This window comes from Mugil cephalus, chromosome 22 (assembly GCF_022458985.1).
Source record: "Mugil cephalus isolate CIBA_MC_2020 chromosome 22, CIBA_Mcephalus_1.1, whole genome shotgun sequence".
NCBI classification, from domain to species: Eukaryota; Metazoa; Chordata; class Actinopteri; order Mugiliformes; family Mugilidae; genus Mugil; species Mugil cephalus.
Genome location: NC_061791.1, coordinates 17300395 through 17584714, shown reverse-complemented (window position 1 = coordinate 17584714; position 284320 = coordinate 17300395). Strand labels below are relative to the sequence as shown.

The following is a 284320-nucleotide window of genomic DNA, read 5'->3' as shown; positions in this document are numbered from 1 at the left end:
TTTGATCTTTGACCTTTTGTTGTAGTGCCTAAAAGCCAGAGGACAGCGCACCTGCCTGCCACCCTAGGATACACCTTCATTTCAGGGACACACACGCCAAAATATCTCTGTCAACAGTTTCTTAGCTTTTAGACAGATTTCCCTGAAACCGATCCGCTTCAAGGGCCCAGAAGAATTTTAACTGTCTTGTAAAATATTCAAAGAGGGTTTTCCTCCAGAAAGCTGACACTCAGCAATAAACTTGCAGCAATGTTTAATGGCGCCAGCTGGCAAAACTTCTTCCCTCCGTTCGGTTTCTATTTTCGACTCAGACTCTGGCCACAGCTTTGATACATTGATACACTGATACACACCACATAGCGTGAGTATAAACATTTGCACATCAAAGCGACACTTAAAATACTTTAAAACAGAGGATGTTGATTTGGGTATCTTTAGCTGCTATGCTATATCTGGATTTGACTTCGTCTATTTCATGCTATGACATGTTTTATGATCCACAGAGGACAAATCCTTCTCATCTTTGTAGTCTGTTGATATTTCAATTAAAGATTCACCTGGAAAAAAATTACTGTCCCATCATGCTAGGAATTTTTTTTTTTTTTTTTTTTTAGCATGTTAGCATTTCAAAGCACTGCTACACCAAGAACACAGCTTCATATGCAAAATAAGTAATTTTCTGCTGTAATGCAACCATTAGGAGTTAAATCTCCCATTGGCTTCCATTAATCCACTGCAGAAGTAATTGGTTTGGGTCCATTTACCAAGAAAATGGATTATCGATGAATCCTGGCTGCTTCAGAGGAAAGTACAATCAACCAACCAAAAAATACCAGTTTAATTAAACAATGAAAACCATGAAAATTGTCATTATGGCACTCATATTACAGAATGATTAACAAAAACGGCTGAGGTAGATTACCATACATTACGAGTTGTGTATCATTTTTATAGACGACTTCATGACACGACATTTGGGTAAAATATTAAATAAATAGTCACACTGAAATATTAGTATCAACATAAATTCAATGTATATGGTTATCTTTTCAAAATTACCAAAGATTTCCCTGCAAAAAAAAGAAAAAAGATAAAAAAAGGAAAGTCAATGCATGAAAGCGGCCATTTTGTAAATGGCTGCCAAAATCCTGCAATTGATCCACCAGGGGGAAGATGACCAGTATCAAAATGTGGACAACAGGATCTTCGGGGACAGGGAGGTACTGATCATATGGGTGGAACAGAGGTCTCAGAAACTGATGCATCAAATAAGATGTTTAAGTCTACATTCATACTCTGTTTATGCGTTCTTTATGGTCACCTCGTCTAAAGCTATGACTTTGTGGCAAATAGAACAGAAGCTCACACAAAATGCACAGGTTTAATCAGCCAGAAATAATCAGGCTTTCATTAGGCCACTAACTAGATATACTTTTAAAAACACTCAATACACACATGGTACGCAAGCATTTATTGTAGTTGGTTTAAGTCAATTGCCTTTTGCACATTTCACTTAATTTGCTAAGTTGCTAAGTTGATGGAAATAGGCAAGCAGCAACTCTGAGTTTAAGTTACTCTGGATTAAAAAAAGAAGACAAATCAGTTACGTGCACACAGGCACACAGAATGTTAAGTTTGAAGTGATCGTCACACTGTGAGATGAGACTGGTCTTCATCAAAACACCAAATGAGGGAATAATGCTTTCATCCTGCCAGTTCAACTCCACACACTTGGAGCATCTTTGCAAAGCCCTGAACGCTCCCAGTCTCTTATTACATATGTCTGCTTTCCAAGCATTCAGCCCCTCGTTTCAGACATTCAGCATCGGGCCTCTGATGGAAAACTGCAGCCCGTTCACATCGTTAGTTCCCATTCTGGCTGCACCAGTTCCAGTATCTTTTTTCGCAATTGCATTAGCAGACCGCCAGCACCGCCGCAATGCAAGGAATCCAGACATTACCCAATATCCCGAGAGGGTCCGAGGGGATACGCGCTCCTTTACAGACACGCCGAAAGAGCGTGTGACTGCTCGACATGTCTGCGGTTTGAAGTCACAGGGGAGATTTGTCAGAACACACGTGAATGACACATCATGAAAGACAAGTCAATACTTGGCCTTAAGAGAGGACTTTTGACTACTTTTTATAGGAAACTAACTTGTCCTCTAAATGAATTAAACACATTTCTTTCATGTTAGGGGCCATTAATACTTGTAGATTAATGACGGACTAAATGTGTGATGAGAAAGCGGGTGTACACTGGGACTATCACACTGAGGATCATCAACAAATTTTGTAGTTCCACCCAGAACCTTTTAGCATCTTTCATCTCAGTGTTTTGATTCCAGGGCCTGGAACTCTGTTGTTCTGGTTCATTGCCTAGTCATCACTCACTTTGGCTCCATCTCCATCAACACAGGCACAGCTTGCGACTTATTTATACTTTTGACTCAATTTCACACCTTAGCTAAGCCGTCAGCCCAGACCCTATCACCATAGTCTGACGTGCACCTCCCCAGAATGTAACTACGCGTCACGACGACGCAGACCACAAGAGCCATGACTGGCCCTCTTGGTAGTAGCATGTTTCTGCTTTACTATTTTGCTTTACTGCTTCTCCATCTCTACCTCAACATTTGAAGGAGATATAAACAAAACTGGCAAAAAAAAAAAAACACAGCACCAACTAGCGCAGGGGCCTTCAACGTTTTTCAGTGTGTTGTAGATTAAACTAATTTAAATACATTTAAATTTGTGGGGGTGAAAAACAAAAACAAAACATATATATAAAAAATGCCAGATTTTGTGACCTCCTGTTGAAGGCCTATGAACTAGTGTTTTACCACGTGACTTACGTACTTAGGTTAGCTCTGTTTATTTGGATTTGGACAGCACACAACGGAGAAGTTAAATAAAAAGTTGTTGAAAGTCTGATTGGTGGATTTTTAGGGCTTCTGCAATAAAATCTTTTCATCTTTCTGCTAATGCATGCGAACAGTGTGTACAGTGCTGCAGATGGCCCTCGCCGCCACTTGTCTTTTGATGTCTGAGCCAGGTGGCCGACCCTCTCACTCCACCTCGCACTGCTAACCAGGCGGCCTTTCACCCTCTCCCTCCCTCGAACACCTCATGCACACTACAACCGGGTCGTAGTTTCCTGAGGTGGTTTCCAGGAATCACACTCATCCCCTTCCCTGCCCTCTCATCTTTCACCCATTTTCCTTTTTTTTTTCACAGTGAGTCTGGAAAGTGTGAGCAAGCATTTCCTGTGGAAAACTGTGTTTTCAACGCAGTAATTTGGATTGTGCAGACGGAAGAGAAACACTAAGACAGTAGAGATGTTGAGTGAAAGAAAAATGCTGTATCAACATTGAGGCGACTGATCCACATTTAACTTTCCTCTGAGTGCTCATATAAACGGGCAGGGGGAAATGGATGGTGGTGATGGGGTGAGGGAGGTTGGGGGGGTCAATGGCAGGTTAGGATCTCTTTAGCTCAGGGTCAAAGGTCAACATTCTGAGGGCGCAGCACAAGGCCAGCTCTATGAACCAGATATTTATGGAGCCATTAGCCAGGATAAGGCATTAGCTTACAACTCAGTGGCACAATTAGAGGATGTGGGCACGTTTGGTGAGGACATGGGGTAAATCAGCCAGGACGGCCATGCTCCAAGTGAATGCACTTTAAATAGTTATGTTCTTGTAACTCACTGCTAGTCAAGCACAAAGCTGCTTATAATACCGGAGTCTGTCTTTTTACCCTTTTCTTTTTCTTTTTTTTATGTGGTTAGCTAAGTAATGAGTGTTATACCACTTTCACATCGAAAATACCCGGTTGACACAGGATTTTCCGATGTGCGTCGAACCGAGTTTTTCATTCAATGTGAAAGGGCCTTAGAGGTGCTGAAATGGATCATCTTTACCTTTGGACATAGGCTGGGTGGTCTAGCTAAGCTAACTGTCTCCTGGTTGTAGTTTTGTATTTAATGGGCAGATATGACAATGGTATGAATTGCCTCATTGAACTCCCAACAGTGAAGCAAAAAAAATCTATGTTTCAAGGTTTTCTCTGGAGATCTTACACCAATCAGCCACAATAATACAACCACTGGCGGGAGAAGTAGATAACATTGACCATCTAGTGACAATACAATGTTCTGCTGGGAAACCTTTGCAACTGGCATTCATTCATGTGGCTGTTACTTAAACATGTACCACCCAGCTAGACCAGACCAGGCACCCTCACCCCAGAGCAATGACACTTCTTGATGGCAGCAGCTGCAAGAAACACTTTAGGAACAATTAAAAAAAAAACAGCAGAATGTGTTGACCTGACCTCTAAATTCACTGGATCCCAAACTGATCAAGATCCCTCCTCTCAACCCATAGGACCCAAAGACCCCCACTAACAACATTCTGTTGCCAGACACCACAGGACACCCTCAGAAGGCCCATCTCCATTCTCTGATGAACCACAACTAGAGGCACAAGGGAGACTTACAGAATATTAGGTCATAATGTTATGCCTGATTGGCGTTCCAGAAGATTGGCTTCCCTAAGTACAGTAACTTCTCAGTTTATACATCTTTCTAGTAGGTGGGGAAAATATTCCTAACTTTGTTTTGGATTTGTAAACCCAGGCTACCCTCAACTATTAAGAGACAAATCAAGCTGGTGTTTACACTCCTGGTACGGAGCTTAAGATGAGCCATGACAGTTTTGCGCTCCACCTCAGCAGCAGATAAACACGGGAAAGTAAAACAAATAGTCACCAGTCAGCCAAAAATAAAGAGGCTGAGGCACGTGAGGGCTGAAAGTCGAGCAAGACCACCACAGGTGCAAACCGTCCTCCTCAGCACCTCACAGGCGCCAGGCTGATATGTTGAGGCTAATCTCATCTTCCTATAAACTATTATTACGGTTTAAAGAGAAGGAGCAATTTAATGCTGCAGGAAAGCACTTTGTTGAATCCACTGGGAATCTTTGTTTTATTGCTCACGATGTATCCAGACACAGAGACACACCTACAGTAACTACAGAGAGCTTTCAGAGAAACATGCGTGTGCACACACTCGCACTATTTATCGTGAGCAGCAATGTTCTGAATGCGTGTTCTCTCATGCATCTGACCTCGGCTACCCCGCTGTTATGTCAGCTGGGTTTTGGAACAAGTTGCAAAACAACAGACACGATTTTTGCATAATGAATAAAGCCAACGCTGGTTTTATTTTCGGGAAATGTTTTGGCATGCAGAGATGAAAACTGAACGATCCTTGCTAAGTTTGGAAAACAGATGCAAATAGAGTTTTAGTTCAAAATAACTCAGATAAATAGTCATAATCCTACCTCAATTTCCCTGAATAACCCACAGCCTTCATTAGATACTACATGAGAAAGCATGTACATTTGTATGTATGTGTATTTATAATTTTTATATTTGTAAACTGGGTAAATCTTTCCTTTAAATTAGCTATTAAATAATCTCAATCTAAATTTTATGTTGGCGCATGTCACTACAGCCCTCTCTCTTCAGAGATAGCAGGAGGTCAGGGTGGATGGCGGGTAAGCAAAGCACTAATGCCACAACAGACAGACAGAGTCTGACATCTCAAATCTCCTAGGTTGGACGGTGATCTAATGATCAGTCTGCATCCTGCTGTGGATGGCTGCTGCCATCAAGGAGTGTCATTACTCTGGGGTGGGGGTGCCTGGTCTGGTCTAGGTGAGTGCTACATGTCTAAGTTACCACATTAATGCCAGGTCCAAACATTTCCCAGCAAAACTGAATTGTCACAAGATGGAGAATGTTATTTACTTCTCCTGTCGATGGTCTTAATGTTATGCTGTATCGGTGTAGCATAGTGTAACGTTAGTGTAATCACTAGGTTAAAAATGTATTTATCCAACCAATTTAATGAAGTGTTGCAGGCATTACTGTACAGTTTGCAGCCGTTCACTAAATGTGTTGTGTTTATATGGACGTCTGGTTTCCAAGTAACACATTGTTTATATTGTGACTCAATAGAAACATTTTTACCTGTCGCGTATTCTCTGCAGAAAGCTGAATCGGAATGGCAACAATTAGCATCCATTTACTCTCATGGCATTTTTGTCATGCCATAAAGAAGGTGGCTCGCAATTGGAAGCCAAAAGTTGAGTAACTTCACTTGTGTTTGCCAAAATATCTCGATTAACTATCTACATAAAACAATGAGGTCATGAAGCATGATGTTGATTTAGCACTGTTACGTGGCATTCAATAATGGGCCCTGACTGCATTTCCAGCATGGAAATTCGCAATGCTAACCCTAACCAATCAAAAAGGACGACACAGACGACGACAAAGTTAATGTTGTGTTTCTGATGAGGCATTTACAACCTGAACGCTCTCCTCCCTGGCTTTCCCACCGCTAACATACTTCTCAGCTGGTATGGAGAGCTGTGTGACAACATACTAGGCTTGTGCTCCACTCCCAGTGTGTCAGCACCAGTGTGAGAACGGCCTAATTAATAGCTGTCAGCGACACAAGTGCAGCTCTACCTCCAGAACATTCTGTACTTAGGTTTGTTTTTGAGTCTGAGGAATGACCTTCCATCAACCGGCACAGATTGATAGCACAGCACTGCCTCCGAGCACTGGTGGAAACCATGAATTACGCAAACAGATGTGACTCAACAAATGGTGAACAGAGATTAATTTAATTTCGGGGCTGTGTTAATGTGCAGTGATTGTATCTTGGGAGGCTTTCACACCCATGCTGTTTTTCGTACACTGCTTTATGATTGTTTATCTGCAATGTAATTTGCACTGGTATGAACACACGGCAGTTGGATTTGTTTGCAGTGTTAACACATGTTTTCTACAAACGGCCTAGATGCTCTATTAAACTGAATGTGTTGTTCATATCCAGAACACTGGTGCATGAACCACAGAAGAGCAATAAATGCTTTTTGAGACATTCTGATCAAAATGACAGCTAATGAAACTAAAAAGTGCTTAAAACTATAAGCTAAAGGTAATGAAAAGGTTTAATTAGCTAAAATTAACCCACTGAAGAAGCTAAGAGTGATGGTCAAACTGTTAAAATGATCGGCCTAAGGGGCTAACTAACAAAGGCTAATGGGTAATTGCTTGCAATAGTTTGCTAAGCGTAATGAATTCGAAACTAAGGCATATAATGCATGTAATTAGAATATGTGAAATATAGCACATTGCTAAAAGAAGCCTTGTGGGTAAATGGCTAAATAGTTAGTTTCAATTCAGTATACCAAAAGTAGAGTTTATGCTTCTGCAGGATACGGCATAACCTATGCACATGGCCACAGGAATTTTGCCAAAGACAAGTCAAGCAAATGTTTGTATCTTTGAACCTCCTCGGTTAACTGAACTGAACTACTAAGCCGATCAATCAGAGCTCTTGCAGTCTGAGTTGTCACGGCCATGCTTAATATATAAATATGCTGTTTCAGTCGAAATCATCATTCACGTTCCCCTGACTCCACAGTTTTCCCTGGATACTACCCAAAGAATGCATGTGTATTTTTGCACTTTAAATTACAAATACTACGAAATCTAAATTTTATGTCGGCACATTTCGCCACAACCCTCTCCCCTCAGAGACAGTAGGAGGTCGGGGTGGACAGTGGGCGTGCAAAGCACTCGTGCCACAACAGGCACACAGGGGCTGACATCTCAAGTCTCTTATGTGTAACTGGTTTTCTGCAACAAAGTACATGTCTAAGTGACATCCACACAAATGCCAAGGGCCAAAAGTTTCCCAGCAGAACATGGAGTTATGACAAGATGCTCTGTGTTATTTACTTCTCCTGTCAGTGTTTTTAATGTTGTTTAATGTTGATCGGTGTATAATATCAGTGGTTAGGTGTGTTCATCCATATTTTTATACTACTAATAATAATGGTTAATGCAACAAAATGGATGGATAGTAGCTGAAGGTAACTGACATACAAATTAAATTTAAAACTTTCAACACATCACAATCACTTGTAGCATCCAGCTTGTCAGATAAGCTCAAATCAATGAATGAATGTTTGCTCGACTTCATCTGTCAGGACCCTCTTATGAGAGTTATCGCTGGGAACATTCTGTACTGAATGCTGTTTTGTTTTATGGCGAAAAGAGGAAAACGGGAGAATGCAGGCAGGCAGATGAGTTACCCTTAAAGCTAGCAAGAGGTCATAGCGCAAGGTCAGATCTTTATGTAAGCTGTTTTTTTTCCTTTTAGCACAGACACCAAATTAATCTGAGTTGGTTATCGGTGGCGTTATTGGACAGTTGTTTTGCAATAAGTCACAAAACGGCAGGGTAAGAACTATTGACCTGATTTATTGGAAGTCAACATTACTCAGACTTGTTTACCTTTTTAGATCCCATGGTATTTGCCAGAGAACATTTTTGCCAGAGAACATTTTTGTAAGGGTGTTTTCAAGTTTCATACTAACTGAAACTTGTTTTAATCTTTAGAAATATCAATTGCATCATAGTGTCAGATTAACTTTGAACTCAAACACTAAATATAAAACAAGTTTGGAATATTGCATGGCATTACCGTTGTGATCCATCTCTTGCATTCCACAGGGTGTAAGATAGTTTCTCAGGTAAGTTACACAACATATTTGCCTCACCTTGCGATGTCATCTTAACAATTGATGGACTGCAAAGGACAATTGCACAGCAAAGCATTTAAGTGAGAGCAGGCAGATGTTATGCAGTCCGCTCAGATGCTTTGCCGCAAATGTCTCAGAGTGAGTGGGTGTTCTAAATGTTAACAGGGCGTGAATTTCACATTCAGGTATCCGGTCCGCTTGGACAATAAACACTGACGGCTCGCTAATGTTTAAAGAGACTATGTTCCCCGCTGTTGCTTCCTCAGTGTTTGATGCTGCATTTACTCACAGGAGGCTTCCAAGTTGTCATAAACCCAGTTCGTGGCTGGTAAGAGGGAAGCTAACTGCTACCTCTTTGTTTTGTGGAGCCAAACTAAGTTAGGTGAATCTCCCTTGATTCATTTGTAAATTATTGCTACTTTATGACAAATTAAAATGAAAAAATATTAATATTAGTTTATGGATCCCTTTATTTGCATTTAACCCATTTGTCTATTCACACAACATTGTGTACACTTAGAGCAGATTCAGGGTAAGGGGCTTTTCCAAGGTACCTAAGCCATGGACATAGGAAGATGTGAATATACTCACCAGAACTGCTTCTCTAAACAGTACTCCTCTTAATGTTATACTCTGAGTGTTATACAATGAGAATCATACCCTTAGAGGTGAGCTAAGGTGACACAATGGTGACTGATGAAAGGATTACAGTATTTATTAACATAAACACAAACTCTGTGTCTGCAATGACTTGCCTATCTAACACAGAGACAAGCAACCATTCGCACTCACACTCACACCTATGGGCAATTTTAGTCTGTCATACTTACATTAAGTTAAGTTCTATTTGGGCCTCAACCAATGTGTGTGGTTACTAAATTCCCCTTTAAGTCCACTAACTAGTTGCTAACTCTATTTTGTCTGCTGTTTGGTGGTGGGCAGGTAGTGTAAGATGTCAGTTGTCATGGAATACCAGATGCATGTTACCAACACTAAATATTTAGGGATTTATCAAAGGAACAGGTACCACAAAATCTGTCGTCCAGAGCCTCAGAATCTACACCACAATGTTGTTAGTAATACCACACAAGCCACGGAGCAAGGGTATAGTTGAATAAACATAGGGATTAACTGCAAGAGATTATGGCACTATCATACAGCTCGTACTATAGAACTTATGAGGTATTTCAGATCTGTACAGTGGTTGAGAGATCAAACAGCCACCAAAGTGAAGTGAAAATTATCGATTAGCACATCGTTAATAACTGATAGTCTCAAGTCTCAGCTGCTGTGGTGACCATATTGTTGAAATGCTAAGGCTAATGTTTTGCTTTGCAGTGTACTTTGGGGTGATATTATCACAAACCAGACTGAGCTAAAAATATCAGTGGACACATTCAAGGCACATTCACAATGCAGTCATTCAAGCTACAGTTATCATTCTGAGTGGGAGGTTCTGTAGGAAGAACTCCCAAAACCACATGATGACACCATATGGATGTCATCAGAGTCATGCGGTTGTCTCAACTAATCCTAAATATTTACAGCAGACAACCTGCTTCACAAACAGAGAGTGTGAGCACTTGGTGGGAATCCATCAAACTATATTTGGGGAAGTATAGCAAGTTTCACTGTGTTTATGCATATCTCAGTCTATGCTACATCATTTTAGAAAAGCAACCTCAAAATACAATATTATTGGTGTGTTCCTTTTTTGCATTGACTTCCGTTTGATATAGATAAGAAAGCAATTTTAAATGGAAACAAACCAGTACATGTACATATACATGTACATTTACATACAGTATAAGGGAATGGGGAACCTGCAAATTGGGCTTGGACACGTCAGCCACACATATATACCAGCCAGGAGAGGGTAGGTTGAGCATATCCACATCATCATGTGGTTTCAGGGCTATCATCGAACCAGTCTGGCAAAAGGCAGGAATGTTCAGCAAGGGACAATGCTAGAAATTAGATCTATAAACACACCACCAGTCACCAGTACACATGGCATCTGTGGTTTAAACGGGACCCCTGATCAGCAGTGTTTTAGATATGGTGGCTTCCACCAGAGGAAAACTAAATGCGCTACAAGTTAATCAGTTAAAGCAGGAAAAGTGTAGTCATCATTTTTTATCAATTAAGAAGTTTTTTGAAACTTCAGAGAACGGCACAAATACAGACGGTCACTGAGGCTTTCCAAGTTATCTTCAGCTTCCACTGGAACATTAGACAAAGCATTAGACAAAGGCATGCGTCAGCGGCTAAAAAACAGAGCAACGAAAGTGTCTGGGAAAGAAAGCCCTGCTGACTTCATCCGCAACGGTGCAACTGTGTTGGGGATTGGGCAACTCTGTGACAGGGGTACTCCCTTCAGAAAATACAAGCAGATGCCTTGGTCATCTAGTTGCTTTTGAAGTGTCCTGATGCATATGTGTGTGTGTGTGAGTGTGTATAACCTCAGGCGCTGTGATCCAGACACACATGAATATTATTTCCTCAAACCAAAGCAGTCTGAGTGGGAGCAGACGGGAGGGTGGAGGCCAGACTCTGAAGCTGAAAACAATTAACATAGCTTACGGAGTCTTTAATTTACCAGTGTAATCAATGAATTATTATAATTAAAAGTGTTAATCATCTAAATTTGTTTCCACCATCTTTGCTGGGTTTTCGCTCACGTTGTAATTTAGAACATGTGTGCATCCTGAGTTTGCGCCGTGTGTTTTTCTCTGAGTATTGTGGGTGGTGCTTAGGACTTCGCTGGAATTTATGGTGAAACCAAGTTTGGCCAGTTGTCCGTGTCCACCCTCAAACTCAGACTCTGTTGTGAGTTCCTGATTAGGCCACCAGAGTCCATGAAGTATCTCATAGGCTACAGAGATATGATCAGTGAGTCACAGTTTAGTTTAGAGTATCATAATGCTAAAAATAGGCTTTACATGGAAGAACTAAATGTGCCTATTTTTACTCATTTTTATCTACAACAGAAGTAGATAATAGCACAGAAGTAGCAACACATTTTCGGACACGTTTAGCTTGACAGTTCTTAGCCAAACTGTTTGACGGATAAGTCTGTCATAAATCCTTATTCTTAACTTATTCTTGATCCTCTTTCTTGACAGAAACCAAATTTTTAATTCTGCACTCAGGGAAAATAGTTTCTACTAACAAAATAAGTAGTTTAATGAATTATTTGTTTCTTACATACACATTTAAATACATGATTTAAAGAGACCTTAATACTGGAATCTAGATCCTGCTGCACCGTGAATCTGCTAAGCTATTTTATGGTCATTTTTTAACAACGCTAGTTTATGTGGTGTTTTACCCACCTTCTATGATTGTATTCAACTTTCTTTGAGTGTGAAGGAACTAAATTACTAACACTCTGGGGCAGTCAAAGCAGGTATTTCAAAGAAAATAAGAAGCAACTGAAGACACTCATGTAGTTTAAGCTAAAGCTAACTCAGCAGCTAGCTGTAGCAAGCCAGTGAGTGGCCAGTGTATTAAATAGTATATTTACTGAAAAAATTACACATTTAAAGGACATCATACAGTTTATAAGATAAAAATTACCATTTGTTGTCACATTTTTTTTTTTTGGATGCGATTGTTATTTCCATTGGATGTTTTGGTGCTAGGATACTTTGTTTAGAGCGCACTGAAATGCTTAATAATGAGTCACACCTTTATCAAATGGCATTCCTTTTGGTCTGACTTGCGACTACACCTAACAAGATTCATCTTACGATCTGAAACCACCCATATATTTGATTTATAGTGGACGTCCCCTATTCATAATTTTATAATTTTAGAAAAGAAGGGGCAATATCTGCTAGGAGTTGCTGATGAAGTAATATTATTTGTCCAGGTGTGTATTTATGTGTAAATCAGTTGTATTAATATAGTCTTTTGCCAATGTGTCTGACTGTGTCGAAAATGAAAATAAAGTCAGTGATAGCAGACGATAAGGACACTGATAATATCTTTCTTTCGTCCCGTGTGGTTTCAATTCTGGCATGACTATGTGTCAGAGCTACAACAGCTGCTTTGTCAGACACATCCGCTCACAGAGAGTGTCCATCCATTCATGCTGGGCTCTCTGTAGAGAATGGCTGTGGAATAATCTTATCCCACGTGTCACGGTAAAGGCCTGTCTCAGCCAAAAAAATCCATAGCGGAAACCAGAGGCAACACAAAGCCACATGCTGTATGACTGATAAACAGACGCAAGTCAGGCTACAAAAACCTTTATCCTTACTCACTCTATGCTTGTTATAGAAGCTTTGAGATTATTCGTAAAGGTTTTCACTTTGCACTGGTGTTTCTTTAAATCTGAATACTGTCATTCCCATGCCAAAGCAACTTTAGGAATATTGTGTTTTTTTGTCTCTCTGATGGTAAATATCGACGATATTTCGAAGGACTCAATACATTATTCCTGATCATGAGATCAGTCTGTGAGTAAAGTTTTAAAATAATGTCAGGGTGTGGTAACCCTGGTTTAGCATATACACTGGTCAGACATAACATTATGACCGCCTTCCTAATACCTTGGAGGCCAGGTCAACACACTGTGCTGTTCTCCATATTTTTTGAGCTATCCCTAAATTGTTTTTTTTGTGTGTGTGTGTGTGTCTGTATCAGGCTGCATCCCGCTGGGCATGACTGCTGCCATCAAGGACTGTTGTGGCTATGGGGTGGGGGTGTCTGGTCTGGTCTAGGTGTGTGGTAACATCCACATGAATGAATGCCAGGTCCAAAAGTTTCCCAGTTCCCCAGAACATTGAATTGTCACAAGATGACCAATGTTATTTACTTCTCCTGGCTCATTGGTGTAGACTGAGTACACTAAAAAAAAAAAAAAAAAGCTGAAACAAGGGCAGCTGGTTTTGTAGGATTTCTTGAAGACATTTGCTTTACCCGTCCCAGAAGCTTCCGCATTTCTAGGCTGGGGGTCTACACCCTAGTCTTGCAAGTTTCTGACGATGGGATCCAAAAAGCCTCCAAATCCAGAATGATATCCTTCATAGACATGTTAAAACTATTCATCAAAATACATTTCTTTCTGTAAATGAAATAAATGACATGAACATTATCCCAAATGATCCCTATGGGTGTTGGCAGATGTGTGTTTGAACATTGAACATAGCAAGGCTGGCCGTTTACTCATTTCCAGTCTTTATGCGAAGCTAACCATGATATCTACAGGTACTGTTGTAAAGGTTTGCAGACATGAAGAGCTGTAGAGTGAGAGTGGTGTTCGGACTTTACGTGCAGAATCGACTGCTTAAACTTTGCTACACTTCTCTGCAGTCAACACACTGAGTCGAGCTTGCATATTGTCCAAATCAAAAACATGAATCAGCTCCATATATCATGACCTATCAGTCATGTCATGAGCAGAAAATGTTTTTTTTTTGGTGCACTCTACATGTATGAGTTTGGTTCTTGTCTTCACGCATCTCTCTGTAAATCAGTCTTCACTGCAGCGCTTCACATCTGCAGCTCATTTCAGGGTAGTGACTCTCAGGCTGCAGTGTCTGATGGGCGAGCGTAGCATTGGACCATCACAGCATCCCAGCTGTGTGTTTATCTCTGACTCTTAAACAAAAACCTCCCAGTTCCTGTCTGCTTAGCACCTCAAATCCACAATCTGCTCTCCTCTCCCTTTCCTCTTCTGCTCTTCAGCTGCCAAGATCCGATCCCCCTTCTGTTTATGGCTTAACGACAAAGATCTTTTCCTCGGGAGAGTAAATCAACAAGGCCTGCTTAATTAACCACCAGCCGGTGACTAACCAGTTACAGGAGCTTGTTTTCTCTTTGCCCTCTGGCCCCTAACACATGCTGACTGTTAGAACACAGCTTGTAGCTGGCTGACACGTTTGGCTAACCGTTTATTTCTTTATCCACGGCACAGCCTAGTGGTAAATGAGAGGAACTGAGCTTATTGTACTCTGGAATGCCTAGACTTGTTGCTCAGATCATCTCCTGGAGAGCAGCTCTTTTCGGGTGTTCCTGTTCTACAGTGGTCAGTACGTGTGTGGTCCAACCAAGTGTGAGTGCTACTGTAACTCTTACTGCTGAAAAAAAAAAAAGTGGTATAGGAAGAAGGTAAAGGCGGCAAAAGGGCTTTGGACAATGCTTTTCTTGGAGTTCTTGGGTCCTGCCATTCATGTGGATGTTACTTTGGCATGTACCACCTACCTAAACATTGTTACAGATCATGTACAGCCTTACATGGAAACGGTATTCCACTGATGGCAGTGGCCTCTTTCAGCAGGATTACGCTCCGTGCTACAAAGCTTAAACAGTTCAGGAGTGGTTCGTGGAACACACCAACGGGCTCTAGGTGTTGACTTGACCTCCAGAGCCTGTAGATCGCAATCCAGTAGAGGATCTGTGGCATAATCTGGACAAACAAGCCTGATCCATGGAGGCCCAACGCAGTTTGTAGAACTTAAAGGATCTGCTGCCAACGGTTTGGCGCCAGATACCAGAGCACACCTTCAGAGGTCTAGTGGAGTCCATGTCGACGGGTCAGGGTTGTTTTGGTAGGAGCTAGACAATATTGGGCAAAAGGTCATAGTGTTTGGGCTAAGAGTACGTATCTGCTTAGTGATATCAATTTAAAGTTTCTGACATAAAGCGCACAAACGAAAAAACATGAAAACTACATTCTGCAAATAGATCCTTTAAGACAGTGGTTCACAGCCTTTTTTCCTTGGAGCCCCCCCCCCCCCCCCCCCCCCACCCCTCCCCCCCCTCCCCACCCCGTACAGACTGAACTATTATTTTTACTATTTTTAGCTTCATAAATTTACTCTCGGCAGCTGGGAGAGGCTCCAGCAACCCCCGGATAAGAAGCAGTAAAAGATGACATGAGATGAGAAATTTACTCTCCATCTTTCCGACAACAGTGACTTTGATTTAAAAAAAAAACGGCGGCTTAGATGATACCTTCCAGAAAACAAGGAAATTCTACATTCAAACTCGGATATTTCAGACAATATCATAGCGTTCACGTTGCAGGTTAACACGGAGGATAAAAAATAAGTTGTAAATTGTCACTGTTTGTTGAATATTAGCAGCAGCTATTTTTTTTTATTTCAGAAGCAGTAATTTCTGAGTTTGACAACTCAGAGCTCATTTTTTCCCAAGTTGTATTGAATGCAGCATCAGCTGCAGCCGGTTCTCAACCAAAGAACCATACGTACCCCCACCTTACTTCTGATTTGCTAGTGATATTAGTTTGGAGAGGGAAAGCTGCGTTACTCTGATTCCAATGGTAGACGAACTCAAATGGCTGCTCGAACCTGACAATATCAATACCTGACTTTTATTTTTCCAAATGTTGATCTTTTTTTAAATCACAATTGAACGCCACACGCCGGAGATCTGCCACAGAGCCGGAGATACTTTAAGACCTGCATCGTACATGTAGGGGACACACGTAACACGAAACAGGTGAAAACTGATCGTGAGCTCAGATCAGACAAGTTGTGGTGCGCCCCCTGTGATCTCTGGCGCCGTCCTTGGTGGGGCGCGGACCCCAGGTTGGGAACCACTGCTTTAAGTGATGGGACTACTGGTATCCTACGTAGCACAGAGCTAAACAGTTACAGAGACGACCTGTTTTCTGTCATCTACTGTTCTTGGGGCGTGTGTTTACAAGAGTAAGTTGGCAGCAGCCAGACAGGCGCCACCATGAGGACACACGTAGCAGAACACAGCTCTTAGGTGTCAGGACATGCGGTAAACATGTGTTAATGTCTTTCGTTTGAAATCCAGATGCACTCAAAAAAGAAAATGAGGACAGCATATCATTGACACAGTTTACTCAGTAAATCAACATATTAATCACATTCAGATCAAAACACTTTAAGAACATAAACATTTATGGAACAATTTTGTGTGTGCGTGTGTGTGTGTGTTTGTGGGACGGTGGGTCCTCAGACTGTAGCACCTTAAACATATAAATCTGTGTGCTCTGAACATGGCACACGATTAAACCCAGCATTTCAGTAACACTTACGAAACTCAAAGAACTGCCAAGGCTCTTTATTGTGACGAACCAAGAGGAAGAGGGTTTTCAAACGAACCAACCACTCTATTGATCAAAATGAAGTTCAACATTCCTGTGAGGATGCAGGGGCCATGTCTCATCTTAGATAACAAGACATTCCCTTCATGCCTGCCATCCTCTCATTGCTTTTTCCAGTCCCTTCTCTGGACTTAAAGTGCTTTGAACCCAAGCATGTTTTTAGTGGTTATTTTAAGCTGCATGGAGAAGACCGGTCCTCATCACAGTCAGATATTTTGACATGTCTTAAAGGGATCGCTCCATGAGATATGTGCCTCAAGATTATTTACTGGCCACAGTTACAATGACCTGTGTTTTACAGTGTTAATAACAGTACAAATAGATTGTAAAAGATGGTAGGTAAGAATTTGTATGTTGACGTGAAAAACTCCCACAGCTCGGCCGGTTTATGGAGCGCAACAAGCTCCATGTTCAAGCCAGCATCGTGCAGCCCAGGCACGTTTAGGGCACCGGCCAAATGAGGGGAGTGAACCGAGAGATGAGGATAAGGGTCTGAAAGTATGAAATATTAGCGTTTAATGATTGGAAAAGATCTGCCAGACACACAGCAACCCCTCAGGTTCTGATCTCCATGAGAGCTGTCAGATGGACACGTGCTTTCCAAAGTTGCACAAGGTAACTGTGCTCGCTGGCAGCTCTGGGGAAAAGAAAGAGGTCTGAAAGCGGTGAACCTAAACACCCCAAAATCCTGCAGGCTGACGTCAGTAGGCTGCACGTGTACCGTGTTTTATGATTAATAAGAGCAGAGGGGAAAGGGGCAGGCAGAGAAAATAAGCTCACATTTTGCTGTTTGTAATTGGCTCTGAAAAGATTGAAAAAGTCACGCTCACTGAATATTTATTTTTTTGCAAAATTCTGTGTTCACCAAATTTGGTTGTTTGTGATCAGCTTTACGCTATCGTGCTTTGATTAGCCATCTGGCCCGACCGCATTTAGTGATGGTTATAAATATGCACGTGCGTGAGTTTATTTCAAAAGATTAAAATCATGCTATTCGCCCATCAGACACAACATTATGACCACCTTCATGGGCCGTCTGAGGGTGTCCTGTGGAGGCCTCTGTGGATCATCCCACAGATACTTTGGAAATTTGGAGGCCAGGTCAACACCTTGTGCTGTTCTTCATGTTTTTTGAACATGTGTTTCTGTATCAAGGGTGTTTCTGGTCTGGTCTAGGTGGGTGCTACATATCTACGTAACATCTTCATGAATGCCAGGTCCAAAGGTTTCCCAGCAGAACATGGAACCATCACAAGATTCTCACTACTCCAAACTTGGTCATAATGTTGTGGCTGATCACTGTATGCAGTTATTGAAAGTTTTTGATCAGGCTGAGATCATCACGAAACTTTCACACAACTGACAAGAGTGAAGAAGAATTGTTCTCAAACAAGAGTCCAGGTGCTGCGAGCTGCACAACTGAATACTAAAAGAAATTAAGCGTTAAGCGCTCTTTTAGTAAAACGTAAATGTGTAGTTAAAGAGATAAAATGTGTATGTGAAGCTGCTGTGGTTTAGGTAATGTTTCCTCATCACACTCGGATAAGGAAGAACACAATACTGATGCAAGCTGTAAAGGATGTAGCATGTGATACTGGGACAGGCTGAGCCAGGTGGGAAAAACCGCGAGACAGCGTCACAACTGAAACATACACAGTGACACACACTACCGCTCTGTCCAGTCACGAAGAATGTGTGTAGGCCTGATTTAACCTCAACAGAATAAATCAAAGTTATTGGACCTACCTATAAACTAGGTCATGACACTTGAGAAGATTCAAAACAATTTCTGTGGAATTCATAAACAACTTCCTGTAACTCCAGCTAAATATAACTAAACCTGACTGAACACCCTGGGTCGTCTATAAGCACATTTTACAGAGCGAGCTCTAAGCACTAAGCTATAAATAAGCAGACGGGATCGATGTCTGCTTGATCCTGCCATGGCTTGGCATTTTTTACATTTTTTTTTTGTCCTTGGTCAGAGAATATATACGAAGGGAGCCATGTCCCGTTTCATATTTTGACAGCTTCTCAGCATTTACAACGTGCCTCACAGTTTTGTGTGCTTCTTCCCGGTGAATCTGGAAACTGATCCAGGTTGACAAACGCAACGTACCAGCGCTCTCCCTGAGCTTTGTGACCTCCGGTTAAGATAATTCCACATCCACGGTCGTGTCTAATATTAGACGTGATCTTCTCTTGCAGCACCCGTTCTGTTTATTTTTCTACACATTATTAAATGCTGTTTAAGACTTTTGTTGTTGACATTCTCAGCCAACGTCTGAACGGACTAAAAAGAGCAACTGTCAAACAGAGCGGTCGTGATTACCAACCAGAGCCAACTGTTTATAAAGCAAAGCGAGCGTTGCCCAGTGCTGCCTTCTGAATTCAAGTTCTGACACAAGCTGGCACAAGGTTAGTACGAAGATTGTTTAGAAGAACTTTTATCTAAACGTTGCCCTTTTAAAACCATGATTAACGGTCATCAAAACACCCTACAAGAAAACTGAAGTGCTTAAATGCTTCTTCTAAAAAGTGCTAGTTTCGGTATGAGAGGATTTCCTGAATCGATTTACTCATATTGTTGCTGTGCAGGTCTCAGCCCTCCAGTCGCTTCAAGTCTTGAGAAGAAAGTGCAGTTTTGATAAATAATTATAATAATAATAATAAAAAAAAAAGGCTGATGAAAGCATGTGATGAGATTGTGCTTGGCACCTTGGCACTAATCTGCGTGTCAGCTGTTACCATATCTAAAGCAGTGGCACCTATACTGCGTTAGCAGTAGAGTGGCGCAGCAGCACCACGTGTCTCCAGTCACTCGTCGAGCTCTGATCCAGCTCCTGCTCCAGGTGACACTCATTGGTAGCGGAGGTAGCTGATGATGAGCTTCGGCATGTTCAGTTGACCTATGACCTTCAGAGCCCTGGTGCCCAGCTCCTTCCTCACTGCTAACCTGCTGAGCTGCTGAAGACTCATAGGAGTAGCTACAGAAAAAGGAGAGAAAGATCTGGAACTAAGTGTCTTTAACACACTGTGTGTAAATAATATTGGAAAATGATGGAAACATTGGGACTGACTGGAGGTATGAGTTTCATGCTGAGATACATTTCTTTTTTAGATGGAGCTCTTGAAGTAAGAGATGTAAACATGGATGTCTTGTTGTGTTCATTTATAGTGACTAGCCCATAGTTTGTCAGCTGTATATAGGAGCAACATAGCAAACAGGTGTATTTATCTGGGGCTTCTCCGAAGTGAAAAAAAATGATCCTTGGTTGCCATCTGCTGGTGATATATGGTAAGTTTTCTTTTTTCATGCAGACCAGACGTGAGTGAAAACTTACTCTCGTAAAGCTGCAGGCAGGTTGCAGAGGGAGAACCCGGCGTGGTGTAGTCCAGGGGTTTCCTGTCGTGCTGATCTCTCGCGTAGATGTTGGCCCCGAACTCCAGCAGTATCTCAATCATCTCAACTCGCTTGCTTTTAGCAGCGTGGTGCAGTGGGGTCTCGTGCAGCCGGGTCGCGTTCACTTTAGCACCTAGAAGGACAAGTCAACTCATAAAAATACAAATAACAAAAACATCCGTTAGGCCCTTTCTTTCTTTGTCCTTGGCAACAAACCCACTGATTTCTACCAAAGACAAATTTGTAGTTTTATTTTATTTAAAGGCTCTAAATTTGATGGAGAGAAGTGGATCAGTCAGATTTTATATTGTCATATTTTATATTGGCACATTTTGTGTTATACTTCAGCTGATCACTGGGAGTAGTCACCACATGGAAATAATAGTCCAACAGGTACTAGAGGATATTATTCAGGTTCGGCCAAAAAGGTAATATTGAACAGTTCTCATAGGGAAGGAGATGCAATCAAAAATGAGACTGTGGTGCAACCTTTTGCTGTAACTTTGTAATGGTGAAAATGGTTGGGGGCACTGGGGGTTGTATGTGGAGCTGCTGTGGTTTTGGTTGCGGGGCCTTTTCAGTGAAACCTGAAGGTGTGACTTTTAATATCTGTCAACAACAGTGTGCAAGACAAGGTGAGAGTCAGGGGCTAGAATGTTTAACACCGCTTGACAACCACATCACTGGCTGTTTTGTAAGCAGTGATAGATACTGATTAAATATCAAACCTGTTTGATAATAATTGAGGTGACTGTAAAAGATAATGTTCTCAACACAAAATCTGAGAGAACTAAGTGTCAAATTTAAATCCAAAAGCCTCACGTTGCTTCGTACGGACACCCACCTGCATTGAGCAGCACCTTCACACAGTCTGTGTGTTCATTAGCACAAGCCACGTGCAGCGGGGTCCCGTAGTAGAGGTCATATGCTTCGAGACAAGCGCCCATAGCTATCAAAAGCTCCACACAGTCTGAGTTACCTGAGAGAAGATCGGAGAGTACTTCAGCATGTATGTTTGTAGAAAGTTCACATAAAACGCTGTGCATGAAACAAATAAAAGTGAGGCACTCGCCTCCCATGCAGGCCTCGTGGAGGGGTGAGGCGGTGCGGGAGGTGAGGGCAGGGTTGGCCTTGGCGCCGTGCTCCAGCAAGAGCCTCACACACTCCAAACTACCGGACGAGCAGGCGTCACACAGCGGGGTGCTCCCGTCCACGTTCCTCGCGTCCACCTGACACGCATGATAAGACACAGGGGGACACATGCACACAGAGGCGCTTCATCTCCTAGTTCCCATCTACAACAATGTCTTTCCTCAAGCATTAAGCAAAGCACGACGAATATGTGCGTCGGTTCACCTGGGCTCCCGCTTCCAGCAGCAGCTGGACACACTGCGCCTGTCCGCGGATGGAGGCCTCGTGCAGCGGAGTGATGGAGTCCACAGCCACCATGTTGACCGAGGCTCCGCTCTGGATCAGGTGCTCCAGGTGGGACGCCTGGCCGAGGGACGCCGCCTTGTGAACCTCTGTCCTCTCTGCCCAGCAGCCTGCGGGGGAGCACATGCTTCCGTGAACATCACACCGCGTAACGCTGCTGCCTTTTCATTCATCGAAGCTCTTCGAGCAGAATAAACAAGCGTGCGCGTCAGCAGTCTCCTTGTTATTGTACCCATGGTGTTTTCATTCCGTATTGCTGCTATAATTGCATACTGCAGTGGAGATTAAGTTCAAGTGCCAAAGTTAACTACAACAAAAACACAGTTATGCTCAATTTCGTGTACTTCTACTATGTAATAAAACAAGTGTAATCTTCTTTTTAAGGCCGTGTTTCCTGGTGGGTTTGGAGAAAAACATTTCACATGCATTACGACACCGCAGAGAGAAGCCATCCAGGCAGCGGTACTGTGCTCTAAACCTACGAAAAACCAATAATGCAGGTCTTTAACTTGCAGGTACTACACTACTCCCTCTGTATTGGCAGCGGTTAATGTGCTAGCTAGCTGGTGACAGCTCAACGAAGCACGCCGACGTCAAACTGGGTCCATGTTTGAAAGAGCGACAGTCTCCCCCAGCCATGTTGTCTAAATGTCATTCTCACCTATATCTCCAAAGAAGTAAGGCTGAGAGTTTTCCATTTCCATCCGCGGTCTTTATTTATTAGTCTCGGCTTAGCAGCGTTGACACGAAACCAGCGCTTGTTTGTAAACAGCCGCGTCCTCGCAGCTCGCCGGAGTCACGTCACATATCGGAGACTCGAAATGCATGCTGGAGTTTGTAGTTTGTCCCACAAACTGAGCAGATACGCAGTACATGGTGCTTCCTTTCAAAGCTTTAACCTTTTATAGGACACTCACTGAAATACTTGGAAATTCTAAATTTCAACCATTGAGTGTTATTGTAGGGCATAAGAAGACTTTTTTACTTTTGTGAATTTTCTTTCTTTATCAAGATTAATAAAGGTTAACATATATGGTAATTTGCACTAAAGTGATAAACAAATGTAAACATTTATTTAGACTATTAAAACATAAGTGCTGATTCAAACGTTATCACATTACACAACATTAGGTCAGTTCGCCATGGTTATGCTAAGCATCAGTTATGCTAAGCATTCATGCGGAGGTGGACCTAGCAGACCATATCTGACCCTAATTTGACCTGAGAGTGTTTCCTTGATCTTCTCTTATTGGCTGCATAAAAACCACATGCTCCTAAACCTCACTGAGAGACACAGTGTGCCAAAGTGACAATACACGGTTCCTTGCCCCATAAATGGTTGATATGTAAACTCAAACACCAATCGTGTGAAGTGATGTAGGGTGGTCACGGTAGTGGAGGTAACTGTGAATGCGGAGGGATATATCTAGTTGATCTATGACGTCTGATGCTCTGGTACCCAGCATCACCCGCAAAGCTATTCTGCACAGCTCCTGCAGGCTCAGAGGATTACCTGTCAAGGACAAGAGGTTTACATGAGGTTTGTCGTCATGAATCACAAGCACAAAAAGAAAAGTGATGCTAAATACTGTAACTCTCTGTCTGAACAGCTGTCTCACTTTCATAAAACCTGAGGCAGGCGTAAGAGGGAGAGGCTGGTGTCGTGTAGTCTACAGGCTTTCTACCCGTGTTGTCGCTGGCGTACACGTTGGCTCCAAACTCCACCAACAGCTCGATCATTTCCACCATGTGGACTCGAGCTGCATGGTGCAGAGCTGTCTCGTGGAATTTCACTGAATTCACATTGGCACCTGCACAAAGTTGAGTTGAGTTTAGACCTTTTAATTTAGAGTTATCACATCCAAAAGTATTAAAGTAAAGGATGACGGTTACATTAAGCCCATCCAATCAATCAAAGAGCAATGGACTCCTTTGACAAATGTTAATCTTTAACACATATATGTCTTAAACATACTATCTAATCTTTAGTTTTCGTACTGACCTGCACACAGCAGCTCCTTGACACAATCTATGCGCCCTTTAGCACATGCTATGTGAAGGGGAGGACCAAAGTGGACGTCAAACGCCTCCAGCCTGGCACCGTTGGCTATCATCAGCCTCACAACGTCAACATTACCTGCGAGGAACGTTAACATCTGACGGACCGTGTCGATGCATGAAGCACGTTTCATTGCTGTTGCAGTTTTACCTTGTATGCAGGCCTCGTGGAGCGGCGTGGCAGTGAGAGCCGTGAGGGACGGGTTAACCTGGGCGCCGTAGTTCAACAGGAGCTTGGCACACTCCAGGCTACCAGATGCACAGGCATTACAAAGAGGAGTGCTGCCATGGATGGTACGCACATCAACCTGGAACAAAAAAAATCCCACAGCAACAACTCCTATTTACTCTCACTATTTACCAAGCATTTCAGTGGCAGACTGACACACTACACTCGCCTGCTAGTTTATCAGGAACACTAGTGAAAGCCATCCTAAATGGCATTCAGCATTAGTTTCAAATAACAAAGAGACCTGTTGATTCGACTGTGTGGTGTGTGTGATTCAGCCACTTTGCAGGCTGTGGTATTTAGTACTGCTGGGTTGAACTGTGTTGTACCAACACACATTTCCTTGACTTTAACAATACGATTTAGTTGAGCTAAATAAATAAGCAGAAACACTTTGTCGTTTAATTCCATACAGTTTAACAGCATCACATGCTACATCCTCCAAAACGATCACCCAGGTGAATCCTCAACTTTTCTCATGCTGTTTCAACAATAAACTGAAGATTAGATCAGTCATGAAGCGAGGTTTAGTGCAGGGCTGTTATATTAGAATGCATTCATTTATCACCGGAGTACCTGTTGAACTGGCAAGTGAGTGCAGATCCCAGCGTACGATCTAAATAATAATTTGCTGTGTTCCACTTAACTTGATCTTACCTGGGCTCCAGCCTCCAGCAGGAGTCTGGCACAGTTGGGATGGGCCTGTATGCAGGCCTCGTGTAGCGGAGTGATGTTATCCACCGTCACCAGGTTCACAGATGTTCCGCTTTCGATCAGCTGCTTCAGCTGCAGAGCCCTGCCGTGGGACGCAGCTTCGTGCAGGGCTGTCCGATCTGCCCAGAAGCCTTACACACACGCATGTGCACATAACAGAACATGGACATTTTAACGGTGTACATGTTTACCAGACACAACACGGGTGAGACAAGTTTTCAGAATCAGCCAGATTCAGGTTTTGATAGCAAAGTCCAGCAAGCCCTCTGGATATATAAAGTATCTTATTTTAAAATGACAAGAAAAAGGGCACTGTTGTGGATATTGTAGGCTATATGGGAAACAAATGAGTAAAGCAGAACGTTTATATATATATAGAAAAACAGAAAAGTACGTGTCGTATATTACTAGCAATAGCAGTGTATTGTATAAGATATTCCTCCGTTGCGTTTGTTATAGTATAGCTTTACCAAGACAAAAATTGAAACATCAACACAGGCAAAACTGAACAATTTCTTAATTGTTATTAGTCTCAGCCCGTCAGCCTGTATGTGCATGGACAGGATGATTTAAATATCTGTCATGGCGCAGATTTAGTGTATAGTTACTGCGCTGTCAAAGCAGCCTGCATTTCTTGACGCTTTTAGTTACTAACGTTTGCTGGTTTTCAAGTTGTTTCTAAAATGTTTATTAACGTCGCTCACCGATATCGCACAGAAACGAACGGCGGGCTGCTGTCACCTCCATGTTTAGCCCATAAAAACCGGTAAAAGTCAACACCTAGTTGCTGGTAGACCGCACCACTGCTGACGCCGCAGAGCACAGCTCCTAGGTCCAAACATGAGCCGACGACGCAAGTGGTGTCGAGAACGTACAGCAGCGAATTGTGGGAATCGTAGTTTCTTGAAGACATGGTGCACTACTTGTGGTGTATCGGTGCTCCTCATTCTAAGTGTCATGATAATTGTGTTCTGTGACACAACAACACGCAATGTCGTCACACATTTTTTTTCCAGTACCAGTGATTGTGGTATTCTGCCATTTAATCTGGTTTGTGTCTAGAAACACATTTGAAAATTAAATCCAATTACTTCTGATATCCAAGTCTTTTTGATAAAAAAAAAAAAAAAAAAAACCCAATGGAATCATAAGGTTTTATTTAGAATCAGTTTCTGGATCATGCCTGGAAATTTAACCTGTGAATAAAACTGAAACTCTCTCAAATGTTTGGTTAAAAAGTTAAAAGTTCACATCTCTTGCATTTGCTGAAAGATAAAAAGAAAAAAAATCAAACACAGTTTTGATTTTTGACAAAGTTGTTTTTTTTTGTTTTTTTTACTTTGCAGTACAGAAATCATTTGAGCCCAAGATGTCTTTTTTTTATATAGTTGTTGAAAAGAGAAAATATCACAGGGCTCTAATCAATTCAATACTGCTGCAGTACACATTTGGTCCTTCTTAAGCAATTACAGTGAACCACACTTGCCTTCAATCTGCTGTTAATGCTCGGATCTTCAATCATTTTGCATAATACAGGAACTAATATATCTCCTCTGATGCATTATAGTAACTCAAGCTGTTGAAAACAGGTTCAGGTAGTTTGAACTACAGTCTCCTCTGTGGCTTGGCTTACAGTATACTGCCTGGCTGTGTAGGATTTAGACAATGGGGGATAAAATACACACACGCACAAAAAAGCCAACCTACGAACCACTAATCCACGTTGTTTCACAATATCTGACCATATGATGTGACGGCTAAGGTGTTGCCTCGCATGGCTGTCTGCTGCTGGCTGCGCCCTGAATGTATTCAAGTTGTCACATCCTGCAAGGAACACTCAGCTACTTAATTTAATACAGACAAAAAAAAGACCAGCCACTTTTCTCTCAAGCTGACATGAAAAAAAATACCTGCAGAGGCAAAGTATCGGACGTGTAGGTGTTATGTATTTTCTAGAACCTTTTACACCATTACAGAAAAATTCAACCCTCCCCAGACACACTCTGTAAGATATCATTATGAATTAACATTTGATTTGGCATCTTTGGACTATGCATCATCTGAACATGATGGATCAGAATAGTGTAGGGTATTATTGTCTATTAGGCATAACCAGTGTTTAGTGCAACGTCCACCCGATCTGAAAAAGCATATCTCCCTCCCTGAACCCTATCCAACACTACTATATCATATCTCTTCTATATATCATCAACTTCCCCAATGGGCAAACTGTATACTTGGATTATCAGCCAGCCCACTGGCGTGTACAGATTTGTGTAGGTTTTCTATTTTTTGTAGATTTCAGTTGTCGGCAGCGTTGTCTTTGATATTCGTGAGTGTTGCGGACGCGTCGCCTCTATTCAGCAGCGTCACCGAAGATGTCCTGCTTCTTGCGTTCCATCTCAGCAAAGTCAAAGTCTGAGCCCGTCATCCTCCGGTAGATGTCCTTGATGTCGTCACAGGTGGTCTCAAAGTGAGTTGTTGCGTCGTATGAACGGGAGATGAAGATCTAGAATGGGAAAAGAGGTCAAACAGTAAGTACTGTGTCAGCGCACTCAGAGACCATTAAAACTCTTGGCCGCCATGAGGCATGCCTGCGTCACAAAATGTGTAGTCACATTTTTTTGTAATGAGACTGTATTTCCTTAAATAAAAGCAACATGTTATAAATTCTAAATGTTACATCACTATTTTCAAACCTGATTAGACTTGGTCTCATACTTTTAATGTATGGACACCAAGCAGCTTTCCAAAACCCCGCTATGTTTCTAGCAGATGTCAGGGTCATTTTTATGCTTCGATTACAGATTTGATATTCAGAAGGACAAGGACAGTGTTATAGAGTTCATACATTTCGTCTTATTGCACTGATCATACCTGGCTGTCGTTGCCCATGTCAGTGGGAACATACTGGTCACTAATGCTGACAAACTTCTGCTCAATGGGCTCCAGCAGATCCAAGGCCGGCTTGATCTCTTTCTCAGGGTCGCCTGTCTCCACTGTGGTGCTGACGATGGCGATATATTTACCCTGTGCTGCCACGTTGTGAGCGAAGGAGATCATACAGACGTAGATGTCTGGAAAAAGACAGAAAAACTTAAGTTAAAGTCTGGTGGTTTCATTGTGGCAGGCTGCATTGATTATTTTTTTCAATTAATATATTGTCTCTTTTGTGAGTAGTCAATCCTTTGATTAACCTATAAATAAACAGAACTCTCAACATAAAATTCATGCCATGTTATTGGGAATGCTGTTTTTTTCAACTATATTCTGTCAATAATTAACGTAGAAAGTGTTATGTATGAGTTTAAGTGGAAATGCTTCTGTATTATCAAGTAGAGAATCACTATTCACACTCAGATGCTCACCCATGTCAAACTAGTGCCCAGGGTGGCTTACACCCACTCAGAGTGCAACGTTAAGTTTATAGTTTATACAAGCACAAACAATCTACTATAGAAACTACTACTAAAAAGCAGTGCTGCCGTGCTAGCGATTAGCATCCGGACAAAACGCTCTAATTCACTGTGACGGTTCAAATACTCAGCTACAGTGGTTTTAATTTTAGAAGTGTGCAACTTCTTCTTTTTCTTGTAGGGTTTTGCCAGACAAAAATACAACGTGTTGTAAATACATTTACAAACATGCATTTACTGTGCGTCTATGTGTATGAACTCTCAATCTCACTGCTCTGGGGATCAGCTTATATGAGAAACCTGTTAAAACCCAAACAGCTGCAGAGGATTTCATACATGTAACACCAGATCTGCAGTTTCGCACACTGAACAAAACTTAAGGCCAATGAAAGAGGATTAAAGCTTTCAGTGGCTGCATTTCCATAGTTATTTCTAGAAATGCTACAAGTAATGATTATTCAGACTTAAGGTTACTTAGTAATGCCACAAACTGTCAAGTCTAGATCAATTGTAGTTTCCTCTGCGTGCTCACCGTGCTTCCTGTTGACCTGATTCTGGGGGATGATGATCTGGCAGGAGTTGATGTCGCCGGTGTTACCAATGGGATGGCTCATGATGCAGATGACTCTGATCACCTGACCCACTTTGCTGACGCGATCCATAACGTAGCTGGGGTCACAGATCAGCTGCTTGCACCTTGCGATCTGTAGAGGGAAAAGACAACTAAGGATTCGAGGGATATATTCAATTCCTGGTGAGTGGAATATAAACAACAGGGACTGTAGGGACATTATTCCTTCTTAATATTGCACAGTTCATAGGTATATCATAAAGCCACGGTTACTGTCACACATCATTTGTCCACATCAATAACAAACCAGGTGAAATTTGTTAATCCTTGAACATTTTGATTCAATATTACTTCCTACCATGATGTGACGCAAAACCCAGTCAGGGTATTTCCCATAGCCATAACTTGACCCACAGATTAGAAACCAAAACGTGGGTCATAAACACGGCACTGACTGAGTAAGAGCTGACGATAACTCAAACGGTATTGAAATAAAATGATACAAATTTAAACCTGATTTTACTGGTAAACCATAGCTTACAAATATAACACAACTGCTCTGAGACCAGCATGCTCACCTCTCCCTCAGACTTCACTCCCACCACCTTTCCGTTCTCCACCACAATCTCATCTATGGGCTTGTTCAGCATGTACGTCCCACCATAGATAGCACTCAGTCTGGAAAGAAATCACAGTTCAGGACATTCAAAGTCAACTTCATATCTAATATGTTTTCTGATTCTGACAGTGGTGATACACATTAAAGATGATCTGTAACCATTAATTTGGCTTTTTGGAAACACTCGGAAATGTAATGATCAAAAGCAGTCTGTGTCTTCTTAAAAAATGTTCCAAATATCTACATTTGTATCACATCACAGTATGCTTTACTTTGGCATTTTTAAAAGCAGGATTGTTGCGAGAAAATGTGCTAAAGTGCATCTGAGAGGAGGCAGTTTGTCTCAGTAACAGCTCGTTCCTGGGCTCAACTCTTGGTTCTGGAATAGAAAATGTCTAAGAGACTGGATTTTTACTTAATGTAGATCCTCTCTTTTTAATGTCAACCGTCACTGGGTATGTTTCTAATTGTGCTCTGCGTGTATTTGTTGTTTACTTGAAGTTTGCAGGGCCAAATATCACTGATTGATCAAATGCTTACCTACAGGTTAATTGGTTGAATAAAAAATTTAAATTATAGATTAAAATTACTCATACAGTTTTGTGCCTAAATATATGAAACTATTTCCCAAAAGTATATTTCCTGCTCCATTTCTTGGCATTGTGATCAAACGCACATCAACCTTACCCACATGTTAAACAAATGGGGAGTCCCTTACCTGGCAAAGCCTTGTGGCAGTTCTCCCAGGCCGTAGAGTGGGTAGAGGTAAGGGCTCTTTCCGTATCTGGCCAGAGACTCACTGTAGAGCTTTATCCTGTTTATTGTTTGGATGCAGGGTTTGTCCAGGTAACTGAATGCAGAGAAACAAAGACATTTCAAACCTCTGCTGACCGTACAATTTAACAAGGCTGCAGAGAAACATAGCATCACAATCATATGCAATTAGGGGGATTTTTAAAAAGAAATAAAAAAAAAATAAATAAAACAACTACAAAGAGCACTGACTCGTCTGTGCGGTAGAGTGCGAGGGAGTGGCCAGTGAAGTCAATGACTTCCTGGCCCAGGCTAAACTTCTGGAAAATGGCCCTCATTGTCGTCTTGTTGGGGTCAACACCTTCCATAGTCTTGGGGTCGTTCTCGTCGAAATTGGCGATGAAAATCAGGAACTTTCTGAAGCGCCGTTTCTCAAACAACCCCATCAGACCTTAAAAGAGACATTTGTTCAGTGAATGCATTCTGAAACCAGCCCAGTGTTTATGTGCACCAAGGCTTCTACCGAACTGATTAACAATTTAAAAGACTCACTAGATGCCAGAGCCTCAGTCTCAGTAGAGGGGACTTTATGGATTTTGCCCGACTTGTACACGTAACTGCCTTCAATCACTTTGAAGTCCAGGTAGCGAGTCACCTGTGTGATGAGCAGCATGCGGACCAGCTGACCTGAAACAAGGAGATACATACAACAGCGTTACTTTCATAGGAACCAAAATGAGGCCACAACTGGGTGTTTCCGTGGTGACATAGGGTGTTTGTAATGTTAGACAACTGTAAGCTGGATGTGATATTAAAGATAAGTAAATGAGTATACCGTTGGCCATAAGGAATTTAGGGATGAGGTCCACATTCCAATCGCGGCCTTTTCCCATCGACTCAGGAGGGGCCCCTGGAAGGCTGAAACGCTTGTAAAGCTGTAGAGAGAAACAGAAACACAGCCAATGACTCCCACTTCCACCTGAGAAACGTATTCAGAAAGCCACAAGAACGTTTCAGAAAACTGTGCAACAAGCCGCAGGCAAATGGCGAATATTGGCACATTTCAAAAGAAACATTAATTATAGTAAAATATAGTCTGCATCTCTTCCTTGCTTGTGTTTAAATCATCTGATCTTCATGTCAAATCACAGGGGTCAGAGGTCAACTTACATCCTCCAGAGGTGTGATGGAGGCGCTCTCAGCTCCGTAGTAGGAGTTACGGTCCATGTGCAGAACCTTCTTCCCCTTCACCGACATGATGCCTGACAAAATGCATTCCTTTTGGGAAGAAGAAAAAAAATCCATTACAAATCAGACAAGAAAAACACTATATTTTTAGAGCTGACTGGTTTTAAAGATTGGAATGTATAGCTCTATGTAACAGCGTGTTGAAAATACATGTATAATTTAGCTAATCACTTATAGTGATATGTTACAGATCATAAATAGTAATATTTTATTTATATTTATACAACTACTGCAAACAATGCTGTAAATAAATGAGCAGGACTTTCTTACTAAATGAATGCATACAAGGCCATCTGGTGGCTAATTGATGACACTATTCTATTCATGATTTTGTTGGAGCAAGTCTGATGACTAAAAAAAACTTAGTCATCATGCTTTCTCTCATGGTAACTTCTTTGTCATTTTAAGAATTGTAAAGTCTAAAATCTCCACTGGAGTGCACATGTGTTATGAGCTGATGCAGAGCTTGTTAATCAAGTCTTTGCACAGTTTAAGGTGAAATGACGATATTACAGTTAGATATGACACAACCCATTGGAGCTGGGATGAAGATTACAGTTTTAATAGGGCTCCAGGGCTCAGGTAGTTTGATAATGATGAGGGAAGCTGTGCCAGAGTCTGGAATTCCCACACACCAAAGGCTTTAATACGATTACAGCAGCACTGTGTGCATCATGTGACTGTGGACTTTACTCTAAAACTAGTTTTACAACTAAACGAAAGCTTAGCACTCAGGTGGTTATGTGGCATTCATTTCTCACGTGACAAAAAAACAGTGCCTCACAGCTTTCTATTGGTGGCAGCACAGGAAGGGATGAGGATGTTACTCTTTACTTCTTTTCATTTGGAAGAATTAGTGGGTGTGCCTGAGGCAAAAAATGGTACATGAAAGCTCACTACCAACTCTTAATGCAATCTACTAATGTAAGACATTAGATAAAATCCTTAAAGCTCACACACTCACGCACTGAAGTAATAAAGCTTTCAGCTGCAAGAATATAACTGCATGAACCTCATATAATGTTGACACCCTGTGGTGTTCAACTATGCAGACAAATGCAGACAAAAAAAAAAAAAAAAAAAAAAAAAGATAAAATCCTTAAAGCTGTCGATCCCTCAAAACAGAGCAACAATAACTGTGAACAATAACCACTCTGAAGGTGATATATAACAGAAACAGAAAAAAAGTAACAGGTCAAAAGTTGAAAGTTAAATGCTGTGACATTACTTATCGGAAATTCACTTGACCACAGTGGCCTTATGTTGCTGAATTTGTCCTTCACTTCGCTTTTAGAATAACTATGACTCTCTTTTTAATGCTCACTTGTTCATAATACACAGGCAATTTTCAAACTTTATGCTGAATGAGAAAAGTCATATTCATTAGAAAGGGCTGTGTAGGTCGGCTAAATGCAACTAAACTCCACCCGTCTGAAAAAAAAAAAAACTTTAAAAGGGGAACATGTTGAATTGTGCACCATGATTAAACAGACATGTCAAATTGATGTCAATCGTTTCTATATTTAGACAGAATATCTGCTGTACACACCAAATTACACAACTTTAACTACTCTGCCACATTGTTGGCTGTTCGCTTCTCTTACTATGTGTATGAAAAATGTTCAGGTTAATATGTTTTTAGTTTCAGTAGGGGGCAAGAGCTCGGTTAAAAGACGACCACATTGTTCTTAAAATAAATCGAGCAGCAAATGCAGCCTCATCAGCAACAGTGTTGACTAGTGTTACTCTACAGCAGGCATCCGCATGTTCCTGACAACGCGAAATGCAGTGTGCAATACCATTTAGTTCAGCATCAATGTGACAATATGACTCGGGATAAATTTGCAAATATTTGTAATTCTGTACAACAACTGTTATTTTGATTTCAGTGCTTAAATGTCTTTATTATTTAAATGGAAATGACTGGAAATTCTAGATTATGGCAGAATTTTTCCTGTCTAAGACGACCCCTGCATCACATGTTTGCTGTGTCAATGCATGGCATGTGCAAACTAATTGCTCCAATCTCAGCCCAGTTGATTTGTTCTGGAGCTGAGTGCAATTGCTTTGTTCACACCAGCCCAAACGAGCTGACCACGCTGGGAAACAGTCATGATTTAAAAACAAAAGGCTGGGCGTGAAAACATGCTTCTTTAGATTTTACGTGGCAAATTCCTTTTATTGGTAAGTAATATAGCTGATAGAGCTGTAATTTATTTACCAGGAATACAGTCAACTTAAAGTCACCCCCTTTGCAAGCTCAGGAAGACTCTTCTACATCCTGTGACATCGGAGCTCGATTCAGCAAAGATGCTCTCCCAAAATAACACATGCAGCACTGAAATCTGATAAAATGCATCTGTAAATGTCTTAGCGACTGTGTGATCTTGCAATGCCACTGACTCGAAGGGCTTGCAGTGGGCGACAGATAGGACTTTGGGGTAGCTCCAACGTGCCACTGTGGCATGCGACTGAAGCTGACCTGCTGACCACTTGATGGAAGGACAGAGCCAGCATAGTCATCACTAACTCTGCCAGATAGTAGATGGCCATGCTGACAAAGGGAATAACACACTGATGCAGAGTACAGTGGGGCATAAAATCTAGCTGAGAGCAGATGCTACGTCCCAGTTCAATTTTTAACGCATAAGACTCGTAAAAATCAGAGAGGGGCGACATGAAAGGGGGCAAAGTCCAACACAAGAGGCCAGAACTGAATGGCTTTCTGCGAAAACAATCACATGACAGAACATCACAACCACAGAATGACGGTACACACGTCACTTTTATGCTTACAATTTGCAACACACTGTCAATTGCTGCATGTCACATGCTGGACTCAAAGCTGAAAAATACCATGAAATGATGTCGTGACTGAACCTAACCATACATCTGTAGGCATCTAAAATGTGAGAAGCATTTTTCTGTAATTGTTTTTTTACCTTTTACAAACAATACAAAGAATTAAATGCTGAAAATAACTTGATAATGAAAGAAAAATGTAGTTTACTTCACTAGAGTAATCTGCATATTAAACTAAAGACAAAAACATATGATGCAGTCATAAAATAAGAGTGGAAAGTTCTGACTGCAGAAGAAACTTTTATAACAGTAGTTAATAAGAATATTCATAGATAATACTCGTTATAGCTTCTGCTTTAGAGGGCTTTAAATCTCAAAAGAGCTGAGCGTCGATATTCATTATATTGAGAGTGAAGGGAACCATTGTGTCCGCTTCCTTTCAGTTAAGACCATTTCCTCCTTTCGATGGGCAGAAAAACAGCTGCATTCGTATACACAGTATACACAATGGCAACTTGAAGTCGTGATCATGATGGAGCTAATCATTTCTGACAACAAGTGACTTGAGAAATTAGTATAATGATTGGAATTTTTGCAGCACAGAAAAAAGAGAAGCCATCTGAGTAGATGGTGTAGGAAGCAGAAAAAGGGTTCATAATCCAAAGCTTGTCAGGATGATATTGGTGCATCACATTTACCATGTAGATACAACTTAACCCTTTTCTGCTTTGTACTCGCCATCCCAAATGTCTTCTCTTATTTCATGTGCAGAAAGTTGAATCTAATTAACTGTTGTTCAACATGTACTAGCTCCAACATGAGCTGCTGACTAGCTACAAGACAGCAGTTTAGTGATGTAATTACAGAGCAATGCTCTAAGAGAGTAAGAGAGGCATAAGTTATCTACCTGTTCTAAGCTCTTTTGGACACTATTCTCACGTTTACATTAATCTATTTGTTTAGTTGCATTTTTTGTACTGCCCACATACTGCGCTTGCATGTATGGAAAGACATTCCTGTGGTTCTTGTGCTGTAATGACAGCAATGCTACTGACCATATCCCTGTGGACATTAAATAAAATGTGTGGAGGTTTTCTGTAACTGAAGTGTCTTTGTCAGTGATACAGTTAAACTTGCGAAAATAATTAAATAATCACATGACATGTCAATTTAGGGTGTCCCCCCCAAATTTCTGCTTTTGCTCATAGTGGTTTCTCTTCTGTCCACCAGTACATAAAGCCTGCCCAACTTTTGATATGACTGGCTTAGTAGATCTTTGCCAGAGGATAGTCAGTTTTCAACTGAGGGGTTCCAGACCAATTTTCCACCACAAAAAATGTGTGGGTGGAGATGTTGGTCTGGCTTCCTGGCTAGGGCCAGTGCTCATAGTACAGTCTGGAGCCCGTTTAGGTTTATATCAACTAATATTCATACACTGCATACTGTGTGCTCCTCTGAATATTGCGCTATTCAGTTCCGTCATCTGAAGGCTTAAAGCTGCTTGCTTGGATTCATCGACAGAATCATTCTTTGAACCAGACTGCACCTAGGTACAGTTTGATATTTTGTGCCAAACCACTCCCCGTATGTGTCGGTTGTAGACAGATGGGAAACCCCTTCCCCCAGCCACTTAACTCAACAAAAATGCAAGGAGAGATACGAACAAAGCCTCGTATAATCATCTTCATCCAAGACAAACAGCGGCAAGATGAATTAATCTGATGGAGGGTTTAATGATAGGGGTTACCGTCCACCTGGAATTTCAAATATTTCTAGAGGCAAGTAACTTAATTTCAAATAAATGCTATATCTATATATAAAAAAACACATTACTGAAGTAATTGGGAATTTGCATTAAATATGAACCAATGGGAATATTCGAGTGACATAAGATAAGATCATCCAAGACCTTTCAGGATTCAGCATAACTAAGTGTTATTATGTAGCGTTACATGCAGCAGACCAGGAAGTGAACTCACTGATTTGCATAAGGAACTAAAACCATGCGAAAACACAGTGTGTGCTCTGCCTTGTGGTCTTGCCTGACTGTTTTGGCTGGCTGGCCACCAGCTCTCACTAAACTAGGCTTGCAGAGTACTCACAGTGTGCTTTCGGTTCCTCAACCACACCCAAATGTGAGCTAAATCAACACCCTGCCCACCAAATTTCAACCTACCCGTGTCTGTTCTGAGCCCGTTGAGGAACTTTATAAGTCAGTGTTTGCTGTCAAAAGGAAACATTACTTTCCATGGCTGAGTTGAGGATTTAACAATAGTGTTTAACTTGAATACGGAGGTTCTTCGGGTTCAAATCGGGTCCAGAAAATGCAATGAATGTACCCTCTCTCAGAGTCGACAGGCGGCCACCAATGATCTCCAATAACGTCCTACAGTCATCATGGGGTTTCTAAGACATGCTCCAGCCACGTAAAGCTGTCACAGTCTACCTTTCTTAACGGAGCTGTGTATACTGACAAATATAGATAGTGAACGGGCCTCTCAGTATGTCTGCTAAACCGACGCCTGAAGTTCAACTTCAAGCTACAGAATTACAAAGTTAAAAAAAAAAGTTTGTGGCCCATAGCAGGGGTCGCATATGCCCCAAAGCAATTTAACGATTTAGCGCTAGCAGTGGCAATTTAAACATTTTTGCCACATTAACTTTTTTTAATTAGTTTTTTTTTCTCTTGTCGACGTAATCAGTCGAGGGCACCGCGCGAACAGACACTGCTAAACGGAAACTTTAAACGCTTTGACTTAGTTTGCCAACTTACGCTACATCTATTTGCGATTAGCAGTAACGTCTGTCAACGTCACGGCCGAACAAACTAAATAAACTAGTCACCAAGCACCGCGAACAAAAGATTAATCCAGGAAGCAGCGACAAGTCGTTACCCGTCCGCTAGCAGGCTAATTGGTTAGCTTAATGCTAGCAGACCCACCATCCGCGTCATAATCTTATCCTGGACTGAGCCCGTAATGGCGTTCAGCTGTGAATAAACGGTGCTTAACATGTTCACAATAATTACCAGCCACATTAACGACAGTCACGCCGCGACTGTATCAACTTTTGCAGCCACTGCTAACGTCAATCTTATCGAGCACGGATATTAGCTGCAGATAGCGCAGGGCTAACACTTGACGTTAGCTCCTTCGCTCAGTTCCCATTACCTCAGCTAGCGGCTAAGCTACTTAGCGTTAGCCTCGCTTATTAGGCCCAGTTATCTCAAAGCCAAACTATCAAGCGCTAACTGCGTTGGTTAACAGGTTGCAAAGTCACACCCCGCTCTAGGTATCGCAGCGTTTCATTCTCTCTCACCGTCAGTCCGGTGCCCAGCACGATAACGTCGTATTCTTCATTCATTTTTTCCAAATGTTTTACTCTTCTGCCGCAGAATATCGGGAAAGAAGAAAATGGAGCTCTGCAGGACTGTGGAGACGAGAGAAGGGGCTGCGCTCCGGCGTCAGGCGCCTCAGGGGGCGGGGCTTCTGAGCTTGTCAATCACCTGGAGGTGGTTTAGGTGGTTTGGTTTAGTCCAAAGAACAACAAGTAAATTAGGAGAAGGTTTACTTTTTATTATTATGATGATGATTTATTAACCATCCCTCAAATAAATGAAATATCTTAAGAAAAGTAACTTTAAATTGGACTCATTGCTGTCTGCTGTTCAGTCCTGGGCCTCAGTGTTGTGTTCTGGCGCTTACTAAAACAGTTAACAAATTAGGATTAGCAGTTGTTTTTATTGAAAAATTGCAGTCCTTTCCACACTTTGCAAATTCATTCACATTTGACACATTTGGCCGCATGTTCGACACCTGTGGTATAGTGGAAACACTTTTTATATACTGTACATTGAGTCAGTGGGAAATACAAGTAGCACCATCACAGCAGGACAGCCACAATATTAAAAGACGCCGTGACGTGTTAACTGATAACAGTTTTTCTTTTAGTTTTCACTACTTCCTACACAAGCTTGCAGCTTGTGCTGTGCACATTTTTCACATTGAGATGAAGCAATTAGTAAAATCTAACACTTGTCTCAAACTAATTTCTTCAAGACAAGTGGGGTTCTAAAATGCTGAAAAAAAATCTTTCTCCTGCACATTAAATAAACAGTCACTATCGTTCACCGTCCATTCAGAGCTATTATGGCAGGAAGGCATCATAATATATTAGGAATTATATCTATGATGATTCAACATTCAACAGCTGTTTGTGCTGTCAGTGCGATAGGCTCAGAGCTGACACACCTGTTTAGCAAACCAAGCGGCAAATAATAAAGTTAGCCTTCGTGATTAATCATTCATGTCCGCGTCCCTGTGTAGGACTGCTTTCATGTAACAAACTAATCAACTGCAGCAGTGGAGACATTTTTCAAAATGCAAACACCTCGAAAAAGTAAAAAATTACAATATTTATTTATTACTATTTCAACATTTAAAGGCTCAAGTTTTTACATAGTGTAATTTCATATACCAGTCAGTCAACTGTGTGGTTTTGTTATGCATCAATCTGACCAGGAACTCTTCTAGTGAGAGAGTATATATATATACATATATATATAAATAGGGCAACACAGTCAGAAAAGGCAGGTGAGCTTATCATAGGCATGCTCAAGTCTGTCTAACTCTCTGCAAAAATAAGAATGAGACGGCAACCCGGACGCGTCGAGGTAAACCACACAAACTGAGCAAACGCATTTAAATCATATTAAATGCTCCAGCTCCTCAGTCATCAAAGGGACCGGTTGCTAATGTGCGTTTAGATTCAAGAGAGTATTGTTTACAACGTGTCTGGCAGGCCACCTTCAAACACTCGCACTACGGCTGGTTTCCTGGCGAGCTGCCGCGCCGTCGTGCCAGAAGCGTCCTCCGAGTCTCTGAGGCCGAGCAGCAGCAGCGTCCCGGCCGCTTCGGCGTGCTGCCCGATGGAAGCCATGTGAAGCGCTGAGAGGAGAGGAGCACGTAAGACGGGTGTGAGTAGTGGTCGCTAATCAGCAGTGACAGTAACAGAATCAGTTCTTGATATGAATATGAAGCTGATAACGTGCCGGGTAGATTTCATTATGGGGTTTGTTTCAAACGATTAGATTTGATTCAACTTTATTGTCATTACACATGTACAGGTACAGTTTAGCATCTAATCAGAAGTGCAGTAAGCAGTAAGTGCATGTAGCATGAATACTATGATACAATATGATATATAAGCGGTATGTACAGACTGTTCTTGTAGCATATGGACAATATTTACAGATGGAAACCTATGTACAACCAATACACTTGGCACACATTTGGGTAGTCACTAATCAGAGCCATTTAATTGTAAACAAAGGGAACACAGGGAAGTTTTCACTCTCTAAATCATCCTGTGTAAATATGATAAAATGTTTGGCAAGACTGCTGCTACGCCACTGTATCTATTTATTCTGTGCTTGTCTTGTTGGTTTATTATATGATAACGCAGCGCTTGGATAAAAAACACTTCAGCAGTATTTTTTAGAAGTTTAATTTCTCTCAGATTTCAGAAGCTCTTAACATTCCCTTGAATGCATCATCCGTTCAACTTAATCTGGTTTTCGCGTGACCTGCAACATTATTAGTTCTATAAACAACCATAATGGTGACTATATGTTCAGTCTACGCAGACATAAAGAGGACATCAGCTGCAACACATAGCACATCATGTGGTCTTATACTTGGCTTACCAGTTCTCCCCTTTTTGTCCCGTGCATGAAGATCCGCCCCCAACTCCAGCAGTGTTTTTATAGTGGACGGGTGGCCCTCCTGAAAAACACAGGTTCAAGAAGTGTTAACACTTTGTAACAACTTCTGTCACTATGTATAGTTCAAGAGGTGGCTCAGGAAAACCCACAGGGTACAGATAGGACATCAGCAGGAAAGATAAGTCACTGGATATGGACAGGATCAGACACAATACTGAAGTGAAACAATTTTACCTAGAACAGATTTGTTCTATATTATCCTTTATATAGGTTGCACAGTCATGTTGTTATTCAAGAGGCCAAACAAGCTGTAGTAGAAGATTTAAGCAACTAATTACACATTTGAACTGAAAGGAAACAACTTGGTCAACTTGATTCTAATAATTTATGCATTACTTTTAGCAACAATTCTGTCCTTTGTTTAACACTTTAAGCTAACAATTCTAATCATTTCCAGTATAGTTTCTAGCCGTTTCACTCGGTATTGTATTTTTTTGGCTAATAATAGTTACTGTATTTCATTCTGTCTTTTGTTCCTAACAGTTATTTACTATTAATGCACTTAACAATTTCAACCATCCAATTTTAAACTATTTATTCATCTGTTTCAGCTTTAAAATTATCTTGCAGTGATTTTTTTTGTTTTGGTTAATATTTAAACAGTGTAACCAGTAGTTTTAGCTATTTCATGGTTTATTTATTCATCACTTTTAGGTAAGCACTTTTAATTATATATTCCTTGTGTGGATATACATTAAAAATGATTTGTTCCATAATTTTTGCACACAGCTGCTGAAATAACCTCTCAGGTGCAAGAACCGCTGTCTGGAAATCACTGACCTTTGCAGCATAATGCAGGGCAGTGAGCTGGATGGCGGTCGCCCTCTGGTTCACGTCTACACTGAGCTCTCGTACCAGGAAGCGCAGAGCGTCCTCCTGGCCAGTGACAGCAACCTGGTGCACTGGCTGAGTCCCAAGTATGTCAGCTGCCGTCGGAGACGCCTACCACACAGACAGGTCAGGTCAAAAGAGAACGCATAAACGCCTAGGTCAGCGCTGCAGTATTATTACTTGTCTTGTTCTACCTGGTGCTTCTGCAGAAGCAGCCTGGCCACAGAAATGTGTCCATTCCTGACTGCATCCATGAAAGGGGTTACGCCACAGCTGTCCTTCGTGTCCGGGCTGTAGCCACAACTGGAAAAAAAACACCATTTAGCATTTGGCTTGGAAGAATGGAGTGCGGAGCTAATGCTAAAACAAGTCACATAAATTTAAGAGTCTATAACTATTCAGTGGCACAAAAAGAAAAAGGACCAAGTGCTACAATTTCATATCTTTTATTTATTTGGCCGTAAGACAACCACAAACATCTGGGTCACCGTTATTATATATACATATGGGTCCTATGTTGTGTATTTAGTGATTTATGGCATTTTGAACATGCAAATCTGTGGATAAGGGTTGGTGATGCATGCACCAATAGCTGCAAGTTGCACCTTGAATGATTCATTTAATGTCTACCTACCTCTCCAACAAGATCCTAACAACGTCCTCGCAGCCGTGCATTGCTGGATAATGAACAGAGAAAGAATTCATTGGAATATAGAATGGAATGCTACAGTGTTTTTGGTGTATGCTCAGCTGCCAGCGTCACGCATGCTAAAACGGGGCACGTAAGAACGCCTCACCTGCAGTGTGAAGCGGTGTCCTGCGCGTCTTGCTCTCAGTCCTCCAGATGTCCGGTGCCGCAAGAAGCAGATGCTGTACGACCAGTGGGTCGCCCTCCCTGCAGGCGATGTGGAAGGAGTTCCAGCCGTCTTTGTTTCTCAGTGCTGGGTCTGCGCCGTGGCACAGCAGCTCCTGGATTACCTCGAGGTTCCTCCGAGTGCAGGCCATCATCAGAGGAGTCCTGAGAGAGAACGTGGACACCTTCTATGAAAAAAGTGAAAGCCACTAAAGTTTGCAATCTCATTGTTAGGGTGCAAGCATGTATATGTGTGTGGAGGGGTTACCTTAAATATTGTATTTTGGGGGTATCATGACACAAATCATATTCCAGTTCTGCTGTCTGAGGACAAAGACCGAGAGACTGAAGAATTTTTCGACTGGTAGTTTATATACGAGCTACCACCTTTAAGTTTACATTTCAAGTTTACAGTTTATAATTAATTTTATTTTATTCATTTTATTTTATTTCTCTCATTGACACCTATATATTTTTTACCCTGTGTGCTGTGTGGAATTATTACTGTTTCTACTGTAGTACTTTTTTTTACTACTAGCTGGAGGTATCACAATATATTTCACTGTGCATTGTACTATGTATAAGTGTACATGTGACAAATTAAATTTTATCTTATCTATATTTATAATCCCATGTAAATAAATTACATAGTTTAGGGCAGTGATTCCCAAAGTGTGGGCCGCGGCCCCTGGTGGGCGGCGAAGGTACTGCAGGTGGGCCACAAGAGGTCATTTACTATTTTGTAATTACGTTTTAAGTAACCATTAAATATTTATGGTTAAATATTTTAATTTAAAAAGTAATCACAACTAATAAAACAAAACCATGTGATTTAAATTACGTTTTAGTCTTCATTTATCTGACCAACTTTTGAATAATAATGTATTAATTACATTAGTTACTGTACAAATCGTTATTAATGTGCATATTATTGCCATAGTAACGTATTGCTCTGTTCATGAAATAAAAAGAAGAAATAATTCGTCTCGTGTGTTGATCAGAGTTGTTGTGTGGGCCGCGAGAGGTTTTTAGACTTCAGAAATCATGAAAAAATGAGATCTCTCCTTCGAGCCGGATTCGAACCAGCGACCTAAGGATATCAGTTATATCACACTACAGTCCTCCGCTCTACCAACTGAGCTATCGAAGGGAGCCAATTCCATTATGATGACACTTCGATTTTGAATCCAACCTTTATTGACATTTCAGTCGCTAGCATTCGTTCATTTTCTCACCAGTCAGCCTTCTTCAGACTGTCCACCTTGGCTCCTTCCCGGAGCAGGTAGCTAACGCAGTCCTTGTGGCTCATTGAGGCAGCTTCATGCAAAGGCCTCTTGTAGTCGTTGTTGTACACCTCCACATCCACGCCCATCCGTTTTATGAGATACTCCACAACGTCCAGGTGTCCGTGTCTGGCAGCATAGTGCAGTAGGGTGTCTCCTGACCGACCAAAGTGTTTGCTGCTGAGGGTCTGCGCAGCAGCCGAGCCGCCTAGTGCTATGTATTTCTCCAGAGAGCTTAAGTGTCCCTCTTGAGTGAACTTCACCAACTGTTTTAAACTGTTTTCATCCATCCTGGGTGGAGGACAAGGGCTGCAGCTGGAGTACAAAGTGACTTAACGGTCAAATTTTCAGAAAATCACATGAGTCGTTACTGTGAACTATTAAAGACATGCTGGACAGAAACTTCAGCCTGCGTTAGCGTCACATAGTGGCCAAAATTAAATGGCCAACCATGACGTTACCCTGTGCGAAAATCAAACTAGAATTATTTTTTGTACTACAGTTAGATAAAACTGTAATTAAACAGACCGTCGAAAACCCAGATATAATGTTATATCGAAATATAAAGAACAGAAAGAATTATAAATGGAGAAAAAAACGTTAAGTGTGAGGAGCCGTAATTGTATGTGGGATCAACTTTTGTCGTCCTTTCGTTTCAGAGCGACGCACGTAGGGTCCTGGGAAATGTAGTATTTGTGACAATGTGCGATTACGTTCGCTAGAAGTTACAAAAAGCGGTTTTCAATATATTATTTTTGCTGAAATCGCAACGATTGTACGCAGTGTTGGCAAAATAACTACCACTCTAACTATATATACCAGAACTTACGTTTATATTTAAAAGTGAATGTATTTTTACCACCTGTCTTCTCATCTTGTAGTAAAAGTAACAATTCTGGAGCCCTTTTTTTTTTTTTTTGGATTTTTAGAGTCTTGCATTTCATATCGTTTCCATGAAACGAGGTGATGTAATCCTAGAAATAAAAGCACTGGTGAACATGATGAGTCACATCTGGTGGGTTGAAGGAGGGGGGAAAGGTGGGAGAAGGGAAAAGTGGGATTGTTGGCCAGGGTGAGTCTCAGAGTCTCCTTTCTTAGAGGTTTCCCTACATGGACCTTAATCATAAGGAATGAAACTGACCACAAACGTCTTTTTTTTGTTGGTAAGTGCATTTTATACATCTGTCTTCTAAAGTGAACTTAGCTGTCTTGTGTGCAGGTATTCTGTAAAATATATGTTTGTAGTAACTTTTTGTTGTAACTTTGACTTGTGCTCCCTTCTTTCTTGCCCCCATATTTGGGTCTTGTCTCAGTAAATACCCTCAAAATTTTTACCTTTATTGTAAAAAATCCCACAGAAAACTTAGTTGTCGTTCTTAGGAGATTGACACCGATGTATTTATTTATTTCAGTATTTATTTATTTTAAGAGATTATTTATGTCTGGACCACCAAGAACCACCCACCGAAATCAGAAACATATTCACACAAACCTTTTGGGACTAGCTTTTTGCTGTATAAGCATAAATAATCCGTCTTGATCATGTTCCTCGATTACACAAATCTGCAAAAACACTGGCAACTTCACTTTAATACCCTTAATATTAAGACAGTATTAAATGTTAGTGGATTTGCCAGTCGTCGGAATGCAGAGTGAGGACATAGCGTCAGGCTGTTCTCTGAAGGGAGTGTAACTGAAGCAAATCAGTTCCAGATGTTTCAGGCTGGTCTAAACAGCGACAAACACACCAGAATCCAAACTGTGCAAACTGCTGCACGTCCTGTTTCATTTCAGCTGACAGTTCAGTTTCTGAGGAAGTACCACAGTGTCAAACTCGAATTAAAGTGTTTCCTGTTACTATGCACTGAGCATATAATTGATCTCTATAAAACAGAGTGATGATTATTAGTTCTAGGAAGAGGAGACAGAGAAGAATCAGAGAAGCATTTGCAAGCTTTTAGACTACTGGGATTTGTATTTTTGTCATTCACTGTGTAAGAATTTTTATTTATTTATTTCTTTATTGTAGTTACATAAATGTTTAAAAGTCTGGAAGGCAAATAGATTCCTTGATGATACCCTGGCACCCGGCAGGCAGGAAGGAAGAAAGAGATGAATTTGGGCAAAATACAGCCATATTATTTTAGTTTTAGTCAGTGTCCCGTGGCACTGGGCTTCAATGATTTTATTGTAGATCAGGTATTCCATGATTGTAAGAAAATAACTAAAAATTGCCATTAAGATACACCGCATGTAACTTTTGAATGAGTATAAGACATGTGAAAATAGATGTATTTTGGGGGAGGGTAAATAAGAATCCATGGACAGTACGGTCGCAAATACATTTTCCAGCCAGCTAGTTTACGCGTGTCTCCAACAATAAATGTGCGTCCCTGGGTGGGCTCGAACCACCAACCTTTCGGTTAACAGCCGAACGCGCTAACCGATTGCGCCACAGAGACATGCCGATTCGGGACCGCTACATTTAAAGTGACCATGACGATCTTTTACGTCATGGATTATGTTCATTTTTTACTTTAAAAAAAAAAAAAAGAAAAAAAAACTTCAAAACATTAAACACATTTAAATCTGTGACGTCAAACATATGGCTTGCGGACCAACACGGGGCCACCAGAGGGTCAAATGTGGACATGATGGTGCAAGACATTAAGGGCGATTTTTTTTTTGTGAGGCAAACCATTACTTCTTCAAATAGTTATCTACTTATCACCTTGTATACTTAGTTTAGCCATAGTTTAAAAAAAAAACAAAAAAAAACACACATTTCAATACATACATTTTCCGACTCACTACAAACTTCTCAGCCATGTAGACATTGCCAAGTTTTACACAGGGGCCAGTGCCCCTGTAAAATCGCTCCTGGCCCCTGTTGCACGACCTGTGCTGAATAAGCAAAACTATTGAAGTCAGTAAACATGATGCCATGCTTGGGAAATGGGTGAAATAACCAACAGCATGTAGCCTACTTGTTTAATGAAAAACTCGAATGGCCTTCTGAGAGTAGATGCTACAATCCTCTCCATTTTCTTTTTAGTAGGCTATCATCATGAAACAGAGCAAGAAGGACATGTCCTTTTTTTAAATTTTTCTTTCTGTTTTTCCTCCTTACTGTACATAAAGAAAGAGTGAGATGATGAGTGTGATTTAGATAAAGATAGTGTGATTGTACATTTAAGGCTCATGCTGTGAAAAAGAACTCTGTGTGTAATTTATGCAAAAACAGAAATCCTATTTCATAAAAAGACAAACGCGGTTTCAACGTTTATTGAGCACATTTTATTTTATGTTTATTGAGACAAAGAATGTCTTATTGTATTAATACTTGAATACTTGTAATGTATTCTGTTTTGGTTTTAACTAAACATTTTGAATGCTCAAATATTGCCCCCTGAACAAACACTGGCCCCACCTCGGCCCCAACCGCCACTGCATGTAGAAAATTTTGACATTTTGCTGTTATGCACACACTATTACTTAAGCTCAGACTGCCTCTGTGGTTTATATATTTATGATTTCAAATGTGATTAATGTGACCGTCAAATAAAACAAACTACCACACATCTTCCAAGAGCACTTGTCAGCTGCATGTTCCACCACAATAATGTCATGTTTTCAAGTTAAGAAACTTGTGGCTGACACAGTCCTGACAGAGATCCTTCATGTTTAGTTTTACTTGTCCTCCCCTCTCAAAAAGCATAATGAATCTTTATGAATGTCAAAAACCATTTAGCAGTGTTTGAAGGATGGTTAACATTTCACAAAAAGAAAGATCCAAATCCTTCCACCCTCCACGTATCATGATAACAGCACAGGTGTATTTCATCTTTTGTTTTTCTTGAGTGACTTCATTGCCCTGTGTTTCTATTTCTTTGTGTTCGTGTTGCAGCCGTCGCTGGAAGCAAACATGAAATATGGCTCTCCTGAGAAAAAGTAAGTGAAAATGAAATGTAATACAAATGTAGTATGACTGATTCGCCCCTTTGAAGTGATGTTTGGCTGCACGGTGCAGCTTATGCCAGTAGAAGAGTCTTATTCCTCTCCAGGGACGGGAACGGAGAAGCAGCCATGGACATGTGCTGCATGTCTGTTTGATGGGGGAGGGTGTGATGAGGTATCCAGATGACAGGAGGCTGTAAAGAGTTACATTCACGCCATCCACTGGCTGAACAGCCGTTCAGGCCGAATGCATTTACAAAAATTAGAATGACTGCTGTTATTCTCACATGGTTTTCACCATTAGATTTGAAAAATGATGATGACAATAATAATATGTTTCCACCTATCCTCTGGTAAATATAATACCAGTAAAATCTCCAAACATTTTGAATGGGAACCTCATTAGAATTAAAAATCGTATATGAGTAATCCTGTCTCTGGGTAAATAAAACCTGAATATTCAAGTGTTGCTTAGATTGTATATGGTGCAGACAGGCGAGTACTGTGGTACCTAGATTTAGACAGCCAAAAAAATGATAGAGGGGCTCGTAACTGGTTGCAGATGGGTATTTGACTGTCCTTTCTCTCTGGTCTGTCTTGCAGCTGGTTGAAACAGGCACAGCACAGAAACACTCCCATGGTAGAACGGTTGGAATACGTAGTCTATCCGCAGTAAATCAATCTGACCGACAGGAAGAATGTACAATTTTTTTTAAAATAAAAGTAAGAGCTATTCCTAATCATTCCACAACACGCACAACAGGATGCTTGTTAAGACCCAGGACTGAACAGCAGAGGGCAGCAATTTCAAATCAGAGTCAGAAAATCAAACTGGAATGTCATAAAATGTAAACTTTATTCCAGTTTGTTCCTGTGTAGAATAGAAATTGCTTTAAAATATCATCTGCACATTTGTAGAAAATAGGTTCGGAGAATCGGAGGGAAAACTTCTGAATTTGACCATGCCCTTTAGAAAACTTTTTCATTATTTGGCATTTTCTAGCATAGGAAAATCTTAAACCAAATAATTGAATTCAAACACGCTGCCCTCTCTATGTACTAAGTGTGTGCATAACTAAAGCTGAAGCAAAGGCAACAGGACCTTTAGAGTTTCTCCTTTAGAGTATTAGGTCTGAACATAGTCATGTAAGTCCTGGGTGTGCAACACCTACAGATGTTCCCTTTTTAAAACCCCAACTCCCCACCAGTCTTTTAGAACTGAAGAGGCTTCTTATGTGAGTGGTGAAACATTTTCAGAAAACCCGACAAGTCCAGTTGTTTCAGCTTGTTTGTTGGATGTACCATGACCTCGATGACAGAAACATACTAACAAGTTTGTTTTGCTTTTTACTTTTGTTGATCTGGCACGTTACCTTTTATTTATGTACAGCCCCTGGCTGAGTTGTGCCTCTGCCTGTCTTTCAGTTAATCGGGTCCTCCTGGTGCTGCTGGTGCTGATGGTGTGTCTCCTATTACACAACACTGTGCTCAGAGCCTCCACCCAGACCAGACTCTCGGGTACATCAGTGCTGCTTCTTTCTTTTCTTTTCTTTTCTTCTCTGGCTGCAGAGCCTGCATGGTAGTGTTTGGTGGTACAGCTACAGTATCTATTTACAGTTAGGCCCAGAAATATTTGGACAGTGACACAGTCTTCATGGTTTGGGCTCTGCATGCCACCACGCTGAATCTGAAATGAAACAACTGAGATGCAGCGAAAGAGCAGACTTTCAAGTTTAATTACAGAGGTTAAACAAAAATGTCCTATGAAATGTTAGGAATAGCAACCGTTTTTATGCAAAGTCTCCTCATTGCAGGGGCTCAAACGTAATTGAATAGTCATTTGCAGGCAATGACTGCCTGAAGTCTGGAACCCATGGACATCACCAGACTTTTCCGTTGCTTGTCTGTGGGTCTTTCTGCCTTTAGTTTTGTCTTTGAAACGAAATGCATGAGATCTGGTGATTGTCTTGGCCGGTGCAGAATGTTCCATGTCTTTGCCTTAAAAATCCCTGGGTTGCTTCTGCTGTGTCTTTTGGGTCACTGTCCACCTGTACTGTTGTGGTGGAAATTGTCTTTGGCATAGGTGTAACCCTAACCCTAACCATAAATGTACAACCCTAAGTAAACCATATTCCCGTTACAACATGTGACACACAAAAATAGGAAAAGGCCCTGCTCATTGGTACCAGTGAACAGTAACATCATCTTTGTGGTTAAAAATAACCCAGTAAGAAGGACAAACAGCAAATTATTTTGAATTAATGATCAGCTAGTAACTTTGCTTCCACATTGTGAAGCACCATGCAATAAACTTTGCTGCTTTTGGTGGAATCTGAGCTGAAAGTATATGCTTATACTCATCAGAATTCATCTGGCTGCTTCTGTCTTCCGTCACATCATCAATAAACACTAGTGACCCAGTGCTGTTGGAAGCCCCGCATGCCCATGCCATCGCACCTCCACCGCTATGTTTTGACAGAAGATGTGTTGTGCTTTGGATCATGAGCTATTCCAAGTCTTCTCCATACTTAATTCTTCCCATCACTGTGGTACATGTTGATCTTAGTTTCATCTGTCCAAATAATGTTGTCCTAGGACTGGGCTGTCTTCTTCTGATGTTTATTTGACAAAGTCTAATCTGACCTTTCTATTTTTGAGGCTGATTAATGGTTTTCACCTTGTGGAGAACCCTCTGTATTTACTCTCACAAGTTCTGTTTATATTAGTCGTAGATACTGACACACCTACTTCCTGGAGAGCGTTCTTCACTTGATTGGATGTTATGAAGGGTTTTTCTTCACCATGGAAAGGATCCTGCGATCATCCACCACTGTTGTCTTCCGTAGACGTCCAGGTCTTTTTGAGTTCCAAATGCTAATGCCACACCTGGAATCAACTTCAAACCTTTTACCTGCTTAAATGAATGAGGATTAATGAGGGAATAGCCCATAAAGCCCAATAGCTTTTGAGTCAACTGTCCAATTACTTTTGGTCCCTTGAAAAAGAGACAGCTACGTATTAAAGAGTTTTAATTCCTAAAGATTTCCTCCAATTTGGACGTAAATACCCTCATAATGAAACTGAGAGTCTGCATTTTAAGAACATATAAATTATACAACTGTATCTTGAACCTAAAATAACAAAACTTGTGTCACTGTCCAAATGTGTATGCACCTAACTGTATGGACGTATGTATTACTAAGCTCACGCCTCTGTGAACTTTTGACATATTGGATGTTGACAAACTCTGCCGATAGTTGTACTTGACTTTAATGAGGATGCTGTTCATGGAAAAAGAAAAATTAAGGAAATGAATACGAAGGATCCATAAAACCCCTGCATCCAAGATGGCACCCACACTTTAAGCTTCCATCTGTGACTCCATCCATCAGATCACAGGCAGAGGCTTGGCGGTGCGGTTTCCCCGGTGAGAGAGTCAGAGGAGGAGGAGGATGTCATCCCGGTCGTCATATGTGCGTCAGAGGAGCGTATGGGTGCAACCATGGCGACCATCAACAGCATCATCAGCAACACAGATGCTGGTGTTTTCTTCTACATTGTCACCCTTCGCGATGCGGTCAAACTCACAAGGTGCGTCACTTGCCTGTCAGTCGTCACAGGAGCAATGAACATTTTTCGGGCATTTGTGTACATAATCGTTTATACATAAGTTTACTCTTTTTTTCATTTTTCCAGGAGGTATATAGAAAAGACAAAACTCAAAGGCATCAAGTATAAGATATTAGAATTTAACCCAATGGTTCTAAAGGGAAAGGTGAAGCCAGATTCATCCCGACCTGACCTCTTACATCCAGTGAGTGTGTCACCCAGCAACTGAAATGCAGAGTTACTCTGCTCAAAGAACTGAAATAACTGGTCTTGTTTTGCAGCTGAACTTTGTGCGCTTTTTCCTGCCTCTGCTTGACATCAACCACGGGAGGGTGATATACTTGGACGATGATGTCATTGTGCAGGGTGCGTATATAAGGGTCGTGACAGGAGCGAATCCATGTGACAAAAACACTGACAGGAATAGTAAATAACATTGATCATCTTGTGACAATACAATGTTCTGGCATTCATATGGATGTTACTTAAACACGTAGCACCCACCTAGACCAGACCAGACACCCCCAACCCATAGCAATGACACCCCAATGGTGGCAGAAGCCATCCCCAACAGGATACAGCCTGACACAGACACACACAAAAACCCTTTAGGACCAACTCAACAAGCAGAACAGCACAAGGTGTTGACCTGGCCTCCAAATTTACTGGATCCCAAACTAGGGCCACAGATTTATGTATTTATATCTGTGCAGTGAAACCTTCGTTTAGAAAGGATGGGGCAACCCCAAGATGATAAACTATGTTTATAGACTTTTCTTTATTCCCAGGTGACATCAAGGAACTGTTTAATATCAACCTGAAACCAGGACATGCTGCTGCTTTCGCCACAGACTGTGACCTGCCCTCCACGCACGAGATGGTGCGCAGTATCGGCATGCAGGTGGATTTCTCAATTTCCCAAACTGGCTATTAAATTGTATTAAGGTGCACTTTATAGCAACATGCTATCGTGAAAGGACAGGCTTTAATCTCCATCGTTAAACTCTGAAGTCTATTTCATTTGATTGATTTAGATTTTTTATGAAATTCTAATTCCTGTCTTTATTTTGTTAATGAAACTAATGCTAAATGTAATATTCCTGAAGAGTCACTTGAAATCGACTCACTAAGTTTTCTAAACTCACCCCTTAGACAACCTACATGGGCTTTCTGGACTACAGGAAACAGGAAGTTAAAGACCTGGGCATCAACCCCAGCGAGTGCTCTTTCAACCCTGGAGTGTTTGTGGCAGATGTCAAAGAGTGGAAGAAACAGAAGATCACCAAACAGCTGGAGAAATGGATGGAAGAAAATTTCAGGTACACATAATACGAATCTGGAAACACTCATTTTGTGTATGTCACAACTCCATGGTGTCATAGTGAATTACTATTCTGAACATATGGAACGAGAACAAAAGCATTAATAGCAATTTAGAATTATATGATACAAAACAAAGCATCAAACTACGTGCAACTGCTAGAAATTCTGTATTTAAACATTAAGTTTTCCTCCTTCACATGGGTCGGGATGTTCAGTTACGTAAGGCTACAAGATGCCAAATATACAGTACATAAAAAAGAGGACATATGCCCTTTGTTGTAGAGGTCATGTAATGTTTGTAGATCAGCTGACAAAAATATGAACAAGTACTGACTGACCCAACACTGTACCACTGACTGATTGAAAAGGAACATTTAAAATGGTTTTGTTCCCTAAATGAGAAATAATCAATAAGTATCAGTTGGAATAATAGGAATGTCCACACATGATGTTCATTCTCAGTTCGATTCGATTCGATTCAACTCACCAGAGCAAGCATTAGGTGAAAAGGCTCCCTTTTAAGGGAAGAAAAACCCTGAGTAGAACCCAGCTCATATCGGGGGTACCCATCTGCTTGAGGCCAACAAAAAAGAAAAGAGTGGGGTCTTTGTTTAAAATGAAGCTACTGCCAGGTATCCCTCTTCTGGAGATTTGCAGAAATGCGATATAGTTCTGCTTCTCATCCATACTGTATATGGATCATTTGCTTTTACCCTCTGATACAACCCTTAGCAGACTACTAGTGGCAGGAGATATGTCACAGAAAAATAGACGGATGCACTAACTAGTCTGTTTAGGTTTACTTACAAAATGTGTTAGATTTCGGGAAAGATCATTATTTGAGTTAGAATAAGAACTTGGTGAAATACTTAAAAAGCCAACTCATTGTTACAGTAGTGAACAGATAATGTGCTATGGTATTGACTTTTGAACTATCTCTGTTGAATTTTAGTCTGAAAATGGAAAGTTGGAATCCAACAACCCATCCATCCACCCCAACCTCCTGCCTACACTTTTTAGTTCAATAGCAGCCTCACCTGACTACTAGGTAGATTTATTTCTGTTCCAATTTAGGCTAGTGGATGCATCAACCCGGTCAGATACTTTCCTTCTCTCCAACAGGCAGAACATTTACAGCAGCGCCGTTGCAGGAGGTGTGGCAACTCCACCCATGCTAATAGTCTTCCATGAAAAATACACAATACTGGACCCTCTATGGAACGTCAGACACATGGGTAAGATCATCACTGCTTTTGATATCCGTGATCACAAGGTGACAGAAAACATTTACCTTACTCAAAAAACGCTAATCACATACACAAAAGTATGATGTATGTGTAGGTTATAGAACAATACATATTTATTGTAAATTTGTGTGTAACCTACACTAGATGTGCAACTAAAACGAGGTACCTCATGTGGACAAGTTAGTTAATGTAGTAGCAGCCCTTTTAACTCAAAAATTACCCATTTTAAAAGGAGAATGTAGAATTGTAGTGCATATTGTGCATAGTGCCAACCCAAGACACTGTTGAAAAAAAGCTTCTCTGTGCACCCAGGCTGGAGTCCTGATGCCCGTTATTCCGAAAGCTTCCTACAAGAGGCACACCTGTTGCACTGGAACGGTCCATTCAAACCATGGACTTACCCTGCTGTTCACTTGGAGCTGTGGGAGAGGTGGTTTGTCCCAGATCCCTCTGGAAGGTTCACTTTGGCACGACCTGATAGCAACAGCTAAGGCCTTCAGATTACACCATGTTGGGGGACACGGAGGAAGGTCAAGACTTGGGCAATGATGGAAGGAGGTTGTAGTAGAAAGTGTACTGTACATTGGATGTAATGCTGAAGAATGTTCAGCAAGAGAAATCTCAGTCTAGCGTAGTATGACGCTCTGCACGCTAAACACAAAATGTGACTAAATGCAAAACTGTGCTTAATCTAGAGTAAGCTGTATTAATGATGACTGTGAAGATATTAGAATATTATTTGGAGTGTCATCAAAGTACAAGTGAGAAACTAGAAGAACAATGATGTGCATTTATAAACTGTGAATCTAAAATAAATCTTTTGTCTTTACTGGTACATTTGTACCATAATCAAGTCTAAAGCTACATTAAGCAATATTTTTTGGTACGACTCTTTTGAAGGTAAAAATGTTTAATCAGTCAATCTAGTACTTTGGTCCACAGTGAAATGTTTCATTTACTCCTCATCGTGCTGCAAATGTTTGTTACCGAGCTCAGGAACATGGGCCTAAACTCTTTACTCGGCTCCCAGATTCTGAGCCTCCTGCCTGACAGACCACAGGCGATGAAGATTGGGCAAAACCATCATTCTCAACATTGGAGCCCCCCAAGGCTCTGTGCCGAGTCCACTGATCTACTTACTCTACACTCAAAACTACACTGGCCAATCTATTGTGAAATAAGCAGACGACATAGTGGTAGTAGGGCTGATATTAAACAACGATGACACAAGTAAGGACACTCATCATCTCACCCACAATCAAAGTGGCTGCCGTCATGCTTCACGGTGGTGATGGTGTGTTTGTGATGATGTGCAGATATCCACCAGACCTACCATAGAGTTTAATGGCTCATCAGACAAAAGAACCTTCTTGCAGTTGACCTCAGAGTGTCTCACATGCTTTTTCAACTGTGCAACAGTTGTTGTATGCAGGGTCTCTCCTATCTCACCTGCTGGGATCAAACTGTTAACTCCTGTTCTGTACTACTGTAAACCGCACTCCAGTGAGTTTTCTTTGAGATGGGAATTTTGAAGGTACTATCACTGTCACTTTGATGGCAAAAGGTTTTTTCTTTCTTAGACATGACTTCAGCCACCAGCCTCCTATCTGAAAATCAGTTTCTGAGTCCCATTGGTCTGGATGTGTTCACTGATCCAGTTTAGTAAGTCAAGATAAAGCCAGCATCAGTTCAGAGAAACACCAACAGGTTGAAAAAGAAGACAGCCTTGGCTCTCAAGTCCTGTCTGGTGTGTCTGACCTCCTACTGTGAGACTCACCTGGAGCCTCATCACAGCATCACAGGCCTGAAAATAAACAAGTTGATCGATCCGGTGGAGAATCTGGAGGAAGATTTACGATTTATGATGGTAAAGAGTTTGTGTACTATTGTGATGTAGATGTTGTGCTGTGTTGTTTCCTTTACTGCATGCTGGTTGCGCAGTCTATATGTGTCGAGGAGGGGGAGCAATGGTGAGAAGTCACATGCTTTCCTGTAAATGAAAGCAAACATCATTGAGTCTGTCAACAGAACCACAGAGCATCTGAGTACAACTAGTGAGCACAGCAGAGGAAGTTTACTGATCTGATAACAGAGAAAAGTGAGTAATCTCAGAGAAACTGTATTTATATAACAAATTTGCTGTTGCAGTTGGACTGGTAGTGTGCTCTCCCCTCAGTATTGCTATATTTAAAAGCTAAAATTACCATTTGCCTCATTTATTTAATATTTTGCTGATTCTGTAATAATATCCGTTCTTAAGTAGGTTTGATCTCACCCTTTCACTTTCTTTCTTAGACATGGCTACAGCCAGCAGCCTCCTCTGTGAAGATCAGTTTCTGTGTCCCATCTGTCTGGATGTGTTCACTGATCCAGTCACCATACCATGTGGACACAACTTCTGCAAGAACTGCATCACTGAACACTGGGGTAGCAACGTCCACAACCAATGTCCAGTGTGTAAAAAAGATTTTTGCAGTCGGCCTGAGTTGCATATCAACACCTTTATATCGGGGATGACTGATAAGTTCAAACAAACTCTAAAGGAAGCCAGTAGATCAGAACAACAACAACAAGCTGACCAAGGAGAGGTTCTGTGTGACGTCTGCACTGAGACCAAACTGAAGGCTCTCAAGTCCTGTCTGGTGTGTCTGACCTCCTACTGTGAGACTCACCTGGAGCCTCATCACAGAATCACAGGCCTGAAAAGACACAAGCTGATTGATCCTGTGGAGAACCTGGAGGACAGGATGTATAAGAAGCATTGCAGACTTCTGAAGATGTGTGTTTGCCAGTAATGCACTGAGAGAGATCACAAGTCACACGTCTTTCTTCCTCTGATTGAAGAGGATGACACAAGGAAAGCTGATATAGAAAAGACAGGAAGTGAAACTGAGAGAGGACGACTGAAGATTGAGAAGATCAAAGAGTCGGTGAAGCTGAGTAAGGACGATGGTGTTCGCTGCTCTGGTCCAGTCTGTAGAGATTTGGTCTGGCTCAGCTCATTGACACCGTTGAAAAAAGCAGAGACCAGGAGCAACGACCCGCTGGCATGATCCACAGCCATGGATTCTGTGGGTGGTCATCATAGTTTGACGCTGTGTCAATACTGTGACACCTCCGTGTTTACTGCTTGTTGCATATTTAATTTGAAAAATGTAATCTTGCCCAGTGTTTGTATAAAATATACCGGGAATCTGATTACATGTTCATCCCTATACTGTAATGGTTAACATTTTTTTTGTATCCTGATTACATTTCGCTGTTACATGTAATCCATTACTCCCCAAGCCTGGTGGTGATGTATATTGTCTGATATCCACCAGACCTACCATAGAGTTTAATGGCTCATCAGACAAAAGAACCTTCTTGCAGTTGACCTCAGAGTCTCTCACATGCTTTGGGGCAAACTTTGGAAGAAACTATCTGACCCTCTCCCACTAAGTTTGAACAGGTGAAGGACCTGTGCAACAGTTGTTGTATGCAGGGTCTCTCCTATCTCACCCGCTGACATCAAACTCCTTCAGAGTAGTCTAGGTGGTCTTCCTCTCTAGTCTCCTTCTTGCACAGGCACCCAGTTTGTTAGGACAACCTGTTCCAGGCAGATTTATGCATGTGCCACATTCCTTTCATTTTTCAATGATGAATTTAACTGAATTCCAGCAAGTTTTCTTTGACATGGGGATTTTGGGGGTACTATCACTGTCACTTTGATAGAGTTATTTCTTCCTTAGACATGGATACAACCAGTAGTCTCGTCTGTGAAGATCAGTTTCTGTGTCCCATCTGTCTTGATGTGTATACAGTACTGGAATGTCTAATGTCAGCACCCCCTATGTAGCCAGCTTTTTAAAATAAGACCTGAGCTATGAGTTAATACCTTCAGATCAGAAATGGTTTAGTAAGTCAAATTAAAGCCAGCGTCAGCTCAGAGCAACATCGTCTGCACTGAGACCAAACTGAAGGCTCTCAAGTCCTGTCTGGTGTGTCTGACCTCCTACTGTGAGACTCACCTGGAGCCTCATCACAGAATCACAGGCCTGAAAAGACACAAGCTGATTGATCCTGTGGAGAACCTGGAGGACAGGATGTGTAAGAAGCATGACAGACCTCTGGAGCTCTGGAGACAATTTAAGATAGTAAAGAGTTTGTGTTCTTTTACAATGTAGATGCTGTGCTGTATCATTTCCTTAAAGCCATGGTGGTTGTATGTTAATACTTCAGATATAAACTCGTAATAAAGCACATCTAATAATATATCACAGTCGAATGGACAGTAAAAAATCTAATTAGCAATGTTCGATTTTTTTAAGAATCTGGAGCAAATGCTCGTTGCTGTTCAAGGACGAGCCTCTGCGAAAGGATTGCTTGTTGAGGCGGTGCATTGTGGACTCTCATTACGGTTAGAAAATCAAGGTGCTTGCATCCAAAAGATGTAGGAAGAATGAGCAGCGTAAACTTCAAAATCAAGGGACTTGGAAAGACAGATCTAATTTGTCTTCTTTAGTCCTTTTTGTTAGGCTTTAATATAATTGTACACAGCATGTGTGTGGTCTGAAAATAAAGAAAGGCATTAAACTCTATTACAGAAGAAACGCTCAGTATACCATTCAACAATTAAAACACAGAAACATTCCTCAAGCAGCTGGTCTGCTGCGCGTCAGTGAAGCTGACCCCTTCAGACAGTGTTCACACTTTCACCACTAGATGGTGCAGGTTTTCTCTTTGAGGTATGACCTTGTTTGCTATTGCCTTACTGAGCGGAGAGTCTTCAAGGCGCCCACCAAAGTATATTCTCTTGGAAATCCACTGCAAGGGATCTGATGCACTTAAGGACTATTTTGATTACCCGAATATTATATTGTCCCGAACAAGAACCAGTCTGATTTAGAATATTTGATCTTCAGAGGTTAACACTTCCAACCATAGATGTAAAGGGTGAGGGTTTAATCCATTCTGATTAAATCCTAAATAATCAGTTATTTGTATTTTTATATCATTGTGTTACTTCCCAAAAAAGACACATTTTAGACCAAGTAGGACTTGATTTATAGATTACTGGGAGGTTGGTAAATACAAAGTTGTCATGGGGGTGGAGTAACGATGAGAAGTAATGTGCTTCCCAGTAAATGAAAATGAAAGTCAATCTGTCGACAGAGCGTCCGAATTCAACTTAAGACAGAGCACACCCAGTGAAGTTCATAAATCTGTGGAATTAACAGAGAAAAGTGAGTACTCTCAGAGAAACTGTACATTTTTCTTTGGCTTTTAGCTGGACTGTACAAGTTGCTGTTGCAGTTGGACTGGTAGTGCTGGTTACCATTTGCCTCATTTATTTAATATTTTGCTGATTCTGTAATAATATCTGTTCTTAAGTAGGTTTGATCTCACCCTTTCACTTTCTTTCTTAGACATGGCTACAGCCAGCAGCCTCCTCTGTGAAGATCAGTTTCTGTGTTCCATCTGTCTGGATGTCTTCACTGATCCAGTCACCATACCATGTGGACACAACTTCTGCAAGAACTGCATCACTGAACACTGGGATAGCAGTGGCCATTGTCAGTGTCCCATGTGTAAAAAAGATTTTCCCAGCAGACCTGATTTGCATATCAACACCTTCATATTGGGGATGACTGATAAGTTCAAACAAACTCTAAAGGAAGCCAGTAGATCAGAACAACAACAACAGGCCAACCAAGGAGAGGTTCTGTGTGAAATCTGCACTGAGACCAAACTGAAGGCTCTCAAGTCCTGTCTGGTGTGTCTGACCTCCTACTGTGAGACTCACCTGGAGCCTCATCACAGAATCACAGGCCTGAAAAGACACAAGCTGATCGATCCGGTGGAGAACCTGGAGGACAGGATGTGTAAGAAGCATGACAGACCTCTGGAGCTGTTCTGTAAGACAGACCAGATGTGTGTTTGTCACTTCTGCACTCAGTTGGATCACAAATCACACATCTTTCTCCCTCTGATCGAGGAATATGAGACAAGGAAAGCTGATCTAGCGATGACAAGGAATGATGTTGAGCAGATGATCCAGGAGAGACGACTGAAGGTTGAGCAGATCAAAGAGTCGGTGAAGCTGAGTAAGGAAGACGCAGAAATAGAGGCGGCAGCCAGTGTGCAGGTGTTCACTGCTCTGGTCCAGTCTGTAGAGAGAGGTCTGGCTCAGCTCATTGACACCATTAAAGAGAAGCAGAAAGCAACAGAGAGACAGGCTGAAGGCTTCATCAAAGAGCTGGAAGAGGAAATCTCTGAGCTGATGAAGAGAAGCTCTGAGGTGGAGCAGCTCTTACACACTGAGGACCACCTCCGCTTCCTCCAGAGCTACTCATCATCACTGAACACTGCTCCACCCACCAAAGACTGGACCGAGGTGGGAGTTCACTCATCGCATGAGGGGGCCGTGAGGAGAGCTGTGGCTCAGCTGGAGGAGACCATCAGTAAAGAGGTGAAGAAGCTGAGTGCTGATGCTGAACTGAAGAGGGTCCAGCAGTTTGCAGTAGATGTGACTCTTGATCCTGAAACAGCAAGTATCCAGCTCCTCCTGTCTGATGATGGAAAACAAGTCAACCATCAAGACATAGCACAGAATCTTCCAGACAGTCCGAAGAGATTCTCCTGTTATTCAGTTCTAGGAAAGCAGAGATTCTCCTCAGGAAGATTTTACTTCGAGGTTCAGGTTAAAGAGAAGACTGACTGGTATGTAGGAGTGGCCAGAGAGTCCATAGGCAGAAAACCGACGCTGACATCAAAGACTGACTTCTGGGCTCTTCGTTTGAGAAATGAAAGTAAATATCAAGTAGTTGACTCTATAGGTGTTGTCTCTTCAAATCATCAGACTCTGAAGTCCCAGCCTCAGAAGGTGGGGGTGTTTGTGGACTATGAGGAAGGTCTGGTCTCTTTCTATGATGTAGATGCAGCAGCTCTCATCTACTCCTTTACTGGCTGTAATTTCAATGAGGGACTCCACCCTTACTTCAACCCTTGTCATAACAAAAATGGTACAAACTCCACTCCTCTGATCATCTGTCCAGTCAAACATACTGACTAGACTCAACACTGTATTTCCAGAGATGATCAACTGTCAGTCAGTCTTCAGCCCTTACAAAGTTTAAGAAGAATTTATTCCACAATCTAAATCACAGGTCTTCAACAAGGGGAAGTACTGCAGGGGGGGGGGGTTGCAAAATCAGTTTTTTTTTTCCTTTTCTTTTTTTTTCCAACACAAATTTAAATTTCTGTAAATACACATTAACATGAATCCAACATATTTTGCTAAAGGGATAAATGGAGGCAGTGGACGCTATTTTTAAGTCAACAGTCTCAACAGTGTCGTTTCACACAGACACCACACTAGATCTGTCAATCTAAGCTTCCTGTTCGCAATAGGACCTTCTCCTATAACTGTTGAGCCAATCACAGGGCCACATATTACACGCTGACTGTCAGGTTCCGAGAACCTATTCAGTCCCCAGGTAGAAGAGAAAAGGTGTTCTGAACTGCATTTATTCACTGAAGTAATCACTTTATTTTCTGCTGCTTGAATCTTACTTGTTAAATCTTGTCATTAAATGCACTTATTAATAAAACGCTCTGGAAGGAACTATTCCGTGTGAGTATTTTCACTTTAAGACTTTAAAGGCAGCACATCAAGCTCTTTGTGAGTCTCTGTCTGTATACACTTACGATGTCAGACCATCTCCCCCACCTACACATTTTTTGGGCTGTTGTTTTGGAATCTCTCCATTGGGAAGTGATTACACTCTGTCTGGGGCAATCAAATCAAATCATCATTACAGGAGCATAGTCATACACATAGTCTGAGCACCATGGAGTTGTATTTGTTTACAACAAAATGACAAAATCACTCTGGTTATAGGTAGTTTCCCCAATGGAGTGTTACCAGACTCAGACCCTGATAGCAGGCTATTATTTACCTGTGATGCATTATTTTTAATTTGAGATGAGACTTAGGGATCTGGATATGTCTTCTACCTTGGGCCATAGTTGGACTGAGCTGAGTGCCTGTAACACGACCACGTTCATTATGAACCTCTAGTAAGGGCAGCGATCCGTCGTTTTTATTTCATTGTGCTTCTCAAAAATGAGACGTGACTTCTGCTGGGCAGAATTTTTTTGAAAAAAAACAAAAAACAATGACTTGCGTTCACTGAAGCAACTTTGAGAAATATCTTCTGGTCAGGCTGAAGTAAAGTACGTTTAAAAAGTGAGTTCTGTAGAGATTTCCAACAAAGGACAAAGGCATAATTACACAGAAGTGTGTCCTACTGATAATTAATCTTTTGAGTTATGTTGATGACTTTGAGTTGAAGTGAGAATAGGTTTATTTTAAATGAAATTAACAATCCTTCACAATGATAGTTGCTTTCAGTTCTTGGTTTAATAGTTGTATTAAGTGATAAAACACAATCCCTGCGGTATAACTAATACTGATCTATTATGACAGAGTTTTTGAGGCTGTCACGCTACATATGGCGTATGCCTTCCAGTTTTATCTTCTAACTGCGACTGAATCCCGTGCTGTGTTTGCTCTATAGAGGTGTAGTTCAGGCTGTGACAGTGCTAACTGACCACTGGACAACACAATGGAATCACATGTGACATTTCAGGTGAACAGCAATGTCACTACTTGACCTGCATTAAAAAAAAAAAAAAAAAAAAAAAAGGTGGAGCAACAGGTGATAAGTCACATGATTTAGAGTAAATGAAACTTCAGCGCAACCCTTCAGCAGCACAGCATATGGACACAACCAGCGAGCACAGCAGAGGAAGTTCATCAGTCGAAGTAATCAACAGAGAACAGTGAGTACTCTCACAAGGGAAGAGAAACAGTTGATATGACCTTTTTATTGTCCTGGTTGTTCAGTTCTTGTAGCATATTGCAAGGCAGATTCTGCTTTTTGAGCGTATTTGAAAAGTTGGCCTTTTGAGTTAAAAACAAAAAAAGGAAGTGGGATCAGATTACTAAAGGTTGATCTCGTAGCTTCTGAGCCGCTGCAGCAGTCATCTCTGTAAAGGTAGTTTCTGTAAGCTGGCCAGTCAGACCCGAGTACAGGACGTTTTCTTGTAATGCTTTACTTTATAGATGTGTTGGCACCTCCTTTCCACCTTTGGACTTTGTTGGTCCCAGCTGACAGCCTCAGAGGTGGCCACAAGAGGGTATGATAGTCCTAAATATCCAGTGCGACTCTGGTCGTCGCAGCTCCTTCTTCACTCTATTTGAAATTGCTGAATGGGACAATCCCATAAACACACTTTCAACATTCCTACAACATCTAGTAAAAGTATTTAATTTTAGATAAGACTTTTTTAAACATATTCCTTAAAACTGGTGCTTTCTGTTGCCAGTTCAACAGGCGCATGAAATAATACTGAATTCCTTTGTCAGAGATGAGGCTGTCATGATACATTTGGCTTGTGTCTTTCACCATCAGACACCACATACATCACGTATGATTCGACCGTGGTGTCTGATGGTGAATATAAGTGAATATAAGCCACGGCGGATTGATACGTGACATTTCAGGTATAAATATAAGTCGGCCTTTGTACCTGCAGTGTGAAGGTAGAAGGTAGCAAAACATTCACGGAGCTACGGTGGGAAGTCACATTTAGAGTAAATTGTTGCATACTACAACTCCAGATTCTGTAGATGTCACCCTCCAAGAGCAGTTACTATTAGATTTTGCTTTTCACATGACTGCAGTCCTGAAGACGCCCTATCTTCAGGGCCGATAGACCTCTTCACAATTTGTAAACAGAGTGGTAAACAGAGTGGTATTTTGAGCTAGCTGCAGCTTAGAGAGTTACAGCTGTATCATCTGGGGTCATAAGGAATCAGTGTTCTACCTTGGATGTACCACCCCCTCTAAGACTTGTTGGAGACAGAGAGTGCAAAAAGATGAAGCTGAAGTGTAAGGACTAAGATGAGAGATTGGTGAGAGAGCTAGCAAACCTGATCCTGTGAAATCAATGACGAGGGTTTTTATTCGCAAAAACCAGGTTATGCTCCAGTGATGGAACGGCAAGAAAACACATGTATTTTTTTGAAATCTGCTGGAGGTCTTGTGCCAAGAAACAGGAGCTCTAACTAGTCTCAGTTCAGAAAAATGTAGCCTCCAAAAAAGGCAGTAACTGGGTAGAGAAAACCTACACAGGGAAATTCCTGTGACACCCCAAATTGCCAACAGGTTCAAGCCTGGAACCTTGTTATTGCTTTTGCTAATGTTGAAATAGGCCTTAGTATTTACAGTTCTTATCTCACCCTTTCATTTTCTTTCTTAGACATGGCTACAGCCACCAGCCTCCTCTGTGAAGATCAGTTTCTGTGTCCCATCTGTCTGGAGGTGTTCACTGATCCTGTCAGCACACCATGTGGACACAACTTCTGCAAGAACTGCATCACACAGCACTGGAGTGTTAAGGTCCAGTGTCAGTGTCCAATGTGTAATGAGGCTTTTAAAAGAAGACCTGAACTACGAGTCAATACTTTCATATCAGAGATGGTCGCTCAGTTCAGAAGTTCACTTCAAATTAAAGCCAGCCTCAGCTCAGAGCCACAACAACAGGCCAACCAAGGAGAGGTTCTGTGTGAAATCTGCACTGAGACCAAACTGAAGGCTCTCAAGTCCTGTCTGGTGTGTCTGACCTCCTACTGTGAGACTCACCTGGAGCCTCATCGCAGAATCAGAGGCCTGAAAAGACACAAGCTGATCGATCCGGTGGAGAACCTGGAGGACAGGATGTGTAAGAAGCACAGCAGGCTTCTGGAGCTGTTCTGTAAGACTGACCAGATGTGTGTTTGTCGGTCTTGTGCTGGGACAGATCACAAGAGTCATCACATCACTGCTTTAGGAGAAGAATATGAGGGAAAAAAAGCTGAACTGTGGATCAGTGGCAGTGAAATTGAGCAGATGATCCAGGAGAGACGACTGAAGGTTGAGCAGATCAAAGAGTCGGTGAAGCTGAGTAAGGAAGATGCAGACAGAGAGACAGCAGCCGGTGTGCAGGTGTTCACTGCTCTGGTCCAGTCTGTAGAGAGAGGTCTGGCTCAGCTCATTGACACCATTGAAGAGAAGCAGAAAGCAACAGAGAGACAGGCTGAAGGCTTCATCAAAGAGCTGGAAGAGGAAATCTCTGAGCTGATGAAGAGAAGCTCTGAGGTGGAGCATCTCTCACACAATGAAGACCACCTCTGCTTCCTCCAGAGCTACTCGTCATCACTGAACACTGCTCCACCCACCAAAGACTGGACCGAGGTCAGAGTTCACTCATCATATCAGGGGACTTTGAGGAGAGCTGTGGCTCAGCTGGAGGAGACCATCAGTAATGAGATGAAGAAGCTGAGTGCTGATGCTGAACTGAAGAGGGTCCAGCAGTTTGCAGTAGATGTGACTCTTGATCCTGAAACAGCAAATATCCAGCTCCTCCTGTCTGATGATGGAAAACAAGTCAACCATCAAGACATAGCACAGAATCTTCCAGACAGTCCAAACAGATTCTTGTGTTATTCAGTTCTAGGAAAGCAGAGATTCTCCTCAGGAAGATTTTACTTCGAGGTTCAGGTTAAAGAGAAGACTGACTGGTATGTAGGAGTGGCCAGAGAGTCCATAGACAGAAAACTGATATACACAATGACACCAAGGAATGACCTCTGGGCGATACGTTTGAAAAACGGAAAAGAGTATACATCTGTTGTCTCTGTAGTTGCTTTCTCTTCGGTTAGCCTGTTTCTAAAGTCCCAGCCTCAGAAGGTGGGGGTGTTTGTGGACTATGAGGAGGGTCTGGTCTCTTTCTATGACGTAGATGCAGCAGCTCTCATCTACTCCTTTACTGGCTGTAATTTCAATGAGGGACTCCACCCTTACTTCAACCCTTGTGATAACAACAATGGTAAAAACTCCACTCCTCTGATCATCTGTCCAGTCAGCAAACAGTTTACACACTAATCACAGCAGGTGCCATTGGGTAATAATGGTCTTAAGGACTGTGTGGATGCACAAAAAATATCATCATTGTGAAATGTCATTTTAATGCTTTTGTAACCCAAGTCCCATGTAACTACCGTATTTTCCAGACTATAAGTCGCTCCGGAGTACAAGTCGCACCAGCCATAAAATGCATAATAAAGAAGGAAAAAACATACATAAGTCGCACTGGAGTATAAGTCGCATTTTTGGGGGAAATTTATTTCATAAAATCCAACACCAAGAACAGACATGTCATCTTGAAAGGCAATTTAAAATAAAAATAGAATAGAGGCAACAACAGGCTGAATAATTGTACAGTATGCTTACGTTACATGACACAACTGAGAACGTGCCTGGTATGTTAACATAACATATTAAGAGTTATTCAGATAACTATAGCATAAATAACATGCTAAGAAGTTTACCAAACCATCGGTGTCACTCCAAATAACTAAAATCCAATGAAATCTTCATCCTCTGTGTCACTTTTAAACAACTCCGCTAACTCCGGAGGTAGAAGATGCGGCGCTTCCTCTTCTACGTCGCTTACGTCAGACTCATCCTCAGTTGCAGTTCCAATTATTCCAGCCTTTCTGAATCCTGACATTTTTGTTGGGCCCTTCTCAGTTGTTTTTAAAAGTTACCGCCAATGTTGAAATTATCAACACCGGCCTAGAGCGCCCTCTTGCAGTTTAGTGTGAAAATAACATGTGAAATGATATACCGGTAATAATGTGTTAATAATTTCACACATAAGTCGCTCCAGAGTATAAGTCGCACCCCCGGCCAAACTATGAAAAAAAAAACGCGACTTATAGTCCAGAAAATACGGTAGTTAAAATTGACAAATAAAAGGGGGTGTTGTAGTACAGTGGGACAGGGCCTGAGTTCGTCTGGAGCTACCTGTGATAACTGTGATAATGATATAAAATAACTTGGCGGTGCCTCCAATAAATTCTAAGAAGTAAACAGAAAGGTTGTACTTCCCCTTTAACATAAAAGTTCTGTTAATCTGTTTATTTTAACTAAAATATCACGTTGGTAATTACCACACAGAATGTTAAGTTCAAAAGGGAAATTATTTATCACAGTCATAAATTTGTAACTTGTTCACTGTTGACCTTATACTATTCAAAACTGTCAAATAATTCTCTGGTACCTTTAACTCCCAAATGATCTCGGATGAACCCAAATAGAATGTAGTCAATGACCAGCAAACTCAAATGTCCACCAGCACACACACCCACACACCCACATTCACACCGGGCTTTTTATCTTAACCAAAATAAAACCGTTGCAGGCCCAGTCGATGCTCGTGAGCGGTGAGGCCGGAAACAAATGGCCGCTTCACTGGCGGTAACCAGTAGAAACAAAAAGGCACGTGCAAAATGTAAGTGTACTCACGAATCCTTACAGTCAGAGATGGCGATGGGGGGAAAGGGGCAATGGCAAGATGGCGTGTCAGCGGCAAGGGGATGGCGCGAGCAGGAACACGTGCGTCTCTTGACTTTCTGACAACCAAAATGATTAGATTTTTAAACTACACCACCCTTTTTATCTCTGACTCTTTTAACTGCACATGAAAGTACAGTTTTTTAACATGTTATAATCAACCATTTTTAAAACATATTTACCTTCATGAACTATTATTTATTACAACACAAACATTTTAACCTCTGTATATGAATGAATGAATGGATATAATAGCCACGGGGCTACACTTTTTAGACATAGAAATTATCGGTTGGGTTATCCAACTAATATTTGATTTATATTAAAATAATATAAGCAATGTAGATACAGTGCCTATAAAAACATTGTAGTTTTGATGTTTCCCCTTTTCAAACAGTTTTGTGGCAAATTTCATGGAAAAATTTAGGGCTGTGTTTTTTCTAAAAGAAAACAACTACTGTCAAAATGATAATGTCAATAAATACATAGTTTTTTGGAGGAATTTGTTGGTAAAAACAAAGTTAGTTATACCCTTGAGATGTCACGAAGGTCTTCCAGGCAAAAGCACAACTAACCAGTGTTCACTCACAATGAATATTGTCAATAGCGCAAACCACTGTGACTTACGGTAATTCAAAATCGGCCGCTTTGACGGAAGCCAGCGATCCGTTCAGGCTTTTGAGGGTTAATAGATGACAAGAAGCTGTTTCAATCTAACTTTTTTGTTGTTGACGAACTAACAGTGCCATGATGTAAATAACACATCATGGCTCAAAATAAAACAACACAGTCGTATTGCATGCACAGTTCATCTGTGCTCATGACTGACGTACCGCGGGCCGGACGGGAATGCCCAAAGGGCCGTATGCGGCCTGCGGGCCGTAAAATGCCCAGGTCTGGTCAAGGCTATGATTGGCTGCGTAGCGTAAGTGAACTGTATCGTACCATTGAATGGACACCTGTCACTCACTGAGTTACGTTGCAAAATGGTACAGAAAACAATATTGTTGGTCTAATTAATTAGATTAGGTCTAATATTAGATATTAATTAATACGTTTATGTTGAATTTTATTTTATGCGCTGCATAGATTTTCTTGTGCGCTGAGAATGTGCAAGCAGTGCGCGATTGCGCAAGCGCGCAGCTTAGAGGGAACATTGGTAGCAGCATCATGCTGGTTGATGGGACATTTTTAAAATATATATTTTTTAATTTTCCCCCACAAATTTAAAGTTACTGCTTTACTGTGTAGGCCTACTTAGCATGATATCCTGTAAACATGTCCCTGTAACATTAGCACTGCCGCTAATGTGGCTCAGTTACCATTACTAACGTTTGTCTCCTTGAATAACAAGCAGTAATTAATATCAGGAGACATTTTTCATAGACGATAGATAGATGTCCCCTGTGCTTCTTAAAAATTTTGCCATTTTGCAGTAATTCTGATTGGTATGCTTGCGTGATTCACGATCATGTCTCCTGTCCCCCACTCCTTATCTGATGTTACGTTGTTGTCTGTGTCGCATGTATGAGGAAGATAAATGCATATTTACAATGTATATGTAAAAAGTGGACAGATTGCACATCCTGAACTGAGCGTTCCTGAGTTTGAACTTCTTCAGAAACCTCTCCTTGTGGGTGAGATTCTGGTTCAAACTGGTAAGGCTGAATGACAGCGTCTCTACCAGCCATAGTCATAAATCCAGCGTAAACATTAGCGCATGGTAACGCCAGCGAAAGTCGCCATCCTCTATCCCAGTGGGGCGCGGAGTAGGTGCGGACAGACACAGCTCATTAGAATTTAAAGGTACAGACACAGAAGCACTCTGTTCTCAGTAGAACTCACTAGAGACACTTTTTGACTGGCTGAAATTTGGGACTTAGATGAATTTTGAGTAATACAATAATGTTGGACCTTTGACACCTATATGAAATTGTTGAAAAATTTATAATATGGAACCTTTAAAAATTAAAATAGGTTACCCAGGCATCCCCATCATTAGTGAGGATTATCCAGGAATGTCTCTTGCTTTTGATTAGGAAATTATGTCTTTCAAACCCCAGCAGGGTTAACGTTTCACAGCTGGAAATTGTCCTGGATTAACGTTACAATAAAAACACATCAAACTGATGATCAGACTTTTTGGCAAGTGAAGAAATTCTTCCGTCTGACGTAACTGAGTGGAGTTTTAAATCCTAATTTTAAATTTATTTCTTCTTTGTCCTTGCTTAACAATTGGCAACAATTCATGGCCTTAAATGAAATTCCTTATCAATGATGCTACATTCTCATGTGCATGTGCTTGTTTTGGAGAAGTACTCCCAGTCATGCAATTTACGCTGTTGATGGTTATTAGCCGTGGGAGTGGACGCTCTCTCTTTTCATGTTTACAGTTTCAGGAATGATGTTCCTCTGGTCCTGCGTCACACTGGTTTAAACATCCATTTATTAATCTAGGGTTAAGGTCATAGGTACAACACTGTTTGTGAGCAGGTGTAGGTGTATTTATGTGTTTGTGTGTGCAGGGAACAGAGAAAGCATCACTCCCCCTGCACACCTCCTGGAATCGGCTGAATGATTTGTGGACGTTGGGAGCCTTCACTGAGTGCGTCGGAGGTAGTGATGTGTGTAGTTTCACGTCATCGGGACGTCAGAGTTCAAGTTCAAAGTTGTTGTGGACGCTTTGATAAGATGCCAGGAGCCTGAATGTTTAAACATTATTTGGCATACCCAAGGAAATCAGTGTGGCACTGAGATAAACTGGGACTTAAAAATTATACTGTATATTAAAAATATACTTGGTTTTCTTTTCTGCCTCATCAATGGAAACGGGTTAACCTGCTATTACAAAACAAAACCAATCAATACCACTGTCACATGTTTACTTCATCTACTCCTGATATTTCCAAACTCCCTTCTGAACTGTCCTCTGGTCAAGGCAAACCTAAGTGCCACCTGTGAGGCTTAGTTGTTTGCAAAGCAAGAGACAACAGTCACCATGTCTGCAGGGGCCTGAAGATTGTTTGCTTAGCTTAGCACAAAGAGTGGAAACAGGGGGAAGCTAGCTTCTGTCAAGAGTTAAAATACTACACCTAAAAGGGCCGATGTGGTTCGCCATTTATATTCGCACAGTATATCAATTTGTTTACTCTGTATTTTTAAAAAGCTGTGGTTTTCCAAGGAGCTGTGTGCAAGGCTGTTTCTTTGGCTGGGTATAGTCAACATCAAGAGGTTGCCAGGCAAGTCACCAGGACATCACTGCTCCATCACTGCATTATGTTATAACGAAGAGTAATAACTGAAACTTTTCTGATAGTTAATCATATATTGCCTGGATGGTATTCAGTTAGGGTTTGCTAATTGTGTAAAGACATACAAAGGACAATGTGATCTAGAAATGACTTGAATTAGGGTAGAGGCTGTGTTATAGTAACAATTTTAAAATGCCTTTTTTAAAATTTAAATAAATGGATGACACTGAGGTATCAGAACGTTTTGTTACATTCACTGAAATGCCTTTCAGTCTGCTGTTGACACCTGCACTTTTAAAAAGATGAGTTACAAAATGTTTAGTACAAAGTACAAAGAACACATAAATTATCATCATAAATCCACCACTCCAGCAGATCTCTCGGCTGGCAGATATAATGAACCACATAATATGAGCATGTCAATTCAAGAAAAGACTGTGTAACTGAGCCACTACTTGACACTCACTGTAGTCTCATAAAAATATTCATTGTACAGTTTCTGTCGATAAATTCAATTTTTGACTATAAATAATAAAGCACCAAGCATAGAACCTTGTGGTACCCCTTTAGTTATACCGGTATAGGGCACACCTCTACAGTAACCTTGTATATGTAGTTTCATTATACAATTACTATGCACATTGCTGAGCCAATGGAAGGGATTATAAAACATTTGTTGTTGCAGCGTCCATGTGCAACATGAGATAAGACTGTTATATTTGGGGTTCATGGACAATTACAATTTTTAGGTCTGGTTTGTGTTCGTCAAATTCTTTTTCCTGACATGGCTGCTACATGTGCAACAATATTACAATGGTATTAATAAAGTGTGAGAATGAATGAATTAATGAGTGTATAGAAAAACAAAAAATAGATGGCGATCTAAGACAATTAGCAACAGTTGTTGCTGTTTTGCGTGTTACAGCCATGTGATGTGCTGCTTGGATGAGCTGTCCACACCAAGCAAGGTGAGTTAATCATGTGGCCGCGCCCGGCATCAGTAGCGGGTGCGGCGAGACTCTGCTGCACCTTTATTCACATATTAAATAGGTCTGTATACACCCTGAGCAGACTGGAGAGTGTCAGTGCCATTTATCCCTATGAGTGTTGCAGGGTTTAAGTTGGGGGATGGGTGGAAGAAATACATTTTTTAATGATTTCATTATTACTTTTTTTTTTCCAATTTCAAATCATTGACAAATTAGTAATTGAATTAATCATATTTATTTTTTAGCCACACCACAGACATGCAGCTGGGAGTCATTCCCTGTCTTGCATTAATAACCAGTGCGAGAAGAAGGCTGTGGCCTGCGGGGAGGCTATGTGTAAGACTGCACGTATGCTGTCCACAGCTGGCAGACAGGACAGGAAGGGCTTAGACGAAGTGTGTGTGTGTGTGTGTGTGAGAGAGAGAGAGAGAAAGAGAGAGAGAGAGAGGGTGTGTGTGTAAATGAAAGACTGCCTGTAGGTGATACATTGGTTGCATGTTGGAGGTTATAGATAACGGCCTGTCATTGTAAGTTGACTGTGTGTGTGTGTGAGCAGAGTGAAGTTTATCTCTTCTTCATGGAGGCTGCAGATTGTATGACATCACTGCCTGCCTGACAGGTTTTCCATAGATTATTTTCCAGTGCACCGCCTAAATATCCACTCTGAAGTTTAGAGACACATTAAGTCCATTCTTTGTGCCAAATAGGGCACTGTTCCTGTTTGCATTGTATATATTGGGTCTAAATGCAGCGACTCTCTTCATGTGTTGGTGTTTGTATCTGATCTTCTTTGTAGGTGTGCATGGCTTTACACGGATTCATATAATTTTACTGTGGTTAGGACATTAACGTCTTTCATTTTCGTATCCTTGCCCTACTTCCTCAGCTGGGTACAGTCACATGTTGTTGCCCAAGGGAGTGAGTCACGGTTTTACAGTTTTCGTGTTGCAGCAAAACCCACCTGACGCCTGATAGCTAGAGAACGTGATTTCTGAAAGCGTCTGAAATGGAGGACAATCTCGACAGTTGATAAAGTAAAATTAGGCTACAGTGAGGAGGTTTTTTTTTTTTTTTTTGTACTTTCCCATATCACGTTTTGTTTGACCGCTTCCTGCAACACAGTGGACAATTGATTTTTTATGGACAGAAAAAGTCAAAAAATCAAAAATCAACCGTTTTCTTATGTGGCTCTTGCAAACAGAGTGAAAAATGGTGTGGAATGTGTTCTGAAAAGCATATATTTACACACCTTTATTTCACACTCCAATTCAGGAGTTTTACTAACAAACACCACACCTTAATTGGTGCAAATAAGTTTACTGGTAGACTGGTAGACTAGTAGACTGGTCATGAGACAAATGGATGGATGGATGGATGGGAAGAGTTGGGTGGGTTGGGGGTACAGGTTTTAGTTTAGGAAATAGGATGATGTGTGGCCTTGTCTAGTTCCTGAACTTAAGTTATAATAAATTCATAACATGCACACTATTGTTACAATGTTGCATTTAACCTAAATAATAATTGGAATAATTCACCTTTTCAAGGTTGTGAGAACCTCAGTTAAAATGCCATTCACCTTGACTTGGACAGTTATATTCCTTTATAGTTAAGGTTGTCCCACCTAGATGAGTCAACCCTTGAAAAGAGATTCTGTCTCTTAAAGGACAATCTAGTGTGTCCACTTTAGAAAAGGCATTCTTCTACACTGCAGCAGGCAAGCAGGCTTTTGAATGCCATATTCGGCCTCTTGGAATGAATTCTAGAAAACTGCAGGTATCCACTAACTAAAGCAGAAGTACATCAGCTTGGGAGACAGTATAAGCTAATGTAAAGCCTGATTTAGCATGACAAATCCCCTGGTGGCAGTATTGCCCCAGCAGTTAAAATCAATGTTTGATGTATGTTAAGGGTCATTCACAGTGGCAGCCAAACTGTATGTCTGTGAAACCGTAGCTGAGCAAGAACCCCAGCTCCCAGCTCACTGTTATTTAATGATGTGAAGTAGAAACAACAGAGCAACCTGAAAGCCTTGAAACCAATCTTTTGTTCTCCTGTTATCTTGGCGTTACAGCCCAAACTGTTGTCAGCTGACAGATAAGCAGTGCGCATACTGTTCTGTACATCTCAAACCAAGAGGTCAGCAATATTTGGTACAGACAGTGTATCAAACCACTGCTAACTGACTGACAGTTTCCTACAGTTTCCTACTGTTGGACCACTCACAAATAGCTGAGATATTGTTCTACTTAATGTAATACAACATACATTGCTGAATTGTTGTATATCTGGAAAACATCACAGTATTCATCATTAAAATCATTAAAACGCCCTTCAGCTAATTTTACACTGGATTTAGTTTGCCTGAGAAGATGCCATAAAGACAGTGTTAAAGACAGTGGTAATTGTATGGTAAATGTATGACCAGTGGTGTTGCTATGGTGGTAGCCTCATCAGGAATCACTATGTTGGAAACTGAAAATACTCCAGCTACGATCAACGTCATCTGAGCACTGTGGACTTGGAGTTGATTACAACAAAATGGGTGATGGGTAATGATTGTAGGAGTTGTTTTCTCTCTCTCTAACGGCGTATGATGAAATTCAAATGGGGCATTACCAAGCTAAGGAAATGCACAAATATTGTAAAAATGTAACTTTGTAAATGTGTTCTATCAGCCCTCAAGGACACTCACTCTGCAACTGGAAGAGAAACAATTAATGTTTGCAATGAGTGTTTACAATGAGACTCACTAAGCACCCTTAAGGGGCAGGAGAGTTCTAGGGAAAGAAACAAATCATTGTCTTTATAGCATCAAATAACTAAAACGGAACCTATTAAAAAAATGAAACTAGAGTATACATCATCATTATATTAATTACCTAAAATGACAAACACTGTTTCAAACACATTGTTGAAAAAGTTATTTGATGGGTATTTTGCTGTTTTAGTTTGGTTCAAGAAGGTATTTTATTGGATGCTGGATACTTGGAGTGCAGAATGAGTCATCAAGTTACACTGCAATACAATTAAAAACACCTTAGAAACACTTAAAAAAAAACAAGTCCAATTACTGGTGCGTAGATACACACATATCTCTAGACATATCTTTCACATATATCACATATCATATCAATTTTATTTAATTGGGACTTTGAAAAGGTCCTTCATCATACAATATCTAAGTAATAGGATAGATTAAAAGAGAAATAAAAACAGAAAATCTCATCAAAAGGTCTGTTTGATCATATCACATACTGTGTATGAGAATGTATCTATGTTACCTGTTATGTTCCTCTTTAGAGCTCGCAAAGAAAACTCATGGTCCATGTGTGGCAAAAAAGAAGAGCATTTGTTTACAAGTATTCATTGTTACGCAGGATGAGATAGATGGGATATGCCACTACATGTCAATCAACACTTCTCCCTTATGCCAAGATTTGGAGCAAGACACATTTGGAAGCCCAGTCCAACTGAAAAAAAAGGAAGAGTCATCAGCAGGCTATCAGCTATCACCCAACAGATGGATGCTGGATTCTTGGAGTGCATCCAGCATCCACCATCCTTTTTTCCAGCTAACTAGCCTAGCCAAAAGCAGTAGTCAGTATGAGGCACATCATTGGGGTTTCAAGTGGGCACCTCATACTCTCCTCAACTCTTCCCACGGGCCAGTAAGCTCAACAAAATACACTACCTTCCAACCACAACAGCAGGTCTGTTCTCAATCAGGTGGTCACTATCTGCGCTGGGACATTCAGCTGGCCATTTAAGTTGACCCTCAGCTCCCAGGCAGCTATGCGTGATGCCTGCCAGTCTGGCCTCTTCTCCCTCCCATACAATCATGATATGCCTATTCTTCTTTCCAGCAGATAAGGGATTTACTTCTACCCATTTTTCCTCAATTGCAGCTGCTAATCATTTCAGCACCTGATTGTGCCACCAGATATGTCACCCTTGTGAGAGACTAACCCTGCAACCTTTCAGAATCTAGCTAAGTGTATATACACAAGAATATAGTGGGAAGACAGCATCCTCCCCTAACCACTGGTTTAGGTTCTGGGTAGATGGCAGCACATCATAAATATCTTCTATTATAAATCTGATCCTGCTAGCATCCTTGCTCCACCTCTCTCCCAGTTCACTCTCTGTTCTTCCTTAGCCTGCGATACTGCCTTAGTACATCTTACTACTTCCTCTTGCCTATGAATCTCCTCCACTACCATTTTTCTCTTTTCTGCTACTGATGCCTTGCTCCACAGAGGTTCCCTTGCACACAGCCCCAGGCCTCCACATATTTAAAATCAAAGGTTTTCTGAATTGTGGTTGTGAAGGAAGAGCTGTGAGGGATTGTGCCAAACAAATTAACAATGCATAACAAAAAAGGCCTAGCGTATCACTTTCTGATAAACAAAACTTACATTGGTGCCATCAACCCATTAACTAGAGTGGTAACAGTGAGTGCAAAGTGCCTTACCTAGGCCTTACCTGGGCTCTACCTTCCCACCACAAACCTTTAAAGTACATAGTGTAGAAAGCAAACAAGATCAGGGTCCAACAAGCAGGAGGACAAGAGGCAAGAGGACCCATAACATCACCTTTAATGTACTAACTCAAACATTTACTGCTGCTAAAACTGCTGAGGTTTATTGTTTAGTAGCGCAATCTCTTGAGTACTCCTTATCTTCACGGATGGTTGAGATATATTTTTCAGAAGACAGCATACCATATATAATCAGCATACATTTGTGAAACCAATGGTAATACATTGCTAAATATGCTGTGCTTGAGGTAGGAAGAGGGAATAAAAGAAGTGCCACACACTGTTGAATCGTGATGAGGATGAATCTACAACTTGGATTCCATGGGAATGTATAATGAATAGTGTCAGTTTGTGCAAGTACTTGATGTTTACTAAGTACACCTAAACTAGATTCTTTGTAAACGGATCTTAATTTTTTCACTTTCTTTCACTCTTCAACAATTGTTTAGTTACCTCAGGGGTGTATGTGTACCTTCCATATATTAGTCAGATTTTATGCATGGTAGGTGTAGCTAAGAAATCAATCTGCTATTTCATTACTAAATGTCATAAATACCGATGACATTCCAGCCATGCCAAATGTACATACATGTACATTAAACCATAGCGATAGATGTGTGTTAATCTAAAGTATGCATGTCATACAGTAAAATATCAGCGGGGTTCTGACATAAAGGTCGAGCCCTGAGTCATGTCGTGTGTTGGAATGTAAATGTTATGACAGTGAAAGAGCATCAGGGTAGATCCCAAGGTGTCGAGCATGGACAGGTGCGTGAGGTGTGGACCGTGTCTGTTTTCCATCTGTTTATAATACACACTGGAGGAGTGAAGCTAGCATTAAATACTTCTGCAGTTGGCTTTCCAATATTCACTAAGTGACTCATTTTGGTGGAGGAGCCTATAAGGAAAGAGGCAAGAAAAACAGATGCTGACATCAGGTTATGTCAGATTCCCCGCAATTGGCTGAGAGCCTATTTAGTCCCCAGGTGAGTCCCAACGAAAGCTTGCAACTTGCGCCCATCAGCCAACTACTGAATAAAAAAATGAAAATTTGAACCAGTGTATTATTTGAATAGCTTAATATAGAATGCAAAATTATAATAATAATGTGTACTTAGCTTTAGGCCCAGTTTAATATAGAAAACATATAGTAGCTACTTAATCTCTCCATCATTTTGGGGGTCCTTGGCCTGAAAAACATTGAAGACCCCTGCTCTGACCATGGGACCAAAGATCCATGATATTCATGCATGAAAAACCTTGAGCGACTAGCTAGGCATCATGACTATTTGGGAAGTTAAATATACACTGTTGGGGTTCAAATCAGCCAAAAGTAAAACGGATAGTCAACTGTATCAGGATTTTTAAGCTTTGATTGTCCAGAATGTGGAAAACTTCAACTAGATGTAGCCAGATTAACGACTGCCCAAAGTTGACCTGGAAGCCAGAACAACATCAACGACGGTTATGCGTCTGCAAACATCTGCCGGGCCAATCAAATTGTTCGGGTTGTAGACTACTCATTTGTGTGCACAAGTATTTTTTTTCTCCGTATCAGTTGAAACACGCCCCATCACTAAATCCGAATGGTGAGGTTTGGTGACTCATATTGTGACAATAACTGAGCATGGCTACACCAGGTTAATCTAGATGAAAAATGTGTAGTAAATGTTTGCTGACATGTTTGACATCACAATATTTTAAGATGAATTTTGAATCAGTATTTGTCACAGTTGTTAAGTTAAAATACGTTCCTTAACTGGGATGTGCAGTTTGGAGTTTGGAGACAGCTGACTATTTATCATCTCACAGAGATAGCGTCTATTTGCATCAAGCCTCCAGGAATGTCAACAGGCCATGTGGTAAACTCAGTAATCATCCAGTTAAATTAGTACAGCTTCTGCGTTCATTATATGACCCTCAGTAGAATTGGATCCATTCAGTCTGGTGATATTTAATGTCTACGCGAGCAGTATGATGATTTAATGCTAGTCTATTCCTACTGTGCGTGGGGAGCCAACAGGAAGGCAGCTGGCAACTGGAGAAGGACATTAATGTGTTTGCAGAAGTTGAAACAGTTGAAAGGAAGTTTTAGAGTCACAGTGTTCTTAGCTTAGCTTTTTTTTCTTCTGCATTCTGAGGGGACAATATCCTCCTGATGAGTCCAAATTCTTCTTCACATGGGTTGGGTTCACAAGAGTGATTAAGAAGTCTTGACAGACCTAGAATAATATCTGTCTCTTTGACTGTTTCATGCTTCATGGCCGCCAGTCTTATGCACAGTTTATGTTTCTGCGTCAATTTGATGTCGTAGCTACGGTGATAGCCCAGACCCTATGGCAGGGGTATTCAGTGTTTTTCAGGCCAAGGACCCCAAACTGATGGAGAGATTAAGTAGGGACCCCCTACTTACTATATGTGTTCTATATTAAACTCGGCCTAGAGCTATTTATAAATATACATTATTATAATTTTTCATTCCATATTAAGCTATTCAAATAATATACAGGTTCAAATAGTCTTTTCTTTTTCTTTTTCAATTTCAAACATGTGCAACAGTATGGTGACCGTGCAACTGCCATAACCATAAACAACCTACAGTATGTATAACATGTACTATTAGCTCCTCTTCTGCTAACATTGCAGTGTGCTTCTGGATTTCACCTGGGGACTGAATAAGCTCTCGGTCAATTGCAGGGAACCTCCCAGAGTCAGTGTACTATGTATTACTACTACTACTGTGTACAGGAAGCTCGGATTGAAAGGTCTCAGCTAGTGTAGCGCTCTGTGTGAAATGGTACGCTGTTGAGACAGCTCCTATATTGTTGAATGAGTAGAATTCTGACTGATAATGTCTCCTGCCTCCATTTATTCCTTTTCTAAAATGCAGTGGATTCATGTTAATGTGTATTTAAAGAAATTTAAATTTGTGGGGGAAAATTTAAAAGAAATACAGAAAGATGTCTAATCAACCAAAGATTTTGCGACCCAACCTGCAGTACCTCCACGGACCCCCTAGGGGTCGCGGACCCCCTATTGAAGACCCATGTAACTACGTGTCGTGGCACACTGTAGTAGCGCGTTCCCGCTTTAGCATTTCCAGGTGCTTTCTTCATCTCCACAATTTTCGAATTCCAAAGATGTGTTCCATCGAAAGATGGAAAAGCTACCTGCCATTTAGTACAGACACATATAGTGTTTATCAAAGTTTTTTTTTTTTTTTTTGTTCTGAGAGTGAAACAAAATAGCAATGATCCAAAAACAAAACTATGAGCTGAAAGACAGGGTAAGAATGAAATGTCGCCATGTGGTTTTGTCATTTGTGTTTTTTTCCCAGGTGACCTTGTCGTAATAAGGTGGAAGGTTTGGTTTCAAAGTCCAAGTTCGATTGACAAATGTGTAAAGAACGGCAACAACTCATTTATTAATCGATTACTCCAAAGGAAGATTTGTTTTGTAAAAACGTGAAAAAAGTTTCACATTCTTGAATGTGTATATTCCCTTGTTGGTCGAGCAAACCTTTAGATTTGATTACATTACTTGCTTGTTTCCTGGTTTAAAAATTGGCAGAATAATCATGCAAAACAAGCATAAGATTAATTTTCACTTCATTCAAAAACAGCAGAGCACTTTCAGTTTTCCTTCTCTGCACTCCCTGTCTTTACTTCTCTTCTTACATCTCTCTAATGTTAATGTCAGACAACATTCTGAGGCTGCAGGACTACATTCCACTGATTCCGGTGGAAAGTTTTATTGCAAGTTTGTCCAGATTATCCATTTGTAAAATGTAGCTGCCTATTTCCATTAAGCAACATGAATACTTCCCGTGACTTTCCACTCGCTTAAAAATAACTGCAATAAGTCAACTATCTCCAGTCACTTGACCTGACCAACACTTAGTGGGTTTTTTTGTGTAGACATAGTCTGCTTTTCACCCTTATTCTCAACACTTGAACGATGTTAGTTATTCCATTCGTTTAGAAAATGACAAGAAGAAAAGTCTTCGGTCTCATTATGTCTGACTGCGATGCCGGGAGTCAACTAAAAGCTTAAATCATAAATATGACGGGAGACGGTTCACTGTTGTGTGACACGGCTTGTTCAGCCTGACATACATCAGCTGCAGACAGGACGGTGTGACATAAACTCGTGCTTTGGTATTTGATATTTACACAGCGATAAAATGTAGGAGCAAAGTGATAATGGAATGAAATACAAACATGGAGAAGGAATGCGCACTTTTAATTTAAGGGCCTGACAAAACCACCTGGTCGGCGCGAGAGGCAGCGCTCCTCCGTCCCCTTTAGTTTGGGGTATTCCAGTCTAGTGAGCATTCCAGTGTGTTGGTATTTGCGTAAAGACGAAGGGCTGATAAAACACAGTTTACAGAAAGATTGGTCAAGTTTCGGACTCAAATAACAGCTGTAACATCGCGGCTATGCCAGCCTCATGATCTAAGGGGAAAGTCAGTCCTCTGGTCAGAGATCGCTCCATGTAGGTTATTGCGCTTCAAGATTATTCTGTCTGGAGCAGTTGAAAGTCCACAGCTCAGTCCCTGCTCCCTAAGGAGACATTCCACTGACATTTGGTATGAACAGCTATAGCAGTGAACTCGTTTTTATTTTATTTTGCCATAGCTTTGTCTCTGAAGCTGGGTTTATATAGTTTAGATTTTATGAAAAGCCTTTATTACCTTTATCTACTAGTTTTTATTATGCTTTATAGCGAGCAGCAAGCTTTCATTTGTATCCGTCACCTATCTGAAGCTGAGACCGACAGTACATGTTCATGTGTCTAACCAGTATCAATTTTTTGTCCCCTAGAAATGTGTTTAAATTGGCCACGGTTTTATGTTGAAGGCAAGAAGCCAGTAGGAATCAATAACTTTTTAAACGCTCTCGTCCTTCCTCTCCCCACCACGTGACCAGACGCTGGATGCTGTCTGCCGTCTGCTTGCGTCGGTGTCACTCATTAACTCTCTCCGGTCATACGACACTTTCCGCTGACGTAGCTGCGATCAGATCACATCCTGACTTCTCGATGTTTCATTTACACTGTCCTCTGTCCTCCATTAAACTTTTTTAATGATTGACTTGAATGGAGCAGTCAGAACAGTCGATCAAGGGTAGAGTACCATGCAAGAGTGGAGTTGATTAGAGGGCATATACTGAATAGTGTTTTTGGGATATTTTGAACACACAAATCATACTCTATACTCCATCAGATTACAGTATAGTTCTTTATTTTACAGACATTATTGAACAGTAACATTTTAACTACAGTAGAGATTTCCTTTCCTACCATGTGGAGCACTGGAAAAGATCTGATAAATAGTCTTTGGTGACATTCAGATATTAACATACAAAGATAACTTAAATACATAACTTTCCTTAAATAATTAGACTAATATATATATATATTTATATAAACGTATTCACAAATGCACACAATGTTCGCCCTCGTGCCACATGGAGTGCACTCACATCTTCAAACACATTTGCAGACAATCTCAAAAGCAACATTTACAAGAGGAGCTGTGTCCAGCTTTCACAAATCCATCACAATGACTGAAATTCAAGTTGAAACTATCCGCACACATGCTTGCCTTAAAGTGCTTTCCTGTGACCCTAAAGGAGATCATGTGACTCTTAAAAGGAAAAAAGCGAAGCCTACCTAAATCTATCTGAATCTTACAAAACTAACAGAAACATTTTCAGACTCATTCCTGCGCATGTCTATGCAACAGAGAGCTGCATACAGCTCTAGACGTTATCCAAGGGGAGGTATTAGCAGGTGAGCTCAGTTTGCTCACACAACTCCACATGACGCATCGGCTGACGTCACAAAACATACTGCCCAACGAAAAACAAAAAGGGTACTGGGAGCACAATGGTGCAGAACGGAGATAAAACACAGGAGATAAGTGTCCTGATAGTTGAGCAGAGCAAACATACACGCGTCATGTGTGGGAGAAACAGAGAAGTTTGAAAAAGCAGAGAGATCCACCAGGGTTTTTGAGCCTTTGGAAAGCCTTTTAATGATCTGTCATGAGACATTGATTAGCTCGGTTACAGCAGACAGAAATGGCATGTTTCACCTCAGCAAGTCTTTGAACAGATTAGACTTAAGACCAAGGAACCACTGACTATTATTACCCTGTGACCTCACAGCCCCCATGATTACAGATGGAGCAGGAAAAAAAAGAATTTAAAAAGAAAATGCAAAAGACGAAAAGAAGACACAAAGTAGAAACTATTTAAGACATAAAAGAACATGTTTGTATATGATGCAGGTCAAATGATGTAAAGTCACTTAAATTGTCAAGTATTACCAGGTATTTGGTGAGTGAACGCTCATTCAGGAATACCAAATTTTCATGTTGTGAAATTACATGCAAAAATATAAGAAACTGAACCAAAAACTGCCTGTATTCCTATAATAAAACACTCAAAACACACTTTAAAAGTTAAGAGCACTCTGCCATCCAGTAAAGGCTTGGAATAGATGTTTAGAAGTATGTAAATAATATGTAATATAATTGTGTTCCTCACCAAAAATGTGGGGTGGAAAGTTTAAGGTTGCACTTGAGCATGCTTGATGAGAAGAGCTTGACCTCGTTATTCTTAGTCCATCATCCGCCCACCATTTCAGAGACCAGTATAAATAGAGTAAAAGAAACAGTCGGGGCATGTGTTTTGGATGGTGCTGCACTGTTTTGTGTACACACTGGAAATTTGGCACTGTCACACCTAACATTTGAGGTCGCTGTGGCCTCATTAGAGACCCACAATGCAAAGCTCCTTGCCGTCGTCTAGGGACTGATTTAAAACGATTAAACACACTACATGACCTTTTCTTCATCAGTTGTCCTGAAGAAGTCTTTTTCTCCACCATATTTAAAATGTGTTTTATTAGAAACTATTTTGATTGAGCAGTCTATGTGCTTTTAGCCTAGGCTGTGGTGATCCATACAATTAAACAGTAACATTTATTTCCAGAATGAGAGCACATGTTATCTTGTCAAATCTACAAGAGGAATATCAGATTATAAGAACTAACCCATTAATATCTGCAACCTTTAAACCTGGATGTGTGCACATCTGTGTAAGCCACATGCCTTGTTCTTTTAATTTATATATTAGTTTTGCAGCCCACAGAAGGCTCGGGCCCCCCACCCCTGCTGGGGCGGCACATACGGTTGAAGTGAGGTTTATTAAACTGCTGTCAGCTCAAAGTCCTAACTTGAAGGGGGAGCCCTGAATCACGTGAAAAGGCTAATATTTCAGACCTGGGCCTTGGCAGAGAACATGTCAGCAGTGGTGTGACAGAGTGCTGACCCATGGCTCCGAGTTTCACTTTGCCACCTACTGTTCCAGCCAACTTGATACCTGATACCCAGAATTAAAACAAAGCTTTAGTGGAATAAGTTTCATTTTGAATCCTTCCAAAACACTGGATCTTCTTTCTTTCTTTCCTTCCTTATTTCGATATGAAGTCCTGACTCAGACAAATATTAAAATCTGCTGTAACTCACATCCTGTGGTTGGTCTCAAATACAAAGCGTGGTTCTGAAAAGTCCTGCTGAGTAAAAGATTTCTAGTTCAACTGAAATCTTGTGGACTATTCCAGGGATGGCAGTGTTTATATCGAAACTGCTGATAAACTCCAAGGTTGACAAAAAAGAGGTAAAAGAGTTCATTAGGTGATTTAGGTCTTTGGGAATACATTGGTTTTGACGGGGATCCGGCTCAGGGTGCATCTTGAAATCCACATTAGGGGCTTAAGAGTTTGATCAATGAGCTGCAGGATAACAACCACTGGGGAGGTAAGCTGGCAGGACCTAAAGTGTCAGCCCAAGGTCTCTTGGCTTCTTTTCAGGAGGGAGAATCAAAAAGATTTCGATGTCCTTCAAAAAGCAAACATTCTCAGAATGGAGGAAGAACTCAAGGTTGGTGGGTTCAAAGATGATTGAGTCAGTTGTGATTATAAATTTGAATCTTCTAATCCATCATTCCAGCGCAAAAAATAGAGGCAACAGTCATCTCAGCTGAGTATAATGGCAGTTAAGGACCACCTTAAACTCTAATGCAAAAACTACCAGTAATACCTTAGGAGATAAATAAATGCAGATATAGATAGACTTGCTGTGGTGTGTTTGGGGGTGTCGAGGGTGTAACTCATCCATAACTATGGGGGCTCTTAGGGTTGATGGGAGAAGAGTCTTCTCTCCCGTTCTGGCCAATGAGCTGATAGAGTCGATGGCTGAGGTTCTGCACTTGGCAGGTGCCCAGCACGCAACCCACTCTCATCAGCTGGGGAGGGTGGTGAAGCCCTCTGGATCCAGAGTGGGCATGGCGACGTGCTCTCAGTGGCCTCCGTACGGTCCGCGAAACCTTAGCAGGTTGTGCCCATGCCAGGCCAGGAGGGGAGAGTCTCGCTCTTGAGGCTGGTTGGTGTCTCAGAAAGCCTGAAAGCCATTTAGGAGACTGGCTTGGGGCTGAAGATGGGATGGCACTATTGGTCTGGCTTCCTGAGGCCAACGAGTTTTCCTCTGCCTGGCCAGTGAGTTGTCTGAGGAGATCCACCCTGAGGAGAAAAGAGAGATCAGGTGTGAGTACAGTATTTTTCAACTAAGAGCAGAAAAGACAAGAAGAAATGCTGAGGCTTGGAAAAGCAAGCAGACTGAATTTCAGTTCCAAAATACTATCATAAGGCAAATAGTCTATGTGTACATAGGTACATATTCAAACAACTAACTTTGCGCTAGTTGCTCACATGTCAAACTGGTATAATCAGTTCCCTGTCCACAGCACAGTGTGCTTAAAATCACTACCTGGACAGTCACCAAACTAGACAGATTTTGACTTGATGATGAAAGTGTTGATGGTTATTACAGATAATCTTGGCAGGACATAACTTTCTTATAGTTAAAACAGAAAAATCACAATATGAATGTGACACATCATGGAAATCCAACCAACTGCAGTACGAAACAGTTTTGAAAAACAAATCATCTTTGCCTGTAGCCTGAACACAGCCAGACTCTCCAGTCCAGATGGACATGGCTTTTCACATGTTGCCTAAAACAACTGCGTGTGGCTGCTTTGCTTATTACATTATACAATTAAACCTGACTTCAAAAGGCCAGCTGGTTCACAGTAACAGTAGCCATGGGAGATTTAACCTGGCCTCCCATGTCTCCAGTTATTCTGATGGATTCGAGAGGATAACACTACTCGTTGTGCCTTCTTTTAAGATACTCAGCTTCTAATGGCCCTGTTTGTATAAATTACAACAGACTGTGTAGTAACACCACTAACTCTTGGCAGTATCTAGTCATGCAGACACTTTTGCTATTATGCGATCAGTCCCTTCAGGAGAAATGGGCTTCTGCACATCAGACTAAGTGATCTGTAAAGATGTACATGGTCTGCAGTGCAAAGGACCAGCAGGTACAGGCCACTCAGCAAACAGCGCTGACCGACTGGCCATCTGTTCATTGTTTGACAAAGACAGTTGCTTCTCACAACTTGAACGCGCAGCTCCTCACTGGACTGTCAGCACTATGTTTGTGCAGCACAGTGTGACTCAAGTCTCTGAAGGTTAACCCTTCATCACCGCTGACAGCTGGGAGAAGCAAATAGCAAAAATGATGTTGCAACTAGCAAAGGACAGGTGGTATGAAAAGACTGGATACATAATGTAAGATTCTACTTTAGTAAAAAGGTTTGTATATAGCCTGGGGGTGAATATATTTACCAAGTTTGCTCAGCTGAGTCAAAGGAAACATTCTCTGTCAGTGGCAGGTTTGGCAATATTTCCCATGTTCTGAGAGGCAGAGGCTCAATTTGATCTAATTATAGAAAGTGTGTTCCACTTGTGAGATGCTGACTCGTGTTATTTTCCCATGACCACTCAGCCTGTACTCATTACTGGAGGCTGAGACGTGACACATCACGCAGACGGCTTTTCTACCAGCCTGCCTGAGCTGTGGTTGGTTTGGCATTCCTCTCAGAAATGTGAAGGTTGTGATCTACCCAAGCAGTTGAGCTGCTGGATCACTGCTGGTAGACCTGGTAGCCTGTTAAGGACCTACTATCCAACGGTGGCAGTGGTTGAATAAATAGTTGCGTAATGCCAGGGCACAGAGGCACTATTTTCCAGACAGGCTTGGTGCGCCATGGTGCCACATCACCAAGTTACACCCACCTGGTCTGCTCAGTGAAAGTTACATTTGAGAGTACTCTGAAACTTATTACATGGCTGCACCACACAGACACAATACTAAATGAAAAAATTACATAGCTCAATCACAGGAACTATATCCCATGTCTTTCTGTGAGTAAATTTGTTGTATACTGTTTCACAGTTTGGCTAGATTCACAGTTGGTGATAATTTATGTGATTACTAGTCCGGCTCCATTCTTCTGTACAAGGCAGAACTGTAATCTGTGGTGTTCATGGCTCCTCCTTTTGTATTTTAGATCCAAGAGGTCAAGAGTTTAAAGTAGGAGTGAAAGAAACTATAGATGTCTACAGTGCGTTGACCACTCGAGCACCCTGGCTTCAGTACCTGAGTACCTGGTCCATGTCACAGACTCAATGGTCCGATTGAGCAGCATACACTTCTAAAAAGGTGACAGAGTACAAGGTCTGTGTTTTGTTCTTAGTCAGGTGACAGTCACCCACACTAGACACTGTTTGGCATCTGATGAATCTAACGCAAACCCTTAAATAGAAACCATCACACAAGACTGAACTCTGCATCTAAATCAGCTTCTGGTGCTCAGACATCAGGATGAATATCCAACATCTTATCCAACTTAATTTATTCCAGCGGAATTCAAAGATTTTCCACACAGTTACTCATTAAACATGAATCTAAAAGTATTCAAGCTTATTTGTATAGTACTGGATGTGTGAGGCTTGTGCAATAAATGGAAAAAGTCTGTGAAGGTTCTCAGTCATTCAGGCGATGGTCTGAATGACCACCATGATCCAAACCTGTTTAAAAAAGGCAACTGGACTTATGAAGTTTGGAGAAGATGTTTTTCTCCTCATCCAAGTAGCTTCTTCAGTTCTAAGAGACTGGTGGGAAGTTGATGTTTAAATATCACAGTTTCTTAACGGAAGATGCTACTTCCTTTTTTAAGAGAGAAGTCAAGCCTCATGGAAGCAGCTCCAGTTGTATCTGTTTCGAAATGACTTCTAGAAGTTATAAGAATGTTGGATTAGAGAAATCTTTCACTCCACCACGCCACATCTGATCTAAAAAGAGAAGCTAATTTGGCTATTCGGAGCTTAATCCTACATTCACAGTAAATGGCAGACAATATCAAAGCCCAAATCAAAGCTACTTGAAGTTCAGTCTGCTCAGGGGGTTTTGACGCCCTGGTTTCATTTTATCTTTAAGACTGTAAGCTAAAATCCTATTTACCTGAAGATGATTTCAGGGATTTTACAGCTTAGGAGAAGGCAAAGTCAAACCCTTCGTGCTGCCTTGTCAGATATTCTTCATATTAACCTCAGAGAAAAATGCATTGCTGCTTATACCGTGGAATCAGAGGGGGAGTTTTAGCTACCCTTCCCTCCCTGCAGAGATTAAGTCGTACCTAAAATTAACCCTAACATTTAAGGGTTAAGACCAAAGCTAAACCTTCAAAGGGTAAGCCCAACCTAAACTCAACACTATCCTTCAGAGGGTAAAGCATATCATAACCCCAAGTCAAGCCAGCGGAAATGGGTTCATACCTCATTTTCTCAACCTCAGTTCCTGAATAAATTCTTTTGTACAATACCAGAAACAAGAATGTATTGGATGTAAAATGGACAAAAACATAAGCCAATTACACTGGACATTTGGGTGGTGAGATGCCTCATTCTTACAATACACTACATGATTACCAAAGAGCCTTGAGCTTACCAAGGGCAGCCTTAATCGGGAGCAAATATGGCACACTAATTTCTAATCTCCTGCTAAGCAACAGGACAAAAATAAAGGAAAGGTGATTTATTTCCCACAAAACACTTGTACTAATTGTTCAGGGTTTAGATTTGCTATTATAACCTCCTAAATGGGATGTAGCTTATTTTTATAACTCTGTCCATTGAGTACAGCCAGGGAATTACATGGACAGGACAAACGTGACGCCAAGTTGAAACTATAAGTTTGCTCTGAAACCACATAATTGTGATGCAAACAGACAAAACACGCAAGAGGCCTTATGGCCTTTTGATCAACACTCCCACTGGAAGGTGAATATACGGTAAACATGTACATTCATGTCTTTGCACTGGCGTGGCTTCCTGTGTGGAGCCGAAGCAAGCTCTTTAGGGATACAGGGTTGGAATTCAGGTCTTAGACATTAATCCACAGTGGAATTCTCTGCCGGCTTGGTTGCAGATTTCACCCACCTCAAATTCTGCCTGCCTTTGGTCAGACTAACCTTCATGGAACCATACGAGTGTTTGTACTGTACTTTTATTTCTGAGCAGCCAAAATCCCTGTTTACAAATGCTTCGACAAATTAAAGGATGTATACGAGAAGAGGCCTCTCTTGAGATGATTTACACCAGAGGTGATCCTGGTTTCAATCATTCTACAGGCAGAAGAAGAAGTGGTTTTCAGGGATGTATACATGGTAAAGAGGGAGTAATGTTCTTGTTGTTCCTTGATATGGTGTAAATATGTCAGAATATCAAATCTACATGAGCAGAGCCCCTCAGCAAACATCAGCAAAGCAAGAAGCCTCCCTGTGTGGGATGAATTCAGTCTGTTTCACAGGTAAATATTATGTTAAGAGTATGTTGGATGTCTGAACCTCACTCTGTTCAAATCCAAGAGTGGATTAATGATTTAACGAATGCTTTGGGGAAAAACATGACTTTATTTGGCCCTGGAAGTGTTCGAGCCCAGTTGAGGCCACAACATATACTTGTCATGTCATTGTAACCTATTCCAAAAGCAGCAGAAGCCAAGTGGGTCTAAGTAACAAATGGTGGACCGCAAACCAGCTTTACATGTCCTCCGTCTCAAAGCCGTGAGCTGCTTCCCACTTCTGGAATCTGTACTGTAAAGCCGCTTCGCTACGAAAGCCATATTTAACTTGTTTGGCTGTGGACCCCAGCTATTTTCCTTACAAAGAAAACCTCAAGATGTTATGTAAAACGACAATGAGGGGTATGCGTTGCGTGTAATCTGAAGAACATGCAATTTCTCCTTGTTTGGAAAGTGGCCGTCAGGCATTGTTACAGCGTCTTTGTGGGATTCCGTCGTGTCCTTATCAGGTCACATCAAGACAACAAGGACGCAAACATGGCGCAGGGAAGGAATGGTAGACATCTGAGCTCAGACAAAGTCAGCGTCCAGCGGTAGTCATGTCTGTTGTTATCACGCCATCGGTGTGTAATGGTAACAGCACAGGACGTGTTTGATGGAGATGAAAAAGGAGGCAGAATTTACTGTCTTAATAAAAGCAAGTCGGGACATTTATGAGAGATGATGTGGACGGGGGGGGCAGGGGTGGGGGGGGGGGGTGGAGGGAAACCTCTCACTGCGTTGTCAGAGTTAATTACTTTTGTATACACTGTCATGGGCTACAGAGCAAAAACCATAAAAATAGCAGGCTGAGTTCCTCTGAGCATTGCCTTACTTAGGGTTAGTGTGTGTGTAATGTAATAGATTCAAAAGACAAGTGAGACATCCAAAACACGTCCAGAATAGTAAAACCAAGCTTGTAGACGACCAATTTAAGGCAAATAAAACAGACAGCAATAAATCAACACCAATGCTCAGTCCACAACCAGAATTGCCACAACGACTTTACTGAATGTTCTGGTGAGACACCTGGCAGTCTAAGTACACCCCTCCTAAACCCCACTCTGCTGCTATATCGGTTTCTCTCTAACCGAGATCTAACACCACAGTGACGACACGGGGCTCTTGTATTTTTCAGATGGAGATGGGGCTGATCGGGGATTAGAGAGCTGGGCAGGTGCGGCGAAGGAGGCCGGGGCGGCACAAATGGAGAGCTCACCCGCCTTTTCGGTTAGGTTACAGCAGCAGATGTTCGCCAGGCACAAACACGCAAGAGATGGCCACGTGTGCTTGACCTGGAGGAAAATTCCACTCACCGATCTTCTTACACTGTTACATTATCAGTAATAGTGTTAGGAAAAAGTGTTAGGTGCTTTTTTAAAAGCTTCAGTTAACACCCTTGAGTCCCACCTTAGACTGCCTGAAGCATCACTGGGTGTGGATCACTTTCATGTTACATACCTAATCTTTTTTTTTTTTTTTTTTGGTTAATTATTTCTTATGAGTTTCTAATATATTTTGTTTGTAACAAATGTCCACTCCTGGGACACACACACACACACACACACACACACACATATATATATATATTTTGTTCCTGATAATATTTTTTCCATTTCACCAGCAACATTAAAAACTGAATCTCAAACATTGCTTACTTGCTTGTATGCATTTCACAAAAGCAATCTGCATCTCCAAGCCAAGTACTACTGCATGCTCCTGAATGGGTCACTTTTGGTTAATTTCTTAAACTGAGTGAGAGAAAGAGAAAATTGTCACACGTGGCAAGTAGCAGCTTGCCTGTTGCAGATTTGGTGAAACAGGCCCCAGCTCGGGACCTCGGTGTCACACCTTCTTACCAAATTCTTCTCTGCCTTTCTATGCAGCGTTATTTACATAAATTAAAACATGCTCTTATTACCGCTGACAATATTCCAGCTACTTTTCGAACCCTGGCTCAGTATATTTGGTGGAATCCACTGCTTTGTTTGCATTTGCTTTGCTTAGTCACAGCTTGAAGTTTATTTATAGACAAGACTGAAGAAAAGAGTCAGAAAAAAAGGAGTTGGCCCTTTTTTCTTGCCATTGTCAATGCAACGCCACTTGATCTCATCACCGCTGCTGACTCAACCAGCTGTTGATCCAAAGTCGACCAGAGGAGGGCCCCCTTTACACTAACTCATCCACATTCCACTGCTGCTCAATAATGCAACTCTGCACACACATTGCATCGCTGCCACACATCACAGCAGGTAGACTCTCGTGCACGCGTGTGCAGTCAGCTATTCAGGCTAAAGGGTTGGAAAAGTACAAGTGCCATTCATTGCCTAGCTCGCCGAGGTAATTTACAATAATCCATCACGGCCATTCACATAAACAAACTGGTTCCCCCGCTTTGGAAGTTCCATTCATAATACCAGGGAGGTCAAAACTTCTATTGCCATTTGTTCATGTGACGGCTGTTGGGAACAAGAGGCGGAGGAAGGAAAAGACAAATAAAAGGAGTTTTAAAATCAGGAAAAAAGTAAGCACATGCACAGAGTACAGATTAAGTGCTAATGTAGTGGGCCGACTGGTAAAATTAAAGAGAGATCACATTTAAATGACCGAAAGTTTACTTTATTTCTCATCAGGTCTTCCATAATGTCATGGTCACTTGCTTCAAAAGTTACCCTTGATTTTTAAGGTGTTCCTTCAAAAGGAAGTAAAACCACATATAATATAATACGTTCAGGTGAACTTGACACCTTTTTATTGATAAGTAAGAGAATAAATGCAGGAAATAAAAACAAATTCTGGGTCACTTGAAAGTTTATAATAATAACAATAAAAACGATTTAAAGCTCGAATAACACTATTGGCACTTATCTGAAGGAGAGGGTTTTATTTCCTTTGACCTTGCATGAGCCACTATCCACTTATCTCCTCGACACAACAACTCTTTCTAAACACACCAACCCGCCCGTGACTCCTGAACACGGACGCACAAGACACACGGCGATCGAGTCTTTCACCAGTTGCGTGGGCATGCGAGCGCGAGCACACTAACCCTACTGAAAAACTACGCTCATTTATGGCAACATAACCCCAAAAGATTAAGAAGAAGCTAACGTTAGTTTAAAGTCAACGTCAAGCAAAGGAAAGACATTACTAAAATAAATACCAAGTTTGACTTACTTATTTAGCATTTTACGACGGTATTACTACATTATATGTAATAATTGATATAAAATATCGACTTTACCTGCAACCAAGCGGGTGGAAAGGTGGAAAATAAGCGCCTAAAAGTGATGCAATGCGATTCTAATTACGTGTAAAACGGAACCAGGTGCGTTTACGTTTTAAGAGTGCGGCCAGCCAATCAGGTGCGAGTATTTCTGCCCCATAAGGTAGTACTAGTTGTAGTAGTAGTAAGGCGGTAATAAGAGAAGCGGCAGGACTGGATGGGAAGGAAGAAGTGACAGCGGCGGAGAGCTACGCTTCCCTCCTACCTGTTCTTGTCGGGACGCTGAGCCGGCAGAGCCAGAAGCTCCTGGAGGGAAATCAGGCTGATGCAATACACAGCGAGCCGGAGAAAGGAGCTCATCTTCGGCCCAACTTTCACTTAACACCCTCTTCTGGGATGTTTTAATCCCGAGAATTGGAGTAAAAAAATAAAATAAAAAAATGAAGTAAAAAAAATAAATATCAAATAAATAAGTAAGATATCCAAACTTGGCAGGCTGGAGATGAAACCTATGAGTGGGGGAGAGAGCAAATGGAATAAAATTAACTTTTTTATTTACAGGTTTAATTTATTGAGCTTTTTATAATATGCAATATGAAAAAAAAATCTGATTTTGAACCTCGACTTTGACGCACTCAAACTAACTTATATTCCTAAAGACTTCCCATTCTGCTGAAAAAGTCCAATAAATGCAACTTAAATAAAGTTTGCCCTTTTAGAACTTTTTAGAGATCAATCAAATAAAGGCAAGTCTTACCCTTTAAGCAAATTGGAACCCAGACTCTGCGTTAAGTTGTAAAGTTTTTTCTTCTTCTTCTTCTTCTTCTTAAGAATCCAAACGTGTTGGTCAAGATCAAGTTCTCTAGTGTGAAGCTCAGGGTGATGTTGCGGATTTAAACGCTCAGGGGGCGGGGCCTATTTGCCGGTGGTTCCTTTCCATAGGTGGAGGAACTTTATTACCTCCCAAGTTCAGAGTATCCTGCAGTGCTATGGTGTCATTAAACTATTACGAACTATTAGAGGTGGCTGATTATATTTGAAACGCTAAAAACTCCACATACCTCCCGTGATGAACTTAAGAAACTTTTTAATACTCAGTTAATGGTTCTATGGAAGCTTAGAAATGCCAAAAAAAAAAAAAAAATAAGAAAAAAGTTTTTGTTGTCAGTGCTCTTTTAGTGGTGGCATAGTAGCTTTATGAATGTCATAAAATTTCATAACAACCACTGTAAATGTAATGCAATGCAGTGGAGTACCATCCCATGTAGGCGTATGGTTATACTGCAGTGATACCTTTAATACCCCAACACATGCTGACTATAAATTCAAAATTAGCTGCAAGAAAACATGCCACATCACCCTTAGCTCAATAGCACCTAGGGCAGCCATCAATATTCAGCCCTGAATGCCCCCCGCTATCATCATCCACCATGTGCATAGTTAGGAAAAAGCAGCCCCTATTTTCATGAATTTCACAAGCAGTCAAGCCCTCCCCTATCTCTTATCATCCCACCCAGGCAAGTGTGCCAGATTGATAGGGAAGGATGCAGGAATATTCACAGAATAGCCTTCGCTGTTGAGTAATGCTCGTTTTACCATCAAGCATCATTGAGAAATTTCCTGATACGAGTATTTCCATTATGGCATTTTATTCCCGTCTTTTCTCAGCAGTCTCTCTTCCTCGTAGAGATATTTTTATCAGCTACTAATTTTACGTTGGTTTGTAATCAAACTATAACCCCTTCACTTTCGGTTGCGCATGGAAATCTATTATAACTGATATGGGGCACAGGTCTAAGCATGCATCTTACAACTCTGACTCAGATTAATCCTGTTCGCCTTATTTCACCTCATTATGGAAGATTTTTGTTTGGTGTCCAACTCCCCTCCTACCTTTCTTTCTCACCGCTAATGCATACACCTGGTACCAAACCAAATGCAGTTACGCAACAGCGTAACTGCAAAACGGGTTGACAACTGTTATGTGGAAACCCTCCTGGACCCTGGATCCATATACAAAGACATTTTTAAAGGAATCTAAGGATGTAGTGTTTATTTGTCTGATGCTACACCCGCAGATGTAAAGGAAAGAGTTTCAATTTAGGGGAAAATAAAAGAGATTTTAGTATCTGTTACCTTTGCAATCACAGATCTCAGATTACACTGACTGCCGTTTTAGAGGTATCTCATGCTGACAAAGCATATTTTTAACCCAAGTTTCGATTGCAGGAAAGTATCGTCGACATATACACCAACAAAACTTATTAGAAAAGGTGGAATTTGGGTTATTTTTGAGCAACTGCTGCCTTACTTTGGAATAGTAAACTGTGGTGACTACAGTATATTGTTGCATGATGATTTTTCGTTTTTAGGAAGAAAAAAAAATAGGTTGCTTGATTTAAAATTTGAAGTGATGATACATAAGAGGCTCAAATGAATCTTAAATCGATCATCGAGCTATCTTTCCAGGTTTTGATTCGCTGGCTCATTCCGTGTCTTGGGCTGGATTTTAGCTTTAATTGTGCTACATGATCCCTGCCTTACATACAATGACAGGATTTATTTTAACAAGAGCGGCAGCTGCCAACTTGTCACCCTCAGTAATAATATGATACCTCCATAACAAAACAGTATCACCTAACGTCGCCTCGTGCGGTTACTCAGCATTTTTTTAATACCTCCAGAGTTAGAGCTATGAAATGATCCAGTTAACACGCTAATCCAGGTCTTTTTAGTTTTTGTTTTGGCATTAGTTTTGAATGGCCAACTCGGGTCACTGAGCCAGTTTCTTCATAAATGCATAAATGCACTCTATACAGTACAGTCAGGCGAGTGTGGTTCTAACCTTTAACTTTTTTCCCCAAGTCAGGGTTGAGGTTGATTCATATTAAATATCCCATGTTTATTCTCCCGCTAACCTTCACCCTCAGTCCACATTAGTACTTGTCGATTTGTGACGAAACAGTGATTCATGAAAAAAATTTCCCAACGGAAGGCAGCTGATGGTAACTCATTTATTTATCAGCCAGACATGGCTGAGAAAGCAGGTCACTTCTTGGCTGGTTTTGACCCGTTTATGTAAGAGAGAACAGACAGTGAAACGGTACATGCTGGGGTCTGAGCACAAGTCGCCTGCCTGGTTTGATCTCTCGGACGCGAGCGGCCCGCGCTTTTGTCTTAGCCGGCAATTAGCGTGACATGAGAGCATGCTCTGTGATGCAGGCCAGTGCGACACGGGGCGGCTTTAAAAGAAGACCCGTCCGTGTCTTTGAAACTTGGCTGAAAAGGAAAAGTTTTGGGGGGATGCAGTCAACCGATCAAAGAGAAGGGAACCCTTATGATTTCGGATCTTTTGAACTGCTGAGATTGGGACAGAGCGACTTTAAAGTTTGCGTAATTAGCGCATGTTAGCGGTGTAGCCTCATTAGGCAGGATAAAGGAAAACATTGACCACAGCGAAGCAAACTTCAAACCAGTGCACTCTCTGACTTAATATGTATATAACTCAGAGATATATACTTAATGTATAATTCATCTCATCTCACATTTGACATCCACAAAGCTGCTGAAAAGCATCAGCCAATCTGTGGCCATAGAGATCGGCCTCTATTTCACTGTGTGTGCCGCACCACATGCAACCACAAATCTGAACAAGGGTCTGGTTGACGTCAGTGTTTGAAGGTGGAGGTCATTTAAGCTTCGATCACACTGCTTAAGCCATCAGCGGAAACCTCACACTGCACTTGGGGCCCAGGAGTGAACAGAACAGGAGGGACTTTTGAGCTTCCCCGTAGTGTTCATGCTGCATTCTTTCCTACAAATAAAGAACAACTCTGCAAATTCGTAACACTTGGAAAATGTGATTTTCTTTTCATGTGATGGAAAAGAGTGAGGAAAGGGTGATTTTGCTGGGGACTATTTGCCGTGCTACCCAAGGTGATATTTCCTCCATTACTGAGATTTTTTTTATGTTGCGAAAGAAGTGTATAAAGTGCAACAGCTTTGCTCTCTTCTGTTGCTTACCCATTTGTTCATTCATCTTATTCTCTTCATACTTTTTTATTCTATAAAGCTGCATTAACCTTTTTTTTTTTTTTTTTTTTTTTTTTTTTACAGCTGCGCGGTAGTTTAATGGTTTCATGGTTAGACATATTTTCTTACTAAAGATCTATTGTTGATAACTGATAAAAAAAAAAGTCTGGGTTAAATTTTTGTATCTCTGATTGCTCTAGATATAAAGTTTAATTAAAAAGAAAAAGGAAAAAAAAGCTAATTTTGGAGAAATTTAATCTGTACTGCCAATATATACTGATAACAGCTGGTTTAACAAGATTCCTGTTTTTTTTTTTGTTTTTTTTTGTACCCCTTTTCTATATTTCTAGAGTTTTCCAAAGCATCTGATGGTCTTCCTCAACAGATGGACCCAGACACTACTTGCTGTGGCTCAGGACTAGAAAGTAAAATTCATCAACTCAGAAGGCGTGGCTCATCAGAACCGGTAGTGTTTTCGTTTTTCCTTTCCCGTGAGCGCCCCAAAGTAAATTCTATGCACGCCGACCGTCTGAGGGCAGAAACCCCCTGCTTTTATTTTCTGCAGCACACAGCCCTGTAACGTGGAGGGAGTTTTGATGCAATGTCTTTCTGTGGGTGAAAAGAACAGAACCTTGACGCTGAAGCGTCCCAGCTCTGACGTGAGACGGCCTGTGATGCAAAACAAATTAATCACCCCACGGCGGAGGCGTTGCGACGTGAAGTGGCCGAGCCGAAGGACTTTATATACAAACACCCACAGCACCTGCGGCTGAGGGGGGGTACTGCTCTGGGATGACATCTGGCCTCTCTGTTGGTGAGGAAAGCGATGACACAACCCGATCTGGTTGAAACCAAATTAATTTCTCCAGTCTAAACTACAGCACCATGTCAGTGTTGACCCCTCATGAATCTTAGCAGATCTTTCTGTCCTGCACTGTTCTTATAAAAACACACACACACAATATTTACAAGATTTGATTATGATTTTTGCAGTCATAACTGCAGCAAAACAGACCACGCCTTACAGGATCTGAACTTCTGCTTCTTTCTGTCACCTGGCACATGTGACACATTCAGAGATAACTGCAATAAAACCATATACTGCTTTGAGGATGTGCCTGCATTGTTGCTTTTCTTTTGCGCATTCTGCAATGCTGCTTTCCTTCACAGATTCAGGTCGATTTCCACCAGAAGCCTCTATGTGGTAGTCTAATTCTTGCTGCCCCCTAGTGAACCTCATCAGAAAAACACACTTTGCATCATATCTCACCGAGAGAGGTGCTTCCCATGAGGAGTAGCCCCAAATGCAAAACAAACATCTTTTTATCTGCGTGTTTGGATGAAAGGAAAACTTTATATTTGTGCATTGTCTTGCATAAAACAAAAAGAAAAAAAAAAAAAGGAAAAACAGAATTAGCCCGGAGACATTTTCCCACCCTCAAGCTGCTTGCATCCTCTTGGACTCAGCAGGGAAATTTATTTACATTGTTTGTTCGAGATGAGGCTTGTTTCGCATGTCTCATCGCCCCCCCTCCCTCCCTTTCAGTCGAGTTTGTTTGCGATGGCTGCTCACCAGCGTGGTGGTGTGTGGGAGGAGGGAGCCAGCAGGACGGCATTGTGGACATCAGGGATCGGATTTCGTTGTGGGAAAGACGGTGGAGGACAGACGGGGATGATAAGTTCCCAGAAATCACATTGCCTGATAACGATAACGGAGCTTTTGTGATTTTATGTGGGCAAAAAAAAAAAAGAAAAAAAAAGGTTCTTGCACAAAACCAGGTGTGAGCCTGTGCAGCTCCTTAGAGATGAACTGGAAGGGTAAAAGTGAGCCTGGCCTTATGAGAGCATTAAGTAATTTGTCAAATTTGCAAACAGCAGTCAGCCACTGGTTGTGGTTCTTGTCGCCACTATGTCTTTGCTGACAGTTTGGTTTGTCCGTGCCATTAAACACCCAAGATGCGTTAGAGGTGGCGACAGCGATGGCCACACCATGCACTGTGGTTTACAAGTCATTTCAAGAACTATTAACTTGTTTGTAGTTGTTTACAACAGACAGGCCGAACATTATGGTCTCCCTTGTGCCTCCAAAACAGTTGTGACTCATCAGAGAATGGACATGGGCCTTCTGAGGTTGTCCTGTGGTGTCTGGTTACAGAATATTGTTAGTGGGGGGCCTTTGAGGCCTCTGTGGATCATCACATCACAGTTTGGGATCTAGTGAATTTGGAGGCCAGGTCAACACCTTGCACTGTTTTATATGTTTCTTCACCTGTTCCTAGAAAGAGTCTATTATTGTACATTTTGGGGGCAAATAGGTACAAATAATTTTATGACAAGCCTTTATTATCCAGCTTTTGATGAAGGTAAATGCGTATGGATTACCTCTCTCTGAATGAGTAAGGCAAATGCTATCATATTTTCGTATGCGTCGTCATCTCCTTTGTGCTATGGGTACAAACATATCTGTTACATATCCCTGTTAGCAGCGGCTTACTGTACACACTGTCATTTGCCACATTACCTGTGTTTGTACGCAGAAACAATGGATCTCTTGTTACAGCAGTGAGGTACACACCGCTGTGTTCTACGTGACGTATCGTTGGCCACAACAAGTTGCTCTATAATCTGCACAAAGTCAGAGTGTCAAATTAAAACATCTGTGACGAAGACAGACGTCTGCGTGTCTCAGCTCGGGGGAATTAAAGTAACAGGTTCGACACCTGCTCGGCGAAAGGGTTTTCATGCGCCACGCTTCACCTGAGCTGAGGGGAAGTCGGCAGCCGGAACAGCCCTGTGAAGAGCAATGATGTGCAAGAGGCCTTCAAACCACTTCCTGTCTGTTGGTTAGTTTGCAGGAAGTCACATGGTCGCTGCATCCTGCAGAGACTTACTCTGTGCTCTGATTAGGTCGCTTACTGGTCTGATAACTTGCCTGCATTCTTCTTCTTTTTATTCCTAGAAATAGAAGAGACTTCTAAATATAAAAAAAGAATGTGACAGTAGCAAAGTTGCAAAACATATGTGTTAAATCCACTTTTTGAAAGTCTGCTACTAAGCGAGGGCATTTCTGTACTTTTTTTTATGATAGCCTGGCAAACAAACCCTTCACATTTCCTGATGGTTAGTGTTTCAGCCAATACAAAGCAGAGGAATATATCTATACCCAACTGGGTAGTCCTCCAACCAATCAGAGCCTTTTGTTGTGAACAAATTAACTTGACTCATCTGCGCTGAGATGGTGTGTATGACTGCATCGCTGTTACTCATCCGTCTATCACCACATAGAGTCCACCCATATGATGCAAGTTTTACCAACTTTCCGTCACAATAATTGTGGGCGGGGAATTTGGTCTAGCTTCCTGGTTATATTTATTACAAGTTTTGTTTTAGCTGTTACCTAACAAACTTTTAGGATGTCCGTACAGAAATGAATACCTGACTGACCGAAGCCGTGTGTGTGCTTGATGACAGCTCTGATCGTAGACTTTTAAAGGGATTACATGAGAAGGTTGGAATTATTTTCATATCTGTCTGAGATACACCGATCAGCCACAACATTAAAACCACTGACAGGAGAAAATAACATGAATTAAATCGTGACAATACAATGTTCTGCTGGGAAACTTCATGTGGATGACACTTAAACATGTAGGGCCCACCTAGACCAGACCAGACACCCCCACCCCATAACATAACAATGACACTCATTGATGGCAGCAGCCTTCCCCAGCAGGATGCAGCCTGACACAAATGCTTGTTATTTACAGCCCTCTTTGTACAAGCCGCAAAACGTTTCTTATTTTCTTTCCTCCAGTCTCCTTTCTGTCTCTATTATTCAAACCATCAGTTTGTTGGGTGGTGCTCTTCAAAGATCCTTATGTCTTGACCTGCTACTCTAACTTTCAGCCGTGACTGTCACATCACCCCATTCAACAGAGGTTTAACTTTCTTTCACTAGGCCTTCTTTGGCGTAATTGTCATTTGGCATATATTTAACAGATTATTCTGGTTTATTACATCTAGGACGTGTGCTTGTATGTTTACTTCCTTTCTGGCCTTCTGACTGCATGGGATTTATTACCTGCAGTGTTATAGCAATGCCCCAGATCCCAGCTACGTTGAGCGGAATTGACAGAAATGGGTTATACTATAAAGATCGCAGTAAACAAGGTTTGTTTTTACTTGCACTCGGATTTTAGGTGAAAGGTCAAAAGCTATGACAAGAATACACACACATCAGCCTCAACATTATGACCACAGACAGGAGAAATGAGTAACGCTGACCGTCTCATGACAATACAACGTTCTGCTTTTGGAAACGTTTGGACCTGGCATTCATGTGGCCGTTTCTTAGACATATAGCACCCACCTAGACCAGACCAGGTACACACACCCCATGGCAATGACACTCCTTGATGGCAGCAGCAGCCGTCCCCAGCAGGATGGAGCCTGACGCACACACTAAAACGAACACAACAAGGTGTTGACCAGGCCTCCAAATTCACTAGATCCCAAACTGATCAAGTATCTGTGGGACGATCCACAGAGGCCCCTCCCCTCAACCCATAGGACCCTTAGGATGCCCTTTTTTGGACTCACGAGGGAGACCTACCCAATATTGGGAAGGTGGTCATAATGGTATGCCTAATTATGGTATGTCCCAATTCCACCAGTTAATATTTAAACTAGCTATCAAGTTGTCCACACTTGGTCATTTTGAGTTGCTGTTGCCCATTGTGTGAACACAGTATTAGACTTTGTTCATGGTGCACTGCTGGTGATGTGCGATACATCACGACTGTCACGTAGCGACGAGAGTTGGCCCTCGGTTTAATGACTCAAATAATCAACTGCAAACAAATTATATCTTGTTGATTTTTTTTTGTTTGATTTTACTGCTATCGTAAACACAGAATCAAAGGTTTCCTGAAAAGATAAGGGCTGGCTCATTACGGTGATCTCTTACAGGTGCCAAACGTGACAAAATATGACTAAGCCAGGGAAGATAGCAAGACGCCTCGTTAAACCATTAGCTGAGTTTGGAAGCCGGAGTTTGTTTTAAGACTTCTCTGAATGGGATACGGGGAATGGTGTTGTAATAATGGACATGATTTTGTGTCACTGTGACCACTCAAAATATGTATGTATGTAAAATATATGTGTTTCTCTTTCACTGGTTTATGGAAAAGTAACTGTCATATGAAATGAAAATTTCAATGGTCAGGTTTCAGGTTTCACAACCTGAGGAATTATCTTAAGTTACGTCCCCCTGTTTTGGTTTAAGCTTTGGTTGCACTGAATGATCTCTTGCACAGTGTTTCTAACTGAATATGACCTCAGCACCGGGAACCGAATATAACTGTATCATCTCTGTTGATGAAAGAGGAACAAGAGAAACTTTTGCACAACTTTTTATTTAGATCGAAGGGGACACCAGCTGGAACCGCGCACATTTGCGGACTTGAAATTTGTCTGGCAAAGACTAGTGGATCGCTGTGTGTTATGCCTTGTCCCGAGGGGAGAGCCTGAGAAAGACAGAGATCTTGTATTGCCGTCTTTCACCCGGTGTCGTATTTCTAGGAAGATTAAGATGCAGTTAACAACAGCCGTAACAATCAATACAACATAGATGACCTCAGGTTGGCTCAGTTAAAACATCATTCACAAACTGTTATCATTCGCTGGCACAACTCTGCTCGTCTGAAGCTGTGTTTATTAAGGAGCAGCTGAGTCACAGATAACTACATGAGAAAGTAGTGAGATGACTTTTTATTTTTTTTTTATTTTAGAGTGCTGGGGAAAACAAAGCACTTAGAGAAAAATGCACTCGGGGTTGTTTGCTACCAGAGAGCAATAAGTACTTTAGGTCAAAGGTCAAAGCGCAGGAAGTGTTGGAATTCTCCCGGGCTTGTTACAGCGCCGATAGCCAAGGACAGGCCACACGGATGTGGACCATCATCCCTTCCTCACATCCCACTGACATGTTGTCTGCACGTTTGAACTGACACCCACGGCGTCACGCCAAGATTCTCTGTATCCTCGCTTAACATAATTCATCTTCTTCCACAGTCAAAAACCTTTTGGATCCCTCTTTTTTTCACCGAGGAGCTCTCTCTGCTGCTAAAGCGTGTAACCAGATAAGATGATAGATGTTGGAGTTTGGGAAATGGCTTGGCTACAGACAATTGGATTATCGCTGCCCAAGCGGTTTGGGGGAAATTTATGTCGTTGACGTCTGTTTCTCTAAGCTGTAAAAGCATGTTGCGCTCACTAAAGTGGTTTGGACGTGGAACTGGTTAGACTTCTGTCGGACTTCTCCGTTAATGACTGAATTGTAATTTCACCCCGAACTGTGCCTTTAAATTACTACATGTCTCCCACACATCAGTCAATGCACTAATTTCCAACCAAAACCTACAGCAAGACCGATGCGATCCAGCCGGATCTTTCATTAAAGTCCTGGCTGCAGCACAGACAGAACGTATTAGGACTCTTAAATAAACACAAAGGCGTCTTTTTATGTTTCACAGCTTCACAGAGAATTCACACAAGTCAATTTATGACCCAGCACCCATCATTTTCCCACATGTGTGGAGTTTAATTCGGATTTAATCGAGCTTTGGTAGATTTCAACACGATGACAAATGAGTCCGGCAAAACCGGAGTCAATGTCTTTTTAATGGGAATGTTTTATTGTGCTGCCGCTCCTTCAACGCGTGACAAACAGGAAACTTTGCAGAACTTGGGGAGAAAAACACTTTATTTTGGTAGCTGATAGCTTTTGGCCTGGCAACGCAATCATTCATCACTTCATCCACTGTGAGCGCAGAAGTCACTTGCACAGAAAGGGAAAAACATGATCCATGCCATCCAGGCTCGATGACTTTCCAGGAGTTTAATAATTGCAGTGTGTTCTGACATAATCCATTGGAGACCACTGGGACCTTCCTCTCATGCTGGGCCTACCTGGACGTACTGGCAAATTATTTTTGTGAACTGCACCTCAGTAAATTTTCTTTCTGTTTCTTAAGGGCTACAGGGTGTACCATAAATCCCAGGGATCACAATAAAGTAAATTAGATGCAAAATCTGCTACAGTAATTAAGTATATTACGACAGATTATTAGGAGAAACAGAGAAGGGACAATTACTCAGTCGTCAAACTGTGAATTCATTTCAGTAACTGTCAAATTTGCCAGTAATCAATGCATTACTTTTGTCCACTCTAATATCCAAATGTGTTTACTTTATTCTAAAAAAAAAAAAAAAAAAGAGGTGTCAAAATTTCACTATTCCACTATTTCATTATTTTACTAATCACAGAAGCATTTTTACTAGTTCCAATAAAACACCCATGCTGGTTCATTAGGTGAACTTTCAAAAGTGACATCTAAAAAGCACCATGTATGTCACAGGTGTCAAACATACGGCCAAAAGTGGCCTGCCAGAGGGTCTAATTTGGGCCACGAGATGGATTTGAAAAAGTGCAAAAATTACACTGAAGACATTAACTGCAATTTTTTTCCAATAAAAGTAATTACTTTTCCGAAGGTTCACACAGTTTTATTCAGACTTGCGGACATTACACAACATTCAGACCTAGAATTATACAGAAATTGTACTTCTTTCTAATAGTGGAGTTTAGTGATTGTTAACATTTCATAACGTACTTATTTGCACTTAAACAAAGGGAAACATTTGGAGTTATTAATAGGTAACCAGACTGGACCGTTGAAATCAAACAGGGCTGAATGTGGCCCCGGACGAATTTGACACTTGATGTAGCTCAAATCGGGGGTCTGATCTGAAAATCTGTTTCTCTGTGGCACAATGTATATATTTTATGCTTGTAAAGAAATTCTGAGTCACACAAAAGTCATTCTGTCCCCCACCCGCCCCTTCAGAATCAGTGCATTTTCATTTGAAAATAAGACCATCCCACCAGATTTTTGTGGATGCTCTTTATTTCGGTGTTTTGGAAATTGTCGCCACTTTTCACCCCTTTAGCGGCGACACTGTTGAGACTCCATTTGGGTTTATTATAGGTCTCGGTCAGACTTTTGGCCCCTGAGCTGGCTTGGCTCCCCACACGGGACATTCCTGCCGAGCAGCCCCTCCCTGGAAGTGCCTCAGTGCGCAGGCTCAGGGCTCTCCGCTGTCAGGGCTAGGCGGACTGACAGTATGGCGGCGGGGTGCAGCTGGAAGGATGCTACTGTCGCCCGTGATGCGTCTATCGCCGGCAGGACGTCAATGGACTGCTGAAGGCTCAAAGAGAAGAGGATTTAGCGAGAAAGGCCTGTCGCCGTGAGCTCCCCGAGATGGCCAGGCTCGCCGACTACTTTGTTGTGGTCGGTTACGACCTCGATAAGCGAGGTGGGTGCTTGAGTTAGCCTGCTCTGCTAGCTTTAACGGCGTATTCTTAGCTTCAGGGAAACAGACGGGAGGCTGCGGAGGAGGCGGGGACATTGACCGGCGTTAGGGGCTGCCCACAGACTATTAGCCGTCAAATTTAGCCCGGGGACGCGCAGGCCCCACGGGATTAGCGTACGTGAATGCGAGACTTGTCAGCCGGCGTCACGCGTTTCTGACTGGAGAGCACGCCGAATGCACGGCTTCGCCACAGCCCTTGGTTTGCGGAGTTTTAGCGCCAGCAAAGCAAACTGTCCGAACACTTTTGACAGCAAACTTAGGCTAACTTTATCTGCAAAGGGCTAGTGCTAGCCGGGCTAGCTGTGAGGAGGCGAGGGGAGGGGGGGGGCTGGCTGGCTGACTGTCTGGCTGGCTGTTTGGTCGACTGTGACCTAAGGCGGATTTGTTCACCCGTTTCAGCCGCATCCTCATCGGTTGTTTCTAATTTTACAAGTAGTACGAGCGCCGTTTTTAAAGCGGCATCTTAAAAGCGGAGCTCCAAACGGCGTGTGATGCGAGTTGTCAGTGCAGTGGCTGCAGGAGGGTCCTTGTGACAGACCACGAAAGCCCTGCTGATTTCCACCTGGGACTAGTTTATAGCTTCATTAAAAAAAAATAAAAGAAGAAGAAGAAGAGAGAAATCGATGCTCCTTCCTGTCAGAGTTTCCGATTGTTTTCCTTTTTGTCTGTGTTCTGCGTGGATTAACCCAGATGGCTCTGCCCCTCCCCGAGCCCCCTCGGACCGGAGCCCTGTTCCCTTGCGTTGTTGGGACGGGGTTTGGACCGTTATCTGAGCCCCCCCTTCTCTCTCCTCTCCCTCCCTTCAGCCTGAGCCTTGGCCTAGATCTGTGCAGTATAATGGCCCGTTTAATCATGAAATATTCAACTCCCCTATCGGATGGAAGCATGCAACTTGTAACACGGGCGAGTCTTTTATTTAGAGTGGGGTTTTTGCCTATAATTTATTCAGAAAAGGGAAGTTGCCCTCTGTGGCTAAAAGCGGACACAAAGCTGCATCTCAACGATGCTGATGCAACCTGCATCTATTTTCTGACTGAACGCACCTATTGCATCTTTGACTTGTTTTTTTCTTCTAGAAGGGGGGCTAATACAGGATGTCATAACGTGGACACTGCAAGCGCTGCAGAAATTCTCCTTCCTGTTCTAGGGTGCCTGAATGCAACGCGGCCTGTTAAAAAGCATCTGGGAACCAGACATTAAAGCCACAGTGGCTCTAATGGATCAAGGCTCCCATGCCTCGTAAAAACCGAACACTTAAGGGTGATGATGATTGTTGGCGTTGCCCCTCTGCTGCCGCCTCAGTGTTTCGGTGGAGTTTCTAGGTGCAGGCCTTTTGTTGTGGTAAACAAATGTGGTTGGGGCGGCCATCATTGTGCTCATCTTTTAATGCAACACAGTCGTCATCATTAACTGTCGGACTAAACCCCTGCTCCAACACACTTCTCCGTTGTCTTTAATAACATCCAATACTTTCCCATATAACATGGGAGTATCTTTCCCTTGAAAGTAGCCTCAACAAGCAGTAGAAACGTCCACTGTCAGTGGAAGCGGTTGAATTCGAAGTCTGATAGTTTCTGCGTTATCGTTTCGCCAGCTGTGGCATGCCGACAGTAAAGGACTTTGAAGAAAACACTTGGCTACGTGTCAAGAATGATCAGTCCGCGATCATAAGAATACCAGGAATTTTGCAGCACAGTGGAGTTTCCTCCTGTGTCTAAATATTTCATGCATCCTGTCTCCGTGTTTGTGAGCGTTTGCCGCTTGTCACTCAGTTAGTGGAATGTTTCGCGAGCGTGGGCCCTGACAGGTTTTCAGGGCTGACATCATCGCTGCTCGTCTACCTCTGAGAGAGCCGTCACTGGCAGAAACCTTGTGGGCGATTCCAAACAGAACATCCTGTAGTCAGAGCTGCTTTCTGTATGATTTTAAATGGCGCTCATGTCCTTTGTTCACCCTTAAAGGGCAAAGTGACAGTTTGACTCTACAGACACATGCTAACCCGGGGCGGCAGAGCCTCGAATCTCCCATTCATTCTTAGGAAACGTTTGGCTCCTAAAGTGTCAGGTTGCTCACATTGTCCTCAACCTAGAATCTAAGTTAGAGCCAAGATGGCAGCCTGTGGTGCGGGGAAGAGTCCGCAGTTGCCGGGGTGTGGTCCTCCTTGCGAGGGTCTCTTGAGAAACTCCACGGCATGTCACTGTTTTGACAGTGGTTCCTTCTCCGTGCCGAGGGCCCGGCATCCAATTGGATTCACAGTTCAAGGCCCAAACAGGAAACTGGGGAGAGGACCCGAGGGAGGCTTTATGTTTAGAGCGAGAATCCAGATTGTCCCCCTTGTGCGTGTCTGAAAACCAGGAAAGGGGCGTGTTTGGTTTGTGCGCGTCGCCTGCGCGAGGCGGTCTCATTCAAGACAGCGAAGAGACACGCATAGAGACACAGAGCATAAACATACAGGCTCTATTGTAGCTCCATCTGTGCGACTCCGCCGCTGCAGTTTGAGGGTGTTGGTCATTGCGGCGACTGCTCTAAAGAGAATGCAGGATGGTTGTTTTCAGGAGTGACAGCTTTGGCAGCCTGCCCTAGCTACGCACACACAAACACACACACACACACCCCCTCCATCTTTCAGTCAATTTGGGTGCGTTCACAACGTAAGTGGCCAGCGAGGACACGGATAGGTGCACACAGGGCAGGCCAAGTAGGCTCTTGTGTTTACAGGTCGCCATCCTACAGTCATGATTGTTGTGTGTGATGTCGCTAATAGGACGTGAAGGCATTGTACCATAGTAAATGAAACGAAAAACATGTGCGAGCTGTGACTCTTGACTTGGACAGTTTTATAGCTGTGATTGTGGTGTCGGTTGGTTGTCAGCTTTTCAAGCAAAATAGTTTCATATTTCACTCCTGGCCCCGCTCTTGTTGCCAGCGTTTTAGTTTGACTGAGATTTGAATGAGGGAAGCGACGCTGTGCTGACAAAGTGGCGTTTGAATCTCAGTGTGCTTTGCTGCAAACTCAGTTTAACAGACTTAAATCATAAATTTGCCAAGTTATTGTGACGCTGCTTACTTAATATTTGAAAGGTTAGACATTTTCCACAAAGTTAGAAGACAGAAATAAAGGTATCGCTTTGGTTTGAATGCTGAACCAAGTCTTTCTTATTATCGTCCACGTACACACTAGACTCTGGTTTCAGCTTGCTTTGCTTCCTGTCTGCAGTGCAACTGCATGCAGTGAGTCTGCACGGTAGAGAAGCTCGGTGTGAGACGTGGGGCTGAGGAATAATGAAACTAAATGAATCTGACAGTTGGCACAGGTATCACATCTCAGCACAAGACACTTAATAGATTCCAAAGTCATCATTAATACTCCTTTCTGTACTGTAGCAAGTCAGCAGTTCTGTCATGAGGAAGATATGTTTGATGGCTGTTTATCGTGGCTTGTTATAGATCTCCGGAAGCAGACGTCACCCTGCTCACAACGCCGCCATGTTGGCAGGAATACGCGCTTTTTGAATTGTTATTTGGTGGACAACTGCGAGCAACTAACTGACTGTTGTGCTAGCTGTTGTGCCCCAGGATGCCAAAATAGTTGCGGACAAGCAAAGGGGAAAACGTTTTATAGGATTCCTAAAGATCCCGCAAGAGGGCAGATGTGGATTACTGCAATAAAACGCGTTGAGATCTCTGAAGCAATGGATTTTGCTTGTGTAGTGATCACTTGATATTAGGTACAAAAGCCTGCGAGTGTAATGTCCCATTTAGCATGTTTTTAACACGATGTCCTGTGTCATAAAAGAGTGGCATGTAACAGAGACTATTTAACACAGTGATTAGCCAGTTACATTATGCGGCCATTATGACAGCGTAACTGTGAGAGAGATGATGACAGTGATGATGACACTGTCATCACAGCTTCACTGTGTCCAGGACCCCTCTAGGCTCTTTTATGCTGGATATATCTAGATACTGCAGGTCAGGAACATTGTCCCCGTCGTCTGTTTCAATGTTCAAAAAAACACACCTGGGGCACGATAAGAGTGCATGGTATGTATTCTGTCCACCTTATAGTGGTCAGTTTGTATCGGTTTAAAGTGCTCAGTAAACTCTGCCAGCCTGTAATCAGCACAGGCGCTGTTCATTTTCCTGCCTATCAACAAAAAGAGGCACGTGACGCCCAGAGCTCTGTTGGGTTAATTTTGCGCTTTTGCATTTCAAGGATTTTATTAACAACATCCTCTGTCTTCTCACATTGGAAATGATTGGAATACTTGAATTAGAAAGGTATTTGGAGTCTTTTTTTGGGAGTCAACTAACTTTATTGTGATTCAATGCCCCAAACCCTCGGCCTCCAGAATTTCCTGAGGTTGCATCAGTTTGGTAAAAGTACGGATTTACCATGATACCAAAACTGTGATACTCATCGCTTGTTGCACGTTGTTGTCCAGAAACCCTACAGCATTTAGTGACGCCTCAGTACCCACTGAAATAAAGAAAAACAGGTAACGTTTTGAGAAATTTGCCGTAAGTGTGCCGCCGGATCACCCGTTCTTTTCACCATCCATTATTCAGACTGTTGCTGGAGCATTGAAGTAGGGACTTCCATTACTCTGCTCTGTCTAATTAGTGTAGCGCTCACAAGTGCATTCACCACCGAGTGCGTTAATGCAAGCAAAGGTCTGGAGGATGATACATAAAGCTCAGAGGAAATAGAAACCTCTCAGACTGAAAGCAAGAAGAAGCGTGGGGGTGAGTGGGGTAGAGAGAGAGAGTGGAGTGTGTGTGTGATTCTGCCAGCAGTGCCTGCCTGTGGGCAGCCACTTCCTCCATTGCTCCAGAGCAGGGCTGCAGCCTTTCAGGCCCTCCAGAAATAGCCCTCACAATCTGCCTTTCATAGGGGGACAGAGTGACGCTGGGTAGCAGCCGTGGTTGTGGTGCGCTGATGCTTGTGTGTGTGTGCGCGCGTGTGTGTGTCGGCGTGAGCTGCTCTCCCGCCTGCCACTCAGATGGTCCGCCTGTCTGTTTTCAGCTTTCTCTGTGTGTTTGCTGCGTTACCATGGCAACGTTTTCCCCATGTGGTCCGAGGCCGAGATGATCGCTTGCAACAGCACTGACAAGTTGACTTTTGTGAAACCAATAAAGAGAGATAGATAGTTTATATATTATTTATTATAGTTTATTTCACTCGTATAAGAACGCGGACACACATCGTGTCTGTTATGGCAACAAAACAAAAAGGGGTTTTTTTAAGTTATAATTGTGAACATGTTGTTTTTATCAACCGTTGCCATGGTGCTGAGGTCAGGGCTAAACCTTCATCATATCAATGTTGTGATGCTGCACTAGCCCTAGTGTGTGCGTCTGTGTGTGTGCGTCTGTGTGCGTGGCTCCGTTACGGCAGTCTGTTGTGCTGAATGCTTGTTATTCATGAGGGAGACGATGGCCCCGGGGCCCCAACCCTGCCCTCATTCCCTCATTCCTACTACACAGATACAGAAGAGAGAGGATGTGCGCTGGAGGGGGGAGGGGGGGGGGGGGGCAGATACAGGCTTCTACGCACACGCTTCTTTACGTTAACCGACACTGCTGTCAGCAGACACTTCTTGTCAGATACAGCGTCCCCGTGTATTGTAGGAGAGCATTTCGTGCCTCTGTGTGTATGTTGCTAAATTAATGTGATCTGCACCTTGGGGGAGGTAGCAAAAGGCTGTGGCTGTGTTTTGACCCAGATTTAGGCTTGAATGACCAGGATTCTAGTTGTCAGCCTGCTATTAAAATTACATTTCCTGATTTTAAGGTGCTCGAGAAAGGCTTTCCCTTCTATTGATCCTCCTTTAATGCAGTGACACTCTGGTTTTAGGAATAGCACAACGTGCATTTAAAGGAATAGGCACTGAAATATTAATCTTGACGTGGTCGTAAGTGTATAAGTTGGCGTGTGTGTGGGGAGGGGGTGGATGCAAGGGATGCCCTTCTTCTCAGCGCTTTGATAGTTTCCCTGGAATTCAGAGAATTTCGCTGTCCCCTCTCAGGACAAAGGCTGAGTCAGTGCTGCTCACAGTCAGCCTGCTGGCGCTCAAGGGAGCAATCGTCCAAATCCCCAAGGGGCGATCCCAGCGTGTCCGGAGCAGTTTTGATTTGGAGATATGGGGGTTGTTAGGATTACTCGAGCCGGCCGGCCCGCTGTGATAACCACACCGCTCTGAATGCAAGGGAACGTTTTGCCGTAGCTGTCACTTACCACTAATTCTCTTTGTAGCAGCTTAATGCCTCAAAAACACCAACCGAGTGACTGATGGTAGAAGATTAAGGCTCATCTTTATCAAGACTGTCTCTAGGTCAAATCTGTCTTTCAAAAAAATAAAGGAAATCTGCCACCCAGTTACCCACTGTGCCTACTCTAATCCTATACGTAGCCTGTGATTGGTTTGAATTTGCAGATTAAAGGACAGTTATTGGTCTGGGTCTGGTTCGATGGCTGGTTTAGACTGTCTCTGCTGTCCCTGCTGTCCCCGCTGTCCTCCCCTCCCCCAGACCTAGGCCTTTGAAGGTTATTCAGGTCGTTATTGAAGCACTTTAGGTTGGTTGTCTATTTCTGTTCCAAGAGATATGGTGAGTGTCACATCATGCACTTCAGCTTGCACTTAAAGTAATAAGCGGCCCTATATATTATAGCCCCTTTCAGACACGCACGTTGTATCATCTTACAGCGATCGGGCATAACATTATGACCGACTGCCTAACATTGTGTAGTTCTCCCTTGTGCCTCAGTTGTGACTCATCAGAGAATGGACATGGGTCTTCTGAGGGTGTCCTGTGGTGTCTGGCAACAGAATGTTGTTAGTGGGAGTCTTTGGGTCGTATGGGTTGAGTCGAGGGACTTTGTGGATCATCCAACATATACTTGATCAGTCTTAGATGTAGTGAATTTGGAAACCAGGTCAGAACGTTGTCTTCATGTTTTGTTTGAGTTGTTCCTGAGACAAAAGTTTCCCAGCAGAACATTTTAGTTGTTACATTATGGTCAATGATATTCACTCCACCCGTCAATGTGCTGCCTCTTATTTAGGGCTGGGTATCGTTGCTGATTTCTTAAATTGTTTTGATGCCGACTCCCAGGGTCCCAGTTGGATTCAGTATCAAATCATTTCAAGATGCTTCAGTTTAAAACTATTTTACTTAAAATTAAAACTAATGTTGTCAGTGGTTTCAATGGTTTGTGGTATTTCTGCAGTTTGTTTACCTGTAGTTGGATCATGTCGCATATGGCTCCTCAGTGTTCGTACTAACCCTAATCTTAACCCTAACCCAGTCTGATTTCAGACCTGAATGTGCTCTCACAGCAGTAACTTCCGCCACAATTTGAATCTCCTCCACACATGGACTAATCTCCCTGCACAGTCTCCTGAGATTTGACACATGAACCAGTCAGCTAGAGTTCTAACGAGAGGATACACGATGCTGCATATCTTTAAAAAATTGATGCAAGTGTATTAATTTTTCAAATCAACATCGATTGAATTGGAAAGCCGTAGATTGTGATGTTGAGGTCAGCCCAGTAGTCACCGGGTCTGGTTCCTGTTTAACTGTGAGACTCAGCTATTGGTTGCTATAAACAAGATGTAATTTCTGGTATGCATGCGTGGGTGAATAATACCGTGGTAGAGTTTTGAGGAGTTAATTCGCCACGGACTTCAATCTCAAACTAAAAGATAGAAGAGCTGGTAAAGGAGGAAAGAAGACAGTTTGGTTGACACGATTAGAGAGATGTATAAGGTGTTTAGTGCCAAAAGATAAGTTGCGATGAGTGCATTAGCCCAGAGCTGACACGCTTCCTGTTGCAGTATTCTCGGGCAGCTCACGGAAGTTTAGTTTGCATCAGTTCTTGAGGACCTGCTTGCATTAACAGCACATTTCCTGTATTTCATTTAGTCATGTCCATTCATTCTTACATAGGTGCAGCAACTCTCCTACGCTCTTGTCTTTCACACAAAAGTGAACGAGTTGATTGGAAGATGCTGACATTCTTTCATTTACCCAGAAGTACCTTTCAAGTACCTCACCGTGCTCCTTTAGAGCCACAAGACCGAGCACCGCGTGTGACAGCACCATGTCAGCATGCAGACCGCGTGCCTTCCTCATCATGTGATCGTCAGCCACTGTTAAGTCATACATACACATAGGTAAATGTGCCTACCTCGCAAAACGTGCCTTTTTCCGTAGCTTATTCTGGACATCACAAACGTGTCTCTTAAAAGATAGACTTTTTAGATATGAGCAAAACATTGCTTTAGCTCCTTGTTGTCAATTACAGCGTGCTCACTCTAGTAGTTGGCCCATTTCATTCATAAAATACCTTACAAGTATATTTTGATACTCAGTTTGTGTAGGGATTTGATGGGACATGAGCCTCTACAGCAAGAGAAATCAATGAGAGGGCAGCTGTCTTTGGTCTGTTTAAGTTTGAAACAGTGCTGAGCTGGTGATGATTCATGCCTGTCGGCCTCTTTGTAAATACACTGTGCTGGTCATTGTAACTCTCTGGGGGCTGGATAGTCACAGCCAACTGGCAGAGAGTGGTCTCCACACAATAGGCGGTTTAGACTTCTGTGTTAAATTGCCGCAGAAGCTACAGTGACAGCGCAGAGCATATGCAGACCCTGGCCGGACCCTGGCGCTGTAGCTGACGTGCACATCTCCAGAAATATAACTATGCGGCATGGCAGCGCAGACCACAAGAACTGTGATTGGCACGCTTGGTAGTAGCATGTCTCAGCTTCAGTGTTTCTGGCTGCTTCTCCATCTCCACCAAATTTTGGTGGAAATTTCAGGCGCCATTGTTGAAAGAGAAGCAGGAAATAGAAGCAAAAAGCCACTATCTCTCAGTAGCCCTTTAACCAGATTGCATTTAAAAGGTAAAAGAGACATTTTGAGGTATTCTTTTGAAAACCTTTTTTTCCCCCCAGAATGCTTAATATTATCTCATATATGGACCAGTAGTAGGGAGGTGGCAGTGAGTCTCAGCGGTTCAGATTTAATACGTTGGACTGTTTTAACTTACGTCTTGTTATTTAGTTTGAATCGTATTGTGCAAACAGCAGCCTATAATGACGCATGAAAAGTCCACAGTTTACCTAATAACATAGAACTTTTGTGCAAGTTTTGTGTAAGTTTAATGTAGGTCAAGACACTGAGCGCCAAAGCTGCGTTTGTAAGAAAAAAACAGAGGTCGTGTGCCGAGACAGGCGACATGTTTTCTCTGGAGAAACAATGGAATTCCTGGTGAGATGTCTAAGCCACGATAATAGAATACCGATGGTGGTGTACGAATAAAAATAGATCGAGAACCAGTATTATTGGTTCACAGCCTAAAGCAGATGCCAGTGGAACCTGCGTAGGAATCACGGTCACAACTGTGAAATCAAAACAAAAAAAAAAAAAAAAAGCAAAAGGGAGAAGAAGTGTCTTTGCCCGCTCGTCTAAAGAAACTTGGACATTGGTTATTTTCAGCAGAAGCTCCAAGGCTCTGCTTGGAAAAGTCAAGTCTGTGCAGAATTTGTTGGACATTTTGGCGGAGGCGAAGTGGAGGTTTGGTCACACACCAGACTGGAGCGAACAACTGTCGAAATGCGTCAAGTCTGCTGCAGAGTGATTGGTTCTGTGGTTCCTGAAGAGAACTGTGGCACAAACGCAGAGATTCAACTTCTTGAAAAAACAAACTGTGCTGTGTTAGTCTAAATCACTTCCTCTCCACAACCTCCACTTTCTTTTGCCCATTAAATGCAGTTATTTACAATTTGTGATGCGATACCAGCTGATCTTTAGTAATTAGAAGATCTTGTCATTCCTTCGAGCTTACTTTGGCGATCCATATTTCTTATTGATGAACATGACCTCGCTTGGTTGTCCAACTTTTACCAATGGACAAGTTGCCTTTTTTTTTTTAGGTCAAGTATAAAATTAAACTTTTCCCCAAAAAATCTAGCTTCTGCTTAATGTTCTAGACTAACCACCAATTGCCAAGCAGCTCGTAGCTTGGCAGAAGCTGTCAGGAATCTCCCGCAGTCTGACGGATGGGGTTATCATTATGTGAGTTATCTAGGCAGACAGTCAGGAGGCGGTTTTCCCAAAAAACTATAGTGTCAGAACCCCAGAAACACCAGCAAGTGGCACAGCTGAACTGCTCCGACTGTCACTTTTTTGGCGGCGCTTGACAGCAGTTCATTCAAAAGACCCATCTCTACCGTGCAAACACTCTTATTTTGTCGAGTTTCGGCTCGGATAGAGGAGGTTACATAAAGCTACCTAATGAGCTGGGAATTCTTCCTCTGTTCGAGACTGTGTGGTCCGTCACTGTCAAAGGTACTTGGTAATGATTTATAGCAGGCCTTTCTGCTATTTGTCCTATTGTACCGATGAACAATGACAATAAAGCATTCAAAAATAATCATTCTAATAATTAATAATGATTGGGAAGTTGTGATTTCCCCTCCCAGCGAGCTGAGATATTATCTGCAATCAGAAATCTCTCCAAGTGTTGTTCTGATGTGCTATTTATGACCGGGATATGGAGGAATAAACAGCCCGAGGTCTGTTAGTGTCGAATAGCAGAAGTAGGATCTTGGACGGAGCAGGTTCAGAAACACTGAAACTGTGAGACTAACTGGAAAGTAGACGGCTGGGCGTGTGTGGGCTTTGGCAGGTTTAGCTGCAGAGGTGAAGTGAGAGCTGAGAAGAAGCAAAGTTCATGTTATTAAATGTCACTTTCTGATATGAATGAGATCTGAAGCAACCCGCCACCTACAACTGAACTAAGTTTGCTCACTCTGGCTGCCGTGCCCCTCTCCGAGCCCATTTCCTCTCCTGGAAAGCCTTTTCTTTTTGTTTGAGGGGCTTGGATGGTGCAGGAAGGATGTGAGTTTGCTGAAGAGCTTTTGCACAAAGAAAATGTCCCACATTGTCTCCAGGGCGACGGCGGCTGCTGGACTGAGTTTTTTTTTTTTTTTTTGCCCTCCGTCTTGTTCTTTAATGGCTGCTCGGTTTTGAACGTGGATCATTTATTTATGTGGCATCATCACCTTTTCCGTCATCTGACGAGAACATCGAGGCGGCAGCAAATGTCGAGCGTTGCTTATTGATGAGCGCCTCCGTGGGCTGACGTCAAACCCAGCTGCTGTTCCCCTTAACCCAGCGGCGGCCCTCGGCCTGTTGCTGCGACGCCTCTTTTAATCAGGGGGTGACTCGTGCTCATTCTTATTGCAGCCCTGTCCTCCTAGTGCGCATCAGAACAAGCGTGCGCCGAACATTCGCGTGTTAATGAATGTGTTTAATAGAAAGCTGGGTGGACATCATTGTGAGAGGGTGTGGTGGCGAATTTGAAATGAGTGATGTCAGTTTTGGATGTTTCTGCAGAAACATCAGTGCTGCCTAAAGTTTGAAAAGTAATGCAGCTCATCTCATGTACAGTAAGATGCACTTAACCTGCAATGATTAGAGATTGAGCTACTCATGCATCAATAATAGAATTGTACTAAAACAGCTCATATTATTGAAGCATGAAAAGTGCACATACTTCCCCCTCAGAACCTTGAACTGCAGCGATCTTTCTTTAGACCAATTTTAGATGCCTCGTTTTGTCCGTAGCTGCAAACAAGAACAAAAGCACGAAAACGCGCAAGGGCTCCGAGCTCTTATGTCCCAGCAACTGCAGTCGCCGTGGAAACAGCCTGATGTCGTGTCACTGTGGTTTGGAAGCTCGCGAACGAGAAGCTGCGGTCTGGTTTTAGCATATAAAAAAAAAAAAAAAAGAAAGAAAAAAAAAAGAGCATGACTGCACACACACGCAGAAGACAGACACTGAGCTACACACTTGTTTCAGCTCCGATTGCCAGCGTTTGGGGATCACGTGACTGGTCGAGCTCCTTCCATCCCGAGCCGCTCGCTGATAGTCATCTTCCCTGAGAGTCATCGCCAGCTCTGTGGCCCACACGTGACCTGCGGATTGCAGCTAGTGGGAGTCTCTGATTGTGACTGTGTCCTCATCTGCAGGAGGATGCAAAAACATGAGTGACAGAGCCTTTCGTATGCTTCAAACATACATTCATTTCTCTTCTTGCCGGCAGCCAGGACCAGGAAGCATGCAGGCCTGATTTGGTTGTTAATGGCTGCTTCCTGGAGAGAGTTCAACAAGGGGAAAATAGTCTGTTTAGAGTCTGCAGTCATGCTCAGCGCCTCAGGAGCCCTGCGCACTGATTGAAACTTGCTGATTGCGCAGTTCAGACTGTAATCACACAACTGCCCACTGGTTTACGAGATGGACAAAATAATGGAAACGCGGTGGAGGGCTGTGCATCAACTCTGCAACAGTGTGGTATTTTGCTGCTTCGAGTGTTAAATCAGATCAGTGGTCGTTTTTTGAGATTGTTTTTGTAGTTGTGAACTGATTTGTGTACTCTGTAGTTCAGACTCGATTAGAGTGATTCTGACGGACCCTGGAGGACGGCAGGAGGCGGTGCGGCCGTTCTGGAGCTGTAACAGCAGGGTTCTGTGCACGAGTCGAAACCAAACGTAAGGATCCGTAGTCGTAACCTGAATTTGAGGCTGATTTGAGAACGTGAAAGAGATCAGATCACCAAAAACGCATTGTGCAAAAAAGTATTCAGTGGCGTGTTGGATGTGAGAAGAAAGCCAGCGAAGGGAAAAGCCTAAAAATAAAAGTGCCAGCTGGCCAGTCGCTATCCCACTGTTACACAACAGGCCTGGCTGATAGTTGGATGTCATATGTTTGCAAGGCTATTCTGCTGGTTACACATTCCTCTCACACCACATAGGCTGATAGTGAGCTCTTTGAAAGTCCTACCTTACATCATCAGCACCTCTGTATGCACACACATGTTTGCAGACCGCGATCTAATACATGAACAGCTTTGTTCAGCCTGAAACTATTTTAACCTACCGTGCACCAGCCTGCTGCCACGTCCGTTGTATGGGCTGCATTCAACAGAAACTTTAGCTCTTTCCCCCGCAATAATAATAAGTAGTGCTTAAGGTTGAGACTCAAGTTCTGGTGAATAAACCATACAGTAATGTCCAAACATCTGTTTTTACTGTAGTGATCAAGGTCATAATGCAAAATGTAATAAAATGTAGGAAGACAATCAAATTGCTCTTGAGGTTAAGGACATTCGAGAGGTGTACAATCACGTCATCGTCACACAGCTGCCTCTAGTTGACCGACAGCACACATCTGGACGCTTACAGTTATTTCAGGTCAATGCTTTTCAGACTCCAGTTTGCAAGTTCATAACTTGCCACTCTACATGCACCACATTATCAGACGGTCATAGCAGGCATGTCCGGTCAGCTTGATAAGAAAAAGAATTACCAACGTAATCACATTTTGTTAAACAACATTGTTTTTTGATATTGTTATCTAAATGATTTCTCATTAGGGAATTCTAAACTTCATTTCTAAACCCAGTATTTAGCTCCAAATATTCTCCAAATGTAGGTGGCCATTTTTCTTATGCACATTACCACGCAGTACAGAGTACTTTCAGAGCGACGTTGCGGAAACATCTGCAAATAATATTCTATTTGTCCAAAGTAAACCTTTCCTTTATCATCCGTGGAGCATTAGTTACACTGTCGCTACCAGTCAGTGCCGCCTTTGTATTTGCTCATGAAATAATTTGGGCGTGTTGCTTGCATTCACACCATGTACCCGTTACAGGACCGTGACTTTGACAAAAGTCAGATTTCATTTCATTGTCCAGGAAACCTGCAGGTCTTTATCATGAACAGTCAGATTTTATGGAGCGTTCAGGTCCCTGTTTGAGTTTTTATTAACATGTAACTTAGTTAAACAGTCTTTAAAAATGTGTGGCCATCACACAAGGTAGGCTGCAGCTTGTCAGTACCCTTTAGATTTCTTAGGTTATAGTACAGAGTGTCCCATATAATGTTAATACTATGGCAGTCTGAAAGCGTCTACTTTAATTTGCCACGGTCTGATAATTAATAGGAAATATTTCTGCAGGTTTCACTCCCTCCCCTCCCCAAATAAACCCCACACACTGGTCCCTCAACCTGCTCAGTACTAAACTTGTGGAGAAATTTGCATGGACAGCATAGGGGACTGACGTTTAATAAAATCAATGTAACTGCCACTGCATAAAACTTGATGATTCATGCATTTGATATTTTAGACCATATAGATTCATTTTTTTAAGAGACCTGGAAAAAACAACATAACGTGAACTAGCTTTACTTTATAAGAACTTGCTAGTACAATTTATTTAATCTTAAATACATATGTCCATAGAAAGCCAAGTATTCATGTATATATACTGCACAGACTGCTGCTGTTTCTCACTAAGTCCTCAAATTACCGTAATGATGTTAATATTAAAACTGAAAAACAAACAAATAAAAAAAACCTCAGACATTTTATACATGTACTGTATAAATAGTTTTTAATAGCTGTGATAGCAGAGATAATGTAACCGTGTAAAATAATGGTATCATGTGTTGTCTGCTTCTTGGGTTAGCTGGCAGGTCAGGCTTGGTCGTGGGACACTATAGGCTATCACGCAATGACTGCCTTACGATAAATAGATTCCTTTACTGGTAACTCGAAACAGAATTTCTGCAGTATCTGTAAAACCTTGGACTTATTAACGGGTGGTTTGATGTTTTCAATCTGAGCTGAATATCCATTCAAGCATTGCAGTCCTGAGTCGTTGAGTTTGTTGTACATTTTATTCTCCGTTTACTTTGTATTCCTTTTACACCAATAGGGACATTTCTGTTGAAATACAGTATCTAATTGTTGACAGCTACACCACTTCCTAAACCGACTTGTTAAAACAGGCAGAATGACGACCACGACGGCCATGTCTGGCCTCGATCACTGCCAAGTGTGCTGCCTGAGAAACCTCTTTCACTGTCACGCAATTCTGTTCTACCCCTAACACATTACTGGCTGCCACTAATCAGCGATATCATAAGACTGAAGGCTGCACGCCTTACCTATTGCCCCATGGAGCAGATGTAGCTGTAGGGATCCCCTCCTCATTTAACTAAGATGCCAGTCAAGCAGATTTTCTTAGTGTAAGAGATTATGAAAGAATCTAAACTGTACATGAAAGCCAGTCACTGAGACTCTACATTCCTCACGTTAGACACTGTGATGACCTCTACTCGCAGTAACCTCCTTAGTTTCACTTTACAAACAAATGGCTCGATGTGCACTGTAAACGTGAAACCTGTATCCCGAGTAACAACAAGAATGTGTGGGTAGAGAGTCGTCTTGAATCCTTTTGACAGCTTGTTCTTGTGATTGTCCCTTAATTGTTTGAAACCCTAGCTTGTGTAGTTGTGTGCAAACCACGTCGCTCACCTAACCCAGTTGTCTCATCTTGCGTAGGATGTTGTGTTTTTGTGAAATCACATATTCCAAAATGAGCTTGTTTAGCTTCTCAACAGACGCTCAACATTGCCTCAGAATTGCTCTCCCATTGGGTGTCCATCGCCCAGGATGGCTACAGTTTGGTACCAGAAGTCATACCAGTCCTGGTAATTGCAGTTCCCTACTAGGACTAGTGTGTAGCACTATATGCTTCCATGCTTCTGTAGCTTTCTGCAGGAAGTGCTACTCCTGCACAATGTTGCTTTCACTTTTCATGGCATTGTTATGTCAATTTATTTCTGTTTTAGCTGCCGTCTGACACAATGCTCCAAATCGTTCTCAGGTTGTGGTTGAGTAAGGTTCCTCACTCTGGGAAATACCGCAACTTCAAGTTGAGACTGAGCATTAAGTGCGACTGAGCATTAAGTACTATTATTCTTTGAATAATAGTACTTAATGCTCAGTCGCATGAAAGCAAATGTCACTCAAGTTCATTAAAACAAGAAATTAACACCTACAGCTGAATGGGATGAAAGAACTATGCCCAAGTGACCAGTTACAATGCAGGTGTTGAATGGAGGTGGTTGTGTAAACGTTAAATTGGAACTGTGTTGCCTCGCCTCAGCGCATACATGTTTAATCCGGTTTCATCAGATTTTGGTCACTCGAGCATAAATGCTCTCTCTCTTTACTCTCCTCATGCAGTTGGCTTATTTTGCACGTTTTGTCACGTTGAATTGCGATGCCGCAGCAGGCTCCGCTGCTTTGTTGAGCTTACCGTGTTATTGTGTTGAAAGTCTTTTATGAGCCATCTATAACTGTTGTGTTTTGACAAACGCCGAGAAAAACTGGAAAATCAGAACCTTGGTAACTGTCTGCGTTCATGGTTCTTACTGGTTCATTAATGGGACGCCTTGTTAACAACCGTAGGATAACGACAACGCTTCATCTCACTGGATCAGCCATACTCTCCTTATGAAAATTTGTACGTTATTGCCAAGAGGACAAATATTTTTTCAGGTTGGACTATGAGCTGTCGCTGAGACTGCATACCGTACTATCAGACAGCTTGATAGTAGATACAAACCCACATACTGGTATAAATAAAATCCTAGTATTTCCTCTCATTTCTTTTTGAGCAACCAAAGTATTTTTAAAGTGGAGAAGCTTCTTCTTCTTCTTTTACTTCTCACCATGGGACAGTCACAATCTTGCTCTAATTGATCTGAATGATTTCTGGATTGTGAAATCCTTGTTAGCATGCCTGAGATTCCTTCAGTGTACGTGGACATATCCCTAACATCTCTTGACTGGAGCGATAGCCTCTTGTTGTGTCTAGCTCGCCTGCCGATAATGAGAGTGATCGCATGCATGTTTTCTGAGGTCACAAGGCCTGTGTCTCTCTGCTCATTTATACACCCGCTCAGCTGTAGGATGTCCTGCTTCAACTGGCTGAATAATCCCCACCCTGTCGGACTGTTGGCCAACTAGGTGTGTGCGCCAGCTTTGATCTCTTGTGTTCATTATCTACTGACAACATGTTGTCCTAGATGATTCCTTGTGAAAGGCGGTTTGCTGAGTAACGCAACTTCTGCTTGTCTGTGGTACAATCATGCATGAAAATGCAATTAATTGACACTTACTTTTTATACAAATAAATGTTCACCTCGTATTGCTTCACCTAAAAAATTCCATGAGCTACAAATAAAAAAAAAATCCATAAGCCTTTGTCAAGGCCAAAACATTTCAGAATAGGACGGGGTTCAGGAATTACAGTCATTTCAAAACTGAAAGGAAATTCACCTCTTGTCTTTAATGACTTCATCACAGAGCAGCACTCCCACAAGAGTCCTCGTGTCCTTTTTCCCTAGGGAGACAGAATGACTTTAGCCTTTCCTTGTGTGTTTTGGGAGCTGGCCTACTTTCTTGTTTGTGTATTGTCAGTTTTGTTCCCTGGGTAAAGACACGGCCTCTTTTGTTTTCTCCGAGGCACAATTTAGAACGAAATGTTTAGGGTCGGTTTAAATGCTGCAGAGAACCTCTCTTTTATTTAGCCATTTTGATTCACGCAGTTTTATTCTAGATTTCCTCCCATTGTATTGGGAGGTTAAGTGTATTCTCTGTGTGGATGAATGCTGCCATTAAGCAGTCTGCAGAGCTTTGGTTGGAACTAAGCTGAAAGACGGGCCTGTGGTGGTTACATAAGTCAGCCTTTGTTGTGTCATTGTGCTGCCGGGATGAGCCAGGCCCTGGCCAACAGTGGAAACGGCCTCATTATGCAGCAACAAACGAGCATTTTAACACATCTCACAAATGTTTAACAGGCAGATATGAACTCGGTTAATGGACCCATTTGTTACTCAGATATCTCTTGTACATAATCTACAACTTTCCTTCAGATTTCTGTTGTTGTGTCTCAGATTTCCCCTTGTGTTAGCAGTTGACAAACATACTTCAGTACAATTTGTCGGCCTGCTTGCTTTTTAATTATGCCTCTAATATGGTTTACCATATGCATGTGACTGGTAGCATCTGGAGTCGGGGAATGCATGCATCAGCTTTGAAGTCACGCTTCTAAGGGAATTTGCTAGTTTTGCACTCTGGAACGATGGAGAGAAATGACCGGGCCTGGACAGTTATTACATAATGCCTGACTGCAATTTTCTGAGCTGGCTACTATCATTTAAACCATAGACTGTATATAAATATGAACAATGCATCCCCACTTCCATGCATTGGCCAAACAGACGCTTGTTTCCCGAGGATACGGGCGGTGCCATCTTGTGCGTTTGCACAAGTGGAGCCACACAGAGCTGCCTTATGAGTGACCCACCCACACTTTCACCACACTCACTCAAATTTGTGTTTAATTAATAGAGTGTACACTCTACCTCTACCAGTTACAAATAAATGTTGGCTTATATACTGTATGTATTTTATTTTTTCCCTACTTCTCACGGTCTTATGGACCACTGTATGGTGCGGTTGGCATGGCAACCTGTAGTCATCATGAGGTCACTTCCTGTTTCTATAGCCTCAAATAACTGACTAAAGATAAACGTATTCCAAAAATGGACCCCTGAACATGCATCAATGTTATATTGACTATTTTAACTGAAAACATTCTTGAAAAAAAATATTTGATATGTAATTTAGTGTTTTAGTTTGGTCCACTAACATGTAGGAGGTGGAGCTTATGATCTATACTGCAGCCAGTCACCAGGGGGAGCTCTACCTACTTTGACTTCACTTTTGAGGAGCAGTTCCGTCACAAGTGTAATCTCTTCATCACCACGTGCACATTGTCTTTACTCTGAAAAAATGTCATGTTGCTGTGTCCGCGGGAGTTTATTTAATACAAACTTCTAAATGGTGACTATTTTGATGGATGTTAAAACACATTACTGGATATGCATTTTCAATGTGGCTGCAAAGCCACAGAGTTGGATGTATTTGCATACTCCCATCTGAGCAACTGTGTTGTGGTGTAGCAACATCCTCAAAAATCCTCACTGTTCTGAGGATTGTAACATCCAGATTTACTGCTTCTCTGCATGTAGCATGCCATTCAACAGACATAGGTTACAAAGCTAATGGAGAGCATGTGTGACCGTCCCCCAAAATCAGTAAAACATGCATTTCCTTTCAACATGATTATTTGGGTTGAGATTTTATTTGTTTGCCAGCATACAAGAAAGCAGATGTAAAAGACAACAGTACACTGATAAGGTTTATAAAAAAACTCCAATGAGCTTATTAGTAGAAAGAAATAGGAAACAAACAATCTCAATAACATTGACCGACCTTTGCATTCGTCTCTCTGTGTTTCTCCCTGCAGTGGAGGGTGAGGGTCAAGGTCGCATTCTCCAGCGGTTTCCTGAGAAAGACTGGGAGGACAGCCCGTTCCCACAAGGCATAGAGCTGGTAAGTCAACACTTCCAGTCATGTTCCTGTGCACCCCAGTGGCCAGAACAAGACACTTAACCCTGAGCGGCTTCGGGAGGGTTCGGTTCCCCTGGCAACTCATTGGTTAAAGATATTAACTGTCAGGATTTATAACAGGAACTAAAGCCATTCACACTCTTACCCATATGAGTGCTGTTTATGTGAACACTGCCCAATGTGTTTTAGTAGAAATAGGGAGGTAACAGTCCTGCTGTTGTTTTATTTTGAAGGTCAAGTCTTTTTAACTAAAGAACTATTCTTCCTCCACCCGCATATGAGGAAACTGTATCTGTATCTGAAGATTGAATTATGACTTAATATCAGTCACACAACACATTTATTAGTGTAATTGCATGTGTGGACTTCTGGGGATGGATAATGTGTTTCCTCTAGGCAGGGCCACCACACAGGCAAACATTTTTTTATTTGTTTTGGCTGCATTGTCTTAAAGGCTCTAAGAATATATTGCTTGTTTTGTCCAACAGTATTGAAGGGTAGACTTTAGATTTTATTCTTCAAGAATAAACGGATAATAATAAAAATGTTTAGACTGGAAGAAACCAAACAAACGCTGTCATGTGCAATGAAAGATTGGTTCTAGACTTGGAGTGAGTTTGCAGTTGGGATTTAGTTTCCACATAACTGTCCTAAAATGGGACTCAGTGTACAGAGACAAGCAGGGCGCAGGAGGTCACATATGATAAACCACTATAAAGTATAAGCCAATTCTGTGCATTGGAGCACTGTAGTTGAATGAGTTATATAGAAGATCACCAACCCACATTAAAAGCCAGTGTATGGTCCATTCACTTTATTTATAGCACTTAGCTAATGCATAAATCTACCACTGATACTTTTCTGCATGTGCTAAATAGATTACATGTGAGATCGTGAGAGGCCCTTTGTGTGGTACAGGAAGTGCTGACAATAACTTAGCTGTGCTATCAAAATGAACTCCTTAAAATCTCTTTAAAAGGAATTCGTTTTGCACTCGCGCTCATTTCCAAACTATGCATTGAGCGGACAGTCCAAGAATCAAGGTTGGATGAGAAAATGTGATAGGTTTGCAGTGTCTTAATTAGCCAGACATAGCCAAGAGTCCGATTGGGCCGTCGCTAATATCAAGGTCAGCCGTCCAGCCCGTTGGATCCGCTCACTGTTTAAAAAGCCGCCCTGTGATTCAGACGTGAAACTGAAATTGCTCCACAGACGGTTTCGATGCTGGGTAACCGGTTGATAAACGGTTTCGGATTGACCTAAGATAAAAACTTATTTGCCGCCTTTAGATCAAATCTGTGAGGGAACTTAATGAATAATTAATGAATAATGATATAATAAGGCCATTTTTGTATCGCAACAAAAAACACTGCTAATATTGACTGTCTATTGTCTGGTCACCTCAGTCAACACAGGATTGCTCCATAGGATTTCTTGTTTTGCAAGTAAATGTTTGGAAGTCACATACCTTAACCTGCTTAAGGCATCTACATTGTGATTAGAAGTAATTCCCATCACTCACGCAGAGCCACGGTGGAGTCGGTGGACTATAATTTAAAAGCAGACGGAGAGTTTTCAGAACCTGTTTTGTTGAGTGTTGAATGAACCGCCCAGCCCTGAATGAATCACCATGAGGTGTTGCAACAACCGCTGTTTGATATGTCACTCAGGGTGGTATGCACACTGATGCCTCTTTGTTTTCTTTTTTACTCATTCCTCCCATCACCAACTAACTCCAACCCATGTCCTTGTTTGCCCCTTCTCCTCCCCCCCACGTCTAGTTCTGTCAGCCCAGCGGTTGGCAGCTGGCTTCTGAGCGGCAGCCTGCCTCCTTCTTCGTAGCGGTTTTGACTGACATCAACTCGGAGCGTCACTACTGTGCCTGCTTCACCTTCTGGGAAGGTTTAGACAACCTACAGGTGAGAGTCACACTCTGTTCGTGCAGCAGTTTTTTTTTTTTTTTTAAAATGACAGCAGCACACTCAGTTTTTTTCGCAAGGCATATTAAGCTTTTCACACATTCATAAATGCTGCATTCATTTGATTGGGTTTTTGACTCTATACTATCTATGAATCTGAATTAATCATTTTTAACTTAGCCTGATGCAGCCGCAGTAACGCGTGCTTCTCTCCTTGTGCTGCAGAAAGCCGAGGCCAGCGAGGTGGATGATGCTGACGAGGATCTGGCCGTCGTCCAGTCAGCTAAGTTCTTCGCCCCCAAGAGCCTGGTGCTGGTGTCCCGGCTTGATCACACCGAGGTGTACAGGGTACGAGAGAAACAAAAACCTCTGTTTGAGTTTGTTTCTACCAGATAATAATCGAGACTATGCATTAGGGTTATCACAGGTTAGGTCGCAAATGTATTTTTCAATGATAGTTCAAAAGACCACATCTAACGTGTTGAAAGCGGTAAAACAAGTGTTAATCTGTGTCGTCTAAACAGAACTGCCTGGGTCTGATCTACACCGTCCACGTAGATGGCCTGTCTACCCCCTTGGAAACGGTGATAGGAAATCTCCTCACTTGTGTCATCCCCATCGCCGGAGGCTCTCAGGTATAACCGCCGACCATTTGCCTCTCTTTCCTGATTCCCTGCAATAAAGGATGGATCGTTTATTTGAGTCAAAGCCGTTGCCATAAATTGTATTAATGTCTGCACCCAGCAGCAGCAGCAGTTGGACTTTGTCATGTAGGTGCTGAAAATAACCTCTGACGCCATCCCCCTGTCTCATTTCCTACACTGCTACTTAAGTCACCTCATGCCTTGCTCAGCGGTGCAGCTCATGCAGGAAGCAAGCAGTGTGTGGACATAGAGCTTGGCGCAGCCTGCTAGAATAGCTCCTCGTTCAGCATGACCAGCCAGCAGCGCATTCATGTCAGCGCGGTACAGTACAGAAGCATCAGATGTGTTTGACATGTTTTGAAATGTTTGGACTCTTAATGTGTTTCGTATGGACGCATGGGACCGTGCACATGTCTGCATATTTCTTTGTGCATGGATAATTATCGATCGTGAGGGAGTCGCGGGGTCTGACAGGTCTGACGTCGTTACAGCCATTATCTTCAGTTTTAATGATACCAGACAAATTAAATCAACACGTTTGTGTTTTCTTCTACCTAACAAATCCTGTATAATGCACAGTGTTTGCACTCGAGTCTCCATTTTTAAAGTCTAGGCTGCCTGTCTGAGTCAGTAACATGCAGCGAACCGCATCGGATCCAATAGGTTCCTCAGTTTTTCATGTCTGCATCTGCTTGTGCATGTGAACATATGCAAGACGAGGTGAAACAGTGTTTTACTTGAGGGCTCATCAGCCTATTTCAGAAGACTCGATTGTCGTAACATTTGTTTTGTTCTGTTCGACCGTACTTTCTCCCACTGTTAATTTTTTTTGTCTAATTTTTTTTTTTGTTTTTATTATTCCTCTTTTATTATTATTTTTTTATGCAAGTGAACTAAACCATGCTCTCCAGTTACATCACTGGTGCTCATACAGTAGGGATTGTTTATTTTCTCTGAATGAATAAGCTGAACCCTCCCGCTGTGGTTTCCAGATGTTCTAAGCCATGTGTGTTCTTTTGTGTGCACCCCACTGTACACTGGTTCCTCTGTGTTACAGATAGATGAGTCCCCCGTTTGTAGTTTAGACACAGTTCCTCAGGCCCTGGCCTGTGACTGGCTGCTGGCCTGTCTCCAGGTAACCATCCCGCCCTGCAAGCCTCACCAATCAACAACCAGCTCCATGTTATTGATTCTGTTAATCAAACAGGCCGGCGTTGTTTTCCTTTTCTTTGAGGAATGTGTTCTTTCTTGCAGTCATTTTGAATCATGTGTGATTTATGGCTACTTCTGATCTGCGTCTTTTTTTTTTTTTTGTGTGTGTACTTTGTGATCAAACTGTTTCCCTCGGGATCATTTCAAACATTTCACTTTTTTTGTCGTCAAACTTGGTTTGCTTAAGCTCTCAATGATCATTTGAGAACGTTGATCATTTTCAAGCGCACACTCAACACAAACCCCGTCGCTGCGCGGGCCGTAGTTCAGTTGCTCGGTGACCATATGGGACGGCAGATGGCTTCCTACCGGGCGGCGCGGCGTCTGAATGAGAGAATCACATCTAATCTGTATTAACACACATACAGACCCAAACAGCAGAGCTAATGCGCGGCTCTCCTCACACACTGACACACATCTGAAAACACACAGACACACATAAGACCAGCACCCAGGCCAGACTCCTGCTTAGTTCTTTATTGCAGCCGCTCACCCGTAAAGGCCCATACAGATGAGTTCGTACTGCATAAACAGTTCTGCTCTTGTGGCTCAAGAGCGGGGCAGGCCACTTTAAAAGAGCAACACACACTTACACACATTCCTGTAACCATTTAATCACACAGGACTTCTTTCACCGTCGCAGAAATGTCTGTCATTAGCACGGAGTGTTTGTTCAAGTCGGCCTCCGCTCAGACGCACAACATGCTAAATGCAGCGGCATCCGGCAACGCTGAAATAATCTGCCGCCGTGCATGCCGTCGTGGCAACGCTGTCACACACAACAGGCGACTTTTGGTTATGTATATCCAAATATGTTTAAGGAAGGCAGACGGATTTGTATGGTTTCAGTCAGCTGATTGTATGTATGAACAGTTCAATCAGACCTTAGCAACCTGATGTTTTCTGACGTGATTTGGATTTCTCCACATGCTTAAGTTGTGTATATCGTTAGCTTAATAGCATAATTGCCTTAGTCATATTTGAAAGGTTTTTTTTTTTTTATCAAGCACAATTACATTTTATTGATATTGTAACAGTAAGTCAAAAATGCCTTTCGCAATGATGCTATCAGGCTAACGATATAGCACAGCTGTGACTGTGTGACTCTGATATCTCCTACAGTAGTGACGCAGCATCACTCTCATTGTGAAATACACTACCAGTCAAAAGTCTGGACACACCTTCCCATTCAGTTCAGTGACAAGGTGTGTCCAAACATTTGATTGGTAGATATATAGTATATACATATATTTTTCCCACTGGACAAGCTTTCCACGTTTACCGAATAGCAATTTGTCCAAAATTAGTTTAAAATGCAGACCCTCATTTAACATGTGTATTACTGAGACATGTTGCAACACTCCAGTTATTTATGTGAGTAGTTTACACAAACCTAAGGCTGTTGGCCTGATCTGAGAAATGATGAGTAGAGTGAACGGATTGACCTTATTGTAGGAAAATCACTAACCCCTGGGTTTTTATATGTCGTTTATGGTCCAGTGTCGCTGAACAGCATAACGAGTCCCCGCACTCCGCAACCCTGACCTCTGACCTCCGCCTGCATGTGTGTGGCAGTGTTGGATTTTCCCGTGTTAAAGGCCGACTTGTGTTTAGACTGGGAGTATCAAGTCAAGTGCTGTTACAGGAACTCTGTCTCTGAAATTAATTACCGTAATTCCAGAAACGGGGAAATCAAACCCCCCCATTTCTCAACGCCGTCTGTCTCAGTGCCAACTGACAGGGTTGGATTTAGGATCAGCACAGAGGAACTAAAGCCACCTCTGACTGAAAGTTGCATAATCTGGCGTGCTGGAAGTCATTTCTATCAGCTGATCACGCGGGGTGGGAAGCACGTTCGTTCTCACCGCGGCACTTAGCCTGTGAACTTTTTCCCTCACCTGTAGCAGTGCTGCATGGGGATTTCCCTGCAGACACATGGCATTTCCTGGATTCAGTTTAAAGTTCTGTCATGTTTTAAAAACACTTATATGGCCCAGTAAAAGTCAAACTTTGGTCTGATAATTTCAGTTTGGCATTGAGATATATATGCATTAGAAATTCCCCTGTCAGACCAGGTTTACTGTTAACACAAATCCACCCACTGTTTCAAACCCACTAAAGGACAAGGAAGTTCTACTGAATGTTCTAATAGATCACCCTTTTGATGTCATAAAACAACTGCAAACTGTACTGATTTTTATCTTCGGTACCTTTAGCAGAACATGTGCGTGCGAGAGTTCTCCTTCTACCTTTTGCTCATTCTACCGTTTCATATAAAAAACCCCATCGCATTTGTAAACAGGAATGCTGAATGATCGCTTTCATTTGTTTTGCCCATGTGTGTGTCATATCTGATGTTGCATTCAGTGTTTTTGCACTCAGTTGTCATCTTGCAGTCCATTGTTCTGATTGTTTGTGCAGCTTCCTTGTTTTGCCACTTCACTGATAAATGACAGTCATACTGTTCTACTCTACTGTTTTGGGCACTGCGTGTCTATTTTTTCTAACCTGTGTCTTATCCCGCTGGTGTGTGTCGTGTGTCCCGTCCGTCTCCGCTGGGCGCTTTTGTAGCCGAGCCAGGAGGAGAGTGAGGAGAGTTTGGTACGCCGGCCTGACTTCTTTTCTCTCTACCAATCAGCCCTCGGCTTTCTCAGCTTCCTTGTCTCCGCCCATTTCCTCCAGCTGTTCCATGCACACCTCCGACGGCGGGAGATGCTTTGGTACAGGCTCGATACGTGACCAACAACTGATCATTTCACACGCAGGCTGCTCTACTCCATGTGCCAATAATAGTTTGCTTCACAGCACTAGCTCTGATGAGGAGATAGAAGCCCTAAAAATAGTATATTAGATAAGCATGCGGTGTAGCAGCACAAGAAAATACATGTTTAGGACTTGGGTATTTCTTTAGAGGCCAAAATCTACTCAGCATCTGCACAAGACTGATATGCTTATTTTCCACAGTGGTTTTTCCACCTGCACTGTGGCATCTTGCCAGCAGTTAAGCTGAATCTGTGTTTTGTACTTGTTAACCAGCCCTTTAGTTAGTCTAATGTTAAAAAAGGAAGGGAAGGCACACAGTGATACCTCTCTGTGTCAAATTACATCGCATATCTTCACATGTTGTGTGGAAATCTGGCACTTGTTATCAAATCTCTCAAGTGTATTGGAAGCACCTGTTTGGAAGCGCTGCCGGAGACTACGCACACCTGATGGTCAGATGTTGGATCACAGTATTGAGCCGCTAACAGCTTGCCTGTGGCTGCCGACACTATCGCCGCTGCTGTAGTAAAAATGCACGACGCTGCACTACTTCCTGTCCGCCTCTGGGTAAACCTACAACCGTCCGACGTGATGTGATCTTGTGCTTCAGCCTTAAATATTATGAATCATCTATTTATTTACTCCCAGATTTGCTTTTTGTGCAAACCACATACGAATCAATATTTACCGGACGTTTCTTCTGTCTAGACTACAGTAGATTTTCAGGTCAAACATACTGTGAGTCAGTGTGATTGTCTGTAGTCAAGGACACAGTTTTTTTTTTTTTTTTTTTAACAAATTACAATTCAGGTATATTGGTGCTGGGCATGTTGATTTTTATTGCTGGATTCACTTTACAGCCCTAACTGAATTATCTGTAGTCGCCTTGTTCAGTCTCTTTCCACATGAGACTGCTCTGGAAAATTCTCGGCGCATGACACCTGCAACGTCTCCAGGATTTCTGTTTCCCATTAAGGCTCTTTAATACGGTGGTGTTGTTTTGCAGCGGGCTCGTCGGCATGGAGTCCTGCCCGGCCTCATTCACGTCTTGATCAGCTGGAATGGCTTATGTTTTATTTGTCATGTACCTGCTAAGCTTCTGGGATTCTCCATCTCTCTGTCTGACTCACGCTGCTTTCTGGACACGCACAACTCTTTGATTAAAGCACCCCGAGAAACCGCTCGTTTTCTGAGAAGCAGCTTTGGTTCGCCCCGTTTTTCTCACCCACGTATCAATCCTTCTTTTCTCTTTTAACTCCAGAGGACTATTACGTTAGGTGCTGGCGACCGGCAAGTTATCCAAACGCCAATCAACGACTCGCTCCCTGTCAGCGGCAGCAGTGTGGCCCAGCTCTTCAGGCAACTTGGTACGGACAATTATGATGGAACTGATGAGGATTTTCTGCATGTTCGTTTTGTTCTTCACCTACAACTACTGTGCCATAGCTGTTACACAACTCACAGTGACATAACCACCGCAACACAACCCACAATTAAACCCATGTTTTAGCTTGGCTAATACATATGGATCGTCTAAGATGTTACAATCCCTTGTTCCAAAGTCTCAGGCAAAACACATTTAGAAGCCCAGTCCAACTGCAGGCTAGTAGACAGCAGACCAGCTAGTAGCCAACAAGAATACACCAGATCCCTAGCCTACTCAGCAGTATATACGTCCAGGTCTCAGGAGACCTCTGCACATTTGTCCAAGGATTAACTGATTTCAAATAGTCATGGTCAAAAGTCCCAGGACAAAACCACTGACCTCCCATGTTTCCCATTCTCACAAACACAATGTCTAGGGAATGACTTAGGGGAATTTCAACAAATTCGTCTACGAAAAGCTCGATCTCCAGAATTCAGAATGTATTGCTTTGATTTGTTCCTTTAGTGGAACCTTGTTCGAGCCTTGTCTGTGCTCTGTTCTCCCTCCAGGTATAGTCAACGTGCTTTATCTGTTCTGTGCTGCCCTGACGGAACACAAGATCCTGTTCCTGTCCAGCAGCTACCAGAGGCTAACGGACGCCTGCCGAGGTCTTCTGGCCATCATGTTCCCCCTCAAATACAGGTGTGTTCTCGCTCCTCGGCCTCTCTCTGCTGTGTCTCTGGATCATTCTCTCTCTGTTGCCCTATCCACCAGCAGCTGATGTGTTCATCTCCTCCTGTTTGTGTCTTTTCAGTTTCACCTACGTACCCATCCTACCAGGAAAACTACTAGAGGTTCTAAGCACTCCCACGCCCTTCATCATCGGTGTCAATTCATTTTTCCGCTCCGAGACACAAGAGCTGGTGGGTCCTCATTGATATGGTACAATAAATATGACACAAGCTTCAGTTAGAAAAAAGATATTGAATCCATTTGCGTTTTTCCTACTCAAGTCCTCACGACCGAGTTGGTTGTTTTGTTGAACTGAAAAAAAAAATCAGTTTGCATTGACAGCAAGCTTTTCCTCTGCATTGTTTGAAACCCTGTTGCATAGTAGAGTGAAATAGAAAACAGTAACGTGCTTGTTTGTGTGGGAGAAAATCAAACCGTGCTGTCAGGGGGCCGAATAACAGTTGGATGGAGTTACAGCGGGTGATATCAGCTTGTTCATCCGGCGTAGTCGATCTAGAATGGCCATTGTGTAAATGATAGGATCACGTTTCTTTCAGCCGTGTCTTAAAACCACACTGAAAATGCCAGTATGAACCAGTGTTTGTTGCTGCGATAATTGTACTTCACCAGCTCGGCTGAGAAGTAATCACACATTCACGCAACTTTAAAAAAGGGATGGAGCACAAAAATCTGTGGTTCTGGATGTAGCTAGTAGTTAAGCCAAGGATAAGGTAAAAAAAAAAAAATTACTAAAATCATATCAGGTAAAGGATTACCAGTGACCATATGTGTGCCACCTTCAAGCTAACCGTGTCCTTCAAACAAAAGTGATGACCACTAAAGTACAATAGCTCCAGTATTTGCCGCTGCCTTTAAAGGGGGCTTAAGAATCATTTTAAAGTGCATTGTCCCTTGTTCATCGTTGAACTTGTTTCACGGGAACATCTGCGACTCTCTCTGACATCGGCTGAGATATGAGCTCCCAGAGACCCGACAAAATAATGACAGGGAAAAAATTCAGAGGATAAAATACCACAGTCCACACACACAACTCACTGCTTCCACGGTAAGCAAACAAGCGGCGTCATTAAAAAAAAGCCCACCGTGCTCGGTGTGCAAGATGAACACCTGCTGCTAGTTTCCAGCTGTGGATGGAAATGTGATCCGAGTGAAAGCAACCCATGGTAAAAGGTGATTGTCTTCTCCTCAAACAAAACAAAAATAAACACTGTGCACAGATATATGCATTCCTTAAACTGACCTTCAGCCGTGGTGACATGGTTCTGAGTTGTGATTATAATGGGGAGTGTGTTTCTTGTAAACTCCTGTTGACCCGTTAGCCGGCGGTTCATTCGTCTGTTATTAAATTGCCCTGCTGCCATCTGGCTCTTTGCTACCTGCTAGCCTCTTTAGATACGACAGATTCTAACACAATGGCCTTTACAGGGCTTGCCAAGAAAATGATACCGATATACAGTACATAACAATAATTAGTGTCTCAAACCCACGATCACAGAAAAATGTATACTGCCGTCTTATTAAGGCTTGTTGAGTGTAATGAACGTTGCAGTCGGACATGTGTGATTGTATTGTGCCGCATGCCACTCGCGCAGAGCAATTATTTCAGTTAACAACGAGAGGCTGTGTTTGGTACATCGGTCACATGACCATTATCAATGTATGAGCAGACGTTGGGGTCAGAGGCTATCGTCTGGGCTGCCTTCCCGTCTGCCTGCAGTGAGATGTGAATGTGCGCTTTTTGTTGTTGGACAGCCAGCATCTGTAATGTAATGAGGCGCCGCTGACAGAGACGACTTTCTCTGCCTCTGCGTTTGTCTTTCAGTTTCTCAAATTTGCTTGTGTAGCACGCTGCTGTATATTTATCAGCGGGTTCAGAAGCAGAGATGAAAGGTGTGTTCACGTGTGTTTGTGCGTGTGCTTTCAGTTGGACGTGATCATCGCTGACTTGGATGGAGGCACGGTTACTATCCCAGAGTGCGTCCACATTTCCCTCCTGCCTGAACCTCTCCTACAGCAGACCCAGACTGCAATCTCTATGGTAAGAGCTGCAACCTCAACACTGCACACACCCATATCCACAATACACACGTACTACCAAATACTCGGAAATGTCATTAACATCCATTGGGTGGTTTCTAACATGCAGTAAATTCCCCATTTGGGCTTTATGGGATGAGAGGCCAGGAAGCTTTTCAAAGTTTGAGTTGGCATGAGTTGTGTTGGATCGACTTTTAGACTTGTTGTGGTTAGTGTTAGCTCAGATATTTTTGTTGTTGGACCACTGTACTCAGGTCTGAATTTTTTTTTAGGAATCACACATTGTTGCATTTATCAGTCCATTAAGGCTCATTTAAGGTACTGCAGGACATAGAGGCCATAACCTACGCACATTGTACTTGTGTGCTCGATAGCCTGGCTCACTCTGTAAAGACACAACCCAAACACTAGTGGGCGCTGTGTCGTTTTTGCCAGTGGGGTTAATTTTTGTTGCTACTTCCTGCTTCACTTTCAGCAATGGCGACTGAAGCCTTCAACGAAATCTTCCCGAAGACAAGTCGAACCAACATTTTTATCTCCGAACGTTTTTAGCTAACCTTTGCTCAGCGTTTTCTATCGTTAAAGATCCAAAATAATTCGAAAACTTGGTAATTCTATTTCTGGGGAGTTGCACATAATTTGTCGCGGCAGCTACACCACCGCCCTAAACCGCTTCGTTAAAACACTGTAAATATATTCCCAGTTGTAGATTGAAAATATAGCTGAAACACTGTATGTGGAAAATTTGCGTTTAAAGATATGATAGTTAGCATTAAGGGGTAGCTGAGTGAGACAAGTGAGAAAGTGACACAGCAGCAGTGGTGAGCATGCTATAAAGTTAATAAGGAGAGGAAGTGGCATTTATAAGAACCAAGGAGTGGATTATATAACAGCTGTTACTATCTAACAGCTTCGCCTCTGGTCAAAAACAGATGCAATATCTGAAGGTCAAATAAAAGAAGAAAATATAGGAAGAAGGATGTGTAAAAATACCGCCACACCTTTATCGTGGGTCATAACTGATGATGAGATAATAATAATTTACTGTCTATTCTCTTGATGTGTTAATGGGACTTGATATGGAGATATGGCACCACATTTAAACTATTAATTGTAGGGGCAAAAATACACAGGGGGGGAAAATTCAATTCAATGAATAAATACAGCGTGACCAGGAAAAATGTTGATTATCAGATCAAATTAAGGACAACTCGACTCGCCAATGATCCATACGAACTAGTATGGACTTGGAAAAGGACTAGCCTCAGCTCCAGTTAGTTCAAGTTAGTAACTAAATAAAAGTTGCTAACACTAAGAGCTTTACTGAGATGTAACGTTAGCCATACAATACTGTATCGTTCAACCGAACAGGGAGTCATCACAAATATTCCGTTTATTATTTTATTGTAATTTATTGTTGGAACTGAAATAATTACTGTTGGCCGCAACTACACCAAAACAACAACATCCACAAGCTTATCTAACAGCCCGTAACTTAATTTATGACATCAAAATAAATAGATAAATACAACATAAATTAATATTACCTGACACTAAAGGTCGAGACTCCAGTTGTTTCTTAGTAATGCAGCGACCCATTTACATATCATTTACATATCTGTAGAAATATATCTGACTGCTTTTCAAATTTTTTTTTTTTTTTTTTTTTAAATTCATTTTACAATTTAGACACTATTAAAGCCTATGATTGAAACTAATGCGGCTAATCTCCATTTTCAACTGTCACTTTCTGCCACTCAGTGGCCGTAACCATGGAGACTTCACTTGCTGTGAAGTCACGGGCCCTATCTGTTGTATCATCCATTACAGCAGCATTTTACTTTTGTAGTTGTGGTGGAGTTCAGATGTCCATTTTATACAAGCTAGCAGCTAATACCTGTTTTCACTGTAACTGACTGACGAGCCTTGCAAAAAAAAAAGGGGGAAACCATTCTTGATTATTATCCTGGTTTGCTCTGTACTTTCAGGCGTGTTAATTTAGCTTTCCACTTAGAACACAAGCCCATCCTATGCAGATAGTCTGGTGTCTCCATCTTTTCAGGCACCATATTATGACTTCACTCCATTCCTTTACACCAACACCAACTCAGCTGTTGAGATCATTTGTAGTAAGACATGTTTTATCACGTACTAATCCTTTGCTGCTGTATTGTGTTCGTATCAGTTATTTCAAATAAAGGCAGCTGCAGTCCCTTCCAGTTAATACAGTGCCAGCCCATTCTGAGAAATGCTTTTTATCTATTTCACATTGTAAACAAATTATTTTCCTGCTTCCTTATTCACTTATTGATATCTACAGAAGGCATTGATTTGTTGCAGCCGTGGGGGTGCAGCAACGGGATTTGTTGTTACTCATTCTGTTAAACGTTAAGTTTGCTCATTTGGGAAATTTTGCAGGAAACAACAGCTACTTTATGATCAATTTACTGGACATACTGTAAACTGTTATGGTTACAGTCAGGTGTAAAATATAATGAGAACTAACTTTACAGTTGTAAACAAAGTCAGATGATGACTGTTGTTAATGCTGTATCGTTTTCCTTCACCGAAAAACAGTGGATATAATAGGAGTGGTCTGGCAAATGGCAAAGCAGAACAGAGTTGAACAGGAACTTTCCAAGACATCAAACACAAGCAGATTTTCGCAATTAGATGCGCAAATTTCACAACTGTTTGTTAGGTAGCTTTGGATTAATCGCTTTTTTAAATCTGCTCTACATTAAAGAGATATTGCTCTGATTTTTAATACTCTTATCAACATGGGAGTGGAGAAATATGCCCACTTTATGCAAAATATGCTTTTATTACTTTATTGTAACAATCCCCATTATAGTCTCTGTTATTGCTGTTACTATTTAGCATGGTCTGCCTATCGCGAGGGGGAGGATGGCTCTCTCCATCTTTATATACAGCCTATGCTTCCTAGCAAGTGGTTTACAAGCATTTAGATTTTTTAAAGTCTCTTACTAGCAGCATACACTTTACTCAGTCCATCATTCATTCATTCATTCATTCATTCATTCACTCATTCATTCATTCATTATGTTGCATGATACAGGTATTAATAATAATTTTGCTTTGTATTGCGTTAACATTGTAACCTTGTTTTTTGCACTTGATTGCATTGGCTAGTTGCAGGAAACTCCTCATTACATCATTACACCAAATCAGTGTCTTTCAGAGTCGTTGTTGTGATTGCAGTCACATATAAGAAGGTTATGATTCCTTTATGTGCTTATTGTGTCTGCAAAAAAGACTGTTTAGATTGTGGTAAATGTTTAACAGACTTGGAATAGCCCACAGATAACGTTTCCTTTTACTGTTTGTACAGGGTTAGATTTTTTTCTGTACAGTCGTCATGTCACTGAGACAAAGGTCAGGATCTGTTTATTTGAGGGAGACTGGAGTTGGCAGCTTGCATATGCCAAGTGTGTGTTTAGATGCTCGGAGGAGCCAGATTTTTTTTTATATGATAACATCTTCCCACGGACTTCCACGGTATCAGTTACAGTCCAGAATATTCTATTTAGAAAGCTGACAAGCAGACACGTGATAGCTGCAGTAATGTCAGCAGCAGGTGATTAGCTTTTGCTTTGATTTTATTCCTCTAGTTATTGTCTTAGCACGGTTGTTAAATTCTAGGTTAATGTGAAAGGTCGGTGAAAATAAGACCTGTTGTAATACAATATTTATTGGGACTGTGTTGTGAAACACGAGAGAGAAAGGAGAAAGTAGGCCACCGCGACTAAAAGGTTGACCCAAAATGAAAAATGAAAAATCTTTGGAGAACCTGGTAAAAATAAAAAAAAACATGAGATTCTACCCAGAGAGAGCCAAACCTTAAAGCCAGACCAGATGAGCCAAAAACTACTCAACTCATTTACAGTTGTTACAAATAGGTTAAAGTGATGGGAATACACTTCTAATTCTTGAGCTCTGATCCTCTAATCAAAACTGCATCTCCCATTCCACTCATCTCCTGCTCTACTGTTGGGGTGAACCAGGGGATTGTGTAAAGACCTTAGAGACCTTCCTTTAGAGCCTGAAACCTGCTTCAACCCCCACCTTACCCATCACTCTTGTCTACCCTCTTATCACAGGGACCAGATCTAGCCGCAGTACTTCCTGCACAGCTTTGCGATGTGCTTCTTTTATCTCCTTTATCACTTAGATCAGTGGCACCATCACTTAGATTTTAATTATGTTGTTATCTGCTGCTTTTATCTGTGCTGATGTCCTTTGTTTTTTTTTGTTTGTTTTAAAAGCTGTGTGTGCACATATGTCGTTGAATTCAGCTGAATTGGACAGAATGATTGGGATGGGAGATGCAGCTGTAGCTAATAGATACATACTTGATCAGATCTGGTGAATTTGGAGGCCAGGTCAACACCTTGTGCTGCTGTTTTGTTTTTGTTTTTTGTTTTTTGTTTTTTAGTTGTTCCTGTGATAAATTGGGTCATGACATGGAGAGTTGACAGTGTTTGGACTGAAACCCGTTACTACAGTGACCATTGTTCAGCTATGTCCATTTTGAATGAATGAAAGAATGTTCTTTATTCTCTTTCTACACGGCACAGTGAAATTCTGTCCGGCTTCTCTCTAGTAATCAGAAAAAGACAAAAACAAGTTTTAGCAGATCAGAAATAAATAAAAACAGAGTTCAATTAAAAAAAAAAGCTATATCAGCATAATGTATCATTAAAGTAGCTGCACGAATAATATAAGACCAGGGACTAGAACTGAGGCTAATCTGCAACAGATCCAGTAAAGTGCTCTTAGTGAACTCCTTTAGTGTTTATGTGTGTTGTGTTTCCAATAATATCATATCATTAAATCAACGGCCCATTTTGTGCGTCATTGTCCTCAAGCGGGACACTGAACTTGGACCCGCTGACTCAGGGCGAATGCCTAAGATGCCAAAGCCGAAAATAAACAGTTCTATTAAAAGCTGAAATTTTTATTGTGAAATCCATGGATCTTGTTTTTTTTCTGTCACTAGCTGCTCCGTGTGCTTCATGACTTATAACCCGGAGGCTGTTGCTAGCTTAAAGAAACGCTCAGTGGGTTATAGGTGGGTGCTCTCAGCCAGCGGAGCTCTCCGTATGCACAGATCCACGGCTAAAATATCATGATTCTAATCGGATGAGTCGTTACCAAACAGACCCAGATGTCCCTGGAAATATAACCTTGTGTATCAGGGCTATTAAGTGCTGGGTTTACTAAATCTAAGGTGCAGGTTTTCACGTAGGTAGATGACGCTGTAGATTGTTGGATAGCAACTGTAAATCAGGGCTTAGCCGCTCCGCTCTCCTTACATTTAGCTGGGGGAAGTTCCTGGCAACGGCGTCGATATGAAAAGCTGTTTTCGAGGAAGGTTGTGACTGGTCTGGATCTGTTGATCCTGCTGCTTTGTCTTTCTCCATACGAGAAGAAACCGAGAGGTGAGAGTAGATTTAAAGAAGGGACACGTGACTGAATTACGAGTCATTCGTTTTTTCACTTATGTTAAGAGTTTGCCACATTTTCAGCCATAGATCTACACATGTTTGCATACATTCAAGAACAAGGAAGAAAATTGCGAGTTAAAGCAACCCACGAGGAGCTATATTGAGGATGTTGATTGACAAAAAGAAGCCAAGTGGCCAAACACTTGATCAGTGTCCACTTTGTCCTTTTCTGAATACTATGAAAACACCAAGTCTTTGACTGAGTTTTTTTTGTCTTTAACTAAATTACACACAATTCCTCTAACAGCAGCCAGCCGCAATGAGCAGAGAGATGTGGTCACTAATGATTGATTGAGACTTTGTGTCGTTGGCTGTTCCAGGTTTTAGATCCGGAGCTGGAAGTTGCCGATCATGCCTTCCCCCCGCAGTCCACGCAGTCGGCTTCACTCAAGATCCAGGCAAGTAGTGATAACATTGTAAATGCACAATACACGGAATCTCAATGCATTAACTTGACTGCAACAGTAGAGACGTGGGAATGACTGACAGGTTTATCTCCATGCCACCAGTCCTCCTCTGTTTTAGTCAAAGCATGTATTTCCACTAACTCTCTCAGGATAAGGAGATCCGAGCCATCTTCCTGTGGCTGTTCGCTCGGCTCTTCCAGGGCTATCGCTGGTGTTTACATATCATCCGCATCCACCCAGAACCCGTGATCCGCTTCCATAAGGTAAAGGGATCTAACGTCGAGGACAGTGCAGACCAGTCATGTGTGGCTTTTGTAGGGGAGGGTGCAGAAAGGAAAAAGAGAAGCGGGCCGCGCGCGATTAGATTGGACTAACGTGCATTTCCGCAGGCTGCCTTCCTGGGCCAGAGGGCACTGTCAGAGGACGACTTTCTCATGAAGGTGTTGGACGGCATGGCGTTTGCAGGCTTTGTGTCAGAGAGGGGCCCTCCCTACAGGGCCACTGACCTTTTCGACGATGTGAGTCTTTCAGCGCATGCACAGTCGTTACTTTTTGTTGACTTTTCAGTAATCAAAGGTAAATCAAACAACACAAGAGCACAGTCATGATGAGTACCAGTAAAAGTTTTATCAGCATATGAGACTGTTCCATATTTGACATTTGGGTTCACCTACCCAGGGCTAGGGACGGTGTAATGGAAAAATAAAGGCTATTTTAGGTCTTCACCAAAGTCCATTGTGTGCATGTGTAACAATGATTAAAGTGCATTTCCTTTCTCCTAAAGCATCTGGGGACACAATTGACTGTTGTCAAGTGTTTACATTCATGTTAGGTAGCAAGCAGACTCCTTAGTTTGGCCACAGATTGTTGATCGGAAAAACACAATATCAAATCGGAAAAACACTATCAAATGCTGAAAATCAGTGACTGATTCATTAGTTGCATTTTTATTTTATTTTTGTAAAAATGTCAAATATTTGTTGAAAATTTTTAGATCATGGACAGTTGGTTAAACATACTTAACTTCTGAGGATGTTCACTATTGCTGGTAAAATGTAACAGGCATTTAGAGTATTGGTTGTAATGTTATTACAATAATGATTAAGAGAAAAAAAGAAAGCTACTTTAAGTGTTCTTAAATGTGTGTTTATTGTGCCTTAATACAATATATGTTCAGTTACTTATTTCTTGATAATTTGTCACTACCTGGTGGTAACTGAATATGCACGGCTCACGTGTAGGAGAATGATGCTGAAGTTTGACGTAATTTAATTCATTTTACTTCTTTGTCCCGTTTCCACAGCTGGTAGCCAACGAGGTGGAGAGGATACGACAAGAAGAGGGCTGTCCGCACAAAGTCATGAACCACGTCAAGGAGCTGGCAGAGCAGCTGTTCAAAAACGTAGGCAGCATCTTCTGCTTCTAACTTAACCTTGCTGTTCCTTGTGTTTTTCCCTCTTCATCACTTTCTTTCTTTCTTTCCCTCCCTCCAGGAGAATCCCTACCCCGCTGTGGCCATGCACAAAGTCCAGCGGCCGACCGAGAACAGCCAGAACACTTCACAGGGTCAGACGCCCTTCCCTGTCCTGGACGAGGTCGCGGTGCAGCTCTTCATCGATCACGCCGCCGCCAAGCTCAAGACCGCACCACCCGTGGTCAAGGCGGAGCTGAAGGGCATGGTGCCATCCGGGCCCCCGCTGGGTGAGCGATGGAAGGCGTAGCGCAGTCAGCTGATTGTATCGCTCTCTGTAGATTTTAAAGCTCCATCTTAAACTGACACCAGACAAACATTCTGGAATGTCTGTCGACATATGTGGTTCTAACAGTGGCAAGACACAATGTGGCAGACACTCGGTGGGAGTTAGTTGCGAGGCTGCGGGTGTTACGTCTAAAAGCAGACTGGTAAAAGCATGCAAGCCCAAGTTCAGCGTCTCCCCCACCTCAGACTTCCTGTGCGAACTTCAGGCATCCGACTCGCAGCGTGTGCTTAATGGTGCTGAGCTCAGCGCCGCAGTGATGAATGACTGCCTGGTACCTTTTCTGTCTCCACAGGAGACATCGTGGACAGGAACGGCAACGTGATGGCTAACAGCGCGCGCAGGCTGGAGGTGGTCAGGAACTGCATCACATACATCTTTGACAACAAGATGCTGGAGGCTAAGAAAGTAAGTGCCCGGGTTGACTGAGCTGACGGGGCAGTTTGGGACAATTCCTTAACTTCAAATACAAACTTAACTCATGAAAAGTTGTTTTTCAGTTGCCCAAAATGCACGATGTGGATTGTATGTAGTGTTTTTGTGTGTTGAAAGCATGTGTTCTCCGTCTCCTCTGTCTAGCTGATGCCGGCTGTACTGCGGGCGTTGAAGGGTCGGGCAGCCCGGGTTTGCTTGACCCAAGAGCTCAATCAACACGTCTTACAGAACCGAGCCGTGCTGGATGACCAGCAGTTTGACTACATCGTCCGCATGATGAACTGCACATTACAGGTGAGTTTGAGTTCGGCGCCCTCCAATTTTACACATTAAGCGTAGTTTACTTACCACTAGGAGCCTTGTCGTTTGTGTGAGGTTTCGTTGCTTTCGTAAATCTGAGAAAATAATGGCATAATTAGCTACAACAATTTTATAACACACACTTACAGACTGAAAACGTTGCAGTCAATTACAACTGAATTATGGGAAATGTGGGCTCCATGGTTTTTGGATTTTGGCCCATTCTTAAAACTGAAAGTGCTGACCCAGCTGAAAGTCTCTGAACATTCAAAGTGAACTAAGTCAACACTTGACTTAGAGAAGAAATACATGATAGTATCTTGCAGGAATTCTATTTCTGCTTAATCTGAGCCTGTTCTCACGCTGATTTCTCTCTGGTCTTGATAAAATTCCACTTTTTCATTTGATTACATTTTTGTTGGAACTACTGTGGAGGTAAATGTAGAAAGGCCTCAAGTCAAACATAAATGAAGGCCTCTCTTTGAAAGGATAGCCTCTGTGCCTTAATTTGGACTTTAATTAAATTAAAGGAGTAATTAAATAAGATCCCTCATATGACACCTAATTACACAGACACACGTGTGCTTTTTATTTACCTCATATTATGGAGTAAAGAAACTATGCATAGATTAAGATAAGGCTCAATTAGAACAAATACAAATATGCTTCAGATGTTTTTCTTTGTGTTTTGGATTTGGGCCTTGACTTTATACTTTATAAATGTGTCCTGCATGACTTCTATTTTTTTGTTTCTATTCAGGACTGTTCACATATGGATGAACATGGTATTGCAGCTGCCCTCCTTCCCCTGGTCACGGCCTTCTGCAGAGTAAGTTTATAAGCAACATTCCTGAAATCAGCGAGCACTCCCCAAATGAAGTTATCATGGCATAAATCCCATCTTGTTTGTTTTAGTATAATTCACTGAGTGGGAGGAACTTTAGGGCACGACTGCTGATGGGATTCTTCCAAGTCAACCGCTCTAATAGCGCTCTGTGTGTCTTTGTCTGACAGAAACTGGGCGCGGGCATCACTCAGTTTGCCTACAGCTGCGTCCAGGAGCACATGGTGTGGACCAACATGCAGTTCTGGGAGGCCATGTTCTACAGCGACGTCCAGAACCACATCAGAGCTCTTTATCTGGAGACAGACGACAGTCCGCAGCAGAACAACTCGGTGAGCACATGCATTACTCTCACTGCCCTACCAGACTGGACGGAGTTAAGTTTCTGATGAATTTCTAAAAGAAATTTGGTTTCTTGACCCGCTGTCTCAAACTTATTCACTCTTCGTGTCCACAGGAGCGGCCGGACGGGTCGGGCAGGGAGATCAGCGCCCTGGAGCTGGCGTCGGAGCAGAACCGGCTGTGGCCGACGCTCAGCAAGGAACTGCAGGCGGAGCGCGTGCAGAAGGAGGAGAGCACCGTGTTCAGCCAGGCCATCCACTACGCCAACAGGATGAGCTACCTGCTGCTGCCGCTGGACACCAGCAAGAACCGCCTGCTGAGGAGCACCGGCCTGGGAGACGTGGAGAGCGTCAGCAACAGCTACGTCACAAACAGGTAGCGACGGCTACTGCACACGGACTCTTAAAAAACTTTCCAAATTGAATCAGATCAGTTGGTGCACAGTCGGGCTATTATTCAGAGTTAAGAGTAGACCTGAGGGAAAAGAGGGCAACAAAGGTCCTTATTCAGTAATGAACACTCACACTAACATGGTTCTGTAATTTCTCTTGAATTAAGGGAAAAAAAGGAAACCGTCATTGTGTAACAGTCATGTCGCAGTGTAGCCAGCTTGGCTTGACAGCGTAGCACACGGTACCGTGAATGTTCAAAGCGAGGTGTTCTTCCAGTATTGCAGGCAGCATGGCGGAGAGCTACGACACAGAGAGTGGCTTCGAAGACGCAGAGAGTTCAGACGTGGCCAACTCCGTGGTGCGCTTCATCAACCGCTTCGTCGATAAAGTGTGCAACGAGAGCGGCGTCACCAACGATCACCTCAAGGCCCTCCACACCATGATACCTGGTATGAAAGCGCAAAGACGGGCCCGCTCACAGATCTCCCTTCTCCTCCGGAAACCTCCTCATCCCGCTCTCTGTTTCGTTGCAGATATCGTTCAGATGCACATCGAGACGTTAGACGCAGTCCACAGGGAGAGTAAGAGACTGCCTCCGATCCAAAAGGTAACCAATTCCTATTTTTACGTCCCACTGGACAAAGGCCATGCAGAACCACAGCCCGAACCGCCCACTCCCCTCTCCATCAATCCCTACAGCTCAGACTCACAGAGTCACAGCAGGTACGCCAGAGGCAGGACCGCTGCACGCCAGAGCAGTGCATGCTGGGTGATTGCTCTCCCTTGTTGTGCTGTTTGGTCTCTCAGACTGGAGGAGCTCAGCCCGGCAGCTGTAGCTCCCTGAGATCCTCCAGAGCTTAGTGCCTTCTGTGTGAAGGGTGCGGCTAGTCCCGTGTGCACGGTGTTGGAGAGGGACGTTGGCTTTGTTGCAACACGTTTTATCTGTTCACTCAAGACTCGTGACTGGAACGTGAGACTTCTCAGGCCCACAATAATCTGAGCACAGTCCTCTCCTCTCCTTTCCACCAGTGTTTACAACGTCCCATCAGTTTCCTTAGGAACGGTAAGAACTGAGGTCCCAGCTTGTAGCGCCCACACAGGAAACTGCTTGATTTCTGTTCTGCAGCAGCAGCTGGAATGAAGTCATGTGTGGCATTAGGTGTTGCACAACAGATTATGAAACGTGCTACCAAAGTTGTAGTTCATTTCCTATCGGAGGTAGAGTTCCTTAGGAAGCTCTCCAATCCTCACTGCGGGACAGGAAGTGATGTAAGGGTCCAGAGGACAAAGCGTCATGTTTCTTTCTGTTCAGTTTTTAGAAAGAGTCAACAGTCCACTCACTAAGGGCTCACAGCCCTTTAATCACATTTTACCCTAGAGAAACTTCCAAGTACAAGATTCTTTTAGATTTCTTAAGAAGCGTCCCATCACGTAAACTCACCCGAGTGAATATTGTTGTGTCTCCTTCCGTATATTTATCTTCTTGTTGTTAACTTCATCCCTGCCAAGATCCCATCGAACCAGCCCGACTGATGTTACACAGCAATAACACAATCGTTTCAGGGTTAGCTTCTCATTTCTTGTGTCCAGCTCTGAAGCTGGTGCAGCTCAGCTTGCTGTGAGAACAGCATGGTTGTGAGAGCATGAGACGGTTGGAGTGGTTGTTTGATCCGTTTTCATCTTGTCTAAAGAAAAATGACTGTTGTCATTTCACCAAGATGATTCTAAATGTCCATCTTGTATGTGCAGCAGTCATTTTGTCATTTTGTTTGTGGAAATCAAACATAAATGGAAGCTGGCGCCACCATGCTGTAGTCCACGTGACTAACGTCCTCTCTCTTGTGTCTCTTGTGTCTCTGCACAGCCCAAGCTGCTGAGGCCGACTCTGTTGCCCGGTGAGGAGCTGGTGATGGAGGGCATGCGGGTCCACCTGATCCCCGACGGCCGCGAGGAGGCCACGGGGCTGATGGGAGGGCCGCCTCTCCTGCCTGCCGAGGGCGCCATCTTCCTCACCACCTACCGTCTCATCTTCAAGGGCACGCCCACCGACCCGTTGGGTGAGAGACGACAAAAACGAAAGGGTCTTGGTTCTCACGTCACACTGTTGCCCCCTTTCGTTCGTGACCTCTGTGTTTTGTCTCCCTGCAGTGGGTGAGCAGGTAGTGACTCGCTCCTTCCCCATCGCCTCTCTGACCAAGGAGAAGAGGATCTCGGTCTCGTTATCTATGGACCAGTTCGTCCAGGAGGGGCTCCAGCTACGATCCTGCACCTTCCAGGTTGGTGCCCTTCTGTCCATACCACTAAGGGAAATGTAAACCCGTAACTCTGAGCTAACAGAAGAGCCCTCCCTCCCCTCTCTGTAGCTAATGAAGATCGCCTTTGATGAAGAGGTCGCGTCCGACCTGGCCGAGGTTTTCAGGAAACACGTGCACAAGCTGCGTTATCCTCAACACGTCCAGGGCACCTTCGCCTTCACCGTGGGTCAGAGTGGAAAGATGGTGGTGGAGCACAAGACCAAGGACAAGAACCAGTCACTCAAGTAAGGGATTCAGTTTCCCATCTGGAGCATTAGCTCAGATTTCCTGCTCATTTTAACTCTTAACTGAGGCTGAGAGCTGCCTATTCTGAAATCTAGTTGGTGTAGCCAAGGGAGAGTTTTCTTTCAAAGCAACAGTAGTAGAGTGAATCAGGAGTGTGTAGAAAAAGAAAAAAAGGAACCAACTACTCCAACAAAAGCAGCAGAGGAAAGACTGACAGAGTTTGGATTGATGTTGTGGATCAGGTCTTTGTGGTGAATACTCGTAAACAATCAAAGTTGGGTTCAAGATCAGAGCTCTGGCACAATAACTCCTTCCTGGAGTCTTGTCACCGTGAGGTTGCCAGGCAACGGCCAGAGACTCCAGGCAGTCAGCGCAGACGGGGAATAAATAACACCACGTTTGACATATTTCGCACATACCACGTTAATTTATGGGCTGCCGAGGTCCCGGTGGGTGGATTCGGTATCTGTCTTCTCATTTCACTCTTGGCAAGAAGGCGAATAATCCATCATCCAAGATACCGAACTATTAACTGACACTCTGATAGCTGTCAGGGCTCGTTGAATTACATAAGAAAACATCAAGAGATTTATAATGGGAACTACATTTTCAAGACTGGACAAAGGTTTGTGCTCGCTGTTACGTCTCTTGCTTTCCCAAGAGAATGTGGATATCACTTCCTTCCAGTTTCATCTTCAAGTTGTGTCCTTCTGCTGTAACTTCTGTGGGAGAATTGGTTGGAGCAGCATGAAACCTCACAGTAATGATATGTGGGCGAGTTTATGAACATGAGGCACTTTCTCTGGACTCCGCTGCCGCTGGACTCAGATTACAAGTGCTTGGGCCAGTTTTTGATATTTAGGGTTTAAATCGTGTAGGATTAAGTCAGTACTTTGACAATAGAGGACACAAATCATCTGAGGCCGTAATCCTGTAATTGCATTTTTATTCTCTAATCTTGTGTTGAGATTAGTGAGAATATCTGTAAAGTTTGTGATGCAATATGCAGACTGATGCACTCTCACATGTTAGAGTGTGATAAATCTGCTGGTTAAAGGCCTATTTCAGCCGGAGTGTGGCTTCAGGTTTCCATCTTGTACTTGTCGGTGTCTTCTCTTTATCCTGCTTCATTTGTCTGCTCCTTATTCTTAGCTACTAACTCTCAACCCCCTCCTCTGGCCACACACACTCACACACACACACACACACACACACACACACACACACACACACTTTTCCCCTCTTTTCTTTTGTAAAGAATTAAAGGAGCACAAGTGAAGCCTTTGAATAATTCATCAGTGGAAAACGTGGCAGCTGTTTAATCGGCCCTGTTGTTTCCATCTCTGCACTGTGTGTGTGCACTAAAAATGTTCTATTCAGACATATTTATTCCGACTCCGGCCTTGTGGCACTCTGAACGAGCAGCGAATTCATGGCTGCCCATTATGCACAGAGACGAACGCCCGAGTCGAATCAGCTCATTGTCCGCTGGAGCTGGACGGGCTTTTCGATCTAAATGCACATTTGTGCGCTGGCAGACACAACAGGAAGTGGATGTTAAGTGACTGTGAATGGGACTAGCTGATGAATCTGTGATGTATTATAAAAAGCTTTTCCTTTTTCTTGCACCCCCTTCACCGTCTCTTTCAGGACACTTTCCAAAAACCTGGTGAAGACTGCAAAGAGGACCATCGGCCGGCAAAATGTGTCCAGGAAGAAGTATACTCCGCCCACCTGGGAGAACAGGAGCAGCTTCCAGTCGGAGCTAGATGAGGATGAAATCTCAGGTATCGTGGCCGAAATCATCTGAAGTGAAAAAAGCAGCCGTTACGCCAGAGAAATCTGCTTTCAGGCATTCAAACAGCCTCCAGTTTTACCACTTCTTGTTAGTGTGGATGTGTGGAAAGCTATAAGCAAAAATCAGTGACAAGCAACGAACGGACTTGCAGATGTTTTTCAGGTTCACCCACAGATCAGGTTCTCCTTGATTCAGCTTGTTTTTTTGACTTCCATTTAAATTCCATTTAAACGAAACATAAACTTTTAACACTTAGTTGTGAAATTGAACCTTTTTTTGCGCTTTAAGATCATAAAAAATTAAAAATCCTCCATATCCTAATGAAATTCCCAGTTTTTACCTTGATGCCTCTGTCCTCTGCTGCGCCTCTCCTCAGTCTCAGAGGAAGTGGACCAGGGCGCCCTCACCCTCTCCTCCACCATCCGCTCGTCAGACAGACAGACCATGAGCAACGTGGTGGAGCGTGCCTGTTGTCGTGACTACCAGCGCCTGGGTCTGGGCACGCTCAGTAACAGCCTGACGCGGTCTAAGAACGAGCCCTTCAGGATTTCCACTGTTAACCGCATGTACACCGTGTGCAGGAGGTAAGAGACCAAAGAAAAGACAACAGACATTTATGAGGACGTGTGAACACAGTCCGTAATTCTTCATGTGTGTGTCACAGCTACCCGGGCCTGCTGATCGTCCCTCAGAGCATCCCAGACTCAACCATCCAGAGAATCTGCCGCTGCTACCGGCAGAACCGCTTCCCTGTGGTGTGCTGGAGGAATTCACGGACCAAGGCCGTCCTGCTGCGCTCGGCGGGCCTTCACGCTAAAGGGGTGGTCGGCTTCTTCAAATCCCCCAATGCCCCTGCTGCAGGTAAAAACAACCCTCTGCTTTTAAACCATCAAGTTGAACCATCACGTGACTCAATGCCGCCCCAAAAAAACATAAACTAGAGGAGCTGAAACCTAAAGCTTTGTTGATGTGTTTTCCCGTGGCTCAGTGCCCTCCCAGGCAGACTCCACCAGCCTGGAGCAGGAGAAGTACCTGCAGGCCATCATCAGCTCCATGCCTTCCTACAGCGAGAGCAGCGGCAGGAACACGCTGAGCAGCTTCACGTCCACACACATGAGCACCTCCGGTGGGTGGACAAACACGCACTGACGCGATGTGGTGCTGTCAAGAGAAACTCGCTGGTCGCTTAGATTAAAGAGGGAGTTCACAGAGCTCACGGTGTCTTCTGCCCGCAGACTCGTCGGATAAGCTGAGGCAGCCCAAGATCGGAGCTCTGATGAAGCAGGTGATGGGTTCCAAGGAGGACGTTCCTGGAACCTTCAGCAGAGGAGGTGAGATAGAGCCGTGTGTCTCCGTGTGACTCCTGTAGTTGCTCAGTTAGGTTCAATGTTGAAGTCCTGCTCCAGAACAAAATGTCTCATTTCTTTGAAATTTGTGACTGAAATTGGGACTGGTCCAGGAGGATGATGAATCTGTGAACACATCCCTAGCAGCTCACATGACTGAGTGAGTGAGTGAGTGACTGACTGACTGACTGACCAACCGACTGACTGAGCGACTGAGACCATCCTCCATTGTGTAGTGTGTCCTGTTGGTTAATAGCCATCTCTGTCGTTTGACCTCAGCTCTGGGTCAAAGGGCGAAAGGCCTCCCCCCCTCTCAGCCCAAAGTGTCTGGCAAGGCTAGGAACTCTCCTAGAGGTACAGTAGGCCACGCCCCCTCCCCCCCGCCTCCCTCCTGTCTAACCAATCAGATCTCTTGATTTAGATGTGTGTTTGGTCGGCCGTGGTGGCCTCGTCTCTGTGGACTAATGGTCTGTTATTACTGCTTGTGTTCAGCAGTGTGTGCATGCTGCTGCTGCAGCTCTGCTCTCTGACGTCCTGTTTGTCGTTACCTGTTGATTCTTCTTTCTGCTGAATGTCACCAATCACACTGTAGCTGTCCTCAGATAGATGTAGTAATCTAGACTGGGTAGAGTCCAGGTCTTTCTGCCTTGTTTACCAGCTTGGCTGTCAGTAGCAGTGAGCTGAAGCACACATTAAAAGATCATTCCAGATGATTCCAACTGAAATGATCATTTAGTGGCTGTTCATCAGGGAAGAGACTGCCGCTTGAGGTTTGTTGATTCACTCTTCGTGTCATGACTCCTTTTAAAGTCTGCTTTCTTTGTGTGTGTGTGTGTATTCCAGGTAAATGGGGCAGTATCCGGGTCAGCGGGCGTCTAAGTGCCTACAACCCAGACGTGGGGACGCGTCTGGCTGGGAAAGAGTCCCCGCAGCCCAACGGAGGGCCGAGCGAAGCCGTGTTCCTCCGCCAGCAGAAGGCCTACCTGTACATCATCGGGGACAAGGCTCAGCTAAAGGTGAGATTCAAGACTTCTTCTAAAGGATGCCCTCGTACCCACATCTCAAAGAACCAAAACATCATTGAGGCAGTGTTGTGATGTAACTGACACTTATCTTTAGGGCTTTTTAGTCGTGTTTGAGTCAAACATGATAAAGGAATCAATAAAGAATTGAATCAATTAATAGAGTTGATAATATTTTAAAAATTGAACCAGTTCCCATCCCCAAGCTGTGTATTTCTTATTCTGTAAATCTTACTGACAATAACATCTCATGTGTAAGAGAGATCTGAAATACACTTCATACTTTCCAAATCCAAACTGCAGCAGGTACCTCTGGTCTTATTTTGTGATATGTTATGAAATCTCAACTCCAGGAACTTGAACAGCTAGTTCGAGCTCTGTAGTAGTTACTAGCTAACTCCACTAGAGACGTTCAACATCTAGACCATTGCAATTAATATTAACAAAAAGCAGAAAAAGACAAACATGTCCAGATGACCCAGCTCTGAAATGATAAGACTGTTGTGGCGTCAGCGTGAACTCTGTCCTTGTTGTTTCCAGGGAGGGAAGCAGGACGCGTTCCAGCAGTGGGAGGTCGTCCCCATCGAGGTGTGTGACGTGCGGCAGGTGAAGAACAGCTTCAAGAAGCTGATGAAGGCCTGCGTGCCGAGCTCGGCCCCCCCCGAGCCCAGCATGAGCTTCCTGCGCTGCCTGGAGGACTCTGAGTGGATGGTTCTGGTCGGTACATCTGTTTGTGTTAGTGTTTTATCCTGTGCCCTCAGCTCTTACTGTATCTGTGCTGACTGACTGTGTGTGTGTCCACAGCTACACAAGGTGCTGCAGGTGTCTGTCCTGGTGGTGGAGCTCCTGGTAGCGGGCTCGTCGGTCATGGTCAGCCTGGAGGACGGCTGGGACGTCACCACACAGGTCTGACCGACAGGACGGAAACATCACCCGCTCAGTTTATAGGTGTGAATTACAACCATGTGGTTTATGTGACGCCTCTGTGTGTCTTCAGGTGGTGTCGCTGGTGCAGCTGCTGTCAGATCCCTACTACAGAACCTTTGACGGTTTCCGGCTGCTGGTGGAGAAGGAGTGGCTGTCATTCGGTCACAGGTTCAGTCATCGTGGAGCCCAGACGCTAGGCAGCCAGAGCAGCGGCTTCACCCCGGTCTTTCTGCAGTTCCTGGACTGCGTGCACCAGGTCAGTCTGCTGGCTGCACGTCAAATCCTATTGTGACACACATTCAGATGTTCAGAGGTCAGCTTGTCTCATCCCCTTAAACGCGAACAGAGCAACTGCTGCATCTGAGTCTTAACCATAGACTGTAGAAAAATGGTTTCTCTTCCTCTCGTTGGCGCTTGTATCTCAGGGATACACGCGGCGTCATCTTGTGTCTTTGGAGGCAGATTCTGCTCAGCTCTCAGAGAGTGGAGCCACATTACCTATGACCCTCTAGACACTCGTTCTAGTTTAATTAATACTACGCTCTGCTCTGCCTCCACCAGTTACAAGGAAATGTTGGATTATACACTCTACTTATTTATTTATTTCCTTTTCCTACTCTCACAGTCCTAGGGTACTGCTTCACCGAGAAGTTGCCAATGGCAACTGTCAGTCAATGTGATGTCACATCCTATAACTGTCACGTCAAATAACTAAGTACAACAAACCTTCTCAGAATCAAATGTTACTTCCATCAGTATTATATTAACTCCCTAAAATGACCTTTATTGCACGTGTATTTTAGTGTTTGGCCCAAGTCCCGTCCACTTACATGGAGGAGCTTAGGACCTATGGAAGACAGTAACCGTACGTCACTGAAAAGGCCACGCCCCCTTATGGGTGAAAACAAAGGGGAAGTTGCTGTGTTGTGTATTGTTCTTTGAACAATTTAAAAGATAAAACTCTGAGAGGGACAGAACCTAAATAAATGAATGGCCTCAGGCCGTAAAACGGACGGACAAAGATTGAAAGTGGCTTGTTTTCACCCCAGTGGGGGCGTGGCCTAATTTGCTACAGTCATCTATACTGCAGCCAGACACCAGGGGGAGCTCTACTTGCTTTGGCTTCACTTTTTTTTTTTTTGAGTCTATGGTCTAAACAGGAAGCGTTCAGGAACAGCACTGAGCTGCCACTGGTGTTTTAGAAGTGCTCTGGGTTCACTGTACGTGTGCATGTCACAACCAGTAACAGACTGAGGTGTAAAACATTCAGCTCATGTTTGTGGCGTACTATGCTCACTGTGAGGACAACACAATTAAAAATTCAGTTTCAGTTCATAAGAAACCACATTCAGTTCATAAGAAGAGAAATACCAGCTGACCAGCGTGGTTCAGGAGATGTCAGCTCTGGGTAATGTTTGTTTGTAGGTCTCCCTGGCCTCCAGGCTTGTAGTAGCTCTTCCAGTTTCTCCTTTTCACTGACAAACACAGACTACTACGGAGTTGCTTCCTGTAAACCAGGTGCAGAGCGTGTATGTGTGAGCTACCCTAGCCTTTACGTTGTGTAAAGTGATGTCACAGTCGGCCTCGGTTGCAGCGAGATCTTCACTGTTGGTTTGGTGTGTCTGTGCCTTTAGTCAGACTTCATTTCCTGTTCTTCTGATGAGTGGCGTGGATCACGTCTCTCGTCATGCATGATTTGCTAACACAGCAGAGCTTTTATCACACTTGATGAGGCTTTAGCTGTTTGAGCTGCACGTTGCATGAGAATAGCATCTTCAGAAAGAAGAGGAAGACTTGGTTGGCAGACTCGGTCCATCAACCTCTTCATCTCTCAGTGCAGCTCTGACCTGTGTCCCTCTCTCCCTCCGCCTTTAGATCCACCTCCAGTTCCCCATGGAGTTTGAGTTCAGTCAGTACTACCTGAAGTTCTTGGCCTACCACTACGTGTCCAACCGCTTCCGCACCTTCCTCCTCGACTCGGACTACGAGCGCATCGAGCTGGGTGAGTGGAGGCTTGTCCAGTGGCGTGCCAGCAAAGATTCCACAGGTTTGAGTTACTGACGCTCCCTCTGTGTGCAGGAGTGCTGTATGAGGAGAAGGGCGAGAGAAAAAGTCCTCAGGTCTGCAAATCTGTGTGGGATTACATCGACAGACTCAACAAGAAAACACCCGTCTTCTTCAACTACATGTTCTCTCCAGAAGACGAGGAGGTGAGATCAGATATGCTCAAAGTAGATTTCTCTAAAAGCTAGTGCGACCAAGTCATTTCACTCGTGGATCAGAGTATCAGAGATCAGAGTACGTGTTACCAGCCGAGTGTAAAATGCGTCCTTGCGTCTTCCAGGTGCTGCGGCCGTACACCTTCATCTCCAACCTGAAGGTGTGGGACTTCTACATGGAGGAGACTCTGTCCGAGGGGCCGTCCTACGACTGGGAGCTGAGGGGCCGGCAGGAGCGCGTTGCCGAGGAGACGGCGGAGAAGCCCGAAACCAGCGGCCCCAAATCTCAGCGGCGTGTGGTGTGGCCGTGCTACGACAACCTGAGCAAGACGGTGCCCGACGCCATCACCAAGCTGCTGCAGGACCTGCAGAGCCTGGAGGCCGAGCTGGGGCAGACGTCGGACAAGTGGAAGGAGACGTGGGACAAGCTCAAGAACACGCAGAGGCCCGAGACCAAACTGGAGAGCAAGGTGGGACGATGAAGGGGGGTTCTCAAACGATTCAAGTGTATGTGTGGACACAGCAGCAGCAAGTTTTTCTGTGTGAGGTAGAGGCTGTAAATGTGCATGTCGTGTACATCGGTAATATCAGCAGAGAATTTTCATATATGCAAAAAGACAGTCCTTCTGTAGTCAGAGGGTTCAGAGTCCAGAGTGTTGGGGGCTTGATGGTGTGTTTCTGAACTGTTCTTCGGTCCTTCACATCATCTCAGTCAACATTTCTGCCACTCCATCGCATGCCTTCGTTTGAGACGTTGAAATAAACTGCCTGTGCTGCCGAACCATTGGTATGTTTAAGGTCCGACACCGCAGAACCCAGCTGGTTCCAAACTACAGCCGAGACGGTTCCTTTTCTGGGAACAGCCTGTTCCCCGCTTGCTGCCATGTTGTGTCTCTGTGGGAAGTAAATAGAGGGGAGAGCTCACCGAGCCCATTCTGACTGCAGAATGGAGCGACTCTCATAAATAAGTTAAAAACCGTACTGAGCCACAAACTCGAAACTGATTTACGGCCCAGCCCTCGTCTGATTTTCACCACCCGGCCCTGTCCTTCCTCCTCAGCCGTCGTTCTCCAGCTCCCTGCTGATGTCCTCCAACATAGGCCACCAGCGGCGCTCTCAGGGCGTGTACCTGCAGGAGAGCGGCGTGGGCTCCTCCATCAACCTGGCCCTGGACTGCGAGGCCAGCGCCACGTCCACGCCTGTGGCCGGACGACCGAGCACCAGCACGCTCTACAGCCAGTTCCAGAGCACGGAGAGCGAGAACAGGTCTGTGGGCATTGTGTTTTTATTGAAAGCGTCCTCCCGGAGACTCTTTTAAAGAGGCAGAGGCGTCACATGGCTCCCAGCTCTGCTGCCGTGAGGCGAGAGGAAAGTGCAGCTGACAGGAGACAGAGCCCCAAGATGTTTACATTAAAGACGGCAGAGCATCACTAGCAGTTTGCCAAAGACGTGAATGTTTAAAGGTTATCAGGTGCAAGCAGGACAGCGCTGTTCAGAAACACTCAGAGTACCTGTGTCAGCTGAACCCTCCCAGAGCCCCACGTCTTTACTCGTGTTCTGTCCTCGTCCCACCAGGAGTTTCGAGGGCATTCTGTACAAGAAAGGAGCGTTGCTGAAACCATGGAAGCCGCGGTGGTTTGTTCTGGATAAAACCAAACATCAGGTAAGACGCCGGCCGAGGGTTTGATCCAGACCTGCCCTCTGGTTGCTCTTGGTTTGTCTTTAACCCCACGACTGACGCCGCGTCTCCGTCCTCAGCTGAGATACTACGAGAGCAGGCAGGACAAGGAGTGTAAAGGAGTGATCGACCTGGCCGAGGTGGAGTCTGTGACGGCAGGGACGCCCGCCATGGGAGCGCCCAAAAACATCGACGAAAAAGCCTTCTTTGATGTGAGTGTTACTCCTTTTTTTTGTAGGCGTGGAATAAAGTTGGCAGAACTGAAAACGATCACATACTGCCAGACATCCACATGACACATTTCCACATTTACAAATGAAAGAAAAGTTCCTCCACACGTCATACATGTGATTTTGGTTCCTGTTCTTCATTTTTTTTGGTAGCTTTGATGCTGGCCAACCACCACTAAAACAGAAGAAGACATTTTGACTTCCAAAGATATAAAGAAATGGCTAAACTGTCAACATATTCAAATTAGCTGACACTCAGCCTCCTCTCTTCTCTGATCTTTCAGCTCAAGACGACCAAACGAGTGTATAACTTCTGTGCCCAGGACAGCCTGAACGCACAGCTGTGGATGGACAGTGTTCAGAGCTGCCTGTCGGACGCCTAGAGAGGAGGGAGGGAGGGACTTTGTGAGGAGCGAATCCAGCCAGGAACGGTTGACGGACGTCTCTGCTGGCCAAATCCCAGCGGGACAGAGAGGAGAAGGGGCCTTTCACCACTTAAGCTCTGTTCTGTTCGCTAGTGTTGAACTAATAACCTCGTCAAGTGTCACGACGTTTCAGTGTTTTTGTTATAAAAAAATAAAAAGGAAAAAAAGAAGAAAAAAAAACAACAACAGAAGAACCACTCGCTGTCGTAGCTGCAGCCTCTCAGCCTCTCTCCTCCCCGACAGTCTGACCACTATGTGCGCTGGATGTCTGCGTGCACATGTGAGCATGGCGCTGCGTTTCTGTGAGGCACCCTGCAGCTCGGACCAGCATGAAGATCCTTCCAGACCCTCCACCTGTAAACCACCACCCTCCCCCCTACTAACCCCGCTTTACCCTTTAAAACACTTTGGGGAGGAATGACGGAGGAGCTGCAGCGGTGCCGGGTGGCGTGCAGGACTCGTCAGACCGCTTCGGGAGAGAGGATCTAAAAGAGCGACTGGCGGGTTGACGGACCAAAAACAGCCCCAGGATCAGACGAGCAAGTCCTCAAGAGGCCTCGGCTCTCTTTGCCTCTCACTGCCTGATTTAGAGGAACTTCTAGAGGAAGTGGAGCGCGTCGCCGCGAGGGGGAGGGACCACGGCTCCTCAGCGATTCATGAAGGATATCCCTTTTTTTTTTTTTTTTTTCTTTTCTTTTGTCCTTCCTCCAAAATATAAATCTCAAATTTGTACCAGAAAGAGATCACCGGCCTTCAGCTGTCCTTTTCAGGTGGTGACGACATACTGTGAAAGCCATGGAGCAGTCGTAGCGATCAAACCGAGGAGAGCTAACGGGAGATTAGAGTCGGTCAGGTATTGAGAGTGTCGGTGAACTTTTCATCGAGAGTGTTTACAAAGTAGACGAAAACTTCCTTCACTAAGCTCCAACTCCGCTCTCCACCCCGCCCGCGCGTTCTTTTTTTTTTTTTTTTTTTTAATTTGTTTGTTTTTTATCAACCACTATTAACGTTCAGATTTTTAAGGGACGCTGAAGGAAAAAGGAGGGATTTATTTTGTAGTGATGTCTTAAAAACAATCTAGAGAAGGAGATGTGGAAGGTTACACTTAGAGGAGGGATACTAACGAACAGATTTACTGGGATGGGTCGAGGAGATGGACGTGAGCTTGAATTTAAACGCTGCCAGTGTTGAAAACAGGATGTTTGTTACAGGAAAAATGTGATGTCTTTTTAACCTGGGTTCTGTTCTCATAATCGTGGTCCTCCTAGATTTGCACTCACCGATTCTAAACTTCTACAAATAAATAAATATATTAACTCAAGTGCTTTCCAGGATAGCTTTTTTTGTAAATATCTCAATAGTACAGCTTTGATTTGTGCAGAGAGATGTTAAGAAGTCAGTGCATGTGCTGCTTCAACGAGGCGGCGGCTAATAAAAGCAGCTACTGCTCGTTGGGACACAGACACGACTCCAATAAATCAATCAGACCCGCCATGTGTGTCCAGATATATAATCATGTCGTCCAAAACATTATTCTGAGCATGTTGACGAATTCAGCTAATGTGTTAATAATTGAAGGGTTTAACAGCCCTTTAATGAACAGGACCAAAGTTGGCTTCATTTGGTGAGTGCAATTTTAGCCGGACTTTTAAGAATAAGACTTAGGTTAACAAAAAAATCCTATAATTTGCCTTTAATGGTGTGGGTCAGCGGAAGTAACCCGCGTGTCTGGGAGCGCCGCTCACATATCTCCAAGTTTCCACCGGCGTCTCTGAACCAGATGGAGTCCAGGCTCATTGTACCTGTTCCACATGCATCATTAACGCCTGTCGCCTCCGCTGCTCCGACACAGACCAGGTCTACGTCTGCCAGTCCCAGAGGAGCTTCGGCCGGAGGGTTTCAAACATCAGGTCCCTTGTTTACTTGTCAGTGGTTTGTCAGTCTGCCCCTCCACCTCTTCTCCAGCCACACAAACCACTCTGACCCACACTCGTTAACATAAACCCTGCTATGTAAAATATGGTTCTACTGCTGTCTTTGAATATAAAATTTGAAAATTGTAGATTTTTTTTGTGTCTAATAACTCCTTTGTATATACTACTTCAGATTTGTATGTAACGTTTATGGTAGTAATTTATTTAACTTGTCTCCTCAGTAAAGAAAGTTCCTCAAGCACCACTTTATTTTTAAATTAGGAATTCAATGTGCCATTTGTTTTTTTTTCTGTATTAATGTGACTAATGCTTTTTTCTTTTTTTTTTTGGAAAGTGTACAAGTAAACCCTCAATGTCTATTTTTTTTCTTCTTTTTTTGTAAACGCGTTTGTCCTTACGCAAAACAAACTGGTAATGCAGGAGTGGAGATGACGGCTTTTTAAAGGTTGGTTGGATTTTACTGTGTTGCTCGCCCACAGTGGTGGGGATGTTCTGGATGTAGATTACAGTCCCAATAAATGTCATTGAAGTCTTCCTGGTGCTGGGTTCGCTTAACACACAACCGTTGGGCCCATGAAATAGTCGGTGAGGAGATGAGCGAGCAGACGTATTTCAGGAACTCCCTGCAATGGATGTACATCTCTACTTCAGGTTGCCATTATTGTCTCAGTGAGCTGATACAGAAAAGCTGAGTGACAATTTTCCTGAGTGCACGATGCCATCTTCATATATAAGACCCAGATATATCTGATTTACTTCAGTAAATATTCCATCCCCAGTAAACTCAGTGGGAACCCATGGAGATTAATAAAACAGTTCCTGTATGTCTATGAAATATTTCATTATATGTCCAGTAGTAACTTCTGTCTGTTTTGTTTGCCGTCTTCTCACTGAATATTTAGTGGAACCCAGTATAGATTAAAAACAATTTTAAAAAAGGAATTATAAAGCTGTTAAATTACAATCAGGGTGTCACAGCTGTGGCTGACTGGATTAACTTCCTGTGATGTCTTAAAGGGCCAGTGTGTGGAATTTAGTGACATCTAGTGGTGAGATTGCAGATCGCAACTGACTGAATACCTACAGCAGACATCCCTTCATTGGAGAAACACAAAAGGTCTTCTCTATCATCTGTGTGGTTAATCCTGAGCGACTGTAGAAAGATAGTTGTGCAACATATTGGACTCCGTAGACCAGGTGACTCTATATGTGCTTAAAGATCTCCCTAAATAAACACACTGAGCCTTTAACCATCATCACCGCAATGAATCGCTGCCATGTTGCCTTTTTGGAGATGAAAACAGTCGGGAGGTTAGCTAACCAATAACATTAAAAATGTACAAAGTTATGATCACAGTTTCAGGTGACCTTGTGTGTTAACATAATCCTTCCCCCGAAGAACAGATGGAGCAAAGCAGCAGTTGTTGGTGCAGTCAGAACCTACCGTGGGAACGCTCGCTGTGCGCTTGTGCTTTGACTGCAGTCCACATTCAGTCGGCCCCGTCTCACCTTTTCACTCTAGTTTACTCATCTCTCCGTGGTAACTGTCTACAGCATACAACAGCTACATTAACTGCAAGACTATGACATAATCCTTTTTATTTATTTCTCTTTTTTTTTTATTAGAAATGACCTTCTGAGCCGGGTTATATTGTCAATCATGTCAATATAGTTTTTAGAATCCAAATAAAAACTGTGGGTTTAAATGTTAATCTGTGCCGTCTCTCTGTACACTGACAGCAACACGCATTTTAGTGTTTCTTTTTTTTTTTTAAAGAGAGTGAATGTGTCTGGATGTATCCTCTGCATTCACACATTCTTGTGGCTATTAGCTTGTTCTTAAAGAACTTAACTCCCAAAAACACACCTTACTTCAGTAAGTTAAAGCAACACCATGCAGCTTTTGAGGAGTGGTTGGAAGAGCGACCTCTGTGGCAGTAACCTGATCTGTCGCTCACTGTGCTGGTCATTCTCTCTCCTACTGAGATCTACTAAATGTCCCGTATCAAACGGGTCCAAGTAATAAATGCAGCATTGGGGACGATGTGCTCTGAATTGAAAGCAGAGGTCGGCACCAATTAAGGAGGTAGTGTCAGAGGTCACCCTCAGTTACACAGTTGACTAACAGAAGTCTGGGGCAGTGAAAGTGCCAATGTTTCAGTGAGGATACTGAGTGCCATCAAAATAACTGCATACACACATCAGGCATAACATTAACACCACCTTTCTAATATTGTGTAGTTCTCCCTTGTGCCTCCAAATCAGTTGTGACTCATCAGAGAATGGACATGGGTCTTCTGAGGGTGTCCTGTGGTGTCTGGAAACAGTGTTGTTAGTTCGGGACTTTGGGTTTTACAGGTTGAGGGGAGGGGCCTCTGTGGATCATCACAGATACTTGATCAGTATTGTGAATTTTGAGACCTTGTGCCGTTCTTCACGTTTTTTTCTGAATTGTTCCCAAACCGCTTTTGTGTGTGTGTCTGTGTCAGGCTGCATCCTGCTGGAAGATGGCTGCTGCTGTCATCAAGTGTCTTTGCTCTGGGGTGGGGGTGTCTGGTCTGGTCTAGGTGGGTGCTACATGTCTAAGTATCATCTAAATCAGGGGTGTCAAACATAAGGCCCGGGGGCCAAAACCGGCCCACCAGAGGGTCCAATCTGGCCCGTGGGATGAATTTGCAAAAATTACACTGAAGAAATTAGCTGAAAATTTTTGACAAAATAAGAAATTTCACAGTTGTTCATTACATGTAGCTGTACTTTTTTGCACTAAAGCAAAGGGAAACATTTGGAGTTGTGGTTATTTACCAGGTATTAAGCTATTGGGTAACAGGCCCGGCCCCCTTGAGGTCAAATTGGGCTGCATGTGGCCCCTGAACTAAAATGAGTTTGACGCCTCTGATCTAAATGAATGCCAGTTCCAAACGTTTCCCAGCAGAACACTGAACTATCATGAGACAGTCAAGATTTTTCACTTCTCCCGGTGCACTGAATGAGTCGAGGACGAAGCAGTTAATAGTTGACTTTGATGGATTTGCTCAATCGAATTAGTGCTAAGTCTCTACGTGCAGGTTCCAGTACCGTACTGGAAAACACTGAGTAGTGTAAGGACTAAAACATAGGGACAGAGACACCTAATACTAGTTGTGCTACTTTACTGTGACATCTATATAACACAGTGTCTCCCTACCAGCTTCAGCTGCTCTGTAGCTCACTCTGACCTCCCTGTACATCTCCCTAACTCTCCTGCACAGCCAGCACCATGGAACCTGCTGGAGGGAAGACATGCAACACCTGGATCATTTTTACGAGCGCACAACTCCGCACAGTTTCAACCTGCACAGAGGTCTAATCAACCCCCAAAAACGTTAAGAGCCCTATTCATTAGAGACGGAAAACAGCTTCAAAACAGTCTACAGGTTAAAATCCCTCCAGTCTTTTAGAACTCAAGAAGCTGCTTGGATGAGTGGTTAAATTTCCCAAAGAACGTAAAAGAACAAACAAAAACAGAAGCATACAGAAAGACAACAACCAGACTGGCAAAACAAAGCTTTTGGTATTAATGTGGTCAACCAGACACTTTTAATTTCATTTTTTTTTTTTTAACAATGATCGTAGAACCTGATCGCTGTCAAATGATTTAAGTAAGTACACCAAAGGGGCCTGAAGCTCTGCAAAACCCAGGCCTGAATTCCTTCTAATCCTGCTGCTCAGAAAGAAAATAAAATTAACTTTTTTAAAAAAAAAATAATAATAATAAAGGCAAAAAATAAAAATAAAAATACAGCGTCACTCTGCCCAGATGCCACTCTCGCCCTGTGAGTAAGTGCTTGGTGGAGAGAGAGAGAGAAAGGGGGGAAAAAAAGGAACAGACAATAGTAATCTCAAGATTGCTTGTAAAATTACTTTTAAATGTAGATAATATTTGTATATAGGTAGATAATGTTTGGTTGATTTAAGGGGGATAGCAATAAGAACTTAAAGGTCAATACAATCAGAAGGTCTTAGCTCACTAGCTAGGTCAACAGAGAACTGGTTATACATGCACTAAAAAGAAAATAACAAAATAAAAATAAAAAGTGAGATAAAATCCAAATCTGTTTGCCCAAAAACTACACCAAATGAGTCTCTTAACGCTAAGTTGATTCTTTTTAAAAAAAGGAAAATAAATGTTGGATTTCATTTTTTAAATAAAATGGCTAATTGATGTTATTGCACATGAGCAAAAGACATTAATACTATTAGAGCTCTGTTCATCGACCCTCCCCTCCCCCTGCTCCTCCTCCTCCTGCTCCTCCTCAACGGACCCTCCTGAAAGCACTTCAAAACATTCAGAAACCTGGTGATGTACGACGACAAGGGATGTTTCATCAACGGCGACCAAAAACAAAAAGAGAGAAAAAAACAAAAAAACTAAACGGAAACGATGGATAAAAACCTCGATTGGTGTGAGAGGACAGATAAGACAGCCAGCAGAGATGAAGGTAGAACACTTACATTGTGCTATAATGTACAGTAAATGGCTGCATAAGTGCTTTTCATAAGCTCGAAGGAAAAAAAAAAGTTTTCAAAAACAGGTATTTATTGTTGAGGCATCGTTTAAAAATTGGCCTGTGCTATCCATTCAGGGGTGACCATGTAAAATCTCTATCAATGGGGAGTAGGAGAGAAATCTTTCAGGACATAAAAAAATAACGATGACGATGTTACCCCTCGGATTCTGTCGTTTCAAAGATTGCTGCTACATTAAAACCGCACGTAATTATGTGCAACATCGGAAAAAAGGCTTTGAAGATGGTTCCTCTATACTCCGTTCTGTCTGTTGTTGGTTTTTAATCGCATATCATGTTTTTTTTTTTTGTTTTGTTTTGTTTTTTTTTTTACATGTTCCGCCACCTCATTATTGGTGTTGATTGGCAGTGTCCAGGTCCAATAACATGGCAGAGTGATTCAGTAAAAACACCGTAGTTGCAGTGAGGTTATTTGGGGGGAGTCACTCTGGAGGAGGCCGACGGTCTGCGGCAGCGTCGCTGATGGATTTCTGCGCACCGCTTGGCCCCTTCACACCGGCCCGTTGACTGACACCTCCTGGGGCGGTGGCGTTTCCTCTCTGTTGGGGGGACAGGGGAAACGGTCAGGAACACACGAGGCCTGGAGGACGAGGGTCTAACGTACAGCATGCGGGGAAAGAAAAGCCTCGGAAACTGGACACGTACACACGCGGAAAACCAGTGTTTTAAAGCTCAACCGTGTGAGTTTAGCTACTGAGTGAGGCCAAAGTTCTCCACTTAAAGGACTAACGTGAGCTTGGGAGGCTACAAAAACAAGCAGCAGTTTTCAGGTACACTTCTTTTTCTAGTTCCTTACACCAAATGCCAACTTCTCGAAAACACAACAAGCTTGAAACACTAAGAGCAAGCACCAAGGCTCCCTTTAACAGGAAGAAACCGTGCTGGTGTGGGGGGAGGGGCTGTTTGAGACCAGCCAGGTAATGAGAGAAAAGGAGAAGAGACAAATGACATACGTTTGGATAATGCAAAATAAAAAGAAGAGTACGTGGTATTAGGTGATGCTGGATAAAAAGAATGGCAAAATTTTCATGTAGAAGTAGAGCCATATACCGGGCTGATATTAGCGTTTTCTACTGGTATCGGCATCGGCTGATATATATTTTTATCCCGGCATCCACAGGCCGCCCTGATGCTGGAAAATGCTTGTGCTCTATGTCTTTTAACTGTTTATTTTGTATGCGTAAGAGCACTAAATATTCTTTGAGTTCAACACTGTTTATGTTTAAGGTTAAACTGAGACTTGGAACATTTGTTATTATTGTGTAATTTGTATCACGTAAACAGAGGGAGAGAAAGCAGTATCGACTCCAAATATCGGCTCAGAAAAATCGGCAGCATGTATTGGCCATCGTCTAAGGCTGATGTTAGGAAAAAGTAGCAACCCTAAAAAACATCCATATCGACAGGTTGATCTCTGTGTGGAAGGATTAGTCATTATACACACGGTCATAGGGTCATAGGTTTACTGTCATAGGAATAAACAAGGGCACTTGGCTGGATTTATCATGAGCAGGATGAGGAGTCATGCGTACATTTAGGTGCACATGGATAAATACATGCTATCCCATCTCTCAGGTCTTCAATATCTGATTTACAATATGTAACAACTCACGTGGCAGACAGCCACGGGTGTGTGATGACTATCTGATCAATAGAGTAGGATTTTTTTTTTGTCATACATTTAAGACTTTGAGCTGTAATAAAAATGCTGGCTGAACTGCCATTATATTGTAAACGAGTAGATAAAGGGATGACTTTAGGGGAAAAGGCATCATCTTTATCACTCATATCCGTTTTGGCCTTTTTTGTGCTTTTCAAAACTCGACATGAAACATCACTGTGCCTCTAATTTCAACCCTTACATCCAGTGGTTAGGAATCCACAGGGAGTCAGGTTTTTGACAGAATACGGTCAAACACTATTTTCACAAATGTAACAGTTGGAAGATCTTGTACTCTGAGGTCAAATAAACCAGTCCTCCCCCACATGTTCCTCCACTAGGACACTAAACAAGTCTGATGCAGAGGGTTCATGTGGAGAATATATATATATATATATATATATTCATAAATATGTATTAAAGGGTATGTGCCATCCATAACATGCAATTTATAGCAAAGCAATTATTTTAGTTTTTTTGGCCACACAATTATTTAGTGCATAAAGTGTTAACACATTGCTAACAGTCAAAAGTTTAGCTTAGTGTTTGTAATGACAGTATTTACAGTGTGTACACCACTACGCTATATTTCTGCAGAAGGAATCAAACAGTCGACAGTGTGGACTGGTGGGTTCTTACTTCCTGTCAGTCTGTGTGTTTACAGGCGAGTCCTCAGCAGGCTGCTGCTCTGAAGCTTTAGGAGGATCTGACAGAGAGAGTTTCTCCAGAGACGCCAGGCTCTCCTCACTGCGGGACAAACGGCAAAGAAAGAGTTCACGCTGAGCTTTCCAACTGTGTGTTGATAAATATATTAAATCTTCAAGATGGTCATCTAAAAAATAAAATGTCAACTGACTATCTACCACTGCATGAGGTGAAACAATGAACAGTGATGTGAACCTCGACCCACTAAGTACTCTAGATTTTTTTCTTAATTATGTGACGGCATTTATAGAAAACATACCAACCAAAAGTATGAAACAGTGCAGGGAGCAATGGAACGAGACGAAGCAGCTAACGAGAGTTGTTAGATGAGGTGGTGCAGGTTAGAGGCTTCACACCTCCAACCTTCTCCCTTCACTGTGCCCTGCTGTTTGCAGACTTGTGCACAGAATAAAATCAGCTACTAATTTCCTTTTAACACATTAATTTCCTTTTAATATACTTTGTACTGTCGCTGCCTTCTATCATTCCTGAAGCAACACCGACAAGAGCTTCTAAGAAATGAATCAATGTGTTGAGAAAACTATATTACACAACACTCATTTCACAAACAACATCAGGGTTCAAAATTTGTCACCATTAAAAACAAATTAGTATTTCTCATCTTCAGAACTGTAGCTACCTACATCAGTGGGAATGATAACACTGTTTTATGAAAATAATAAAACTTTGCAAGTTAAAGGCGTCTTTTAAGACTTTTGAAATTGGGAATCTTTAGTTTAAGGAGGAGTTTCTACAGAGCAGCAGAGGAGCTCCCAGGATGTACTTAGAAATGCAGAACTCAATGCATCCAGTAATTTCCGATCCCAGTCCAGTGTATAATTACATCAATGTGGTAATTATGTTTCAAATATAGATGTTTGTACACGCACATGCACACACACACACACACACACACAAACACACGCTTTCTGTGTATGGCTGCACAATGAACTGGTCAACAGTGGATGATTTTACCATTCAGAATCTTGAGAGTTGCAGCGGTTCCACACAAAAAGCACTTCTGCTTCTGACAGAGCAAACTTGTTCTTATGATGTATAACGATGCGCATTCTACTTGTGCAATGCTGCGTTTTCAGTGCATCTTCCTGCGTTTTACCTACAGCGACACAGTCACCACAGATGCCGCTGCTCTGCTAACGGCTGCTCTGCATTCTGTGGAGGCAGCTTTGTGATTTCACCCAAACAATGCAAACCTTTTGAGGTCATCTGTCTTGTTGCCGGGGGTGCTGCTGGCTGTTTCTGAGGCGCTAGCCGTGGCAGGAGGAGCCTTGGCGTTCTTGTCATCCTCTTCGCTGTCGGACCCCCCGGAGGAGCTGCTGTCGGAGGCCACGAGTGGAGCCTTCCCACCTTCTCCTGCTGGCAAAGCCCCAGAGGAGGCACTAACATCTGCTGAGAAAGGCAGACGAAAAAATGAACGTGCGGAGCAATGACTGAATGCTTGTTTTAATCTTTTGCCGACCTTCGTCAGAGCCTTGTGTTTTAAGGTGGAAATGAGACAGGAAGATGAAGCCTGCAGGTGAACACTCACCACTCTTCTCACTGTTTTGTTTGGCTTGTTTATCTCCATCAGCGCAGCCCGCGTCCACAGGAGAGCTGCATCTGGGATTATTCTCTGTACTGTAGGAAACCAGGCAGAAAGGAAAACTGTGACTAGCATCAAAGACTAATGGTTTCTATCAAATTTCCATTTTTGTAATTGAATTTCTTGTCTGGTCTTGGGTGTGACGTTATGAGACTCTAGTCTAGTGTGTAATTCTTTTAAATTGTGCAGTTTCAAAATTTTGCAACACTTCCTCATTCCTAGCCGACCCTACGTGAATTTCATAAGTTCAGCTAGGCAGATAATAAGTTCCTTCACTGACAGGGTCATCTGACAGGGCTAAATCTAGACCAACAGGTTTGCTTCTTACCCGGAGAAAGGTTGGAACTCAGTGAAGTTGGCCCAGCCTGTTCCCTGTGTCTGTGCTCCACCCTCAGATGGGCTGTCCCACCCCTCCGGCGTCTGGGATGCAGCAGTCCCTCCAGAATCCCTGAAATTTGCCGTCCAGCCAGGACCTGGAAACAAGACCATGAATGAACTTTCAAACTAAGAAGAAAAGCCTCTCAAGGACCACTGATGGGTTAATGTTGAGCCAGTCCTTTAATCTACCTGCATCTGATACGTTCTGCTCAGACTCTTCGTCCTCATCGGATTCAGATCCATGATCTCTCTCCCGGCCGTTCTCCATGCTGTTCCTGGAGCTTCCCTCTGAGGTTTGGGAGACCCCAAACCTAGAAAGAATAGATACAAGTTATTAAAAGGTTAACAATGGAAATGTGAGGAGAATTAAAAAATACATGCAGTGAGGAAATCCTGAACTGGAAAACATGACAAAGTTTACCTTGTTCTGGATTTAGCTTGTGTTGCATAGTTGATCTCCTTCTCCTCCCAAATGTCCTCTTCCTCTTCAGCATCATCAAACTGGCGTATCCTCTCTTTACAGCAGGCTTCAAAAGCAGCCGCATTGGCCTGTGAAAACAACGACGCTTTATTCAGAATGACAGCTGACTACTGCCACATCAATAGACTACCTATCTGCAGCAAGCTTAATTCAAGTGACAGAGGAATTTAACATCAATTCTTTATTATAGCTTCAACTAGATTAGACAAACGTGTAGAAAATAATAAAACCGCAATAAATACATTCAGATACTACAAATGGATTTATTGATGCTACACTTAACCATGGGTTTTAGATCAGGTTGCATCACACAGATAGATTAGAAAGAATGATATCTCTGAAATTTCTGGGCTTATTACTCAGCTGATTCAGGGATGAATTAGCTCATAAACTGTGTAGTATAAAGTCCTATTTATTGGCGCCAAGTGCACTAATGTAAACGTTTCCATTTTTTCTGCCTTTCAAAATATGTGTTTTTAATTGACTTGAGGCTTAGACTTCGACAGAAGCTCATGACACATGATTAAAGCAACAGAACAGGACACAAACACACGCAGAAAACTTACACTATTATCATCAGCATCTAGATTGAAGTTTATTTCGGCAATTCTGTCAAATGTGGCACTGAGGAAAGAAAGCACGGAATGTTAAAACGTCACAATAAACAATAATGAAACACATATTTTACGAAAAACAAGGGCGCTGTGGATTAAAAACAGTTCAACGGCTCTGCATTGTGTTTTTTCGAATTTTTAGATCCCGTAATCAGATGTGAAAACACTCACTTAATATTTTCATCATGCTCACTGAATTCCTCATCATTGAACCCAAACTGATCAACAAAGCTGGCAGTCATCTGTTGGATCTGATAGTCTGAGAAAGCCTGGGAAGTTAAAAAGAGCACTTGTGAGGCAACAGAAGAACACAACAACACTGCTGAGTTCGATTGGTTTTTGATGGAAGTCCACATACCTGTTGGAGAGACAGGTCGTTGGGGAAGGGGCTCTCCATGTCGTCATCCTCACTGGACGAGTGCATGTTGTGGGTGCTTACCTGCAGGGCACAGTTCAGAGGGTTCATCAGTTCAACATTAAAAACATGAGTAGATACTTCAGACTGTAATTCAACATTCTTGAGATCATACAAAAATAACACAACAAACTGATTGGAAAACACTGTATAACCTGATTCGCAGGTTACACAGGTTCTTAGGTGGATTATAGACTCAAAGTAGGTTTAATACCACACTACCTTCAATGCAAATGCCCATCAGCAATGTTCTGTAACCTTTCCCTGTGAAAATGAATCCCCGTGTGCTAAATGCTGTCTATGAACTCACTAAGGGGTTTTGCTATAAATTATGAGCTGTTAATCAATTAAAGACACTTCGGACTTTTGTTCTTGACTTTAATTAAAAGAAATCTTTAATCTGCTGACAAGTTGGTAATGCTGCTCTGACACTGTGCTGGGCTGCTTGGTCCTGTCCTTAATAACTGCGGCGGAAGAACATAGTTGGCTTCAAGTGGGAGAGAAGAGGAAATGAGGGGAAGTTATAAGAATGCTGTTTGTTCATCAAAACAAAGAGTGCTACTAATTGATGTCTCACCAGCTCTACCGTGTTTCTCCTGTTAGTTTCTCTCAGGGTCTCATCCACAAAACTCTCCCAGCGACCTCTGCAGTCTTCTGGCAGCTCTGCAACAGTAAAGCCCAGCAGGGATATACATTTTCACTGACGTTTCAGTTAAAGTGGAAATTCATCAGGTATGAGGGGGGGGCTGTAACGCATCCCTACCTTTGATGAGGTCAGCAATCTGAGTCTGTACTGGTCCTTTCTCCAGGTTCTGGACCACCATATTGGCAATTCTTGTCAGATGACCCATGTTGCCTCTCCTGGTTCCACCCTCGGCCCTGGCATTCACAGACACACTCTTAGATTACATTCAACAAACCAACAGTACAAACAACACAACAGTTTCACAGCTGTTTCTGCTTTTCATTCTGTCTTCAAACGCTGTTGTGTTCAACGCTTCAAAAGAAATGTCTATATGAACAACCCTTTCTTGTAGTATTCTCAACCTAGTAACTGGATTTTTTTGATACGGTCTGAGTTTCTTTTTTTTTTATAGAAAAGATGGAAGTGTGTTTTTAAGATATTGCAATTTAGTTGGAGTTTTCAAGATTTAAATAAAATTCTGTCTCTTTTATGCCTTTATATTTACAAGTTAGCTGGTTGTTAGCTTGCTAACTGTTAGCATCTATGGCCTTTAGATTCCAGCAGTTGCATTGCTGCCATATTCTGAGGACCCACGGTTGATGTTAACACTTGATGCATTGTGTGTACACAACTTCCCATGTTGTAACCACCAGTTCAGGAGTTTCAAATGAAGGCAGCTCAAATAAGAACACAGTAACTTTCTGTTTTACTAGTAGATGCAGCAATAGGAAGTATTCTATTCCATTACAAATGAGCACATGTCTGAAACCTGCTTATGTGAAGACACTTACTGTATTTTATCATTCTCCTCCCAAGCATCAAGGATTCTCTGAACCAGACGACATTTCTGGAAGAGCTGAGGATTAAATACAAACACAAAATGATTGTGTGGAAATGTGTGAGAGATCTGCAAGACCCAAAAAGCAACATGGCAGATAAACTTTTGGGTAGAATTTGACACCAAGCCACTTACATGTGCCACAAGGGCATTATGGATAGAGGTCTGTGGGTCAACGGGCCTGCCTGTCTCCACTCCCTCCTCCTGCGCCTCTGTGTTGGATGCTGCAGGCTTCCCGTCGTGGTTCTGGAGGCCTAAGCTGGGTCGTTCTTCTGAGGAAGGATGGTTCAGGATAGCCGCCACACACAGCTCCACTTGGAAGTGCAAAAAGTTATTCCAGGAGTATTTGAAGAACAGATCCTATGGAAACAGAGCGAGATGCAGGGAAAAGTAAGTTAGAAACATGCGAGAAAACAACAGAAACAAACACAGAATTAAGCGGATACCTCACTTAATCTCACTACACCTTTTATACAGTTACTGAAAACATGACATCGTCAGTCATTTCTGGCGCCCTCTCTGACAGACATGGTCACAATATCTGAGTGAAAAATTCCGAATTCTTTTGTGTTTAACCATAACAGTGGTTAAGAGATTGAAAGGGCTGCTCCAACCATTGCCCTTTGGTCAGTTTATGTGGTGAATCAAAAAAAGAGCAGGGTTTAACTTACCAGTAGTAGGTCCATGGTGGCAAGATTGCAGAGCTCCTGACAGATACTGGGTGAATTGGTCTGCAGCAGGGCAGCCACCAGACGGGCCATATGAAGGCGGGCGTTCCCCAGTGGCTGCTCTAGAACGCCAACGGTCGTCAATATTGCACTTTTCTGTGGAGGGAATATGAGGAGCACATCAACTAGTGTTGTTAAAAAAATGTGATTTTGGTAACAATAAATGAAACCACAAGTTTCAATTCTATAACAATAATAAAAGAAACAGTAACAGTGTGAAATGAAGCCCTGTAACACTGTGTGCAGAGCCAGTTCAAGGACTACAACTCGTGACTGCAGTGTTTTTAAAAGCTATCCCTGTCAACTGGCATCATGTTTACAATTCACTTGTGCTTCCCAACTTGGCACTGCATTGTGGCCTTTACCTTGGGGGGATCCAGAAGGAGCTGCTGGAAGTCCTTTAAATGGGGCTCAATGGCATTTAAAATACTGCTGTTGACAGTGTAAGACCTTTCATAACCCTGAGAATACAGATCCATCAGCCCTTCCAATCTGGCAGACACAAGCAAACACAATCATTAGGTCATTAGACTGGAAGTGTAAAAAATATGAATTTAGCATTCATTTTAAATAAAAGCACCTGGTGCTTCAACTACTTCTTGATAGACTAAACTAAAATGCACTTTTTCAAAATGATTATGTTATTGCAACAAATACACAGGAAAGACCCAGATAGATTAAAACTAAACAATTGATAAACATCTGTAATTAAAAAGGGAAAAACTCACCCAGACCTCCTGGTCTCCAGTAAGGTAAGTAGCACTTGAGTTCCATTAACGATGGAGGCCTCGCTCCTCTCCCCTTCAAACATGTTTTTGAGAAGCCCTGCTACACTGTCCTGCCTGATCAACACAGGTTTACACAGTTGCAAAAAGCCAGCCAACATTTGCACATTGTTTTACCCTTGTTCCATTAACAAGCATTGTAGAAGGCACAACCTCAAACTCGCACAAACATCTGAACTGTTGTCAAGCAGGCTCTACCAGCAAATGTTTATGTACACACGCCTTAAGTTTTTTTTTCTTTTCTTTCAAAGAATTCTCTACTCCAGATTAGAAAGTAGCAAATCTGTAGACATTACTGACATTATAGCATTTCTTTGTGTTTACAATTCGTGCTTGGATCGACATGAAGTGCACTTACGACTCTAGTACAGCCAATAGTGGGTCGGCCTCCACATTCTCCTGCATCTGACTGGCTTGGTCTCGACTAAGGCGGATGATGTCACAAAGCGTCTGGGACGCATTTGATTGTCTCTGAAATATAAATCATTATATTAAAAAACCTAGATCATAAAATATATCAATAAAATTACAGTTTTTACAGATGACAAAGAGACAACCTCATGTGACAACACATGTAAGCTCCACAAACTCACCTCCTCATCTTTGCCAGTATGGATGAGTTCTGTGAGTCTCTGTACCAATCGTTCCTCATTCAGCCACTGCAATAAAAACACAACAAGCATTAGATAATCTAAGGCTGTTTAACTGCTAGTGTTTACTGAGAAGACACATCCTAACACATATTTAAATAGCTTACATGAAGAACCTCCTGTCTCAAGGGAGCAGGCTCTACACAGCTGATGAGGCGAAGAAGCAAGTCCATCATGGCAGAGGCGTCAATGTGTTTCAGCACCAGACCAATGAAGCCCTCTTTTTTCTTTAGAAAGGTAATAACCTAGAAAAGGCAAAAATGTTAACACATTAGCTTCTATATAAAGGGGACTTAGCCTTAGAAGTGTAAATGAGAACCGTTCATTATAAACAACTATTTGTTCATATGATTTATGATCTTTTACACTCTACCTGTTCGGTTTTCCTGGCAATGAGATTGCCAATAGTTTTGCTGAAGAAGCTGGCCAGTAAGGGGTTGAGGGGCGGATCCTGCTCCAAGAAGTGGTAGAGCATCTCCAGGAGAGACTCATCTCCACCCAGCTTATCATTTATGATAGACACATCTGAGGTCAGGAGCTCACAAGCAATATTAGGAAACCTTGGGAAACAAAACAGATGGGTGGTAAGTAGACGTTGCTGTCCAAGTAATGAGTGCAAGGTGGCATTTCTCAAACATCTTCCCATTGTCTGACAGCTGAAGTATCTGAAATAGGTAACAATTTTTAATTGTATTAAGTTAAATCAAATTTTATGTTTGAGGGAAATTAGAAGGGAAAATGGATGTGGAGGCTGAACAAAACCAAAAGCTACAACACTGTGATAAGCATGTCATGGTGTAATCTTTCTAATCTAGTTTAAATAGCTGTAATTAAATAGTCTGACACATAAGCTTCATTGTTTTATAGATTATATTTCTATATAAAAAAATCTATTATTTGCATGAGGTCAGTTTACAACTGTCTGCTTTTTTAATTTATTATTTTTGTATATTACATTATATACAGTACTATCATTGTCATCATTTATCGGCATGAGGTCTCACTTAAAGCGGCTCCTCTCCTCCAGATCAGCAGGTGGCTCTGTGGTGATGAGGCTGACCAGCTCCTGCATGCAGTGGTCCTGGGAAAGGAAGAGAAGCAGCCGGCGGTTTTGGGCCTTGCACTCCTGCAGGACGTCATCTTCCTCCATCAACTCTCTCAGCGTCACGTCCTCCTTGTCCAGCAGGTGGTCAATGTGGGAGGTGGTGTGCAGGTCAAACTTCCAAAACATGGTGGCCGCTGGGACGGGGGACACAGCCCTGGGCCGCAGCACAGTGAGGATTGAGGTGGAAGGGAAAACAGAAAGCGGAGTTGGAAGAGGATGAGGGAGCCCAGCGGTGGCCAGAAACAATAGAGGAGAGGGTTAGGAAAGAGTGGATGCGTAGGTGGTAAAGGAAGCAGAAGAGAGAAAATGATGTAAACAAACAACTGTGTAAGCTACAAGATTAACACAGCGCTTTTACTTAGATAATAGTGGTAACGTTCAGGGATTTACTTTTTTTTTGACATTGTCCTGCAAAGAGCGTTCTCTGGGTATTATCAAGTCACAGTCTTAATAAGGGCGATCATGTTGACATGTGGCCTATCCCAGTTAATGTTGCATTAATGTATGGCAAGTTACACCGACTTGGTTGAATTTTTCATAGGATTCTGAGACAACATATGCTCTACTGAGATGATCTTTTATCTTACACTGTAAGAAAGCACTGAGTGTTTCATTAGAAACTGCATGTACAGGCTTGCAAAGATAAACCTCATCACCCACATAATGGAAAAATTAGGTTTGATGGCAGTGAAAGCTGAAGGATAACTGACGCTGTGAAATAATGTGGAGGTGATGTCAGTGAGAACTGTACAGATTAAGAGGCCTAATCTATGTGCGTGCACCTAAAACGCATGTACATGTAACTACAGAATGTACAGTAAAAAACAGAAATGCCACAGTCAAGGGCTAACACATACCAGTGGATGAAATGTGGATATCTTTAATCAGACCTCCCCCACGGGCAGGCAGGCATTTGTGTTTGTGCAGACAACAGAGAGTGTGGCGAGGCCTGGCATTTATCAGCATGGGTCTCCTCTTAAAACATAGGCCTCTTTAGGAGATGGGACGCTGAGAGGCTCACCATAACCTGCACAACATGAAGGCTGAGTATTAGTCATCAAGATTTTAAGAACACATTTCATTAAGTTAGGTAGCATATCATTCAAACTGAACACCCCATCTACCACCGAAGGTGAACATATACAATAAGACTTATAGAATTTGTGAAGTGGTGTTTTCCACATGAGTCAGTTCAGAGTTAGGGATATATAAAATGCATAAGGCTACAATATTGTTTAAAAGTTGTGTTTGAAATACACATGAGTCATCCATAAATAGGTGCAGACTTACAAAAAAATCAGACTGGTTACATGCTGTCTAAAACTACACAGAGTATATATAGCTTCTAAGCGTGCGCTCATCACTCTATTGCTTTAACACTGTGACCGAGTTTTGGTCAACTTCTCCTTTTGTCACCTCAGCCCCACAGCAGAGGCTATACAATCCCCACAATCACATAATACTAAAGGAAAACTTATTATCTTAAATAACGGTAAACAAGCATTTGATACTTTTGTGACTAAGCAATTATGTTTAGTTTGTTTTTCCTCATGCCGTTGCTGTGGTAGCTAATCTACACAATCTACACAACACACCAGCAGTCGCATAAGACAATTACGTCTGCTGACTCTGTCAAAGCTCATATGTGTTTCTGAATGACTTTCTACCAAATGTTGGTCATGGAAGTAAAACTGAAGGAGGAAATCATAGTGCTTCCTCCTTTCTCTTTTCCTATTTTCCTGAGGAGGACCTCTCGTTGCACATGCAGCAGCAGCAGCAGCAGCAGCAGCAGTGTCCATCTGGCATACATTTACAGAGTACACAAGTGCAATAATAACCCGCCGAACGCTCCCTGTGGACACTGAGCAGGAAAGCAAATGCTTGACTTTACATCCAAAATAGAACCCACCAGAGGCAACCTCAACAAAAACAGTCTGCTGGCACATATTACAGACAATAAAATGAGGAACAATGGCACACAACGGGCACACATGTGGATGCTATGAGCCGACAAAAGTCTGTAATTAGGCGAGTTAAAAAGCAGTGAAATCAAGCGAAAGGGAATTCCACCTACATGTTTACATGGACTCCCCTTTACTTGCTGAATGCAAATAAAGATGCAACTGATGGCACATGCCTCTTTATGATGTACTAGAAACCTAGTGACATGCACTATCAAATGATTAACTAATCTGCAACAGTGCACTTCAGAGGACAAACAGAAGCTGTGGATTTACTCATCCTGTTGCCGTTTACTTGTACCTAGATGCAATGAAGTTTTAAAATTCTTAAACATAACCCTTTGTCTAATAGTTATACACGGACACTGGTCACACAGTTGCTTATGAAAATGATGTTCATTGATTTTATTTTCTGTAAATCAAAGTACCGCCTGGGGCTTCACTCACCTGACATGGTCATGTGGCATTATTTTATTGTATTGCACATACCAACCAAAGACATTAACAAAAAGAGTATGTACATCTATCATTTGTAATACTTTTAAGCGGTGCCAGTTCCTCATTTACTGAGACGACCTAAGAATGATAGATATACGGGTATGTAGCTAAAGAAATGTAAACTGGGCTTCCATAGCCTTGGCATGAAATGCACATCAACTGACTTGCGGTAGGAGCTCAGATTTCTGTTTACTTCAACTCCAGTTGGAGACAACACAACGAAAAAACACCAGATTAAAAAAAAACGCCTCAGATCAACGTAACAGTAACCGCACAGTTAAAATTACGAACTAAATCAGAATACAAATTAAGCGGCACGTTAAGGAAGGAGCTGTGTACTGTAGTGTCTCGGCTAGGCTCCGTCTCTGCTGGCCTCAGCCGACTCCGAATGGCTGCACAGAACAACACCACTAAACTAACGTTAGCGCACTGGTAACCAGGGAATATGGGGGAATTCGAAACATTAGCAGTACAAGAGTTATCGTATCAGTAAGGTGTTAAATTACGGTAAATTCGACGTCGACAACTGTTAACAGCTGAAACTTAACTTCGCGACTATGTTACGTTAACTAGCGCCAAGTAACCCAAAAGCTAAACGTCTTCCTCGCGCAAAGTGAGCCAGATGACCAACATTCATGTATCGACCAGCGTACATTTTAGAGCCGTAGACGCCAACTTGTGAAGTTAGCAAACATTTTAGCTAACCTTAGTTCCTCCTTTCCTCTGATTAGCGCGTGAGCTAATTAGCCAGAGTTAACGTGCGCTGAGCGGAGTTAGCCAACTTAAATAGCTTTCCAACTTGGGTCCAACTTTGTCGATTCGGCAGCAGAGTTAGCGTTAGCTAGTTGCTAAAACTCGCGACGACGTTTTCGATAAGAATGAACTTACCTTTAGCTGTACGTCCGCTGCTATTCCTCCCGCCCGTATTGAACTGATGTTTTTCGTCAAACGCCGAGCTCCTAAGTCACTAGCTACCCAGCTAACTATTAGCTGGCCGTGTTAGCCCCCACACATTAGCCTGGGAGTGAATAGTGATTTGTTTTGAAGGGGTCAGTCTGCGACAGCACGGGCTACTGTTAGCTAGCTCAACTTAGCTAACGTTAGTCAAATGTGACTCTAGGGACTAGCAAATAAACACTTCCCCTCCATTAATGGCTACTTGGCATTACTATCAATGCGGGTTAATTCAGATACAGAGTGTATGATCCGTACTCACGCTCAAAGTAATTCAAACGCGGGGCTAAGTTTAGCATGCAAAGCAGGAAAAACTCAGTCATATTTTTCGAATCAAAATGGCGACACGGTTACGGGAGCGCGCAGTAGATCTACACGGGGGACGTGCACCGACTTCAGACAGTCCACTGAACCCCGCAAAAACATCTTGGAGTACTAAACGATGCGGCAGTGGGACTCCAGATTAAACAAATAGTCAAACTCTCGGGGCCTAAGCATAAAATAAATGTTACTTGTTGACCTACGGCTGTAGTGGGGCTATTCGTCTGACAAAGAGTGGCCTTCATACTTAATAATATTTTAACTATGCAAACGATTTGAAGAAATAAGCCTATATTTTTTTAACCACGCCTCTTAAATGTGTTTTATCGATATGAAACAACTATAACTACAAATACCAAACTTGGAAACCTTCAATTTCAGATCTTCTGTTTAATCAGTTCACCACGTGTGAAACAACAATTGCAATTCATCAACATTGTGGAAGTGGATTATCTTTATCTACAAATACTGATTTTCCGTCTAACCATGTCCAGACTTGTGCGTTATGGCAGTTCATTTAAAATGAACATCATTTAATTATACTATGGTTTACTATGAAATTATATGTAAATTCCATGCATTTATCTGTTTATATGAGGCACAAGTTCCTGTTGTGAGACAAGTAGTTTTGTGGAGGTTAAATTTAACCCAGCCACAGGACAGGTAAATTTAACATGGCATTTAATTTGGCTATTTATTTTTTTGCCCCACACGTCACACAGAGCAAAATAACAGAAAGTGACAAATTCAAAAGTTACAAAGAAAATAGATCTGTTATTTTTCAGCCACTAATCTTTCTTTTATTATTTGACTGGCAAAAGAGGATTCATAGTGTGAATTTAGTGTGTTAAATAAAATTATTTGAATGCATTATAGAAATTAGGATTTAAATGTAAACATCAAGTGCTCTGATTAAATGTAAGAATGAGCAACCAAATACAAGTTTTTACAAATAGCCCAGAAACTGATATGAAGCCACCTGACATGCATGCTGCTGCTGAAGATTACCAAACATTGTAAAAATGACAGTTAGTGATTTTAATTTACTTAATAATAAATCTTCCCATCAGGTGGCACAGTGGCTCTGTGGTTAACGCTAATGCCTCCCAATGGTTCGTTTCTGTGTTAGCCCTGTGACAGACTGGTGACCTGTCCTGAGCGTACCCCGTCCCTCGCTGGGATAGGCTCCAGCAACCCCCGTGACCCCAGTGAGGATTAGTGGTAGTAAAAAATTAGGCGAGATAAGTCTTCCTGTAAACAAAGATGATGGTGTTGGATCAGCCTTAGGTCGGTCACCTGCAAAGTGCCCACTCACATGGCATGGCCATGTGGCATTATTTTTGTTTTATTACATTTGGTTATACTAACCAAGGACAATAGCAAGAAGGGAGTTTGTACATAATAATACAAATACTATACTAATACTTTAAAGCTGTGCCAAATTATTAAGACATGTTCTTACAAGTAGCCCAAAAACTGATAAGAAGCCACGCCATGACACCCCTGCTTCTGATGATGATTACCAAATATTAATTCACTGACATCGATTCGTTTTGAGGTCGTAAAGGGATTCCCTCCGATTTTTAGCAACTTTGTCCTCGTTTTCTTTCCTCCCCTCCTCTCCTCTCTTCCTCCCTTCCCTTTGACTTCCCCTCCTCTTCTCGCCCGTGTCCCACAATGCATTGCGTCCAGTCGTTGGATCATGGACCAAAGCGGTAAGCAAAAAAGCCAAACAGGGCCAATGTTAGGAAGCTCCTATTATGCGACGTCTTTGTTAATTACGCAGGTGTGGTGCTTGTTGTAACTGTTCTGTTGATGAGCTGGACCCCCCTCTCATACTACGCCTCCGCTACATCAAATCAAACCTTTATCTGTGAGAGCGCCGTTAAGCCTAGCATGCTCCCTGTAGGCTAAACTTGGCTAGCCACCGAGAAACGCTGGACCACGTCTCTTCTATAAAAGTTAACATTCAGTGCATTTAATGAATGTACTGGATACACGTGATGAGGTTGTGCGGCTGCCATGCCGATTTAAAATACAGATCATAATTAGTTCGTTAGTAAGCAGGCGCAAAGCGTTCAGCTGTGGATTTGAGGCGCGGAGGCTAACTGACTAATGCTAGCATAAGCTAACGGATCTATGTAAGGGTTTTGTAAAAGATGGTTTCATTAACTGCTCGTTCTCGGAGCAGTTGCGTGTATTTTCACGGCATCGTTTGCTTACGCTTTCAAAATGAAACCGATAAGCTCACATTGGACTCGTTTTGACTTGGTAATGTTGACGTAGGAACTTGACCAAAGTTAAAGTGCATTGGTAACTTTGAACGGGTCGTTCTCGGTGTTTTCTAGCCGCGATGGCTTTTGGGATTCCCTCACAAGGTTTCATCCTGGCAAAATAAGGCACTGCCAGTTCGTGGTGCCATTTAAGCCTTTGTCAATAGGCGAGATCCCACTAACATGTCCACCTTGCCTCAGTACATTTGCACATCATCAGAGTATTATCCTCATTACCTAGTCAGAAACCGTTGTCTTTTTCTACATGCTATGCTCAGTTTAAGACAAATACCAGAAGAAATCATTGCGTTTCATTCTTCAGTTCTGTGCTGGACATTTACAAAATCCAGTCAGCGGAGAAATCATGAGCATGTCTTTTGAGTTCATCCATCTTGCACATCAAATGTGTCTTAATTCACTGTGTGAGTGCATCAGTTCACATCCTTACCACTACTTCTTTTTCTTCAGACAATGATCTTCAAGGAAGCGACGGCTCCGGGAGTTTGGGTGGCCCGGATGTTCGCAGACGAATCCCCATTAAGCTTATATCCAAGCAGCCCCTAAGGAGCAAACCTCAGCAGCGCGTCCAGAGACCCGGCAACCGACCTTGTAAAAGTGAGCCTGGAGAAAATGGTAGGCACACTGTGTAGCGCAGCATGCCTATTATTTTAAGGATTCATTTCTACATGTAGAATTTATAGTGGAAGTAAGGCTAGTTTCAGACCTTGCATTAACATGCACCCTGGGCAATCCGCTCACAAGTGGTTATCTCTAAGTACCTGTGTTCACACCTGGATTGAAAATATGACCAATTGCTACGTCTGTATCGGAACCATGAACAGCTATTTCTTAAGTGTGCGTCATGAGTGGGCGAGATTAGACTTATTTCTGAAACAAACTGTGAAGTCTGTCTCTCTTTCACTGAAAGCACACTTGTTAAATTATTATTTATTAATTTAAATCTGCCTTCTTGTTAGCTTAGTGGGGGATTTCTCAAGTAACTAAGTGCTTTAACACATCCTAGGCCACCACCAAATGTGGCCGGAGAGTGTATCACTCAAATTAGTCCTCAGTGCATCCTGGGTGTATTCACACTTTTACTTTGAGGTTGTTTGACTTTGATCAAATCATTTTGCTCAGGACTGATAGTAATGCAAGGTCTGCGCAGGGCTTGAGATTCTTTTGTCGATTAAAACCCTCAGACGTGCTGGTTGAAAGCTTAGGCTCAGAATTTATGTCGCCCCAGTCAGTGCTGGGGAAGGTCATTAGTTGGACTATTTGTTTTTGTTGTATTGTCAATAATTGCTGATATTGCTGCCACTTTAGATTGTCATGTAGTTTTGTTTTGTCTTATACTGCCAGAATGCGTCCTTGATTACACTGACACTAGATGTCACAGAACATATTACTTCATTTAGCTGTTGGATCAGGTGCTGGAAAAAGGTATTGCTCTATTTAGCTTGATGTCGGATCATAAAGAATATATTTTTTATTGCACTGTCAGGTAATACATAATCTGTGCTAGTATAGTTTCAGATGGATTGTTAAGAATGTTAAGTTCTTTGGGAACAGCTAAATTTTATAGGTCAAATAAGCATGATGTGGTGTTTTTCCAGCATTGCATTAATTCTTTCTTGTGTTTGCTAGATAACTTTGGTTTCAAGCAGGAGGACAGGTTTGATTGTGGTGCTAAATCTGGCGATGTGTTTGCAACTCAGAGGAGATTCCCCCAAGCAATGTTTTGGGATTATAAGGTATGTTACCCATAGAGAGAGGAATAATTGATCAAACACAAAGATCTGACCAATCTCTTAAAGTATTGGACTATCTAAGTAAAAAAGATTTTCTTTTTTCCAACAGTTAAATTTGATTGGTGAAAGGGATCAAGTTCCTATCCACTTCTGTGATAAATGCGGCCTGCCAATTCAGCTGTATGGACGGATGGTATGTACTTTGGCACCTTTTCTCTGCTGAATTTGTCGTATTAACTTTCTTGTCTTAAACCTTTGCCCTCTTAACTCCTCAGATTCCCTGTAAGCATGTTTTCTGCTACGACTGTGCTTTGCTTCATGAGAAGAAAGGAGACAAATTATGTCCAGGGTGAGACCTTTAAACTTTTCAGTGTGTGATGGCTGTAATTTTTAAGTTTTGTTACATGGTAGGAAACTAAATTTCTCTGAAACGAGGTTGATAAGATGACAGAAAAGAGCTGACGTCAGTTTATTTGCTCAGTTATCACGTCATAATTTGTATTTTTTATTTTGTGCAGCTTTAATTGTCTCTAAATCATTAATATTACACAAAATCATTACATTTCATGAGAAATAACTATATATGAATATCGATTGTCAATAATATAGCACAAATTGCCAGAAGAGGTACTTGACATTTTATGTGGCACCGTCAATGCTTCTGTTTGAATCTTGCTCAGACACTCAACCTTTGTCCCCTGTCTTTTCAGACTCACTCTCTTCAACTGCACAGATCCAGTTCAGCGCATTGAGCAGTGCCAGCGTGGTTCTCTCTTCATGTGCAGTGTTGTACCTGGATGCAAGCGCACCTACCTGTCCCAGCGTGACCTGCAGGCCCACGTCAACCACCGCCACATGAGGGCAGCAAAGACTTCTTCAGGCCGCCAGGAGCCTGTGCACATGCCCTCTGCACCCGAGGTCCCCGAGCGGTTCCGCGTGCCTCCGCCTCACTTACCCAAGAACCACGTTCACCTGCCCAGCCCTCTCCAGCACGGCGGGCACGACCCTTACAGTCAACCGGCACCGCCGAGTGGTCACGAAGGCCCGCCGCCGACCTCCGCTCTGGGTCCTGAGACATTCCGTATTGCCACGGTGACCACGCGCAAACATAGTAATCTCATCACCGTACCCATCCAAGATGACTCCACTTCCTCTCGCGACCCCCACTCTGGTGGGCCAGGCCCCGGCCAGCCGCCCCACCATCACCCTGGAGACTATCCTGGTCAGCCTCCTGTAGTGTCTCACTCTCACCACATGATGGCACCACCGCAACAGCACTTCGGCCCTCCGCCTCCACCTCCTCCTCCTATTAGCCACCCGATGCAGCACCCTCCCCAAGGTTCTGGGACACCGCACATGGTGTACAACCAGGCCCCTCCTCCTCCCATGTCCACGGCTCCCCCACCTATCAATCCACCACCAGCGCACATTATGGGCCAGATGCCTCCTTATATGAACCACCCACCCCCAGGACCTCCACCACAGCACAGTGGCCCTCCTGTTAACGCCCCCCCACCTCATCACTATAATCCCAACTCCATGCAGCAGTTCCCTGAAGACCAGGGCACTCTTAGTCCCCCGTTCAACCAGCCAGGAGGGCTCAGTCCCGGGATGTGGCCCGCTCCGAGAGGCCCTCCACCTCCCCGGATGCAGGGTCCCCCACCCCAGGGCCAGATGCCTGGGCCGCACCACCCAGATCAGGGCCGCTATCGGCCTTATTATCAGTAAACTGCCAACTGAACAAGTGGGCAACAGTCTTTGTCATTCTGTTCCATACTACTTGTTTGAATAATGTGATAGCAAACCTCAGGGTTACAGGGAGTAGGACTTTGATTTTGATTAAACTGCCCCGAAGCAAATGTGTATGTGGTGCACATTTTAGTTAACTGTGTTCATCTTCCCATTGAACATACTATTGGTTTGGATAAGCGCAGGAATGTCCCCCTTTTTTAATAGCTTACAGTAAGATTCTGTGTAAATATGTTGGCTGATGTCACACACGTACTGTACATTGAAAGACGTTAACGTTGTCTCAATAAATTTTTAACAGCAGATTTTTTTTCGGTTTCATCTTTACATGACTATTGATGCAGAAACACAATGGCAAGTTGCCAAGCTACTGAAAACATTTATTCATGCATGTTTAATAAAACAAAATGGGAGTTCCCAATACACAGTTATTACACAGTGAAACAGTTATTACAGAAACAGCAGGATGTCTCATCTTCCATATCGCTTAATCCTCACTAGGGTCACGGGGGTCGCTGGAGCCTATCCCAGCTGGCATTGGGCGAGAGGCGGGGTACACCCTGGACAGGTCACCAGTCTATAACAGGGCTTACACGGAGACAAACAACCATTCACACTCATACCTAGGGTCAATTTAGAGTCACCAATCAGCATGTCTTTGAAGGTGGAAGGAAACCCACACAGACATATGCAAACTCCGTCCAGAAAGGCCCGAGCTGGACTTGAACCTGGACCTTCCACAGCAGGATGTAACAAGTTTATTTTTCAAATTCAATAGACTTTTTCTAAATTTGAAAATGCAATGTATACGTTTCTAACAAGCAGAACATTGCACAGTGAGATTCAAAATGGTACAGTGTAACCAGCGTTTAAGTGCAGTCCTTGATGACACTTTCATCCATGGCTTGTCGTGCCCTGAGCAAGCACCTAACCCCCAATATGCTCCACCCACCAGAGGGGCCGCTGCCCACTGCTCCAATTGTACAAATTACTGTGTGTGAACAAATGGATGGGTCAAACAGCAGGACATAATTACCCCTCAGGGATCAATATAGTATATCAAAATCAAAACAAAAAAATCCTTGCACGTGGATGCTGCTGGAGACGGGCTATTTCAGAGTTTGGTTTGTGTGATCTGCAAAAGAAACAAATTTAGAAAAAACAAGGAAGTGCTTGCACCATTTAGTTTTACTCTCAGGGACTTTAGCAGGAGGTATGTGTATTACAAGTTGTGAAAAAAAGTTTTGCCAGGATAAGTTCCTTTCCAAACTGAACTGAAACCAAATTTTACAACGACAACAAAAGTTTTACGTAACATTATCCTGGAAAAACATTTACACCTGTTCTAGACTAGAGAAAATAATTCATACCAGGTACAGGGGGAAAACAGTTTTGTGACTTTCCAAGCTTCTTAACGAGTCTGTGTATACAGATGGTTATATAGTGAGTGTACAAGATATGCTTTTCTTGACATTATTTTTCTGTATATATTGAAAAATCAGCTCTTGTGTGGATGTATTATCTCTGTTGTGTATGTTCAACAAATTTCTAACTGCTTTACTGTAGTTGACAGCAGACACAAATTTCCGGCACACTGTCTCACTGGATCCGTAGTTAATACAACTGCCTTTTGTGATCTGGCATGCTAAAATAACTATTGCAAGGATCACATATAATGCACAAGTTCTCTACTAACCCCCAAGTGATAACTTGCGTTGTCCTTGTGTTTTTCATGTGCATGCAGCACGGTGTCATGCAGGGTAGGGAAGAAGATGGAGGTCAGGATCTCGTTGTCAAAGAACGAGCAGTTGTGCAGTGTCTCCAGGATGTAAGCTGTCAACATGTGTTTTTATATATGTTTATTTGAAATTTCAACAGTAAAAAAAAAAAAAATGATATTAAAAATGTTGTTGACACTCACCATCGCAGGAAACAATGTAAACGTCCACCTCAATTCGGATAAATTCTTTGATCATCTGAGGAGATAGCCCATCACAGTTTCTTTGTTAATTCCTTCAAATGTGGTGTACTTCTTTGCAGTACTTAAAAGAATTATAGACGTTTTACCATTTTGAGTCCTTTCAGAGCGGAAATGTCCAGGAAGGACACCGCAGAGAAGTCCAGGATCAGGCTGTGGATGTCCACTCTGGGAACACTGACAGTGACTGGGAGGTTAGCTTTCCAATTCATTCGGAAAGGAAGGTCGCTGATGTCTGTTGGCAGGTCCAGGTCCTCAATGGCCACATAGGGCTGACCGAATAAATCCTCCAAGTCCTTCTGCAGTACAGATGCGGTAAAGGTAAACTTTAAAGCCCTTTATCAACCTTACATATATTTATTTGTGTTAGGTGTTGGTTATTTGTTCACTGTGTCTCTGGGGCTCAGCCATGGGTCTTAGGCCGCACTCACACATATCAAAACAATAGTTTTCTGTCCTGTTTTCTTGGGCGTTGTTTCAAGAATTTCTCCATAAAGGTCAAGGTCCATTGCAAATCCGCATCCAGATGTAGAAAGGCTGTGCCACATATCCCAGGCCTATGTGTGGTGCTGTTTCTCAGACAAAAAAAGAGGAAGGTGGAGCATACACATCAACCCTGGGTGCCGTATACAAACATACAGTCCGGAGCTCATAGTAGTGGCTAAGCAATAGTATATATTACCCTAGCCACCCAACAAGACTCATTGTCTGATGCAGCACTGTCACAAGCCTGTAGTCCACCATTGATATTGTTTGTTCATATGAGATGTCAGGGGCTAGAAAGGTGAGGCAATGCCGTCGCGTTAGTATTCAGTCGTTCACACAAATGAAAAAAGAAACCGGTTCCAGTCACATGACAGATCCGGATTTTTCGGTGACTGGAACCGCACCATATTGAATCCAGGTCCCAGGATGAAAAAGACAAATACGGAGCCTGTGTGACTTCTTCTTTTATTATTATTATTTGTAAGGACGCCTGATATGAACACGATGATGTCATTGCCTCACCCCTCACCCCTCAACCCTCTAGCCTCTCACATCTCATAACAACAACAAACAACCTCAGTGGTGGACTACAGGCTTGTGACAGTGCTGCATCAGATACTGACCCTTGTTGGGTGGCTAGGCTAGGGTAATATATACTGTTGCTTCGCCACTACGATGAGCTAAAAAGGATTACGGACTGTAATCCAGACCATATGTTTATCTGTATACGACGCACAGGGTTGATGTGCATGTTCCGCCTCTTCCTCTTTTTTTGGCTGCATTGGGATATGTACTACACTAGATGCAGGTTTGCAGTGGATCCATCTTTACAGAGTAATTCTCGAAATGATACCAAGGAAAAGCGGAGAAAAAAAGGTGAAAAAGTTTGTATTTTGTATTTTGTATACAATTTTATGCCTGATTCACATGGACAATGTGGGTTTTAGACGATCCCAACGGAGAGAATTAGAGGCTGCAGCTGCATTAGCCTACAATGCAGCCAGATGGAACTTTCCAGAAACTGAGGTGGCGCAGGGGAAAAAATGATGCTGTCAGCTCAAATTGCTCTAACTATGTCATATATATATGTATAGATACTATAGATCGCTGTTAATGGGCAGGTCAGTACGTTGGCAGTGCAACAATGACTGTGTGCCATATAAAAATGTCTCAATTCTCTAAATTCACAGCACTTTTTAACTGTCAACAAAAAGGAGCAGATGTTCCCTTCGCAAAATAAGACTATTTGCACTGGGATCAGAGATCTCACCTGTCGAGCACCATGATCCCCTTTCTTCAGCAGCTCCCTGATTTTCCTCAGGGCCTTGTTCCTCTTCCTCAAAACCTTCAAAGGGTTAAACCCCACCTGGAACACAGGAACAGAACTGGAAAGTGTTGGGTGTATATTCATATTTATGCGCTCCAAGTGAAAAGCAAATGAACGCAGTGGAGAGTGATGCGTCATACATACAGCGTCCACAAGCTTGTCCCTGATGAACTCGATGTTGGCGAAGAAGATAGGCGACGGTATCCGGAAGATTTTTACTCCCTCTGGTTCAACTAGCTGAGAAAGGAAACATTGCACACGGAATCTATCAACAACTTTTTCTGTTGGTATTTATTAAGTTTATTTATTTTTCTTACATGTGGGTAATCCTTGCGATTTCTGTAGAGGTCTGTCCCAGGAATGTTAGCCAAGATGGAGCAGCGGGGACTATAAAGTGTGTAAAGCAAACAGTTTTTTCCATGTACTCATATGTTTACAACTCATTCAGAATTATTTGCTCATATATTCAGCTATCCTTTGGTAATTAGATGCCTGTGTATTTCCATCTAAAGCTTAGCCACAGTAATGTGTCTAACCAGTGTACAGACTGATTGCTAATGCAGACCAGAACTCATCTTAGGCCCATATACTTGTTCCCAATCTTTTATGGACTGCACATTTGTGGCAGGATAAAACTTCCAATCTCATAATGCGACTGTCATCTCAGTCTTGATGTGTAGGTTTGAATGAATGACGTGTAGATGAATGACCTCTGTAGATGATGTACCCATTCATAACAACTACACATAATTCACCCGGTTAAATGCTTTCGAAGCTTAAAGGTAAGCACGCTTTACTGGTTCCTAGCTGTCTGCCCAGACATCACCATCCCCTACTTGTTCACATCAAGATGCTTTTCTGTTCATAATTAGTGTGTTTACTGTAGATTTTCTCTCAGCGCCAACAAATCTGGCTAATCTCCTTTAAGCTCTCTCTGTCACTGTTGATTTGAATATCTCAGCGTTGAGATCACATTTTTCCTCATTCTGTCGTTTCGTGTGAACGACGATCGTATGCACGGCACTGCTGCCACATAACTGAGTGGCTGGATGATTACAGAAAAAAAGATGGTGTACAGCTATTCCTAACATGGTGGTAAAGATTCACTTGTGTGAATTATTGTAACTAGGGAGTTTCACAAAGAGAGCCACATTAGCTGAGACCTGTCAATCTAAGCCTCCTGTACACAGTAGGACTCGTGGATTCTGATCTGCTTTATGTGGCATTATTATGTTTATATCAAATACATCAGTAAAACTTCAATATCAATACTGAATCGAAATTCCATGCGTACACCAGAGGCCTGTATCACGCGAGAAGAGCATTACGGGGTGAACGCGTCTTCCAGGAGATAATTACACAAAGAAGAGAATATTTTTGCCATTTGTCCCCACTAAGCTCAAACACAGCTCAAAATCAGGATAATTTCATTCAGGCTAACAACTTGATATAGTGATAGGAAGTAACTGTGGCATCAGTTTCCAGCTTTTATTGTAGCCCATGTAACATTATGGAGTTAAGAAGTCCAACTCCCCAGATGAAATGACGTTTTTGTGCTTGGTTTGTCCCACGTTCTTTTTACTCCAGAGGGGTCACATCTGGGGGAATGACAATGATTTTCAAACTCGCGATTCATCTATGCAGCGCAGTGATTGGGTTTCGTGGCTTCATTAAATGTAAACTAATTGAGCCATTGTTGTGCAATTTATGCAATCTGCAATCCTTTACCATGCCTTATGGCGTTTCTTTGATGCAGCCGCGGTGTTTGACTTTGAGATTTCGACTGAGATTTACTATTTCTTCTTCATATTTGAGGAGAACCAGTCTTTGCTCCTCGTAGGAGACGTATGCTGTCCTTTTCACTGGCGGATCAGAGCTCATGATTGTGATTGGTCTGCTGCCTTGGAACCCGCCCTTTATACGTGCGCATTCACCGATTCACAACAAGACAAACCTGGGTTAAATTACCGAGCTGATAACCAGCGTTGTGATACCGCTTATCCAGATTGTTATTGTTGTGGATAGGTGCAGCTGGCTAAATTGGAATAACCCCAGGTAAGTTGCGCTGACTTCGTAATACAGGCCTCAGATGTCATAAACTGTGTAATTACAACTGAGTCCTGATGATGACAGTGAGCAGCTCCACCCCCAGGCCCACCGCCAGACCATAATCCAGTCCAAGCAAGATGGCACCCAGGCATGTTCCCAGCCACACTACCTGCAGACAAACACCTGAGGTCAAACACTGAAACTGGAAGAGTCTGCAGCAGTTAAATTAGTACAACATCAGATTCCAGGTTGTTGACACAGTTGTCGAGCACCTACACATTCTAGTTTGTCGCTCCTCCACAGGTACGGGATTTCTCTGAACTGCATCAGCATGCCCTTCAGGTTGACGATCACCAAGGCACCCAAGACAGACTGGGGTGAAATCAGATATTGAGGATATTACAACAACCATTACAACATACAATTACAACTCCCACATAAAAAAAAAATTTAAACTTTAAATGAAGATATATTAGTAAAATAACAGATGAGGGTCACCGTGGGCAGCGGCTCCAGCAGGAAGCCAAGTGCTACTGTTACAATCATCGCCAACAGGGCTGAGATCAATCCAGCAATCTGCAATTATAAAAACAAGTTAATGTTTAATACAAAGACGGACATGGTAAAAGTATATATGACAGGAACAAGATTGTAAAATGATTTTACAACAAATGTGCAGCTGGTGACCTACAAAACATTTACGACCGAAGAAATCAACAGAGTAAATGTGGGGATTTTGTTTCCTCACCTGTGTTTTGCCTCCCGAGCTCTCCTGCACGGCGGTCCTGGAGAGTGCTGAGCTGGCTGCAAACGACCTGAAGCTTGCACCGAATATGTTGCTAACCCCGAAGGCAACAAGCTCCTGGGATGGAGCCGTGAGAAGCAACATTAGGTCTGTGATAGTAAAAGATTATCTTGGCATAAACTTTGCTGACCTGTTATGTTCAGGCCAGACACTGATTATTTTATCTACCTGGTTTCCATCGATGGTGTAGTTATGTTTAATGGAATAGACTTTGGCCACAGAGAAGGCAACAACAAATCCCACTATGGCTATAGGGAAGGCGTCCACAGCTGTCTCCTGGAAGATTTCTATGCTGGGCTTAATGGGACTGTCATACCTGAAAGATGATTGGGTTTCATTGAGAATTTAAAAGAGCTGGGTTACCACTGATGGAAAATTGAACAAAAGAGAGATACTTACCCACTAACCATTTTGCCAATAACGCCAACACCGTACCTCTCCTCAAAGTTGAAGCCGTAGGACACCCCACAAGCTATGACGGTCTATGTGAATGAACAGACACTAAAGAATCTTAAAGGGTTTTGATACTCTAAATATTCCTAATCATCATCCCATTTCCACATGTCTTTCTGAAGGAACATGCCAACCAGTTTAATAATACAACACATTGTTGAGATGACCATGGAATTTTAAGGCGCAGGTGAATATTATATATCGGGGTTTGGATACTCACACAAACAGGGGTGCATCCATACGGTTCAAATATGACACTTGTGTAAAACAGCTTTGATACAACCACATTCAAACCAATTTACAGAATAGTATGCCATACGCATTGAATCTCAGGCCAAAAGATGTGGCTGTTGCAGAAGGGATTTGCAGTGCACCTTCTGTCGGTTAAGTGTTGTGTTGTTGTTTTTTTAACTAGGCTATTTCCAGTCTTTATCAGTACTTGTAAATTGCGGGGAAACATCTTGCAGGGTTATACGTGGAAACAGCAAATCATGTTTTCCTGGAATATACAGTATAGGAAGTATAAAAAAAGAAGTATCTTGCATAAGACATATACCTACACATACCTTTGTTATTCTTAACTTTTTGTTATTTGGCGGATTGCAGTCAACGGGTTTGTTTTTTTTCCTTGAGCTTTTTACTGGTGGCTGGGCCTCTGTGGCGGTGGCTTCTCCTTCGCTGTGCACTCCCTGTCGACTTGCTCACCCGCGTGTGTGTGTTGTATGTGTTTGGCATTTGTTTAGGGTGATCATTCCCTGGGATGCCTGAGCTCCTAGCTCTTTTTAGGGAAGTATGACTGACCACTGGCTCTTTTAAAGTTGTACTGGATAAAAATAATTTCATTGATGGAACCTCATCTCCCGCCTGTTAGTATAATGAACACTTACTGATATTGATCAGTCATAATCATTCTTGGATAAAATTCCTAGGGTGATTTTGTCTGACTTTCTGTTTAGGCTGTTTAATATCTACAAACCTTAACATATCACTGGTCACATAACCAACATAAGTAATGCAGGTAGGTGGCGGCAGAGGGTATTCCACAACAAACTATATGATAAAGAAGTAGGCAGGGATTGGCAGGTTACTGTAATAAAATAGTTGGACATTTTGAACATTCTGCTTTACTGTCAAGTAAAAGCGAGCACGGGCAATATTTGTGTTCAAACTGTTTTGTGTCACGTTACCACTGTATTGTGATTCAGATGTTTGGAAACTCTAACTCTCTGTGCTATTTACTATTTCACAACTGTCTTACCACACAATAATGGTGTCACTGTTGGCAGTTAGTTAATAAGTTAACCCAAGACTAAATCTTTTTCCTCACCATGATGGCCTCTATGGGTATGGGGACAGGCAGCTTGGCTTTATATCTCTCATTCAGCTCCTTCACGATTAGCAAGCAAACCATAATTACTATGGACATCACGAGGTCGCAGGTATTGGTGGAGGTGATCTGGTCAAAGACCCTCTCCAACGTCTGTCCAAAAGGAGCAAAGAAACATGTAATCACCGTAAGTTATAACAATTTCTGTTTGAGAAAACCCATTCAACTCTTCTACCATAGCATGCTTTACTTCATTACTTTCCCTACGATCCATCAGGCAGTTTAGACCACTTATGTCTGTGAAGTAAAGTTATACTATGCTAATATTTATAAGCAAAGTATCACAAGTAAAGTTAGCTAATTTCGACTAATACACAGATTTTAGCATTACTGTTTCCTAATTGTTGTGCAGCCTATGTGGAATATTGGCCTTGCTCTGCATGGCTTTCACCACTGCTGAGTAGGGTTGTGCAAAGTCATTACGGACTTTTGTTTGTATTTACCAAAAAAATAAAAAAAATAAAAAAACTGTATCTGCTGAGATTTATCAATCTTTGCCTTAGCTGGAAAAGCTAACATTTTGGAGCCATGCAGCCTGCGTTTTTTTTTTTTTAATCTATTTTCTTTGTCTGCTACTGCCTGAACAATGATGGCTTTATGAGCAGTCAGCCACTGCCACATAGAAATCATCCCAGTAGAATGTTTCTATGAGCCTGTCAAAGACGAAATTTCTGTCATTTGTGACAGACAATAAAGTTTAATAGAAACTTGCAAAGACAGAAATAAATATTAAGAATAACTTAACAGACATATCCTCAACTTACATATATAACAGAGAGTGGGCCGTTTATGGCGGGAAAAGTCAACCCCAGCACAAACTTGAGCTGAGATACCAAGATCTGAACAGATGCTGCTGTGGTGAAGCCGGACACCAGAGTGTCGGACAGGTATGTGACAATAAAGCCCGCCTGCATGAGACCCATTGCAAGCTGCATAGGGGAGAAAAGCAAATGAAAGAAGCCCGGTTTAAAATCTTCAGAGAATATCCAGAAGCGACAATAAAATCCTCAGAGTTCTCCCTGTGAATCCAGCTTACCTGAAAAATACCCATGAGGAATGTCAGAGAGGAGGCCACCAGCACTCTCTGCTGGTCCATGGTCAGACCCTCGAAGTCTGTGAAATTCGAAGGTGGTCCATCATCTGGGACCAAGCGGGTCACCACAGCTCCCACCATCAGGCTCAGGACGGGGAAAGAACCTATGCATTTTGTGGCAAAACGGTTTGTCAGGTCAAGTTATTGAGTTGTAAATAAGGAGGGAAAAAGTGAAATACTTTCTGGTAGGTTTTGCACAACGTACCTACGGATGCATGCCTGGAAGTACCGAGAAAGAAGTATATTAACACGGGAAAGAAAGCTGTGTAGAGGCCATAACTTGCAGGGAGCGAGGCCAGCAGAGAGAAGGCAAGTCCTGAGTGAGACCACAGAAAATATTAAATCATAATAGGTAATAACTTGTCTCATTTTATGTAAAGTACTTTAAATTAGTTGAGTCTAGTTGTATTTTTACAATATTTGAGAGAAAACACCATAAAAGAGTTGTTTGGTTCCTAAATAAAGCTTCTCTGAGTAAGCTAGCCAGTAGTTGTTATGCAGGGCGGTGTAAAATTAGAATTTAAACCTAAAGATTTACAGCAATGCAGGAGCGTACCTATGTTTGCCGGGTCCTATATTCCCTGGGTTCCTAACCCTATCACTAACCCAAACCCTTTTTTAAAAAAAGGGTCCTATGTTTCCCGGACACATACAAAGCGGGGAAGGACATAGGACCCGGGGAACATAGGGATGATCCCAGCAATGCTAGAAGCACTATTAGCACTTTCAGCTAAAGGCCAATCTAACTATATGCTGCTTAACTTCTCGTAAATTAGTATATTGATTTACTTGTATATTTGCTTCTTTGTAATTTTATGACATATTTTAGAACCTGCCATTTTTTTTCATTATACATTTGCCTTTACTGCATTAAGTTTCCTTAAGTAAGCTTGCTAACTATTAGCCCAGGTGGCCTCTTGACGCAGTAAAATTACCTAGCAGTGATATTATTACTTTGAGTTGATGTTACCACTTCTATACTGAGTATTTTTATGTTTTTATGTCTGTACATATGCACATGTTTGATGAGAAGCAATAGAAAAAAAACACAGCTTAGGCGCATTAAATTTAGAAGAACTAAATTTAGCTTTGCAGCCTGGCAACATTTCTACAAACAGATCAGAATTTAAGTGCTTAGATTTTATTTGACCTTTATTCATGAAGAGATTTATCATTTAGTCAGAAAGTCTCTTCCTGGAAAGCAGAGTAGTCTTTTTATCAAATGCTTTTATAGTAGGTGTTTGATAGTTACTGTGTTTTGTTGATTACACTTCCCTTTCCTGGTGTGTGATCAGTCAGGTTTTATCTTATGTGGACTAAATTAATATTATCTGATTAAAGAATAATTTTACTGAATTCCTCAGACAAGCTACATTCCTATTCAGTTTCTTAGTCAGCTCGGTATATTCATAATATAATATGTTGCAGATTGCAAATAATGGGGTACAGTACAGCAAAAGTAAGGTCTAGATAGACTTAAGTCAGGAGTTAGCCGTAGTGTGCTTTTTATGCTTGTTATGGAACCACTTGCTTCCCTTAAAGTTAGCTAATTGATTATAATTTGGTTGCCTTGAATGCACGCAAAAGCATGATCCAGCTGCTCACCTTGCATGATGGCCACCAATCCAGTGCTGATCCCAGACACCACATCACTCAGCAGCCACTCTTTAAGTCTGTAGGCCCTCATCCAGCCAATGATGGGCAGAAATGTGAGTACAGCTTTCTTGGCTCGTTTTGAATCGCATCTGTTTGAATCACACAAAAAGGGATCTCAAAGGAATTTCCCTAATTCTCAGTTTCATCTAAATGTGTATCTCAGCCAGAGACCTATAAGCAGAAGACTATAAACCAAGAATACAAATTATAACACCAAATCAAAGAACGTAACACTGATTTTGGTGGTCTCACTTACCTTAGATAGTCTTTTACATGGCCCAGGATGGTTTTGTGCCTCCTGTAGATTTTCTGATGATCTTCAGCAACACTGTCCTCGGAGTACACGGGTCTGGACACCACGTACGCTTCTCTCAACCTCGCCATTCTTACTACTCAGGTGTTTGAGAACTCAAACTTCTGTGCAACGTAAACCTCTGTCAGCGGTATCCAGTCTGGGAGCAGTCTCATCGCTATGTGAGTTCTGTCTTTGCTTTGTTTAATCATTGACATACTTTATTATTTATTGTTCATTGATGTTTGAGACTTTGTGTTGTGAATGTTTTTTATGTCTTGGTTATGGGCTTCAGTTTCCTTAAAGGTTACTTGTTACTTGTTTTCCTGTTCACATTCCTGCCACATGTGTAAAATGTGCTATGTACATTCTGGGAAACTGTGAACCAGTTTTATTAAATTATTTTATGTTTTGTTTCAGATTAATGCACTTTTGGTGGTCTGTTAAGTAAGGCAATTCTCCAAAAAAAAGGTTTTCAGATCAACAATGACCACATTGAGGCTGGTCCCAAAAATAATCAATTTTTGGATCATTTCTCAGTTCCACTTCTCTTACAACTGTGTCCTCTTTTATTGAAAGATGGATGCTGTCTCTAGCTGTCTGCTTTCACATCTGCCTCAGCTCCATTTCTCTCCACCTGTTTATTGTTATTCTTGAATTTTGGATTGGCAGATTAGCAAATACAATAAACTTAATGGATTGTTTACAGAACAGTGCCCAACTCATTAGCTCAGAGGTGTAACTTTTTGTTATTTTATTAGCCTTTAGTTAACCAGGTCAGACATGGAGTGTACTCTACAGTGAATTAGTCATCAATGCTAAACTTTGTGTCTACAGCTCATAGTGTTGTTAAGTCGAATAAGGGGGATGCTGTCAGATTTTCGGAATACCCATAATCTAAAAAATAAAAAAGGAAAAATAAAAGAATAGACTAAAATAGAATAAAAAGAATGGTCCGATCATAATGGGAGAAGTTTACATTTAAGTATTGACGCTGATTGTCACATCTGTGTGAAGTTTGTGGTTATTGCAGTCTGATGATTTGGTCAACAAATGACACAATCAAACAATCAAACAATAAAATTCATAAGACTGAGAATTGAAAAAGACGCTCAAGATTAAGTATTCACAGTAGTCCTATTCACCTATTAAGCTTTATAACTTTATAATGTGCTACAAGTGGGTTATAAATCAAAACTTCCAGAGTAGCCAGTGTCAACAGGTCATCAAGGTAACATCACGTGCTCTTTGATTTCTGTTTATATGACCTGGACTCCTTTCAGACTCTCACACTGACCTGAATGGGAGTTTGGACCACAATGTGTTGAAATTCTAGTTGTTTTCCAAATAACCCACATGTCCTGAATTCAGCTGCAGCCATTCTTTTGGCTTCAATCTGCTGTCCTTGAATTTTTTCCTTTAATATCAGTCTTTGTCTGCTGTCGGTACTAACAACAATCCATAAAGACATGTGCTACTGTTTCAAACACGTTTCAATACTGACTCTTGCCAGTTGGGTGTTTTCCAATGATTGATGATGTTTAAGTTTGTATGACCAAAACGCATGCTTGTGATGATGTCCTCCCCTTTCTTCGTTCTACATGCTTCCCTCATTGTTCCTGCCTTTTTGTGGAGATCATAGTGATGCCTCTCTTTATTTCCCATGTCTCATTCCTGTTGCCAATTTTTCTTTGTTTCTGTTTTAATTAAGCTTTTGTTTTCCATTTTACTGTACTTCCATGTTTATTTCTGCTTTCCTTGTTGCTTCCTTAGCATATAGCAGGTAAAATAAGTATTGAACACACAATTTTTCATAGAAAACATATTTCTAAAGGTGCCATTGACATGCAATTTTCCCCAGGTGTTGGTAACAACTCAAGTAATCCATACATAGAAACCAAAACAAAGAAGTTTAGAAATTAAGTTATGTGTAATAATAAGTGTAATGATGTGCAGTGCGTTTCGTCCTCCAAACATGGTGTGTGTTATATGTAATATATAAATATATATTAAAATATATTATATATAATATATTAAAATATATATATAAATATGTTTACTGTGAAAAATTGTGTTGTGCGCCCCTAAACAGCTCTTCCTCACACACCAAACATAACAGAGTCGACTCAGTTAGTTCCTCGGTCAAAGTAAATCCAAAGGAAAGAGAACACCTATTGCATTAGACTAAGACTTAGACAGACTTTAATGATCCACAAGGCAAATTACTTTGTCACAGTAGCTTCGCACATAAAAGTAAACACTAGTAAAAACCACAAGAAAGATAAAATAAAATAAGATTAGATTAAAATAAAATACAAATAAGTATTATCTAGTAAAATAAAATAAACAGTGTAATCAAAAAAATTACAGATTACAAATGTACAAAAGCAGCTGGCAAAACAGTGTCCAAGGTGATGCAGTTGTTTGGCCAGTTGCATAGCAACAGCGGCATGGATCGTGTCGCATGATGCTTCCTTGTTGCTGAGGAAGGGATGTGCCGATGTGACCGCCTGTAGAGTCCTGAAGCCGGCCACAGACGTACTGTGGTCCTATGAACTCTGGTCTCCAAAGCACTTCTCATGACACACTCCCTCCCATCAAGCACACACAGTCCATCAATCCTGCGGCCAGAGACCTGACGTTCCCCATGAGGACAGACGGCACTGCCAACCAGAACCTTCTTCTTCGCTCCTCCACCACTAACTCCAGCTTGGCATCCCCGGCACTTCCTCTGAAGTATCACTCCGGGCAGCTCAGGGGACACGGACAGCGCTAGCAGCTGAGAAACACACCACCAGACACAATGGCCGATCCGCCGAACCCACAGCCAACAACACAGACAAAAACAAAGTCCAGAAAAAAAAGAACAAAAACAACCAAAAACCATTTTGATTGGTTCAAGGCACAGAAAAAGAACAACTCAGACAACAACCAATAACACACTAAGAATAACCTAAAAAGTCATGGAGCTAGTGGCGACATGCAGCCACTCTTTCAAGTGCATTTTTCAAAACCTTTTTTGCTCTCTTCTGACCACTACTCGTATTAGGACTTTCATCTGGGAGCTTTGACCAGGACCCGTTTCAGATTGAGTACTTTATCTTTTCCACTATGTATCCATCACTATCGCTGCTGTCTCACCCCAAGCATCATTACTTATACAGGATTTTCACGGCACGTCATCTGGAATCTGAAAGTCGCCGTGTTGGAGGCGCTCGGAAAGGTAAACAATGGCCCCTCTAGTCACCACCTTCCTAGCTGGGTAACTGCAGTTCTGCTGTGGTGGGACAAGAGCGGAACACTGCTGTTCCCCCACTGGACTGTCCATTTCAGGGACAGCCTGAAGATGTTTTCTGTTGCAATGAGTTACTGTACCTTTGTCGATTTCCACCACAGAGGATCTTGGCTCCTTAGACTTACTGATGACTGCAACAAGTGTCTTCCAACCTTGGTTTTGGCAGTAATGACTTCTCTCGTACTGGGACAGTGGTGCGGATTTATCGTCCAATCATAAGCCGTGCGGGGCTTGCTCCAGTTGCAGCGATTGGTGTAGATCGATCATGGTCATTGTCCTATAACAGGGCAGCGCCCAGGCCATAACTGCTGGCATCCACACTGACCATAGTTGGACAGCCTGTGTCATAATAACATAGTGCTGGTGCTGCCACTAGAATTGCTTTTACTTTGTCAAATGCCTGCTCCTGAGGCTCACCCCAGACCCATGTTGTCTCTTTTCTAAGTAGACTTGAGTGCAGGTGCAGCATGGTGGACAGGCCAGGAAGGAATTTATTAATTTTAACAAGCTAGATAGTTTGGTGATAGTCTCCACTTTACTGTTATCAGGTTTTACACTATTGGCATTGATTATGTGTCAGAAGAACTTTAGTTCAAGCTGTGTAAAGTTGCACTTTGCTCTGTTGAACATGAGGCCGGAAGTTTTAATCACTTGTAGCACCACATTCAGGCGGTGGTATCGTGACACCAAACCTCCTCAGGTCTCCTCCAATCACTGACAGGCCTAGAGGAGGCTGAAACGAAAAATGGAAAACAGCAACCCCTGCAGGCAGGATTGGAGCACAGCATCAGACAGGCACTCGCGCACGACTCAGTCAATAACAGCAACTTATGCACAGTGTTGCCACAGTTACCTTGAAAAAGTAATGTGATTACCGATTACTCCTTTCAGTCAAGTAACCAGTAATTTAGTAGATTAAAATTAGATTAAAAGTTGCTTTATTAGTTAGATTCAGCTGCTGCTGCTGCCCCCCATTGTTGTTTTGTGTGCTGCATGGCGTTACATGTGAGTTGTCCTTGTGCTGAACACGTGACTTCTCGCATGCGTTACATCACTCCCTGAGACACAAGAAGAAAGCAAAAGTATAAAATGGGAAAATAGTAATGCGCAGTAACTAGGAAAAGTAACTTTAATTACTGGTTTAAAAACATTTTCTGCTGCAGACACAGTTAAGTTAATGTTATATGTTAAATTTATTTTGTCAACCTGGTATCAGAACTAATAATCTATGCCTGTCATTGGCAACTACGGGCACTTTAAGAGTAGTGTGGCATCATTCAGTTACACTACAGGCATTTTCAATTGTTAGTTATGGCATTCTCACTCAAAACTGGACTAACTCCAAAAATCTTTGTCCCTATTAGTTATTTAGGTCTCTGTTTCAGACATAACAGGGTTATGCTTTATGTGTTTTCAGTAACCAGATGGTGTATGTGGGATTGGTTAAAAATTAAGCAACATGATAGTTAGGGTGATAATGATAGGGATATAGATTTGGATAGCAATGAAGCACATATAGCGACAAATGAACAATTAATCAAATAATTAGTAAATTATTTTTTTAGATACATACTTTTCATTAGAATGAATGATACATTAAGTAAAAAACAAAAACAAAAAACTTTTATCAAGAGTGATAAAATATTTATTTAAATATTTCTGTCACTGCAAAATTAATTTATTTTTTACATAGAATTTAAGGGCACTGGAGTAAAATGCATTTTTATTTCCATTTTCATGAACATTTAAACATGTCAAATATAATACACCGTAATCGTCCACAAACTCACTATGTACAGTATAAAAAACAGTATGAAGCGTTTCTTACATTACAGTTAACACTGCATTTGTAAACCCAAATTAAAAAGTGGTATATCATCATTTCTCACGCAAGTCACAATACAGCATCATCTGCAAAATATTTACACTTTTTTTTGTCTTTGGTCTTTTGGTGTCTTCTCCCAGATATCATCGTCGTCTCCCTCTGAGGTTAGAATTTGGTTTGATCCGGAGCCTGTTTACAAAGAACAGCTCATGTTTCCGTTTGTTTCCACTTTATGAAGCATTGAGAAATGTGCTGATGCAGACCGAAACAACTTAAGGAATATTTTAAACCATACAGTAGCTATAGTGAATATTCAAGAAAGGAAAACTGCACACTGTTAATCTGTGGATTTTATCCCAGAACAATTTACCAATAAGTACAATAAGCAAATAAAGAACATGTGGTTACTGTCGTTTTGAAACCAAGAAATGATACCTACGCTTTTATCCCGACTCCTCATGTTGCCTCCGGGGTAGTGAACCGTGACTGTTGTTAATATCTGAAGAAATTCATGAAGAGTTTAACAGTCCGTACATATTTACAGTACTAACAATAGCATGCGTAATATGGTTCCCGTTTACCTTTTCATTGTGCGCTTTATTGGCCTCTGGATGGCTCTCTAGGATGTGCAGCATGGCGTCGTGCAGCGTCAGGAAGAATATCGATGGCTGAACTTCGTCGTCGAAGAAGCTGCAGTCGTGGAGTTTCTCCAGGATGTAAGCTGCAGATGAAGACCAAAAACATTTGGTGACTCCAGCTTCCAACAAGTCTGACATTATTCTTTATAATAAAACTTTTGATTTAAAGATAATACAAATCTTTAATCCTTTTAGTAGTTTCATACTTACGATCACAGGCCACAATGTAAATATCAATTTCAACCCGGATCAGCTCTTGCAGCATCTGCAAAGGATTGGACGTGACTCATTTAAAAAAAAAAAAAAAAAAGCACAGTGAAGTTATTGCTGCTTCTATTGCTATGAATTAATGACGCACTGTTTTGAGTCCCTTCAGAGCAGAGATGTCCAGGAAGGAGACAGCGGCAAAGTCCAGGATCAGGCTGTGGAGCTCCACTCTGGGAACAACAATGTTGGCGGGAAGCTCGGCGTTCCAGTCGATCCGGACGGGGAGGTCTTTGAAGTCATTCGGCCTGTCCAGCTCTTCCATGTCGTTTCCATCATCCGATTCCATGATGGCTGATTTGCATGAGGTATTAACGAACCCTCTCTGCAATGGCAAAATATTGTTGTCTCAATTACTGATTTTACTTCACAGCTCATTCCAGCAGATCTGGAGATGAACCCTTATTAGGTGTGCAAGCAATTCCAACCAGTCTAACAAAGCTTACGTAAAGTCAAAGCAGATCTGAGATTTCTTCCTCAGCTTTACAAGCAATCTGCCTCACAGGGAGTTTGTTAAATAAATGAAATATTAAACTGAACAGAATGTCATTTTACATTTGACTCTGTCAGGTTCCCCACAATTGGCCGAGAGCCAAGTCCCAGTTGCACATCCACCCTGCTGTTGCACGTTTGAAAATTTTTTTAAAAAAATGAATATTTGAACCTGTGTATTATCTGAAGAGCTTAATGTTGAATGCAAAATGTTGATGATAATGTATATTTGTAAATAGCACTAGGCTGAATTTAATATAGAATGTACATAGTAGGTAGGGGGTCCCTATTTAGTCTCCATCAGTTTGGGGGTCCTTGGCCTGAAAAATGTTGAAGATTTCAAACATTTTAATGCCAGGCGTGAACACAGATACTAAAAGTTAGTCAATTACATTTGGTCACTCAATAAACCAAATTGAACCATAGATTTTATGGATATCCAGTTAAAATTTGAACAACATTCCAGCCTACTTTATGACTGCTGGGAAGCAGATGAGGGACAGCGGTTAACTAATATATTTTACATTTATAAGGTACTGGCACGACTTAATACTCAATACTAAAACATGCAATGATATCAATTGTAAATCCTGCATGCGCTGGAGACGTGTTGTGAGCAACTCACAACTGCTCGACTGATCACAGGCCAGGTGATATATTCGTACAATTACTTTCACCTGAGATAAGTGGGAGTGAACTTTGTACCATATCTCAAGCTAAGTCATTACTTACTGATGTCCATTGCAGGTCACCCTTCTTCAGAAGTTTCCGGATCGTCCTCAGTGCCTTATTCCTCTTCCTCAGCACTCTCAGTGGACTGAAGCCAACCTAGGAAGACATAATTCAAGTGTGATGCAAGTCTTAAGTACATGCAACATTTTGTTTTTTATCACTTTATAGCATCATTGTTGTTTTACAGTGACCTGTCTTATTGTATTTTTCCACTATATAAGAGTCTGTGAAATTGAATAATCAAAACCACGTGAGACTTACAGCTTCCACCAGCTTGTTTCTGAAGAAATCAATGTTGGCAAAGAAGATTGGTGAAGGGATCCTGAAGATCTTCACTCCCTCTGGCTCATATATCTGTAAAAAGTTGGCACCACAAGACTGACCTTATTACAAGATTATGGTTAAGTAAACGTAGTCTTCAAAATGAAGTAGGAACATTACTTGTTCCTATAGGAACTATAATTTGAACAGGTTTTCTACACTATGGGTGAAATAAACATTCAGAACCGACTATTTCTCTCATCCAGACTTAAGTATTCTAAAGTATTGGAATAGTGGTTATGTCAAGTGAAACCCAAATGAACCCTGGTCTCTTACTAAATTATTTATTTAAATGTATTTAAATTTAAATAAAATACATGCCTTAAGGCAATGGTTGGACAAATATGGATAGCTTGTTTCCAGGTATATGTAGCATTAAAGGACAGTTTTGATATTGCTAGCAAGTTAACTTAGCATAGCCCAGTTTGGAAACTGGGGAAACAGCTAGCCTAGCTTACAAGCTTGTGGTTATGACGTATGGGCACTCAAAATACTTGGTGTTCAAGTGGTAATATCCACCATAAATTGGAGCATTTATAAATGCTAAGCTAAACTAACTGGCTGTGTTATGCAGTCTTATATTTACATGTTATACAGTGATTGTGATCTTTTCATCTCATCTGTCTGCCACAAAGTGTATTTTTTTCAAGGTTAAGGGTAACTTAAACCCAAAGCAAGCCAACGTACACTGATATAGTCCTTTCGGTCTTTGTAGATATCAGTTCCTGCAATGTTGGCCAGCACACTGCAGCGAGGGCTAAAACAAAAGCATACGAAATAACTTCAACAATAGGGCTTTCACAATTGATTCTGAACAAAAGAGATACTCCACAGTAATGCTTGCAATTTGTTGAGGCTGTACAAAAAATAAAACTAACCATGTTAACATGCGTGCAATGGCAACGCTAACATGCAGAAGCATCTAGAACAAGCTAAAACAAAGGGAACTGGATCCAAAAAACGTTGTCAATTCTCCTGATAAATATCTTCAGGGAACACATCCATTTTCCTTTGTTTTGATTGTTTTAGAAATAACAGCTGGTTAACTGGCAGCTTTTGCTAAATTGTTAGAAGGCCATGGTTATATAATTATGCCAGATTTAAGTAATAAATTCCTGGATAATGATACTCAAGGGCCAGAGAGCAAAATTCAACGATTACCATAAACCTCAAAGGCACCTATTAGATTAGATTAGATTAGATTAGATTAGATTAGATTAGAGTCATTAACGGGATCCCCTGATAAGTTATATAACAACCGTTCTTCCTGGGTCCATATGGGGTTTCATTGTCCTTATGGGGACAATGAAAATATAAATTCCACTCAACTGTTTTTGACAGTGACAAACAAACCAAGAGACATTGCCATCTTATGGCCTCAAAACTCACGAGCTAAGACATTAAGTACTGTTATAATTTTGTTTGTGCAACAGTTAGATACATCTGGCAAGATACTGACAACTGCACCCTGAGGATGACACTGATGAGCTCCGCACCAAGGCCTACAGCCAATCCAAGATCCAGCCCCAGGAAGATGGCTGCAGTGCAGGTAGCCAACCACACCATCTGGACAAGACGAGAAACACAGAGGGTTTTTTCTTTACTGAAATATAACACAGAGGAGAGATTGTTCTTCACAGCTACTTGAGGTGCGCAAGATCTTACACAGTCTGGTTTGTCCTTCTTCCACAGGTATGGAACTTCTCTGAACTGCATCAGCATGCCCTTCAGGTTGACGACAACCACAGCGCCCAGTACAGACTGTTAAAACAAAGGGACAAAGGTCAGATTCCAAAGTCTTAAATCATACATTTCAGTTTCAGTAGAGATTGAGGGAGCTCTGAGGTTTGCATACCTTTGGTAGTGGGTCCAGCAGGAATCCAATAGCCACAGTGACGATCATCACTATGATAGCTGAAAGCAAACCAGCCACCTGGGAAAGACAGAAGAGGTACATAACTACAGACATCTGACAAATATAAAAAAGACATCACCTTGTAATTCCTACTCATCAGTTCTGTTCATGTATATATGAGTAAAGGAATACCATATTTTTCTAAATAGAGATTCTGTGACTTTCATATACAAAGGCACAAATGACTGCTTTGCAAGATGGTTTGTGTCAATTGTTTGTCTATAACTGAACTGGCATAATTTGAAGACCTAATTTTGTGTTTGGGAAAACACAATTTTGGAAAGAGGTTAGGCCGGTTGAGTTTTAATTGTCACTTAGTTTATGTCTGCCATGTTCTGTATCTCTGTAGCAGTAGCTCTAAAAACCAATTAAAGATTATTGTTAATGAATGAGGGTTAATGATTACATATTGCTGCCTTTTGGTCACACCTTCTGCACTCAAATCAAGGTTCAAGGTGTTTATGCAGGCGAAACATTTTCAGGAGAGATATTAAGACTGTGCTATTAGCCGCTGATAAGTGGTGTCTACTTCTCTGATTCAAAGGCTTTCCATGAATGGTGTTTTTTATTTTACTCCTCTTTTGACTCTAAATGTCTACTAAACTAAAATGTGGACATCTTTATCCTTAAAAGAGTGTCCCTTACCCCTCCAGGTGTGGGTGGACCGCTGAGTCCTGACCTGAAGAACTGGCTGTCTGTATTGAGTCATGTGTTTGTAAAGGGGTTGTTTTGTTTCCCCAATATACAGATCTGTGCACTCATCAGTGCACTGAATGGCACGAACTACACAGCACAGAACAAATGTCAAGCAAGTCTCATCCAAAAATTTGAACAGCTACTGTTAAGTACAATAAAAGTACAGTTACTGCTGTTTGTTTTAGTTTTTTGTTTTTTGCATTCTTAATAACATAAAAGGTAATCATTAAGCTACCAATAATAAATAGAGTCACCTGTTTGTGGCACTCAGTAGCTGATACATCGTGAAACCATAAATAACAAATACAAGTTATGTAATTATTACATAATGATCTATTTATGTATCTGCCAGTCTGTTCTTATTTTTGTACAGTGAGTGATCTGCTGGAATTTATTGATGGTAAACAATAAACCACTAGCTACAGTATATTCATTTACCTGAGTTTTACCCCCGGTGCTTTCCTGCACTGCACTCCTGGAAAGAGCTGTGCTCACTGCAAAAGACCTGAATGACGCCCCGAAGATGTTGCTCACTCCGAAGGCTATCAGCTCCTACCGCCAGGTCAGAGCGAAAACACTGCCTTAGTATAAAAATAACACACAAGTCCCCGATAGAACTGCCAATGTTGTAAACGTTAAAACACTACTGAATACCTGGTTTCCGTCTATGGTGTAGTCGTGCTTTATAGAATAAACCTTTGCCACGGAGAAGGCCACGGCAAACCCGACTATGGCCATGGGGAATGCTTCCATTGCTGTCTCTTGGATGATGTCCATGTTTGGAGCAATTGGAGGCTCATAGCTGAAACGAACACAAGTCCGTCACACTAATTTCTGGTACTTCATATTGTTGGTATTTTTCTGTTGTTCTGTTTTCAAGTCAGTATTTGGCCTTTATGTTTAGTGTTCTATCTCTTACCCTTTTGGAATAAATCCAACAGTGTCAACGCCGTATCTCGTCTTGAAGTCGAACCCATACGAAACCCCACATGCTATAACAGTCTGAGGGAAACATGGCACATAAAAGACAATTGAAAAGGGTGGAGCCTAACTCACGGGATTTGTTGCATAATGAAAGATAGTGGCCTATTTTGCAAATGCTATAAATGACCTCTTGAATTTAATGATTATTGCACACCTGGTAAGTACAGGTGTGTTATCAGCGGCATGTGCTGTTTATGTGTAATAAAAAGGACTTCAACGTTTCAGGTGATGGAAGTGTTTATAAAGATCTTGTTGTGCAACACGGCTCACCATGATAACCTCTATGGGGATGGGTACAGGCAGCTTGGATTTGAATCTGTCGTTCAGCTCCTTAACGATGAACACCACCACAATGATCACCAGGGAGATCACCACGTCACACACATTGGTGGAGGTGATCTTGTTGAAGATGATCTCCAGGGTCTGAAAAATAATGAGTGGTCCAAAAGAGAAACACTTACATGGCTGTGGTATGAACAAAGAAGGCTGGAAAGTGCTCTGCACTTACATATAGGATGGAAAATGGCCCGCTGATGCCCGGGACTTGTAGCCCTAAAACAAACTTGAGCTGGGATACCAGGATGTGGATGGCAGCAGCAGTGGAGAAGCCGGACACCAGAGTGTCGGACAGGTACATGACAACGAAGCCCACCTGTAGTAAACCCATCGCTAGCTGGAAAAGACATCAAGAGAAGTCATGATCATTGAAGTAGTTTTTATTTTAAAACTCAATAATATAGGCAATAAGGTAAGAAACCGATAAAGTAAAGTAATTTTTCTATTTTTCATTCTATTTTTTCCCAATTTTGTGCATTGAGACTCACCCGAAATTTTGTGTTTTGCCTCTGGGATGCTTGTCAACAAGATGGAAGATGGTCTTGACTAAGTTTTCTTTTACGAGGTGAGCTATGTGAGTTGTTTTACCTGCATTATGCCGACGAGGAGTGTCACAGAGGAGGCCACCAGCACTCTCTGCTCGTCTTGCGTCAGGCCTTCAAACTTAGAGGTGTTGAAGGCCGCTGGCCCTTCGTCTGGGACCAGCCTTGTGACCACCGAGCCAATCATCAGACACAAGACGGGAAATGGACCTGCAGAGAGAGAGGATGGGCAAATACTTCAATTATACCGTTCTGAGGGACACTATAGGGAGACGGGGAAACTGGCCTTACCCACTGAGATGTGTCTGGATGTGCCGAGGAAAAAGTAGATAATAACGGGGAAGAAGGCGGAGAAGAGTCCGTACCAGGGTGGCAGAGAGGCCAGCAAACAGTAGGCCAGACCTGCAACACAGAAACACACACATTTTCTACTTTTAACATGAGTTATGGTTCGATATTTCAATCAATCTCAGTCTAATGTAATAAAAACTAAAAGTATAATGTCCTTATAACATCCTGCCTGGTAACAGTATAATGGATTTAGTCAAGAAGATGATATTTATGAAATTCTCTGCCACCACTTTTTGAACTTAAACATTGTCGCTACTTCAATAAATTCTTATTCTTAAATTCTTATTTTAATTACAAAAAAAAAAAAACGAAATAATCCTATCAGTAATGATTTTATAATGGAAAAGTAAAAAAAGCTCAAATAAACAATTACACTGTTCGGGGTTTCGTAAATCCTCCTATCTAAACAATGCCAGACAGCCTGATAATAAATGAGAGGCAGAGTGTATGGTATCACTCGTTATCAGATTAGACACAAGCTGCGCAGGTGTTAATGATAAAAAAGTGCCATTTAGAGGAAGAAACAACTGAAACTAAATGCTTTTAAAAGATTTTACTCTACTGTAAGTGGATCTATAGAAGGAAATGTCCTTGTTACCAAATTTTTTTTTTAATTAGAGACAAAAGATAAAAAAAACAAAAAAAAAACATCTGGGAATAACTAAATTAAACTGACATGACATACCAAAATAAATTGTACATTTAACGGGAAAACTGTGTTCGTGGAATTGCTTTAGCTGTTAAGCGTATCAGCGGAAAGATTGATCTCATCTTGCTGGAATGTTCACTTCCAGACTTTTTTTTCTTTTTTTTTTTTTCCAACCGATACCAGTACTGCATACCCAAAGATGTGTGGGATCACTTCCTGCCCTAAGATCATGGAGTGGAATAGGCTGTCCTAATAACGTTTTAATTTGACAGTCTGTTATCTGGTGTGCGTGGCTATTTGCATGCACTGAAACATGCAATCCACCTGGAGGTACGCATAATCTAAAGTCCTGTTTCCCTGCTGAAAAAATTAAATATTCATCATTAGGTGTTAAATATTTTACATGGATGTATTTAACTGTTATAATGACAATTAAGTCCAAGTCTGTCTATTGAGAGACATGATATCAAGCTACAACAACAAGGAAAGGGAACTTTCTTCATTTATTATGCGAGCAATTTGACCTATGGAACAAAAAAAGGACTTGCGGTTGTTTACCTTGCAGGACCGCCACCAGTCCAGTGCTCACACCCGACACAATGTCACTGAGCAGCCACTCTTTGATTTGGTAGCTTTTCAACCAGCCAATGATGGGTAGAAGGGAGAGAGCTGCATTCTTGGCTCGTTTGGTGTCACATCTACAACATTACGCAAACCAGAACATTATGTCCGTATTAAACAGGAAAACAAATTAAGAAATATAATATATATATTAAATAACAACATCAGCACACATTGAATTTTTGTGTGTAAGCAAATACAAAATGATCTGTCTACTATCTGTTATTAGTTCAAGTGTAAAGGCTCCGAGGAAAGAATGAGGAGTAGGAATGTACAACACAGTTACCAACACTTATGGCATACAGTGTCATACTATTTTGATGCATTACTTGCAGCATAGATCTTATAAGTGAACGTTTTATGCCATAAACAATAGTGCTTTTTTTTTTTTTTTTTTTTTTTGATACAACAAACTTTACTGGAGTTTTTAGACTGATCACTTCATTTTTAATGTACAAGTGGAAGTAAATTAACTTTACTTTACTTTACTTTTCAGGGCTTATTTATCATCAAAACAGAAATGTAACATCCTGCAGGTTTTGCATACACACTAACTTTACTTGTCAATGTCAATATGCATTTTGTTCATTTTACCCAGATTTTCCTGTAAGTTCATCACAAATTTAAACTTTAAAAGTACCACAGTTTTTCAGATATTAGAAGTCAGAAATGACACCAAAACCAAGACGACGGCCCAAAGCGCTGTTCCTTACGTGAAGTATTGTATGACATGGTCCCGGATTGTTTTGCGCTGTCTGTAGATCTTCTCATGCTCCTCCGCGAAGGACTCCTCTGAATACAGCGGCCTGGCCACCACGTACTGCTTAGCTCCTGGTCGCATCATCTTGCCTCTGCTGCCTGGAGAACCGCTGCTTCCTCTCTATGTGTCTCTGAGATCTATTAATCACATTAGGTTAGGAGGAGGCTCCTGTCCTGCCTTTGAACATCACTTATCAAAGAACGTTAAGGGCAAACAACAAAGGTCCAGACGCAAAAAAGTGGCATGCCACGTGAGCCAGGTTAGGACCTGATTGTCCTGGGACAAGACACTTGTCAGACTCTCTTTGAGCTCTAGAAACACATTAACACCAGAAAGACTTTTATCTTTTATACTTCTTTAGTGAATTGTAGCACTGACACATCTAAGATTAACTTTTTTTATTTTTTCACCTCCAAAATTATTGACATCCTTCAACTGGAAACCAAATGCATTCATATTCCTGGAGCTGTTTTTTAAATAAAATTTAAAAAATGAAAATTCCCTGTAATGTACTGAAGATTATCCCACATACCTGATAGTCTCCTAATATGTCTCAAGTTCAATGCCTCCAGACTCTCTTCCCTTCCTCCTGCTCCAGCACTTGGAGATCAAATGGGATCTCAGACAGTGCTGCCATCAATAAATGCCACTTGTGACGCTTATCTCGACTGTAATTATTAACAGCAATTATGATGGAGTCCCTGTTTCTCTGAGCCGCTAGATGCTCGCCTTATCATTGACCATTGTTCGCACTGATATCCGTAACCTGCAACTTTCAGTGGAGGGAGGATGTGGACACGACAGGACAGGACAGGACAGGACAGGACAGGACAGGACAGGACAGGTCATTGTTATGAAGTGGAAATCAAGTAGCTTTCCAGGAGGGGAAATAGCTCTAAAGGTTGAGCTGTAAAAGTTGGCCTCTCCAGGAATAGAAATAGTCCGTAAGCGGCAGGAAGCAAGATTGACACTGCTGAAAGCAAGATTTGTTTTTCCAAAACTTATTTATCTGGAGTCTGATAGAGCAATCTGGTACTCTGATAATCAGATCGCTGTCTGTTGCGTGTTGTGAAATCATCACAATCAATCATCATAAATCAGAACTGACCTTAAATGGGTTTTTTTGCACAGCGTTGACACGAGAGAGTTAAGGGGAAAAGGCTTTGTTGGAAATTAAACCTGCGCAGACCCACACAGCTGATGAGAAAGGGCGGAAACTGTAGGGAGTAGAAGGTATGTGTTCATGTATTGATGGTGGTGGGGTGGCTCGCTGGTTTCAGTGCCTTCAGCTGGAATGTAAACATTACGGGAAAGTGTGCGAACGACCTTATCAAAGTGTCTGCTCAGAATTAAGTGGAGGTTATGCCTGCTCTCACTATTTGCGGAGGATCGAGCACAGTTCAGGCCAGGTTCATGGGAAATGTGTTGTTTGATGTGTGTGAGTACGTCCTTCGTGTAAACCTAACCTCCTTTTATCATTTTAATTTAGTTTTAACCCAACGTGTTTAACTAGTAGCGATGATGCTTAATTTTGAATGCGGTCCAAAGCTCAGATTTACATCACATACCATGACTGTGCAGACTGTGATCGGCTGTGATCAAGTGGTATTGGACCGTCCTTTGTTCTCTCACACCATGGCACTATAAGTGACGGTGCAATAACTGATAAATAAATTCGTTGTAATTATGTCTAGTAAATTATACCTGGGTCAATAAACAGTGATAAAAATGAATAAATTAAACATGATAAATAACTGTATAATTACGTATTGGCTGTTTGCGTGGGTTGTCTTGCCATACTGTATAAAACGGTTTTGGTTTCTAGTGATAGGGCCAACTCCACAAAGGTCACAACTTTGAGGAATGAAACACATAGCATATTTGTATGCAGCATCTGTAGCATACCTGGCCAATTGCTTAAAAATCCAAAGAATATCAGATTAAACAACAGGATTGCTTTAAAGGTTCCTATTAACTGATACACAAATAATGAAGTATGAGGCAGAAATGGCGGCAAATGGCTTACTGATATGAAATTAATGTTGAAAACAAGAGAGGAATCAGTTATGCTAGCAGCATCCCAAGGTTATACTTAGGTCATAGACCTATTAAGATAAACTCTGTCAAGGATTCAAAGATCATGAATGCCACGTACGCACATTGAGGAGGAGCATACTGTATCAGGCCACAAAATCACAAAATCAGGGTCCCACAGTGGTGACTCACCGAGACTCTGATGTTAATTAATCTTCTCGCGTACATACTACCATAGACAACAAGGTACGGACGGCAAACAATCGTCACCCGAACAGAAATAACAGAAAGATAAGGACTGAATCCTTGGGGTCAGGTTCAGTTCAAAAAGCCATAACTTTCGAGGCTGGCTCTGTCTGCGAGTTCCAACTCTTTCTATAGACTTTGTGATTTCACAAGCAAAAATATTCACTTTCCTATGCAATGGAGAGATTAAACAAGTACGGATTTAGACTTAGACTTGCCATTAAACTTAATGGCAGCTAACAAATTATTTGTTGCAGTACTTTGAGGGACCACAGGGAAATATTAGCAGCAAGGAGCAGTGGTGGTATCCATATCATAATATTTACTTTATTTCCATGTAAATGTTGTTAATGCTAAATTAAAAGTTGACTACAACTACAGCTATCTCTTATCATGTCTGTGAATATATTGTCATTTCAGTTACCATTCAGTAATTACCGTTATATCTTTTGTATCATTTCAGTTTTATAAAACTGTTTCATGAGAATGAAGACATCAGCAGAGACCATTCAACTTTGCCTCAGTCCCTAAATTTCTCTTGGAGCTTGTTCGCTATCTGTTGATGTGTGTACGGACACACACACACTGAGGACAGAATAGTAGGTAATAGTTATCAAGGAAAGCAAGGTACTGTGCAAGCTCAATGACACACATGCAGATCTGATATCCATACAGACAAAAGGGAGTGCATCCCTGGGGGTGACAGTGGCTTTTCTCTTGCATATACTAAGAGTGATGTTCCTGCAGCAAAGCAGCCCGAGAGGACAACGCCAGTGGTTCACCAATGCACCATGATGGACAAGGACAAGCACAAGCACAAGGAAATGCACAGGCAGGCACTTTCCCTTTCAACAGGGTTTAAACACGGTCACATATCAATGATAGGATTGCTATGACTGATATCACAGGATACTTATTGTGTCACAAGCTTGTGAACTTCGGCCTTATCAAGTTTAATGATCGCCCGGAAAACTACTGGGTGTGGAAGTCCTTGTTTCATAATGCCACAGAAGGACTTAACTTAAGCGCAATTGAAGAACTCGACCTCTTTACAGAGTGGTTAGGAAATCAGTCTTCAGAGCATGTCAGAAGGATCCATTCTGTGCATGTTGCAAACCCTGCTGTTGGCTTAAGGATGGCTTGGGATCACTTAGAGGAGTAGTATGTCTGTGAAGGTTCTCAGTCATCCAGGTCATGGTGATCCAAAAGGCGTTGAATAAAGGCAACTGGACTTGTAAAATTTCTTGAAGACGTTTAGCCACACATCCGCGTAAATTCAGGATATTTTAAAACTCGGGGAGCTGGGAGATCTGTTAAGGGTGTTAGTCCACCAAGTCTGAGGGCTATTTATCTGTAGTCAACCCTGTTGTTATAAAGTTGCCATACAGTCTGCAAGAGAGGTGGTTAGCTCACAGTTCTTAGTATAAGGAACGTATTAATAATTAATGAGTATCTTATTAATATAATATCTTTCCCTCCATTTGCATTCCTCACGGACTTCATATGTAATAAAGCACGCATAAGAAATGCTCTCAACACTCCCTACAGTTTCAGTGAACAGTTCCCACAGATTCTCCACAGATCCACTGAAGCCTGAACAAGTGGAAAGGAGGTCAGGATAAATCAAAAGTCTTGTGTGCTCACAAAACTGAAGTGGCATTGCAACACTCTGCTTCTCCACCAGACAGTTCGAGCAGCAAGCTGAGTGACATTGATAGGTAATGCCCCATCCATTAAAAACATCATCACACCAAGTGTAGAGGTTTTCGAAGCAAGCTGCTCAAAGAGCGCAAGGCCTTTCTTAAAGGGAATGACAACTGCTTTAGGTATTGCTCTTCTATTGCTCACTTTGCAAAAAATTGTGAAGTGGCCTTGAAGTTCAAAGAATGTGAGAACAACGGCTACGTAGCTGTACTACACCCTGGACCTGCTCCATGGGATATTAGAGACCCCTCCTTAGAACATGGTGGGGATGGTGAAGAAGTCGAATGTTGCATCCAGGTGCACAGAAGTTTTTGACAGAGGTAAGGAGCCAAGATCTTATTTTAAGATCTGCCTAGTGAGAGCCTATCCCAAGGAACACCAAGACAAAAAGCCATTAAGGTTAAAGCTATTTAGGACGGTCAAAGTAACAAGTCATTAGTCAGGTCTGAATGTTTCGACCTCTTCCAGATTAAAGAGTTAGACCATATACACTGTGTAAACATTGGGGAGAACAGCTACAGGGTTTATGGTGGAGTCATTGGAAGTAATGACAAAGATGTTGTTTTCCACGGTCGTTGAGTGTAGTCAAATGCTAGATGATCAGTTGCAGATCCCGACACTTGCAGCTGCGCAGCACCATGCTCACCTGAAGTACATAGCTATAAGATTCCACATGATCCAGAGGCTCAGATATTACTTCTTCTAGGACGCAACATCCTCCAGATTCATAAGGTCAGAGAACATTGCAACGATCCTTTTAACGCCCTCTATGCTCAGAGACTAGACTATAGCTGGTTCTTCACTGGCAATATCTGCTTGGACTCTGCCCACAAGCCAGAGTCTGTCTTTTCCTTCCGGACCATAACGGTCTTGATAACGGCTGTCCGTCCCGCCTCTCTCCATGTCCCAAGTACCTTAAAGTGAAGGGAAATTTTACCACCACAAGCCTTGATGACTGCAACCTTAGCAGCACAATCTTTGGAAGGACCAAGGATGATGATTAAATGGGTCTCCGAAGATAAGCTTTTTCTGGAACTCATTGATAAAGAGATATTCATGAACAACACCAATAGTTGGGTGGCATCCCTTCCATTTGGATCCCCTCGGCAACAGCTCCCTTACAACAGAGAGCAGGTTCTCAGTCACCGTACTTCTCCTCAATGCACTCTAGAATGAAAGCCTGAGATGAAAACTCACTTTCTGAGCTTCCTGCAAAAGACCTTTGATCACGACCAGTGGTTAGCTCCACCATTATCAGAGGGAGAAGACAGATGGTATCTACCCCTCTTTGCTGTATACCATCCTCGTAAGCCAACTCAAATCAGAGTTGTCTTTGATTCCGGTGCCTAGCACCGTGGCATTTCATTGAATGATTTGCTGCTTACTGGTGCTGCTACTTGCAGCTGTAGCTTACCTGAAGGTGATTGACAGTGATAGAGCGTATCATATAGACTTGTCCAAGGGAAAGCAAAACTAGCTCTGCAGCTGCCCACACTATCCCAATGCTGGAGCTGGGCGCAGCTCTATTACCGGTAGAAATGGCAGAATTAGTGGAGAGTGAGTTAGACATCACAGACAGCAATGCTGTATTAGGATATATATATATATCCAGACCAGATATGTACGTTGCCATCAGAGTACAGCAAATCAGGAGGTCCACCAAACCTGTGCAGTAGCACAATATCTGCACCATGCAGAATCCGGCAGATCATGCCACTCGGTCTGTATCTGCAGTCAAGCTTGCTAACACAACTTGGCCCACCGGGCCTCCTTTCCTATCCTCACCTGAAGGAGTGTCCACTTCAGAAGAGGAGTCATACAACCTTATTACTCCAGATCTTGATACTGAGGTGTGTTGTCATGCTACCACGCTCTCTGTTCCTCCAGCTAACCTGGGATGTCATAGTTTTGAATGGTTCTCATCTTGGCAGTCTTTGGTGCGAGCCAAAGCGTTCCTAACGCACATCACCCAGTGTCAAGGGAGTTCTGCTACGCTCAAGCATGAGAACTGTAATGACATGCATCGATGCAAAAGGCCTCACACAGCAGAAGAGCTGCTCAAAGCGGAAACTTTCATCAAGTATGTGCAAAGAGAGACCTAGAGCAAAGAGTTCTTGCCTGTCTGCTGGGAAGAACATCTTGAAAGACAGTACTCTGAGAAAGAAAAGCCTTCTAAGAATAGAAGGTAGGCTCAACCAGTTGATTATCATGAAAAGATAAAACACCAACGTTGTATCTTTACTGAAGGGTCTGCTTCACTCTGCACAGCAGGGTTCTGGATTGTTGGGACCAGCAAATGTATCAACCTAACCTTCACAAATGTGTTATATGTAACAAACTTAGTGGGAGAACTGCTGAGCAAAAGATGGCAGACCTGCCCCCCGATCGCCTAAACACAGAGCCGTTCTTCACATGTGGGACATGACATGTTTGGCCCTTGGATTACTAACACAAGACGAATCCAAGGAGGGCAAGTTAACAGCAAAAGGTGGGCTGTACTTTTCACGTGCATGAGCACACATGCAGTGCACATTGAGTTGATCGAGGCTATCTACACATGAAGTTTCCTTGCGTCGGTTCTTTGCTCTGCGAAGACCTGCTAGGCAAATCTGTTCCGACTACAGAACCAAATTTACAAGAAATTGCATTTACACACATTTTACTGACAAATCCTGAAGAGCCCAGTGTTAGGAAATACTTCAGTGAAGAAGGTTGCACCTGGGTTTTTAATCCTCCCCATTCCTCCCACATAGGAGGAGTTTGGGAGCGAATGATTGGCATCTCCAGAAGGATTCTGAACTCCATGCTCATGCACACCAGTCCTTCATGCCTCACTCATGAGTGGTGTAAACGTAAATGGCAGAGCATTCATTAATGCAAGACCGCTTGTGCCCATCTCTTCAGACCCAGACTCACCTTTTCATTTGACCCCTGCTTCACTCCTGACACAGAAGGTGTGTACTTACCCTACTCCTCTAGGAATGTTTGACAGCAAAGATCTTTACCACCAGCAGTGGAGACAGTTCCAGCATCTGACCAACACCTTTTGGAACAGATGGAGACGCGAGTACTTACCAACACTTCAAGCCCGTAGCAAATGGCAGAAAGCAGGTCCTAATCTGAGAAAAAGGTGTGATAGCCAGATGAAGAGGAATGAGTGGCCACAAGGTAGGGGTCAGCTAAGACTTGAGAGACAGGAGTGCAAAGAGTGCAAACAGTCTGATCAGAAAAGCATTAGCCTCTACATGCCATGTCGTCTGTTTGTAGCTCCGGTTGTCATCTGTTTTCCTCCCGCTGTTTGTGCCAAGGAAAATATCGGTTGAAAGTTGTGTTCATATTTTCAGTTAATTCTGTTGTTACACAGGTATTCGTGTAGTGCATTTTGCTATGTTACATAACAGTTTAGTTTATTTCCGTGTAAATGTTGTAAATGCTAAATTAACAGTGGAATACAACTACAGCTATCTGCTTATCAAGTCTGTGAATATATTATGTTATTATTATATTATGTTATTTGAGCAACCATTCAGTAATTATGGCTATATCTTTTGTATCATTTCAGTTTTGCAAAATTCTCACATTTCATGACAATGGAGACATCAGTAAAGACCATTCAACTTTGCTTGTCTTCGAGTTTCTGTTGGAGCTTGTTCGCTATCTGTCGATGTGTGTACAGACGCACACACACTGAGGACAGAATAGTTGTAATTTGGTAATCATTGATTTGAATGTCCTTTTCAGTGTCTCTGCAGAGGATAAGAAAGAGGAAACTGACCTAAATTTGTGGTGCTAGAAAAGAAACAAAACTGGTAGTCAGAGAGAACTGTAGACATTAAAATCTGTTAAAATTAAAATTAAAAACTAAAAAAATTAAAATTAAAAACTGTCAAAGATAACGGAGAGTCGTCTTTTAATGCCATTCATTTTTTTTTTTTTTTTAATCATTCAGTTGTGTTGTTATGGTCTCCCATAATTTGGGGAATCAGGAATTGACTGTAATATGGTGGAAAACAAGCAGAACCTTAAGTGCCGTTGTGGTAGATAATACCCTGTCAATGGTGGTAATATACAACGTGCTGTCAAAACTGCCACAAAATCAAACTCAGTAGCTAAAGCAGAAAGCGGAAACAAACAAACAAGCAGAAATGGATAAAGAAACAAAGTCCCTCGAATGGCAAATTCAGCCAGCAAAGTCCCTCCAGATTTGTGACTTTTCTCGACAGTATTTTCTGTCAGTGTGAACTGAATTATGAAAAGAGAAGATATTAACCACAAAAACCACACAATTAAATATATATTATCTACTGAGAGCCCTCGTCTGATTCAAAGTGATTTATCAGCAGATTGATAAACGCATTCTCCATTTATACATTTATTAGTAAAAAGTAGTTACGCACAAACACACAACACAAGATTGTCAGATACATTCCCACTACTGGAGAGCATCCATTTAGTTTAGCTGTGGGAGGAGTTAGGAGGTGACACATATCGGCACACAGACTCGCTTGTTCATACTTGCTAGTGAAATACTATTTCTCGGGGAGCTGACATGGTAACGTCTGTTCAAGAAGATTTGCATTCTCATGTGCAGTGTCCTATTTGATGTGTCCAGAATAGCTAGTGTGAAAACAACTATACAGGAGGCACTGTGAGTGGTTCAGTATTGCTTTGCAGATGGACAGAATTCTGTGACCCATCAATAAAAAGAAGAACATAAAAGCAATTTGACAATGTACCGTTTACAATACAGCATATGATTTCACCTGTGTGCCTTATCTGTTCTGCCTTATCAAATGGAAGATAATGTACTGTTCTGACGAACAAAACAAAAACAGACAACAATGTCACCACTTGAATGTCTTGTTGTCCAACTCTTTTGTTGCAACATCAGAATATAATAAATGTTTTTGTTAATAAACAGAGCACAGGGACAGCTTGTTACTTTGGCATGCAGGGCGACCTGGATAGTCCTGCTGCCGTGAACCGGACGTGGTGAGACAGACAGAGGGGATGTGCAGTAAAAAGTAGGTTAGAGTAATCTAACCTGATGTCGCAACACTGTCTCAATTTTGTGTGGTCAGGAACTCTCATTGTCACGCTTCTCTGATCAGCTTACTATGAGCTTACCCATTCAATCTCAACCAGCCAATCACACAATTTCTGGAAAACTTGAAATATTTTCTAATCTGCTATTGTAAGCTGTCATTTTAGCTCAAAGTTGTTGAGAATTATTTCAACACTATTCACCTCCGGGTCATCCTGACTACCAGGTGCTTTAGACTTCTGAGTTAAATTGGTCATAACTGACTTATAAATAGGATGACACCAAGATTAGGTCTTATCACCTGAGACACACTTTTCTCTCTTTGGGTGCATTATGAGATAACAATCTCACTCATGAGGAAGTCTGCCTTTATTGAATGAATGTTTATAGGTCTGTCCTATTGATGTGTCCCCATAAGCCAAGTCACCGTAACACTCAAGCTAGGTTTATTCTCCCTTGACCAGACACTAAAACAGTAGCAGCACTTTAAAATGATATTTTGTCCCAAACTATCATATGTACTAAAACAGCCTGAAAAGAAATCACGCACCAGGACACTGCATTTAAAATAGAAGATATTCTATGCGCATGGACTGCAGTAACACAGAAGGTTGGTTATTTGAATGAAACAGCTGCTTTATTCATTGTCAGTTAAATGACAAACTATTGTGTATTTGCCCTGTGTTGCAACAGATTACATTTCCGGGTAGGTGCACGTCAGACTATGGCGTAGGTTACAGTGTGGGGTAGCACCTTCGTACCTTTTCAGAAGTGATCCTCGAAATTAACTAAACTAAGCTCATTCTAGAAATACCCGCATCCTGAATAATAAAGCAGCTGAACATAATTCAGGCCGCATTTATTTACATCCATGCACGTCAAAGTGCCGTTTGCTGAAAATTGTATATGGAATCTTAATTATATGGCCACACACTCTATGTTTTTTGATACTACAATCCAGCAGATAAAATTCACAAGTGAAAAAAGCATTGCAGGCACTGAGAAGCATAATCATATCTAATCAACTCTGGACAAGCATTGACAACACCCATTACTCCGTTGTATACTTTTAGCTTTATATTTTTTATATTTGATTAAGAAGTGCTATCAAGAAATCTATCAAAAGAATGCTCCTTTCAGTACCTTTCCAAAATAATGTGTGCGTGTGAGTAATATCAACAGCCACATCATAAAAAAAAAAAGATTGTTTTTATGACTTTTAATTCTTGAAGATAGATTTAGCATGCAAAGACTGGCTAATAACTAGTACAATCAAAGATCCGTGGCATCCGTCATTAATAAGACCAACAGCCAATTCTGAGAACTTCCAATTCTGACAAATTGTAAAACACTGATGGAGAGATTGTAAATTTTGAGCAGTAATAGCGCCACTTACTGATGAAGACTGGTCTCTCAAGTTGCGATCGGCCTCCGGGTTATCTCTTGTTGCTCTAATATTTGCCCGTGTCTCTTAACCTTTGCAGACTCACTCGAAAACTGTTAATGAGCTTTAAAGCAAAAAGGGCAGTCACCAACTTACCAGGACTGCTATGGTGTACATTTAAAGTGTCTTTTCTTAGGGCCGGTGTGTGTGGGAGAAAAACCCCTGCATGTGACTAATGTTACCAACCATGAGGTATTCCTGTACAGAGACTGTAGCAATCACGTTTGAGGTCAGAGTAAACATTGTTCTACCATTAGTAAAACAATGTTGATACCTTGTCTCAATCAGAACTGTCCTCCCGTGCATGAGTAAGGGGTGTAAAGTTCAAAGGTTTGTCCGGTTCGTGAAAAAGAAAAATCAATGATAAGAGTAAAATCAAATGTCAGTTATTTTTGAGTCAGACTGTGAAGCAATGACAAAGTTAGCATCCTAAAATATTCTCAAGTTCAAACAGAGATTTGGTCCAAATTCAACTAATCTAATTTCAGGGTGGATTATAGAGAAAATGAAACTAAAATCATGCAAAAGGGGCACTGCAAAATTGTGCAATTACAAAAATCCACAATCACAAACATCAACAAAATTACTGGAAGTGAATGCTTTTTATTGTTGTTTTCCTCGGAATTCTTGACCAACAAGTGTCCCAGTAACAGGTGAAACCAGCCACGCGGCCAACAAGTCACACGGCCAACAAAATCTTGCTAACACAAGTTTGCTAAAACTGCTGAAACAAGCAAACTGTATTATTAGTTAGTCAGCTTAGTTAGTAATAGTGTATTTAATTGATCCTTTTATTGCCTATAAATTCAGCTTTTCATTAATAAGAAGAACAATTTGTTATACTTAGCAACCGACTAGCAGAACTAGGGAGCCAGGCTAGCTACATCCCCGTGTTTCCCGTAGGTGTGAGACCATGGCATTAGGTCTGAATGGTTTCCCAAAGTGCAGCAGCCGCATGCCAGAGAAAAGCGTCCTGAACAAGTATGTTCACCTCCTGGCCAGTGAGTTTAGTGAACTATATGCTTTGCTACATTGGATCATGGTGTAGCTATGGAGTTTTGGACTTCTGTTTCCTGTTTCCTGTACTGAAAAAGTTAGTTCCACTTCCTATCTTTTCCCTTTCCTGTTTGATTGGGTTTATGGCAAGCCATTTTAACATATAAAAGCCAGACTGGATATGTGTTGCAGATATCTGTAATTCAGTTTTGCCTAGTCAAAGAGAGCATTTCAGACTCCATTCTTCCTATCCACAACTATCATTTCAGATATCGGGAACTACATCCCTCCTAGGTCAAATGATGTCACTTTTACCATTCATGTGTATGGTGTTCGTCATTACAGATATCTACAATTGAGTTGCAGATATCTGTAATGTGAGTTGCGGATATCTTTAACTGAATTACGACTACTAGTAATTCCAGTTTGAGATATCGACAATTCATCGCAGTTAAAGATATCTACATGTTCCTTTTCAGATATCTTAAATTAAGTTTTGAATAGGCAAAATGACGTTGTAGATATCTGTAACTGGAATTTAGTGTAGATATCCATTATCAAGTTTTAGATATCTTGAACTGAAGTTTGATTATAGATATCTGAAACTGGAGATATCTGTAAGTTTCATTCCGCCTAGTCATAACGTAATTACAGATATCCTTAATTAGAGTTTCGAATGGGTGAAATGACGTTGCAGAAGGCCCCGCCTACCACTTCAAGCGGGAGCGGGTTGTTGATTTTGCACTTTTGGTGAGCAGGATGGCGGAGCAGCTAGAGCTACACGAATATTCAACACCGCAGCCCATGCAAGGTTGGAGCTGGCAGGGAGGAATCTGGGGAGTGCATTAATGACCTTCTCATTTTCTTGTGGTTTTCTTAATTACAGCCAACACCGTCCTACTTCTTTCTGAACTGACTTCTTCTTCTTTGATTACGGCGTGGAGGGGAAGTGACGTATTTCTGGATATCTAAAATAGAGAAACGTCATGCATGACATTTGAGATATCTTTAACTTTCATTCTGCCTAGTCAAAACTGAATTACAGATACTGAATTACGGATATCTGAATTACAAATATCTCTATAAATATCTCTCTTTCGACTAGTCACAGTTATGTTACAGATATCTTGAATGAAAAGTCCAACAATTCAAAATGTAATTACGACTAGTCAGAAAGATGTTGTTGATATCTACAATGTTAATTCCGGATAGTCAAACTTTGCTTTTTAAATGTTAAATCGGCTTGCCATACGAGCTCCTCTGCTCCTCCCCTCATTAGTTTCACCTTTCCATTTTCCGTCATCTCTTACGTGTCTATCCCTTTGCTTCTTCTAATTTTGCCCATTCACCTTTTTTTTGGGTGTACCTGTTGTGCTTGCCTGCTGGTCCTTGTCTTTTTTTGCTCCAATTATTTTTGACTACTTTTGGTTTGCTGTGGAATATCTGACTCTCTTTCTTTCTTTTTCTACCAAACTACCTTTTTGCTTGGGCTTTGACTGGGCTATTTGTGTTACCCTGCCTTACCGTTCTAGTGCTTTTTCTGTCTCGACACATTTCCATTTTGAGCTGATTTATTCAATAACATGGGCCCATACTAGTTATTAAAATATTATTTTGTAAAATATACATTTGTTGTAAGTTGTGTGCTTTTAAAAGCAATTTTCAGAAAATGTATTCTGTGGATAAGAGCTTACCTACAACTATAGGCTACTATCAGGTACATTCTGAATGAGCTAAATTGAACATTAATCTTTATCTAAATCAAATTAATGTCAAAACTCTTAATATTCACATTTTAGCTGACGAAAGGAGAGGCCTGTTTAGTTAAGCCTGTGTGCAATTGCTGATTTATCTCATTGTAAGATGCCGGTGACTTATCTTTTAGAAGTCTATAAAGCTGACTGATCTATACTACTATCTAACAGTATATGAATAGTATATTGCTGCATAAGTCACTGACTCACTTTTAAAATGTCAATAAAAATACCAATGTGCAAACATTATGGAAGATACTATATCTATCCTATATGCCGTCTCCAGTTGTCTCTGTGAGAAAGTGAACAAACATATTTTACAAAATGCACCCACGTTCCTCTTTATTTTTTGTCATGGTCCTGTTCTCTGTGCTTCCCTCCAGTGCCAGATCTGCATCTTGAGCAAAGAAAGCGATTCTCCTGTTGCTTGAATTTTGTATTAAACTCGATCTTATTAACTACACCCGAGTTTTTCTTGCATTCTGGGTTTGACCTCTGGCTGGTCAGCTCTCACAATTTTATGAAGAACTTATCAAAAGATTGCCCCATTATGTTGCTCTGAGGCTTATATTATGCAAGCTTTTTATTTTTATTATTATGGCACCTACAAGGTCATTTGCGTACTTCTTTTCCTTTTGTTTATTGAAAAAGGATAAAGATAAATCCCCAAGGACAATATTGGTCTGTGTGTCTCTTTCCTCTGGGGTCAGTGCTGCTTTCAGACTTCCGGTGGCTCATCAGAGGGAGGAAATAAAGTGTTTACTTCTGAGATCAGCCAGAGTCACATTGTGAGTAACCATCAGCCGTAAGAAGAATGGTTTATTCTTTTGTCCCTCAAAGTGTGGGCCTGCATTGGCAGAAGGAAATAAACTATGGTCGACTTAACCCGGAGATGGGTTGACCTTAAAAATAACTGCAGTTTTTATTCCATTGCAGCAGAAGCCACAGGACTGATTAAAGGTGCTACTTTTACCATTCAGGGTTAAATATTCATGCTGCAGCCTGAGCTGGATGACCACAATTGAGGCCACTTTTAAAAATAACCTTGTACTGGATATATCCAAATATCATGAGATCATGCAGTTCTAATCATCTTGCAATTCACTATGAAAATCAGTAAGAGGGTTCCTGGATAGACTTAGTAATCAAATTAAATCAGGAAGCTTTTGTCATGGAAGATGTTTTTGACTTTTCATAGCAGGAAAGTACCGCTTAAAAATTATTGCGTGTTGTTACAGCTCCCCTGGAAGGAAAGCAGTTGTTTTCTTTAGAAACAGATTTATTGGCATATATCCTCACACGTACAAGGACTTTGTCTTGGTGTTTGGTGGAATAGAGGTAGTAAAAGGATAGCTCATAACAGTCGGTTCCCAGGTTTCCCAAAGTGCTTCAGTATCCCCAACATAGTTCCCTGGAGAATGCCGTCATAAGCCTATCAATAACCCTATTCACACTGGATTAGTTTTACCAGGGGAGCTCCGGTAATTTCTAATAATCACAGAGGTTGTCTGTGACCTTAATCCTATGCAAATCGTCGATGATTTGTAAAGTTAAGATGAGGGTAACTTCACAGTCTAGTGACTATTCTCTGTGGATTCATATAGTAGTATATTAGTATATATGATACATAAATTACAGCTGCTCTATCTTGTAATATATGAAAATGAAACAGTTTATCTTTGTTGAGGCAATCAGTTTAACTGGGGCATAATGACCCTTTCACTGCAGAGATCAAATAAATGCATAAATAAATAATCAGGTGATGGGTGTTGGGTTTAATTTGCACCTTTCACCTCTTAGTAATACAGCCAATGACGTCAAAGCCGTATCTTTTCTTCAGGCTAAATCCATAGGAAACTTCTCATTCTGTAATATTCTGTCGCATCAGCATGACTCACAGTATTTGTTCCAATATTAAAGACAGTTATTAACTGATGTCATTTTACTTGACAGTGCCATAACTCATTTCATAAATCGGTTTAATAATTGTCACATACCTGCTGAGTACAGTCATAAAACAGTATAACTACAGTCAGTGTTATCAGTGTTATCTATGACTAACAACACTTCAACACCATTCGGAGTGACAGATCTCTGTGCACACACGCTTACTTGCATGTGTCTTTGGTTAAAAAAAAATGTCAAGGACATGTTGAGGAACAGTGCTCCTGGATTTATTGGCCTGTAACAGTGGTGCATGTTGTTGTCACGTTCCGACGCACAATTTTTCAGTGTCCTGAACATCAACGGAGTGAGGAAATCTTCTGAACTCATCAGGAGTTCAGAAGATTTACCTCACTCAGTTGATGTGACCGTGAAGTCCTACTCTAGAAAGTGCAGCACATTTGAAAAGCGTGTTTACTCCGTCGCTGTGCTAATGCTAAGGCTGCTTTCACAGTACAAGCAATAAAAGTCACAAAATGGCCAAGAGTGGCCCGCTATACCTGAAGCAAATCACTAGTGTTGTCAGTGCCACAGATGTTGTTGGTGATGTCACCCATCACCAATGGCATCATAACGTAGTCGATTGGTTGACAAGTCACAGGGCCACTGGATTGTTAATTAAAAGTTTGACATGTGGCTCCTTGCGGCCATCACAATGCAAACCAAAAGTGATGATTAACTACATTTCCCTACTTTTGATAATAAACTCTTTAAAATGCCCTTGTTTTTTAAATCTGGAATAAAAATGGACGTGTTCTCCCGAGTCAGTGATAACATACAGTCATTGCAGACAGTTTCAGGAGGTTACTTTTCCTTCATTCACATGGTTCATGTATATTTAGCAGTCTTCTGTGGACTTAAGACCTTATAAATCAGGGCGGCACAGCAGCTCGGCGGTTGGCACTGATGCCTCTCAGTGAGAAGTTCCGGGTTTGAGTCCAGCTTGGGCCTTTCTGGGTGGAGTTTGCATGTTCTCCCTTTGTTTGCTCGGGTTTGCTCGGGTTTCCTCTCACCTCCAAAGACACGCTCGTTAGGCTGATTGGTGATTCTAAATTGACCCTAGGTGTGAGTGTTTGTCTCTGTGTTAGCCCTGTGATGGACTGGCGACCTGTCCAGGGTGTTCCCCGCCTCTCGCCTGATGACAGCCTGGCTCCAGCAACCCCCCTAGTGAGTATAAGTGGTAGTAGAAGATAAGATAATAATTTGTATTACCAAACCATAATAAATAAAACAAAACACCTTATCTCGAAACATCTACTTTATGTTACATTTAAAAAATGTAAAATTAGGAATTAGGAGACTGGTATATCAGTCACTGATTAATCATGATGCGCGTGCTCCGAGAACAAAAGCAATGGCTAGAGTTATATAGATCTGCGTGACTTTTGTCTCCATAATCACACAAAAAAATTCCAATCCAAAGGTCACAGCGTCTCTTCTTCCAATGGAAAAATTCCACACCAACAGTAACTCCTTTTAAGACAGTCTGATCTGTTCATCACTTCCTGTAGCTCCATTTGATTCTGTCTGGTCTACAAAGAGACTGAATGCATAGATCCTAAGTTACCACAGTCTCCTCCATACTCCCCATCAGCATCTCTCTCTATATATAGTTGAATTATTAACAAATTTACTCTGCTTTTAGTTAAAGTCATAGCACTTTTGGGAGAGTTTGAGGCCCAAGCATTTTATAAACAGCAACGATATTATTAGTATTGTGTCTGGCGCCACCTTCCGGTGAAATCATGTCTTTAATCCCATGTGTCATCAGTCCTAGACTTTCTACAGGTGTTACACTATGCTTTACTGTGTTTGTGTTAGAGACAAATGTATTATTTACTTAATGGTTACTTAATAAAATAGTTCCATAAATTGTGTAATTCAAAAAAAAAGAAAAAAAAAGAAAGAAAGAAAAAAGAAAAAGTACCCATATACACATTTTTAATGTATCCTAAATCATACATTCTTTAATTTATTATTATTATTATCAGGTATTTTATTTCTACATTTCAGGTTAACATTACCCGTCTTCCTAATGGATCTCTATGGATGTTGTATGTTTTGCGCCCTCACTTCTCTGCTTATTTCTGAAGTTTAACTTGTAACATGTGGTAATCCTTTTATATGCCTTTGATGGTTTCTCAGAACTGTTCTCTGAATTTGTAAAAGTTCTTTAATCTGTTTATGGTTAAATGATGAGTTGAACCAGTCTCCTGGTGGCGTAACTCTTTTCCAAGCAGTGTAGCATATACTTGTTTTATTACACTATTTTGAAAGCGTATACGGTATACTGCTTTCTTAAATGCAGCACAGCGCTCATCAACTCTCAAGGGTGGCAGGGAATTACAAGGACAAAAGAAATGTTCTGGTTTGCAACATTAGAAAGTTATGGACATGACTTCTTCCCTTGCTGAGTGCTTCTTCTCCCAAACACACTTCTATGGACTGAATCTACGCTAACAATTCAGGTCAGTTCCGTTCCAACTCCAATTTGTCTCAAGATACTTTACAGAGACCTAGAGCCTGCAACGCCCACAACAAACACTAAGGTGAAGTTTGCTATAAAAACTCTTGGAAGTTAGTTCAACAGTTTCTGATGATATTATTTATTTATTAGGATCTTAAATCTATTTTTGTCATTATATTATAACCTCTTCCAGTCTCTTTCTTTTTTTGTCCAAATTGGCAGTCACTCAGGCACTAGGGTAATACAAACAGTAATATATGTTATATATAGTAGTTAAGCTATATTAATTAACTTATGTACAATATTATTTGCTATTTAATTTTGACCTACTATTATAGGTATTGGTGGACTGTAACACCACTTATCAACCATGTACAACACATTTGTACCTAAAAGGTTGCCTCCCATTCACCTTTTTCTATTTAATGGATTGTTAGAGCATCAATAACTGTGGAAAAAGTCAAATGTGGTTCTGTACAATGTGAGATCCAGCACCTGTAACAAGTGCGGATCATCTCAAAGGCACCAAATCCCTGTTTCGGACCTTTACTGTCTTTTATCTATTGCTTCCACCTTCTTCAATCTGAGTTATCTTTAGTCTTTAGAGGTTGTCCTCTGTTCCATCTGATATTGTTCGTTTAAACAAACAACACCAGATGTCATCACTTCTCTCTTTCTTTTCCCCAGGATTCAGTTGGAATGAGATAATGACCTTGTACTATATTTATGATTGGTGTAAAGTGTGTATTGTGACAGTTAACATGTGGTTTCAAATGTACCTGAAAGAGATACCAAGTTTGTACCAATCAATACAGATAACGTTCTTGTCAAGAAAAGTGTCTGACAGGCCTTTGACGCTGAACTTGGATTCAAAAATCTTTGACTTTCTTAATCCATTTGTGACTGTTTGTTTAGGCTTTCTTCATGTTTTATTTATTTATTTAGTTAGTTTAGGGGGTTGGAAGTTCTGCTTGATCACTTCCTTGATTCCCAAACGATGAATCTATGGGCTGTTCTATATACACGAATATTATGCGTGTCGCTAGGACACTCAGTTTTAGGTAATTTTCTTCAAAACAACAAACAAACAAACAAAACAACAACAACAACAACAAAACACATACAAACAAATGTATATATATATTTTTAACCGAATCGATGTGGAAACCAATCAACACTAAACGAAGTTACAATTACACTGACAAAAGTGGAAAAATCGCCTCGTCATGACGAGTAAGTCATTAAATGCGTAAACAGGAAGGATTGAATAGATGGAAGTGTAGTTCCTACCTACACTGAAATGCACCGTATGGAACAGTGAACCACAATAACAGCATAGCAACATAAATAACGGACAAAGAGGAGACACCTTTTTTAGTTATTGTTTATTGAAAGGCTGTGAATTAATGCTGTCTGCCGCTCCTCGTGGCACATCTTAGTCAACGGACGATCACAGGAGGGAGCCTCGTGACTGCAACACGTCAGAGCGGCTCCAAACTGCCGGAGACACGCATGACAGACAGAGCTCCCACTCTGTCACTACATTTGAGTCCAGAAACCGAATCCGTCTTTCTGTTGCACGTCTTCGAACCGACGCCTTGTTCGCGTGTTGTTTTCGTTTATTTTACATTATGTCTTGAGCACTAAAAATAAAATTACCTGAATTACTAGGCCCCGAAATACTGACTTTTGACGGGATTACCTTTAATCTTGAACTTTGACAAAAACACGATGTATCATATAATGTAGAAGTAAAGCTAATAACTGCAAATTGTATAAGGGATAAGGAATGAATAATCATATGAAGGCAAATGAATTATGCACCCTGTACAGAAGAGATACAAACTTTCAGTTGCAGGACTACAACCGGGCCTGGTTTTAAGAGACGACAGCGCATGCGGCTGGATACACGCCCTCCGTTGCAGACCGGAAGTCACAAGAAATTTCACTACGGAGTGCTACACCCTTTCAACACTCCCTATCTCTGGTGTATCGTAAGCGGCTGCTGCGGTCCTCCAAGACCGTTGCCCTTGTTAAACTTCAACCAAAGGCACCGGCTCAGTAAATTGGTATTCTCCTTGAGGTGGCAGCATCCTCGCAAAAGGAGGACGCAGGTAAGAGTCTTCACGAGCATCTTTTGCCTCAATGTCTAAGTGAGAAGAGCGAGTAGGAAAGCTCTCCTGTCATAGCAGCGAGGGTAGCTAGTGTAGTTGAGCTCTGGTTGATACCTGTAACTCCAAACACTGCTGTCAGATTGTATTTTAGAATCCACCTTCTTTCATCAGTATTGTTTCATTTAGCTGGCTACGAAACAAAAGTGAGGGGAAACGTGAAGAAGGTCGAGGCTGTCAAGTGTCGGTGCGTCAGAGTTTGATTAAATCGGAAACGGGATGAGTCCCGTCTGTCCATTAGGAGCTACTGTAATATCGCATTAGAAAGATGTTAATAAACTAATAACAAAGAATAAGAAGAAAAAGAAAGAAAAAAACGAAAAAGAAGAAAACATGTTGTAGAAAGTGCGTCTGTTTCATGCGGCTAACATATTATACCCGTCATTTAAAACGCTGCTCATTACTAGAAATTGTTGTAACACGGGAATAGCCGAATTAAATATAATTTACACGTCTATTTTACATTTAAAGTGTTAACGGGAATGTTAGGTGCTTTCTAAATAACTTAAAGCTGGTGATGACGCCACAGTCATTCCAGTGGGAGTCATTCAAAAACACTGTGTATGTGATTGTTTCTTCATTCAAAGTATATATCTATATCTTTATAGTTTCCGATTTTTTGCCTTGCCTTTGAATGCAACGGCTTATTGCGAGATCCAGCAACATAAACTCACTTGACCAGTTTGTTATGTACACGAGTGAAAACAAACTCATTATAATGTGTCCTGCAGAATTGTCTATGTTCACGGTATTCTGGTATTCAGCATTTCTTCAGCATAACTGAGAGTTGTTGATTGAACTTTGTTTTCATTTTGGAGGCTGTGGTTTGTAGTACAGTTGAATTTGTAGTATTGTAGTGTACTCACACAGGTTTCTGTTATTTTGGCAACTCTATTAAACCCTATTAAGCAGGCTTAAATGTTTGTGTGTAATTCAAACAGGCTAACACGAACAAAACTACATCCTCTGCAATCATCACCCAATTGAATTTCCACTTTTGTGATTCTGCCTCACCATAAATTGAACATCACAACAGTTATAAAAGGGGATTTAGTGCAGGACTTTTATAATGGAATGCATCCGTTTTTACTGGTATACCTCGTGTGTTGGCAAGTGCTTGTATGTTTCTTCATCTATGGCCTGGACTGTGAAAACTTGAGGCATGTGGTTGCAAAATGTTTGAGACCAGTAACAAGGCCTGTTTTCTGTGCTGTGAAAAACCATTCTCTGACCTACCAAGAGGAACTTTGCTTTACCTCCTGCTTCTATACAGCAATCCTACCAGGTCGTCACAACATTATGCAGCCAGCGTAGCTGTACAGGCTGGCTAAAGGCCAAATATTTGCTCAAAATCTGATAAAGCATTCACTCAAAAGTGGTATCTTTGCAAACCCAACTGAAATGTCTCTTATCAGCACAGGACTGCACAAATACACATGCCTGTCGGTTGGTTTTTCAACGCCTGATGCGTGTTGAAATCATTCCTGTCATGTTTTCTCTCGTCCTCAGAGCAGAATTAGGAAGAGCCACTGGTTAACGTTGGAGCTGCTACACGAATGAAGGCGTCAGAGCAATGACGAAGAGAAAAAGATAAAATACGGAGGCGATACACTGACTCAATACAACCAGCCCTCCATCCCCTGCCATGGAGCAAGACGAAGAAGCAGCAACAGCTGGGGAGGATGCACACTCGCAGCTGATGTACAGGATAGAGCGCCCTGTCTACGATGAAAACCTCATCCGGACAAAGCTTCTCCACCGCAAAAATAACTCCACGACACTCCGCCAGAGGCTGGCAGAGAAGTTCCAGTAAGTCCAGACGGAAAACTTTGACTTGTCCTAAATCTGTGTTCAAAAAGGAGTTTAAAAAAGGCAACTGGACTTGACTCGAGTTTTGAGAAGACGTTTTGCCGCTCATATGAGTAGCTTCTTCAGTTCTAAGAGACTGGTGGGAAGTTGAGTTTTAAATAGGAAACTCAATGGGTAAAACACATCAGAAACTTGCTTGACCTGTTTCTGCAGGAACCAGAAACAGGTGCCACTAACTGGCTGGACACTCACCTGTCGTTAAGGGAGTGGGGGGGGGGGGGGTGTTGTCCCTAAACCACTTCCCTATGAATGGTGCTCTAACGGAAGCCATTGTCAGTGAGAGACTCCGGTCTCAAAACCGGAGCTTCCTCAAAACTCTACAAATCCATTTGCCTTTTGTAAACGCCTTTTGGATTACAATGACCTGGGTGACTGAGAACCTCCGCAGACACACTGAATCTGTGTATCATTCAGATAGCTCAAAAAGGAAATATTCTTGCAGGCGTTGCGATAAAACTGATCAACCCATTCCCAGATTTGCCCAGTTTTGAGCAATGGGACAACTATTTGCGCCACCATTTAAATCCAAAATTTGCAAGATGCCAGCAGGTTCAAAACATTCATATTATCGTTGTATGGTGACAACTCGTTGACAAATTGACCATTTAATTAAAATATGTATGAAATAATCCTAAAAAAAAAAGCCAGCACCACAGCTCCTGGTTGTGACTAGATGGAGAGTCAGGACACGTGTGATGGTTGAGCTGACCAAGGTGTTGTATTGAAGCTCCTGTATCGCTGAACACCTGTGGTTAGCTTTGCCCTCATTCGCCACAGAAGCACCGCAGGTCCAAGAGTTTACACGTAGACACAGCCATATGTTGAACCACAGCAGTAACAACACAATGACTACAGCTTGGCACAGTTTCAGCATCGCAACCAGAAAAACGCAGCCACAGCTGTGCTCTTTCTTCCATATACTGAAGGTGTTTTTAGAGCCGCAGAAAACTATTGTTTTCATTCTACTGATGCATGTTACAATTTCGCTCAACCCCAAGTGACATATTAACAATACAGTCACACTTAATTGTGATGGAAAGAAACAGAAACTGTATTTTGGGAAACTTATTGATGATTTACTGGTCGAGCCATTAAATCACTTTCTTTCCAGCAGTTGCGATCACGTTTCCAGAGTGACTCATTATCTAAACCTGTGGTTTAATTTCCTCATGGCAGGTTAAAGATGTGATCTTCTTAGTACACACTACGCTTTTCTTATTGGAATGCTTATTACTGGTAACAGGCATTTCCAGTTATTAAATCTGGAACGGTGCAATAACACAATATAATATGTTTTAATTTCTCAAACCTCCAATTACACTCTGAGGGCAGGCTGTGAGAGCGAACAAATATTTACTCAATGTGTGCCCATTAATATGATTAAGGAGAGTGCAGCCAGGTTAAATTCTAATAGTAAGGAAGGAGAGCATGTTTCATATTCATATATCAAACTCCATCTAACCAAGGACTCTCGTTGTTTCATGGAACTGGAGCAGAGAGAAAACTGAGAATTGAGCACTAACTGAAAAATTCTATGACAATTTGGGAAAATGTAGCCAACAGTTTAGCTGATGCAGATTATCTTCCAGTCGATATTTGAATTGTATCACACAGAGTTTTGAAACAACATTTAATGTAACCTTTTAAAAGCCTTATTAATAATGAATGTCATGTCATTGATAGGTCAGTGGCAGTCAGTCAGTTGTATTGGTGCATAACTAAAAAGAAGATCAAACATGACCCTTAATGAAGAAAATACCTTTTCTATGACGAATCCCGTGAAACCCCAGTTATTATTTTTCAAATGCACGCAAGCTGAATGTGTTTATCTCCTTTCACAGGTGTTCTTCAGAGAAGGCCAAGGCAGCAGTTCTCAGTTTCTTGCCTATTCTAACGTGGCTGCCATCCTATCCAGTCAAGCAGTACCTCTTTTCAGATGTGGTCTCAGGTCTCAGCACGGGCGTCGTGCAGCTCCCTCAAGGTTAGTAGCACCCTGGAGTCACTGTAGTGGCACTGTACGCTACAGTAGCCATGGGCTAAGCAAGTCATCTGGAATGAAATGAGGTTTAAATAGTGTGACGGGCCAGCTGCCAAGTGCAAAGGAGTTGTTTTTGGCTTCACACTGTCTTTGTCTTCTGGCGCTCTGAGGTTCATGCAAACACTTGGCCTGGGACTGTTTGTTTAAATCTCTCTTTTCTGTCTCTGCTCCACAGGTCTAGCCTACGCCATGCTGGCTGCTGTGCCTCCGGTTTATGGTCTGTACTCTTCATTCTACCCCGTTCTGCTGTACACCTTCTTTGGCACGTCCAGACACGTATCAGTAGGTGAGAAATCAAAACGAAGTCTCCTGTAAATGCTTTGCTTTTGTGTTACGACAACACTTTAGCTACAAGCTGCGATTGGTGCTACCATTTAAGGTTCCCGTCAAAATGGAGACCTCCCCCTTCCGATCCCAAGGTGCTTCCAGACGACTCTAAATATATAATCCTTCCCGATTGGTCGTACACAGGATTCAGCCTCATCAGGTGCCCAAACTACTTCTACTGGTCCCTTTTGATGCATAGAAGCAACGGCTCTAATTCGGGCTCCACCTGGATGTTCAATCACCTCACCCTACTGTATATCTAAGGCTCAGCCCTACAGAGGATCCTCATTACATGTGCTTGTTTCCGTGATGCCATTCTTTTGGTCACCACCCAAAAGTTCAGTTCAATGCAGTTGGAGTCCTGCATATAAAATTTCATGAAACATTGGTCCCTTGTTTTCAGAACAGTAGACAAAAGAGAAGCTTCTCGTTTCTAGCCGGAAGCCATTTGGCTAGATCTTCTAAGTCAGTTAATTGAGAGAATATCAGTTCCACATGACTGCTGTCTCACTGGCGTAATGTTTCGAAACTAACTTATTTTAAGTAAGAATCTTAAGTAAGAAGTATAAAGGCCCTTAAAGCACTTAGTAGCGACATGCACATACTGTCTGGGGAGACATTGATTGGACAACTGTAACGTCATAGGCAATAGGCTATAGAAAATAATTTAATGTTGGGTCCTACCTTTGGCACTTCATTTTGGGTAAAATATTTTATCATTATTTAGAATTTTTATATCAAATCCACAAAGAAACAGAAAAGCCTAAATCCCAAAACAGTGATTGGTCCTGTTCTTTATCTTTTCTATCGATTTCTCAGAAAGTGTTTCTTTCTTTCCTGGTCTAAATTAATGGTGGTTGTTGTTAAATGTTCCAGAGCCTGTTGACTGTCTTTGCCTAGAACCATATGAGCTGTCTCTCCCCCTCACACACATACTGCTTTGTACATCTGCTGAGTCGATGCCAGAGTTACAGACTGACCCAGATTATGAGATGAAAGATGAGGAAATGTTTGCATTCAGTTGTAATAACTCTGTCCTGATCTGAGCGATTTTGAAATGTTGTTAACTCCACCCTGTGACCATGTCTCATGTGAGGAAGCTACTGACGACACTGTGAAATGGCTTTGGGTCACAGTTTCCCTTTATAGCAACATGGCATGGAAATGATGATACCTCAGCTTCTGGCGGGTGGGGGGGGGTTAACTGGGCTGCTGTTCAAATTCTGGGCAAGGTGGCCTTTTCACTCACGCGTAACGACATACGTGAACTGCGTGACCTACTGATGCTGTACAACACCGAGCTTAAAGATATGAGGGCAAAGGTTTAAGTGTCATCATTCAGACATAATGATCTTTGCCGGAGCGCTGTGTTTGTTTTGGCGTGGAAAGCCAACACTGATAAGAGTCTGCGTCTGATTAAAATCGGACATTTAGCCTACTGTTTCAATGCTCAATGCGTGTTACGTTTGTAATGTGAAAGATGCGAGTGACGAACAAGAAACGCACACATGACTGGTCTGTTTCTATCTGCGGCGTTGGTGTGGCATCATGTTGGCACAGTACCAGCCACCTTTTACACAAAACCTTGAGAAAATGCATCGCTTTGGCCTTTAAATCCTTTACCCCACGCTGTTAAGGCTGTTAATGTTCATCCTGGTCTAATTTAACGGCTGTATTTAATACAGGTGGCCTTTTCACATATCAGTGCCGGGAACAGAGTGATGTGCTCAAACTGGCAAAACTCTGTGCACCACACGTACTAGGGGGGCAGCTCAGTTAACCATCTAAAGATTCACAAATACCAGACTGATAAAGGACTGATTGGGAGATGACACGTGCTGCCTCTGCTGACGTTAACAGCAGAGGACTGTGTCGTTTTAGTGAACCCTGTGTCTGTGTCATCTGTCCATCATATACACTGGTTCAATGACTAGAACCTGTTGTAGTTAAAGAGTTGGTCTGCTGAATGCCAGTAGCAGGTTGCTGTGGAAATTATGATCCCTTAACTTCTGAGTGAAACAGAATAACTGATCTATTGTTCAAGCCTGTCCCCTCAAAGGGATAGTGCACCTGTCCAGGAATGTGTATTAAGTTTGACAGATTATAGTTAAAAGTTTGTCCTTGTGTTTATGACCTGCAGGTACCTTTGCAGTTATAAGTCTTATGATCGGGGGCATAGCGGTGAGGGAGGCCCCAGACTCCATGTTTTACTCCATCCCCGCCAATGGATCCAACACGTCCGCGGTGCTGGACGTGGTCGCTCGCGACGCCAGGAGGGTCGAGGTGGCCGTGGTGCTCACAACGATCGTGGGAATCATCCAGGTCAGCCTCGAAATAACAAACATCTCCCTTCAGTCCCCACAGAGAGGCTGTTATTTCGTTAGGACATCACAGTAAAGTGATACAGTGCGCTCATATTTTCCCACGCTCAAAAATCCCTGTTTACCCAAAACAGCGGGACATTTGATGTCAACAAGTCGCTTTTTCATGTTTTTACTTGAAACAAAGCTGTTCCCTTACGTCAATCTTATTTCTTTCTTGACTGCTTTTACTTTCAGATTGTCTTAGGCCTTCTCAGGTTTGGCTTTGTTGCAATCTACCTTACAGAACCTCTGGTGCGAGGCTTTACTACAGCAGCAGCGATGCACGTTGTCATCTCCCAGCTGAAGTACATGCTGGGGGTGAAAACACAGCGCTTCACTGGGCCCCTCTCCGCTATTTATGTGAGTTTTAATAGTTTTTGCAATGTTTGTAGGAGCCGCCCAGATTTATTGGAGAGATCTGTGTCACTTACCTTGTCATGACTGTCACCACAGAGTGTCATAGCGGTATTCAGCAATATCACTCACACCAATGTCACCACGTTCCTGCTGGGCCTGGGGTGCCTCGTGTTCCTGTATGCGGTCAAGGTCCTAAATGAACGCTTCAAGAAGAAGCTGCCCATTCCCATTCCTGGAGAGATCATTGTGGTTATCGTGTCAACTGGCATCTCGTATGGCATGTCCTTATCAGAGGGCTACAAGGTGGACGTGGTCGGGACAGTACCAACAGGGTAAGCTGTTACACATTCTCAGAGGACTTTGTAGAATGAAAATGATTTGCGAGCCTAAACATAAGTTGGGCTTAAGTTGAGGTTATGGTAAGGTCACCTTGATATTTGATGTTTAAGTCAACCTTCAGTAAAGGTTGAGCTTTGAGGAAATTTTTTAATTTAAGTTTAGTTGAGGTTAACTTGAGGTTGACTTAAGTTTAGGTTAAACTTTAATAAAGGTGAAGGTGAACTTAAGTTTAATTTGAGGATAAGTTAAGGTTAAGTTTAGGATAAATTTTAATAAAGGTGAAGGTGAACATACGTTTAAGTTGATCTTAAAGTAAGGTTAAGTTTAGATTAAGTGTTAATAACGGTGAAAAAGAACTTATGTTTAAGTTGAGCTTAAATTTAAATTAGGTTTTAATAAAGGATAAGATGAACTCAGGTTTCATTGAGGTAAAGTTTAGGTTAGGTTTTAATAAAGGTGAATTTAAATTTAAGTTGAGGTTAAATTTAAATAAGGATTTAATGTAGGTGAAGTTGTCATTTGAACTTAAGTTAACCTTATTTAAACGGAAGTTTTAATAAAGGTGAAAGTGAACTTAAGTTTACTTGAGGTTACGTTAAGGTTAACTTAAGTTAAGGTTAACTTAAGGTTAAGTTTAATTAATTTATATATATATATATATATATATATATATATATATATATGAACTTAAGTTTAGTTGAGGTAAAGTTGAAGTTGAAGTTTAGGTTTTAATAAAGGTGAAGGTGAAACATTTAGGTTGAGGCTGACTTAAGGGGCAACTGACATTTAAGTTCAGCTTAAGGTTGAGTTTAAGTTAATAAGAGATGGTTCTCCACTTCACAATTTACACGTCTCAGCTGAAAACCATTTACACACTGGGAAGGATGTACTGCAAGGTTTTCTCATATGTTCTCAGGCTGCAGCCCCCTGCTCTCCCAGACTTCTCTCTGTTACCCAACCTGATCACAGACTCCTTCGCTGTGGCGATTGTAGGATTCTCAATGGGCATGTCACTTGCCAAGACCTTTGCCCTGAAACACGGCTACAGTGTGGACGGCAACCAGGTGAGTTGGGTCATTTGAGGAGCTCTTGGGGCACAATGAGCTAGTTTGTCAGCATGCACTTAAGTTGCCGGCCTACAGTGGGCCTTTGTTTAAAGGAGTTCATTTTCTGTTATCAGGGCACTAAACTGTGATTCCGATTCAGGTATTAATTGCACGTATCGGCCATTGTTCAAGGCTGATGTAAAAACGTCGGTGTCGGCCATATCTCTATCGGTCTCTTCTTCTGTGGTTCACGTACTAGTGTTCTGTAAACGAGCAACATGTTCAGTTTAATCAATCAACTATTGTGTGAACATATTTAGGGAAAATGCTGTCGAGAGAGTTACATTGAATCATATAGATTAACTTTTTAGCATTGTTACTTATTGGTGCAAACTGTAACCAAGGTTACACATACACAGGATGCACGTAAATGTTCTCTTACCTTTGGAGCTTTGTTTCTCTGAGTGTGCTGCAGGAAAAAAGAAATGACCTTGTATTTTTGTACTCAGTTTGTTTTGCTTCACGCTGAGCAGTGACAAGGGAACTAGAGCTGTGTCATAAGCCTCATGATTTCACAAACAGGATTAAGTGATACACTACATAGGGACACAGATTCAAGAAGGACACCTCCACAAATAAAATCTGCTTTTGCCAACACTTCAACACTGTTGGGATGTGGCCCAGTGTAATTCAAAGAGAGGAAAGCATCAGTTAATCTTTCTCGTCTTGTAAAAGTAAATCATGAATGTAAAACCCGCATTTATGGAGCTTGTCCGTCAGTCACAGATTCTTGGAATCATTTTCTCTCACTGTCAGCCTTCAGATCTTTTTGAAGTCACCATCTGTAAATCTCAAGGAAAAATTGTTTCCCCCAATTTTTAAGAAATAATAAAGCTCTACTTTTACTTAATATTCTGTTTAATAAATGCTGTGTCTGTTTAAGTATGAAAATGACAGCCTCAGTTAACGTGATTGACGTCTCGATGACGCAGTTAAGCCTCTAGAGTTCACTGTGGTCTGCTCTTTGTTCCTCAATGTCAACAGCTGCCTCTGTTTATTGACTACCTGTAGCTTCGTTTTTTTTTTTTTTTTTTTTTGGGGGGGGGGGTGGGGCTCTCCTCGAGTTTTTTTCCCAAACAAGCTGCAGAGCGGTACAACTTATTGATTCAGCCAAGCTTATTTTACGTGTGCTGCTTCCAGGAGCTCATCGCCCTCGGCCTGTCCAACTTCATCAGCTCTTTCTTCCAAACCTTCGCCATCACCTGCTCCATGTCGAGGAGTCTGGTGCAGGAGAGCACCGGAGGAAAAACCCAGGTGACGCACATGTAGTTGCAGTACAGGAGTGATTGTGCTATCTCAGGGCACTAAATTGGTGTTGTAAAACCGTGATTAGGGTGAGCGATGGTGTTGACTCAGTTATTGCTCCTTGTATGTCCTCAGATAGCAGGGTTCCTGGCGTCTCTCGTGGTGCTGCTAGTGGTGGTGGCCATCGGTTTCGTCTTTGAGCCACTCCCTCAGGTGGGTGAAATCACACACTCAAACTTCCTGTCCGGCGGCTCTTCAGTCAGTCTGGTCTTTGGACTGACCTTCGACTGGCGCCTCCTCTGATTTCTAACCTCACGTTCGGCTCTTGTTTCCCAGACTGCGCTGGCCGCCATCATCATGGTCAACTTGCTGGGGATGTTCAAGCAGTTTAGAGACATTCCTAGCCTGTGGAGGACCAGCAAGATCGAACTGGTCAGTTTGTTAAATCACACTGCACATCAAAATGTGGTAAAGTTTCTCAGCCTGAACACACAAAAGGAGCTCTCTTGTCCTGCTCTTATTAATCCATTGTGGTCCTAGATAGGTCTAATTTAATCTGCCTCAGAGCTTCTCCCTTAATAGTCTGTTACCATGAGCAACTAAGGCTGCATGTTTAGTCAGACCAGTGAGCCAGTGAATCTTACTTGGTGCTTCTACATGTAGTTAAACTATGTGCCCTTTTCTGTTGCTGCCCTAGCACGAATAGAAGTATGTGTTCTAAGAAAAGGAATACAGTATTAATATAAAGAATATTAATTCAGACTGAAGGTGGCAATAGACAGAGCCCTATTCTTATTGAAATTATGAGACTGGTAACACACCATTTGAATTTCAAAATAGGGTGTGTTTCATCTGATAGAGAGAAAAAGAAAAACTTATGCATGAATATCCAAAAACACTGAAAGAACTGTATGACTTGTACATGTTTCTTGTAATTGGATAGTCCTACAACCAATCAGACGCTATTTTGCGTCTATTTTTCTCTTACTCTTCTCTCTGATTTGATTAAATATCTCGGTTAAGAGCAGATCTTACCTCTTAGTCATCTGGTTCAGAACTATTTGAAGGTGCTCAGTGTATCATTTATAAACATCTTTAGCTGCTTTCAGATTCATTGGGACTTATTTAATTACTAAAGGCACATGAGATGTGATGAAGGTTTCTTTCTCCTATAGCACAAGGAGATGTAGAGACAGCAGTGTTTCACGTTGCCGTTCTTTCGTTTCTCGTCTCTCAGGCGATCTGGCTGGTATCCTTCATAGCATCTCTGCTGCTGGGTCTGGATTACGGCCTCCTGGTGGCCATCGCTTTCGCCTTGCTCACAGTCATCTACAGGACGCAGAGGTAATGCTTGTCTGAAGAGTGATTGTTTTTGTCATGTCACATAATTATGAACTTAGGAACTTAGCGTAAAGGTTTTGTCTTACAGCCCTAAAAATTCCATCATGGGCCACGTTCCTGACACAGGACTTTACTGTGATGTGGATGAATATGAAGAGGTGAGTCTGTGAGAAGAGAACACTGCAGTTCAAACGCAGAAAAACAAAATACCTCATTCCTTCCATTGCCCTGAACTATGAACGTGTGTGACCCGTGTCTTTTTTTCCCAGGCGGCTGAGTATGAGGGGATCAAGATTTTCCACTCCAACTCCTCAATCTACTTTGCTAACAGTGAGCTTTATGTGAACGCCCTCAAAGAGAAGGTAATCCCAGCTGCTATGTTCTTGAGTGTGTAAGTACGACACAAAGACTGCAGAAAGGAGGGACATTAGAAATATATCTTATCCCTAAATATCTTTTATCCCTGAGGTTTTACTGATTTTAATTCATTAGACATGAACAAGTGTTGAGCTGGCTGACTGACTGTTGAAGAGAAGGCAACTTACTTACAGTTGCTAACAAACATCAGGGACCTGTTCTTTGCCCCTGGTGTCTGGCTATAGTATAGATCATAAGCTCCACTCCCTCCATGTTAGTTGATGGGATAACTAAAATACACATCAAATATTTTTTCTTCAAGGATAGTTTCTATCATTTTAGGTAGTTAATATAATTTTGATGCATGTTTGAGTGTCAATATTTTGGATAAGTTTTGTTTTAGTTAGATATTTGACGTTCTAGAAACAGGACACAATGGCGACTACCAGTTGCCATGCCTAAATAAATATGAAATAACACAACATAACCTTGTAACTGGTGGAGGTAGACTAGAGCCATAAGTTGTTTTTTGTGCAGTAGCACGGACAACATTACACTGCCACCTCCATGCTTGACTGTAGGTGCAGTGACTTCTTGTTGGGTTCAGCGTTTGGTTTATGCAAGATGTAACAGGATCGCTGTATTTTAAACTGTTTAACTTTATGCTTATCAGTACATGGAACATTATCATAACAGTAGTCAACCTGCAGTGTCTTTTGCCACTACTCTTCAAATGTTTAGAAATTTGGGCTCCTCTGGTATTTGAACCCTGGACCTCGCACACACGAAGTGAGAATCATACCCCGAGACCAATGAGTCACATCTGTTGAATGCACAGTGTTATTCTAGAAGTAGCTTTTTCTCAGATATATACCTTCAATTACATAATTTTACATCTAGGAATATTAGGGCCAGTGCAGATGTAACCAGTTACCAATGCACCTTGGTGTTTTGTTTGATGCTTCTGTAGTGTCTGACATAGATGGCCCGGAGGGTTCGTGTTTCTGGGTGATATCTCAGTGCAACCACAAAACATGTTTATGGCCATCACTCAAGAATCCATGTGTAAAATACGGCAAAATTCCACCCACAAATATCCAATAAGTTAAAAAGATTAAATTTCTTCTAGTCTCCCTACTTATATTAAATGAGTCTGGACAAACATGGATGTAAGCTGCAACTTGGCTAGAATCATATACCCAAGGGGTTAACTCTAGGTAGGACTAAGTAGGTGAATGCTTTTTCACCCAGGCCTCAGGATATTCAGTTTGCTTTGGTGCATAAAAATGAGACACATACAGAGTGATGTCTTTTTAACAGCTCTTTTCTTGACACCTTTATAGACGGGAGTGAACCCCCAACACATACAAGCTGCCCGCAAAGCTAAAAGAAAACACAAGCACAAGGAGTCCTCTCCGGTGAAGATGTATGTCAAGGTGAGCCTCCTCTGCCTGCTCCCTTCTTCTCTGTTTGTTGACACCATCAATATAGAGCACTTTCTTTTTATTTACGTCTGTCCTGTCATGTGGGTTTGTGTCTATTATAATCTGGCCCTTTAAAGGCTTTAACCTCCTGAGACCCGAGCTTTTGTTTGCTATGCATTTCTAATCCTCAAGATATTTGGGATAAGTTGGACCTAGGAAGTGTAAAAACTAAGCATCATTTTTGAACAGGAAGTAGTTTCTGAAAAAAAATGTCCTCATATGTGGACAAAGGGATTATTTCACTGTATATTACAATAAAGTTTAACAAAATATAAACTTATATGTTTCAATACCTGAATATTGGTGTACAAAAACAGGATTGCAAACAATAAAGTTCTTATGTACTAGCAAATTAGTGACGTTGTAGCTTGTTACTACTGATACTAATTGAAGCAGAGTAAGCTGAAGACAAACATAAAGCCTTATGTCCCCATATGAGGATGGAGAACACTTCAGAGTTCTACCATGCAGATTTTGGAGACTATTTGTTGTCAAATTCTGAGTCTTCCTTTGATTGGTCCTAGTACGAAGATGAGGCCGTGACCCATGAGGTCATACCCCTGAACCACGTGGTGGAGGAGCAGAAGAACGGCCAGTTGAAGGACAATTGCCAGGAGTCGAGCTCCGACGAGGCCGTCTCCCTCCAACCTCTCGCCGCCGTCCACTCCATCATCCTGGACTGGACGGCCGCCAGCTTCATTGACTCTGTGGGAGCCAAAGCCATCAAGCAGGTTCTTCATTTTGTTACTCTTCAGGCTTATATGGTACATCAGGAGATGATGATCAGCAGGAGATGCGAATTCTCTTGTGTTTAACTCCCTAGTCAACACTGTCTCTTTCTATTTCTGCAGGTCATTAAGGAATATGCAGCGGTGGATGTACGGGTGGTCATAGCCAGCTGCAACAGTAAGTAAACATTAAGAATGTTCCGTGTTAATTTTTTCTCAAAAGATGGATCATTCTCTTCTTTTGTGTCTTCTGTTACCCTATACAATAGTTGATTCATCAGGAAGCCGTGTAAGTCTAATCCAAAAACGTGTAGTTATACAAAAACGATAACACTATAGCTGAGCCAAACTTCCAAGACCTGAACCAAAAACCACTTCTACCCTGTTGTTTCTGGCCCCTTCTGATCTGTGTCACATGCATCCATTATGTACACACTGTATTTATAAGCCGCCTGCTTCTGTTCTGACTGATCTGACCTGTGCTTCCGTCTACAAGGGAACCTGTTGGCTGAGCTGGACAGCTTACAGTTCTTCACGGGGGACATGGCCACAGACATGGTGTTCCCCACTGTCCACGACGCAGCGCTGCACTGCCAGCGCTTAAATTCCCAACCGCCTGCAGCTCCGACCGGTGAGACGTCGCCTGTAACCGAGGGCGAGTCACGGGACCTGACGTCCTGACCTGACTGCAGGAACTTGTCTCCATTTGTGCTCTAACATCTCAATAAAGAGGAACTGAACAATCACTCATGTGGGGTAGAGAGAGGAGTGTGGCCCAGGTGGATGTGAAACACTCCGAAATGTCCTGGTTGAATTTTAAGTGCTAAAAAAAGAGGAAAGTGTGTTTTGTGGAGTTGTACCTGAACTTCCCTCAGCCTTATATCTCTGCAAGCTAAGACAGGAGTGTTGAAAGTTACACTTTTATTGTCGTTTTGTAGTTGTTCTCACTGCTCTGTTGGGAGAAGTATACTTTAAGGTCAGCTGCTGCAGCTCTCGTCTAAATGACAGTGAGCATGGGAGTCCAGTTCGTGGTGTTAACGTATGTGAAACTGACCATATTATCATGCTGGAACCAAAAGTCAATGGTTACTTAGGAAATGTCATAAGGGGACTGTTATTTTTTATTTAGCTGTGTTTTTAATGTAACTGTGTATTTAAAGCAACATGAACGACCAAAACTGGTCGATATTCACAGTTTGTTGTTACTGTACATTTACACTGCTGTTCGAGTCCGAGTGTAACATTTAACCTCTTGTCACGCTGTCATTGGATATTTTAGTGTGAAGACTACATCCAGTTACACATTTCTAGTAAACATGTAGTTATTTTACAAAGACACTCAAACCTGGAATAAACTTTATTTTTAAATGAACAAGAATGACAACAAAAGGAGACAATTTTTTTCTGACCGTTTCTTTTGAAGTAAAGAAAAGGAAAACCCACATTAGAAACTCTCACGCACAAACACTCTCAGTTGTAGGTCATGTATCTTGGGGTGGCGCTGAACTTGGCGTAGGACTTGATGACCTTGTTGACGGCCTCCAGGAAGTCCTTCTCTGTGGCGATCTTCCTGCGAGCTCTGATGGCGAACATGCCTGCCTCAGTGCACACGCTGCGGATCTCGGCGCCTGACAGGAAACATGCCAACACCAACATCAGTTTGCAGAATGACTTTCAAGTATGAATTTACAACCAGTTAATCATTTGTTCAGACCTTTCGAATTCGACATTTCAACTAAGGATTTGGACAAACATTCTATGGTGGAGTCGTATCTACACATATCTGAAATATAATGTAATGGTTTTCACTGGAAGGCAATGAAACCTTGCTACACTGCACCCTTGTGGACATGTATCAGCATTACAATGCCTACATTATGCTCCCTTCCAGCTCTTTATTTTGAAACTCAATCACAATCTTGTAATTCACAATTTAAATCTGGCTTTTAAGGAACCCCTTAGTTAAACCAGCCTGAATCTAGTTTCAGATCCTGCCTTTTCAAATCACATCTCCCTCTTTTTCTTTGGCTGACAGAAGCCATGGTCAGGGTAGTCGGAAGCTTGAGATTATCATTATCTTTTATTGTAGAAAAAGCTCAATGTCTCTCCTTGAACTAATCTAGAAGCAACATTCAGTGAGTCTAGGGACCAATGAGAGGGATGAATCTTACCGGTGCTGTTGGGACAGAGGCGAGCCAGCAGCTCAAAGCGAATGTCTCTCTCCACACTCATAGAACGGGCGTGGATCTTGAAGATGTGGGTGCGGCCCTGCAACACGAAGAGAAATTATTGAATGGGACAAATAAAAAAAAATGTATACATACAAATGGAGTAGGAGTCCAATTTGTAATGCTGCACAGATTCTGGCGTCATCTATGAGAATACGTCTGCACGTCTAACTCACTTCCAGGTCGGGCAGGCTGAACTCGATCTTCCTGTCCAGACGTCCTGGTCTCATCAGGGCCGGGTCCAGCGTATCTGGTCTGTTGGTGGCCATCAGGACTTTGATGTTGCCTCGAGGATCGAAGCCATCCAGCTGGTTGATGAGCTCCAGCATGGTCCTCTGGACCTCGTTGTCTCCACCAGCACCGTCATCAAAACGAGCACCTGGCAGGTTCAACAGCAACGGGTTTCCAGGTGTTATTTTTTTTTACACATCTTGTGAAAAAGTTGCAGCTTAACTTTCTACAATTTTCTTTTCTTATTTCTTGTTTTAGGAACTCTCTTGCTTTATGTGTTAACCATTTTAGGTTTAAGGATCACAACACATTACAGAATTAATAAATAAAAAAAAGGAACACAACACTCACCTCCAATGGCATCAATTTCATCAAAGAAGATCAGACAGGCCTTTTTAGTCCTGGCCATCTCAAACAGCTCACGCACCATCCTGGCTCCCTGTAGCCAAACACACCGTTTATGAGGATCAACATTCACCATCTAAACCGCTGCGAGTCTTTTCCGCTGGTGATCTTACCTCTCCCACGTATTTCTGCACCAGCTCAGAGCCGATGACTCTGATGAAGCAGGCGTCTGTTCTGTTGGCCACAGCGCGGGCGCACAGGGTCTTTCCAGTGCCGGGGGGCCCGAACAGCAGAACACCCTTAGGAGGCTCGATACCCAGATTGACAAACCTCTCAGGCTGGAGAGAAGAAGAAAAAGACGAGCGATCGGTCAAGATGGAGTCTCAAACTTTGTGACTGGTAGGTGTCTGATGAGGAAGGAGTAATTGTGTAAACACTCACATGGAGCAGTGGAGTCTCAACTACTTCCCTCAGCTTCTCAATCTGCTCCTTACATCCACCAACATCACTGTAGGTCACATCAGGCTTCTCCTCCACCTAAGGCAACACATGGACAAAATAGTCATTAATATATATTCTATATAGGTCACAGGCATTATTTCATCTCTTCATCATAATATTTCTTCACATGACATTGATTTTAAAGCACAAACAGTCCAAAGAAGCTGTTTTTCATACCTGCATCATAGTGACAGTGGGGTCAATCTTAGGAGGCAGAGGAATGTGGATCTGATACTTGTTCCTGTCAACACTGGAAGAACAGAAGACATGATTATTTAGCCGCGTCACAAGGTGACATAAAGAACAGATATGTTGCGGTTTGAAATAACACGTTTCTCACCCGACTCTCATGCCCTCCTCGATGTCAGTTGGAGCCACCTGGTCACTCAGGTCCACCACAAACTTGGCAAACTGTTTGACATTGATGATGTATTTGGGATCCTCGGAGTCTGCATTGATGATCTTTGTGCATCTGGATGAATGACACAAAGAAACATGAGAAACGACACAGTGAAGGCACTGCGTAACAAAGGGGCGACTATCATGTCATACGCAAGTCAGGTAAACTGGTGATCCTAAATCTGCCGTAGTTGGGCAAGTGAACATAAAAGCTGTCCCTCTACAGGACAATACAGCCCCGTGTCCAGCTGCATGCAGCACAAGTCACTGACATTTAATCATACTCAATATTACACATGCTAGTTAATCACAAAGCTGTGGAAACTTTCCAAATAACAGAATTTCTGTGATGAATAGCATTTGGTTTGGAATGGGTTATTCATAGATATCATGTATGTGTATGTTTATTAGGGGATGTTCAGTTTATTATTAATTGGTTTAAAATTATTAATTTACAAAATAGTCGACACATTAATTGACTGAAAAAAAAATAACTCACATTATTTGACTCAGTGTGAAAAAATATATATAATTGAACGATATAATAATCATTTGATGAAGCTCTGTATTTCACACTATTCCGACTAAGAATGGACTTTCAGATTAATGAAACAGGAAATATGTGAAATCGATGTTATTCCTGCATACAGTCACAGCTTATAAGAAGTTGGTTTTATCCCTTGGAACATCAAGACAGGAAGCAGGAAAACATGAGGACCTCGGGTTTACCTTGCAACCTGCAGCGGCTGTTCACTTTGCAGAGTCTGTTTGTCTGCAGCCAGATCCCAGAGGGCAGGTGGAGCCAGGCCTGTATCCGACTCCTTAATGCCTGGTAGGGTCACAAAACACAACAATTCACTCCATGCACAGCTCAGGTCACGGCACCTGAATATGGTGATAGACTGTGAGTAGCTTAGATATGGAAACTAATTTCTCACTGTCCTACTAGTGTATTTGTGGATGTATCGCCCACCTGTCAGCTCGTTGATCTTTTTGAGCAGCTGCTGAATGTCATCTTCTACTTGTTTGATCTGTCTGGAGTAGGTGCTTTGACCCTGGTGATAAACAGCAAGACATCTGATCAACATTCTCAGACTTTTAATAAGTACAACATTCCCACTGCATTTGCGCATTGGTCTTCAGCGCGTAGTTTTTTTCCTGAGGAACATACTTACATATGTTTTGAGCAGAGCGATGTCTCCTTCATCCAAAGCTGTGATGAAGATATAGAAAACAACATGAATGCACTCTGACGGTGTCGGTGGGCCGCTAGCATTGTTGTCGAATTGAGCAGTGCACTATCAATCGTGGTTACAGGATTTAGCCAAATAATTTCCACCACAAACACATTCAATATTACAACTGTTCTACTAAAGAGGGGCAAATGATAAACATTCATTTGAATAGCTGAGCTAACGTTAGCTACGCTGCTAGCCAATGTCGATGTTCCTTCCAGTAAAGGGTTATAAAAATATATTTGGGATGTAGTCTACCTCTGATAGGTGCGTCATCCTTTTCTTCTTCCTTAGTCTTCCTTTGGTCGTCTCCCAGATAGTCCGGCATATTTAGAGTGGGAAGAAGCTGTTTTGTCACGAAGAAACTGAGCTGCTTCGGCAGCTAAACTGTACAATTACACAGCAGCTTTGGGCTTCCGCCGCTATGAGCCAGATACCGGAAGTACAAGTCGGAATTGTATTGAGGATGAACCTCATTTAAAATATTTTGACAAATACAGCATATTCTTACATTTTACATTTTTTCAACCAGAAGTAATGGCTAACATAAGTTATTTGATATTTTTTATTCATTACGTTTTAATAGAAATTCTGGATGTGGAGAAATAATAAGAAATACTTACAGCGGAACTAAAAATGTGGAACTGTAATGACAACACGGAGCGGTCAACGGTGTGGCAGCACAAGGGCTCGTTTTCGGATAGGCACTTGTAAAGGGAGGCCCATGTGGTGGTGTTACTGAGCGGGCCACAAACTCAAGCACTTTAGGGAGCTCCCACTTGACCCTTTCAACACCTGAATGTCCGTGTAGCCAGTTTTTCTAAGATGCTGTTAGAAGCGTTGGACGGCGACGAAACGGTTGTCTTTAAAGCCGCTGCCGGTAAGTACCGAAAAGGCCAGAGGAAGGGAGCTAGCTAAGCTACAAATGTTCCAACTGCATGCCGCTAAACAGCAGCGAGGATTAAACTAACATCGCTGCGTCGTTTAAAGCGCGGAACAGTTCCCCTGCCTTATTACTTTGTGTCGTTTCTCTGTTTAATTCGAACGCAGTGTATTGCGTTGCATAATGTCGCCGAGCTGCTGCCCACTCATGGCTGCACAGTGATTTATTAGAGCTCCTGTCATTAGCTGCACCGGCTAGTTCACAGCAGTTGATGTTAAGACGCTTGTTTGGCATTTCACAGCCTTTCATGTCTTCACATGTCCATTACCTGACTGTATTCACAGTCAGTGGCTGCTACTTAGTGCCTGAGCACCTGTTGTACCTTAATCTGACCTGCCACCGCCTGAGTTAAAAACAAGCTATTTTTAAACATCTTTTTTAAGTCAAAACGTAAACACCCTGCTGCCTGAATTTGGCGCAGTTTACATAGAACTGGGCGTATTAATGATTATTTCCAGTACATATTACTGTAACTCTCTGAAATAGTTTCTGGTGCAGTCCAGGACATATTTTAAAGTTAGAATATAGTCAAGATAAACGGATGCATTAAAAAAGCATGCCAGATATACAGTACTGTGCAAAGGCAGGTATAAAATACTGTAAACCAATAATGCTTTCAAAAAATGGAAGTGTCAATGGTTTATTTTCATCAATTAACAAAATGCAGTTAATGGACAGAAGACAAATCTAAATAAAATCAATAATTGGTGTGACCACCCTTTGCCTTCAAGACAGCATCAGTCCTTCTAGGTACAGTTGGACACAGCTTTTGAAGGAAATTGGCTGGTAGTTTGTTCCAAACCTCCTGTGAATGTAGGCTTCCTCAGATCCTTCAGTCTCTTCATGTAATCCCAGACACATGATGTTGAGATCAGGGCTCTGTGGGGCCATGCCATCACTTCCACTTCTTGTTCTTCTTTATGCTGAAGATAGTTCTTAATGGCCGTGGTTGTATGTTTGGGATCTTTGTCCTAATGCAGAATAAATTTGGGGCCAATCCTACTCATCCCTAGTAGTACTGCATGATAGATGCGTATCTGCCTGTATTTCTGAGCATTGAGGACACCATTAATCCTGACCAAATCCCCAGCTCCATTTATAGAAATGCAGCCCCAAACTTGCAAGGAGCCTCCCCCATGCTTCACTGTTGTCTGCTACAGCCAAACATTTCAAAGTTTGACTCATCAGTCTGGAGCACCTGCTGCACCCCAGTTCCTATGTTTTCATGCATAGTTGTATCGTTTGGCCTGTTATGGCTTGGCTTTATATCTTCCATGAAGACGTCACCAGGGAGTAGATGAGTATAACTGGGTCCCACTGGTTCCTGCCAGCTTGATGTGTTTTTCATCTGCTGAAACAAGTTTCCTTGGCCAACCTCGATGGTCCTTAATGTTGCCCGTTTCTTTGTTCTTTTTCAAAATGGTTTAAACAGCGCATCTTGGAAACACCAGTCTGCTTTGAGATATTTGTCTAAGAGAGGCCTTGCTGATGCAGTATAACGGCCTTGTGTCTTGTTGCTGTGCTCAGTCTTGCCATAGTGTATTACCTGTCACATGAAACTGTCTTCCACATCCTCACCATGGTAGCAGAGTTTGGCTGTTCTTCACCAAGTTTTAAGCTGTTTCTGTTTCAGTTGATGACTGTTCAACCTACATGTGACATTGTTGAGCCTTGGCACCTGTTTGGTATAATTGGGTGAACAAACACTTGATGACAATCCTACAAAATCTCTAACTTTGAGCAAGTGTGCCTACCAAGGTTGACGTTGGTTTGAAGGCAAAGGGTACAAACATTGATTTATACTGGTTATACTGGTATCGACTTCCTGATGAATCCTGTATCTTCTAGGCTGAATTTGAATATTCTTTTTCAAACTCGATGAGAAGTAATAACATCTTTGTCTTCCCACAGCGTCTGTGCAGGTTCAGGTGGAGCCTGTTGGCCGATGGTTCGAGGCTTTCGTGAGGAGGAGAAACCGGAATGTGTCGGCCTCATTCCAGGAGTTGGAGGACGAAGAGGAGTCCTCAGAGGAGTCGGACGATGAGGACTTCCAGCTGCAGGAGTACCCCATGCTCCGAACGCTTGACCCCAAAGACTGGAAGGTATGTGGAGGTTTCTGAAACACTGATCAACATTGTGCTCATTTCCCCCTGCAGTTTGATTGATTAATTCAGGTGTTACATGGTTGTTTTCCTCCTTTAATCCCACTAAAACATTTTACCTTTAAACATGCCAAGTCATGTTGTTAAGTCAGTTTTGTATTTTATTTAAATATGACTACTCTGGGTGGGGGAGATTTGTCAGTAATATAAAAAACGTTTTAAAATTTAATACCCTAAAAAGTGGATTAGCTGTAGTCTTGTGTAGACCGGTGAGCAAGGCATTTTAATTATGCAGAAAGTCATAAATGGGTATATGTAGTTTTTCCCCATCCTTCTGATGCATGACATTTTGTTCTTTGAGTGACTTGAAAACCTTAGGATTCAAAAGCAGATTTTCTGATATTGGTGACTTTTCCAGTCCGAATCAGTGAAGACACCCTCATGGATTTTGGAGCATTGGTCTTTCTTTAGGAAAAAGCTTTGGGATTTCCAAGTTTGTACCTACTGGGCTCATTCAGTCAGCGATTTCATGCGGTCTCCAGGGGTACTAGAATGGATATAACTGTGTAATAAGTATACTGGTGACCTACAGACAAGTACAAATTTAAAAGCACTGGACCAAGAACTGACCCCTGAGGCACTCCACTTACAGAAACACTAACATTAACACTAAAAGGTTGCAGCCTATGTGTATTTTTGTCTCTATGTTAAGTTTATTCTATTACTGCATGTTAAGATTGATTTATACTATTGCAAAGAGGGGTCTATGCCTAGTGTGTTCTGTAATTACAGCACTTAAACACTAGGTGGCGACTAGTCAGCTTTGCTGAGGGCTACTCTACTACAATGTAATATGGAACTGAGCAGCTCATGTTGTAGTTGAAGAAGGAAATATGTTTTGGACCAGTCGCAGCTGTTACGGGCTGTATTTCAGCCCTGCGTAGTTACAGTTCTGTGGAGGTGCAGGTTACGCTGTAGACTACAGCGTTGCTCTGGTGCTAGTATGTAGCAACATCAATCACTGTAGTGACAGTGGCTATCAATTGGGCTTTAATTTTTTGTTACAACACCCTGCACATAAATGCATGAAATATCTGTTTCAGTTCAAATGTTAAGTTAAATATGACTGTTCCCCATAACTTCAGAATCAAGATCACTATGCTGTCCTTGGGCTCCCACACTTGAGGTACAAAGCCACACAGAAACAGATTAAAGCTGCACGTAAGTATGTTTCCTCCTCTGGTGTCATGAATCAGTTCTCTGGGTGACTGAGTGGGTCATTTCATCCTCTGGCGTTCTTTTACAGACAAATCGATCGTGTTGAAGCATCATCCTGACAAAAGGAAAGCTGCAGGAGAGCAGATTGTAGAAGGAGACAATGACTACTTCACCTGTATAACTAAAGGTACATTGTGCTGCAGCTGTTATCACCACACTAACATTACCTCTGGAACGTCCTGACTCTGAATGTCGCTGTTTTCTCCTTGTGGCTGTTTGAACCTCAGCAATAGAGATCTTGTCCGACCCCGTGAAAAGGAGAGCCTTCGACAGCGTCGACCCCACCTTTGACAACGCAGTGCCTTCTAAGAGCGAAGGCAAAGAAAACTTTTTTGAGGTGTTCACTGCTGTTTTTGAAAGAAATGCCAGATGGTCTTCCAAAAAGCACGTGCCCACCCTCGGAACCATGAAGTCATCTTTTGAGGAAGTAGATAATTTTTACTCTTTTTGGTAAGAGGAAGAGTTTCTTTTCTTTTGCTGGTTGATTTGTTATTTAAAATTAGCCAAAAGCAAAGACAAACTGTCATTTTCACTATTTAAGGTACAACTTTGACTCATGGAGGGAATTCTCATATTTGGATGAAGAGGAAAAGGATAAGGCGGAGTGGTAAGCTGCTTATCACCGATGTCCAAATCACGTCAATAACAATCCAAAACTCCTCAAGATGCTTTAGAGTACCCAGAGCACCAGTCCACTGTAGCGAAACACGTTGTTAAAGACATGTTAACCTTGTCTCCCTGCAGTCGAGATGAGAGGAGATGGATTGAAAAGCAGAATCGAGCTTCCAGGGCGCAGAGGAAAAAGGAGGAGATGAACAGAATACGAACACTAGTTGGTACAGTCTCAGAGCTGCACACACACTTGCACATTTTACTAAACACAGTAACAGCTTCCATATAGGGACATAGCGTTTAATATGCCAAGTGGTTTATGAAATTATGGTTTTATTTCACTGCAGATACGGCCTACAGCTGTGACCCTAGAATAAAGAAATTCAAAGAAGAGGAAAAGGCCAGGAAGGAGTCGGAGAAGAAGGCTAAGGCTGAAGCCAAGAAGAGAGAGCAGGAGGAGAAGGACAGAGTAAGTCTCATTTACCTTCACCCTGTTGGAGGATAGTTTGAATGAAGCATGTACTGACTGCGGTATCAAGGGCCTGCCTACTGCCCTGAATCATCATGAATATATATTTATGTTTTACGTCATCCATTAGATGTATTAACTGATACATCATCAGATATTTTCATGAAACATTAGGAAATATTTGCTCCTTCATTCACTTGTTTTAAGTTTGCCGTTGACAGGACATCACTGCTGCGCTAAACATTCATGCTGTGTTTTTCTGTACGTCCGACAGGCCCGGCAGGCAGAGCTGGAGGCTGCTCGTTTGGCCAAGGAGAAGGAGGAAGAGGAGGCCAAGCAAGCAGCACAGCAGGCAAAGAAAGAGAAGGAGATCCAGAAGAAGGCCATCAAGAAAGAGAGGCAGAAACTCAGGACCACTTGCAAGGTTAGCGCTCACTGAAGCATTCACTCCCTCGGATATTTCAAACCTTGCTCATTGATGAGTTAGTACTGCTGAATGTCCGTTCATGTTGTCTGCTTTCATCTACAGAACTGGAATTACTTTGCTGACAGTGAGGCTGAAAGTGTGAAGATGATGGAGGAAGTGGAGAAACTCTGTGACCGGCTAGAACTCACTAGGTATTATAAGCTATAAATATGAAGAACTTCAATACTATCAGAATACTTTTAGACATGTTCCTGCGTATCTTCCCATGAGTGTTAGTCAGAAGCAGTTTAAACATGAAGTCCATGGTCTGTGGTTTTTGTCAGGCAAAAAGCTAAAACCACAGTACTCAGCCTCCTTTAACTGCATTTTTGTATTTTTGTCTTGTGATACTAAAATGCTTACAACCAGTCAATTCTTCCTGAGCTCTCAGGATATTAGTATACACATTGGAATTGGTTATGTACAAATAAAGCTGCTGTCTGTCAGCACTGATTTTTCCCATGGGTGATATTGTTTTAATCTGATGAACTGTTTCCAGTCTGCAGTCCCTGAATGAAACCCTGGCCTCTGGCTCTAAAGAGGAGAGCAAGATAGCCGTGGAGAAGCAGGTAAAAAAAAAAAAAAACAGCTGGAGAGCAAAAGAAACCTCCACATGTCTCACCTTTTATCAGAGAATTGGTAAATAAATTGAAAGTAAACCAATTGGTTTTTGTGCCTTTCACAGGTGCAGGAAGTGAACGCCCAGCTCCAGAGGGAAAAGGAGGCCGAGGTCCAGGCCAGACAGGCGGCACGCAGCGGCGACCAGGCCAGCGGAGGAGGAGGAGCAGGGGGAAAGGGCTGGAACGAGGAAGATCTCCAGCTCCTCATCAAAGCAGTCAACCTGTTCCCTGCTGGGACCAACGCCAGGTAACGAGAGCAGCAATGTGTTCTTTTGTGTTACAATATTTACCTCAGTCTTAGTCAGACGTTTCATCATGTTGCTTTATGTGGTGAAATAGTTTAATTACAAATTTATAAAAAGTCCCCAGGACAGGATGGGAGTCCTTATCAGAAAGGCCACGTTTAGACCTTGCATTAGTCCGTCCTGGGTGATCTGATCAGACGTGGCCAGGGCCCTTGAGGACGTATTCGAAAGATGTCAGGCCATATTTGAAAGTGACCACAGGTCAATTATAGTGTGTTTTCTTTCCAGTTATAATCTGAGTTTTGTCCAAGTCTCTAAAATAACTAAGTTCATGGCAGAGCTCAATGAATAAATAAATAAATAACTTCATGCATGTGATCTCAGTGAGTGATGAAGAATCCACACCTTGTTCCACAATATGTATCATGTCCCCAACAAGAGACGGCAGCTGTTTGACTGCAACCTATATGGATACAGAGTGTGAAACTGAGATTTAATCTCAAGTGCTGATTGGGAACACAGGTACTTAAAGCAGGCCACTTGTGTTGGAATCAGGCCAGATGTTAATACAAGGTCTGAACGGTCACAAAGATAAATGCCATCAGCCTACTAATGAGGCTCATATTGTTAATCTGTGTCCTCCTCTGTTCATTCAAATCTGACATGGAATTACTTGTCCCCAGATGGGAAGTTATTGCCAATTACATGAACCTGCACTCCACCACCGGCATGAAGAGGACAGCCAAAGACGTCATCAACAAAGCTAAAAATCTGCAGCGACTTGGTACGTTCACATATGAAGATCAACTTAACTACACACTTTAGTGCACGCATCACAATTTAAATGAACATAGCTGAAGCTGAATTCTTTCGAGGTAGAATTTTATTAGGCTATTTTAGACGCATCTTCCATATATGGAGTTGGTTTCCAGTCCACACGTCTCTGCTAAGACGAGACAAAATGAATGTTCCAGTAAAGTACTTGATCAACATTGCTTTAAAGTGATTGTGAAATGTTTTCCACAGATCCAGGGCAGAAAGATGAGATTAACAAAAAAGCCTTTGAAAAGTTCAAGAAGGAACACAGTCAGGTGCCGCCCACCATCGACAACGCTCATCCCTCAGAGAGATTCGATGGTAAGTGTATGTGACAGATGGTACAAAAACGCATTTCCTAGCTAAGTAGATCTGTAGTAGTCTTATTTCTCCTGAAGACCTCCATGAAGAATGTTCTGTTACTTAAGTAGCTGCAGCATCATTCAGTAAATGCAGGACAACTACTGTAGTGCTGTTGATGCTGGTCATTCTAAGCCCCTAGACCACAACAGAAACCAACGTCAGCTCCTGGAGACTTTAACTATTGTGTTGCTCTGTCCGGTCCCATAGCCTCTGGGAGTGATGGTAACGCAGCCCCCTGGACCACAGAGGAACAGAAACTCCTGGAACAAGCCCTGAAGACCTACCCTGTCAGTACACCTGAGCGGTGGGAGAAGATCGCAGCGGCTGTCCCTGGACGAAGCAAGAAAGACTGTATGAAGAGATACAAGGTACGCTGGCGCAGGCTTTTAGCTCTAGCTTGTAGAGACTGTTTTATGTTCCATTGTGTGTTGTTTTGTCAGCAATGAGGGGATCTAACATGTGTTCCTGTTTCCCCTGACAGGAACTGGTGGAGATGGTTAAAGCCAAGAAAGCCGCTCAGGAACAAGTGGCAGCCAAGAATAAAAAATGACAAGAACCACAATACATGATAGGATCTGTGTTATTTTAACATTATTGTGTTGGTCTTTATTTTATAATAAAATATTAAAGGAGGAAAAAAAAAGGACTAGAGACACGTCTTAAAAACTGTGTTTGTGTTTCTGTGCTGTACAGGAGCTTGTTCTGCTCAGCTTCTCATCCAGAACATTCCACTGCGGATCTGGTTGTAGTCTGGCAGCTGTTCAATTGGACCTGGGGAATAAAAAATATTTCAGTGACACTGCAATTAATGACCACACTTTTGCAGCTCAGGCCTGCAGTGAAGGTACAGTTGACCTTTCGAGCAATTATGCTTAGTAATAAATTCTAACAGAGTAAAGTAACACAAATTATACCATAATCTCCTTTAAATCCAGTATTACAAAACATCTACATACCAACTGCTGCAATGGCAGGAGCCCTGTTGTAGATGTATTTGGTGCACACGTCCTTAATGGTGTTGGCATCGATAGCCTGGTGAGAGGAATTAACACATTGTTGGGTTTGCAACAGTTTAGCACAGCTTTAGTGTTTACATTTACAGGTGAGGAAGAAAAAAAAAATCAATATTTATGAACTTAACACAAATCAGTGGTTTGATTAACAATCTGAACTGTAAATCAACACCAACCTTTTACACATTTGAGATAATTACACTGATGTGTTATCTTTATAATTTACATAATTAGATTACATAATCTAATTCAATATTTTTTTTTGGCCCCTACGAATTCCTTAGTGTAAGTTCTGCCTTTTTAGCTGCTAAATGTCTCCACCACGTTCACCAGCCAATTTGTTTTCAGTGGGGTTTAACCTTCAGCCTAGTTGACGTAAGCCGAGTCTACTCACGTCTATTCGGGCCTCCAGTTCATGCAGGGGGATCCTGCGGCTGTAGCACAACATCTGTCTGCCGATGTCCTCGCATATCGGGGTGGAACCTGCAGAAAGCAATTCCAGTTACATGATGACAAAACCAAAAACTGAACCTGTGCTTCTCCTTCTTGCTGTCTTACCATCAAGATGCAGGAGCATGTTGGTCTTGAGCAGGTTCTTGGCCCGAGCCACCTCACTTTCTGTCACACTTGTACAGAGAGACATCCTGACAAAGAAGCAATAAATAATAAATGCAACTTAAGTGTCCTCATCCCACTGGAATTACAGCAGGTACTTAGGCACCTTTAACTATTCACAGGCCTTCAGGAGAGAGTGCACTCACCATTCCATCTGAGTGAAGTGCATCATGTCGTTGATGGTGCCCGGCTCACACACCATGTACAGCCCCCACAGGCCTGTGTCCGTGTAGCAGGTGTTGAAGGACTGGAAGCTGTGGCACAGGTTTCCCTGACAGGCCATCTGGGCCAGTTTACTGGACAGATTCTAGATCCACAAAGGACACAACCCAACAGATGTATGAGATAGGGAGCAGAGCAACAAACTAACTGGAAAATCAATGGTGTGCAGAGCGTGTGTTTCTCAGAGTGTGTTCACAGACTTTCACTGAATTTATTTGAGGGTTCAGGCTTTGTTTTAGTCCAGCTACTGCTGGGTGGCATAACACCAGATGCCGATTATTCTTTTCAAGTCTAACAAAGGGTACGCCACCGCTGAATTAATGTATTCTACACCAATCATTAAACACTTTCTCTTACACTGCAAAAGCGCCCACCCTGTAGTATGTGAATATGAAGAACTACTACTACTGTTCTCAGTTCTTTCAGTGCACCTTTTCCAGCCGCGTTAACTATGAAATATGAGTGTTTCCTCACCACGCCGCCACCAAATGAACGGTCCCAGTTTCCAATGAGTGTGTTGGCCACCATGAGGGGGATGGTGTCGGGGTGAGACCACCCAACTGCCTCCACGGCGATGGCGATATGAGCCAGAGGCATTTTGTTGTCGCACACACGGATCTGAAATTTAAACCAGAGGGCTTTATTTAATTCCTCATAGGAAGAAATGGAAAGATCAAAGTCAAACAGTCAAATTATGACGGGATATTAACAATAATACGTACAAATACTTATAAAGTTATGACTTTTATTTTCTATAATAATAAATCCTAGTAATGTGACTCATTAATTGGTGTGATATAGAACTCTTTAGGATTACAAGAACCTGGAGGGCCAAAACATTATGATGCTCTTTTAAATGAGACAGAGCTCAGTTATAAAAAATAAATAAATAAATAAATAAATAAAGGAGAAGAAGAAATTCTGCTGAAAACTTTTCTACACTGATCAGAATATTTCTTGCCATAAATAAATCTTGAAACACCAAACTGAACACTTCACTTTGTCTTTTCTTTCCATATACTCATAAACACTAAAGGCCTCTTACCTCACTCCCTGTGAAGTGACACGGAGGAAGAGCCGGAGCTTCACCCTGATATCTGCCAGGAAGTTTTCCAAAGTGATACTTGGCCAGATCGATGAGCTCATTGTGAGAAACTCCTGATCAGAGACGGATCACAGAAAGTCAGAACAACATCAGACTTTGTTTATTTCAATTTTCTGTGCACTGAGACTAATTCCTGCTGGTTGGCTGTGCCATAAGATCTAGCTGCATCTTAACACGACGTGTGAGGAGACATTCGGCTCTGACCTCCGGCAGCAGCCAGCACTATTCTGGGTCCTTTGTAGTGAGTGGTGATGTACTCAACCAGGTCTCCTCTGTTGATCGTCCTGCAACACAAACACACAGCTGACTCAAAGCAAGAAGGAAAGCTACATCATGCTTCCAGCAGAACAGCCAGACTAATAATAACACATTAGGTCTTACTTGATGTTCTCTGTAGGGCCCAGGATGGTCCTGCCCAGCGCGGTGGACTGATACGCTGTGGCGTGCAGGTAATCAAAGACCACTTCCTGCAGATTGGTCTCCACTTCCTGCATCTCTCTGAGGATCACTCCTCGCTCCCTCTCGATCTCAGCCTCACCCAGCGTGCTGTTCTGGATGATGTCAGCCAGGATCTCCACGGCTTGGAGAGCAGAAACACACTTATACTTATGCATCTGGTGACACTTGAGGTCATATTAGAGGTAGAACTTGTTCGAAAGAGAAATGAGGCCAGTTCCTCAATATAAATACATGTGACAATGTGAAATGAGAAAACCCTTCTGTCTGTCAACTGTTTCCACTTTTTGCACCAAAACTAGGATAAATGATTTAAACCTGCATTGCATTCTGGTCTATTGAGTCATTTTAAAGTATACAGGTATGAAATGGTCAGTCTCATCTGTAACAATTTGTTTGTATTATATAGAGATTAAAGCACAGATGGGTGACTCTTGGAGGAAACGATCTAATTCAGGATTAAATCCAACAAGTGGATTCTTCATCCTGGCCATCACTACATCTAACATGTGGCCTAACTGGGTCTTTCAGCTCCTCTGTACCTCGCGGAAGATCCTTGGAGAAAGCTTTGGCATAGTACACAGTCTGCTCCCGGGATGTGTAGGCGTTCAGATGTGCCCCCATGTTCTCAATCTCCAACTCTAGATCCAGCTGAGAGCGTTTCCTGGTGCCCTGCCACACACACACGCACACAAGCAGGGATGTGAAAAAAAATAAACTTATCGAGACAACTCACATTCTTTGTAAATATTTGTGGATTTAATTCCACTGTGTCTAGAGGAGATTTACTGGCATTTCTGCAAATCCCATTGTCTCAACTAAAGTCACTGGTACACAAATGAAAACCAATAAGAGGTTGACTGACATGGATTTTTTGGATAACAGCCTTGGCTGTTATGTGCAGCCAATTTTTCTGAGCCGATATTTGGAGCCGATTCTGTTTATTCACATGAAAAATTACAATGATAAAGTCTCAATTTAACCATAAACATTTACTGAACTCAAAGAATATTTAACTATTCTATTCTAACGATTATTTATACAACCCCATTTAGTCATTCTGGAAATGGCCAAGTAATACACACAGTACAGCAAGTCCTTTAACTAGACAGTGCAAAAGTTGTGGCGTTATCAGGGCCTCACCTTAAATGCCATATGTTCCAGGAAGTGTGCAGTGCCATTATTCCTCTCGTTCTCATAGCGACTGCCGGCATCTATCCACAGGCCCACCTGGAAAAGGTTCGAGATGATGCATATGACTACTGGTCGGTCTCAAAATGTAAACTTATTTTATCCTTGTGCTAAAACAAACATGTTTAAACATGCACAAAGAAGCAATAAAATCCTCACACATCAATATTTTTCTATTTATTTTTTCCTAAATCTCTTAAAACAACTTCAGACTTGTTGAAATCCATTTTATTGCTAATCTTTGACATATCCGAGACTGTAATCGCCACCAAAGCCCCAACCATCTACTGTTTATTTTATGGATTTTTTTTTTTTTTTTTTTGTAAAGAACAAACAAAAAAAAATGTAATGCTTCCTAATTTCAGACAAACATTTAAGGGGTTAAAATTCTAGGAACAATGTTGGTAGCTTTGAGCAGGTCTGAAGTTGTTTAACGGATTCATTGAAAAAAGCCAGAAAAAATACTGATGTGTGAGGATTTTATGGTTGTCTTTTACACTTGTACATTTTTGCGACAAAGATGTCCAGAGCATAAAAGACACTGGATTTCAAACATTCGACCAAAGACAAGAGCTCCTTGATGGAAATCATGCCACGAGCTGTAATACTGGCAAAATGATCAGCAAATGGAAAACAAAGTCGACAAAAAGTTGTGCAGGCGGGTTAAAGAAGGTGTGCTGATTGAATGCAAATCAATAAAGACACTACTCTGGGTGGTAAGAATAATGAATATCATATCAAGTCTTCTGATTAATATATTCACAAAGCCACAAAGAAATAAACTACTTTATGGAACACCGATATTTAATTTCCACTTATTGTTCTTATAAACGTAGAGGATTAAACAGCAAGTTCGAACTTACTGTGCAGGTGGTAAGGCCAGCGTCCTCGGAAGCCACCCGGAGTCCGTTTTCTAAGGTGGTGACTTTGGTTTCAGGAACATTTAGAGCCACCTGCTGAGCGGCCTGAGTAGCCAAGAGTCTGTGGGTCCCGGTGGGGAGCTGCGGGAGGAAGACAGGAATTCACAGCCAGTCACCATGACTCTTCAAAATGTACAACAATGACGTCAGCTGCCGTCAACAAGCTAACATTGATTTAACTATAGCGTCGATATTTTTTTCTGTATTAAACGGGTAACGCATCAAACAGAATAAATAAAGAATACGTTCATCTTGGTGTACCCTACCCTACCAAGTCTTGACTGTTAGCTAACAGAGAGCCTGAGTGGCCATGTCGAGAGCTTTTCCTTCGTTACACCGTGAAATGATGAGTGTCAACGAACACCGGCAGATGAGCTGGGCTGAAAACACAACGTGAACCATTCCACTTACCCTGCTTAGAGAATTTGTCTTCAGGAGGTGTCTTTGAAGAAGATATCTCCCTGCAGAAGTGAGGCGCTGTAAGGACGCCGCCATGATGTTTATCTGTAACGGTGCGCACGCGCTGTTTTGATGGCGCAACATCCGTCAGAGACGACTAACGTTTTGTTTAACGGAATAAAGGTCAAAGGTCATTTATTTTTATATTTTTTTTTACATGTTCCCCCAGAAAACTGCAATTGATGATGTTACCACATATTACGATGCAGTGTCATAAGGACGTTTTTACTGACATAGTACTGCTGGCGAAGTACAGCATAAGCCTGTGGCACTTTATTTTTGTGATTCCGCTGTCGTGTTTATTTTGAAAGGGCCTGACAGTAGGAAGGCGGAAGTGTAGGTTTAGATTAGCGCGAATTTCTTACGAGGGTCTCAAGTTGGTCTGGTCTAGTCTACAACCTCTCAACTGGAATTCATTGACACTGGAAGAACCAAGAAACACTAAGGTGCAGAGTAGAGAGTGTCTTGCTGTTTTAGACTTTTGAAGATATTTCTCTTTTATCTCGGAGTTGTTTGTTTGCTCTCCGGTATAGTATGAAGTTCAGCAGTATCGTTAGCTGCTAATGTAGAGAGTTAGCTGTTGCAGCTAATGAGTGGCCTTAACTTGAGCTGCTGTGTTAAAACAGACAGTATTCTTGGTGTGGCTTCTAGATAAGAAATGGCGGATGTTGGACTTCTCATGGACGGCGATCTTGAAGATGGAGAGATCTCCGGGTCGGATACCGAGATGGGAGCCGCAGCACAGGTTCCTCCAGCTTTTAGCGCCCAGTCCTTCCAGGCAAGAGCTTCTGCCCAGCCTCCTGCCACCGCCTACCGCAGCACCGCCAGGACAGCGGAGTCCAGCGACAGTGACCTGGATTCATCGGATGAGGACGCGGGTGTTTGGCGTCGGAAGCGCCAGAAAGTGATTAACGCTCCGCAGCCGCCTGCGTGCTCCTCCCGGCCAGGGCCGACCTCCGTGCCTTGCCCCGGAGGACCAGGAAGTCGCAAGGTGAATAACATTTGGGGCTCCGTGGTCCAGGAGCAGTGTCAAGATGCTATAACCGCAGAGCTTGGCATTTTTGGCATGGAGGGTGTCGGCATGTCAAGCAGAAACGTAGAGACTTATAACTTTGTCCTGGCACGCAAGATGATGGAGAAGGACAGGGAGATGGAGCAGCAGTCGAAGCTAGAAGGAGAAGTGAGCATGCTGGATGCAGAGCTGGAGGAGTACATGAAGGGCCGGGGGTCAGATGAGAGAGCAGGAGGTGACTCTAAGAGGAAGAGGCCAGTCAAAGACAGACTTGGGCCCATAGCTGAAATGGACATTAAGGGCCGTTATGAGATCACAGAGGACGACCCTGATGATAAGGTGACGGATGAGATTGCATACAGGCTGCAGGAGCCTAAGAAAGACCTGATCGCTCGCGTTGTCAAAACTGTCGGGAAGAAGCAAGCCATAGAGTTGCTTGGGGAGACCGCCACGCTGGAGGAGAGCGGTGGCGTGTACACCATGGACGGCAGCAGGCGGCGGACGCCAGGTGGGGTGTATTTCAACCTGCTGAAGAACACGCCCAGCATCACCAAGGCCCAGATCAGGCAGATATTCTTCGAGGAACAACAGAAAGACTGCAAGAGTAAGAAGGCCGCCCAGAAGAGGAGGCGGCACGTGGTGGCCAAGAAGATGAAGCAAGCCATCGGCACACTAAACTTGCAGGAGCACGACGACGTCTCCAGGGAGACTTTTGCTAGCGATACCAATGAGGCCTTGGAGTCACTGGAGGAGGCTGCAGACGAAGAGGAGGATCAGGGAGAAGTAGCTGTGGGCACTGAGGAGACAGCGGTGGTCTACAACTCTGCAGACCTGGAGGTCTTCTGAAGGATGGACTAAGATTTAAATGAAACCCTAAGAACACTGTCAAAGTAATGAATACAGAGTCACAATGTGGTGTCTTTTCTTTTTCTCTCTCTCTTTTTGTTATTTAGCCTTAGCAATACAATGAGCACTTACGTTAACAGATGCATTGTTTGGCTCAGCATGGGTTTGTTGATTTCAGCTGTCGTGATGTTGATGGTGTTCACCTTTAAATCAAATAATGATTAAACAAAAACTGTTATCTGGTTTTCAAATACAGTACCCTTATTTTGATTATGCGGTCTTGATTACTCACTTTCGTTTATGGGACTGTGTCCTTAAAATGAATAAAGATTGGTGGTATTCTTTTATATTTTTTTACTGGGATAAATGGCCTGGGATCAAAATAAATAGCAAATTTATATTGATCTAAATTATGCAGAAAAACCCAAGACAAATATTAGCCTAATAATATGATATCCACAGGTCATATGTGAAGGTTTTCAGAAAACACAATTTTTAGCAGGCACATAGGTGTTTTTTTATTGATATTATAACATAAATATGAGAAAAATGACTTGGGTAATTATGTTATTAGTTATTATGTTGGGCAGATATTGTAGAGCAGCAGTTTGTCCACTAGATGGCAGACATATAGTTTCCCTTTATTACCAACGACCTTTTGTGTACTAAATAAGGATGAAATGCAAAACATAGTTGTATATATCAACATGTTTTAGTTTACAATGTATGATGAAAGGATGGCGTGACTGAAGGAACCATATACATGCTGTACATCTGCGGTAATGTACACATAAACAAGTATCCAGGAATTAAACAAAAGAAATACAAGATCTCTGCAAGTAACACCATAAATGGAGACTGCAGTAATGCAGCGACTTGGATTTGAGTCCAGTCTGGGCATGTCCTCTCCTTTCACCAATGAATGCCTGCCTCGCTAATAATCTTTTAAATAAAACCATACAAGCTAATAATAATAACTTATTTTTAAAATAAAATATACAAATGCAACGCAGTTCTTACATGATAACAGTTTGCAGCTGAATTCACTCTTTCTGTAGTGAGAGAATCACAAATAAAATCACATCTGACTCAGTTCTATAAGAGCTTCCATTTACAGTTCAAATCCATATCTGCACTGATCAGACACAGTCATTACTACCCGAGACTTTTTTCTCTACTTCACCGCCATTAATGGCTTGTTAAAACAAATCGCTTTCTAATTTGAACTGAAAATTGGTTTGTGTACTGAGTTTGATTCCCTTCTCAATATTTTTAATCATTTTGACTGCATTTACCAGCTACAGCCACAGGGTGGCAGCAATGGTCTGAATATACTGGTGGCAACTTTACATGACCGGTGTTCTCACATGGCAGGAAAATAAATGCTGGAGTTTAATAACTTACATTTATTTTGACTTAAATAATTGTCTGACAACTTATACTGTTGTTATGTTAACACATTAACACAAAACATAAGCACTCATTCAGAGTCGTGCTTCCAGTCACATGACTGATTTAAGTCAAACATTTAGGGAAGCTGAGGTCAGAAAGGAGCCGATGGTGTCCCGTCCTCCCAGGTAGACCCCCAAGGTCCTAGACGGGGGCCACCAAGGTTTCTCAGCTGAGACAGGATGAGTCTCTCCAGGACTTTCTCCAGGACTGCTGTCACACTTTGACATCAGTGCAACCCTAAACAGAGGATGTTAACAATGATAATGTAATAAAGCATAAAACAGTAATTCTCTGGTTGACACATAAACATTTAACCAAGAGATAGTCATTAAAGACTTAAGATTATATACGGAGCTATAAAAATGAGGGTTGAACAAGTGTCACTTGTAGTAATTGAAATAGATGATGTATTAGAGAGTGTAAATATGGTGTATAGAAAAATATTAATAATTACAAATCCAGAACAAATTGTAATTTGTGCATCTTTCCTATAGTTTCTGAGCTTATTGCCGGAGGTTTCCAATATTGTTTGTGACTTCTGACCTTTATGTTCCAGTTAATTATTCAGTTTGTACAGATTCATGTGAAAATGACCTAATCAATTAAACCTTGATCGAGTTATCAGTTCTATTATTAGAATCTGAAGTTCATACATTTAACACTAAATATAAAATGAATCCAATTAAACGTTTTCTTTTGTTTTGTCTTATGTTCTTTAATGTGTTAAATAAAAATGATAAAATTAACTAATGCTCAACATTTCTTTTATCAAATCAAATGTATAGAATATTTACCGTTATTAATGAAAGCATTTCCTTTCATATTTTCCCTCGTGACTTCTTTTTCGTCTTTTGGTTCTGTTTCTTCATCTTTTTGTCACGTTTCTCTTGCTTCATCCTCACACGACTGTCTCTTCCTCGTTTCAAGCAGCCGTGATCGTATAGAGGTTAGTACTCTGCGTTGTGGCCGAAGCAACCCCGGTTCGAATCCGGGTCACGGCAACGATTGCTGAAGGGGAAGAAACTTCTTCTGTTATTATTCTTTTTTTTTTCCTAAAACATCAAATGTCATAAAAAATAATAATTAGGAAAACAGATAAGTAACCCATTGGAATTATGTTCTTTTTTAAAAAAGAAAGAGAAAATATGATAAAATTTTGAAATACAATATATGTTTAGTGTGTTTAGTCTTCTCTCCTCATGTTATTGTTTCTAATTCTCCTGGTCTTCTTCTGTTCATCTCTCAGTTGTAAAGTTGATATCTAGAGGTCACACAGCCACCAGCTCAGCCGTGATCGTATAGAGGTTAGTACTCTGCGTTGTGGCCGCAGCAACCCCGGTTCGAATCCGGGTCACGGCAAAGAACTGCTGAACCTTCCGTAATAATGGAATATATATATGTATATATATATATATATATATATATATATATATATGCAGGAAGTGCCTTCTCAAAAGACAAATGTCAGATCATTTTAGAATAACAGAAAAGTCACTGAATATCAGAGAGAATCATCACACCATAAAGTAGATTTACCAACCAGAGAAGTTTCCTCTCGTCGCGTCTCATCTAATTTCTTCTTCTCTCTTGAGGAATGAGGAAACTGCAATAAAGAGCCAATAAAATATGGAAAATTGCATCACAACAACAAGATAAATGTTTCATTATACAGAGGAAATATTTACCATTTTAAAGGGAGTGGTTGCAGTAGATGGTGTTTTCTAAAACACACGTAAGGAACAGTAACAGTTAGAGCCTCCAGATGTTTTCCATAATTTGGGGGATAACCTCTGGCGTGCCATGGACTTGTATTTACAGGAAGGAACTGCTTTGCTACATGTTTGTAGCTCATTTTGTCCTTGTAGCTCTCTCATCTTCCCAAAGCCCAATATCAGACACACAGGCCAAATGTATGTCTCATCAAACTCTAATTCTCTTTCCTGGTGGAGAAACGCTGCTGGTGACGATGCTTTCTCTTCGAATTCGCCAGTTGGACAGAACATTTCATGAACTGACAGACATTATGAGCTGGACAGATGCATCGTAGACGGTGACTCTCCACCGGTTTGTCAGCTCTGTGCCTTGTGATTGGTAAAGAGGGGAGATGACCCTCGTATATAGTGTGGACACAGTTTCTATGGTCCCTCTTCAGCACTTCCATATCCGCCTTCTCTGGAATAACTGGAGTGGATCTCCCTCGAAAGGGAGAGCCTACGGCCATGCCTGCTGGTGAGCGGGTGAAGGGAGAGTTGTCTGGCTCCATCTCCTCACCAAAAGGAGTAGACACATAGAGGAAGCTCATAATATCGTTGGTCTTGATCACAGGGAAGTCTTTGGATCCTGTCGGCAGGCTGTGGTAGAGGCTCAGGATGGACAGGCTCATAGAGTCGATGTCGTTGGTGGTCAGAGGATGGTTTCTCATCTTGACGAGGAACATTTGCAGGACGGTGCTTGGCTCCGTCCGATCAGCTACAATTAATTGTAATTGTATTGTAAGTCGTAATTATGACATGATTTGAACAACTAAAGCCTGAGTTCAAAGGTCAAGGTGGCTGTGCAGTCTTAACTGTAAGTCACCAAACTGTATTTAACATCATTTATGTGACTAAAACGTGTGTAAGATCATGTGAAGTATTCTTTGCTCTGTAAGAGTTCACGTTTATTTTTTAACTGAGTTATAGACAAGCTCAATGTAAAAAAAAAATATAAGAGATTCAGTGCATTCATTCTGTGTAGAGATTGATTCATGTCTAATATATGTCTGTATGAATATCTGACTCATGGGCACATTGCCAGTTCATTAGGTACACTAGTAAACAAATGCATTCTCATAGAACAGTCCTGCATTACTTCCCCCAGAACAATGCCTCCCCTGATCTAACCCTGCTGCACCACTCTCCCTGAAACCCTGCTCCCATAATTAAATCTTTAAGGATATAATCTTTTCTTTCTTTCTTCATTTTTCTGTGTGCATACCACACAAATGTAATCCATCATTGTTACAACACTTATATTAGCATGTTCAAACAATAACAGACCCCAGGTTGACCACACTGAGGTCGTATCCACGGCGCTTGAATCCACTGTAAACTACAGCGTGTGCTTGAATCATACAAAATTTCAGCATCATTCAAAAATGAGCCAGGCGCCATCTTGGCCCTCTTTAATTTTAATGTTAACTCAATGACCTCGGTAAAAAACAAGAACTCCCAATACATATATTTCTAAAACATATAAAACAAATAGGCACGTATTATTATGTCAGGTTATCTTTTACCATACTGTTCATCCAGAATACAGACAACGCCATAGCTGAGGACTAATTTCTTGCGCAATAAATAAGGGGCTGCCATTTCTCAGTCAGATGCAGTTTCTTTTGAATTTCAGACTTTTCTCTGGCTTCACTGATTTTGTTCAGCACCAAGGTTGAAAACCTTCGTTGAAAGTCAAGCGAAGAATCGGTCTAGACCCGTTCCCATGGCGATCCCCATGCAGTTCAGTTTCACGTAAAAATATTTTTATTTAAACCGCACAGTAATTAAATAGGAAAAGGTCATTACTTTTTGCAGTTTATTGATGAATTTGAATATTTTACGTGTTAAATAATTAGTCGCTAATGAATCTGTTTATTAAATAAGAATTTACATTGGAATTTAAAAAATTTTATTGAAATATATCTTTTATTTAAACCACATTGTTTCTTCCGGATTTAAAAGAGAAATTGTCATCAACTTTTCCATTATTGTTATTACTTTTTTTTTCAGCTTTATTTTATGGGTGAAATTGATTAGGCAATAATTAATTGGTGGGTATAAATAAAACCACTATAACAGTGGAGACCCTTTCATTGTAAATTGTTAATTAAAAAAGAAAAAAAAAGTAAAATAAAATAAAAAAAAATAAGACTCGACATTTTTGCTCAAGTGAATAAACTTTAAAAGCCACATTAAAGCTGCTCCCTCTGACAGGTGGAGGAATTACGCAAAGTATGCATGGCAACATCTCTTCTTTCAGCTTCTTTCTCTCCTGAGAGGAAAAGCTTAACCAGTGATAACCTGTGTTTGTCTTTGCCAGAGCTGAAAAACAGAACAACCTCATGCTCCTGATAAAAAGAAAGGGCTCATCTGCAAAGCCACCATTGCCGGTTGGTACAGAAAGCGTTACTGTTGGTGTACCAATGTGGAAATGTTGCCACTAGTATTTATGATTTATTGGTTAAAAACTCCCACTCTCCAGGATCAAACTGCACAAGTCTAAGGCAACGATTCTCTGTGGACGCCTCTGTTTCTCTTAAAGATGTCACCGTCTGCCCTGGCTATTCAGTTGTTTCCTTGGCCACAGTCCCAGTGAAACACCGCGACCTGGTTGAGCCCCGACATTATCCGGTTTCCTTGACATCTTCCTAGTGCTTCTTCTTTACTGTAGAAAAGTCGCTTATTTTATCTGTCTGTTGCTCGGTTTTACCAAAAAAAACAAAACAACAAAAATGAGCTCAAAGACGCTAACATCTGATTCATGATCTGTGGGTTGTCCCCCACATAAAATAAAAAAAATAAAAAATATCAGTGCAGCTTTTTTTCGAGGACACCTATGAACACATACCCACAGCCTCTTGGCCTTGTATGCAGAGTTGCCGGTGCATGTCAACATAGTCAATGCTACATTTGCTGATTCAGAAAATGTTTACCGATGAGGTGCCAGCACATTGTTGTCTCTCCCATAAGTTATTACTTTAAGGTTTCTCAGTTACAAACTAATATACCACTACTGCGGTAGCCACCTTACTGAAGGAAGCATTCGATCTGGTAAACCGGTCCCACCGGATCCTCCAACCCAAACCTAAGCTCAGTGACCGTCCACAGATTTCACTATTACAATACAGATATTTTATGTCGCGGCAGAGAGCTCCGACAGATTGATGTCAGAGACTTGACCATCTCAGTTTTCCCTGACTACACTGCCAAGACAGCTCAGGTTTGGGCTGCTTTCAACGAAGTTGCGCGCCAACTTCGTGGCATTGACGGTGCTTGGCATGGTGTGATTCATCCAGCGCTACTATACATATACACTCAACGGTGTTGAGAAGGACTTCGTTTCAGTAGAGGAAGCCAGCGACTATGGCAAAACCTTGATTTCTGGAAGAGCTCCAATAGCTTTTCAGATCAGTGTTCTGTTATTGCTTAGAGTTTGTGGACTTACGAGGTGGTTTTCTGGTTTGTTGCACTAACTAGGTTAGTGTCACACTATGGTTTGTTTATATCAGCTAGTTTCTTCCTCAATCTTACTGGAGGCAATGCCATGCTTTCTGCATCTATTTGTACAGGACTGCGACTGTTATTTTCATATGCTTTACTGTATTCATCTGATCTTTGTGGAAATTTGATCTGTGTGAACATTTGCATTTTTGTTGCTTTTTTTATGTAAATGCTCAATGGAAATATAGATCCCAGCATTGCTGGGTCAGGGACACCTCTCAGATTTATCAGCTGGAATATCAGAGGTATGGGTAATCCTGTTAAGAGATCTAAGGCTTTTGCACACTTGAAATGTCTAAACTCTGATTTAGCATTTTTACAGGAGGCTCACCTTCGCATTAAAGATCACCACAGGTAACTGGGTAATGTGGGATAGATTGTCGAGTAACATCCCCTTCTTGAATACACACCTGCTGTGCCTAGGGGGGGGATCTAAAATGCATTTCTGACCCAGTCTTAGATCAGTATTATTCTCGTAATCTGACTCAATATGCTATGTCTAAAACATTCTCTGATATTGTTCAACAGAATGGTCTTATAGATCCATGGAGATCTCAGGAAGGAAAAGGTAAATTGTATTTCTCTGATCGGAAGTGTTGTCTTGCATTTTCCCAATAAAAATATTTTGGAAAAAAAAAATGTGAACCCCTATTGTCAGTGTGCTTGGTAGATCTCCAGTCACTGCACTGGTGTCCTCAAAGACATTATATTGAGTGTATAGAAACAACAACCTTTGTTAAACAATATTAATCCTGTCCTGTAATTAAAATAACCTTCATCTTCATCAGATTTAATCGACAGACTAATTCCACAATAATAGTCACTGAGGCCTGATGGAAAGAGGGACTGGGGGCAGGTTTATGTCATGGAGGGAGGGTGGAGAGTTAAGGTGGAGGAGTGATCGAAGGTGGAGGATGGAGTTGAGGATGATAAAGATGGAGGAAGACTGAAAGAAGGTGGCTAGAGGGAGCTACTGTTATCTGGCCTGAACAACATCAGCCTCCTCCTCCACTGTCACGTTGCTGAAACCCTTCTTCTCCTTCTCTTCTTTCTCTTTGGACTTTGTGGAGTCAGTCTCTTTCTTCTCTGTCTCCATTTCTCTCTGTACCTCAAGCTCTTTGTTCTTCTCTTCCAGAGTCGCATTTCTCCTCTCCATTTCTATCTTTTCCTCTTCCATTACTCGGATCCTTTCCTTCAGTTCTTTGTATTTCTCTTCCATTTCTCCCTTCTTCTGTCAGCTCGTTATATTCTTCCATTATTTCTTTCTTCTTCTGATTCAGTTCTTTATTGTTCTCCTGAATGTCATCACTCCTCTGCTTCAGGTCTTTGTTTTCCTCCTCTGTTTCTTGATTCCTCTCCTCAGGTTCTTTCTTCTCTTGCTCTAAAGCTTCATTCTTCTCCTTCAGTTCTTGGGTTCTCTCTTGAAACTCTTTAATTTTCTCCTCCACATGCTTGGTTTTCTCCTCCAGGTCTTTTTTCTTCCGTTTCAAATCACTGTTCTTCTCTTTCAGTGTTTTGTTCATCTGCTGCATTTTGTTGTTCCTCTCCTCCAGCTCTTTGTTTTTCTCCTCCATTTCTCTGTCCTGCTCCTACAGGTCTTTATTTTTCTCCTCCATTTCTCTGTCCTGCTCCTCCAGGTCTTTATTTTTCTCCTCCATTTCTCTCATCTGCTCCTCCAGTACTTTATTTTTCTCCTTCAGTTCTTTCATCCCTCTTTTTAAGTCTTTAAACTTGACTTTCAGTTCTCCACTTCTGGCCACCATTGCTTTATTTTGCCCCAGGTGTTTCTTTTTGGCCTCCAGGTCGTTCTTCTCCTTCTCCAACTCTTCATTGGCCTTTGTCATTTGCTCATTGCTTGTCTCCAGTTGTTTGATGGACGCCTCCAGATGTTTAAGGCTGTTCTCCACTTTTCTCTTCTCTTGCTCTGCAGCTTCATTCTTGCCTTTCAGTGCTTTAACTTTCTTCATCATTTCTTTCTTAGTCTCATCCAGATATTTAATTTTCATCTGCTTTTCTTTCATCTTCAGCCATGTCAACATCGTTCTGCTTCAATTCTCTTGTAATTGTTGACATTTCTTTCTTGGTTTCTTCCAGTTTTTTAATTTTCTCCTCCAGCTCTGTATTCCTGTCTTCCAGATTTTTTATTTGTTTGTTGTGCAGGACTTTTCAGTCTCTCTGGCTGAGTGCCTCCTTCAGGTCATTGACGTTGTCCAAGATCTTGTTGTGACTCTTTGAAGGTTCCTCATCCTTCAGCTCATCGGCTTCAGTGTTTTCCTGCTTCTCCAGCAGTTCCTCCAGCATGTCATGCTCCCACGTGATGGAGCTGTAGTTATTGCAGAGCTTGTTTTTTTCAGAGACAAGCTCATCGTTCTGCTTGCACACTGCTTTTAGCTGAAGTTTCAGATCGCAGACTTGCTCAACGTACAAATTGAGTTCAGTTTTGTCCTCAGTAAAAGCGAAGAATTGCGCAGGGACATCGTTTTCAAAAGTCATTGTAGACTCCTGACTGGATGTTCGTCTGGTTGTTTTGGCCATTGATCCAGGTAACAAGGTCAATGTAGAATCAACCGTACACTGGACTTTAAAAGTCTGCAGCTGTCTGTTTCCTAGCAGCAGCATCATGTGATCACATTTGTTTGCTATTGAAGATGTCGCCTAGCAACATGGGTTCCATAGGCAGTCTACCTGCTTTGCACCACTAACTTCTTAAACATGGACAACATGACTCGTCTCCAGAAGTGAAGTGGCTTGCTGCAATACTGACCATTTGCAGACACATCACAGTTAGAGTTGGAGATCGCGATAGCAGAGTTAGCTAACGGCCGATGCCTTCTTCCAACAGACGTGTTCACAGATCTGTCTAATCGTCCAGTCTACCTGAGGTCAGTCCTCACAATTGGTACCACTATGTCACAGAGTGTCCCCATACAGGTGCTGGTCTAAAAGCGTATAAAAGTCTGGATGCTGATCGGTTCTTTTTAGCTGGTTCGGTTACCGAATGCTAACGGCAGGGGATTGTACCTCATAATGTAGAGTGAGAGTAGAGTCCCCGTTTTGGATGACCTGTCTCTCAGCTAAAGCTGTTCCCTATATTAGCATTTTAAGGGTTAAAGTTTTATACTTCATTTATGTCATGATTCATTAATTTAACATTATGGATTGATTATGAATTGATGACAGATGTCATACATATATCATACATATTAATGGACTGAACTGGAATTATTTTGTCATTTTATTACTTTATTTTTTTATGAATAATGTGCTCTGCACCTGCTTGATTTAAATTTGACATCCCCTGTTCTTCCACCGTCTGTCATGGCGTTCATATATCGCCCGAGCGGAACGTGACGCCACGTGTCGTACAAATGTTGTTGAATGACGGTGAACAGTGAAGGCCAACTTAGCAATTCGAAATACAAATGCATTATTTAACAAGGTCGGCATATTCCATATTCCATTCCATATTCCATTGAGGAAATCTGCTTGGACACTGACTTCTAAGTGTTTTCTTTGCCATCTAGTCATCAAGTTTCCTTTTGTCCATACAGTGCATGCATCCATGCATGTTTTCTCTTGCTCATAGCAGGTTGATGAAAGCAACCTGTAAAAACAATGAGCTCACAGAGGCTGAAAAGCTCAGGCGATAATTTGATGCTGTTTTATCACTATATGTGACACAAACCAAAGCAATACTCATTAGTGTAAAACAGCATTCACTGTACCATCCACTATTGGCTTTACAAATATATTTTTCCTTGACTTAAACAAATGCCCCCTGCTGACACAGCTGCATCTAAATCAAAGTAAAAGTACACAGTCGCCCCACACAGCACAGCTCTGGGGGAGAGTGGGAGCCTTTAATGGTGGCGGTGGATTTGTCAGCTGAAGCGCCCAGGAAATGATCATTATCTCTGCTCATGGCTGCCACATGAAAGGCCCAGCGTTCTGGCAAGAAGCATGTTTGATAATCCCACCACTTACGGCTGTTTTCATATTCGCTGGCGGATATGTCTTCTCTGATAAGCCACCGCTGTGTATATCACGATTCCATGTGGCAATTAGGCGAGCTCATTAAAGTTCACAAAAGGTGTCGGGATCGGTTTCCTGCCATCGAGGTTTACTGTCACTTCATCTGCACATGTGCACAGGGTTTATTGTGTGCATTACAATTCAAGGGAGCTTATATGCGGGCAAACGCACGTGTGTGTGTTGCTGGCTTTAGTATGAAGGATAATCAAAGCAGAATTATCAAAGAAATGTGCGAGTTGCAGGAGGTGACTGATGTTCTGCCTTGTCTTATTCATGGGGAATTGTTACACACACTCTCTGGTCTCAGGACCTCTGCATCTGTCACCTGGCAACGAACTTGTTGCCTGGATACAACACGCTGTTTCTTATTTCCACTGGATCAAACAGGACCGGAGCTGAAAGACTTGTATCTATGGGCGAGGAGGTGAGGTGGGGAGGTGCTGCATGATGTCAGCATTCAGAGAGGCTGTCAACAAAAATCGCTCTAGCAATTGTATGTGTGTGTGTGTGCGACAGAGAGAGAGAGATGAGTTTTGAGAGATACTGCATCACTTTGAGCATTTGCTCTCCAAGCCCCGTCCACAATTATCCAGCTGTGCCATGAATGAACAGCCTCATAAGCCACAAAACAGCGAATGAGCGGAAACTGCTCAGAGAGTTTTTCCTCCCTCCAAACCATCACACGAGCGGAAGAAAAACGCAGTCTAAGTTTATCGGTGCGCCCCTGCTGACCCTTCACCGCTAATCTTGGGAGACGTTGACAGAGAGGCAAGAACGCCACCGCCACCACAATTACACAACGGATCTGTGCTCCCACAGATAGGGGGAGAGAGAAAGAGGGAGGGTGCAATTTTCCCCAAAACGTGTGTTTTTCCGAGCTACTGCGAGTGGCCAGAAGAACGGCGGTGAAGGTGGGTTAGATAACATCGGCAGAGGACTATTGAGAAGAGGCGGTGACTCATCGCTTTCACTGAAACAAAGGTGACCCAGTTGGGAGGAGAGAAAAAGGGGGAGCGATGGATCACGTTCAAGCGTGCAAGCTCCGGGGACGATGTCACTTTAGTCCAAAGACTCTGTTCTTATTGTTACTGAGAGACACTCCGTACATGGCAACCTATTTTCCATTAGTTGCAGTGTTAGCCTAAGTTCCTTCTGTTGTTCACTGTTATCATGGAGAAAGACTGTTATTAGTTGAATGCATGCACAGTGATTTAACCAGTATACTGCACAGGTCTGAAAGCCAAAACAGACCCAACCCCCACCTCACTGCTATCTGAAAAGTTAGCTTACCTGGCTAATTCGGTGCATAAGTCCTTTGTACAGTCAAACAGAAAATATAGATTTGAAATTGCATTAGAAATCCAATCTTCAACCTGATACCAACCTTTGAAGTTTGAGTAGCAGAACTCTAGCTCAATATTAACACTTCTGGACCATGGGAACTTCTTGAAATTTCCTATAACTGCCAAACAAAAATGTCAGAAAAAAACGAGAAATGGAGGAAACTTCTCAGGTTCCCTCTAATGTTTAATCAAATCAGTGTAAATTCGTGTGAGGAACAAGTAGCATTCCTCAACATCCATGCCTGAAGTGCCCTTGAGCAAGGCACCTCCCAAACTGCTCCCTATAGGCGCCGCCCTCAACTGCACACTGCCCAGTCATGAATCAAATGCAAATTTCTGATGCGTAAAACCACACAGACAAAAAAAATAAAAAATCTTCTAAAGACTCTTCTCTCAGAGTCCCCAGAGGATTATCTATTAACACGCATTTGAGCAACGAGGAGGAACTTATTAGTGTAATCACAGATTTTTCAGTTTGGCTAAGGAGAAAGCTTGATGGCTCTCATGCCTCTGAAGTACCCGATTATCAGCCTCTTCTGTAGTGTAGATGGCTGAAGAGGAAGGTAAGTGAGCTGCATTTATCAGATAAAACCTGAAGATTCAAGGAAATAACTATTTCATTTTTTTCATTGAGACAAAACACGTCACACAAGCAGTTATGGTTCGAAATGTTGGATTTCATCCCTTAAATCACAACAAAACAACTTACCATTAGTTGCTAGAACACTTTATACTAATTATGTAGCGACTACCACATGCGCAGCAGGAGCTTGCAAATCTGGATCTCACCAGCACCTTCTCACTCAAGTCAACACCTGTAATTATCTTTAATTTGACTTGTAACCCTATGTAAAGACATATTAGTACCGGACTACTGCCAGAATTGGGGTTTTTTGAGTCTCACTGTACATTTGAAACTCCGGTTTGGTGATCGTCAGACTCATTAATTAGGTTGTCCAGAGCAGTGCTACGTGTCTGCCAAAATGGAACTGGACACTCACACACACAGAGTCCAAGTGACTCTGCAGTCACTTTATCGCAAAATACAAAAAATAAATAATAACTGCTTCCACAATTAATGAATAATGGAAGGGGAAACCCCCAGGAGAAGAGAACACTTTCTCTCTGCGTGAAGCCAGCCATGTGGAGATAGAAAAAGAGGAAAATGAGGAGGATTGAACAGCAGGAGGAATGTGGTGATACATGCATCTGTCATACATGCATCTGACTGAAGCAATCAGACTGAAGTCTACAAGACATAGCTGATGCATGTTACATGAGAGATTGGAAGACTGGATAGAGCTAGCATTCAAAGTATTAATTGCAGAAAGCTTTAGTAGGTGTACAGGGGCTCATGAAGTTACTGTTATATGATTAAACAAGAGCACACAGGTGTAAACAAAAGATTCTAGAAAGATTCTATATCGCATCTATAGAATCAAATTCTCATGTATAGTGAGAGTTACCACATGTAGGCCTGCACTTGGGCATATTCACACCAGGAAAGTCCTAAAGTTCACTTGCTTTGGTAAAAAAAAAAAAAAAAAGGTTCGGTTTGTATTCACATTGCATTTTTTGACAAGCGGACCAGCCTTATAATCAAACACGTGTGTGTCCCATAGCTGCTCAGTCACTGGATAAAAATTATTGGCGGGATCATTGGCAAAGTTTTTTCACTTTAAGCCGACACTGCGTCCGAGTCCGGGTAAAGCCTGCCTCGCACATTCTCTCTGCGATTTGCCCGTATACGTCTGCATTTTTGTGCAGCTGATATATGCACTCCTCCGACCATATATCAAGGAGGCAGTGCCATGTGGAGATAGGCACATGGCACACTCTGGTGCGGACCAAACAAGTGAACCCAGACCCCCTCTGCAGCTGGGACTCGGTTCACTTGTTTGGTCCACACCAGAGTCAGTAACGAACCCTGGTCCGCTTCGTTTGTCCTGTGAATGCAATCCGAACCTTTTCCAAACCAAATGCAACATCTGAGCGCCTTTCTGTACACTGATTTGTATTCACACCTTCCCAAAAAGTCCGGACCAGAGAAGAGGTCCGTTTTGAGCGGACTAAACGAGCCTGGTGTGAATACGCCCTGAGATTGAGAGATCTGCTAGGATGATATGGTACAGTGAGGTCTTTATGATAAGATGGAGCTAGGCCTTTATAGGTCTTGTATATAAGGGGAAGATTTTTCAGGGATCCAATGAAGAGAAGCTAAAATTGGATTAATTTAACCTCTCTTGCTAATTCCTGTCAATGCTCTCGCTGCAGCAGTTTAAATCAACTGGGGGCTTTTTAAAGAGCTATTGGGACAACCAGACGGTGACGAATTACAGCAATCCCGCCTGGAAGACACATATGCATGAGTTAGTTTTGAGTTGTGGAGACAACACTGGTAGGATTAGAATATGCAGTATGGCATGAGGCAGCTTCACTACAACAGAGTGACATGCAACAGTCCGTTGTGCTCTTCTTGGACCACTCCCCTGCACGGAAAAAAATCACACCATTGACAAGCAATACTTTCATTTAGTGACTGTAAATCTTCCTCTGAACGCCACCGGACTCATCCAGTAATCACAGAACCACATGAGTTGAGGAAGCCAAGTGAAATGAAAATAAAATGAAAATATCTTTAAAAAATATTTTCACTTTGCATTGTAGCGGTACACCAGCCCAAATGATGTGACAATCTCGCCAAATGAAGTGTGAAATTGATCACAGGCTGACAAGAAATCCTCCCAATCAGTTCAAGTAACTGGCCCTCCCTTTAAATCGAGCATGAAATTGATCACAGTGACTAGAGATCAGAGAAAAAGGGGAGACAATCATGACTTCCCTTACCTTGACAGGGAAATTACTTCTTACATGACGGGAAGGAATGAAAGGGTTGTCAAAAAAGTAACCGTGTGCAGTCCATATCAAGTTCTGAGTGACATTTGAGGATTTACAGTGAAAAAGGACTCTTGCATCAGCTGGCACTTTATCTTATTTAAGCTCATTGCTTTGGTTTTAACTTTTTGTTGATGGGATTAAGCAGGCTCATTCAGGTATTTTTCAGATTATATCAGTGTACACAACCTGTCTACCTTAACAGCGAAGCGCTAGCAAATCTGATATTTGCAGGGATGGTAAAGACCTACAGAATAACTGTAAATAAGTGCTACCATAACGCCGCATTCTTTGATGTAAATAGGCAAATGCTGGCTTAAATATACACAATGAAATCTTTATAGGATAATGGTGATAGATAATGTCTTCACTGAAGCTTTTAGCATTTTTTTTTTTCTTTCTTTCTTTTCTTAAAAGGTACAAGGTTTCAGCTTCTGCAAAATTTTCACAGCCATTGCTGAAAGCGAACCAGGAAGTAGAAATAAAAATTAACCCATCTGGCAAAAGAGACATAGCTGCATCTAGTGTTTGGGTGGAGTTTTTACAGAGTGAGCCAGACTGAAGATGGGCCACACACGTAGGTAACAGCGCCTAGTCCTGCAGAGGCATAAAACGCACCTGCTGTCTCTGTTGGACAAACAGTCAGACTAACAGCTTGTGTTGCTGGTTGTAAAGTTCATGCCAGGAGTAAATTGTAATTTTTCATTCTTTCTGGTGCAGCTTGTTTCTGCTAGCCCTTTTCTAGCAACATTTCTGATAAAAAAAACACTAACTTTACAGTGGGGGAAATAAGTATTTGATCCCCTGCTGAATTTGTAAGTTTGCCCACTTCCATAGAAATGATCAGACTCTGGTTTTTATGGTTGTTTACTGGTTATGGGTATAGACAGAATATCAGTCGAAAATGCATAAAAAACACACAATCTAAAAGTTATAAATTGTTATGTATTTTATTAAGGGAAATAAGTATTTGATCCCCAACAATTCACTTAGAATTCAGGCTCCTACAGATTGGCTGGTGCGCATGTGGCACACAGCTGTGCTCAGTCAACTAATTACCAATACTCCTGATCTTAACTCGTCATGTATATAAAGCACACCTGCTCTAAGAATCAGTTTCTTACATTCCAACTTCTACAGCACCATGGGCAAGACCAAAGAGCTGTCAAAAGATGTCAGGGACAAGATTGTAGACCTGCACAAGGCTGGTATAGGTTACAAAACCATCAGCAAAAGGCTTGGTGAGAAGGTGACAACTATTGGTGCCATTATTCGCAAGTGGAAGACCCATAAAAGGACCATCAACTGTCCTCGGTCTGGAGCTCCCCGCAAAATCTCGCCTCATGGAGTGAGGATGATGATGAGAAAGGTGAGGGAGCAGCCTAAAACAACACGGCAGGAGCTTGTTAATGATCTGGAAGCAGTTGGGACCTCCGTCACCAAGAAAACAGTTGGCAACACACTGCGCCGTTATGGATTGAACTCTTGCCGTGCCCGCAAGGTCCCCCTGCTCAAGAAGGCACATGTACAGGCCCGCCTTAAGTTTGCCAGCGAACATCTAAATGACTCAGAGAAGGCTTGGGAGAAAGTGCTGTGGTCTGACGAAACCAAAGTTGAGCTATTTGGCATTAACTCGACCCGCCGTGTTTGGAGGATGAAAAAACGTGAGTATGACCCAAAGAACACCATACCCACGGTTAAGCATGGAGGTGGAAACATCATGTTTTGGGGCTGTTTTTCAGCAAAGGGTACAGGGCAACTTCACCGCATTATGGGGCCAATGAATGCAGCCATGTACTGTAACATCTTGGACAAAAACCTTCTTTCCTCAGCAAGAACACTGAAGATGCCTCGTGGGTGGGTTTTCCAACATGACAATGACCCAAAACATACTGCCAGGACAACAAAGGAGTGGCTCAAGAAGAAGCATATTAAGGTCATGGAGTGGCCTTGTCAGTCTCCAGACCTTAACCCGATCGAAAACCTGTGGAGGGAGCTGAAGCTCCGAGTTTCCAAGAGGCAGCCAAGAAACTTGAAGGATTTAGAGACTGTCTGTAAAGATGAATGGGCCAAAATCCCTCCTGCGCTGTGTGCAAACCTGGTGACCAACTACAAGAAACGTCTCATCGCTGTGCTTGCCAACAAAGGTTTCTCTACAAAGTACTGACTTGTGTTGTGCTTGGGGATCAAATACTTATTTCCCTTAATAAAATGCATAACAATTTATAACTTTTAGATTGTGTGTTTTTTATGCATTTTCGACTGATATTCTGTCTATACCCATAACCAGTAAACAACCATAAAAACCAGAGTCTGATCATTTCTATGGAAGTGGGCAAACTTACAAATTCAGCAGGGGATCAAATACTTATTTCCCCCACTTTATATGACTTTAAACTTACTGTGACCCTAACGTCAGAGTGTTCAATCTGCACTACACCATGTGTAAAAGGTTTTGCCGATGTTGATTAGGCCAAACACAGTGAGTGACTCTCTGTGTTAGTGGAAGCAGCAACCAGGAAAACAGGATACAAAGGGGACATTTTTTAAAATGATAATTAAGCCACCGTGCTCAGGTTTAGCCTGAAAATATAACTGTGAGTGGGTACAAAGCCACTTTGTCCAAATGTAGCTCGAAAATGCCTCCGATTTCCTTTCATGCAGCCCCTTGATGAACTATAACTGGCATCTTCCGAGGCCTTTTCAGTGATGTTCTTCATGCTTTGACGTGGGTGTCCTTTTTTTAGTTGCAGTTGAGCAGCCAACTGTGCCAGCGATATTTATGACTATTTCCTTACAAAGCTTCCAGCGTGTGTGACGTGAGTCCAATCACAGCCTTGGCATGAATATTCAGACACACAGTGATGCTGTGACGTGGGATCACCTTAATTAGAATTTCATCGAAAGGAAATCTCTTATATATTCTCTTATAGTGGTTTCTTTAACAAGCCAAACGTAGTTGGGAGGAGCAAAGCATTACCACCACCAAGGTTAGAAGTTTGATTTATGCTAATGCTACATATTTAATCTCTTATAAGCAGCAGCATATAGGCTGATCAGGCATAACATTATGACCACTTTCCTAATATTGTGTAGGTCTCCCTTGTGCTCCTTGCAAATCATGAGAGAATGGACATGGGCCTTCTGTGGGTGTCCTGTGGTGTCTAGCAACAGACTGTTGTTAGTGTGTGTGTGTGTGTGTGTGTGTGTGTGTGTGTGTGTGTGTGTGTGTGTGTGTGTAAGGGGGCTGCAATGAAACAAGGAGTTTCATTGCTGTAGGATGGAGGTGTCTGGTCTGGTGTAGGTGGGTGTTATATGTGTAAGTAACATCCACATGAATGCCAGGTATAAAGTTTCCCGGCAGCACATTGAATTGTCACAAAATGGCCAATGTTTTTCATATCAACTACCATTGGTTTTAATGTTGTGGCTGATTTGCATATAATTTGAGTTTTAAATGAAAATGTATACTGTAGACCTTTACATTAAGGTAGATGCATGAGGTCTGGCTTGCAAAAAATTTAGTACATTTGTGTAAATATTGATTTTTGTCATTGTGGTGTAGTCTGACTTAATGTTTTATTAGCGTTTTGTTTTTGTTTTTTTCAAATCACTCTAAATTTTAGCAAATCAGCTCAGTCCAGCTCTTGCTTGAGAATTTCCAAATGAAGTTGATGTGATATTTAACTACACTTTAATTATATGCACGATAAAACAAAATCAAAGAATTTGAGGAAGAATATGATGCGAACTTTAGAAACACTTCTTGCGGCGGCTTTATCTCTGAGTTCTCTTCAGAAGGCCTCTGTTCTGTTACATAAGGCCTAGCTCAGACGAGCTCTGGCCTCCTGCTCAGCCAGGTGACAGCCGCCTGGGTTCAGTGCCTCCTGGAGGCAGACATCATGGCCGCCATCATCGCTGACAGTCTGCAGAGCAGCCAAGTGAGGAGTCGGATCACTGAGGCAGTGAGGAGCCACGACTCTGATGTCTGCATCAGGGCACAAGTGACTGTCATTCAAAAAGAAAGTTGTTCAGACAAAATGTGTATGTGCTGGGATGCTTTGGTGTTTTTAAGAGCCTGAAATGATGGCAACTTTTCCTCCATGGGGTACCCAGATGTTTCACAAAACTTGAGAATGCATAGTGAAGTAGAGTACGCACCATCTAGACTCCCACTGCCCATGGTGGCTGAATTCCTGTTACACAAAATAAATGAAAAATTCAGAACTTCCAGAGGGAATATTCCTGGACAAAAGGACTCAAATGCTGGTAAGTAATTTCTTGGTCATTAGCCTAAATGATGAGATTGTTTTCCTGCATTAACCACCTTCAAGACTGAGTTATTTATAGACTTCTAACAAAATAAATCAATCAATCTTTAATTTTATCTCCCTCTGTCTAAACAACAGGAATATATGCAGGATCTCTTTGTGATTTTTGTAAAGTTAAAGGTGAGACACTGGATATAAGGAATTAAATAATTTGATGTCAACACATTTTGTTGAGATTGTCAATTAGAGGTGTTAGTTCCGCTCCAACACCAAGATTCTATACCAGTTTAAGTTTAGTTTCTTTTAAAGTGCTTTTAATGTTTGCAGAGGAGGCAACAAGTGTGGGTGAATGGGTCTGAATGTTCTCACAGTTCCCAAGACCACTCAGCAGCGGCTGTCGTCAGCGCTGTAACACACAGGCATTGCAAGCACTCCTGTGTGAGAGACGAGGCGCACCGATCCGACGGCGCAGGACAGGCGTGTCAGTGAATGAGGAAGCCTTGTCAAGTACACGGAATGACAGATGGCCCCCGAGAACACCAGTAACTGCCCACTTCACAGTCCAACGAGAGATCATTTGCATACAAATGCTGTGTCTATATGAATCAATGATGGATGAGCACACTAATATAGACTCCATCACTATTTCCGTTGTTTTGCTGCTTGAAGGACACGATCTCAGAGGAGTCACATGACAGAACAGTCCAAAGGAAATGACAGAGTGATTCAGAAAAGATTTTGGTGCATGCGGTAAAGCTAACACAACCCAAAAAAGGTCAAACTTTATAAAGTTGGGAAGACAATTCATTGTTCTGCTGGAAAACTTTTGGACCATGTGGGCATTAGTAGCCATGTACCACCCACCTAGACCAGACCAGGCACCCCCACCTCATAGCAATGAAACTCCTTGATAGCAAAAGAATGCACCCTGACAGACACACAAAAACGGTTTAGGAACAACTAAGAAAACATGAAGAACAGCGCGTGTTGACCTGGCCTCCAAATTCACTAGATCCCAAACTGATCAAGTATCTGTGGAATGATCCACAGAGACCCCTCTCCTCAACCCATAGGACCCAAAAGCCCCCGCTAACAACATTCTGTTACCAGACGTCACAGGACAAGGGTTTGACTTGGCCTACAAATTCGACGAGATCCCAAACTGATCAAGTATATGATCGATGTATATATCTCACCTTCTTTGAGGTATAATGAAGACTGTATTTGACAACTATCCCCACATCACTTTATCTGACATCTCCCTTCACAGCTCGCTCTCTGCTAAATGTTTTGGCTTGGGCGAAGTGGCATTGTCCTCGAACTACATGGCAATCTCATTAATCTGCCGGGTGACTTCCCTACCCCTGTCATTCCTCTCTGGCCCTCAGATAATGGTCGTCTATTATGTCGACCAGTGTAGTAATCGTCCAGACTCAGAGACCACAAGGATTGCCTTGCTCCTGTAACGCTCTGGGCAGTGTGAATATCTCCCATTTGTCTCGCACATCAGCGAGAATATAGGTCGCTGGGGTTGCATGCTGTGAGATGGAAAAGTAAAGTTCTTGGCTTCCATTGTGTCTGAAGTTGACTGTGGCCTATAAAACTGTGGCTTTAGTTGGGGCTTCTTCCGCCTTTCTGAATTCGGTTATTACTAACCCTAACCCCAACCCTAACCTAACCCTGCAAGCCCTAACCCTGCATTTACAAGGGGTTTGTGTTTGTTGATGGTATATTTGTTAAAACTAGCAGACACGACGCCATGGATAGTGATGAAACTTATGTCTATAGTGTCTATAGTCTATAATGACAATGAATCAGTATAAATGGGGTGTAATTTAACTAATTGAATTAACCAATTAAATGTTCTTTGGAAAGTGTCACTTTTCCAACCAAGTATTTCGATCAGGCAATCACCATCTGATGGCGTTTTTTTTAAGTTGTAGGCATTTCCGTGTCAGTAAACATTGTCCAACATTATTATCGTTAACTCCAACTCCATCATGACCCCTAAATGACACCTGGGAACGACGAACGATATGACAGATGCACTGAGCCAGTTGGAGTAATTTTCATTCATATGTCCAATGATGGAGTTGAATCCAGTCTACTTTTGTTGTAAGGATTTTCCTTTCTGCCAGTACTCATTTATCAAATGTGTGATCAAGCTGACCCTTAGTATACCTCTAATATTCCAGATTTAGTGAATACATGGAGTTATTCTGAAGTTTAGTTTGAGTTCTGAACATTGATCATTAATTAAATAACCCCAGTGTTGCTTGGGATTAATAAAGGAAATACCTATATGCATCATCTCTTTTTCAACTACAACTTTTACCTTTTTTTAATACAGTCCAGTGGTCTTCATCTAAAGCCGCTGCACCCTATTAATTCTGATGAAAGTAAGGAGCACGTACAGTACATCTACACGTTCAACACAATTAAGGATTCATTTTTCATATGAATTGCCCCTAATCTGCGCGACTCCTCTGTTTAACATTAATTGGCTCATTAAATCACTGCCAGCAGGCTGACACCAGTGGGAGATTAATAAATTCCATCTCTGTAATGTGGAAAAATCCTTAAGGCTTCAGTGG

General features: G+C 42.0%; 19 protein-coding genes, 2 long non-coding RNA genes and 3 other non-coding genes across 39 annotated transcripts; 11 read left to right on the top strand and 13 right to left on the bottom strand.

Annotated features, from left to right (window-relative positions):
* Positions 1-16451: 16451 nt before the first annotated feature.
* Positions 16452-22372, bottom strand: LOC125000437 (ankyrin repeat and SOCS box protein 13-like). 2 transcript variants are annotated; one of them, XM_047575988.1, is made up of 6 exons: positions 22233-22372; positions 21494-21681; positions 21210-21366; positions 20982-21116; positions 20079-20270; positions 16452-19721 (listed from the first exon to the last, which is right to left on the bottom strand). In XM_047575988.1, exons 1-6 carry the CDS (start codon positions 22273-22275, stop codon positions 19594-19596), a joined length of 843 nt encoding a protein of 280 aa, XP_047431944.1. In that variant the 5' UTR covers positions 22276-22372; the 3' UTR covers positions 16452-19593. The 2 variants fall into 2 exon arrangements, with proteins under 2 accessions (XP_047431944.1, XP_047431943.1); XM_047575987.1 differs by having other exon boundaries at positions 20982-21366.
* Positions 22262-25431, bottom strand: asb13a.1 (ankyrin repeat and SOCS box containing 13a, tandem duplicate 1). 2 transcript variants are annotated; one of them, XM_047575986.1, is made up of 6 exons: positions 25277-25431; positions 24516-24703; positions 23781-23937; positions 23574-23708; positions 23191-23382; positions 22262-23084 (listed from the first exon to the last, which is right to left on the bottom strand). In XM_047575986.1, exons 1-6 carry the CDS (start codon positions 25317-25319, stop codon positions 22924-22926), a joined length of 876 nt encoding a protein of 291 aa, XP_047431942.1. In that variant the 5' UTR covers positions 25320-25431; the 3' UTR covers positions 22262-22923. The 2 variants fall into 2 exon arrangements, with proteins under 2 accessions (XP_047431942.1, XP_047431941.1); XM_047575985.1 differs by having other exon boundaries at positions 23574-23937.
* A 281-nt stretch (positions 25432-25712) lies between these two features.
* On the bottom strand, positions 25713-37466 carry gdi2 (GDP dissociation inhibitor 2). The gene is made up of 10 exons (XM_047575983.1): positions 37300-37466; positions 31102-31209; positions 30767-30866; positions 30484-30618; positions 30184-30382; positions 29897-30028; positions 29138-29237; positions 28521-28692; positions 27450-27649; positions 25713-27081 (listed from the first exon to the last, which is right to left on the bottom strand). Exons 1-10 carry the CDS (start codon positions 37342-37344, stop codon positions 26929-26931), a joined length of 1344 nt encoding a protein of 447 aa, XP_047431939.1. The 5' UTR covers positions 37345-37466; the 3' UTR covers positions 25713-26928.
* Positions 37467-38380: 914 nt separating this feature from the next.
* On the bottom strand, positions 38381-43160 carry ankrd16 (ankyrin repeat domain 16). The gene is made up of 7 exons (XM_047575984.1): positions 42683-43160; positions 41392-41612; positions 41229-41271; positions 40789-40897; positions 40544-40705; positions 39686-39764; positions 38381-38927 (listed from the first exon to the last, which is right to left on the bottom strand). The coding sequence occupies exons 1-7, from the start codon at positions 43018-43020 to the stop codon at positions 38764-38766; spliced, it is 1116 nt and encodes a 371-aa protein (XP_047431940.1). The 5' UTR covers positions 43021-43160; the 3' UTR covers positions 38381-38763.
* Positions 42510-42597, bottom strand: trnay-gua. Its single transcript is given in 2 exon segments — positions 42510-42545; positions 42561-42597. It is a non-coding gene; the product is annotated as a tRNA-Tyr (tRNA).
* Positions 43161-43752: 592 nt separating the features above from the next.
* Positions 43753-53715, top strand: glt8d2 (glycosyltransferase 8 domain containing 2). Of its 2 annotated transcripts, XM_047575931.1 has the most exons (10): positions 43753-43893; positions 46638-46681; positions 48113-48205; positions 50080-50278; positions 50384-50501; positions 50578-50662; positions 51085-51197; positions 51449-51615; positions 52742-52854; positions 53179-53715. In XM_047575931.1, exons 2-10 carry the CDS (start codon positions 46663-46665, stop codon positions 53355-53357), a joined length of 1086 nt encoding a protein of 361 aa, XP_047431887.1. In that variant the 5' UTR covers positions 43753-43893; positions 46638-46662; the 3' UTR covers positions 53358-53715. The 2 variants fall into 2 exon arrangements, with proteins under 2 accessions (XP_047431887.1, XP_047431888.1); XM_047575932.1 differs by lacking the exon at positions 48113-48205.
* trnan-guu lies at positions 45119-45192 on the bottom strand. Its single transcript has one exon. It is a non-coding gene; the product is annotated as a tRNA-Asn (tRNA).
* Positions 53716-53830: 115 nt separating the features above from the next.
* Positions 53831-57531, top strand: LOC125000392 (E3 ubiquitin/ISG15 ligase TRIM25-like). Of its 2 annotated transcripts, none has more exons than XM_047575934.1 (2): positions 53831-54733; positions 55162-57531. In XM_047575934.1, exon 2 carries the CDS (start codon positions 55164-55166, stop codon positions 55659-55661), a length of 498 nt encoding a protein of 165 aa, XP_047431890.1. In that variant the 5' UTR covers positions 53831-54733; positions 55162-55163; the 3' UTR covers positions 55662-57531. The 2 variants fall into 2 exon arrangements, with proteins under 2 accessions (XP_047431890.1, XP_047431889.1); XM_047575933.1 differs by lacking the exon at positions 53831-54733 and adding an exon at positions 54742-54964.
* Positions 57532-57690: 159 nt separating this feature from the next.
* On the top strand, positions 57691-60557 carry LOC125000389 (E3 ubiquitin-protein ligase TRIM21-like). Its single transcript, XM_047575928.1, has 2 exons — positions 57691-58091; positions 58275-60557. The coding sequence occupies exons 1-2, from the start codon at positions 57977-57979 to the stop codon at positions 59918-59920; spliced, it is 1761 nt and encodes a 586-aa protein (XP_047431884.1). The 5' UTR covers positions 57691-57976; the 3' UTR covers positions 59921-60557.
* A 1032-nt stretch (positions 60558-61589) lies between these two features.
* Positions 61590-65933, top strand: LOC125000390 (zinc finger protein RFP-like). Its single transcript, XM_047575930.1, has 2 exons — positions 61590-61692; positions 63175-65933. The coding sequence occupies exon 2, from the start codon at positions 63177-63179 to the stop codon at positions 64836-64838; it is 1662 nt and encodes a 553-aa protein (XP_047431886.1). The 5' UTR covers positions 61590-61692; positions 63175-63176; the 3' UTR covers positions 64839-65933.
* A 14380-nt stretch (positions 65934-80313) lies between these two features.
* On the bottom strand, positions 80314-92009 carry adm2a (adrenomedullin 2a). The gene is made up of 3 exons (XM_047575828.1): positions 91889-92009; positions 91397-91640; positions 80314-83674 (listed from the first exon to the last, which is right to left on the bottom strand). Exons 2-3 carry the CDS (start codon positions 91489-91491, stop codon positions 83266-83268), a joined length of 504 nt encoding a protein of 167 aa, XP_047431784.1. The 5' UTR covers positions 91492-91640; positions 91889-92009; the 3' UTR covers positions 80314-83265.
* Positions 83586-96273, top strand: LOC125000335. Its single transcript, XR_007111317.1, has 2 exons — positions 83586-83698; positions 95514-96273. It is a non-coding gene; the product is annotated as an uncharacterized LOC125000335 (long non-coding RNA).
* Positions 96274-103314: 7041 nt separating this feature from the next.
* On the top strand, positions 103315-159471 carry sbf1 (SET binding factor 1). Of its 5 annotated transcripts, XM_047574741.1 has the most exons (43): positions 103315-103536; positions 122838-122923; positions 124723-124860; positions 125086-125208; positions 125385-125495; positions 126562-126639; positions 129288-129317; positions 130741-130846; positions 131415-131547; positions 131660-131768; positions 133523-133636; positions 139484-139561; positions 139720-139833; positions 139960-140088; positions 140874-140972; positions 141064-141271; positions 141623-141735; positions 141907-142056; positions 142823-142891; positions 143077-143238; positions 143364-143623; positions 143917-144089; positions 144174-144247; positions 145505-145697; positions 145789-145916; positions 146004-146179; positions 147831-147967; positions 148355-148562; positions 148643-148839; positions 148967-149104; positions 149214-149309; positions 149604-149678; positions 150168-150340; positions 150887-151063; positions 151151-151252; positions 151344-151529; positions 153149-153275; positions 153353-153483; positions 153618-153962; positions 154553-154758; positions 155068-155155; positions 155251-155382; positions 155685-159471. In XM_047574741.1, the coding sequence occupies exons 1-43, from the start codon at positions 103482-103484 to the stop codon at positions 155781-155783; spliced, it is 5826 nt and encodes a 1941-aa protein (XP_047430697.1). In that variant the 5' UTR covers positions 103315-103481; the 3' UTR covers positions 155784-159471. The 5 variants fall into 5 exon arrangements, with proteins under 5 accessions (XP_047430697.1, XP_047430701.1, XP_047430699.1 ...); XM_047574745.1 differs by lacking the exon at positions 126562-126639; XM_047574743.1 differs by lacking the exon at positions 129288-129317.
* A 1836-nt stretch (positions 159472-161307) lies between these two features.
* ppp6r2a (protein phosphatase 6, regulatory subunit 2a) lies at positions 161308-176754 on the bottom strand. 2 transcript variants are annotated; one of them, XM_047575295.1, is made up of 24 exons: positions 176322-176754; positions 173832-174001; positions 172874-173128; positions 172243-172429; positions 171977-172114; positions 171813-171878; positions 171578-171690; positions 171163-171276; positions 170800-170926; positions 170378-170530; positions 169842-170066; positions 169660-169724; positions 168947-169062; positions 168761-168846; positions 168127-168207; positions 167940-168037; positions 167721-167778; positions 167095-167222; positions 166863-166984; positions 166624-166768; positions 166242-166330; positions 165907-166099; positions 164627-164734; positions 161308-162866 (listed from the first exon to the last, which is right to left on the bottom strand). In XM_047575295.1, the coding sequence occupies exons 3-24, from the start codon at positions 173098-173100 to the stop codon at positions 162818-162820; spliced, it is 2688 nt and encodes an 895-aa protein (XP_047431251.1). In that variant the 5' UTR covers positions 173101-173128; positions 173832-174001; positions 176322-176754; the 3' UTR covers positions 161308-162817. The 2 variants fall into 2 exon arrangements, with proteins under 2 accessions (XP_047431251.1, XP_047431250.1); XM_047575294.1 differs by having other exon boundaries at positions 165907-166102; positions 176322-176753.
* A 1535-nt stretch (positions 176755-178289) lies between these two features.
* cbll1 (Cbl proto-oncogene-like 1, E3 ubiquitin protein ligase) lies at positions 178290-182784 on the top strand. 2 transcript variants are annotated; one of them, XM_047575501.1, is made up of 6 exons: positions 178290-178423; positions 179450-179596; positions 180629-180735; positions 180842-180925; positions 181008-181081; positions 181443-182784. In XM_047575501.1, the coding sequence occupies exons 1-6, from the start codon at positions 178411-178413 to the stop codon at positions 182458-182460; spliced, it is 1443 nt and encodes a 480-aa protein (XP_047431457.1). In that variant the 5' UTR covers positions 178290-178410; the 3' UTR covers positions 182461-182784. The 2 variants fall into 2 exon arrangements, with proteins under 2 accessions (XP_047431457.1, XP_047431456.1); XM_047575500.1 differs by having other exon boundaries at positions 178291-178423; positions 179450-179614.
* A 60-nt stretch (positions 182785-182844) lies between these two features.
* Positions 182845-194165, bottom strand: LOC125000123 (chloride anion exchanger-like). 5 transcript variants are annotated; one of them, XM_047575499.1, is made up of 20 exons: positions 193972-194165; positions 193665-193804; positions 192265-192375; positions 192003-192163; positions 191731-191895; positions 190907-191059; positions 189526-189608; positions 189295-189442; positions 189070-189183; positions 188820-188897; positions 188598-188693; positions 188384-188490; positions 186590-186659; positions 186417-186509; positions 186216-186311; positions 184549-184758; positions 184403-184457; positions 184178-184314; positions 183852-183901; positions 182845-183616 (listed from the first exon to the last, which is right to left on the bottom strand). In XM_047575499.1, exons 1-19 carry the CDS (start codon positions 194097-194099, stop codon positions 183893-183895), a joined length of 2154 nt encoding a protein of 717 aa, XP_047431455.1. In that variant the 5' UTR covers positions 194100-194165; the 3' UTR covers positions 182845-183616; positions 183852-183892. The 5 variants fall into 5 exon arrangements, 4 of the variants coding, with proteins under 4 accessions (XP_047431455.1, XP_047431454.1, XP_047431453.1 ...); XR_007111275.1 differs by having other exon boundaries at positions 183852-184314; XM_047575498.1 differs by having other exon boundaries at positions 182845-183901.
* Positions 194166-199008: 4843 nt separating this feature from the next.
* On the bottom strand, positions 199009-209128 carry LOC125000122 (chloride anion exchanger-like). Its single transcript, XM_047575495.1, has 21 exons — positions 208961-209128; positions 208382-208565; positions 207606-207745; positions 206339-206449; positions 206094-206257; positions 205678-205842; positions 205440-205592; positions 205105-205187; positions 204840-204987; positions 204624-204737; positions 203430-203507; positions 203240-203335; positions 203034-203140; positions 202262-202331; positions 201515-201607; positions 201254-201349; positions 200124-200354; positions 199976-200030; positions 199709-199848; positions 199567-199626; positions 199009-199316 (listed from the first exon to the last, which is right to left on the bottom strand). The coding sequence occupies exons 2-21, from the start codon at positions 208510-208512 to the stop codon at positions 199293-199295; spliced, it is 2259 nt and encodes a 752-aa protein (XP_047431451.1). The 5' UTR covers positions 208513-208565; positions 208961-209128; the 3' UTR covers positions 199009-199292.
* Positions 209129-226151: 17023 nt separating this feature from the next.
* On the top strand, positions 226152-243158 carry slc26a5 (solute carrier family 26 member 5). Its single transcript, XM_047575651.1, has 18 exons — positions 226152-228175; positions 229742-230041; positions 231943-232082; positions 232315-232425; positions 234607-234788; positions 235025-235189; positions 235283-235518; positions 236442-236589; positions 237772-237885; positions 238012-238089; positions 238213-238308; positions 239114-239220; positions 239306-239375; positions 239487-239579; positions 240918-241010; positions 241583-241789; positions 241910-241964; positions 242283-243158. The coding sequence occupies exons 2-18, from the start codon at positions 229878-229880 to the stop codon at positions 242465-242467; spliced, it is 2244 nt and encodes a 747-aa protein (XP_047431607.1). The 5' UTR covers positions 226152-228175; positions 229742-229877; the 3' UTR covers positions 242468-243158.
* Positions 243131-247168, bottom strand: psmc2 (proteasome 26S subunit, ATPase 2). The gene is made up of 12 exons (XM_047575655.1): positions 246984-247168; positions 246666-246703; positions 246464-246545; positions 246220-246319; positions 245432-245563; positions 245269-245341; positions 245032-245127; positions 244764-244928; positions 244597-244684; positions 244191-244393; positions 243958-244054; positions 243131-243414 (listed from the first exon to the last, which is right to left on the bottom strand). Exons 1-12 carry the CDS (start codon positions 247051-247053, stop codon positions 243257-243259), a joined length of 1302 nt encoding a protein of 433 aa, XP_047431611.1. The 5' UTR covers positions 247054-247168; the 3' UTR covers positions 243131-243256.
* Positions 247169-247406: 238 nt separating this feature from the next.
* On the top strand, positions 247407-255290 carry dnajc2 (DnaJ (Hsp40) homolog, subfamily C, member 2). Of its 2 annotated transcripts, XM_047575653.1 has the most exons (16): positions 247407-247605; positions 249580-249770; positions 250916-250991; positions 251077-251175; positions 251276-251498; positions 251590-251655; positions 251793-251884; positions 252008-252129; positions 252404-252553; positions 252659-252747; positions 253095-253164; positions 253281-253462; positions 254144-254244; positions 254487-254597; positions 254847-255007; positions 255121-255290. In XM_047575653.1, the coding sequence occupies exons 1-16, from the start codon at positions 247551-247553 to the stop codon at positions 255187-255189; spliced, it is 1857 nt and encodes a 618-aa protein (XP_047431609.1). In that variant the 5' UTR covers positions 247407-247550; the 3' UTR covers positions 255190-255290. The 2 variants fall into 2 exon arrangements, with proteins under 2 accessions (XP_047431609.1, XP_047431608.1); XM_047575652.1 differs by having other exon boundaries at positions 254847-255290.
* On the bottom strand, positions 255216-260729 carry pmpcb (peptidase, mitochondrial processing subunit beta). The gene is made up of 13 exons (XM_047575654.1): positions 260573-260729; positions 260105-260242; positions 259194-259280; positions 258593-258722; positions 257976-258174; positions 257799-257878; positions 257535-257647; positions 256964-257107; positions 256414-256574; positions 256211-256296; positions 256047-256135; positions 255596-255671; positions 255216-255410 (listed from the first exon to the last, which is right to left on the bottom strand). Exons 1-13 carry the CDS (start codon positions 260702-260704, stop codon positions 255346-255348), a joined length of 1500 nt encoding a protein of 499 aa, XP_047431610.1. The 5' UTR covers positions 260705-260729; the 3' UTR covers positions 255216-255345.
* Positions 260730-260933: 204 nt separating this feature from the next.
* phax (phosphorylated adaptor for RNA export) lies at positions 260934-262742 on the top strand. Its single transcript, XM_047575656.1, has 2 exons — positions 260934-261066; positions 261272-262742. Exon 2 carries the CDS (start codon positions 261279-261281, stop codon positions 262476-262478), a length of 1200 nt encoding a protein of 399 aa, XP_047431612.1. The 5' UTR covers positions 260934-261066; positions 261272-261278; the 3' UTR covers positions 262479-262742.
* On the bottom strand, positions 262578-264896 carry LOC125000244. The gene is made up of 2 exons (XR_007111299.1): positions 264725-264896; positions 262578-264167 (listed from the first exon to the last, which is right to left on the bottom strand). It is a non-coding gene; the product is annotated as an uncharacterized LOC125000244 (long non-coding RNA).
* A 321-nt stretch (positions 264897-265217) lies between these two features.
* Positions 265218-265289, top strand: trnah-gug. The gene has a single exon. It is a non-coding gene; the product is annotated as a tRNA-His (tRNA).
* The last annotated feature ends 19031 nt before the right edge of the window (positions 265290-284320 follow it).

Bases quoted from the DNA above. Each gene is read 5' to 3' on its own strand.
- LOC125000437 (XM_047575987.1), bottom strand. From the start codon at position 22,275: ATGGAAATGGAAAACTCTCAGCCTTACTTCTTTGGAGATATAG. The intron at 21,682-22,232 runs GTGAGAATGACA...GCTCCCCCGCAG, and splicing joins TTACTTCTTTGGAGATATAG to GCTGCTGGGCAGAGAGGACA. The intron at 19,722-20,078 runs GTAAGTTTTCAC...CTTTTTCTGTAG, and splicing joins CTGCCTGCAGCTTTACGAGA to CTACTCCTATGAGTCTTCAG.
- asb13a.1 (XM_047575985.1), bottom strand. From the start codon at position 25,319: ATGGAGGTGACAGCAGCCCGCCGTTCGTTTCTGTGCGATATCG. The intron at 24,704-25,276 runs GTGAGCGACGTT...CGTGTGTGTAAG, and splicing joins TTCGTTTCTGTGCGATATCG to GCTTCTGGGCAGATCGGACA. The intron at 23,085-23,190 runs GTGAGACAGCTG...TGTCCTTGACAG, and splicing joins CTGCCTCAGGTTTTATGAAA to GTAATCCTCTGAGCCTGCAG.
- gdi2 (XM_047575983.1), bottom strand. From the start codon at position 37,344: ATGAATGAAGAATACGACGTTATCGTGCTGGGCACCGGACTGACG. The intron at 28,693-29,137 runs GTGAGCATGCTG...TTCCCTCTACAG, and splicing joins GAGTGAAGTCTGAGGGAGAG to ATCGCAAGGTGCAAGCAGCT. The intron at 27,650-28,520 runs GTGAGCACGCAG...GTCTTTTTCCAG, and splicing joins TCAGGTCAACAGGAAGCACG to ACATCTACGTCTGTATGATC.
- ankrd16 (XM_047575984.1), bottom strand. From the start codon at position 43,020: ATGGATGAAAACAGTTTAAAACAGTTGGTGAAGTTCACTCAAGAGGGA. The intron at 40,898-41,228 runs GTAGGTAGACAT...TTTTTTTTCCAG, and splicing joins GTTAGGATCTTGTTGGAGAG to TTGTGGCTACAGCCCGGACA. The intron at 39,765-40,543 runs GTCAGTGATTTC...TGTGTTTTTCAG, and splicing joins CCCTGCATTATGCTGCAAAG to GAGGGCCACCCGTCCACTAT.
- glt8d2 (XM_047575931.1), top strand. The intron at 50,279-50,383 runs GTGCGTCACTTG...TCATTTTTCCAG, and splicing joins GATGCGGTCAAACTCACAAG to GAGGTATATAGAAAAGACAA. The intron at 50,502-50,577 runs GTGAGTGTGTCA...CTTGTTTTGCAG, and splicing joins GACCTGACCTCTTACATCCA to CTGAACTTTGTGCGCTTTTT.
- LOC125000392 (XM_047575934.1), top strand. From the start codon at position 55,164: ATGGCTACAGCCAGCAGCCTCCTCTGTGAAGATCAGTTTCTGTGTCCC.
- LOC125000389 (XM_047575928.1), top strand. From the start codon at position 57,977: ATGTGCTTCCCAGTAAATGAAAATGAAAGTCAATCTGTCGACAGAGCG. The intron at 58,092-58,274 runs GTGAGTACTCTC...TTTCTTTCTTAG, and splicing joins TGTGGAATTAACAGAGAAAA to ACATGGCTACAGCCAGCAGC.
- LOC125000390 (XM_047575930.1), top strand. From the start codon at position 63,177: ATGGCTACAGCCACCAGCCTCCTCTGTGAAGATCAGTTTCTGTGTCCC.
- adm2a (XM_047575828.1), bottom strand. From the start codon at position 91,491: ATGAGCTCCTTTCTCCGGCTCGCTGTGTATTGCATCAGCCTGATTTCC. The intron at 83,675-91,396 runs GTAGGAGGGAAG...TTTTCTCCTCAG, and splicing joins CAGCGTCCCGACAAGAACAG to GGTGGATCTCCTCAGACAAC.
- sbf1 (XM_047574741.1), top strand. From the start codon at position 103,482: ATGGCCAGGCTCGCCGACTACTTTGTTGTGGTCGGTTACGACCTCGAT. The intron at 141,272-141,622 runs GTGAGCGATGGA...CTGTCTCCACAG, and splicing joins GCCATCCGGGCCCCCGCTGG to GAGACATCGTGGACAGGAAC. The intron at 145,698-145,788 runs GTGAGAGACGAC...GTCTCCCTGCAG, and splicing joins CACGCCCACCGACCCGTTGG to TGGGTGAGCAGGTAGTGACT.
- ppp6r2a (XM_047575294.1), bottom strand. From the start codon at position 173,100: ATGTTTTGGAAGTTTGACCTGCACACCACCTCCCACATTGACCACCTG. The intron at 170,067-170,377 runs GTAAGTTAAACC...CTGTTTCCATAG, and splicing joins CCACCATGGACCTACTACTG to GATCTGTTCTTCAAATACTC. The intron at 168,208-168,760 runs GTGAGACATCAA...TGTGCCCTGCAG, and splicing joins GGAGAAACACGGTAGAGCTG to GTAAGCACCCACAACATGCA.
- cbll1 (XM_047575500.1), top strand. The intron at 180,926-181,007 runs GTATGTACTTTG...TTAACTCCTCAG, and splicing joins TTCAGCTGTATGGACGGATG to ATTCCCTGTAAGCATGTTTT. The intron at 181,082-181,442 runs GTGAGACCTTTA...CTGTCTTTTCAG, and splicing joins GGAGACAAATTATGTCCAGG to ACTCACTCTCTTCAACTGCA.
- LOC125000123 (XM_047575496.1), bottom strand. From the start codon at position 194,099: ATGGCGAGGTTGAGAGAAGCGTACGTGGTGTCCAGACCCGTGTACTCC. The intron at 192,164-192,264 runs GTACGTTGTGCA...CAAAATGCATAG, and splicing joins TTCCAGGCATGCATCCGTAG to GTTCTTTCCCCGTCCTGAGC. The intron at 184,315-184,402 runs GTGAGTGTCAAC...ACATGTTGACAG, and splicing joins TTACATTGTTTCCTGCGATG to CTTACATCCTGGAGACACTG.
- LOC125000122 (XM_047575495.1), bottom strand. From the start codon at position 208,512: ATGATGCGACCAGGAGCTAAGCAGTACGTGGTGGCCAGGCCGCTGTAT. The intron at 204,988-205,104 runs GTAAGAGATAGA...TGTTCGTTTCAG, and splicing joins GTTGGATTTATTCCAAAAGG to CTATGAGCCTCCAATTGCTC. The intron at 203,141-203,239 runs GTAAGATCTTGC...CGTCTTGTCCAG, and splicing joins AGAAGGACAAACCAGACTGT to ATGGTGTGGTTGGCTACCTG.
- slc26a5 (XM_047575651.1), top strand. From the start codon at position 229,878: ATGGAGCAAGACGAAGAAGCAGCAACAGCTGGGGAGGATGCACACTCG. The intron at 232,426-234,606 runs GTGAGAAATCAA...TATGACCTGCAG, and splicing joins GTCCAGACACGTATCAGTAG to GTACCTTTGCAGTTATAAGT. The intron at 239,376-239,486 runs GTGAGTCTGTGA...TTTTTTTCCCAG, and splicing joins ATGTGGATGAATATGAAGAG to GCGGCTGAGTATGAGGGGAT.
- psmc2 (XM_047575655.1), bottom strand. From the start codon at position 247,053: ATGCCGGACTATCTGGGAGACGACCAAAGGAAGACTAAGGAAGAAGAA. The intron at 246,320-246,463 runs GTGGGCGATACA...TGACCCTACCAG, and splicing joins AAAGATCAACGAGCTGACAG to GCATTAAGGAGTCGGATACA. The intron at 245,564-246,219 runs GTAAACCCGAGG...TCATTCATCCAG, and splicing joins CAGCCGCTGCAGGTTGCAAG to ATGCACAAAGATCATCAATG.
- dnajc2 (XM_047575652.1), top strand. From the start codon at position 247,551: ATGCTGTTAGAAGCGTTGGACGGCGACGAAACGGTTGTCTTTAAAGCC. The intron at 251,499-251,589 runs GTAAGAGGAAGA...TCACTATTTAAG, and splicing joins GATAATTTTTACTCTTTTTG to GTACAACTTTGACTCATGGA. The intron at 251,656-251,792 runs GTAAGCTGCTTA...GTCTCCCTGCAG, and splicing joins GAAAAGGATAAGGCGGAGTG to TCGAGATGAGAGGAGATGGA.
- pmpcb (XM_047575654.1), bottom strand. From the start codon at position 260,704: ATGTTGCGCCATCAAAACAGCGCGTGCGCACCGTTACAGATAAACATC. The intron at 257,648-257,798 runs GTCAGAGCCGAA...GTCTCTGATCAG, and splicing joins AGTGCTGGCTGCTGCCGGAG to GAGTTTCTCACAATGAGCTC. The intron at 256,575-256,963 runs GTGAGGAAACAC...TTGTGGATCTAG, and splicing joins GTTCATTTGGTGGCGGCGTG to AATCTGTCCAGTAAACTGGC.
- phax (XM_047575656.1), top strand. From the start codon at position 261,279: ATGGCGGATGTTGGACTTCTCATGGACGGCGATCTTGAAGATGGAGAG.